The sequence below is a fragment of the Tenrec ecaudatus genome, chromosome 16 (assembly GCF_050624435.1).
Source record: "Tenrec ecaudatus isolate mTenEca1 chromosome 16, mTenEca1.hap1, whole genome shotgun sequence".
In the NCBI taxonomy this organism is placed as follows: domain Eukaryota; kingdom Metazoa; phylum Chordata; class Mammalia; order Afrosoricida; family Tenrecidae; genus Tenrec; species Tenrec ecaudatus.
Genome location: NC_134545.1, coordinates 28588634 through 28872491, shown reverse-complemented (window position 1 = coordinate 28872491; position 283858 = coordinate 28588634). Strand labels below are relative to the sequence as shown.

The following is a 283858-nucleotide window of genomic DNA, read 5'->3' as shown; positions in this document are numbered from 1 at the left end:
GACCAGAGGAGAACCATCCCAGGCCAGTCACACAGTTGCGACAGAGGCCAGGTTTGGTAAAAGCCCAACAAAGCAAAGCACGTAACGCCGTTGTTGAAGGGCCCCCTGTTTCCACGCCCGGTAGATCCGCACCCTAACCCCGGGTCCCCCAGAAAGAACATCGCCTCACTGCACTAGATTTCAGAACAGAGTCTGTTAGATGCAGACTAAACCAGGACAACATAGAAACGCTTTATTCTAACACTACTCCTGAGACCCGCGAGGCCGGGGCCCACGCATTCTTCTTAGAAAAATAGAAAAGGTGTTGATGTTCTTCATCCCCTCTGGAGTCCGCTGTTTTAGTTCTGTCGTTGTAGTGCAGCCCCTGTAACCATGGCAACGTCATCTCCGTTTCTTTTAGCCTAGAGATGGTTCACGTGGGGTCACCTATGTACAGTGTGATGGAACAGGCTGGTGGGTGGCTAGTTTTCTGTTGAAAATATCCGAGTGTGTATTTGTCATACCTAAAGGTGACAAAAAAAAAGTAATCCTCGTGCCAAAAAAACAATCACCGCAATGTACCAGGCATCTCACTTCCATTCCTCTGTCAGTTTTTATAAGATCAAGATGAAAAAAGAGAAAAAAAAAAAAACCATTGGGATGAAATATTTTTGAACAGACTGATCCTCTTAAGAAACTCGACAATGGACAGAAACTTCCTACAAGACACTCTTTGTGTTGTTTTTTTACAAAAAGAAGAAAAATTGTTGTGGGGGTGGGGAGCATTTACAGAGGCCATGAGCTGCGAAGAATGCATGTGATATCGCCTGAATTACATGCTGCTGTATCTAAGCTGGATCTGTCAGCTACTGCCCTGCCTTGAAAACATGCACACACTTGGCCCTCTTCAGCTTCGAGCTCACCCTTTTGCTTATATCCCCCCCACACCCCTTTCTGTTTAGTTTTCCTTTCAGTAAAATCATTTAGTCAAGACGAATATTCTGTTTGTTGTCTGATACCATCCATGTTTAGTTCCTGAGACATGCTCTCTGTATGACGTTTGACGGCAGCGCCTGGGAAAAGCTACAGGCTGAGAGCTGTGGAACTGGTCGGAAGACAACCCAGCAACTCCACCGCGGAGGGGCAGAGCTTCCGGGGAGGAAATGACGCAGCAAATTTAAGGCGCTGGGTTGTCTAAGGCAAGAGCCGGCGTCGTGGGCCAACATGCCCTTTCCTTGGGTGACTTCAAGGGCATGGCTGCCCTAGGCCCTTGGGTAGGCATGGTGGGGAAGGTTATTCGAGGTGTTTGGCATTCCCAAGGCTAAGCTTTCTCTCCCGGGAGATTTTCCTTTTCATTTTATCCCCCCACACCATGAAAAGCAAACCAAACTTTCTAAGCTAGAATAATGAACAAAGTCATTTTCCACTTTGTATATATTGATGCTAATAAAACAAGTGAGAAAAAAAATCCAGACTAGGGAGTTTTTGTTACCGGTCTTTCAGGAGGGCACCAACGGAGGTATTTCCAGGATTGGGGCTGACACTTTGAGATACATGAAGGGCTGAGACATCTACAATGGTTCCGGGAAGAGTTGGGAGTGTTGGGGAACAGGACAGATCTAAGACACGGAATCCATCAGACACACCATCATCTTCTCCATTGCCCTAGAAACGCAAGGGGTCCACCCCTTCAGAGCATATGCGCCACAATGGTTACCCAGAAGTCTTGCGATCGAAAATGGAAGGATATTTTCACTCCTCTTAGGTTCTAGCCCTGTTCACATTAGCCCGATGGTGGAGGAGCCCTGGTGAGTAGTGGCAGGGGGCTCAATGGCTAACCAGAAGAATACGGGTCGGAACCCACCGGCAGTTTTGTTTTGTTTTTTTAAACAAGAAGTTTATTTAAACAACTAGACACTTGACTTGAAGAAAACTATCCAGGCTTCATTTCTTTGAGAGTAATTTACCCCTACTTAAAGACAGATTGCCCTACATGTAACAACTACGTACAAAAACAGTTATAAAATTGTCCTTGGGGGGGGGAAAAGAAAAAATAATTGTCCTTGGTTTTACAATGATAAATGAAAAACATTAAAATTCTCCAATCCAATAAGGTATGCAAGGATTTTTTTATGTCGTTGTGCTTTTGTTTTTGTTAAACAGTGAGAGCAAAATAACTTACTGGAATATAGAGAGAGGAGCTGAGTGAGCATGCTGCTGATGGCGAGGGGGGGTTTCACAGAGCCAGTGTTTCCCATCCCATCTCCACTTGGTGTCGATCAAAACATACCACTGGCCATTTAGTAAAAAAATAAATAAACAAAGGGGAAAATGCAATATGCGTGTGCACACGCACCAGTTACTTTATGTATAATAAAGAAATGGGGAAGGAGAAATAAAAGAGAAAACGATACTGTAGCCGTCAGCAGGTGGTGGAACCAAATTGTGGTTTTCTAATAGAGAATGTTTCTTGGTCGGTAGGAAGAGAGTTCTGGAGGAAAGGAGCAGGCTCCCTTTTAGAAGACGCCTCCTGTCTGCTGCTGGAACACATCCATTGTATCTTCACCCTCCATTTCCAACTGTGCGGTGTGTCTGTTTCTTTGATTGGCTGTCCATCACATCGGAATCTGATCTGCCTCATTGACAAACCCTGTCGTTCACAAGAGGCTTTCCTTAGTTTGCTAAGTGGCGTGTGCCTCTTCAACTTAAACTGCACCACGGAACCATCCTGCCCGCCACCTTCAAATTCATGTGATCGTTGTGCTCAGTCTTGACTCCTTCCTTGGGTTTCTCGTTGGCCATGGCGAGTGCCGAAGTCTCCTCAGCTGCCGCTTCACCGTGCAGATAGGAGCTGGAGGCACAGGGAATCCAGGGTGGATGGTACCTTCAGGACCAGGGTGTGAGGGGCGATACTGAGAGAGCAGAGGGAGAGTGGTTTGGAAAGGGGGAACCAATTACAAGGATCTACATGTGACCTCCTCCCTGGGGGACGGACAACAGAAAAGGGGGTGAAGGGAGACGCCGGATAGGGCAAGATATGACAAAATGATCATCTATAAATTATCAAGGGCTCATGAGGGAGGGGGGAGCGGGGAGGGAGGGGGGAAATGCAAAGGGCTTAAGTGGAGAGCAAATGCTTTGAAAATGATTAGGGCAAAGAATGTACTGATGTGCTTTATACAATTGATGTATGTATATGTATGGATTGTGATAAGAGTTGTATGAGCCCCTAATAAAATGTAAATAAAAGAGGTACCAGGTTCACACCAAAGGAGCACACAGGCAGCTCCAGGAGCGGCAGAAGGAGGCGGCAGTCCCCACCGGCAGTTTTATGGGAGGAAAGGCCGGGTGGTCTTCTCACCTGAAGATTGTCCTTGTTACGAGGGGCCATCCAGGTGCCTCTGACTCGCGGTGAGCCCGTGGACAGAAGGAAACGCTGCTTGTTCCTGCAGCGGCCTCGCCATTGCTGTGCTTGAACCCATTGCTGCAGCCAGCTCAGTGACGTCTGCCTCCTTGTCGCTGACCTTCTTCTTTGCCAGACGTGGTGTCTTTTCTAGGGACTGGACTCTCCTTGTAACCTGTCCACAGTCTATGAGACCAAGTCTTGTCATCCCTGCCTCTCAGGTGCACTCTGACTCTACCCCCAACCCTGTTCTGTTGTCTTCTGCTGGCGGCTCATCCACACACACATTGATGCCTCTGTGGTCTTCCTTACTCATGGTGCAGCCTCTCATGCCTGACATGACTTGAGATCCTGGCTTGTGTGGGAGGCACCTTACTCCTCGAAGTGACTTCTCGGCTCTTCAGCGTGTGACAGAGATCTTGTCAGCAGATTTGCCCAGTGCAATGTGGCATTCGGTTGATTGCCTGCTGTTTCCATAAGACTTCCTGATGAATCCAAGTGAAAGGAAATCTTTGATGACGTCCATCTTTTTTCCACCTATCAGGATGTTGTCCGTGGCTCACGTATGAGGATTCTTGTTCTCTTGACACCGACGTGTGCTCCACACTGAAAGCTACTTCAAGTCCTCTTCACGTCCAGTAAACCAGGTCATACCGTATGCATGCCACAGGTGCTCAATGAGCCTTCCTCCAATCCTCATACCCCCTCTTCCTATACTCCAGGTTCCCAGATTATGTGTTCCGCACACACTGCATCAGTATGGACGACCCATCCCAACTTTGACCTACATATTTCATATTCTCTTCAAACAACTGCCTCTCAACCTGTGTACCGCTCCCACCTGAGCCCAATTCCGTGTTCTGGAATTCCCTCTGTGGCCCCTAGAAGATGACAGTCGAGGGAACCAGATGGGGTGGTTCAATACTGTCTGCTAAGGCCACTGTGAAGCAAACTTGACTCCGTGACATCACCACAGTCCCTGCAGTTGGCTTCCTCCACAGCAAGCGTTAAGACAGAGATTCAAGTGCAAATAAGCTTTTTCCAGGTGACCGTACAAAATATCAGGAGGGGGAGGAGATGCGATGGGTCACCAGAAAAGGAAGGAAGCCCGTCAAAGACCACTGACCAAGCACATTCCCAGAGAAGGTGTCTAGAGCGCCATCCTTCTGGGGAATTGGGGGAGATCTGGTACAACAAGCCTCAGCGTCACTCCGCATGAAGGAGAAGAAGTTGAGATAGTCACCCACCAATTCCCACCTGTCACTGAATGAGGACTGCTTCTGGAAGGCATTACATCCTAGAAACCACTGCTGCGTTCTGCTTCCACAGGAAGCCCCCAGAAGGGTGTATGTGTTTCTAAGTGGCAGTGGCTCGAGCAGAGTTAAGGAAGAGTGGGCACGGTGAAGCGCCAAGGGGATGTCGGCAAGACACCCAACAGTATCTCTTGTTCTTGTTGATGCTGTTAAGCTGCCAACTCGTGGCCACTGTGTGCACAATAGAGCCAAACACCACCAGGTCCTGCATCGGCCTCACAAACACGGCTGTGTTGAGAGGCATTGTGACAATCCCTGTGTCAGTCGGCTCCTTGAGAGGCGTCCTCTTTTGTCCGACTACTTTACCAAGCATGATGTGCTTCGTCAAGGCCCAGTCCCTCCTTATAACATGTCCAAAGTACGTATGATGAAATCTCACCATCTTCCCTTCCGAGGAGCATGTAGGCTGTACTTTGTCCAAGACAGATCTGTTCGTTCTTCTGGCAGCCCATGATACACTCAGTAGTCTCCTCCAACATCATGGCTCATCAGTTCATCCCCAGTCTTCCTTATTCGTTGTCCAGTTTTCACATGCATTCGAGGTAAGTGAAACTACCGTGGCAGCCTGTGTGATCCAAGGATGATAAATAATAAAATCCAAATGTGAAGGAGGGAGTGGTATCAGAACTTAACTTGTGAACACCCAATTTTCAGGAGGCTATGGATGGCAGTGGGAGCCCCAAATCCATTTGCAGGGTCCCCACATGGAGTAAGTCTCCAGTGAATTCCCCCTGACCATAGTCGGGGCGTGTGAATAACCTTGTCAGCAGACAGAGAGTATTGTAAGCTTGATTATGGCAGATGTAATTAGGTTAAAATAGAATACCTGGCCATTTGATCTCTGTTTGGACCCATTTTAAATATGTTCTAGTTTTTAATACTCCCTGCTTGTTTCATTTTTCCTCTGATTTAGTTTGTTTATTTTTTACTATTGTTGTGAGGCATATAGATAGATAGATAGATAGATAGATAGATAGATAGATAGATAGATAGAGAGAGAGAATATGAAGTCAAGGATAGGCAAACATAGAGAGACAGTAACTGTTGTAATGGCTTATTGGGGATATGAGGAAGAGGTCAGAGGTGGGAGGGAAATGGGGGGCAAATCATGAATACAAGAAGGGAGAAAATGTCCTAGAACTGACTGTAGTGATGTTTACACAACTCTTCTTAATACATCTACAGATGTGTAAGCTAGGTTAATTATATCTCAATAAGACTTCTTTTCTTTTTTAAAAATAAAATCCTTTTATTGGGGGCTCTTACAGCTCTCATAAAAATCCATACATCAATTGTATCAAACACATTTGTACACATGTTGTCATCATCATTTTCCAAACATTTTATTTCTGCTTGAGCCCTTGGTATCAACTCCTCTTTTTTTCTCTCCCTCCCCCCTCCCAACCTCATGACCTCTTGATAAATTACACATTATTATTATTTTCATATCTTACACCATCCATTGTTCCTGCTGTTCATACTCCTGGGGTGGGAGCAGTTATACATTGTGACGGGGTCCCCATTTCTCTCCCCTTCTCCCCCCATCTTCCCCCTACCCTCATGGTATCATTATTCCTATTATTGTTCCTGAGGGGTTCATCTATTCTGGATTCCATGTTTCGAGAGCTTTCATCTGTCCGGGTTTGTAAGGTTGACCTGGGGTCATGATAGTGGGGGGCAGAATTAAAGAACTAGAAGAATATAGTGTTTTGTTGGTCTATGCTGCACCCTGACGGACTCATTCCTCCCTTGTGAGCCTTTTGTGAGGGGATGTTCAATTGCCTATAGATGGGCTTTGGGTCTCCACTCCAATATCCATCATTTGCATCAATATAATTGATTGTTTTGGATCTTCTGATGCCTGATCCCGTCAATACCTCATGATCACAACAGTTGGTGTGCTTCTTCCATGTGGTGTGTTTCTTCCATGTGGGCTTTGGTGCTTCCATGCTAAATGGCCACTTGGTTAACTTCAAGCCTTTAAGACTCCAGATGTTGGGAACAACAAGTGATTCAAAACCAGGAGGCAAGGAGGGTGTGGGAGGCCTTGTAGGGATTGATCAAGGGCAATGTAACCAAGTGGAATTATTGAAACCCAAATGAAGTCTGAGCATGACAGTGGGACAAGAGGAAAGTAAAAGGAAATAGAGGAAAGACTTAGGAGGCATAGGGCATTTATAGAGGCCTAAATAAAAGCATGTACATATGTAAATATATTTATATGTGATGATGGGGAAATAGATCTATGTGCATATATTTATAGGTTTAGCATTAAGATAGGAGATGGACATTGAGCCTCCATTCAAGTACTCCGTCAATAGAACACTTTGTTCTATTAAACTGACATTTCATGATGCTCACCTTCCCGACACCATCACTGAAGACAAATGTGTACATAAGCAAATGTGGTGAAGAAAGTTGATGGTGCCGGGCTATCAAGAGATATAGTGTCTGAGGTCTTTTAAGACTTGAAGGTAAACAAGCAGCCATCTAACCCAGAAGCAACAAAGCCCTCATGGAAGAAGCACACCTGCCTGTGTGATCATGAGATGTCAAAGGGATCAGGTATCAAGCATCAAAGAACAAAAAATCAAATCATTGTGAATGAGGGGGCATGCATATTGGGGACACAATGCTCATCTGTAGGCAACTGAACATCACTTTGAAGAGGGGTCACGGGGAGGACACAAGCCACTCAAGGTGCAGTGTAGCATCGATGAAGCACACAACTTTCCTCTAGTTCTTAAATGCTTCCTCCCCCACCCCACCCCCACTCTCATGATCCCAAGTCTACCTTACAAATCTGGTCTGGCTAGCTCAGAGGATGTGCAACTGGTACAGACAGGAACTGGAAACCCAGGAAATCAAGGACATATGATCCCTTCAGGATCAGTGGTGAGAGTGGAGATACCGGGAGGGTGGAGGGAAAGTGGGGTGGAAAGGGTGAAATGATTACAAGGATCTACATATGACCTCCTCCCTGGGGGATGGACAACAGAAAAGTGGGTGATGTGAGATGTTGGACAGCGTAAGATATGATAAATTAATAATAATTCCTAAATTATCAAGTGTCCATGAGGGAAGGGGGAATGGGAAGGGAGGGGGGAAATGAGGAGCTGATACCAAGGGCTCAAGTAGAAAGCAAATGTTTTGAGAATGATGATGGCAATAAATGTACAAATGTGCTTGGCACAATGGATATATATATATATATATATATATATATATATATATATATATATATATATATATATATATATATATATATATATATATATATTGATAAGAGTTGTATAAGCCCCCAGTAAAATGATTTTTTTTAAAAACACCTCAGAAGCTATATCTTTTAATAGCCGAACACCATTAGCTTTCTTCACCACATTTGCTTATGCACCCATTTTTACTTCAGCGATCAAGTTGGGAAGGTGAGCATCACAGAATGCCAGGTTAGTAGAACAAAGTGTTCTTGCATTGAGGGAGTACTTGAGTAGAGACCCAATGTCTGCCTGCTACCTGAATACTTAACATTTAAATATATGTACATAGACCTATACCCCTATCTTATCATTATATATTAATATATTTACATATTACATGCCTATATTTATACCTCTGTAAATGTGTTCTGTCTCCTAGTTCTTTCCACTTTCCTCCCATACCACTATCATGGTTGACTTTCATTCGGCTCTCAGTACTTTCTCTTGGCTACATTGCACTTGATCAAACCCCACCAGGCAATCTATGCCTTCCTCCCATCAACTTCAGACCTCTTGTTGTTCCTTTGTCCCTGGGTTTTACTGTCTCCCCTCTCCCTTTGCCCCACCTCCAAAACTTTTTTTTTTAAGAAGAAACTACCATGGCTTTGGTCAGCATCCCCTACATGTATGTTACCAAAGTCTATCATCAATCAGTTCATCAGAGTATATTCTCATGGGTCCCCTAAGTGGTACAAATGGAACTACTAACTGAAAGGTCAGTGGTTCAAGCCCACCCATGTCATGTGGAATAAAAACCTAATGCTCTGATTCTGAAAAGGCTGCCGCCATTTAAAACCCCACGGAGCTCGCTTCCAGTCCATGACACGTAGGATCGGCATGAGTCGGGATCAACTCAACAGCAATGATTTTTGTTCTTTTGTTTTTTATGGGACCTCCATGGTAGTGTTGTGGTGTGCCATCAACTTGAGCCCAATGTAAAAGACTATGAGACAGTGCAGCTGACCCAAGCCCTCGTCTTTTCCATCACCTCCTAAGCTTGGGAACATTGGACTTTGAACAAGGAAGACTTGTTCAATGGAGAACCGGTGCCCTTGAATGATGGTGCTGGTGAAGAACATTGACAGTACCGTGGACTGCCCGAAGACCCAACAAGCTGGTCCTTGAAGAAGCACAGCCAGAAGGACTCCGTAGCCTCAAGGATGGGGAGACTTTGACCCAGGTACTTTGAACATGTTGGCGTGAGAAACCAGTCCCTGGAGAAGGACATCGTGCTTGATAAAGTAGAGGGGCAACGAAAAAGAGGAAGCCCTTCAGCAAGATGGGTGGACACAGTAGCTGCAACCATGGGCTCAAACATAGCCATGGTGGTAAGGATGGCATTGAACCTGGCGGTGTTTCCTTCTGTTGTACTGAGGGTCACAGCGAGTCAGAACTGCTTGAAGAGGACCTCACAACAGCAAGAATGGAAGAGGTTGGCCTTGTACTGGCCCCGGTGTTTTTAAAGGGCCTGTACTTGATACAACCATACTTGAATCCCTTGCCACGAGTCCCTCCCACTGCAAGGTGAACCCAGAATAGGTCTGCTCCAGAGGGTTTTCAATGTTCTTACTCTCCAGGTCTGTCCTTCCACAGCATCACGGGGTCGCTGACATCACCAATCTTTGGGCTAGTGGTCAAACCCAAGTCATGTGTGCCACCAGCAACCTGTGATAGACACAAAGCATGATAGTTCATTAGACCAACACCCATCATGGAGTAAAAGTTATGGCTCCGTTGCATCTGCTAGAGGAGACCTGGGAACCTAGTGGTCACCCAATTGGGCTGCGACCCACAAGGGCCGTCTGCAGATCAAAACCACCAGTGACTCTGAAGGAGAAAGACAGGGGCTTTCTACTTCTGTAAAGAGTTACAGTCTCAGAAACGCACAGGGGCAGTCCTGCTCTGGCCTGTAGGGTCTTTATGAGCTAGCATTAACTCAGTGGCAGGGGATTTAGTTTTGTTTCCAGATCTGCGAGTGTATGAGCGGAAGGAGAATTTCAAAGTAGGCCCTAACGACAAAGATCAGGTGTGAATGAGCAACATCACCTGCCAAGTGCTGCCAGCGTTCCAACCCGTAAGATTCCCATCAAATCCCAGTCCCGGTGCGCTCGCTCGCCCGCCATAATGTGACTTAATGAGACATTACTAACCCTGTGCACGAATGCAAGCCCTGGTGATGTGGTGGTTATGCGTTGGGCTGTGATCCACATGGTCAGCCGTTCAAACCCATCAGCAGCTCCACGGAAGAAAGACTGGGCTTTCTACTCCCATAAGCAGTTGCAGTCTCAGAAACCCACAGGGGTTGACTATGACTCAATACTGACTTAATGACAGTGAGTTTGCTTGTTTGTGTTATACAAAAAGTGACACGGGATAAAAAATCTTGTCTTAACATTAATTTCTTGGTTTCAAAGATTTTGTGTGTGTGTGTGTGTGTGTGTTTTAATTTACATGCATTTTGTTTCAGATCACCCATTTCAATCCCTTCGCTGTAGCATCACGTGATACGTTTTTTTGTGCCAACATGGCACCTGGAGGAATATATGGGTGGAGTTTAGCCTGTCAATCAGGTCACAGCTCGATGACCTTCTTTAGAGGTGCAACCCAGATTAATGGCTCTCTGGAGGCCGGCCCCCTCTCTCTCTGCCTTCCCCTTCCTGTCGAGGAGCCACGCTGAGCCCTGTGTGAGCCCTGTGATGTGGCCACCACCATTGGATCCACACAGCTCTGCACCCACCAGCCTGTGATCTTCCTGCATTCTGCATCATTGCATGAGGCTGTGTGACTAACATCGTACTTATGGACTTGATCTGGACTAGGTTGGGATGTTTAGTTGATATGTGATTACTTCTTGATATAAAGCTGTCTCTTACACATATATGTGTCACTGAATTAGTTTCTCTAGTCAACCCAGCATAACATACGTCACTTATCCTACTTCTTCCCTGTGTGTCCTGTTTCCCTTCCTACTTCTTTCATAACCCTTTTCCCTGGAAAAAGGGTACCTTTTGTCTTAACTGATTGTTCTAACATGGGGCTGAGTTAGTTAGTTAGTTAGTTAGTTAGTTAGTTAGTTAGTTAGTTAGTTAGTTAGTTAGGTAGGTAGGTAGGTAGGTAGGTAGGTAGATAGATAGATAGATAGATAGATAGATAGATAGATAGATAGATAGATAGATAGATAGATAGATAGATAGATAGTTCAGACTAACTAACTAGTTTGGGGCATTACTTCAGTCTCTATCTGACCAGTCAGCCTGGCCTCTTTTATGCTTTGGGGCTCTGTTCCACAATTCCCTCCCCGCCCACACACACACATACTCTGTTCAACATCTTCTAATGTGGTCCCTTTCAGAGCAGTTGCTAGGAGTGACTGGGCACCATCTAGTTCTTCGGGTCTCAGGGCTGTGGAGGCGGGCATTTGTGTGACTCATTAGTCTATTGGACTCATTGTCTCCATGTGTCTTCAATGTTCATCCTTCTTTCCTCCAGATGAGGAAAGCCCGCTTTTTGTACCTTGGAGGGATGGCTTAAACATTTTCAAAGATGTAGTTTTTATTCCCTTACACTTTCATATAGGTTTTTATTTCTGAAGCTAGGCTGCTTGTGAAATGCTGTCACAGTGCCTGGCACACCTTGTTGTTATTGTCAGTTGCTGAGAAAGTGCTCCATAGTGTGTTAGTATGGGTAGATTAGAGAAACAGATCCAGGGACATCGATGTGTGTATAAGAAAGAGCTCTGTATACAAGAGCAATTGAATATTGAGAAAACATCCTAGCCCGGTCCAGATCAAGTCCAGAAGTCTGAAATTAGTCCATATTTCCAATATCAGTCTGTAAATTCCTCTTCGGACTCACACAACATATGCAATGACACTGAGTGCAGAGAGATCACAGGCCAGTGAGTGGAAAGTCTTGTGGATCCAGTGGCTGTGGAAGCATCTTAGCGCTGGTGTGGGTCTCCACATGGCTCCTCCAGCGCCAAGGTTCTGGATCCATCAGTGTGTCTCCATGTGGCTCTTTGCCAGTAATGTCTCGCCTGGAGTGAGCGTGTGACCCACCTCCAGCTAGCTATTCATCTCCTTAGTGCCTCCAAATGAAGTCATCGAGCTGCGACCTGATTGACAGGCTAAACTCCACCCCTTCACTCCTAAGTCTCAAATTGACAACAGATTATGTAACAACACACACAGGATTTTCTAGGTTGTGGTCTTCAAGGGAGCAAATCATCTGTTCTTAATCTCATGGAGACACAGGGTAGATTTGAATCACCAACCTTTGGGGCACCACTAAGACTCCTTAGGTGGATGAACCCAGTGTTGGGTGAGTGCTGGCTCCTTCTGACCACCAGGGGGCAACCACAGCACAGTTTATCAGAATGCCTTTAGCATCTTAAACACAGCCACAGGCACGGCATGCACTCCCAACGTGTTCTCACTGAACAAGACAGCTGATGAAATATTGATGACTTCCAATAACAGGGTTCAGTTTGAACCCATGTGTCAGCATGGACCTCATCGACATGGGTTTAGTGTGCTTCTAATGTCTCCCTAAACTCCTGCAATCCCCCAGCTCAGGGCTTGCCCCTCTTCCATGTGACCCTCAAGCCTCTGCCCCAGCATGCTTCCTTCCACAGGAACTAAAGCCAAGTTCATTGCCACCAACTGGATTCCCCGTATGTTACAGTCTCGAACCGCCCCGCAGGGTGTATGGGAACAGATCACCAGGCCTTTCTTCTGAGGAGCCCCTAAGTGGGTTTAAACTGCCAACCTTTCCATGGAAGAAAGACCTGGCTGTGTACCCCTGTGGAGACCTAACACTCAAGGAAACCCTGTGGGGCAGCTCTGCTCTGCCATACGGGGTCATGATGAGTCTGACTGACCGGCAACCCAGAGCAACAAAACGGCAGGGCTCAGGCAAATAGAAAATACATTCTGTATGGAGGATACTAAATGAGCCTTCATGGTATAGTGGTTACAAATCGGGCTGCAATCTGCAAGGCCAGCAGTTCGAAACCAGCAGCTGCGCCTTGGGAGAAAAATGAGGTTTTTCTACTCCATAAAGAGTGACAGTCTCAGAAACTCTCGGGAGTAGTTCTACCCTGTCCTGCAGGGTCGGCGCGCACGATGAGTCTGCATTGACTGGATAGCGGTGAGTTTGGGGGGTTGTTAAGAATACTGAAACCCCTGTTAAAAATTCTCTCCTCCAGTTTTCTTTCTCCCCCTTTTCCCTTCTGCTTTCCAGAATCTATCTTTTCAGTCACTGTAAGTCCCTCTTTCCTCTGCCCCATCTATTCTTTCTGTGTGTTTGTCGCTGCTCTTCTCTGGTCCCCTCCCCTCGCCCTCCCTCCTTCCCTCTCTGCCTGTCTTCCTTCCTTACTCTGCTCTCTTCCTTCATCCTGCCTCTCCTCTGTCTCCTTGCCTCTCTTTCTCTGCTTCTCCTTATTTCTCTCTCTCTCCCCTTTTATCCCTCTCCTCTCTCCTTCCATCCCCTCTCCCCTCCCTTTCTCCCCGCTTTCTCTTTCTCTGTCTCCCTCTCTCCTCCCTCTCTTCCCACCTTCCTCCCCTCCTTCTCTGCCCCCTTTCCCTCTCTTCCTCTCCTCTTACTCTCTCACCCCTCCCATCTCTCTGCCCCTCTACCTTTTCTGTCTCCCTCCTCCCCTCTCCCCACTTCTCTCACCCCCTTCCTCTTTTCTCTTCCCCCTCTCTCCCCCCAATCTCTCTGCCCCTCTTTTTACCCCTTCTTTCTCTCCCTCTCCTCCTGTCCCTCCCCACCCCCATCTGCCTCTCCATCTGTCTTGTCATTGTGTTTTCGTCTCTCCCCTCTGTCTTTCTTCCTCAGTGTTTCCATGGGTCTCTTTCTCTTTCTGTCTCTCCCCAATGCTGTCAGCCACCCCTTCTGCCCATCACCCCCTCCTTCCTCAGCCACGTGCACACACCAGCCCCCACTCCGGAAAACACAGCTTCAGGCAGCTCACGTCCACATCCGGCTGGCTGCCCTGAAACCAGGGCACATTTTCATAGCTGGGGTTTCTCTTGCTTCCGTCTCTGTTAAAAAACAAACAAACCAAAAACCACCTCTATTGACCTGTGAGGTTCAAGTGGAAAGCGTGGGGCTCAAGCTCAGGAACACAAGGCTTCTCCGTAGGCTTTGTGTTTGTGAAAGGCCTGTGGAGGCTTTGTGTTTGTGAAAGGTCCATGGAGGCTCCGGGGAGCAGGACAGGCCTGGAAGTCTGGGTGGAAGGACTCCTTGCTGGGTCTGCTGCCTGCTCTGCGCTGCTCTGCCCAGGTGACACCACTCACTGGCACTGAGACTGCTCTGCTTTCTGGAGCCTTGTCAACATGTATACCAGCTGTGCCTCTTAATCCTGCTGAGCCACTCACCACAAATCCCTCTTGTGTCACAATTTGTCAGCTTTGTGTTCGAGCTTAAATGCTGAAGCGCTTGCTTGGCAGAAGGCTGCAGCGTACAGGGGGAACCCTAACTCCATTCTGACTTCAGTCTCCCTTTGGAACCCGCGTGGTGCTGTGCATGATGGACGAGGCTGCTAACCACACAGTCAGAAGTTCAAAACCAGCAGCTGCTCCAAGGGAGCAACATGAGACGGCTTCTGTAAAGAGTTAGTCTCGGCAACCCACAGGGGCAGTTCTGCCCTGTCCTCGAGGGCCCCTCTGGTTAGGCATGGACTCAATGGCAGTGAGTTTGGTTTGAGTTGACCAGCAGCCAGCAGTGTGACAGCTTTCCCCTCAGAAGTTCAGCCAGAATGCCCCTCAAAGTCAAGGACGGCGAGACTTGGTCTCACGTACTTTGTACATGTTGTCAGGAGAGACCAGTTGCTGGCGAAGGATATCCTGCTTGGTAAAGTAGAAGGTCAATGAAAAAGGGAAGGACTTTGACCAGATACACCGTGGCTGCCCCAATGGGCTCGGGCATAGGGACCATGGTGAGGGCGGCGCAGACCAGGCAGTGTTTTGTTCCTTTGTGCACGGGGTCACTAGGGGACAGAACCAACTGGATGGCACTTACAACAACACACACCTGGACCCAACCAGGAAGGTCTCCCAACATCCAAAGGCATCCCAGGAGTTGTAGGGAGCTGGGGAAATATCTCTCCTCTCTTCCTAGTGCATAGAGGTGAAAGCCGCCGGTTCTGAAAGCGCTAACCCCCCCTGAGATGTGTGCGCGAGAAAACCCAGGCTGCGCAGGATGACCCGGGGGCCAGTCATCACGTCTCGTCTGCCAGTGGCTTCACTGGGGAAAGCTGATGGCGAACTGAAGCAGCCACTCGGTGACACGGAGGGGAGCAACATATAGGCAACAACCTCCGCCTGGAGCAAGACTTCCCTTTCTGCATGCTGCTCCCCTTTGGTCCCAGAAGGAGGTGATTTTGCCATTGGCCTTCCCTGACAGACAGACGCACGCTCCCGGTGCTAGCCCATATGTGCTGAACCTGTCACCGCCTCTTCACAACATGGCCGGTTTCCATGGAAACATCGAAGCACTGGCTCTAAAGGCTGATGGAGATTCGAGTCAAGATGTCCAAAGCGCTCCCTCAAACGCATGTGCTAAGACCGGATTTGAAAGAGAAACAAGAGCACGGCCTTGCAAAGAGGACCAAAGGGGAAAGGGGCGAGCCTGGGGACAGTGTGGGCCCTTTTCATAGCGAGCATCTTCCTGAGGAGCAACCCAAAGGAGGCGCCTGACTCAGGCCTACTGGGATTCTCCATCCAACAGGCAGGTAGGTCTGTTTGCTGCTCACAGGCTTCAAATTCTGATGCTGCAGCCACTTGGCTCTTCATTCGCTTGCGAAATGAACCCCAAGTCTCCTGCATGCCAATCTACCTCCTACTCTCGGGGCTAAAAAAAGGGCTCTTGCACTGGCATGGTTACATGTCTGGTTTTCAAACGGGCTCAGGAAGGCAGCCATGGGAGATGGGAGATGACAGCTGCAACTTATCAGCTGTCGGGTGGCGACCCTGAGGACAGGGTTCCGGAAAGCACTCTCTGGCGGACGATACTCGGTGGAGATGCAGCAGAGGGATTTAGGAACTCACTAAAGGCCAGTTGTGATTTGTGACATTTCTCTGATTCCTACTGTCAATGGCACGGTCCTGTTCTGTCCTTTGTTATTGACGCTGGGGACATTGTGTTTGCAAAGTAACTTATCCTTGGAAAACAGTGGGGCTCGAATCCCTTCAGATGAGAGTCTTAGGGATGTGGCGGTGTCCCTGTCCCCTACAAGCCTAACCCTTGGACCAGCAAATATGACTCTGTGCGAAACCAGAGTTCTTGGTATGTTAGCAAGGTTAGGTCAGAGCAGGGTGCGTCCTCAACCTAACTGCTTCTAACCTCAAACTCACTGCCATTGAGTCACTTATGACTCATAGCAACCATACAGGACAGAGAAGAGTCCGTTGGGTTTCTGAGACGGTGACTTTTTATAGAGGTAGAAAGCCTTTTCTTTCTTTCATAGAGAGGTTGGTGGTTTAGAACTGCTGACCATGTGGTTAGCAGCCCAACACAGCACCATTAAGCCACAAGGGCTCCTCGAATCACTTCTATACATGCAAAAACACAGGCCCTCACGCACTGCCATTGAGTCGATGCTGACTCATAGTGACCCTCCAGGACAGCGTACAACTGGCCCTGTGACTTGCCACAACTGTCACTTTTTATGGGAGTAGAAAGCCCTGGCTTTCTCCCACTGATCACTTCTAAGGTATCTTATAAACATGCAAGGAGACATAGTCAGACATGCACAAGGGGAAGGCAGATGCCAAGAAACCCCAGGGGATGGCAAGGAGGGGCTCTAACCGGGAAGGAAAAATCTCCTAGACCCGATGCCTTCGCCTGGACTTCCAGCCTCCAAAGCCGTGTGACAACGGTGGGAGGGTCCTATGCTGTTAAGGCCACACTCACGAGGGAACCTCAAGACCAAGTGTGGCCTCCTCCACATCAACTCCTCTATCTCGGGGCATGGTGTCGAGAGAGAACAGTCCCTGGAGAAGGACATCATGCTTGGTAAAGTAGAGGGGCGGCAAACAGGAGGAAGGTCCTCAACCAGATGGACGGACACAGGGGATGCACAGTGGGCCCAGGCAGAGGAACAGTGGCAAGAATGGTGCCGGACCAGATCGTGTCTCCTTCTGTTGTGCATAGGGTCACTGTGGGTCTGAGCCGACTCAATGGCACCTCCCCGCGACGACACCACCCCACCACCCCCACCCTACAAAAGCAATCAGAAGCAGGCTCTCCTTTCAGACTACTTAGAGTTCAGAATCAGAATCTGAAACCAACAGCAATGAAGCTACCAGCTTTGCTTTCTGCTTCTCCACCCCATCCCCCACCCCCCCGTTGGACTATGAACACAACACACATGCCTGTCACCACCAGCAGCATCTGCTACCGTCAGCAGTCACGTGCGGTGCTTCCAGTTTTCATGCTTCCACCACAGGGATGCGCACAAGAGTGGAATAACATTGCCACCAGTGCAGAGGAAAATCTCGACCTGGCCCACCGACAACGGAGACTGCCTTAGCTCCTTTTCCTTCTCCCAAATCATCCCACCAGCATTAACATAGCTCAAAGTTCCCTGAACACACTTCCCCCTTCCCCCCCTCCCTCCTGGAATCCATTGCCCTGGACCCCAGAGAGTAGGGCTTTCTCGACGCTAGGCATCTTTATGGGAGCGGACTACCTCATCTCTGTCCTGCTGGGGCTGGTGGACTTGAAGCAGAGCTTCTAGACTAAGAAGAACTAGGAAGAAAAGCCCGGAGATCGGCTTCCAAGGATCAGCCAATGAAAACCCTAAGCATATAATAATTAGACCAGCAACTGATCAAGGGGACGGTGCAGGACTGGATAGTGTTCCCTTCCAGTGTGCGCACGGTTGCCAGGAATCTGGGGCTGACTCATTGGCAGCTCGCAATAACACTGGGTGCCAGCAAACCTCTCCAGCAACACCCCCACTCCCTGCCTGCCGCGGGGCTTGGTTATTGCTCCTTGAGCTCTGAGCATGCCCACAGCTTTTACTCTCTCACACCTCTGCTTCACACACACACACACACACACACACACACACACCAATAGCTTCCTTCCAGTTCACTGCTCTGGAGCGCCTACCCACCAAACCAACACAGCACTTGAAATGTTGACCTTTTCCGACGGCAAGGTGGGGAGTGGACAAGGGAGCTACAAAGAGCAGTGGGTGCTGGCAGTAACCAGACTTCTTCGTGCCCATGCAAGTCCTCCTGGAAGTCAGGAGGATTCGGCTGTCAGCAGCCTTGGCAATGGCTGGAGCCTGTGTGCTTTGAGCCGATGCATCCGATGGGGCGGGTGAAGACTATTAAAAGGACCATGGACTGTCGGAAGGACAAAAATCTGTCCTGGAAGAAGTTCAGCCATTGTGCTCCTTAGAAGCCAGGGTGGTGAGACGTTGTCTCCCATACTTTGGACACATTATTAGGAGAACCAGTCCCTGGAGGAAGGCATCATGTGTGGTAAAGAAGAGAGACTAAGAAACAGGAGAAAACAAATATTTGGACGATCTTGAAATCAATCCATGAAGGAACCTCGGTGACGTGGTGGGTTATGAATTGAGAGCTACAAACCACAAAGTCAGTGGGTCCAAACCCCCCCCCCCCCCCCAGAGCCCGGAGGGCAGAAGATGAGGCTCTCTGCTCGGGCGCTGTTCTACGAGAGGATCGCAGTGAGCGGGAACGGGCTCGGTGGCAATGGGTTGGGCTGGAAGCAAATCAACGCCCGTGGAGGCAGCAGGCAAGAGAGCCAGTGACCTAGTGCGTTGGGCAACCCTGATGCCAAAGACCTGGTAAGCATCTTAGAGAGCATGTGTGCCGCTGTGATGAGGAAGATGCCCCTGGGCTGCGCTGCGGTCTTTTACTTCGCCTCCTACACGTGTGGGCACAGAACAGTGAAAGAAGCCCGTAGATAAACTGGTGCCTTTTCATGATGGTGTTGGGGAGGGATACTGGAGGAGAGGTAGAGCCAAAATGTTGGTGAGAAGCCAGGGTGGCGAGACTTTGGGGGACGTACTTTGGCTACATCATCAAGGAAACACCAGGCTCTAGGGAAGGGCATCAGTTGGTCAGGACAAGCAGCAGAGCCCAGCACGAAGGAAGGAACTCTCCATGAGATGGATCGGGGCACAAATGCATCGAGGACCAGGAACCTGGCACAGAACCAGGCAATGTTCGTTCTTCCCCGTCCCTGTCCCCATCCATCTTTCTTGTCACCGTTACCATGCACCATGTAATCTGTGGTCCTCCTTCCTACATTTCCTTAAGATCTGGGTATATGGTGAAACAGCTGTAATATATTCTGTGCAGCCTTGGTGGGGCGCTATCATTCAGTAGTTACGTATGTCTGGCGTCCATGTGAACTTGACTGGCTCCAAGGATAGGGGCTCTCGTAAAGAAGTCTGCTGACGGAGCTCCAGGAGTACAGGAAGTTGCTGTTTCGTGTGTCAGAATGGCGTTCTTAGCACTGTTCATCTTTTGTACCCTCTCCTATAATATCCATGTGATTTGGAGCCAGCTGGCAGCAACAAAAGCCGGGCAGTATGTAAATTACCTGTCTATGTCATCCACTTAATCCTTGTAACAATACCGAGAGGTCAACATTGCGCCTGTGTTTGCAGATGGACAAGAACACTTAAATCAAGCAGAGCAATGAAGAAGGGAGCCCTGAGAAGCCCTGATGCACTCAGCGGTGCTGGAGAAGACTATTAAAAGGATCATGGACTGTCTGAAAAGCCAACAAATCTGTCCTGGAAGACGTACAGCCATTGTGCTCCTTAGAAGCAAGGGTGCGGACTCTGTCTCACATTCTTTGGACCTGTCATTAGGAGAGCCAGGCCCTGGAGGAGGGCATCATGGGCGGTAAAGCAGACAAACTCACTGCCACCGAGTCGACGCTGCCTCAGAGCGAGTATGACTCAGAGTGACCCAATAGGATGGGGTAGAACTGTCCCTGTGGGTTTCTGAGACCGTGACTCTTTACAGGAGTAAGAAAGCCTCATCTTTCTCTCTGGAGTGGCTGGTGGGTTCTGAACTCCTGACCTTGAAGATCATAGCCCCACAGAGAACAACTCTGCCACCCGTGCTCCTTGTAAAGGAGATGGTCAGCAAAAAGAGGATGGCACTGAGACCGGAAATGGATTGAGACAGGGACTGCAGCATCAAACATAAATGCTTCCCCCCAGCCCCCACTCGCATGATCCCAACTCTACCTTACAAGTCTGGCTAGTAAGGTACAGATAGGAACTGGAAACACAGGGAAACCAGGTGGATGATCCCTTCAGGACCAGTGGTGAGAGTGGTGATACCAGGAGGGTGGAGGGAGGGTGGGTTGGAAAGGGGGAACCGATTACAAGGATCTACCTGTGACCTCCTCCCTGGGGGGATGGACAACAGAAAAATGGGTGAAGGGAGACGTCGGACAGTGTAAGATATGACAAAATAATAATAATTTATAAATTATCAAGAGTTCATGAGGGAGGGGGAAAAATGAGGAGCTGATACCAAAGTTTCAAGCAGAAAGCAAATGTTTTGAGAATGATGATGGCAACAAATGTACAAATGTGCTTGACACAATGGATGGATTGTGATAAGAGATGTATGAGCCCCTAATAAAATTACTTTAAAAAAAAAAAAAAAGAGAATGACTGTTACGATGGCGAAGACCAGGCGGCATTTCGTTCTGTTGTACGCGGGTCCCCGTGAAGGGCCACCCATTCGGCAACACCTACAGCAGCGATGGCCACACAGCCAGTGGCTGGCTAAGCTGGGCTTCCCTCCCTACATCCAGTGACGCCTACAGCTTGCGGTTGATTGACCTCCAAGACTAGCGAGGACTCTGTCGAGAGAAAAGTGAACAGTGCACCTCAGGTGACCAGAAACCATGTCAGCTTTGCCAGCGAGAGACTCAGCCGAACTCTGAGCATGCAGCCTTTCCATTCTAGGTAGGTCACATGTGTCAACCAGCAGGCTGAGTTTATAACAATCTCATCATGACCCGACCGCCCTCCTACTCCACCAGAAGGGATCTGGCAGAGCTGGTAGATGACTAGGTAGACAGGTGTTAGCAAGGAGGGCGATGCGGGCAAAGGAAGAGCCTGGAAAACAATTTAAGCATTAAAAATTTTGTTTTTAGCTCAATCCTAATGCATGTGACTGAAGCTGCTGCAAACAGCCTGGTGCATGAGAAATAAGTTAATTAATAAGAAATACGTTAATTAATAAGCAGTGCAAGCGAGACTCACCTCCGTGGAGCTGTCCTGCGTTCAACTGTGGATGCTGCGTTTGCACCACAGCTTCCAGCTGTAGCCCAGTGCAGTGTGTCTGACCATACCAAGGAGCCCTGCTGGCCTAGTAGTTACAACCTAGGAAACTCGCAGGGCCGTTCTGCCCTATCCCCAGGGTTGTTGTGAATAGGCATCGGCTGGATGCCAGTGAGTTTGTTGGGGGCTTGTTTTCTGACCTTACTACCTCTAGGAATGTGACCGACTAGGGGAAGCTGGTGGCTCCTGATCAGATTCTCTTTTTGACCCCGGGAGCCAGCAGAGTCTTGCTCTCTGCAGTGTGTGCACCGGCAGCTGGGGGCCCCTCCCTGGAGCAAACCATTGCCTCTCCGGTTGCAGCTGCAGAAAGAAGAGGAGGTTGGGGGGCGGGGGGTGCTGCAGAAGCCCGTGGTTTGGACACCAACTGGGTGAGTCATGCCTCAGGCAGCTTTTTACAGGAATTGCAAATTAAAGTAAGAGCAGATCAGGAAGCTGGTCCCCAGGGATCTTGGCAGTTCCCATCGGAGTGGCTTTATCTTCCAAAACCCCATCCTTCGTCTAATTGTGATTGCTTTGGGTCTTCCGAAGTCAGAGGGTTATTCTGCTTCCAACCTGAAGGAGTTAGGTCATCCTCCTCATGGACAGTCTAGCCCACCTGAGGCTCACCTGTACCCCAAATAGTGATGTCATCTTGTTCCCCTAAGTGTAGGAAGAGAAGAAAGTGGAAGGGGTGGGGGCTGGGGGTGACCTTGAGCCCATCAGAGACTGCGGTTCTCCTTTATTTCGGGGCATGCAGTCACTTTCATGTTACATTGCCGTGTACTAAAAGCTGAACGAGCTTGCTGTCTTTCTTCTTCTTTTTTTTTTTTTTAAGCTGATGTAATGATAGAGCTTTCTAAAAGTTGTCAGATGTTTGGACAAGGTGTAATTTCAATGGTAGCCAGTGGTGCTGTGTTCGGTAGATGCATGACTGGGGTCTGTATCTCCTCTAGAGAACCTTAAGACAAGAGGTAACAGCTCCCCCTGTTCACAGCCTTGGGATGCTGCACCACCCTGATCAAACCTTCCTGTCATGACTCAGTGTGGGTGTGCCATCTCTGCCCTGCTGGGCACCAGGCTGAGAGTCACAGCTCCGGCAACACCAAGGTTTACTCTTTGTCTGCCCAAGCTGTGAGGATGATCACAAGCCAAGCCTTGTTCATTACCCTTTGGCAGCGTTGACTCAAATCCATACCACACCCTTAGACCAAAGCCCAAGTTCCTTCCTGAGACCAAAAGAACTAGATGGTGCCCGGCTGCCGCTGCTAACTCATCTGAAAGGATTCACCTTAGAAGGTCCTGGATAGAGTGGGAGAAAGATGTAGTACTGATCTCAAAATTTAAAAAGTAAAAGAGACCAGGCCTACTGGTAGGATAGAGATTTGGTGGGGTCCCCCAGAAGATTGACTATAATCTTCAGATCTGGAACCAAACTCATCCCATGGCTCAACCAAACAATAGACATATAAATGGGGGCATGCACACCAATCAACCACTGGACCAAGCTCAGAAGGAGGAAGACAGTGGGAGGCATGAACACAGGAATCAAAGGGAAGAAGTGGGTGACGTGATGGGGCTGCAGTATGGGAATGGCCATCACTGAGCTGCAACAGAACATGTCTGGATTATTGAATGGAAAGCTGATCTGCTCTGGGAACCTTCATCCACTTCACAATTAAGAGTGAAAAAAGAAAATCAACTTACCAAGGCTGAGAGGACCTAAACCTAACCACCAATCTCCTCTCCCTCCACATCCCTCCCTCCCACTCATCTGCCATTCTTGACACTCCCACCACGGGGCTGGTTCCCACTCCACACTCCCTGTTCCTTCCTCCTTGGTGCCTGCTACCAGATGCTCGGCGGTTGTGGCGTTCCATGCTCGCTCCTGCAGACTCCCTGAGACACGCATCCTCTGGGAACCGATCTGGGTTCCCGGAGCTGCAAACCCCAGAGTCTGTGGGTGGGACAAGGCAGGTAGCCTCAACAAGGGAAAGAACCAAGATGGGTAAAAAAAATTCACTCCACCCGGCTGGTCTCTGGTCTGGCTTGTGTGTTTCCACGTTGGACAAAGAGATGAGGGCTGAATATCCCCTGACTATCCCCGCGGTGTCCACACGCAGAGCAAAGGCAGACATGCGGTGGTTGGCCTGGCCTCCTTGCTGCTCAGAAGCAGTGAAAACCCCACGGGGCTGCTGCAAACCATGAGCCTGCCAGTCTGCTATGCTGCAACAGTATGGCCTCCTGGTGCTCAGTTCGGCCCATTGGTGGAGAGAGGCCAGAAGTCTGGACTTTTACGTGGCAACGCTGAATTCCTAAATCTGGACACTTAGGAAAAACTTAGGGGCACACCCCAAACCAAAAAAGATGCTTCCTCCATCACAGCAACACACAAGGGAGTCCGTCAGCTGGCACCACTTCCTGGTCAGAGAGTGTGTGCGGAATCGGTGAGTGAGTGAGTGAGTGAGTGAGTGAGTGAGTGAGTGAGTGAGTGAGTGAGTGAGTGAGTGAGTCAGTGAGTCAGTGAGTCAGTGAGTCAGTGAGTGAATAGCCTGCTGAATTGATTCTTCAGACGTAGCTGCCAAGCAGAGCAAGGCCCCGGGGGTGGGAATGTACCAAAAAGTAAGTTTGGAATGGTAGGCAGTTAGCCCTGCAAGCCGGAACTTCCCAGAGACATTTGCTCACAGGCTTAGCAGCAGTCTGAGTTTCCTGAGGATTCCATTTCTGTGCCCTTTGACCTAAGCAACCCTGGTGGCACCGTCATGTAAGCCTTGGATGGCTGAGCTCAAGGTCAATGGTTCAAATTCACCCGTTTCTCTGAGAAGGAAAGATGAGGCTGTCTGCTCCTGTGAAGAGTTACAAAGCTGGGGACACTCCATATGGGATCCGGATAAGCTGTGGCTTTGTGGGTCCTATGTGGTCATGCTCGCTCGTTCTGTTGCTCGATGGCATGGCACCAAACCCAAACCAAACTGACTGCCATTGAGTGGATGCCAGCTCATAGCAATGCTCTAGGACTGGGTAGAACCGCCCCTGTGCGTTTCCGACTCCTCTTTCTCCCACAGAACAGTTAGCAGCCCAAGGCACAAGCATACGCCACCAGGACTCCACAGGCCATAGGACGCAGCTTGCTAAATCAATTTAGACCCACCTCCAAACAAGCAAGTTTTTAAACACATCTACATCAGTCACCATGGAGCCAACTCCACGTGTGACAGAGGAGAACTGCTCCATAGGGTTCTCTGGACTGCCGTCTTTATGGAATCAAGTGGCCAGGCCTTTCTGCATCGACACATGCTAGGTTCAAACTGCCGACTTTTAAGCTAGTGGCCAATCACAAATGGCTCGTGTCCTTCAACATGCTCGGCTGAGTGCAAAAAGGAACACCTGGAATCGGCCATGGGCTGTCACCCCCAAACAAGGCCCAGGAGGGAGGAAAGACACATGTCCTCACACCAGATGGGGTGCAGACTGAGGATGGATTATTCCCCAGATTTTGCAGAGGGGTGAGCCTCTCGGATCGTATGGGAACCTGGCCACGACACTCATTTCAGGGTTTCTGTCACATCTTATCTTCAGTGTCCAGCCAAGGCCCCCAGGGGCAGGGGGAGAGGAGGGGGCGCATTGCTCCTGCTGACCACACTTGTGTCTGAGCAGAACCATGCTCCCGGGGGTTCCAGCACCTGGGGTCTTCCACAAACAGACATTCAGGTCTTTCTTCCAAGACACCTCTGGGCGGGATAGAATCTGCTGAACCACTGGAGGGGTCCCAGGAAAGATGACACATCAGTCTGAGCACAGGGCCACCCGAGGGATCACTGGCACAAAGAGGTGATGGCTTTGGGAAGCAGTTCTAAGTAGGTGACCCCTGCATATGAAAAGTCGCCCTGCGCAGGCTCCATCAGCAGCTGGCTCCTGCCTGGCTCTACCTATCTGCGCCGTAAGCAGGAAGCTCGCCTTCTGTCCCACCTTCCGTCCCCACTCTCACTAGATGCTAGCAGCCCTTTGCTGGATAAGCACAAGGTGATCCAGCTGGGTTCGTGAAGCCCATTCAGCATCTTCTCACCGGCCAGGGTGGCTCTGCCATCTGTCCAGGAAGACCCACTCTTCCATAAATGCTAACAAGCCTAATTATACTGTCCAATGAGGTATACTCATTTGGAGTGTGCACCAACTCTGCTGCAGGTTGAACCAGGTGTCTTCCCAAACCAGCTTCCCACTCTTGACTGGAGGCAGCCAGAAGAACACACTAGGAGTCCTCATGGCATAGTGGCAACCCATTGGGCTGCGGACTGCAAGGCAGCAGTTCGAAACCACCAGCCACTCTGCCAGAGAAAGACAGGACTTTCAACTCCCTTAGAGTGTTACAGGCCTGCGAACCCATGGGGGCAGTTCTGCCCTGTCCTCTAGGGCTGCTATGAGCCAGCATGGATTCGCTAGCAGGGAGAAGAACATATGCTTCAGTCTCCCAAGAATTCCGCCCAGGTTGTGTCTACGGAGCCAGACGCTGCCTTGCTCACTTGGGAAACATCCCTAGGAAAGTTGGGACGTACTGTTTGGGAAAGGTGAGGGAAGCCCTCAATGAGATGGACTGGCACCGTCACCATGACACGGATGCAGGCGAGCCAACAGCCAGGAAGAGGGTGCTGAAGATAGGCCCTGGCTGGGGGGTGGGGTGGGGCTGGTGGGTTCAAATCATCAACTTCTTAGTTAAGCAGCCTGATATACAGCCCACTGCACCAGCAAACCCCTTCCAAATAGTTCTATTGTTGTTAGGGGCCATCTCATAGCAACCTTCCAAACCAAACTCACAGCCATCCAGTCGATGCCGACTCATAGCAACCCTCCAGAACAGGGTAGCTCTGCCCCAAGACGCTAACTGTTTACAGGAGTGGAAAGCTGCATTTTTCTCCCACGGAGCGGCTGGTGGTTTCGAACAAGGGATCTTCTGATCCACAGGGCAACGCATAACCGCGACACCACCAGGGGCTCCTAACCCTACACCCAAATGGAAATTCAGTCCAAATTACCTTTTAGCACTTTCAATTGTGTGATATTTCCAGCATTCAAAGACAACGACTCACTGTCACTGAGCTCGTACTAATGTTACAGGACAAGCTGGAACTGTCCCTGTGGTTTTCCAAGACTGTAACTGGTCACGGGAGTAGAAAGTCAAGTCTTTCTCCCACAGAGCCGCTGATGGTTTGGAATGACTGACCTTGTAATGAGGGGCCCAATGTGTAAACCCTAAAAACAAAATCCACTGCCATCGAGTGGATGCCGGCTCACAGCAGCTCAGGATGTAAAACTCCCAAGGCTGTGAATCTTCACCGGACCAGGAGAGGACAGCTTTCCCCTGAGTAGGAGCCACTGGTGGGTTTGAACCACCGACCTTGTGGTTGTCAACCCAGTGCTTACCAGACAGTACCCACAGGGCTCCTGAATAAGCCTTCGTGGGCAGTGAGTTCATGTGACTCAGGAAGGAACAAGTCAGAAGTGGGGAGGATGGTCAGACAACTAACTCAGAGAATGTGCTCCTTGTCCCTCAGGGGGACCTGCAGAGCTGGGAAACCGATGGGCGTTTCGCGGCGTAGGTTCTCAAGCACGCCAACATGAGTTACAATAACGAGACAGTGATGGTGTTTACACAAATGGGGCACGCCGTCAGTGCGCCTCCTTGGTATATATTTTTTTAAAAATCAAGATGTCAAATTTGAGGTTTTATATTCTAGGCCAGCCCTTGAGCTGCTAATCACAAGGTCAGTGGTTTGAACTCAACAGCTGCTCCGAGAAAGAAAGACCAGTATGTGTACTTGTGAAGATCGACCATGTGGGAACCCACAGGGGCAGTTCTATGCAGTTCTATCAGGTCACACCGAGTCAGAACCCACTCACTGGCAGGAATGTTGAGTTTGGAGGGTTTTCTATATTTTACCACAGTGCAGTTTTTAGTGGTTATGCTTTGGGCTGCGGACTGCAAGGCAGCAGTTCGAAACCACCAGCCTCACCAAGGGAGAACACAGGACTTTCTATTCTTGTCAAGAGTTACATCTTTGGAAACCCACAGGGCTGCTATGAGTCAGCATCACGTGATGGTAGTAAATTTGGCTTTTTTTTATGTGTTCACTACTCTTTTAACATTTTAACATTTTTCTTTATTTGCTTCAACTTTTACTAAAGGTATAAAATACTAAAAGATTGTGACATTTCCCCCATATGACCTCTCCCAATGCCCCCCTTTCTTTGCTCTCCTTCCCCACCACCTTGATTTTGGTTAATATGGGGGAATGATGAGGCTTCCAATCCCATAAAGTTACCGTCTCAAAAACCCACAGGGCAGCTCCACCCTGTCTTATCAGGTCACTCTGAGTCTGAATGACTCGATGGCAGTGAGTTTTACTATTGACATATATTCCTATACATGTATTCTGCATGTTGTAGAGAAAAAATAATTAAAAATCAATGTGCAGGCAGATTTCAACTGGATGGCTCCAGAGCAAAATCAAAAATTCCATTTGAGTTACACGGGGAGTGTCATCTCTGCTTTTTCGAGAGAAAACTTTCTGTCTTTGGAACAGCAAACAAAAAGACAGGGTCAAGATTTCTAACCTGGATAGAGAGCTGCTTGGTGCCTGTTAGAGATGTTTCTATAACTGGCCTCCAAAAGAACACCTTGGTCAGCAGGAGGAGAAAAGGCAACCCTGACCACGCTAAATGAAGTTCCCCAAATCAATAAGCAAACGCATTGACATCGAGTCGATGCTGACTTGTAGGACAGGGTCGAACTGCCTCTGTGGGCTTCTGAGACAGTCACTCTTTACGGGAGTAGAAAGCCTCCAGTTTCTCCCTAGGAGGGCTTGGTGGTTTGCAATTTTGGACTGCCACTTGTAACCACTGCACCACCAGGGCTCCCGTATATGGATAGAGAGCGAGAAAGTCCCATCAAGAAAGTAGTTCGCACAGTCGTGTTTAGGTGCCTTTGAGTCGGTTCTGACTCATAGAGCCTGTATGGACAGCAGAAGGAAATGCCCTTGGCCCTGCACCCTCCTCACACTTGTCCCTAGACTTGAGCCCATTATTTCAGCCACCATGTCAGTCCATCTCCTGAACAACTTCCTTTTTTCACTGCCCCACTACTTTACCAAGCATCATGTCTCCAGGGACTGGTCTCTCCTGATAACACGTCAAAGTGTGTGAGATGAAGTTTCACCATCTTACCACTATGGAACATTCTGCTGTACTTCTTCCAAGACAGATCTGTTTGTTCTTTGGGTGTGTGTGTTAATGTGGGCAGACTAGAGAAACAAATTCATGGAGACACTCATTTGTGTATACAAAAGAGGTTTATATACAAGAGCAGTTGAATATTGAGAAAACATGCCTGTCTGTCCAGATCAAGTTCATAAGTCCAATGTTAGCCCATATGTCTGATACCAATCTATAAAGTCCTTTTCAGACTCACAAAACACATGCAATGACACTGAATGCAGAAAGATCACAAGCCAGTGGGTTGGAAGTCTTGGAGATCCAGTGGCATTGTAAGTATCTCAGTGCTGGCAGGGGTCTCCACGTGGTTTCTCCAGGTCCACGGTTCTGGCTGCATCAGGGAGGTCCATGTGTCTTCTCCTCAGGGATGGCTCGCAGGGAGTGAGTCTTGAGTCTTGTCAGTAGAGGGTCTCCAGGGAGTGAGTTGAGAGAGAGTGTGCCTTCTGCCTCCATGGAGGAAATTCCAGTGTTTTTCCCAGAATCTTCAGGGGAAGGCCATACCCACAAAGGCCTCATTGGTTATATCTTGATTGACAGGCCAGACTGCACCCTTCACTCGTAATCCCCTCGCATTGACACCAGAGTATGTAGCTACCACACTGTGGAATTTTCATTACTCTTTACCAGCGTTATAGCTCAAATGCATCTATTTTTCTCGGTCGTCCTCATTCAGTGTCCAACGTTCACGTGTATAGGAGATACCATGGCTGACGTCAGGTGCACCTTGACCCTCAAAGTGACACCCTTGGGGCTTAAGTGGAGAGCAAATGCCTTGAGAATGATTGGGGCAGGGAATGTATGGATGTGCTTTATACAATTGATGTATGTATATGTATGGATGGTGATAGGAGTTGTATGAGTCCCTAATAAATGTAAAAAAAGCAAAGAGGAGGAAAAAATGATTAGGGCAAAGACTGTACAGATGTGCTTTATACAATTGATGTATGTATATGTATGAACTGTGATAAGAATTGTATGAGCCCCTAATAAATTGTTAAAATAAAAAAAAAAAGTGACACCCTTGGTTTCAACACTTTAAAAAGATCTCATGCAGCAGACTTGCCCATGCAGTGCCTCCTTTGAGTGCCGAGCTGCTGCTTCCATGAGCGCTGATGGTGGAGCCAGGCAACACGAGACTCTTGACCACTTCAATATTGTCTCCACTTACCATGATGTTGCTATCGGTCCAGTTGTGCGGATTTGGGGTTCTTCACAGTGAGTTGCAATCCATTCTGAAGGCTGCAATCCTTGAACCGCACCAGAAAGTCCTCCTCGCTTTCAGCAAACAAGGTCACGTCATCTGCATGTCTCAGGTTGTCAAAAAGCCTTCCTCCCATCCTGACGCCACTCACTGTCTTCTTCATATCAGACAGCTTCTCTGCTTATTTGCTCAGCATACAGTTTTGAATACATGAGGGGATACAATCCTGACACACACCTTTCCTGACTTTAAACCAGGCAGTATTATTCCCTTGCTATGCTTACACAACTGCCTCATGATCCAGGTCCAAGTTCTACATGAGCCCAATGAAATGTTCTGGAATTCCCATTCTTCTCAAACCTGTCCAGCGTTTGTTGTGATCTGCGCAGTCTTTGCATAGTCAATGAAACACAAGTAAACATCTTCCTGGTACTCTCTGTTTCAGTCAAGATTCACCTGATATTAACAATGATATTCCTTGTTCCATGTCCTCTTCTGAATCTGATCTGAACCTCTGACAGCTCCCTGTCAATGCATTGCTACAACTGTTGCTGAATGACCTTCAGCAAAATTTTACTTGCGTGTGATATCAGTGGCATTGCATGTCGAAACATTTCAGTTGGTATCCCATCATTTCCTGAAACCTTGTTTTTGTCTTATGCTTTCAATGCAGCTTGGACGTTTCCCTTCAGTAATATTGGTTCTTGCTCATAAGCTACCTCTTGAAATGCTTGAATGTCGACTGGTTCTTTTTGGAACAGGGACTCTGTGCCTCTTTCCATCGCTTTTTGATGCTTCCCGCATCGTTCAGTAGTTTACCCATAGACTCTTTCAATATTGCTAGGAGCTTTCATCACGAATGAACGCTAGGTTCTTGCCCAGCGCTATTTCTGTATCTTTTGAAATTATTCTGCAGTCCTTTCCCTTTAGTTGGTTACTGTGATAAAACCTGTAAGACTATTTTCTGGTGATGAGCAAGTCTTCGTTTTTGGAAAGTAATTTTACAATGAAATTTAAAAGTTTCCTTTATTTATTAAAAAAACATACCACAAACAATAGTTTTTAGAAGTTAAAAAGCCTACATAAAGGAGGGTTAAAACATATTGTCACGAGGGCTCGGTAGCAATGGAACGGGATGCATGTGTTTCTTCCAAACAAAACGTGGCTGGGCCGTGTCTGCAGACAAACCTCTCAGTCGCACTTTAGTCTTGGTCTCATGAAAGGCCAAAGATAACCTCAGGCTGATCCATGAGGGGTAATGACCCAAGAAAGGAAACGCACGTGCCCAACGGCATCAAGCCTGTCTTTCTTTTTCCACCCCGCCCATGCGGTGCTGACTCAGAAGTGAGCCATGGAGGAAACGTCTCATGGTGTGGCAGACCCAATGCTGGTCCTGCCCGGTTCTCCTCTCCCCCTCGGGATGACCGTGAAAAGAGACCCTAGTTTACGTTTTCTAAGTCTGGTGTCTCTTCATTTTCCAAACTTGGTACAATTCTTCAATTCCTTTCAGGGGGGTCTCGGTGGCTTTTAATAAAGAGCAAAATGTCCTTCGTTCTATGGAATTGTAAAAGAAGAGGCAGGTGATAGGGTATGGAAGCGGTGGGTTCTGGATCGTGGTAGCGGGTTCTGGGGCAGAGACAAGTGGATTCTGGAGCAGGGCTGAGGTGGCTCAGGGCTGCAGGAGGGGTGGATTCCGGAGCAGGGCAGGTGAGTTCCGGGCAGACTGTCCCACTCCGTGTTGGCAGCACCCAGGCCTCCCTGCATATCTCCGTCGGGTAAGCCCACAGCCACCCTCAGAATGGGCTCTTATTATTCTCTTGGCAGCCCTCTGCGGGCACCTTCGAGGCGGTGGCTCCAGGAGGGCAGAGGGCAGGCCCGGGCGCCAAGACGCGTCCCAGGAACCATGGGCATGGCCTGCGTGTGTGTGTGCGCCCGCTGAGATTTCACTCCAGGTGCCAGGAGGGCCTTCAAATCTCTGGATTCAAAGACGGAAGGAGGAAGTGGAGGAGAAAAAAGGGGAGAAGGAAAGTGAAAGAAAGCAAGGGCGGAAATGCAGGAGGGAGGCGCCCAGCGAGGGACAGACAGACGGAGCGGGCCGGACCGAGAGACGAAGCGAGCCAGCCTCGACTGCGGGGAGGAGGGCGCGCCTGCGGGGCGGGCAGGCCGGCCGGGCGCGTAGGGCCGCCTCCCTCCCGGTCCGCCCCCCCCCCGCGCGGCCCCGCCGCCCCCTCGCACGCCAGGCGCAGGTGCGGGGGTCGCGGCCCCCGTCCCTCCCCCTCCCGCGGCGCGCGCGCGGCATTGTGGGACTTGTGGTCCCCGCGGAGCGCGGCGCGGCGTCGGCACCGGCGGGCGCACCGGCTCGGACTGAGCTCCGCGGCGCGGGCAGGGGGCGTCCGCGCGTCCGCGCCTCCCGCGCGCCCGAGCGCAGGTAAGCGGCGGCTCCGAGGGTGGCCGGGGCGGCCCGAGCGGCGGCTCCGGGGCCGGCGGGGCCGGGCGGCTGCAGGCCCGCGTCCTCCCCAGCCGGCGGCGCCGCGCCGAGGATGCTCCGGACGTCGGCGCCCTGCATCCCTGCATCCCGGCCGGCTACGTGCCCAGCGCCTGAGCCGGGCAGCTCCCTCCTCCCTTCGGCCCGGACCCACCTGGGGACGCCCCTGCACTCCGCCACCCTCGCGGGGCCCCTTCCTCGCCCCCTCCCCCAGCCCTTAGCATCGCCCACTCCCCGAATTTCCCCTGGTGACCCTGTCCGTCCTGCTGCCTGAGTTATCACGCACCACAACCTCTTCCCCCACTCGTCACCTGGTCGGCCACTTTCCCTGTGCAGACTCCCCTCCCCATCACCCCTAACCCCTGCTTCCCGTGACCTCCTGGTGGTCGCCTTCTGTGCTCGCCTGTCTTCTGCCCTCCCTCCCCTCCCCTCTCCAGGCTTGGTGAGTGGGTGCCGCTGGAGCTGGCACAGAGATTGGTAGAGGGTGCATCGCCAGATCCCCTCAGAGACCCCGGGCCGGTCACTGGCTTCTGGGGAAAGAGCAAGAGAGAGCAAGTGACAGCTTCTTCATGTCTGGGGGCCGCTCCTAGGGCAGCCTGGCAGAAGTTCTGTCTGATGGAGCTATGGATCTGGCCCTATTCCCTGGAGCAGGCAGGAATTTGAGACCTGGGATTGCATCTTGTGAACATGCCTGCCTACAGTGAACTGCCCCCACCTCCCCACCCCCAGCCTGGTACTGAGGACAGAAATGGGACATAACAGGAAGAGGCTGGAAGTGTCTACGGTCACTGACAAGGTGTCTATGGAAAGAGAATTACACATGCGCCTACACACACATGCACACACACGGAGGGCTTGTCACTGGGGGACCGGGAGGGTCAATGGCTAGTGCTTAAAACACTTCTGTGTCCCTGCAAATGCAAGGGCTTCCTCCTCTGCCCCAGTGGCAGATGCCCCACCCCCACCCGGCCCTGCCAACACCTTGTGGCTGAAAGTGAAGTGACAGGCATGCAGATCTGAGACCATCCACAGCAGTGCATGGTCTCGGGAGGCTCCTGGTTTATGGGGCAGCCTTCCAGAGGATTCCAGGCTTAGTGGACAGAACATGGCTGCCTTGAGGAGGGCTGTTCGGTGTCATCTGGCTAGCCTGGGCTCTTGGGGCCACTGTGTGTAGCAGGGCCCGTATCATCCTCGCGTTTATAGGTACAGAGAGGGCTAAATCCTGGGGCTGTCTGGTGGGGAGATTGTGTTTATGCTCAGGACCAGGGTGCCCAGTGATCTTGACAAGCACGGACCTACTTGGGTTCACATGCTCATCAGCAGTGAACAGTTCCCTGGTACTCGGGCCTTCCTTCCCTGTCGGAATGGGAGATTCGAAGAGAGACTTGGAGTCTGCAGGAAGGTCCTGTGGGCTTGGGAGAGAGACCCGTGCCAGCCAGACCAAGAAGCAGAATCTTGGCTGTGATGGGAAGATGGGAAGTTGTTCCACTACAGATTAGTAAGCAAGCAGGAGGAAGCCCGTGCTTACCCTTGCACAGTTGAGCAATCAGCCACTGCTTCTGCCCCCATTTTTAGCCTGCCTTTTGATTGACAGGTGTGATTATAGAGGAGCTGATGGGAATTAATACTGAGCGGGAGGGACTTTTCAGTTCTCTCTCCTTTCTCTCTCACTGGCGATGAAGAAAAAGCTCCCCTCCCGAGAGACTGGGTTTAAAAGTTCCAATTAGGGATTTAGCTCCGTGACAAGGGAACTCCTTTTAGGAAAACTGCTTGTGATCACACCGAAGAGGAGACAGCTTCACGCTGAATTTCAGGAATCCCAAGCCTGGCGAACAAAGCCGGCACCTCTCCTTCTCACTGGCCTTTTCCTCGACACCGCTGCTGCTTGTGGTGTGACCAGGATGGAACTGGGGCCCCGGGAGAGGCTCTGTTACCCACCAGGGGACCCACCTTTGCACCTTCCCTTGAAGCTGAGAAGAAAGGGAGAACTAGCTTCCTCTAAGCCCCTCCCTCTTGCAGCTTCCCTAGGAACAGGCCAGGAATATCCATCAGGAGCATCTTTGACTTGTTGCTAGGTGCCGTGGAGTTGATGTTTGACTCCATGGCCACTCTGTTTGCAGCACGGTGGAATGGTCCCTCTCTCTCTGAGCTGGTCACCTCTATGGGACGCTTCTCTCCTGCAGGGCCACTTGGTGGGTTCCAGCCACCAGCCTTTTGGTTAGCAGCCAACACTTGACCCTGGTGGCAGCAGGATGAACCATGGCAGTCCAGGGCTTGAAGGAAGGCAGTCGTTGTTGTGAGTGGGTTCTGATCCACAGCGACCCTGTGAAAGACACAGTGACACACAGCCCGGTCCCCACTGTTGTTCTTATGTTGCAGACACTGTGTCTCAGTCCATCTTGTTGAAAGGCCTCCTCGCCACTGACCCTCCCTCCGCTTTATTAAGCATGATGCCCTTCTCTGGGCACTGGTCTCTCCTGACAACGTGTCCCAAGTGCGTATGTGAGACGGAGTCTCCCCATCCTGCCCTCTAAGGAGCTTTCTGTGTGTACTTGTTCCAAGACATAGCTCTTTGTTCTTCTGGCCCTTTCAATAGCCTTGGCCAGCACTGTCATTCGATTGCATCGCAATCGGTTCCTCCGCCTTTCTTATTCATTAGCCAACGTTCAGAGGCCTGTGAGGCGATTGAAAATGCTGCAGCTTCCGTCAAGGACACTTGTGTCCTCAAAGTGGCGCCCCTGCTTTTCAGCACTTTAAGAGAGGACTCGTGCGGCCGATGGACCCAATGTAGGAAGTCACTTCACCCTGTGACCGCTGCTTCCGTGAGCATCCGTGGTGGATCCGAGCACTGGGAGGCTCCTTGTCGCTCAGCCTCCTTTGATCATGACAGGGCCTAGTATTAGGCGCTACCATAGGTTGTCCTTTCACTTTCTACTCAGCCAGTCTGGGGACCAAGGGTCCCTTGAGATAGGGGCCGACGGGTGAGGATTCACATGTGCTGTCGGAGGTGCTGTGGAGGGGATTCGTTCTATAGCGAGCTGGTCACAGCAGGACGAAGGAAGCCCCTCCTGGCCCTGCACTGTCCTCATGATGGTTCTGAGGTGTGCGCCCAAGGTTGCAGCCACTGGGTGTCAGTGTGTCCCCCGAGAACCCCCCTTTCTCCCCATTAATCGACCAAGCACCCTGTCCTCCAGGGATGGTCTCTCCTGAGAGCACTCTCACAGTGGTTTCTATGTCTGACCCATGTGTCAATCCACCTCCTTCAGCGTCTTCCTCTCTTCCACTGATCCTCTCCCAAGCAGGATGGCCTTTGCCAGGGACTGGTCTCTGCTGATCCCGTGTACAGGAGGCATTGACACCCCCCCCCCAGCCTCACTCTCAGCTGCCATGGAGTCAATGCTGACCCTATAGGGTCGCTATGGACCAGTTTTCCAGAGCGTCACTCTCCATGGGAATAGAAAGCCTCCTCTTTCTCCCAAGGAGCGGCTGGTGGGGGGCTCGAGTTGACCCTTAGCTGATGGAAGTCTTAGCCTTGAGACAGCCCTCCCTGTGCCTCACCTCTGCTCGGCGGTTCCATCAAGAGTTCCAGTTGTGTCTGTACTCTCCCACGATGACGAGAGCCTGCTGTCTCTTTGTGTTCCTCCTCCAGTAAGATCAGCTTGACCCATTTTACAGACGAGCAAACAGAGTGGTAGAGGAGAGGTGACTCACCCAGGGTTGGTCTGGGCACTCCTCGCTGCACACGAATTTTCGGGCCCCATTTAATGCCTAGAGGAGGCCATTCCTTCCCCACTCTCTTGTTTTACTTCTCCCACCTGCACCCCCAGCCAACATTCATGGGATTCAGAGAGGGGGGCGGATCCAAATCGGATTGTGTGAATTCATGGGCTCTCAAGATCAGGGACTGTACTATGCTTGAACTGGAACACAGACCTGGCAGTTCTCTGCAGAATGGATAGAAGGTCTCAGAGCGGGGCCAACAGAGGGGGGATGACTTTACAGACTGAGGCAGTGGGGCAGGAGGCCACACAGGAAAATCCAGATGCACTGACTGGCTCAACCACTGACGAGACACATGGAAAAACCTTCCCACCTGGCTGGGGGCTTCAGCTGGAAGGGACGTGTTCCTATTCCTGGTGTCACTGTCTCACTTTCAGAGACCCCCGGGGAGGCCAGTGAGCAGTGTCCCAGCCAGGACCCCGGAACCTCATGATCGTTCTGATGTTTGATCTCAGTGCCTGCCACTGAGGAGACCCCGGCGTCCACCTCCTCCTCCCGTGTGGCTTACACCTGGGCCTTGTCAGAGCACCGGGGAGATGGGGTTGAATGAGACCGTGCTGCGAAAGGAGAGAATCAAACGTAGAACCATGATGCAGTTGACCTTGTTCTGTTTTTGTTTGTTTTTTTAAGTCCCTTTGGTGTTTTGTTTCCATGCTTTGGATCTCGATTTCATTGTAATAGAAGCTACAGAGCTGAGGTGGTGTTATTAAAAACAACAACTCTGTTATTGAGTTGATCCTAACTCACCATAACCCTGCAGGACAGGGTAGAGCTGCCCCGGTGGGTTTCCAAGGCTGTAACTTTTTATGGAGTACAAAGCCTCATCTTTCTCCCACAAAGTGAGAGGTGGTTTTGAACTGCTGACCTTGCGGTTAGCGGCCCAATGTGTAATCATTCCCATGTACAACACAATGAAACACTGCCCGGCCCTGGGCCATCCTCACTGCGGTCATGGATGCGCCCATTGCTGCAGCCCGTGTCAGGCCATCTCACAGAGTCAAGCTCCTGTTTGAGCCCCTTGACCCGGCCGGCTGGGACGTTCCTTCTCCAGGGACTGGTCCCTCCTGATATCACACCCAGAGTACACGAGGGAAAGCCTCGCGTCCCTGCTGCCAATGAGGACTCCAGCTGCAAGTAGATTTGTTCCCTTCGGCGGTCCAGAGCCCAGTCAACATTCTTCTCCGACCCCATCACTCCCAGGCAAAAGTGCTCTTCCTCGTCCACCGCCAGCTTCCACGTGCATCGAGGCTGCCGGGAATTCCTCGGGGGCTCGGGTCAGAAGCGCCTTAGTTCTCCAGATGCTGTTGACCACTGGAAAGGGGTGTTCTGTGGCACATCGGTCCAACGGAGCAGGCGGTTGGAGTTAGAGCCGAGTAAAATAAAACCCTGGACAACTTACATTTTCTCTGCTGTTTATCACGATGCGGCATGTGTTGGCCCAGTTTGGAGGCTTTGTGTTTTCAGGGTGTCGAGTTGTAATCCCCCTGCAGGCTGTCCATTTGCTCTTCTGCAGTAAGCCTTCCTTGCCCCGAGTCTTTTGTGCTTTCTGCAAGCCCGGCTGTGCCATCTGTCCATCTGTCCGGGTTGTGAGTGAGTCTTCTCTCGGCCCGCGGCCGTATGCTTTCGAAGACGTCGGAGTTTTCCCCATGATTTGCTCAGCATCTGGGTTGCAATAAGTCCAGCGAAAGGATACAGCCCTGGCGCACACCTTTTGTGAGTCTGAGCCACGCAGTAGCCCCTTTCCGTCCTGGACTCTTGCCCGGTGCAGACGTTCCTCATGAACACGATGAACTGCCTTCTGGACTTCCCATCCTTGCAGAGCCAGTGAGAATTTGGATAGCCAGCCACACCGGGAACGGCCTGCCTGGTATGTCCCGCTTTCCTCCAAGATTCAGGGGGACAGCCAGGAGCCAAAGGCCCTCCCTCTTGTGCCGCTGTGCCTGCTCTTTGGTGACCAACCGCCAAAGGGTACATCTGTGTGACATGAGTGACAGGACTGGGTTGTTTCTCACACTCGACTACACTGCCTTTCTTTGCAGTGGGCACCAATAAGCCTCGCCCCCAGTGGGCTGGCCAACTAGCTGTCTCCCGACATTCTCGGTATTTGTGGGTGCGTGCTTCTGCTGTTTCACCATTGGTTGAAAGCTCCCCATCGACGGTCTTCAATCTGGGGAGCCTCCCATGCAGCTTGGGTTTCTTCCAGCAATGCCATCAGTTCTGGATCCCGCGCTGCCTCCTGGAGCGGCTGCACCTTGGCTGGTCCTTTTGGTACAGTGACTGTGTATTCCTTCCGCCGGCTTTGAACTCTGCTTGTGCCCTTCAGTGTTGTCCCCTTCACTCCCTGCCTCCTGATTCCGACTCTCAGGGACCCCCCAGGACGGGGTGGGGCTGTCTGCGGGTTTCCGAGGCTATAAATCATGATGAGAGTGGAAAGCTTCATCTTCCTGCCGTGGAGGAGCTGGGAGTTTCAAACTGCTGACCTTGTTAACCACCCAGTGCCCAGCCCACGCCGCCGTCTGGGCCCTTCATTTTGCCCGTCGACTCTCTCAGTATTGCACTGGCGACTTGATTTTTCTTTACTTCGTTTTCGTCTCTCGTTTCCTTCCCTTCGGTTCTTTCCATTTGAGACACGCTGAGCGTGTGCTTATCTTTTGGTTTTCAGACTCTGGTTCTTTGAACAGAGGCTAAGCCATGTGGGAGCCTCCCAGGAGACAGGGTCTCTCCACCCTGCCCCAAGCTGGAAGACTTACACCAAGCTAGGGGACTTGACCTTGGGATGGGGGGGGGGCTTTTTTTTTTTTACATAGGATACTTTATTTTTTAAGCCCTTCAGTAGAATTAGATATACGTGTCTGCCCAAGAATCTCTCAGATGGATTTATTTTTTAATCATTTTATTGGGGGCTCGTACAACTCTTATCACAATCCATGCATACATCCATTGTGTCAAGCACATTTGTGCATTTGTTGCCCTCATCATTCTCAAAGCATTTGCTTTCAACTTGAGCCCTTGATATCAGCTCCTTATTTTCCCCCTCCCTCCCTCCACGCTCCCCACTCCCTCATGAACCCTTGATAATGTGTACATTATTATTATTTTGTCATATCTTATACTGTCCGATGTCTCCCTTCACTCACTTTTCTGTTGTCTGTCCCCCAGGGAGGAGGTTATATGTAGATCCTTGTAATCGGTTCCCCCTTTCCACCCCACCCTCCCCCTACCCTCCTGGTATCACCACTCTGACCACTGGACCTGAAGAGGGGTCATCTGCCCTGGATTCCCTGTGTTTCCAGTTCCTATCTGTACCAGTGTACATCCTCTGGTCTAGCCAGATTTGTAAGGCAGAATTGGGATCATGATAGTGGCAGGGGGGCGGGGGAGAGGAAGCATTTAATAACTAGAAGAAAGTTGTATGTTTCATCCTTGCTACACTGCATCCTGACCGGCTCATCTCCTCCCCGCGACCCTTCTATAAGGGGATGCCCAGTTGCCGACAGATGGGTCTTGGATTTCTAACCTGCTCTTCCCCTCATTCACAGTGATTTGATTTTTTTTGTTCTTTGATGCCTGATACCTCATCCCTTCAACAGCTCATGATCACACAGGCTGGTGTTTTCCTTCCATGTGGGCTTTGTTGCTTCTCAGCTAGATGGCTGCTTGTTTAAGACCCCAGACGCTATATCTTTTGATAGCTGGGCTCCATCAGCTTTCTTCACCACATTTGCTTATGCTCCCGCTTTGTCTTCAGCGATCGTGTCAGGAAGGTGAGCATCATGGAATGCCAGTTGAATAGAACAAAGTATTTTTGCATTGAGGAAGTACTTGATGTCCATCTGCTACCTTAATACGAAACCTATAAATATATGCACATAGATCTATTTCCCTATTCTCATATATAAATATATTTATATATGCATATGCCTTTATTTAGACCTCTATAAATGCCCTTTGCCTCCCGCATCTTTCCTCTATTTCTTTTACTTTGCTCTTGTCCCACTATCATGCTCAGCTTTCATTTGGGTTTCAGTAATTCCTCTCGGTTACATTGCCCTTGATCATGCCCTCCCAGGCCTCCTACACCGTCCTCACCACCGATTTGGATCACTTGTTCCCTTGTCTCTGGGTTTGTTAACACCACTTCCTTTACCCCCACCTCCTCCTCTCCAATGTCTCCCCGGAACCATTGGTCCCTTTGTTTTCTCCTCCAGATTGTTCATCCAGACTGTTATTTAGACAGACCTGTGGAGATAATAACATGCAAAAAAGCAAGACAGAGCAAACAAAGCAACAAAAGAAATCAAAACAACAACAACAACATGACAAAACAACAACAACAAAGAAAAGCTTGTAGTTAGTTCAAGGACTGTTTGTTGGCCTGTAGGAATGTTTTTCTGGTTGAGTCTGATGGGGTGCCACCTACTGGGCCCAACGTCTAATTTTGGTATTCCTTGGGGACTTCGTTGCTCTGCTCCCCTTGCTGTTCTGTTGCATGCCCTTAGTGTTTTGCCTCGGTGTAGTGGGATCAGATCGGGCGCAATTCCCACACTGTGTCTCCAGTGTTGTCCCCTGTGCGGCTATGGGTCAGTGAGGGATGTCGTGTCTCACAGTGGGGCCGGTCATCTGGTCTCCTCTGTGGATTGAGTGCTCTGAGCTGGAATCTCATCCTCAAGGCTTGGTGGGCCAGGATGTGCTCCACTCTCTCTTCCTCCCCCTTCATTTGCTCCAGTGTGCTCTGATCAGACATGTCTCTCTCCCGGAGATGCAGATTCAGTGCCGTCCTTTGTAATAAATTCTTTTGGGGGACAGGTCAGGTGTCCGCTTCGTAGTTGGGATTGGGCCCGGCCCCTCAGACCTCTCCACTGGTTCCTACTCCATGCCAGTATGTTGCATTCACATCTTGGAGCACTGGGCTGAAGTCTGGTCTCTCCTTCCCTGTGAAGATATGAACAATACCCTCCCCTTGGGTGGGTTAGTGCCCTGTGCCCCTCTACCAGGTAGAACTCTTACGTGTTGGCTTTTTGTTTTTGTTTTTGTTTCCTTCCAGATTGGGACGTAAGAAAATCATTTGACAGTCCCCAGCCCCTCCCTGGCATTTCCAGCCTAGCTGCAGGGACTTTGTCCAGGAGGAAAAAGGGAGGACAGTGGTGGCCCCAGACACCCTCGTCACCTGTCAATGCCACCCCTGGCAAGGTCCGAGGGGCAGCAGCGGCCATGGCTCCCCCTGTCCCGGCCGCCCCTTCGCCGCGGTGCTAACCTGCATGGTGTGGGCACCCTCGAGGACTGACGGACCTTGCTTCACGTCCCTGAGAACGCCGCCCCCAAGATGTCGCTGGACTGGCTGGCGGCCTGGAGCTGGTCGCTGGACGGCCTGAGGGACTGCATTGCCACGGGCATCCAGTCTGTGCGGGACTGCGACGCCAGCGCCCTGGGCACCGTGGCGTGCCTGCTGGTCCTGTTTGTGTGGTACTGTTACCATGTGGGCCGCGAGCAGCCCCGGCCCTACATCTCCGTCAACGCCCTGATGCAAGGCGGCTCCGATGCGGGCGGGCTGCAGAACGGCTTCGTGTACTGCCAGTCGCCCGCGTGCGTGCGCTGCACCCACCACGAGGGCCTCAACCAGAAGCTCTACCACAACCTTCAGGAGTATGCCAAGCGCTACTCCTGGTCCGGCATGGGCCGCATCCACAAGGGCATCCGCGAGCAGGGGCGCTACCTCAACACCCGGCCGTCCATCCAGAAGCCCGAGGTCTTTTTCCTGCCCGACCTGCCCACCACGCCCTACTTCTCCCGGGACGCGCAGAGGCACGACGTGGAGCTGCTGGAGCGGAGCTTCCAGACCATCCTGTGCGAGTTCGAGCGCCTTTACAAGGCCTTCTCCAACTGCAGCCTGCCGCAGGGCTGGAAGGTCAACAGCAGCCCCAGCGGTGGCTGGTTCACCTTTTACCTGATCAACCAGGGGGTCTGTGTCCCCAGGAACTGCAGGAAGTGCCCACGGACGTACCGCTTGCTGGGGAGCCTCCGGACCTGTATCGGTAACAATGTGTTTGGGAACGCCTGCATCTCTGTGCTGAGCCCCGGGACTGTGATCACGGAGCACTACGGGCCCACCAACATCCGCATACGATGCCACCTAGGTAGGTCTTGCGGGTGGACGGGACTCCCGGGGGACGCTGTGGTAAGCACGGCCGCCCGCCCGGATGGATGAGGACCCCCCTGTCACAAGCAGAATTTCCCATGGTCCCACGCTCCACAGTTGTTTTTTACCCAAACTCACCGACTTGCGCGTACGTTATTTGGGGAAGCAGAGGTGGGGACGGGGTGTCACGCGGGAAGCAGGCGATCAGGAGTTCCCCGCAGTGAACACGCCTGGCTGCTCCTGAAATCACTGGGCGTTCAAGGCCCCTCTGAAGAAAGGCCTGGCCATCTACTACCCCTAACCCCACCCCCACCCCACCCCACCCCGAGAAGCCCTGATAGACTGGGAACTACCTGTGAGCTGTTGCTCAGTGGTGGCGCCTGGCGGAAGCGGCGTGGTGATGCAGGCGTCCTGCAGGGCCTTGGCATGCCCCCCAAGGCCCGGAGTCAGGAGCCCCCAGTGGGGGCCTGTCGTGCCCCCAGTGGGACCCAGGGGTAGGAGTTTTCGGTTTTGGTATTTGATTTCTGTTTGAGTCACTCCCCCGTTCCATGGTTCAGGACCTGGCGGAGGACGTCCGAGGTTCCTCACGACGTCCCGGGGGCTGGGAGAGGCTCCTCCGGGCTGGGTTGAAATGGTGCCGAGCCAGCGTGGTCGCATCCTAGAAGATCCAGCTCTGCGGGTGGCACACTGGGCGGGGTTTTCAGCCAAGGTCTAGGGCAGCAGGCTGCACCCGTTGGCGTCCCAGCACCCGGGCTCTCATTCCATATGTGGGAGCAGAGGCATGGGGGTGGCCCTCCCGTCGGAGAAGGTTGCTGCCGATGGGCACATGGCACCTGTGCTGGAGCTTGTCATTGGCATACGAGAAGCCAGCCCCCACCTCGTGGTGACCCCGTGTCTGGTGGAACACAATGCTGCCCAGCCCCATGCCAAGGGCACAACCCACTGTAGCCCTGACTGTTGTGATCCGTGAGGTTTTCATTGGCGGCTTTGCCAAAGCGACTGCCAGGCCTTTCTTCCTGCTCTGTCTTTATCCAGAAAACTGCTCAGCCTCACAGCAACCGTGCCCGCCTCTATGGAGAGGTGTCGGCCGTTGTACCTGAGCTGCTCTCACTGGGAATCGAGTCTAGGTGTCTCCCACATGGGAGCTGAGAAGCCAGAGTGGGTGCGCAGTAAAAACGGGTGTGAGAAGACTCAGGAAGTTGGGATCGCTGGCCAGTCCTGGTCAAGGATGCCTCGTGGGATGATGGCCTGGAGGGGCCAGTGTCTGGCTTCAGAAAGCTTGTGGCCTCAGCCTCAGACCGCAAATGGAAGCTTCCCATGAAGGGGTTGGAGCCCGGTTCGTGATGACAGTCCACAAAGGCTCCTGGGGGCAGCTGGGGGCTGAGCCTGAGGCAGGACCCCTGGGTCCGCCACGCACTGCCTCTCCCAGTTCCCCAGGGGGGACTCCAAGCAAATGTACATTGGACACAGGGCTCTACATGTTTTAAAAACACCCCAAGACCCAAGGAGTGGAGGGTCTCGGACCAATGGCTCTGAGGGCGGTGCCGGGTTCTTGGTCACCGCACCTTTGTGCCTCATTGTTCTCATCTGCAGAACGGGACCCCGCTCACTGCAAGGGCCAGTGTCCTCACAGCTGCTTGGCGCGGCACCGGCCACTCAGCAGACATTCGCTGAGTGTGATGGTGGCTTCTGCCCTGGTGGCAGAGTGGGGTACAAGGTGGGCTGTTAACCGCCAGGTCAGCGGTGTGAAACCACCACCCGCTCCTTTGCAGAGAGAGGAGGCTTTCAAGTCCTGTAAAGATCTACAGCCTCGGACACCTCCCGGGACAGGTCTGCCCTGTCCAAAAGGCTCACCAAGAGTCAGAACCGACTCAGCGGCAGTGAGTTTGGAGTTCCTTTGTTGTGGTTCATCCACACGGTGCCTAGGTGGCACAGTGGGTTAAGCGCTGGGTGGCTAGCCCCCCCTCCCACCGCCCGTGGGGAGAACGATGCAGCCATGAAGATGGGCGGCTTCAAGGACCCTGCAGGGCAGCCTCCCTCTGTCTGCTGGGTTGTTAAGAGCAGGGCCAGGTCTGGGCCAGGGATGTGCTGCCCTGGGCTTTGTCCGTTTCCATGGTGGGCGACTGAGAGCTGCCGGAGAGGTGGCCAGGTGGCCTGTGTGAGTTTGGAGTGGGGAGGGCGGACCGTGGGGAGGTGCTCTGGGCACCGTGGGTGTGCACTAGGATAGAGGGGAAGTGGCTCCCCTAGGGGACAGGGAGAGCCCCGCCCGCCTGCCACGGGCTCCAGAGGCAGGGTATATGCTCAGGTGGGGCGGGGGGCGCTGGAGCAGGCCCTGGAAGGCCCGGATCGGGGCTTAAGTAGTGGGTAGCACCTCCCATCCTCAGTGTCATGCCCCTGTGCTTTCTGAAAAGCCGCCCAGTGACCGCTCGGGAGAGGCCTTTGAGAATTTCAGGTGGGACGAGCAGGCAGCAAGGAGACTTGGCAGCTGCCCCCCATGCCGTGTCTACCGGGGGTCTGTACACACGTGTGCGCCTGTGTGCGTGTGTGCAAAACATGCCCACACACGCTTTTCCTCTTCTCTTGTCCATCAGTAAAACGGGTGTTGTTTCGGAACAGTTTTAGGTTTACAGGGAAATCTGACTGAGGGACCGAGTCCCCACATGTCCACCCACCTCACTCCACCCCCTCCTCCCTGCTGCTCACATCTGGCATTGGGTGTCCTGCCTGTTACGGGGTGAGTCAGTGTGGACGCATTGTTATTGACTCAAGCCCCCACCCCCATCCCACCAGGGGAGGAGGGAGCCTGCCATTCCCTCCAGGCCCAGCTGGTTACTGGAAAATGTGGGGCCACCCGTGCCCCTCAGCCAGCAGGAACGCTTCTTGGAAGATGCCCCCCTGGGCTGTGAGCAGCGCCCGGTGGCCGAGGGAAGCCCCAGCGTTGGGCAGCCTCAGTGACTGCAGGTGGAAGGCCTTTCCCCCACCGTCATGCCCACAGGAATCGCCACTGTTGAGGGGGCTGGCCGGGGGTAGACGGCGCCTCGTGCTTGGCTGACAGCCAGAAGCGTGGAGGTTGGAGTTGACCCAGGGGCTCCTCAGAAGGAAACCCTGCTGATCGTCAGAACCAGCCACCGAGTGCTACTGCATGGCACCTGGTGTCACCGCGAGTCCGAAGCAGCTCCGGGCAGCTGGCTAAGTGGGGTCCAAAAGGAAACCCAGATGGTATAGGCCTGTGACCTTGTGTGCACAGAAGATGAAGTCAAGCTGAGAGGAAGCCTGCCAGCCACCTGCCGCTCTGGAAACCCCCTCTACCGGTACCCTCCCTCTAAGGGATGGGTGTTGGAACTGTCCGCTGGGTGACGGAGACCCCAGGTCCACTGTCCACAGACTCAGCGTCTTATGTGGTACCGCCTGTCTCTATCCCACGCCAAGCCAACGCGGGGCCCACTCGTCACCCACACTGTCCTGGGCCAGCATGTGCCAACTGCACCGGGGGTGTGCCACCCCAGCCTGTGTGACAGCTGAGGAGGCATACGCTGCTGGGAGGCGGAGACCCAGCCAGGCAGCCCCCGGGCAAAAGCAGGTGAAGATGCACGCGCTCTCAGGAAGTTCCAGATAAGTACCGTGAGCATGTTTCCTCACCTGCTCACGGTGTTCAGGCTGCCCAGCTGGGTCCCTGGGCGCCAGCCTCGCAGCGAGCGTGGGATGAGTGACTGGGCCGAGACTGCTGCCGGGGCCCATCTCTGTCCCCAAGAGCCACCTGGAGAAGCACTCAGTGCCAGGGAAGCCAGTGTGGGGGCGGCCAGCAGAGCCCCGGGCCACTGAAGCTGGAATGGGGGCAGGGAGGCCATGGAGCGTGGCAGAGAAGCCTGGATGCTGGGTGGCTTCTCAGTGACACGTGGGCTGGGGTGCAACCTGCAGAAACATGTGCCCGTGGCCTCCCCTGCCAGGGCTGGGAGCACCACTCTACACGCCGGCCACCAACAGGAGCCAGGTGCTTTCAAAGTCATAGGGGACAAGTCCGGCTCTTTCACCGTGTTTCTGTGGATCATGAAAGATACCCAGGTGCCACAAAGCCAGCAGGCCCTTGCACATGCTGCGACCAACAGTGTGCAGGTCACTCGGAGTTGGAATGGACTTAATGTCCAGGGGGACCATTGGATTACGTGCTCGGCTGGCAGCCAACGAGGTCAGCGGTTCCATGCCACGAGCTGCTCGTCAGGAGAAAGATGAGGCCGTCTGCTGCAGTAAAGGTGGACAGTGGCTGGAAGCCCTGGAGCCAGTTCCACTCTGCCCCCAGGCTCGCTCTGCCTTGGAGTGGACGTGATGGCCATGAGTTGAACTGAGGGGGGTGCAAAGACTTCCGGTGGCACGGCGCTGGGACTGCTCACGTCAAGGTTGGCAGTTCAAAGCCACCAGCTGCTCCGGCAGAAAGAGGCCATATCCTCCCGTCTGATAGGCAGCCTCGGAGTCCCTAGCAGTTCTCCTCTTCTCCTGAGGGTATCTCTGAGTCTGAAGGAACTTGGTGCCTCGGGGCTTGGTTGGGAGTCTTTGGGTTGTTATCTTTTGAGGACAGGGGGCTGAGTGCTGACTTGCTCAGTCACTGTGGTCACCATGAGTCAGAGGAGACAGCCTGCTGAGAGCCTGCTGCCCCGCCTGGTGTCTTCCTGAGCTGTCGGTTGTGGCCGCCGAGGTGCGCCCTGGAAAACACCCTCAGATCTGCCACAAGGCAAGAGGGTGCCCATTTCCACAGGGCCCTCCTGCCCTGCTTGCTCTGTCCAGCGTGGGCGTGCCGCTGACTGCAGGAGCCTGGGGCTCAGCCAGGTGTCCTGAGACTGTTCTTGGGGTGCCCCACAGCTCTGGGGGCCCTGGTTTCCAGACAGGACCAGGCCCCCTCTGGCCTCTGCACGGATTGGGAGGCTGGCATGCAGAGAGAAGGAGCTGTGTGCCTTCGATGGCCCTGAGAACCCTAGTGGCACAGCAGGTCAGGTGTTGGCTGCTCACCTCAAGGTTGGCAGTTCAAACCCCTCTGAGGCAGAAAGAGGAAGAGCCATATAGGGTCACTGTGAGTTGGAATCAAATTCATGACATTGGAAGGATGATCCCTCAATAAAAACAACCCGCATAGTACCATCAAGTCCATTCTGGCTCACAGTGACCGGGTAGGATGGGGTGGGACTGCTCCTGTGAGTTTCTGAGACTGTCACTTTTTTTTTGAGACCGTAGCTCTTGATGGAAGCAGAAAGCCTCCTCTTCGTACTTCGAAGTGGCCAATGAGTTACCTACCTCACCCCGGGCCCCCTTAGCAGGTGATCAGGTACCTCATGGAGACAGCCGTGGGGGGCGCATCCTGCTCTGCACACGGCTGGGCTCAGTGGGCGCCTGCATGGGCAGACACTAGCAGCAACAGCAAGGGTGGCCCGACCTGAGTGAGGGCAGGAGCCCCTGGTGCTCATGGGAGTCCTGGTCAGTGCCTTTACCCCGATTCCCAACGAGCCCATGGCTCGATGCCAACGGAAGCAGCTTTGCCCAGGACCAGGGCAGGGAGCAGGCTGTGCCAGAGGGAAGGTGGGGAGTGTTGGAGCCAATGGCTCGCTCACAGCAGACCACCCCCCACTCCATGAGCCCCCCGTGGTCCTGGTCTTTCCTTCGCTCTGTGCACCTCTTGCTTTCCCCGGCCCCCACAGGTCTGAAAACGCCCAGCGGCTGTGAGCTGGTGGTGGGCGGGGAGCCCCAGTGCTGGGCGGAAGGCCGCTGCCTGCTCTTCGACGATTCTTTCCTGCACACGGCATTCCACGAAGGTGAGCGCCTGCTTCCCACCCCCCTGCGCCCCCCAGCTCAGGGCCTCACGAAGCCAGCCTTACAGAGAAGGTGTCCCTAACCGTGGGGGGGTGGGTGGACGCCGGGGGACTCTGGGGCAATTCACATCTCTTGTGTGCTGCCCCCTGCAGGCTCGGCGGAGGACGGCCCCCGGGTGGTCTTTATGGTGGATCTGTGGCACCCCAACGTGGCGGCGGCCGAGCGACAGGCCCTTGACTTCATCTTTGCCCCGGGACGATGAGGAGGCGTCCCACGCTGGTGTCGAAGAGGGGCCCAGGCCCAGCCCGGTGTCCCCAGGCTCCGAGGCAGGCCTCCGCAGCCAGCTGTCCCTGGGCCTCATGCACCATGTCGGGCCTCCCTGCTCCTTGGTTCCTGTAAATGGACGTGTGTCCGCTTGTATTTCCTTAGATTGTTTGTTTTCTTTCCTCCTCCCTTCCCCCTCACCATCGTTTGCTTCCGGGAGTCCTTCCTGGCTCCCTTGTGCCCCTCATGGCTTGTGACCCGTTGCTACCATGCTTGACCGGGGTCCCCAAGGAGAGTTGGCCAATGGGAACTGGTCCGAATGTAGCCATGTGGCCCCCCTGAACACACGGTCGGACACAAGCCGGAAACGACGGCAGACCAGCGGGCCGCAGTGGCCCTCAGGGACCCTCCGGCCGCCCAGGCAGGGCCAGGTCTGCAGTCAGAGGCACACACAACACACAGCTCCAGGGCATGGCAATGGACTCAGGGGTTCACGATGGCTAAGGACACCTTGGCTGGTGGACTTGGAAGCTTTTGGATTTGCTTGATTTTTGGTCAGCAATGCTTCCAACAAAGCCAGGGGGCGCCCATGGGTCAGCCACAGAATGGGTGATTCGCTTACCTCACTGCCTACACAAGCCCTACTGCCACTCTGGGCTCGGAGACATGCACGGGTCACTGTTCTGAGTCCGCGGTGAGGACCGTTCGAAGCCGCCAGCCTGGCTGACACTCCGTGGTGGGATACAGATTCCGTCTCTGGCCGATGGGAATCCTGAGCTCCGACCATAGAGTCTGTTTGGCGCTGGGGTTTTACTGCCTCTGATTTTTATCCCCCATTTATGTGTCCACAGACAGACATCTGTATGGGACCCAGGGGTGGGGACAGGATGACTTCAGTCCGCATGTGTGAGGGAAGAACCTCCAAGCCCAAAGGGCTGGGGCAAACCCAGGTTGCTCTGCTGGCTGTGTCTGCAATGGGGGACCCACAGCTCTTGCCCCGAAAGAAAAAGACGCAAAGATGTCACCTTGCCAGAATCCTGGCGGCCCTCTGGGCCAGTATGTACCGAAGGGGCCTTTTGTGGCTTATGTATTCCAGTCCATGTTGGACTCACAGAGCCCAGGGCCGAGTGTGACCTATGCCAGGCGGCTTCCGGAAGTCCATGGGAGAATTCAATGATCTTTACATTCCTTTTTCCCAAGAGTTTCTGGAAGCTCCCTGAAGGATCGGTCCAGTGGCGGTGTTCAACTAGAGGCCAGCGGCTTCTCTGAGGAGCAGTGGTGAGAGGTAGACCTGGCTGGAAATGGACCAGGTAGTTGCTAAGGAAGTATCCAAAGAGAGAGAAATGGAAAGAAAGAAACAGAAGAAAAGGTCTAAGTCTGAGTACAGTTATTTCCCAGGATGTGAACGCAGGGACAGACAGTATTGTCGGACCCCCTGCAGCCTCTACTCACTCACATCTCGTCGAAGAGCCACCGAGGTGCATGCTCTCATGCGTAGTGACTGTTGTGAGTTTGCAAGCCACGGACCTACCTGGCTAACTGCACTGGTGTGGCCTGGAAGGGGAACCGAATAAAAGACCTTGCTGAAACCCAGAGTCGAGTGAATGAACCCGCTGCTCTGTTGGGAGGGAAACCAGGACTTGGTTGGGAAGCCCCCGGGAGGGTCCTGCTGTGTTCGGTCCTTGCTTTTTCATTGTGTCACCAAGCCTCAAGGGACCGAGTAAGGCCCACGGTGCTATTGGCTACTGAGAAGAGGTGCGCCGGTTGGGAATAAGAGGAACTCCCTGGGAGATTCAGGAGCTGCTAGCAGCTGGGCGGGTATCATGGTTCCCTGCCATATGACCTTGGGCAAGGCGTTGGCCTCTTGCATGGTTCGCTCCTCTCTGATGCCTGTGAAAAATGCCTGGCAGAGTGGCTGGTGCATGTGGGTCACTCACTAGTGCGTCCCTCTCTGCCACAGCAGTGGTTCCTAGCAGCTCTGGAGGGAAGAGAAGATCAGGAAGGTAGAGCAGCAAGACAGATTGCCCGTGGATGGTGATGGGAGGCCCTGGTGCGAACATAGCTTAGGCTTGATTGCTAACCAGAAGCTTGGAGCTTGAAGCCCAGCTAGTGGTGATGCCGCAGAAGAAAGGCTCTGGCGATCTGCTGACACACAGCTGGCAAACTTGGGGAGCAGGTCTCTGCTCCTACACGCGGGTCACCCCGAGCTTCGGTTGTCTGGCATACAACAATGGTAGAGGGAGGTGTCCGGTGGCCAGGAGCCCAGAACAGCTGAGCTGCCGGGCATGTTTCATGCATGGTGGCTTGCAGGGGTCCTGACCACTTGCCTAGGGTCAGATGCTTCGCTACTTTCAAGATCCATTGCCAAGGAGACCACGGGTAAGCTCATTTACATGTGGTAGCAAAGGTGACGAGGGAGACAGAGGAGCCAGCTGGCCCTGCTTCGGGTGGCTACACGGGTGATGCCCTGCCTGGCCCGAGAGCAGGCCTCCCGTCCCCAGTGTGCACAACCCCGGCCAGTGGCTCACAGCACTTGAATCGGGTCCTGTTCCAGGTCCCAAGCCCCTTCCTCCAGGGGACTCCTCATTACTTGCAAGGGCACCTCCACTGGCTGGGATGTTCCAGCATTTCTTGGGTAATAACGGGAGGCCTTTGAACTGAACAGGGAGCACCGCGGGGGGTGGGTAGAGGTGCTTCTGAGATATTTTGACATCCATGGTCTGCCCTAGACCACAAGCCACTTATTCCTGGTCTAGTGGTGCGGTCGGGCACCAGTTTGGTTTGTTTTGTTTTAATCATCTTATTGGGGCTCATACAACTCTTATCACAATCCATACATACATCAATTGAGTAAAGCACCCTTATACATTCATTGCCCTCATCATTCTCAAAATTTGCCTTCCACTTGGGTTCCTGGAATCAGTTCATTTTCCTCTTTTCCCTCCCCATTCCGCCTCCTTCATGAACCCTTAATAATTTATAAATTATTATTTTATCTTATCTTACACTGCCTGGCATCTCCCTTCACCCACTTTCCTGTTGCCCATCCCTCAGAAAGGTTATATGTAGGTCCCCAAGATCGGTACCCCTTTTCTACCCCCCTTCCCTCCCGGTATCACCACTCTCACTATTGGTCCTGAGGGGTTCATCTGCTCTAGATTCCCTGTGTTTCCAGATCCCAACTGTACCGCTGTGCATCCTCTGGTCTAACCAGGTCTGCAAGGTGGAATTGGGATCATGATAGTTGGGGGGAGGAAGCGTTTAAGAACTAGAGGAAGGTTGTGAGTTTCATTATTGCTACACTGAACCCTGAGTGACTCATCTCCTCCCCACTACCTCTTTGCAAGGGATGGCCAGTTGTCTACAGATGGGCATTGGATCCCCATCATGCACTCCCCTCATTCACGATGATCTGATTTTTTTTACCCCGCCTTTGTTGCTTGACACCTGGTCCCCTCGGCCCTTCATGATCACACATGTTGGTGTGCTGCTTCCATGTGGGCTTCGTTGCTTCTGGGCTAGATGGCTGCATGTTTACTCCCAAGCCTTTAAGTCCCCAGATGCTATATCTCTCAATAGCCAGGCACCATCAGCCTTCTTCACCACACTTACTTATGTACACATTCGTCTTCAGCGTTTATGTGGGGAAGGTGATCACACAATGATGTTTTTTTCCTTTGGTGTCTGCTACCTGATCCCTTCAACACCTCGTGTTCACTTAGGCTTGTGTGCTTCTCTGTGGGCTTTGTTGCTTCCGAGCTAGATGGCCGCTTATTTACCTTCAAGCCTTTAAGACCCCGGGCGCTATATCTTTTGATAGCCAGACACCATCAGCTTTCTTCACCACATTTGCTTATGCACACGTCTGTCTTCAGCGATCATGTCGGGAAGGTGGGTATCATGGAATGACCGTTTAGCTGAGCAAGGTGCTATTGTATTGAGGAAGTGTGCGCGAGGAGGCCCACTGTCCATCTGCTACCCTACTACTGAACCTATAAATATATACACCTAGGTCTATTTCCCCCATAATCATAAATATATTTACATATGTACATGTCTGTATTTAGGCTTCTATGTGCCCTTTGCCTCCTACTCCTTTCCTCTATTTCCTTACGCTTTCCTCCCGTCCCACTACCATGTTCAGCCTTCATTCTGGTTTCAGTAATTCCTCTCAGTTACCTTGCCCTTGGCACTCCCTACCAGTCCTCCCCTCCCCTCCCTCCTCTGGTTTTGAACCACTCGCTGTTCCCTTGTCCCTGGGTTGGCCAACACCTCCTCCCTTCCTCTACCTCCCACACTCTCATGTCCCTCCAGGACTGTTGGTCCCATTAGGCCCTCGGTTTTTTTGTTTGTTTGTTTTTTAAAAGAACTGTAATAGGGGCTGCGAGGCTCTGCTCTGAGTCGATGGCTTTGGAGCCAGGCAGTTCTCCGTGTGATGATCAAGGTAGCAGACCACCCACCCTTGGCCTCCAGGACCTCGCTGATGCTTTTAAGGATCACAGGCCAACAGCACCCTAATTCGCCGCCAGCAACACCATTACACGCCTTGTGATTTGGGGGTCTGTCTGTGACCTAGTCTTAAGTTTAGGTTGGTTACCTGATCCAAATCTGGCGAGCCAGAGCCTCCCAAGCATGTACCCATTAGCAATGAGGTTGGAGATAAACATTCGGTCTAGATGTGGCCAATCTGCCTCAGCGATTGGATCAGAGATGGGCACCTACTTGGTCCAGACCTGGCCAATCAGTGCCTTTGAAGCATGAGCTCTCAGAGATCAGTAGAAGGTCTGAGTTGGTTTGCTGGATCTTTGAGGGGAAAGGGAATGTGGAGAGGTGTATCTAGTGGAAAGAAAAGCTTGGTGCAAAAGCGACGGGAAAACAGGTCGTACTCAGTGTCCCCATAGAGAGCTTCTGACGCCTGTGCCTGGTCGCTCTGGAATTTTCAGCTACAGGAGCCAATAAGCTATCTCATTCTGAAGCCAAATCTGAGTTGTGACTCCTGTTCCTTGCCAACACACACACACACACACACACACACACACACATACACACACTATTTCATATTGTGAACTTCATCTATAAAATAGGCCTACCATCTCCTTTCATGGACTTCAAATGAGGCATCGGGAAACCGACCTCAAGTTCAGCATGAACATGAGACTCTCCACATATCTTTAAATGTAAATACGTGTGTGTGTATGTGTGTGTGTGTGTGCGTTAGATGCCTTCAAGTCAGCTCTAACTCATAGCGACCCGATGTACAACAGGATGAAACACTTCTCGGTGCTGCGCTGGCCCCCACTGAGGACCCGTTGGAGCCCATGGTTGCAGCCACTGTGTCAGTCTATCTTGATGGTCTCATTCACGCTGACCCAGCATGACCAAAGTGCATGAGACTAAGGCTCACCACCCTTGCCTCTAAGGAGCATTCTGGCTGCGCTTCTTTTGGCTGCCCGTGGTACTTTCAAAGGCTTTCCCATTCAATGCACCCATTCTTCTTGGGTCTTCTTCTGTGTCCAACTTTAATGTGCACAGGAGTTGACTGAGAATACCATGGCTTATAGGACCCAGCAATCTTGCTATGCGGCAAATACCCTGCAGAAATAAAAGTACACAGCACAAAGAGAAACATGCGCACCGGTGTTTAGTGCAGCGCCATTCACAATGGCCAGATGACAGAACTAACTTAAATGCCCATTGATGGAGAAATAGATAAAGACATCCACAGAGCAGCATACTCTCCGTCGTTGACGAAACTGTGGGACACTATGATGTGGATGTATTTGGAAGACGTTATGCAGAATGGAGTTAGTCGATCATGAAAGGGCAAATTTTATCTGAGACCACTGATCGGAAAGGTTACCAAGGGTGTGGGACGGGGGGAGTGGGGAAAGAGGACGTAATGGGCTAGACAGCCCATAGGAGTTAGCTTGCAAGAAGGGGGAAGGCAACACCCTACAGGAGGGAGATGGGGACGGGGACATGGGGTGGGGAGGACAGGGCAAACCATGGGGATGGTGGATAAGTGGTTTCAGTTATTGAATGAAAACATGATGATCTTATATGGAAACCTCCACCTAATTCCCAATCAAGAGTGCGAAACAGAAGTCCCCGGGACTGGGGTCAGACGCCCTTCAGTCCTCCAGGTGGCGTCCTTGCTCATCGACACTTTGAAGTAGTCTCGGGCAACAGGTTTGTCACGTGCAATCCACGTGACCCGATGCTCCCGTGGTGAGGATTTGGCTTCTCTTTACATAGAGTTGCGATCCAGGAGTAGCCAGAGGTTAGATACGAAATGAGTTTTTAAAAGAACCATTGTGTCCCAGCATGCTCCTCCGCAGACAACTCTTGCTAACCAGGTGTAAGTGGGGCATAACCAGGCCATGGATTTGAATGTTGCCGACAGACGGCAGTGCGTGTGCACTTGGGCAGATTGCAGAACGAAGGGGCAAGACGCAGCACGCCCAGGAAAGCCCATCCATCCTTGCTTTCTGCCTCGTTTCTAGGCATACCCATTGGCCCTAGCTTCTGATTATCCCGAGGAGGCCTGGTGCCGTAGTGCTTACAAGTGTTGGGCAGCTAGCAGCAAGATCAGCGGTTCGAAACCACCAGCCACTCCACGGGAGAATGAGGCGGTTTTCTACTCCCATAAAAATAGTGACAGTCTCGGAAATCCACGGGAGCAGTTCTCCTCTCCCCTATAGGGCTGTTATGAGGCGGAATGGACTCAGTGGCCGTGAGTCTGGCTTGAGTTCTGGTTCCCTACCTGTGGTAGTGACATCATTTCATGTCAGCTTGTTAAATAATAGGTTACAGGGGTGGAGTCTAGCCTGTCAATCAGGTCACAGCTTGATGACCTCATTGGGAGGCCAGACCCACGCTCTCTACTTCATCTCCCTGCACGACATTCCTGTTGACCAACCAAATGGAGCTATGCTGATGGAGCCAGAGCCCTGGAGCTGGAGGAGCCACACGGAGACCAGTGCTGAGATGCTTCCACCGCCACTGGACCCACAAGATTCCCCTCCCCACTGGCCTGTGATCTTCCTGTATTCAGTGTTATTGCATGTGTTGCGTGAGTCTGAAGAGGGGTTTATAGACTGGTATTGGATATGGGCTAATCCCAGACTTATGGACTAGATCTAGACTGGGCTGGGATGTTTCCTCAATATTCAACTGCTCTTGTAGATAAATCTCTTTCTTATACACATGGGTGTCTATGAATTTGTTTCTCTAGTCTACCCAGACTAACACACTCCACTTCCCGAATGCCCTTGCTCTGATACTGTTGGGTGCCGAAGCACAGGGTCCCCATGGCAGAGAACTGCCCCAGAGCATTGCCTAGGCTCTAATCCACCCATCCTCCTCCTGTGGCTCCCCCGATGAGGTTGAACACCCAACCTCTGGGCTACCAGTCAAGCCCTTAACCATTGTGCCAAGAGGGCTCCTTCCTGACTCCATAGACGTTAGTGTGTCCAACCCTACGCACAAAGAACAGAACACTGCCTGGCCCTGTGCCATCCTTCTCACTGTTGCCGTGTTCGCGATGCCAAGTTCACGTCCACCGATGCTGCTGTCTTCCTCTCGGCTGCCGCTCTTCTACTTTGCCAAGCACGGTGTCCTTCTCCAGGGGCTGTCTAAAAGAGGCGCGATGAAGCGTCTCCATCCTCGCTTCGAAGAAGCGTTCTAATTGCCCTCCTTCCAGGACAGATTTTATCCTCAACACCACCCCCACCACCACCCCCACATACCGAGTATTTCATATTTGTCAACATCACCATTATTCCGAAGCATCAATTCTTCTGCAGTCTTCCTTTGTGTGTTGTTCAGGTTTCCCATGCTCGAGACCCCTGACAGTCCCCAGCTGGTCCTCACAGGGACCTCTCTGCTTTCTGACGTTTTCACGAGGTCTTGTGCAGCAGATCTGCCCGAGGCCATACGTGATTGAATTTCTTGACAGCTGTTCCCGTGGATGTTGGTTGTGAATGAAAGCGAAATGAAATCCTTGACAAATTTAATCTTTTCTCTATATGTAATCATTGCGTTGCTTATTGAGACTTTTTCTTTATGTTGAGGTGACATCTAGACTGATAATATTTAATTTTCGTTAGTAAATGCTTCAAATCTTCTTCACTTTTGGCAAGCCAGGTTGTGTCATCCACATGCCGTAGGTTGTTAAATGAGTCTTCCTCCAATCCTGATGCCAACTTGTTCATAGTGTTCAGATTGAGTAAGTACGGTAAGGAGATACAATCCTGATACACAGCTTTCCTGATTTTAAACCACGCAGTAGCCCCTTGTGCTGTTGGCACAGTTACATAAGCACCAGTAAGGGGTTTGGAATTCCCATTCTTTGTACAGTTGGCCATTGCGTGCTATCACAAGATAGGACACACTCAAGGCCATACTTGGGCTCTCGTGGATGCATTTTCACTGTCTTCAGTTGTCTTTAATCATATGAGCAATGAATGGTTTGTTCCACCGTCAGTCCTGACCCTGTTCTGATTGATGATACTGAGCTTCTCCATCGTCCCTATCATGGAAACCAAACCCACTGCCACCAAGTGGGTGCAGACTCATAGCAGCCCGAAAGGACAGAGTAGAGCTACTCCTGTGAGTTGCTGAGGCTGTAACTCTTTAGAGGAGTAGAAGGCCCCGTCTTTATCCACAGAAGTAATCAGTTTCCAACCTCTTCACTGGTCTTCCTTTGCTTTTTAAAAAAAATCATTTTATTAGCGGCTTGTACAACTCTTATCACAATCCATCCATCCATCCAATGTGTCAAGCACATTTGTACATGTGTTGCCATTATCATTCTCAAAACATTTGCTTTCTACTTGACATCAGCTCCTCATCCCCCCTCCCCCCTCCCTCCCTCATGAACCCTTGATAATTTATCATTATTTTTTCATGTCTTACACTGTTTGATGTCTCTGTTCACCCACTTTTCTCTTGTCTGTCCCTCAGGGAGGGAGTTATATGTATATCATTGTGATCAGTTCCCTCTTTCTCCCTTCCCCTCCCCTCACCCTCCTGCTCTCTCTACTCTGATTATTTTGTCCTGAGGGGTTTATCTGTCCTTGATTCCCTGTTTTCAACTCTTATCTGTACCTGTGTACATCCTCTGGTATAGTCGGATTTGTAGGGTATAATTGGGATCATGATAGTGAGGATTGGGAGGGGGGGGGTGTTTCATTGGTGCTATACTGTACCCTGACTGGCTGTCTCTTCCTTGTGACCCTTCTGTAAGGGGATCTCCAGTTGTCTACAGATGGGCTTTCAGTCTTCACTCCGCACTTCCCCTCATTCACACTGATGATATTTTGCTCTTGTGATGCCTGATACCTGATCCTATCGACACCTTGTAATCGCACAGGCTGGTGTGCTTCTTCCATGTGGACTTTGTTGCTTCTCAGCTAGATGGCCGCTTGTTTATCTTTAAGCCTTTAAGACCCCAGAGGCTATATCTTTTGATAGCTGGACACCATCAGCTTTCTTCACATTTGCTTATGCACCCACTTTGTCTTCAGCGATCATGTTGGGAAGGTGAGCATCATGGAAAACCAGTTGAATAGAACAAAGTGTTCTTGCACTGAGGTAGTACTTGAGTAGAGAGGCCCAATGTCCATGTGCTACATGGATACTATACCTATAAATATATGCACATAGATCTATTTCCCCATCGTCATAAATATATTTACATATGTACATGTCTTTATTTGGACCTTTATAAATGCCCTTTGCCGCCTAGTTCCTTCCTCTATTTCCCTTTACTTTCCTCTTGTCCCACTATCATGTTCAGCCTTCATTTGGGTTGCAGTAATTCCTCTCAATTAATTTGGATCAAACCCTACCAGGCCTCCTACACCCTCCTTGCCATTGATTTTGGATCACTTGTTGTTCCCTTGTCTCTGGGATTGTTAACACCCACTTCTTTCCCCCACCTCCTCCTCTCCCATGTCCCCCCGGAACCGTTGTTCCCATTATTTTCTCCTTCAGATTATTTATCCCACCTATCTTATCTAGATAGACCTGCAGAGATAATAATATGCACAAAAAACAAGACAGAGCAAAACAAAGCAACAACAAAGCACAAATGACAAAAAAAAAAACACCTATAAATATTTCAAGGTCTGTTTGTTGACCTTTAGGAGTGTTTTCCGGTTGAGTCTGATAAAGTGCCACGCCCTGACCCCAACGTCTATTTTTGGTATTCCCTGGGGACTTTCTTGCTCTGTTTCCCTTGCTGTTCTGTTGAACACCCTTACTGTTTTGCCTCAATGTGGTGGGGTCAGATGGGACACAATTCCCACACTGTGTCTCCAGGGTTGTCCCCATGAGGACTCTTCTTTAATAGCACAGAGGCAGACGTTCTTCACTAATCAAGTCAAGCTGTTGTTTGGATTTAGGAGCCCTGCTGGCAGAGTGGGTTACACTCAATGGGCTGCTAATTGCAAGGTGAGCAGTTTGAAGCCACTGGCCGCCCTGTAGGAGAAAGATGAGGCTTTCTGCTCCCCTAAAGATGTGTAGCCTTGGAACCTCAGAAGGCCAGTCTGCTCTGCCCTGTGGGGTCGCTATGAGTCAATTACTCGATGGCAGCTGTCTTTTTTTGTCACTGTTGGGTTGAAAGATGGCTTCAAGGTACATGTCTGGTTTAAAGTTTAGAAATGCTCAAGGCAATAGTTTCTGGGCTCTTCCAGGCTCAGGGGCTCCAGCAAGTCTGAATTCTGACCATGAATTTCTTGAACACAAAAATGCACACTGGAAAGGAAAAGACAAATTAATATTGAAAAATTAATTTAAGTACCGTCCTAAGAGTTAAAAATACAAACCAAAATTTTGGTAGAAAAATATATTTAAAAGAAATCATCAGAATTAACAAAGGATTGTTTTCTGGAATTTATAAAGACCTACCAAAAAAAAAAAAAAGATAACCAAGAAGCGAAATAGGAAAGGAAGTTAATAAAAGTAGAAATGGCGAATAAATATATGACAGAGTGTCCGCTCACCCTCTGTTACAATCAAGAGAATAAAAGCAAAACTAAAAAAAGATCCTCCTGCACCCCCTGTATCAGCAGCAAGCGTAGCTAACGTCTGCAATACTGAGGACAGGCAGGGCGGGGGTCAACGCTGCTGCTCTCTGTTGTTGGGTGCATTGGCTCTGGCCTGACCCGTAGTGGCCTCATTACAACAGAGTGGAACACCGCCCCATCCTGAGCCAGCTCCCCATCGTTAGGTTTGAGTCTATTGTTGCAGTCACCGCGGTCAGTTCATGTCATTGGAAAGCTCCCTCTTGACCTTCCACCTGGCCAAGCATGCTGTCTTCCTTCTCCAAGGACAGGTCCCTTCTGGTACTAATGTCTGAAGTATGTGAGAGGAAGTCTCAACATTCTCACTGCAAAGGAGAGTTCTGGCTCTGCTTCTCCCAGGGCGGTCATGCCGTCTTCAGTGTTCTTCACCGAACACCATACTTTAAATGCATGCCTTCTGTCTTCCTCAGTCATTGCATATCCATGGGTGCTCTTATTCACTGTTCGTGGGAGTATAACTTGGTATAACCATTCTGGAACATAGTTTGATCTTACGTGGTGAAGCTGAGTACATGCACAGCCTTCAGAGTTGGCGGTTTTACTCCTAGATGGATGTCCCCAAGACACAGGTAATAGTGTTCATCCTGTCGTTGTTCATGAAAACTGGAAGCAAAGCCAATGTTCAGCAGCAGTAGGACACTACGTTGTCCTATGTTGGAATCCATGGTGGAACGTCCTTGAGCAAGAATGAGTGAGCGCTAGACTCCACCTCGATGAGCTGCAGAGGCGGAGAAGGAAACATCCGTGCACTGCAAAGATGGGATGGGAGGCAGCGTTGCACAAATATTGCTTATAGACACACACATCCCCCATGATGCTGGGAACTAGAACCTTTTTTTCATTCTGAATTGGGTGAAGACTTGCAGGGCAGAGCAGTGAGTGTTCCGTTCAACGATTCAGACACGCTTTGTTTCGTGTAACTCATTAAAAGCTGTGCCCTCGGTGGACCATCGCTCACCCCACTTCCAGCTCCAGCTCTTTTAAAAAATCAATTTATTGGGGTGATATGACTCTTATCACCATCCATCCATTGTGTCAAGCACATTTGTACATTTGTTGCCATCATCATTCTCAAAACATTTGCTTTCTACTTGAGCCCTTGGTATCAGCTCACTTTCTCTCCCTCCCAAACCCTTGATAATTTATAAATTATTTTCTCATGTCTTATACTGTCCGCTGTCTCCCTTCAACCATTTTTCTGTTGACTGTCCCCCAGGGAGTGGGTTATATTAGATCGTTGTGATCGGTTCCCCCTTTCTACCCCCACCTTCCCCTTCCCCTCCTGGTATCACTACTCTCATTATTGGTCCTGAGGGGTTTAACTGTCCTGGATTCCCTGTTTCCAGTTCTGATCTGTAGCAGTGTACATGCTTTGGTCTAGCTGGACTTGTAAGGTAGAACTGGGATCATGGTAGTGGGGGGAGGAAGCATTAAACAACTAGAGGAAAGTTGTATGTTTCATTGGTGCTACCCTGCCCCCCAGCTCTCCTTCTTTCCTGACCCTTCTGAACTTTGTCCTGGGTGAGGTGCTGTCCCTTTGTTTTCACGTGGTTGGTTGCTTTAAGGAGGGCAGCCCTCCCTCATGTTTTTGTTCCTTTACAGATCTATTGTTTGGCTGAAAGTTGAGTCCCCGGTTTAGTTCCAGACCTGAAAGGTGACTAAGGACCATGGTTCCACCATGTCCACCAGTCTCTGTCTGACCCGTAAGCCTGGTCTGCTTTTTACCACTTGGACTTTTGTTCTACAATGTCCTCCTGTCCTGTCTAGGTTCTTCTCGTGTGATCTTTGGGCAGCTGGTAGTAATAGCTGGTCACTATATCGTTCTGCTGGCCCTCAGTCATGGCACTAGCCTTCTCTTTGGTCCATCTCTTCATCTGACCACCTCCCTCCTCCTCCTGCGGGCGTCATTTCCATTGACAACCAGATCCAGTGACCCCCTTGCTCTCACCCCGCCGTGTCCCAGGATGAACTTTCAGCCTCTAGCAATGACTCAAGACCCTCTGTGGTGTGGCCCCCATCTCTCCATGACCTTCAGTGCTCCGTGCCTCTGCCGGATTCAGAGAAGAGGAGCTTAGGGTTGCTGGGGGACATCACCACCACACGTGCTGCTGTAACAAATGATCCCAGAGCTGATGGCTTGAGGCAACAGATTCAGTCCCTGAGCATTCTGGAGGCCGAAATTCCAGTCTATTAGACTGGGCTGAGGTTGCCAGCTGGGTGCAAGTTTCTGGGGGTAAATGTTTCTTGCCCCCCCACCCCCAGCTTCTGGAGGCTGCCAGAGCACCTTGGCTTATGTCTGCATCGCTACGATCTGTCTGGATAAATCTCTCCCAGCCTCTCATTGCCAGGGCTCTTGTGATGGCCATCAGGGAAACCCAGGGTCCTCTCATCTCCAAGCCTGGAGCCACATCTGCAAACACATACTAGTTTCACATAAGATGCCATCTTTGGGGGAAAGTGGGCAGTACTCAGCCGAGCTGTGAGCCTGTTGTGAGGGTGCTGCCGCTCCTCACGGGGTGGGGGTAGGAAGGCAATGTGTGGACGGAGGTAAAGGCTTATCGAAGGGGACACTGAGGAAGCAGAATCTCGACTTGGTCTGGTTGAAAGCTGTTCATGCCTAGCTGCTTTTCCTGGGGTGAGGAGCAGTTTGATGAGGCTCGAGTGGCCATGAGGCACAGAAAGCCCCCAAGGGATCGTGTCACAGCCAATCATTCAATGGGAACATCGCCCTTACACTTCCCAGGAGACCCTGACGCTCCCCAGAGCCTCCGCTGTCTCTGGGTACAGTCGGTGGCATGCTGCCCGGGATGGACGGATAAGACAGCTACCAAAGCCAGTTGGAGGGCCCAGAACCTTTGGGTTGGTGGAGGAGGTATGGGCATGCCAGCACACTAGGAACCTGTGCTGCCTGGCACATGACCCCCAGACAGGGCTTTTAGAGCATCCATGTATTGTTACCGCACACGCTTTCTGAGGATGAGGAATTTCGGTGGCCCTGGCTCACGGTCTTTCACATGGCTCGGGGCTCCAGTCTGTATGAGGCACACCACAAAACCGGCTGCAAACCCATCAGTGGTTCAACTGGGGCCTCCTGGTTCTGGAGGACGGAGTAGAGCCAGGAGAATGCAGTGGATTGAAAATTCCTCAGCAGCCAGGCATGGCAGTTCCTCGACTGGCTGGCATGTCAACCAGTGATGTCCTGCTTGTTTGTTTGGAAGATTCTAGTAAAGTAGGATGAGGCAGGGCCAAGCCTGAGATAGGAACCTCCTCCACCTTGGAAGTCACCCTATTTGGCTGGCCAGAAGACGGAGGAGAGAGGTTAGGGTTGGCCGCAGCCCAGTCACCCTCACAGCCAGATCTGACACACGGTCTCTGGCCCCACTGGGTCCATGGAGGAAAAAGAGAACCCTATCCACACATAGGACATGCATACATGGATATGGTAATTAAAGGTGTGTCAACCTGATTGAGCCGGGAATTTCAGTGGTTTGGTAGTTAAGATCCAGTAATCCTCGATGATGAGATCTTCTCAGGGTGTGGCCTGCTTCCAATACAAGTGGACGCCCTGGAAAAGCTTGGCTGCTCTTTGCTTAGTTTGGATCCTGCATCTGCTTCCTTGATCTGGTTCTTTGAACTTGAGCCCACAACCTGCCATATTGGACTTGCTCACCTCTGCAGTCATAAGCCTGACATCTTCCTATCTTGGGTTCACAAGCCCTCCCAGGCCTTGGGTCCAGAGCAGCCTTCAGCCTGCCATCTGATCATGGGCCTGAAGTTTAATCACTTTCTACAAGTCTGAAAGTTATCTCCCTGATAGAAACCGTGTTCTGTACGTACATATGTAAGCCTCACTGTGTTTGCCTCTTTAGAGAACCCAGTCTAAGACAATAGGCATGGAGGATCTACATACCTCATCTCAGGACCCCTAAGGACAGGGGGCACTGCATGATTTGAGAACAGAAAAGGAGTGTCCCATGGTTGTATCCTTTCACCACACTTATTTAACCTGTAGGCTGAGCAAATGATCCAAGAAGCTAGATTAAACGGAGGCGGAGGGTGGGCGGAAGAATCACCAACCTGCCGTTTGTGGAAGGCACACCCTTGCTCACTGGAAGCAAAAAGACATGAAGCACTTGCTGCTGGAAATGAAAAGACTGCAGCCTTCGACATGGATTGCAATTCAATGTACAGAAGAGAGCAATCCTCACAACGGGGCCCGTGACATAGGAGAGAAGACAGGGATTTCACTTTGCTGGGATCCACATTCAAGGCTCAGCAGCAGTAGCAGTGGTCAAGAAACCAGCCAACACACTGAAATTGGGAATATCTGCTGCCCAAGACGTCTTGATAGCACTGAAGGACGGTGTTACTTGAGAACTAAGGTGCGTCTGGCCCAAGCCATGGTCTTTTCAATGACCTCATACGTATGTCAGAGATGAACCATGAACCCTGCAGAGAAAGGGTTGCCGCCGAATCGCGGTACTGGCGAACACTCCTGAAAGCACTAAATGGCCAGAACAGGCCGAGCGCCTCAGCCAGAATGCACCTTGGATGCAAAGACGGCGACACTCAGCCTCCGGTATTTCCGACAGGTCTTCGGAAGAGTCCAGCCCCCTGGAGGGCAGCACACTTGGGAGAGGGGTGGCAAAAAACAGGGAAGCCCGCGACAAGATGGCTTGGTGCAGTGGCTACTACAAAGGACTCACACGCCACATCGATTGTGACGGCGCAGGTGCGGGTGGTTCATCCCATTGCACACAGTGTCACACGAGTGGGAGCTGACTTCATGACACCAACCACAGTGGGGGGGGGGAGGCTGGTGGTGTAGCGGTTGGTTATCAACTGGGCTGCTACCGCAAGGTCAGAAGTTCAAAATTACCACACAGTTCTGTGGGAGAAAGATGGGGCTTTCTACTCCTGCAGAGTTACAGTCTTGGAGACCCACAGGGACAGCTCCACCTTGCCCTTTAGGGGCATTAGAGTCAGAATTGACCAGATGGCAGTGAGTCTGGGTTTTTGATTAATGACAGCAGTCTTGAGTGGTGCTTAGCTGTGAACTGGCAGGCTGACCTAAGCAGAGGGACACCGGGAAAAAGGCCTGCATGGCTCTACCCTAATCTACACAGGCCACCATGATTCATAGCAGCCCGGGGAAACTCAGGGTTGTGTTTTTGGTTGGTTGGTAACCCCACCTTGGTTGTTGGAAATGTGACTATTCAATTACTCACAACTCAGTCACGTCATTGGCGATTCACACAGCACCACAGAAAAGCCCCCGGCCTTCTGTCCAAACCCTGGGCACACACTTCCTGCCCCCTGCTGGGTGGCCCCCGAAGCAGTTTCCTGGCTGTGAACAAGGGAACCTAGCGGTGCAGTTAATTGTGCACTCAGCTGGTCACGCAGGAGCAGGCACTCAGCCTCCGTACACATGGACAGCCGCAGGACACCCAAGGAGTCCCACTGTCCTGCAGGGTCGCTATGGGCCAGCCCCTTGCAGAGTGAACTGGGGTTGAAGGGCCCAGGCTTTATTCACAGAGGGCCAAATGGCCTGCCCCTTTGGTATGGGGTCTAGTGCCCCGGCCCGAGGAGGCCCTGAGCTCCAAGTCTGCAGAATGACAGGCCCCAGACCTGCAGGGTAGTTACAAAACCTCACACGCAACACTACTCAAAAAAAGACACAAAGAAAAGTCCAATGGGGCCACCCTCCTGCGCCAGTACCCTGGCTCAGAGCAGGTTCACACCATGCTTGAGCAGCTTCTGGCGCGCCCGGCTGGGGAGGCTGCACACGCCGTCCTGGGGATTCGGGAAGCCGGAGCCCCGTGCTGGGCAGGCCAGGGGCTGGAAGAAGGTCTCCTGGGCAGGGGTGCGGCAGGCGAACACAGCCGTGGAGGCATTCCTGCGGAGGAAGAGACCACTGTGGGCACTGCCCTTGCGCCTCAGACCACACCCCAAAGGCCCCCGTGAGTTCTCACCCTGCTGGGAGCTGAGGTGCTGCATGTGTTGGGGTGCTTATTCTAGGACGTTTGGGGGCCTTGGCTTCAGTGTCCCAGATGCTGGGTGGCCAAGGCAGCCAGAGTCAGATCCAGAGCCTGTAGGCTGGTGTGAGGGCTGAGCCACGGGCCAGGCAAGGCCACGTGATGGTGGTGGAGGGGTGTGTGTGTCTCAGTCTGTCCACACAGGGGCGGTCAGACCAGGATGTAGGGGTATAAAGTTACTAAACAGAAACCCAGAGATACAACAGCCTCTGGGGCCCAGCGGCCACCTGACTCCCGCCCATTTCTAACTTCAGTGGGGCCTGGCAAGTCATCTCCTCCCTGGACCCTGTAAGTCTGGGGATGGAGGCCCCTCCCAGGACTCTCCTTCCATAGAAGTGGGGAGGGGGACCCCATTTCCTCCACTGGGCCTCAATGCGCTCAGGGGCCCACCTGGCTTATGTGACCGCTGCCACTCTGCGTGTCCTCGGAGAGGACAAAGGCAAGTGGGGCAGAGCCATGGGGAGTAGGGAGAGAGGGCCACTGCCGGGCTAGTCATCGTCACTGAACCTCAGCAAGGGCCCGAGTCCGGGTCCCCATCCTAAGGAATCTCACCACCATTAAAAAATCCTCTCAGCTTCAGGGGCGGAGGGTGGGGTGGCAGCGAACAGGGTCACAGGAGCTCAGGGAGCGAGGACAGGCACCCTACCCACTCCTTCACCCACAACCAGACACACACATACAGCTAGACAGACACACATCCACAGAGCTGCACATAAATACAGAGAGACACACAGAGACACCCCCAGATATGCAGACACGTGCCCACAGATAATACACAGACATACAGAGAGCCATACCCACAGACAGATATCCACAAATATAGACACACACAAACACACACACTCATACACACAGACACGCCCACAAACACAGAGAAACACAAGAGACCCCCCCACAGACATGCAAACACACAGACACACACCCAGATAATAGATACACACACACACACACAGACATACAGAGAGCCATACCCACAGACACATACCCATATATGCAGACACACACACAGGCATAGACAACACACACACAATCACAAACACATGCACGCACATACACCAACACAACCAGTTCTCAAACCAGGGACTGTGGGCACAAACCTGCCCTCAGACGGCAGCCCGGTGCCTGTGGGGAGGCTGATGGCAGTGGTGGACAGGCAGCGAGCCCTTCACTCACCCAGGGGGGCCCAGAGACCATGGAGGAGAGAGCCTTTGAGTGACAGCAGCGATGAGGGGCAGCAGGAGCAGAGAAAGGGGTCCTGCGTGGGGGGCTGGAATGTCCCCCTCACTGAGTAGCACTCTGACCAGAGGCAGCCAGCCATGCAAGGGGGGAGAGGGGAGGGGCTCACCTGACAGTAACCTCGTACAGTGCAGGCCGCCCTGCAAAGTCGGAATGAATCAGGCCCACGGCCTGGAGGAAGCTGCGGTCCTGGGCTGTGGCCACCGGAGGCAGGTTTGCTTTGGAAGGAAGATAGAAACAATGACGGCCAGTCCTCCTCTCCTTCTGTGCCTCAGGGGCTCCCACATGCCCACATGGCTCTGGGAGACAGACTGAGCCTGCTGGACAAAGTCCAGCTGCCCCTGTCACCAGAGAGCATCAGCCAGGTTGAGGCCAGTCCTCATCTGTGGCTTCAGCTGGGTTGGGGACTCCCACCCCTGCAGCGAGGCCGCCGCGCCCAGGCCTCACCTGTCAGCACCTTCTGCACGCTGTCGAAGTGCGTGAAGTTGTACGTGCCGCCCCCTGCAGCTGCGTCCTTGGGAAGCGTCTCGTGCAGGTGGACCTCCAGCCCATTTAGGGAAGCCAGGCTGCTGTGGTACTGGTGGGGGTGGGGTGGGCAGAGAGGGTCAGGCCTCCAAGATGACACCTCTGGGCCTTCCCTCCACTTTGTTTCCAGAGGTCCCTGCCTTAGGTATGTGACCTCTGACCCCTTATACCATTTTGGGCCAAGAACTAACTCCTCACTGCCCTTAAATTCAAGAATTGACTTGTTGGCAGTAGGTTTTATAGGAAACCAAAACAGATGAGCAGGGAGACAAAAGGCAGCAAAGAAAATGCCCTCCGCTGGTCCCATCCATGAGGAACCACAGTGATAATCTGCCCCGAGAGGGGACCGTGGGCCCAACCGCCCCCTCGCCCTTCCCCGTGCAGGAACCATGAGGCCCCAGGAGAGGACACCGGGGGGTCAGGCTGTGGAGGGGCTGAGAGGCTGGCTGTGGAACACCTTCTGGCAGGCAGCAGGGGGGCACCGGGTGGTACAGGTGAGAGGCGTGCCTCCGTGGGACGCTCTTTTACAGGAAGCATTGGACAAGCCATCCCTGAGGAGGGGTGGCTGGGGACTCCACCTCACAGGACAGCAAGAATGACGTTCTTCCCCCTCACAGACTCAGGCTGGGGCTCCGGTGGCTCCCCCAGCTCTGCTGAGGCCTGGCCCCAGCAATGTTCTCCCGCAGCCTCAGGAACCTACACGGCCAGTGACCCTCGGCGAAAAGGCAGCTGGCGGCCCTGCCTGTACCGGCTGCAGAGTGGAGGGCCTGACACAGTACTGCCGGCGAGGCCTCCCTGTGTGACGTGGCCAACGGCGATGAGATCGCTGGTCACCCAAAGGCGGGCAGGTGGGACCCACCAGCCGCTCCACAGACGCTGAGGCTGTGGACTCCTGTCAAGATCAGGTCTTGAAAGCTCTCTTAGGCAGTTCGGCTCCATCCTAGAGTGGCCATCCTAGAGGGTCACTGTGAGTCAGAATGAACTCCCTAACAAGGACTTTGGTTTTCGGGCCTCAGCACGAGAACAGGGGAGCCCCGGACACTGTACCGCTAACGTCAAGGTTGGTGGTTCAATCCCATCAGCTACTCCTCCGGACAACAATGAGGCTGTCCACTTGTGTAAAGATGGACAGCCTCAGATATGCTCAGTCAGCTGGAATCTGTCCTGCAGGGTCTCTGTGAATCATAACTGGGTGAGGTTGCGTTGCGTGGAGAGAGGCCCCACGACGTGTCTGGGGCCAGCCCCACAGGAAGCTGAACCACCTCGGGGCGGGTTCCCAGGCTACGCTGCAGTTGTCATTGCTGTGCACGGCGTCAACACTGGCTGTTCTGTCTGGACGTCTCCGAAGTGAACTCGCAAGCCGAGAGGCTTGACCCCAAGGCTTGGTTCTGGGCCTCTTTCTGTTGGAGGCCTGCTGGCACAGGCGGTTAGGCAGGGGGCTGCTAACGACAAGGCCAGCAGTTTAACCACCAGCCCCTGCCAGGGAGAAAGGCAACAGTGTCTGCTTCTTGTCAGGCAGAAGCAGGAGTGAGCAGGGCAGGCGGGCAAAGAGATGCCCGGAGCTGGTGGGAACACTGCACGGACGCTGCGAGAGGCCAGGCCTCCCCCACCCCTTCGGTGCAGAAGGCGACTGTTATACAGAACTTTGAACATTGTTGCTGAGCCCCGGATCCGCAGACATCAAAGTTCCAGTGGAAAATTTCCCCAGCTACTCCCTGGCCCCAGACCCAGGCTAAAAACTCTCCACCTCTCATCTGCAGTGACTTCTCGGCCCCCCAGGACGCTCCTGTCCCTTTCTCTGTACCCCTCCCTCCGTCCCTCCTGGGTGGAGCGACTTCTCTGGCCCCCATTAGGGACCCCTGAACCTGGCCCGGGAGTTCTGAGATAAACCCTTGAAACAGTTTTCTACCTTTGCCTTCTTTCTTTCTCCCCATCGCCGAATCTACCCCATGCTTCCACCAAGACTCAGACCTTCAGAAACCCAAGAGCGCGGCTCTCTTCTGTCCTACAGGCTCGCTGCAAGCTGGAATCGGTCGAGCTCCCTGACACAGATCTGTTGCGGGGTGCCTGGCTCCCAGGATGCGTTCCAGAAAGATCCATCAAGTGACCATGACAATGAACACGGCTGAGGTGCCACGTGCTTAATTACACTAGGAGCTGTCGTGAGCTGGGCCGTGGTTCTCAGTGGCTTGGCAGATGCCCTCTGACATGACAAGCCAATGAAAGGACAGGAGGGGCTAAGCAGGGCCCTTACTGCCATCACACCCTGGCACAGTGGGAACAGAGTGTCCCCAGGGTAAATTACACAAGAATAACACTAACCAAACCAACTCACTCGAGTTAACTCCATCGAGTCAATGCTGACTCACAGCGACCCTACAGGACAGAGCAGAACTGCCCCTGAGGGTTCCAGAGCTGTAACCTGTCATGGGAGTAGAAAGCCTCAAATTTCTCCCATGGAGTGGCTGGTGGTTTTGAACTGCTGACCCTGCGGTTAGCAGCCCAAGAGAACAAAGGATCTATGTATGGCGGCAAGGAAGAAACCTCCATCCTCCGAGAAAGAAGAGCCAGGAATGGAGGGCGTCACCTGGACCTGGACACAGGGGAGGAGAGCTGGAGGCCAAGACACATGGAGCTCTCCAAGGAGATGCTGACCAAGACCCTCCTCCAGGGCCAGCTCTGGGAAACCTGCGGCCTCCTGCAGGTGATTGCCAGAGAGGTTACTTCTGTTGGTCAGACAACCCCCCCTCTCCCCGGGGTGCTTCTGCTACAGCAGCAGGAGAGGAACAGGCAGGGGCGCTTGGGCTTAAAGGGGAGGTGCAGGCAGAAGGTTCAGTAAAAGGCTGTTGGTTCAGGAAAGACAAGCACCGCCACTGACACTGAGCCTCATTAACACCTAGTTTAACAGATGCTAATGAGCCTGTGTGGACAGGGCGTGTGTGTGTGTGTGTGCGCGCGCGCGCACAGTATCTGGACTGCAGGGACCTGGTACCAGTCATCAAGCTGGTGCCCAGGGGAAGGAACAATGAGGATCAGAGTCAGTCAATCACAGGAGCTGTTAGGTCAGGCCCCGTGGGGGCTTTTTAAAAAATTGCTAAGTGCTTTCATTTAGCAAGTCGCTTGCAGGTCAGTCTGACTCATTAGGGCCCTGGATGATGAAGCAGAGCTGCCAGCCCAGGGTTTCTGAAGCTGTAACTGCAGGAGTGGAAAACCTCAACTTCCTCCCTGGAGCAGCTGGTGTTTGCGAACTGCTGACTTTGTGACAAATAGCCCTGTGGGTAATCCACCACGCCATATGCCAGGGGGCTTTAAAAAGTTAGTGGGAAAATTTTCCACAAGCTTTTTGAAGCCCCCCAGGCCCCCAGGGTTCAGCAAACTCTGGCCTACAGGCCAGAGCCACCCTGTCACCTGCCTGTGGCCTAAGCATCGTTTTCATATTTTTAATGGTGAGGGAATAAAATCAAAACACTTTGTGACACATGAAGGTTATCTGAAAGTCCGACTTCCATGCCCATGCTTCCAGGGTGGGCGGAATGCAGGTGCCCACGGCTGTTGGCTACGGCCTCCCAGGGCTCCTTTACACCGCGTGACGGCAGAGCCTAGCAGTTGCATGAAGCTGAATGGTACAGGCAGTTTGCCAGCTTGTCGCTATTACACACACCAAAAATCCAGACCGGTGCCATTGAGCCGACTGCGACTCATAGCCACCCTAGAGGACAGAGCAGACCTGCCCCTGTGGGTTTCTGAGACTCTAAAATATTCTGGGAGTGGACCTTGCAATTAACAACCGAGCCTGTAACCCACCATGCCACCAGGGCCCTCTCTCATCCCCACTCCTCCAGAGTGCGAGCCCCTTCGGGGGTGTAGCAATTAAGGGCTTGGTGGCTAGCTAGAAGGCTGGGGGACGAGCTTGCTCTGTGGAAGACCTCAGCCCCGAAGAGCTTGCGGGCACGACCTTTCCCGTCCAGCTGCCCCAGTGTCCACTCCAAACCTGCGACTGCTGGCTTTTCTTCCAAATGAACCAATGAAACCAAACACATTGCCATCAAATCAATTCTGACGCATGAAGACCCTATGGGACCACGTAGGCCTGGCCCTGTGGGTTTCCCTGGAGGGGTGGCTGGGGGAGGGGGCCGGTGTCTGACCTGCGTAAGTGTAACCCACTCTGCCACCAGGGCGCCAATCAGCTGGGGCAGTTCACAGACTTCCTCAAACAAAGGGCCACGACATGCAGAGGAAGCATGCACATTCACTTAGAAGGACAAGTTTCCCAAGGGGGGGGGGGTGTTGGGGGGTGCTTGTAATTTAAGCGGGCGCGCACTCACACTGACATGGAGTGGTCTCCAGGCGGCTGCCAGCAGGCACCATTGGCGGCTCTCTGCTGCCCCCTGGTGGGAGCTGGGCTGCTGCTCCGGAGCAGTCCCAGCTGTTGCCCTGGCCCCAGACCAGGGGGGTGCCCCACTTAGATGCTGGCAGGTAGGAACCTCACGGCTCACCTGAACTGTAGGTCCCACTCTGTGAGCGCCGGGGAGCTTCTTGGGAAACCCGGTCAAGTATGTTACAGACAAGTTGGTGGCACCGGGCTATGAATGGCTTCTCTGGATTATGAAAGACGGCTGCTGCGTCTGATGAAAAAGTCAGTTGAAAAGAGGTAGCCGACCGGAGTTGGGGACCCCTCCTCTGGCTAGAAAAGACAATGGGTTCTTCTTCCCTAAAACTACGCTTTAACAACATGGTCAGCAGTTCAAACTGCCAGGCGCTCCGGCTCTCTACTCCTATAAAGAGGCACTCACAGTCACGGAACCCCACAGGGGCAGCTCTACCCTGTCCTACAGGGTCTCAGGAAGTCAGAATCGAATCTACCCAAGGTGGTCAGACTTAGGTTTGACTTAATGGCTACTCACCACCACCACCACCACCACCACCACCACCCCCGACTTCCCCCGCGGGAAACAAATGAAATGGTTGGAGATGCAGCAACGAGCCACAGAAGACAGGATTGAACCTCTGACTTCACCACTGCAAGGGAGACCATGTAAGGAAAAAACAAACACGAATTCGACCTACCACCTGCACGACCTTCCGTTTTTTTACCCCACTGAATTTCCTTCTGAGTCAAAGGGGGGGAGGGCTGCTCTAGGTCTTGCCTAAAGCAGCAGGAGCAAGGCATGCCATGCGGCACAGAGCTGAAGCAGAATGCTCGGCCCTTGCTTTCTCGTTACCGCTGAAGAAAGGTCGAGAGAGCAACTAGATCCCCGTTACTGCGCCCACACCCTGCACCTCCACGGTGTCAAGCCTGAGGCTTGGAGCTGTGAAGGACAGACCAAAAACCCACTGCCGCTAGGTCGATTCCTACCTGTCCCAGAGGCTGGTGGGTCTGAACTTCCAACCTCTAAGTAAACAGCCCACAGCTGAACCTTCTGCACTACCAGGGCCCCTTCCGTGCAGCCACCAGCAGGAGCCGCTGGAGCATCCTCACTCAGGATGTGGGGAGGAGGGTGAGGGGAAGGAGGAGCCATAGCAGATGCGCTGGGGTCTGTGGCTGGGATCACTGGGACAGGGGAGTTTTAGAACAGTGACTGCTAAGGAGGCTGCTGGGCGGCCTCCCCTTCTCAATGATGATTCAAGGTCAGGTGTTCAAGACAGGCATACTAATAAGACAGGTAAAGAACCTTCAGGATTTACAAGTGAGAACTCAGCAAACCCCAGGACACCCACGTGGTGCCCTACAGCAATCCTGACCTGCTCTGCTTCCTGCCAACGAGCATCAGGCTGTTGCTATAGCACCAGAGTGCTCTGAGTGGGGAAAGGGCAAGTGGTGATGCAGGCTGCTTCCAGGAAGGCATGAAGGCCTTCGGTGTCTCTGTGGGCTGTGAGGGGGACAGTCAGGGTGCTGCAGTGGTCTGCAGAGAGGAGGGTGACAATAGGTGTCGCTATGGGCTGTAGAGGAGGGTGATAGTCGGTGTCACAGTGACCGCCCCAGCACTCTCAGTGCAAGTGGTCAGAGGCCAGAGCTCCTGGCTGGTGCTGGTGACGAGCAGCAGCTGGAGCATGGAGACCATGGCCAGGCCTGTGTCCACGTGCCACTGGTGGGCTCACAGCCTCTGTAGGGCCCTGGGGCCCAGCTCGCCGTGCACACCTTTGCATCGGGGGCTGGATGACGCACTCTCCTCAGACACCCCAAGGAAGGCACTCGTGATCCCTGTGGACCCCAAGGGCCCAGCTAATGGCCAGGTCCTATCCAGCCAACTGCCCCCACCCCCATCCAGAGTGCTAGGAAGAGGAGGGCTGGGGTGTTGGGTCACTCACCACCTCCTCGATGGCTGGGCCGTCCCCTAGCAGTGGCTCTTCGGCCAGCAGGGCCAACACCAAGCCCTGCACACTGTGTGTGTACAGGTTCAGCCTCAGGAGTCCCTGGCTCGGCCCCGCCTCTAGCATGTCCGTTCTGCCCGCTGCGTGGACCTCATCTGCACACAGGCCCGAGCCTTGCAGCTGCCCGCAGGCCTCCATTCCTGTCTGCCCAGAGGCGGAGCTGAGTGGCGACTCTGGGCTACAGGTCCTTCCAGGGGACAGAGGGTCATTTCCAGGGGCGAGTGTGTGGCTGTCACCAAGATGGTCTTCCTGTTGCCCCAGGGCTCCATTCTGGGTGGGCACCAGGAGAGGAGGCAAGGTGGGGGCCTCTGGGGCTGGGTCAATGGGTAAGCTCCCAGGAGGCTCGGGGTCTCTGGGGTGGCCAATGGATTCCTGGTCCAGGGATGACAGGTGCGTGGGGGCAGGAGGACCTGAGGGTGTTTCTGGAATGTGGAGCACAGACATGTCGAGCTGCTCTCTGGAGAGGTCTGCATCCTTGGCTGGGGAGCAGCCGGGGCGCGGGGGACGGGCAGTGCTGTGCCGCCTTTCATGCTCCATGGCACCTGGCAGTCGCAAGGATCCCACATGCCCAGTGGTGACTTCATTCAGTGCCGACGTACTGCAGGCTCTCAGAAGATGTGGCGCCCGACTGCTCTGGGGTCCGGCTGGCAAGGTGGGAGAGCTGGAAGACAAGACAGGCATGAAGGGGCACTTGCCCTCAGAGTGCCAGGCAGTGCCAGGCAGGAGACCAGGCATCTGGGATACCAGCTGGGGTGAAGTAAGGCCACGCCTGGCTTCCCAGGGCTCCACGCAGGGATTCCAAGGTCACCGCCTGCACAGCTCCGCTCACTGGGTAGAGGCCACCGCCCTCTGGAGGGGCTGTGTGGAGCCGGGTCTGGTGCCCAGTGACCTAACACGCTCTTCCCAGTTTATACAATGAACACACCCAGGCTGGTCAGTCGGTCAGCTTCAACTTACTGGGTCCTACAGGACAGACAACTGCCCCCTGGAGTTTCAGAAACTGCCAATGTTTCCAGAAGCAGGCAGCCCCACCCTCTGCACCCGATCATTCATTAGCAGCCGAGCCTCTTAACTGATCACCAGTCCACCATGCCTCCTATAATTAACCCAGGAGGTTCACCCTACAGATGGCAGGAATCGTGGTAAGCCAGTGCTCTGCTAGCTGCAAGGTCAGCAGTTCAAAACCATCAGTCGCTCCTCAGGAGAAAGAGGAGGTTTTCTAGTCCCATGAACAGTTAGTTTCAGAAACCCACAGGGACAGTTCTACCCTGCCCTAAAGGGTTGCTATGAGTCAGCACTGACTGGATGGCAGGGAGTGGAGTTTTGTGCAAATAAGAGGACTGAAGCCGAGGCAGGCAAGTAGGAGTGCCCCAACACAGATCTGGGGCAAGGGCCCTCTCTCAGCTCATGTCACCAGGCTGGCTTCCCGGTGCTCTCTGCTCAGGCCAAGCACTAGGGCAGGTGGAGGAGAACAAGGGGGAGAAGGCAGGGGCCGGCTGGATGAACTCCAAGGGCACAGCCTAAACCAAAGCCATGGCCACAGAGCCAGTCCCGCACACGGCAGTCCTCCGGGACCGAGTAAATGGCTTTCTCCACCAGAGGTGGGTCTGAGTGGCCAACCCTGTGGCAACCCCTTTTCCTCCCGGGCCCCTGACTTGGTGAGGGGTGGGGATCCCTAAACCCGGCTGCAGATGGGGCACCTATGTATAGGCTTACCTGGTTGTCCGTGCCATGGGGAACTCACGGAGACGGCCAGCTTCCTCTGGAGTCACAAACACGGGCACCACCTGCACATTCGGTGGGAGTGCAGCCCCTGGAACGCAGAGCAAGAGGCAAGGGGGGGGGCTCACCTTGGGCAGAGAAGACCAAGGGTGATGAACCCTCCCATCCCCAACAGCCCAGAGCGGAGCCACAGCACTGACACCCTGAGAGACCACCTGGGCACTGCCCTCAGCTGCGGAGGAAGGCCGTGGCCCTGCATACCAGAAAGAGACAGGAACCGGGACACAGCAGTGTCAGCGGACAAAAGACATTTCCTCAACTTCTACTCCCAAACAAAACAGAGCTGTTCTCTCAGAGCCCTCTGCCCCGAGGGTCTCCCCAGCCCTCCCCAATCCACGACACCCTGGGACCAGTCCAGAGGTCCCTGACACCCAAGTGAAACACCCAAACTCCCACCAGCTGCCCTGCAGCTGGCTCTGCCCAACAGTGAGCCTGGAGGACTGAGAGCTGCCCAGGAAAGCTGCTAAATGGGCTGGGACCAGACGGCCACCTCTTTTCCCAGTGGCCCCCGTGCTCTCCGTTAGCAGCCCAATGCTTAGCTCACTCTGCCACCAAGGCTCTCTCTTACAGGCCTACCCAAGACCCAAACCCAAACGACCAAATAAAGCATGGCCTCCTGCTAAGGACTCCCTTCTGACTCAGTGACCACTTTGGACAGAACTGCCCCTAGGACTGACTTCCCCCGAGGCTGGATCTCGGAAAGAAGCAGGTCTTTCTCCAGGAGAACAGCTGGGGGGGGGGGCACAGCTGAGTGCGTCCAGTGCTATGCTGTGGTGCCAGGGCGCTCCTCTTCCCTGAGTCGCGGAGCAGCCACAAGCAGGGTCGGGGAAGGCTGCCTGCCTGACGGGAAGGGCCTACCACGTGGGGTTTGAAGGGGCTGCTGTGGTCCTGCAGCTTTGGGGACCTGAGAGCAGGGATCTGGGAAGGCTGGTCTGATGTCACGAGCCTTCTCAAGGGGAGTTGCCCTGCAGCTGTAAGACTCTGCATTTGCCTGCTCTGATGGGCACATGAGGGGCTCTGGGCTTCCGGGAGCTGTGCACAGAAAGGTCCCCTGCCAGACCGCAGTTCTTAGGTTGCCACAAAGTGCTACTTACCACTCCCCTGCAAGGCAGCCACAGCCGGAGGGGGTCCCTGCAGAACAAACACAGAAGCAGTCAGTTGGCACTGGGTACCATGTGCCCTCTTGACTCCACCCTCCAAGCTCCTGGGCCATCTGCTCAGCAAACAGAGCCAGATCCAGCAGATGTGACCCCAAGCCAGGCCAGGGGCAAAGCAGATGGAGCAGAAACCGCTGCAAGCTGCTTGCTCTGTGTCTGCCCCATAGGGTGCGGCATCTGCTGGGGCCCCCACAAGCTGCCCCCACCAGGGGCAGCTCCACCCGACATGCTGCCAGCCAGCTTGCGCACGAGACTCACTGTCTCTGCTCACGTTACCTGCCTCATCCTGCTTGCAGTGTCTCTGCATCTAGCCCTGCCCACCACGGCCCTGGCCCAGAGCTCTCTTCATCTCAGGCTGAAGGGCCTCCTGTCCCCGCCACCCCTCCTTCATCGGCCAACCCACAAGGGACCCACCACAGCTATGGCAGAAAAAGGCCTGGACGGGGACAGGCACATGTGCCCTGGTTCCTCTAATCCACATGACAATTAGGTGCAAGGTCAGCATCACGTTCTGGATCTGCGGGACCTCAGCTGACTCTGGGAAAGGACAACCAGCAGCAGCCAGGTCCCTATTTTCATAAAGCCACTGGGACACTCTCCCTCACTCACAGGAGGCAACACTGAGAGGGAGCTGCCGGTGACCCCACCGCTCATTACAAACTCCTCAGGAGCCTCGAACCAGCAGTGGATCTGCAGAGGAGAGACTTGGGAAGCCAGGCCGTGTATCATGAGGTACTCTGCAAGAGGCCCAGGGAGCATGGCTGTGCACTGCGGGAGAAAGGCCTGGTGACCTGCTCACTAAGGACGATGGCCAAGAACACCGTACAGGGCCTGCGGCCAGGCACGCCCTTGTGGAAGTAGTGCTGCCGGGAGCAGACAAGCTCATCTTTGTCCTGAGAAGCAGCTGGGAGTCAACAACCCAATACCCACCTCAAGGCGCCACCAAGGGTCAACAGAACTTGCCCCAGCCAAACAACAGGCAGACAAAACCAAAACGACCCAGCTTTCCTTTCTTGGACTTTTTATGTTTTAGGTCAATAAAGCCAAATCTAAAGTTTATTTGCTTATTCTGGGTCAATATTTACTTATTTACGGGTGTGTGTGTGTGTGTGTGTGTGTGTGTGTGTGTGTAATAAACATTGGCCTAAAGTCCATGTATCCAGGAGAGTGAGTACACAGCATGCCAGGATTCTCATTCTCTCTCTACCCACACATGTGCGCTTCTCCTTCCCGTACTTGCGGCTGTGAGGTGCCACCGAGTCAGCTGACTCACAGTGACCAGTGTACAGCACAGCAAAGTGCTGCCGGCCTGCGCCTTCCTCGCTGTTCCAGCATCTCATGGGTAGAGATCACACACACATGTATATCCAAAGCGCTTCCAAGAGCAGGTGGAAAATGGAACCAGAGGTGACCAGGATGTTCCCGCATGCTTTCTGGGGGCTCTTCCCCCCAGCAGACACTGGCCACGTCGGAAGCACCTTCTCCTTTAAATCTACCTCACGGACCCTTCTGAGACCACATGATGGATGATTTGGCTGGTCACGTGCACTCGTGGCTCAAGGAAAGCCTGTCAGTCGCTGCTGCACAGTCCTGCTGACAAGCCACATGGAGCCAGGCTGATGGCAGCCAGAGCCCTGGGGATGTGCCCACTGCCATTGGACCCACAAGACATTGCACAAGCCTGTGGTCTTCCTGCCTTCTGCATCACTGCATGCGGCAGTGTGAGTCTGAAGAGGGATTGATGGACTGGTATCAGATTTATGGGCTAATAGCGAACGTAAGGACTTACTCTGGACTGGACTGGGACGTCTTCTTAATAGACAATTACTCTTTGATATAAGGTTCTTGCTTGTACATATCTAAATGGCCGGGGTTTGTTTCTCTCGTCAACCTGGCCTACCACAGGGGAGGAGCGGCCATCTCCAGGGAGTGGCCAACACTGCGAGGAGCAGGAGGGAGAGCACACGCTGCAGGTGGGGCGGGCTCTGAAGCCTGTGCTGCCGGGGGCAGGAGGAGGGCAGGCGGGGGCAGCCCAGGCTGAGGGCCGAGCCCTGCCTCAGGTGAACCCTGGGGTGACAAAGCGCTGAGTGTGCGTGGCGAGGATTGCTCACCCAGAGAGCACGTCTTAGGACAGAGCCCTAGGAGCTGAGGCCTGAGGCAAAAAGGGCAGGACTTTCTTACTGTCCACATGTCTACCAGGAAGAAGGCTCTGCCTGCCACTGCCTCTCCATGTCTGCTAACACGCTGAGTGTGAAAGACAGCCTCGCCCACACATGGCTCACGGGAAGGCAGGCAGGGACAGGCCAGGTGCCAGACGGTCACACAAGCAGCCGCACTGTGGGCTGCCTCAGTCTCTCCTCCTGCTTGGCAGCAGTGAGATCAACTGCAGCTCCACCGGCCTCGGCTCCCCGAGGTGCTTCTGCGGGCCAGTCTTGTGCAGCCTGCTGCTCGGCCTGATGGGTGTGAGGGAGCACTACCATCGGGACCTGCCTGGGGGCTGAGGAAAAGAGGGCCACCCCCACGAGCACACACATGAATGACATGGGCACGCCCACTTGTCATTTGAGGCCGCCTGCTGGACCTCCCCGCAGCACTGAGCCCAGGGTGGACTCAACAACCGAGGGCTGCAGCTACACGGCTGGCTGCAGCAGGTCTGGTCCCCACGAGGAGACCCGGGAAGTGAAGCCCCTGAAGACGTCACCATTCGACGGAGCAGTGGCAGTCGGGTGGGTGCTACAAAGACACAGACACACTACGAGGGGGGAAGGGGGGAGATGCTGGCCACATGAGGACGCAGTGGCCAGCCTGGGCAGATGTGGCTGGGATCCAAGAGTGGGGTACAAGCCGGAAGGCCCTGCCTCCGAGCCCATGACACACAGGGCCTTCCTGTTACTGCCCCGACCCCTGCCCGGAGACGCCTGCTGGGGCGTCCCGTCAGGGCACCTCTGGAGGCCTGGTCTTCATAGTACCTGGTCTCGGGGCACTTCCGGCTGCATCAGGATCTTGGCTGTGAGGGACGGCGGGAGCTGGGTGCTCACAACCCTACAAGGGGAGACACAGAGACAATGACCACAGTGAGCAGAGATGCGCCAGCCACCCCGATCGCCCCATCGTGGGGGGGGGGGGCCTCAGTGGCTATAACCTGACCATAACACGACAGGCCTCCAGCCACCATGGTGAGACCCGTGACAGATCCTGGCATCCTCAGAAGCCGGCAGACAGCAGGCGTCTGCCACCAAGAAAGCCATACACGAATCAAATGAAACGATGAGGCCACTTCACAGTGAATGTGGTCGCTCTGGATGGCATGATGGGCTAAGTACTCGCTGGGAACACGAGGGAGGCCGAAGTTCCAATCCACCAGAAGGTACCCAGGGAGAAAGGCCTGGCGATACCCGCTGCTAAAGGCAGTGCTGCTGAAAACCTTCCGTGCGATCCTACTCAGACTGAGCCAGACCAACTCAACGGCAAATGGTTTTTGTATTGAAATACGGGCTCATGAGGACATCTCTGCCACCGCATCCCATGTCTGTGACCAGTGAATCAACAGACTTGTATGTGCCCAGGTGCGCTGAACACCAGGCCTCGAGACCACGTCTTGGCTCAGTCATGGAGCAGGAGGTGCAGCCCATCAAATGTGAGGGGACCAGAAGGGGAAAGAGCACAGAGGTCCAGCTAGAAACATCAACTTCTTCAGAAGCCAAGGGCAGCACGCACCGAAACAGCAAGCCACTCTCTTGACCAACAATGCCGGTTCAGAGATGGCGGCCAGACACGGCTGTGTGTGCGGCTACCCATGGTCCAGGCAGTGACCCCATCTCCCATGTCAGCCTCCTGCAGGGCCCATGGCGCCTCGCAGAGCCTCCCACTCAGTGGGATGTTCCCCATTCTGGCCTTTGGTTGACGTGACCCAGATGCTAATGATTTGGGGCTGTTCTGATTTCTCTGCACCGCCCCGACTGAAGAGGCAGGAAGCCCTGGTACAAACAGGGAGAGGGGAAGGTGCTCGCAAACTGCTTATAGTGGGTGGGGGTGGGAGGGAGATGGGCCAAGAGGGAGGGAGGGTGGGCCAGGGAAGCGCTGTGGGTGTGCTACTGGCGGCCTTTTTGCCCAAGCTGCAGGCTGGACAACCACATGGTCGGACACAGCTGCTGAGTAGTCAGTGCTCCCTCGCGGCACCCACTGGAGAACTGGCTCCATACTGCTGCTGGTGCCGTTGGCGGGTGCCGCCCCGTCGGGGCTGACCGCAGCGACCCTGTGCACTACAGGGAGAAATGCCGGCACGCCCCGAGGCTGGCGCAGGACCAGGCAGCGTCCTGGCTGCAACGGGCTTCTATGGACTGACTTTGGGGAGGAGATGGCCAGGCCTCTCTTCTGCGGTACCCCAGGGTAGAAATGAACGCCCAGCCTTTTGTGTCACCCAGGGAATTGTGTGACCTCTGAAGGCTGTGTCCCTAGTGAGGATGACGTGGAGCATTGGAATGAACCTGGGACACAGGATGAGGGGTGTCGGTACAGGAGGGCCACCCACAGCCATCGTACATGGAGGTTAAGCAACTTGCTCCAGGGCTCGCAGCTGGCAGGAGAGACCGAGTGCAATTTCCCCAGTGGGGAGACTCAGGTACACCTGTGCCTGGTCCCCAGGAAGCTTTGCCTGGGTGATGGAGGGGCCCTAAGTGCTCAGCCTCACAGGGCAGCCAGCCCAGCAGGCAGCGAAGGGGGACAGGAACTGCAAGAGGCTAGCCAGATAAGTCCTAGCTGAGAGGTGGCAATGAGGAGCCAGGGTGAAGGCCTGTACCATGCTCTGAGGGGCTGAGCCACAGCCAACGTGCCTGGATCACTGGGAAGCAGGAGGGGTCCCCTTTGCTTCATCTGCTAGCTGCAGACAACGCTGGGAGGGGTCATCCAAGCCTTGCTGACCGCTCAGGGGACATGGAGTGAGGACCTGCCTCTATCTTGAAAGCCACAGGGCACTCTTTAAGGCTGCCTCTGACATGCTCATCTGCTGAACACAAGCATCTTTCAGCCTGAAGTCCCAGAGACCTAAAGGCCAAGACACTGCCACCGAGTCGATAGCTCTCCAGGACCGACAGAGCAGCACACCTCCCTAGGCTTTCCCAGGCTGTCAATCGTTAGGGGAACCGACAGCCTCATCTTTCTCCTGAGGAAGAGCTGGTGGGTTTGAACCACTGGCCTCGAGGCTAGCGGCTCTACTCTTAATCCATGGCACACCAATGCTCCAGATTTTGGCAGCACTGACCTCTCAGAACTGTGAGAGGAGGGGCCCTGGCTTAGGATGTCGGGGGGTGGGCGGAGTTTGTTGAGCATGTGACAAGGGTGCAGGGTGGGGTGGGGGGTGCTACTCACAAGCCCTTGTAGAGGATGCAGCCTGCAAGGACATGTGGAGAGCGCTGGCAGGTCTGCAGGATGAGGGCGGCTTTCAGCAAAAGCAGGGGCTCCACCTGTGCAGGTGAGGAGGAGACGGGGGCTTGAATGCAGGCCGTAGCCAGGCTCTGGCTGGGAAATGGAACCTGCCATTCACTTCTCCAGAGAGAGGTCCTTGGAGGAGACAGGCAAGTGGTGGGGGAATCCTTGCTGAACATGCACTGAGCATGGGGCGGGGTGGGTGGGTGGTGGTGGTGGGGTGTTACCTTCGTCCTGTCCACGGTCCAGAGAGCGCTGACAAGCTTGTGAAGATCGCTGGTGTTTGCCAGGACTGTTGCGATGAAGGAGTCCCACTGCGCGCTCAGCTCTCCCTGGGGACAACTCTAGAAGAGACACGGGCTCTTTCTCCCATGGGCACTGGCCAGGGGCAGCTCTCTCTGCGCGCCCAGGAGGAGGAAGGCCTAGTCGTGCATTTCTGGGAAGTGACAGCTGTGTGCTTCTCAGCTCCTACCTGGTAAGCCAGAGGAACGGGGCCGCAGTAAAAGCTAAAGACGCCAATGAGCTGATCCAGAAGCTGTCGGCAGCTGACATCTGGGAGGTCCACTGCACAGCCCAGCACCTGCCAGGGGACACAGGCAGGCGCTCTAATACCCTCTCTGCCCCTGCCGGGGTCCCAGCAGCCAGGCTCTCTAGCACCAGCCATCAAAAAGTGCGGCACTGCCTCACCCCAGTCACACTGGCTTCCTGTCTGGGCAATTGCTGTTGTCCTCAGTGAGGGCAGCCCTCCGCCCTCTGGTCATTCAGGGTCCCCACACCCTCATGGCAGGGCAGCCTCCCCTCTGACGCCCTCTGCTGTCAGGGTCGTCACTGGGACACTGGATACTCAACGTGGTTCCCTGACAGATATGGGCCAAGTTCCCCACGGGCAGAGGCTGTGACGACCTGCCTCACAGAGCCCAGCTCCAAGGCCAGAGTGGGGTGGAGGGCTCCATGCTGGGCCGAGGGGCAGCTGCGGGGCTCGGAAGCCACTCGGCCATTTGTTGGAGGAGCTGAAATGACTTACACTCTGCCACACAGGACACATGCGGGGAACCATCAGAAATGTAAGCAAAGGAAGAAAAACTGGACCAAAAAAAGACACAAATCCCCGAGAACATGATGTAGGTGAGCTCACAGCTCGCACTCACAGGGTCACCTGTGAATGCAGAGGTGCCCATTGTAAGCCCAAGGCCTCTTGGATCCAGAATCCAGCCAAGGACACCGGTTTCTGAGACTAATGCAGCCACAGGTAGTCAACAGGCACCGACAGACAACCCCACAGCTTAGGGAAGCAAACCATCCTGAAGGGGAAGCTCCATCTCTTGCCATATCCTTCTCTAAGTCAGTTTCGGGGGCGGGGGCGGGGGCGGTGTGTGCGCGCTGGAACAAGCCAGAGCAGCTGCACAAGCAGATCCCTACACATTATCTTGGGCTATGGGCTAGACTACAGGGTTGTGTGTGTATGTGTGTTTCTATTATTTAATGTCTACATCTAATATTTAAATTCTACCAAAAGCAGCAACAAAAACTAAACCTTCACTTAAAAATATTTCTCTAACATGATTCAAAAACAAGGAATTTTTTTTCTTTTTAAAAAATCATTTGATTGGGGGCACGTACAGCTCGTATCACAGAATGCAGGTGTTTTTCGTTGCTAGGGCGACACTGACTCAAGCTAAATCAAGCCAAGATCCAGGTCATTAACCTTCTGCAGGTGGGATTGCCTTCTGTCTAATCTGCTCTTCCATGGAATGTTCTGGGGCTCCAAAACAAATCTGAAGGGGAGGCAGCGTGGGTGGACTCGGGTGTCCCACCAAGTTCTCCTGGCCCAGCCCTCGTTCTCACTGACAATGCAGTTCTCAATTCTCTTACAAGTCCCTCATCATGAGCCCCTGTGATCACCCTGTGACCTTGGAGAAAACGGCTCGAGACGACCCTCTGACACCCCCCCACCAGCCCACCCCTCACCCACAAGTCAGCACAACTGTCTGAGCTGGTCTCCGCCGTGAACTGAACAGGCGCACTGGAGTCTCAGTGGCATCATCGTCAGGGAAAAACCACGAGGAGATGGTGCCCCAGGCCAACGCAGGGGTGGAAACTCATTGGCAGCATGGTGACAGAGAGGGAGGGAACTTGATTCCCACACTTGGTGGAAGTCGGGAGGCAAAGAGCCTGGCAGTTCCTCACAGACCCAGCCTATCACCAGTCATCCCCAGTGATCCGATGTGTCCTTCATGGGAGCAGCCAGCCTCATCTTTCCTGGGAGAAGCTGGCTGTGGGTTTGAACCGCTGACCTTATGGTTAGCAGCCCAAGGCCTATCCCACAGAGCCATTTGGGTTCCTTCCAATTCACCACCATTAGTCAGTTCTGATGGGAAACTACCTCATAGGGCAGAGCAGAATTGTCCCTGTGGGTTGCTGAGATGGTAACTCTTTATAGAAGCAGAGAGCCTCATTTTCCTCCTGAGGAGCAATTGGGGTTGAACTGCTGACCTTGTGGTTAGCAGCTCATTGCCCCACACTGGCTGCCATCGGGAGGAGGAGAGGACACAGCAGCCCAGTGGCCCTCACACCACTGGGCAGAACACAACCTAGGTGCATCCCAAGCATGCTGAGCAGCAGGAACGAGAGAACAGGCACAACCCAAGCCCACTGCCATCTAGGGGACAGGGTAGAAGTCTCATCTTTCGCCCTAGCAACAGCTGGTGGTTTTGAACTGCTGGCCTTGAAGTTCGCAGCCCACAAAGTTGAGGGAAAAGCTCAATTTACAACAGAAGCAACCTCACAGCTCACAGCTTGGCGCGCGTACGTGTGTGTGCATGTGCGTGCGTGTACAAGGAGGCTTCAGCCAGAAGCAGAGCCACAGGATATGCGGAAGCATCCTGGAGCACTCTGTTTGCAGTGTTGAGGGGGCGCTGACACTGCACACCAGGGGATCATGGGTTGCGTCTGCTTGACTCCAGGGAGCAGCGCTGCGGAGGGCACTCCATCCTGGGGGTAGCTGGAGTGAGGACACCCGATACTGCCCACTGGGGCGCAGGATGCCGGCCCGACTCCAGGAGGCCACACTTCATAAGTGGGGCTGACCAATCCCTGGTAGAAGACGGCCCCGCAGCCACAGGGCCCGGAGAACTCACCCAAAGGTAATCGCCATCGACCCTCACAGCAAACTTCAGCTTCCTCAGCCGGATGACAGCGGGGGGCGAGCCGGCCAGGGCGGCGACGCAGTGCACGACTCCGGCGAGCTGGCCGCAGAGGAGCTCCTGCTGGTCATGCTGGGTCTGCAGGGGGAGCCGGCGCTGGGTGAGAGACCAAGGCTCATGACCCCTCCAGTACCACCCGGCGAAGGACAGCGATGGGCAGCCCTGACCACACCAAGGTTACGCACTGGGCTGCTAAGCGCCCAGCAGCAGCTCAAATCCGCCAGCCACTCTAAGGGACCAAGATGAGGCTGTCTTTTCCCAGAAAGACAGGCAGCCCCAGAAACCCTGTGGAGCAGTTGCAGTCTATCTGGGGGTCACACTATGGCAGTGGCTCTGGTTTGGGTATTTTTATGAGCTAAGGGTGGACTCGCACATTTTTAACAGGTTTAAAACAAAAAGCAAGAAAACCAAGAAGAGCATCTGCAAGAGACCCCAGGTGAGCATTCCCTGTGTGGTCCTCAGGGCCCTGCCCCAGGGCACAGCAGAGCCCTGCCGCAGTGGTGAGGCGTGGCACTGCAAGCTTCAAGGCCAGCAGTTGGGAAGCACCAACCGCTCCTCTGGAGAGGTGCAGTCCCAGAAACCCTAGGGGCAGCTCTCGCTTCCTGTAAGGTCGCTGTGAGTCAGAACTGACTCAACGGCACTGAGGATGGTGGTGTCTTGTTCTGAGGGGATGCCCACAGCAGCCACGTAAGATGACTGGAAACAGTGGGCCTGGTGCCTAAGGCGGCTCTCAGCCTGGAGGAGGGCCTGCGGGGCCACCTGGTCCAGTGCCAGCTTGACGTGGGCAGCTGAGCCTGTGATGCCTCAGGACCTGCCCTCACCATCTATGGAGGCCTTCTGCCTACACACCTGACCCAGGCACCAGGTCTTGCTCCTGAAGCCTCGTCAATAAAAGAAACCAAACACACAGCCATTGAGTCAATTCTGACTCACAGCCTCCCAGGAGAACAGAGAACTCTTTACTGGAGCAGCCAGCCTCGTCTTTCTTCCAAAGAGTGGCTGGTGGGCTTGAACCCCTAACCTTGTGTTAAGCAGCCCATCTAACTCACTGTACCCCAGTCAGCAGAACCATGGAAACACCACTGCCACCCCCATGACGGTGCAGGTGGCCAGAGCCAGAAGGTGGGCTGGGCAGTCCACTGCTCAGGGACCTGCTACTAAGAATTCAACAGCCCGTCAGGGGAAAGGGAGGCTCAGCGGGTAAGGACTGTTAAAAAAATAAGACTTCAGGCATCAAGCTTCCAGCTGGATCGTCAGGCCTTGTACAGTGAGAGGAAGTGGTGGTGGTAGATGGGGCCGGATGAGTGAGCACTGAGAACGAAAGGGGTGGGGGAGGGGGCAGTACTTATCAGAGAACACAGGAAGGGTCTCCCTGTCTCTGCACTCCCTCCCTCTGTTAGTCGGGGCTTCAAAATTGCTCTGAGAAAAATGTAACGAAGAGACAATAACATTTCCCAATGAACTCTTCCGAAGCCTCTGGTGTATGTCTGTGAGAAAAAGAGCGGTTTCTGTCCCTTTAAGATGGAAACACCCAGGGGCAGTTCTGCTCTGTCCCACGGGGTCCTGTGTATGTTTGCATCAATGTTTCCTTGAAAACCAAGCCAGTCCAAGAATCGGGGGAGGGGTGGGAGAGGGGGGGTGGAAAATGGAAACCAAAGAGAAAGCAAACCCCAAACTGGGAGGGCAGCAGAGAAAGCTGGTGAAGCTGGCAGCGTGCGCCCCGGGGCGGGGGGGGGGGGGGGGGAGCCGGTGAGCAAGGCAGGGAGGGGACGCCTGAAGGGACTGGGTTAGCCCAGGACAGCTGCTGTGAACTGCCCTCCCAGCTCCACAGCAGGGGGCCGCGCAGGGGCAGTAAGGGCCATGCGGCAGCGCACTGACCTGAGCAGGGTAGAAGTAGCAGATCCCCGCTCGCGTCGGGTCTCCTTCTTCCTTCACCTTTGAGCCATCGTAGAGGAAAAAATAATTCCACCTGGAGAGAGAGCAGCCAGGGGTCTGGGCTCCTGTCATCTGGGGACAGTGACATTTTACAACCCAGCTCCCTCCTTCCCAGCCCCAGGGGGCCTCATCGCTCTGGGCTTGAAGAGGAGCCTGGGGGGAGCGGGGACGCAGGAGCTGCAGGCGGATAAAATCCCTCCCCATGGGCCCAGGAGTCCATCTGAAAAGATGCTGCTGCTGCTGCTGCCACCACCTCCGCCGCCCCGCCATCGCGTCTGCCAGAAGGGGCGTGCGCAGTGACAAGGCGGCGCCTGCAGGGCCCACATGCGGACTGGGACGTGGTCTCTCCAGGCGCTGAGAACAAGGGAGGGATATCGCAGCTGTCCCCTCCTGACCGCTGAACAGGAACCCGTCTCCTGGGAGCTCGTGGGCACACAATTCCAGGCAGCGAGAAGGGGAGACAAGGGCAGGTCTGTGTGAGAGGCAGCAGAGAAGCCCTCTGGCAGAGAAGCCCTCTGGCCCTCTCTGCCCATAGAAACCAACCTCGGCTTCCCATTTACACAAACACAGCTCCCTTGGGAACCTTCCCCACATCCTCTGCTCCCACCCTCCGATCCTTAGGGTGTGTGGTTGTTAGCTGCTGCCTCCTGGGAGACCCCACTCAGGGACACCGCAAGGCTGCCCACCAACACGCTGCCCTGGCCAGACCACTGTGGCCCATAGGCATCTCATGGGTTAATTTGGGGAAGTTGGTCGCCAGGTCTTTCTACCTAGTCCACCTGACTCTGGCAATGCAATTGGAACCTGTCTGGTGTCATAGCCACGCACAGGCTTCCCCTGAAGGAGAAGGAACACCGTCCAGGAACTGAACTTGAGGCTCCCACCACTACCTCTCACAGCATCTGCTGTGCAGCATCATTCCAACGGCTTCATGTTCGCGTCCAGCGACCGCTGCAGGCGCCGGGCATGCTCGTCAAAGGCTGGACCAAGAGCAGCCATCAGGAAGCTGTGCAGTGTGATCGAGGTAAACCCTCACCCAACTCACCGCCAACTCACAGCGACCCCAGAGCATGGCCACCGTGAGCCTCCACGGAGGCTCCGAGACTGTCACTCCACCGGAGCAGACGGCCTTACCTTTGTCCCCGGGAATGGCTGGTGGTTCGGAAGTGCTGGCAGGGAGCAGCCCAACACTGAGCCACTATGCCATCAGGGCGCCTAATATCATACCAGGAACATGTTCACACACGTGCACACGCACGCCAGGGTGTCTTCTATCAAACACACACGCTCCCTCACTGCCTTCAAGTCGATGCTGACTCCTAGCCACCTTGGGGCTCCAAGGCTGTCACTCTTGGCGGGAGTAGAGAGCAGGTGGTTTCCAACTGCTGACCTTGTGGTTAGCAGCCCAACGTGTTACTACTATGTCATCAGGGCTTCCTCATATCTACTCCGCAGAATTATATACACACACACGTATGTTTTATGCCACATGTGCATACTGTATAGGGTAATACACACATCTATAACAGCACAGGAGGTTCCATGCTGGGCTGCTAAGTACAAGACTGGCGGAGCAATCCCATTTGAAGGAGAGAGGTGGCCAGCTGCCTCCGTAAGGGCTGGCAGCCGGAAGCCCTCAGCAGCAGTTCCCCTCTGGCCGGCTGGGCTGTTCTGAGGCGGAAGGGATGCGCGGGGAGTCAGGTGCAGTACGCATCAACAGAGCCCTGGAGGCACCATGGGTGACGGAGTGAGTGGTGCGGACTGCTAATTGCAAGGTGGGCGATTCACACCCACCAGCCACTCGGCAAGGTCAAGATGAGGTTGGCTGTGTCCGGAGCAATCCACAGCCTGGCAAACTCTAGCGGTTCATCTCTGCCTAGCAGGGTCACTGTGAAGTGGAGCTGGGCCAAGTGTCCAGGAAAGAGAGTGGCGACCACCCCTCTGCCCGATGACAAACACCAACTCTGCCTACGGGCTGCTCACTTTCTAAGTTCAAGGGCCAAAGGGGCAACTGCCTATAGGGAAAGTCCAGTGTTCCCACCACAGAGCCCCGCTCCCCGCCTCGCCCGGGCACATGGACGCATCCTGGACACCAACCCCGCTATGCACAGCCAGTCATGGAACTGAGCTTAGACCCCAGATCTCCTCCACAGCTCCCGAGTCCATTCGGACGCCAGGTGACCCGGGTTGGGGGCTCTGAAACTGTCCGTCTTTACAGCAGCAGGGAGCCTCATCTTTCTTCTGTAGAACAGCTAGTGAGGTTGGAGCTGCTGACCTTGCGATGATTGGCCCTATGCCTATCCCGCTGTACCACCAGGACTCCTGACCCTGGGACCTTAGTTATAGGAGAGATTACAGCCTGGAGGGTGACAGACGGATATGCAGTGGAGCCTCGCAGGCCAGGGGAGCAAACCCTCTTCTTGGGGTCTCCTTTGGAAGCATCACTGTCTCTCAAAAGTGAAGGCCATGCTCCCCACCTACATTGTTCCCAAAGCCAGTCACACATCTATTTGGCCAGGGCTTTCCTTCTGCCACCTCACAGCGCTGAGTCGGGGTGAGAAAGCAAGGGTGCTACTTGGAGGACTCAGGTGAGCCTGATCAAGCCACAATGTTACCAGTTGCCTCCTATATACGTGAAAATGGGTCAATGTACAAGGAAAACGGAAGAAGAATCGATGCTTTTGAACTACGGCACTGGCAAAGAACACCGAAAACACCATGGACAGGTGAAAGAACAGACAGTTACCTCTCAGAAGAAAGCTAGAGTGGTCCTTACAGTCAAGGATGGCCGGGCTTCATCTCAGGTACCTTGGACGACTGATCAGGAGAGACCAGTCCCTGGAGAAGGACCTCATGCTTGGTGAAGCCGAGGGAAGTGAAGAAGAGGAGGGCCCTGGACAAGATGGACTGACACAGTGGTTGCAACCATGGGCTCAAGTCTAGGAACAGCGCAGGATAAGGCGGCGTTCTGTTGTCCATCGGGCCACTATGAGTCAGAAACAACATCTCCTAACAGCAGAAAGAAGGCCCAGCAGAAAACGTGCCAGGTCAAAACCAGCTAGCTTTGGGAGAAATGGCTCCTGTGCTTGAACCGCCTTGCTCTAAAGAATGTAACATCCAGAGGAGAACACAACAGGACCGACGGCTCTGGGGGACACGGGAGAGGGGAAACAGGGGAAAGGAAGTGAGTCTCGACAAACCCAGGGACAAGGGAACAAGTGATCAAAAGTCGATGGCGAGGAGGATATAGGATGCCTGATGGGGCTTGATCAAGGGCAATGTAACTGAGAGGAATTACTGAAACCTGAATGAAGACTGAACATGATGGTGGGACAAGAGGAAAGTAAAAGGAAATAGAGGAAAGAACTAGGAGGTAAAGGACATTTATAGAGGTATAAATACAGGCATATACTTATAGATATAGATTTACAGATAATGACAGGGAAATAGATCTATGTACATAGATTTATATGTTAAATATTAAGGTAGCAGATGGACATTGGGTCTCTAGTCAAGTACTCCCCTCAACACAAGAACACTTTGTTCTAACAACCCAGCATTCTGTTATGCTCATTTTCCCTGACAGGATCGCTGAAGACAAAGCAGGTGCATAAGCAAATGTGGCGAAGAAAGGTGATGGTGCCCGGCTATCAAAAGAGATAGCATCTGGGATCTTCAATGCTTGAAGATAAACAAGCGACCATCTAGCTGAGAAGCAACAAAGTCTACATGGAAGAAGCACACCAGCCTGTGTGATCACGATGTGTCGATGGGATCAGGTATCAAAGACCCAGAACAAAAGATCATATTGATGTGAATGAGGGGGAGGGCAAAGTGGAAACCCAAAGCCCATCTGTAGTAGACAAATGGACATCCCCTCACAGAAGGGTCACAAGGAAGAGACGAGCCAGTCAGAGTGTAGTATAACACAGACAAAACATACAATTTTCCTCTAGTTCTTTAATGCTTCCTCTCCCCACTATCATGATCCCAATTCTACCTTACAAATCTGGCTAGACCAGAGCATGTACACTGGTACAGATCAGAGCTGGAAACACAAGGAATCCAGGTCAGAGAAACCCCTTAGGACCAACAATGTGAATAGAGATACCGGGAAGAGTAGGGGAAGGTAGGGGAAGAAAGGGGGAACCGATCACAATGATCTACACATAACTCCCTCCCAGGGGGATGGACAACAGAAACGTGGGTGAAGGGAGATAGCGGTCAGTGTAAGACATGAAAAATTATCAATTAACAAGAGTTCATGAGGGAGGGAAGGTGGAGGTGGCGGCAGAAATGAGCTGAAACCAAGGGCTCAAGTAGAAAGAAGGTGTATTGAAAATGATGATGGCAACATATGCACAAATGTGTTTGACACACTGGATGGATGGATTGTGATGAGAGCTGTAAGAGCCCCCAATGAAGTGATTTTCTATAAAGAATACAACATTGGAGTGGGGGAGAGTAAAATCAAGTCCACCAGGCTGGTCATTTCACTGGTGGCCAGGCGAGAGCATGGGTACTCACCAAGAAGCCGCCTTCGTATCTGCTGAGGGCGAGGCAGCCATTATTGCCTGGCTGCCCTCATCCTTGTCCTCCTGCCTTTCTTCTTCCGGTGTCACCTCTCTCTCTCCGTGAGTTCCTTCCCCTGGATGGGACGAGGCAAGTGCTTCCGGTCCCAGCCACCTCCCCTCAGTCTTCACTCAGCATGAAAGCGCCGCTTCCCTTCCCAGAAGACGTCTGAGCACCAGGCCTATGGCTCCTTCTACCTCTTCAAAGTGAGGGAGGGGACACAATCAGGCCAGGGCATTCCTCGGCAGAGCTGAAGCCCCTCGCCTGGCTCCAGCTCAGAGAAAGGGGCTGCTTAGAAGGGCTCTCTCATGTATCCTGTCCTGCGGAGTCTTCAGAAGCTTCTTGGACATGTCTCAGGCTGCCAGTTCAAACATCAGTGCCCTGACCCAAGGAAAACAAAACACAAGGAACCGATTATTTCACGAACCCATGCGAAAGCATGTGACCCAGCAGCAGGAAGCCCGTGGCAGGCTTCAAGGGGCTACAACATTGAGGGCTGCGGCTTCAAAATGGGGGGAAAAAAACACAAAAAAACCAAGACAGGGGAGCAGGGGACTTTGGTATTAAGTGTCTCCGTGTGGAGCATTACAGTGAGTTCACCATACTCCTGCCTCGTAGTTTGTACTAGATAGGGTTCTCTAGAGAGATAAAACCAGATTGCTGATAATTAGATAGATAGATAACACAAGAAATGAACAGTTAAGTTATAAGGCAGTACAAATGGCTCAGTGCGACTCACTCCTGAGAGAGTTGTGAGACACTGGCAGTCCTTCAAGTCTTGAGGGCCGCCAGCCAGGTAGTCTGTAGAGAGAGAGAGCTAGGCTATCCCAGCACAGGCAGCAAACAGCAAGGCAGGTCACCAACCGTCAGCCAAGTCACCAACTGTCAGTCCCCAGCTCCAGAGATGTAAATTCCAATAGTGTGGTCTTAAAGGAACCTCAGCTTACAGCGACAGTCCACAGGCTAGGTGTCCCACAGGGAGTGTAGCCTGTAAACTGAGGCACAGAACAAGCAAGGCAGCCACACACTGGTCCAATGATTAAAGAGCGAGAGGCAAGAAAGGCGAGGCTCACCAGGCCATTTATCTCTCTGCCCTTAGCAATTAATTCCACTAGTGCTTATTGGCCAGGCTGGCACAATAAACTACCTCATAGGTGGTACACTGAATCTTGCTGACAAGCTCAGGGTTGAAAGAGTGACAACTTGCATTCCACTAACAACCTAAAGGTGATGGTGGTAGCCTGCCTGCCAGAGCCCTTCAGAGGAAAAGACTGGATACTTGCTTCTGTTCAGATGACAGCTAAGCAAACCTACCAAGCAGTTCTACCTTGTCGTGTGCGGAGCTGCAGAGTCAGAATGAACAGGAACGGGTTGTTGATGTTTTTAATACAAATCACATGCATGCTAAAGCCCAACCCTCAAACCAACCCACTGCCCATGAGTCTCCTATCAATGCCAAAGGACAGAGCCCACCTGGGTTTCTGAGGTCGTCTGTCATTCTAGGGACAGGCCACCTCATCTTTCTCCTGAGGGGCGACCGGTGGGTTTGAACCACGGACTTGGAGGATGGCTTGTGATCACAGCATCAGTGGGTGCCTACTGCAGTAAACCCAATCCGAACTCAGTGCTATCGCATCACTCTGATGCCCAGCGAGCCTGCGGTCAGAGCAGAACCGCCCCTGGAGGTGTCTGAGGATTCGCTCTTCATGGGAGTAGGCAGCCTCACCTTCCTCCCTGGGGATGCCTGGCTGCTTGGAACGGCTGAGTTTACAGTTAGCAGCCCTGTCGGAATAGTGGGACCCAAATTAAAGAACTGCCAGGATTCCACTGCTGGGAGAACTTCCAAAGAGAAGGTGGTCACATCGCCTTCAAGCTCATGCCGAGCATCCTAGGGCGCTGAGTTGGAAGGGACCCTGGTGGCACTGCCTCCAACCCTCACCCTCTGAACTCGCCACCCAAACCCCACACACTGCCTCAGTCTTCCTGACATGACACAGATTTTCTTGCCCGAAGCCAAGCCAGAGGCAAACCAAAGACCAGCTGGGAAGCCCATGTGGCTACGACACCCGTATGGGGCAGGGAGACCTGTGCTCCGTGAAAGCTTACAAGCTTGTAATCTTTCTGGAAACAGGTGGCCAGGCCTTTCTTTTGAGGTACCCCACTGGTGCGGGGTTCAACTTGCTAACCCGTCACGGAGGTGCCCAGGGTTTACACCACCCGGGGAGCCCTCTTTTAGCCACGCCAAAATGGAAATGGCCTCCTAGGGACCTCCACTCTCTGGCCTGGAGCAACACCTCCCAGGAAAACACAAAAACTATGAGGAAGCCTTCCTCCGGACACCCCTGGGGCACTTCAGACTGCATGCCCCTTGCCCCTCTGCAAAGTGCACGTTCCCAGCAGCACGGTCTAGCTCCTCACCCCACTGCCCAGCCACCCACAGATGAACACAAGCCCCAGAACACAAGCTCATTTGTGGAGAGGGGACCGCAGAGGGGACCCTGCGCAGTCACTGACACTCGCCTGTCCAGACGCCTGTCTTTCCTCGGCTCTAAGCAAGTGGAGGAGCCCTGGTGGCGCAGAGGGTTAGGTGCTGACATGCTAATTGTAACCTGGTTGGTATGATGAGGCTGTCTGCTCCTGTAAAGACCCACAGGTTCAGAAACCCAAGAGTAGTTCTTGTCTGTTCTACAGGGTTGCCAGAAATGAGAATCTCCCCAATGGCAGTGGCCCACCTTGCTCGAGGTTGTCCATGGAACAAGTGGGTACAAATGCCGGGGCTCCTGGTGCCAACCGCAGCAGCCACCGCAGCCCTCATGTCCTTTGTTCTCGGATAGCTGGGTCCCCTGGAGCGCCAGAGATGGCCCTGGAGTAGGGGTGGGCGGTGGGATGTGCCCTACCTAATGTGCCTCTGGCAGCATGGGAAGTGACAGTAATGGCCCGAAAGAGTCCACAAGGGGCTTGCAAAGAAGTGCCGAAAGGCCGGTGTTGGGAGTGGCCCTGATAGGACAGGGGACGGGAGTCCACTGCCATCGAGTGGACTCCAACCCGTAGCAACCCATTGAGCAGAGGAGACTTGCCCCTGGAGGTTTCCAAGGCCGTCTCTCTCTACTGGACAAGCTGCCTCTTCTTTCTCCAGAGGAGAGGGTGGTGAGTTAGAATAGAACCACCCGTCTTCCCGTGGGCAGCCCAGCGAGGACCCTGCTGAGACCAGGGCATTTACTCTGGTTAAGCTCACTGCCCGCCAGTCCACGGTCACTCCTAGCCCCCTCGAAGGGGTGTCGGGGGCTCTACATCGTGCCGAGAGCAGATGCCTCATCTTCTGCTCGGGGAGCATCTGGTGGGTCCCAGCTGCCCACCGAGTGGGTGAGCAGAGCAACGCTCAAGACTCTGCGCCACTGGGTGGGCCCAGGAGCCGCCCGGGTCCCGCCCGCTGCCCCCAGTAAGGTCAGGAAGTCACCAGGAGCCGCCTAAGGAGACTGGACAGCGCGGAACCAAGTCGCAGGACCCTGCCTCCCCTCCGGGGCAGGAGGGCAGCCTGGGGCTGGGGGTCCGCCACCTCAGGAGCGGGCAAGGAGAGGGCCGACGCCCACTGCCCAGTACCTGCGGACGCGTCGGCGACGGCAGCGCGCGCGGAGGCGGGTCCCGGGCGCGCAGCGAGGACGCGCGGGCCGAGTGCGACGCGCACTGATGACGTCGTCGGCGACGGCAGCGCGCGCCGAGGCGGGCCTCGGAGCGCGCGGCGAGGACGCGCGGGCCGAGCGCGACGGACACTGGTGACGTCGGCGGCGACGGCAGCGCGCGCAGAGGCGGGCCCCGGGGCGCGCAGCGAGGACGCGCGGCCGAGCGCGACGCGCACTGATGACGTCGGCAGCGATGGCTGCGGCGGCCCTAGCGCCGGACGCCTGGCAGGCGGCTCTTCCGCGGAAAGGGCGCTCGGCTGCGCGGCGGAGGGGCCGGCGACAGGCGGCTGCCGGGCACCCGGAGGCCAAGGGGGAGCCCGACTTGACGAGCGTCCTTTGCCGCCTCCGAGAGGCCAGGTGAGTGCGACCCGTCCACCTTCCCATCCGGAGAGTGGGGAGAAGTTTGAGGGATTACTTAGCGGACGGTAACGAGCGCACCCCGGGCCCCCCAGAAATGGTATTCTTTCCATTCCGATTGCAGCAAGCGCACCATCTCCTTGTGCCCCCGTTTTCTTCTCACCTGGGACCACCGGGTGATTGTCGTGTTTGTTACAAACATCCGTTGATTGAGTGGCTGCGATGTGCTTGGCACGGGCCCAGACTTGTCACAAGCCTTGCCCGTTTTGCACATGGCAGCCACACTGGGAAGCAAGGAGCACGAGTGGCAAAGGGACCCGAACAAGATGTGGCCCCAGACTTCAACCCAGGGTCCTCGAGACTTCCAGACCTGAGCTTCAAGCTCTCTGTTATTCCGGACCCTCCTTCCCCACCCCATGGTGGGGGGAAAGGTGGACAGTATGACTTTCCCAGGGGCTCCTTGGAGGCCAGGCCGGGCCCTCTGCTTCTGGAAGCCCACAGTGTGCTGCTGTGCACACGTATTGCACACGCACCTCCATCTTTGCCAGCAACTAACAGCAGCCATCCTCCCTGTGCCCTTCTCATCGCTCTGTCTGTACTCCCTCACTCACCGACGCTGAGTCCATTCTGACTTTCAGTGATGCTCTAAGACAGTGGTTCTCAACCTTCCCAGTGCCGCGACCCTTTCATACAATTCCTCGTGTTGTGACCTGACCCCCCCAACCATACAATTATTTTCATTGCTACTTCATCGCTGTAATTTTGATACTGTTATGAAGCATGATATAAATATCTGATATGCAGGATGTATTTTCATTGTTACAAATCGAACACAATTAAAGCATAGTGATTAATCAAAAAACTTTGTGAATTGTGAAATATATTGTGACATACTCATTTCTAATTACAAGTAAATGAAATTTTGTCTTGAAGCACGGTGTACCATGGGTAACAGTGTTCACGCCTGGTACTCGTCTGTAGGCGTATCTGCATGTGGGCGGACCCACCTGGAGACGGATAGAGGAGGGGTGTCTTGGTTGAGAACCGCTGCTCTAGGACAATGTGAGGAGCCCTGGGGCGTAGTGCTTATGAGTCGTGCTAGCTGCAAGGTCAGCAGTTCAAAACCACCTGCTGCTCAGAGGAAAGAAGGACAGCTTTCTACTCCCATAAAGTTACAGTCTTGGTAACCCACAGGGGCAGTTCTACACCGTCAGCACGGACTCAATGGCAACTAGTTTTGGTTTTTGCGTGTGTGTTTGTTTGATCACACACCTGCCATGATAAGTCCAATTCTTATTCCTATTTTCTAGATGAGGCAAAAAGAAAAAACTTTTCTGAAAGGCTCGCTAAATCTACATATGTAATCTCTGGATTTGGAACTGTGCCTTTGGGCCAAGCTCTGTTGAGGACCAAGGATACAGCAGCCAACAGAGCAGCCTTGATCCCAGGCCCACGGAGGTCCCTGTCTTGAGGCGTCCCTAGGGATCTGCTGTGGCTCTGAGCTTCTCAGCCCAGTATCCACTTGCTCCCCTCAGGGCATCCCGTTCCAGGTGGGACAAGTTCTTGGAGGGTAGCTGCAGAAGGATGTGCATTACTCACACTGCCTCTTCTCCACAGGGAGGACCTACTTCTCTCTGATTTCTGGAGTTCAGCACGAGGTGGGTGCCAACAGGTGCCGAGGTGAGGAGATGGGCATTTGGGCGGGCCTGTGCAAAAAGAAGAGAGGCCAGCCCTCGCTTGGAGACAGCTGGCTTCACACAGCAGTGTGGACTCTGGCTTCTAATGCTGGTGCCCTCTTTATGGCTCTGTCTTGGCCTTTAACTTAGCTCTGACCCTCGGCTTATCTGGAATGCGAATCCTAGCAGGCAGATCCCCTTAGTCTGGTTTTGATAATTAATTGGGACACTTCAGTGCCTGGCACTGTTCTTAACTGTGGCAGGGGACCAAAAGATTGAAAGCTGTCGTTGCTGTGGTCACTTAGGATTACTCGGATCTTTGGCCTCCGCCTAGTGTCCGTGTCCTTTCCCAGCCACCCTCCCCCACCCCCACGCTGCCGTACACACAGTGGCTGGAATGAGCATTGCCGGAGTGACGCTTCCATCCAGGATGGTTTATGTTTCCTTGTTTGTTTCTTAGTTACAGTGATTCAGAACCCTGCGCCAGGTGTACTACCCCTAGAGATGACACTGTTACATGGTTTTTGGTTTGCTTGGTTGTTTGCCCCGGGGGGGAGGGGGGAGGAGAGGTGGTGCTTACAGATTTGTCCAACAGAATCTGGTTCTACTGGAACAAAAGGAGAATGAGAGAACTCTGCCATGTACGAGAACATTTCCACCGCCGAGTGTCTCCTGTTAGTCTTGGCACTCATTCATCATTGGTCGCACAGCAAAGCCTCCTCCTTCCAGCCCAGGGGTGCTCCACCTTCCTAGGGCCGTGACCCTTTCACACAGTTCCTCATGTTGTGGTGACTCTACTCTATATAACTGTAATTTTGCTACTGTTACGAATCGGGCGACCCCTGTGAAAGGGTCGTTCCACCCATCCCACCACCAAGGGGTTGCGACCCACAGGTTGAGAACCGCTGTTCCAGTCATTCCTAGTATGAGTTCAGGTGCCCAGGTGGCATAGTGGTTATGTGTTTGGCTGCGAATCACAAGGTCAGCAGTTCAAAGTTACCAGCCACTACTCAGGAGACAGATGAGGTTTTCTGCTCTGATAAAGTGTGACAGTCTCAGAAACCCCCAGGGGGAGTCCTACCTTGTCCTATAGCAGGGCTCCTCAAACTTTTTAAACGGGGCCAGTTCACTGTCCTTCAGACCCGTTGGAGGGCTGTACTATAGTTTAAAAAAAAACTATGACCAAATTCCTATGCACACTGGACATATCTTATTTTGAAGTAAAAAAGGGGGGTGGGGGGAAACACCTGGCAGTCCAGATCAATGTCCTCGGCGGGTCCCATGTGCCCCGCGGGCTGTAGTTTGAGGACGCCTGGCCTATAGGATCACCATGAGTCAGAATCCACTCCGCGGCAGTGATGTAGTATGATTCCAGATCTAGGTCTCATCCTTTCTTCGAGTAATTTTGCAAAAGGTCCCTCAGAACACAGCCTGCATCTCGGCGGAAATGGAAACTGAACTAAGCACACCTTTTGCCAACCAAATCCTCTTGGGCTAGGTTGTAGGGCGTGGGAGTCCAGAGGAGCCACTGGCCTCTCCCAGTTGAAAGGCGTGGCTGCGTGTGCCCGGCCTGCGCTCCACAGTAGCAGGTCGTTCCTCACTGAGCTGCCCAGCTCCTGGGCCGTCGGGCACGTCTTCCTGGGCTCTTTCGCACAGGATGACACGTGGGCCTGGCACTTTCAGAAACCGTCAACAGCTGCCTCTCAAGACTTCAGCAACAAGTGAAGGCCCCTGAGGGGCCTCTCTCAGAAGCCCTCGGACACCTGCATCTCCACTCCTCGGCGGACGAGGCGGACGTGGCCCAGCTCGGGAGCCCGGGGCAGAGCCTGCTCAGAAGAGCCCCCCCCTTGCAGTGTGTGTGTTACGGCCTGGGCAATTTTGCCACGTGCGCCATAGCCAGGAGCCAGCTAACATTTTTGCTGCTTTTCCTGGAGGAGTGCCAGGTAAGCGCGTAGCTTCCGCTTGGCCTTCTCTGTGCGGTGCCTGCACACCGTTGGGATTGAGTCCCCCTGCCGCCCTTCCTTCTGCAGATCCCCAGGAGCTGCTGCTGCGTGTATGACCCTCTGTTCAGCCAACTTGAAACTGCCGTTCTGGATGCCCTGGGTGTGACTGTGCTCCAGGAGAATGAGGCAAGTGGGCGAGGGCTGCTATGAGATGCTGACCAAAGCCATTGCCAGCCCGTGTGCAGGGAGCGGCCCGGCCCGCGCCACCCTCCCTCACAGTCGCTGTCGCGTTTGATTCCCATCGTCGCATGTCGCCGCGGGCCTTCCTCTCTTGCCACCGCTGCGCTTTACCAGGCGCGGTGTCTTGCTTCAAGGAGTGGTCGCTCCTGGCAACATACAGATTTGTTCTCTCGGCAGCCCAGGGTGCTCTCCACGTGCTCCACCAGCCCACAGTCCAAACGCATCCATTCTTTTCCGATCTTTACTCGGTGCCCGACTCTCACATACCAAAGAGGCCGCTGAAAGTGCCGTGGCGTGGGTCAGGCGCCTTACTCCTCAGAATGACTGCCTTGCTCTCCAGCACATTGAGGGTTGCTTGATGGGGAATCCACAGGGAAGCCCTTGACTAGTTCCATCTTGTCTGCATTAATTCTGATGATGCTCAGAGGCCCGGTTGTGAGGGTGTTTCTCTCCATGAGCTAGAACCCACATCTTCAGCCTGCACCTCTTGATCTTCGAGTCCTCAATTTCAGGAACAAGGTTGGGCCAGCTGCGTATCGCAGGTTGTTAATAAGCCTTCCTCCGATCCTGATGCCGAGTGCCTAGGACCCAGCGGTTCATGAGGATCGCCTCAGTGTGCAGAGTCAAAGAATAGGAGAAAGGATCTAGCCCTCTCACACATAGACCACGGTTCCCTTGTTCTGTGTGAACAAGTCCCTCTCGGTCTGTGTACAGCTGGCACATGGGCACAATCAAGTGTTCTCTGGAGCCCTGCTGGTGTCATGCTTATACATTGGGTTACGATCCACAAGGTCAACAGCTGGAAACCACCTGCTCAGGAGAAAGCCACCTCTACTCCCGTAAGGAGTGACTGTCTCGGACACCTAAAGGGGCACGTCTTCCTTGTGCTAGTGGATCATTCTGAGTCAGCATCGACTCAGGCAGTGAGGGAGCAAAGAGAAGCCCCAGGGCCGGCTGGCGACTCCCGGCCCAGCTCCCCAGACTGACTTGAGACACCAGTTTCCATTGGGTGGTCACTTCCTTCCAGCACTCTTGTTCTTTCTCAGCACCTGCGATAGGTCCTTGTCCTCGGGCCCACCCGAGGCTGGTGGTTCAGTGAAAGGGGTGGGACATAGAGGTTGAAGCTCTTCACAAAGCCATGGGAGAGGAGCGGACACAGTCCAGACTCACTGCTGTCACAAGGATTAATGCCCAGTGACCCTGTAGGACAGGGTAGAACTGCCCCTGTGGGTTTCCGAGATTGAAACTCATTATGGGAGCAGGTGGCCTCGTCTTTTTCCTCCGATACTTGAGAGGCAGGGGGTGGTGTTGCATTGCCAACTTCGTGGTTACCTACCCAGTGCTTAACCCATGTGCCACCAGGACTCCTGGGAGGGGCTGTGGGGAGGGGATGTATGGGATCTGCCCTGCTCAGGGACCAGAGGAGGGTTTCCTGGCAAGAGCTGGGTCTGGCAGGTCTGTCAGATGGACAGGACCAAGTTGCCGGCAGCTGTGGGGGGTCGAGACACAGAACGAGTGGAGCAGGAGTGGCCGCAGAGGCCTTTGTCCCTGCTGAGGCATGTGCGGCGTGAGGTTCTCACCCAGGTGGCCGAGCCCAGCACTGGGTTCTGGTGGGGGAGGGACATGAGAGCATGGAGGTTGCTGAGCATCGTCATGGGGCTGCCTGGGGCTCAGTAGCCCCGGCGTCTGGCCAGTGCTGTGTTGACAGCGGACACGCTGCCGTCAAACCCAGTTCATTTGGGACCTTGTGGTCTGTGTTCTGCCTCGTGGTGGGGTTGCCTGTTAGACAGCGGGGCCCGGTTGGCCTGTGCCCTGGCCTCTTGCACCCTCACTAGTGTGTCGCCCCATCTCTGTAGGAAGGGAAGCGGGCTGTGGGGACCGAGCCCACCGTCTTCTACATGCCCCACTGTGGGACAGCTTTGTATAACAACCTCCTGTGGCGGAACTGGTCTGTGGGCGCCCTGGCCAGGATGGTCATTGTCGGAAACAGCTTCCGGGGACTCCAGGAGAGGTAAGGCTGGAGCCCTGAGGGCACCCGTGGTGCTTCTGCCGGTGACCAAGCCAGAGGGTGGGGGCAGGAGCACTGGGGACCTTGCCTGATCCCAAGAGGAAGCCAGGAGTTTTTAATAAAAGTCTTTATTGTTAATCAGGTGAGGGTTTACAAATCAGACCCACCAGGTTCGCATCCAGTAACCACCACACTCCCAGTGGCGCGCATCATTGCTGCCGCCTCTTGTTGGAGCTTTCCCTCCCCCCAAGTTGACCATCTCCCTTTACCCGCCTGCACCCACCCCCACCCCCACCGTCCCCAGAGCCACCAGTGTTTGTCTTTCCTGGCATAAATCCTTTACTTATCTGATTTTTTAAACAATGGATTTAGGCAATATTTGGCATTTTGTGATTGACTCACCTGGGGGCTTCCCGGACAGCTACACATTCACCGCACCCCCATTCCCTCCCCCCTGGACGGGCACTGGGCACGGTCACTGGCACTCTTGTCCCATTGGCCGCAGAACATGCTCTACCCTTTGTCACCGTCCCGTCCCCCCGCCCCCAAGTTTCCTGACTGACTTGGTCAGGTCTCCTGCCTGCTGACCCTCGCTTCTTTCTCCTTTAACTTACTAGGTTGTTGACCAGGATCCTGCAGCGGAATTATCCCTACATTGCAAAGGTAGTGGTTTGGACAGAGGCGTTGGATGGGTGGGACCAAGGTGGGTGATAATGTGGAGGGCCGACGAAGCGAACTGGGCCCTGCCCTGTCCTGCACCCTGCTGCTCACCGGCACGGGTAAAGTCCTGTTGGGTCGAACTGGGAAGAATTAGGAGGATGGAACCAGGGCTACGCGGAGACAGGGTGACATCGCCTTCCTCCCCCTCCCACCACACTAAGCCTGCTCCCCATGGTGCACCCTTCACCCTTGGTGTCACAGCTGTGCGGGCCCTGCTGTGTCTTCTCAGGAGGAGAGCATGGGGTGGAGGGCAGGCTCCGGGCTCTCTCCCACCCCGTGCTTGTTCCCGCTCAGGTCATCAGCGGCCTGGAGGAGCTCGCACTGCCCGAGACGTCGCGGTACATGGACGTGTTCAACGACACCGCTATCCACTGGTTCCCAGCGCACAGACTCAGCCAGCTCTCGGCAGACACGTGGGCCTTCCGGGACGAGCCGGACTATGAGGACTGCGAGGGCCTGGAAATCATCAGGCACGAGGCCAAAGGCTCCTGTGGTGGCCAGTGTGACCAAGAAGACGGGCCAGTGGGGTGGACAGGGAGGTTGTGAACTCCGTCCAGAGGGCGGCACTGGGATGAGCCCCACTCAGCTGTCCTGCACGGTGGATGTTCAGCATAGAAATGGAAAACCTAGCCCGGCCCATCACTGCTGTCTTGTCCCTGCCGACTCCTCATGACCCTGTAGGACTGCTCGCGGGAGTGTCTTTACAGGAATCGAACCCCTCATCGCTCTCCTGCCGGGTGGCTGGGGGGTTCAAACTGCCCACCCTGTGGTTAGCAATCCAATGTGTAACCCATGCCGTCACCAGGGCTCCAACATGCACACCATGTCCAGGTATAAAGGGGCACCATCAGCTTGCTGACTCCAGATGGCCTGAACAGACCGACCTCAGCCCTGGGGTGCTCACGTGGCGCACATTTATTCCTGGGGGTGGGGCGGGGGGGTGGGTACCTGGCAGTCCTGGAAGCCCCGCCCTCACAATCTACTTGGCCATGTCGATGAGGCTCTGCAGGGAGGTGGGCACCCAGGTCTTCTCGCCCTGCACGAACACCACCCCGCGGTCAATGTAGATGACGATGCGGCCGAAGGTGTAGAGTTGTTTCCCCTCGTGCCGCTTGCCGATGACCGGCATGAAGACGATATTGTGCTCCTCGGCCTTGGTCTGGATGAGGTCCTTGAAGTTCATGGGCACCGAGCTGGCAGCCACGCCAATGCCGCGCTGGGCCATGTTCTCGGCCTCACGCCGCTCCTGCATGGCCTCGTACTGGAAGTCCTTCCTCCGCTCGGTGTGGGTGAGGTAGGCAATGTTCTCCCGGGCCCCGGGCTGCATGTAGGCGCCTGGGAGGGACACAGACGGCAGGCTTGAGTCGACTCTCCCTCGAACCCGAGGTGCAGGGCACCACAGCAGGCCACCTGGGCTGACGCCAGGACAGCCAGGCCTGAAGATACTTTATCCCTCTGTCACCAGGGGGTTGTTGAAAGGCCCCCATCTCAGACCGGGGTGGGAGCAGGGGGTGGGGTAGATGGGGCTAAGTACTGGGGCAGCCACCGTCCTGAACTTCGCTGTGCAAAGCACTCAGCAGGCCCTGGCCCACGGGCCGACCTGTGAGCTAGGACTGGGACTTGGTCTACAGGAAACGTGCTGTTGTGAGAGCCGTGGGGTCACTTCCAACTCCCCATGGCCCCACACCCATCACAGCACTGCCCAGTGCAGCAGGCTGCAAACGACCGTTCTGCTAGCGCCCGCTGCTGCGGTCGGTGTCAGCCGGCCTGGCTAAGGTCCTTCTCTGTCATGGACTAGAAATGCATCGCCTACAATTGTCTGTTGTTTTCCTTCAACAGGCTACTAAGTGCTAGACACATGGACCCAGATCCCACTGCCACCCTAGCTGGGCGACCCTGGGGGAGCGCTTGGTCGCTTATCTGTGACATCGAGGGGGACACTATGCTTCCGTGACAAATGCTGAGAATTACCTAGTGGTCAAGGCTGGCCTCAGATACAGGCACACAGGAGACGGCGTGGTGCTCCCCAACAGGAGAACTACCATATTGCCAGAACCAACCTAGCTGTCTTGGAAGAAGAACAGCCAGCGTGCTCCGTAGAGGCAAAGATGGTGGCTGACTCTCAGACTTTGGACATGTCGTCAGAAGGGAGGGGCAGCGAGAAAGAGGAAGGCCCTGTGGAGATGGACTGGTGCGGTTTCAACAATTTCCTCCGATCCAGCAACGACAAAGCGTGGCCCGGCCCAGGCCGCACTGTGTTCTGTTCTATGTCACATAGGGTTACTGAGTTGGAGCTGACTCAGTGGCACCTGAAACCACCGTGCTTTGCTCACGTAAGAGCCACACGGGCTGAGGGCCCAACTGGAACACAGCTGCTCTGGGTACAGAGCCACCACAGTCACGACTGCTAGAGACTCCAGCCCTAGCACATAGGACTCAAACACTCCCTCCCCGAGTGCCCTGCAGCCAACAAGCTGCTTCCTCCTGCTCAGGGGCCAGGCTGGAGACTGAAGCCACCCAGCCTCTGCCATCGGGAACGCAACCCTGCCAGTGGCAGCCAGGGGCTAAGACTTTGTCTCGAGCACTTGGCACGTTGTCCCTGGAGAAGACCTCTATGCAGAGGCACACTGGTTAGAGGGACCCTGATCCGCATCACAAGTGTCCTGCCGAACACGGACCATGCCAGAATGTGGCACTCACCGACATTGGAGGACACGGCCCTGTTCATGATGTCCAGCGCTTCGTTAAACTTGTCCTTGACAGACGGGTGGGCCAGCACTTGGTCCGAGAACATGGACTTCCAGCCCAGGTACCACTTGGTGATCTCCTCGTAATTCGGGCTGTTGCTCAGCCAGGAGCACAGGACCTGCCACCACCAGACACAGACCATGGCCACTTGCACTCAAGGGGCAGCAGGCGCCAGCCAAGTCCCCACCTGAAGCTGCTGGCATGCTTCCAGGGGCTCCCACCCTACCGCCATCGAGCCCCTCCCAGCTCAGTGGCTGGCGGACAGGACTTCCCAGACTCAGTCTGCATGGAGCAAGCCCTTTCTCCCGTGCCATGGCTGCTGGGCTTGAATCTGCAACCGTTTAATGCATGACGGAGCGCTTTAACCACCATGTCACCAGGACTCCTATCAGCCACCCAAACCCCATGTCACGGAGATCACTCTAACTCACAGTGGGGACAGAGCAGAACCAGCCGCTACCTAGGGTTTGAGGCTTACAGTCCTTCCGTCTGGCCCTGAAGGGCAGGTCGTGGGGTCAGTCTGGTAAATCTGTGACTGCGCCCAAACAGTCCCAGTGCGGCCGCTGTAGCCGCGGCACGAGGGGCGCCAGAGCACAGCACAGGGTGGGCAGCTACAGCCCCACGCACCTGCAGCCACTTGGGGAAGAAGTGCTTCTCAAGCAGGCCAACGAGGCTGGAGACGGAGAGCATGCCCTCCCAGTCCAGCACCCAGTAAAAGGCATCCATGTGCTGCTGGTGCGGGTTGATGACCAGCTCCCCGAGACACATCCCTGCAAGAGAAGCAGCCCAGGCTCAGTGCCCGGCACCACCCCCCACCCCACCCACACACCCAGGAGACCAGCACCCCTTCACCAGGGGGTGGCTTCCCACCTGCGCTCAGGGACCCTCTGAAGCCTCTGAGGCAGTCACTCTCACACATTGTTTCCAGCTCAAATGTTGAGACCAAAAGCAGGCCATGGCCGATGCCGACGGTGGAGCCTCCCAGGCGGGCTGTGAGTCAACGTGCTCGGCCTTGGAATGGCACCCTCCCCAGATGAGACACCCTGGGCACACGGCTTCTTCCCAGAGGTCAGTGGTCTGGCTGCCTGCCGCGCTTACCCAGCTTGGGCACGATGTTCTTGACCATGAAGGCCTCCCAGGAGCCAGGGGTGAAGACCTCCTTCCAGGGCTGCAGGATGAGCTTGGCCGAGCCATCGCTGGGGTGCCACTTCTGCAGGGCGCTGGCCAGCTTGCTGCGGATCGGCGAGTAGAGCGGCTCCAGCCGCGCCTGCATGAGCGGGAGCCAGGGGTGCACCCACGAGTGGATAGGCACCGTGTCCGTCAGCGGGTTCCAGTTCTCCACCTGGGGGCAGGGCAGGGGCAGCACGGCCCGGGAGGTCAGGCTGAGGGCCACACGGGAGGAGGCCTTGCTGGGCCCCGAGAGGGCCGCGGTCCCATGCTTCAGGGCCACTCATCCCGGAGGCCTAGTCCTATTTGTTACAGAGCTGTGTGGGCGTCACACCCCTCCTTCATCCATACGCTCTCAGGACTGCCCTCCCTCCCCTGCCATCTACCTAGCCTGGATTTCATACCCACCTGCCCCCAATGATAATTACAAAATCAAATCTCAACCAAAAGGAAGCAGGAAACATAACTAGAACACATTGAGGGAGAGTTAGTGAAGTAAGACTTCGATTTCCACCTCCATTCCCCTTTCCAGTGCTCGCCGTCTGTCAAGGCTCCTCGTGCCCCTGGAGGGGGTTCTCCAGAGGTTTAATCCAGGTGGGAACGCTGCCAGGGGGCTTGGGGGAAAAGGCTGCTTTACACATCTTTATGACCCCCCGCCACCAGCATGCACGCACACCATCCATCCCCCAGCAGCTGCTCTAATCCAGCAGGGGCCCCGCCCTGCCTCACCTCCTTCTGCAGCCTGGGGAAGATGAGCTGGTCCAGGATGTTGTCCAGGACCCACACGGGGATGATGTGCACCCAGCTGTCCAGGAAGTCCACCATCGGTTCACAGTTCCTTGGCTGCCACTGGCCAACGATGTTCCGAACCAACGGCATCCAGACTTCCCAGATGAGCCTGTGGGGAGAGGACGAGAAGGGGACTGGGGCCTTCTCTGCGGTGTTTCTGGGAACAGCCCTCGCCGCCCCGCAACCACCTCTGTTCAAGTGAGCAGCCGACTGTGGAGTCGGATCAACACGCTGGTCACAGGCCCCACCCCCGACTCGAGTCCCGGGCTCTTGCTGTGGCCCTCACGGGGTCTCCCCAGACCACAGGCCTGCTGGCCCTGTGGGGCCTGGCCTGAACTCCCACCATGCTTGGTGCTGAGTGCTCACTTGTGCCCACCCGAGGGCTGCTCTGGGTGGGGGCGCAGCTTGCAGCCACCTCCTCCGGCCTCCCAGCCACTGGCTGCCCTGCCCACCTGCCTGCCCGGCTACCTGTGGAAGGCATCCGCCGAGAGGTCCTGGCCGCCGTGGGACAGGATCTGGTCGTTCTCCAGGAGGCGTTTCCAGCGTGCAAGGATCTCGGTGCCAAACGTGCAGTCCTTGAGGGGGTCCCAGTCCTTGAAGTGCTCCCTCATGAGCGGGTAGACGATGGCCACGGCCAGGTCCACGCGGTCGGACATGCGGTACTCCTCATAGTACTTGTCCTGCAGGGTCTCGAAGACACGGGCACACTCGGCCAGCGTGAGCGGGTCTGTGCAGCCGGGCTGCAGGCGCCGCTCACACTCCTCCACCAGCTCCAGCACGCGGCCCAGGTTGGCCAGCACCCGCTCCTCGCGCCGCAGCGCCGCAGCCGTTTGTTCCAGCTCGTGGGACAGGGTGACCACCAGGTCGCGCTCGTACTGCAGCTGCCGGTCGCTCTGGATGATCTCCTGCTCTGTCAGCTCAATGAGCAGCTGCAGGTTGTGCTCCAGCTCCGGCAGGGAAAAGCCCGGGGCCTTGGCCTCCTTGCCAGGCGGTGGCGGCAGCTGGCTGGGCAGGGGTGGCCCATCGTCGGGGATGTTGTGCTTGTGGCTGATCTGGCTGTAGCTGTAGTAGACCTTCTGCTCCCGGCCGGTCATGTCTATGACCTGAGGAGAGGGAGGGGCATGGGGTCCTGCTCAGCACCCTTGAAAGAGAGGATGCCTGCGGGCTCCAGCTGAGAGCCGAGCGAAGCAGCACCCTCACTGCCCAGGCGACGGAGGACTTGGGGGACACACAGTGGGGCAGCAGCACCCTCAGTGCCGGGGGACATGGCCAGCACACACCGCAGGGTCAGACTGCCTTGGGAAAACTCAAGGGTATTTGCAGGCAGATTACACATCTAAAATGTGACTGTCACCCCTGATTTAAAAGTGTGACCCCGAGACAGCAGCATTAGAATGGCGGGAGGGACAATCAGGGAACTCAGATTCCTCGGTTCTCATTCAACTCTAAGAGCTTCCTGGGGCTTCCCTGCCACCTGTGAGGCTTTCTGGGAGCAGAGTCTCAGCTGGTGGGCTCAACAGCCCAACACTTGGCTCATTGTAGCCCCAGTTCCTGCACAGCATCTCCCAGTGGGGCCTGGGCCTCTGTGAAAACATTCTCTGCTTGTGGGGCCAAACTGTGGGATTCTTCACTACAGACACAGGGAGCTGCTGTGTCTCCACAGACCCTCCTGCTGGTCAGTCCACTTCTGAAGGCAGGGGCTGCCCATCTCAAGGTCAGTAGTTCAAGTCTACCAGCCGCTCCGCAGGAGAAAGGAGGCTTTTTACTTCCATGAAGAGCCCTGTAGGGTCGCTGTGAGTTGGCATTGACTTGATGACAGTTGAGTTTGGGTTTTTTAAACCCTTCCCTGTAGAACTCTGTGTTTTTTGATGGACAACCCTCGCCCCCCAAGGGACCCTCAAGGGTCACCCTCAAGGGACGCACACTGTGTTCCTTTTCATTGCCCTTCAGGTTTTAGCCAAAGACGTCCAAAGGGGCGATCAGGGCTGGGGCTTGGGTGGTGTCATGTTGTCCAGTGAAGTCCTAAGGCAGTCCTTGCCAACCTTCAAGAGGGGCAATGGGCACTGCTAGGACTGGCAGAGAGATTCCTCAACTCAACGTTCCTGGCCTGCTGGGTCCTCCATGCGGTTTCCTACCCTGACTGTCCTGGGTCCTTTGAGAAAATCTACCAGTGACCCCTTTGAACCAGAAGGTTGACAGATGTTGACTGTGGCTGAAAGGGTGAACGGGAGGGCCACAAGAGGGAGAAGAGAAATCGGGCGGGGGGTGGAGGAGTAGGGTTTGAACTATTGAATGCAGAGTTGATGGTCTGAAATGCAGCCCCCCCCCCCATACACACACACAAATGCATCAAAAATAGTAGTAATAAAAAAGTTGACCCCTTTGGGGTCACTATTCCCTTCTGAACCGGCTGCTCTGTCGAGTGGACTTGCAAGCCACTGTTTGACCTTTTTTGAAGCCCCGCTCAGGAGACTGGAAAATACCAAACTCCCTGCCATCCAGTGGATCCTGGCTCACATGGATCCTATAGGACACGGGAGAGCTGCCTCTGTGGGTTTCCGACAATATTTATAGGAGTAGACAGGCCCACCTTTCTCCCCAGGAACAGCTGGTGACTCAAATGGAGCCAAGCGTATTCCTGAGGAGGTGTGCAAGAGCACCGCCCACAGGTGGTAGGAGCTGCGCTTCCACAGGTGCTGCTCAGAGCTGGAACACTGCCCCACTGTTCTCTGGCTGCGGAGCCGGACCGTCCAGTCAGTCCAGGGACTGAATCGTAGCTCTGACAGAAAGAGCAGCGAGCGCCCGCATGGTTGGATGTGCATCAGTCTCGGGGGGGTGGTGTGGGTGTGTGTGTGTCAGTCTGGCTTCCCAGAAGGCAGTGTGGTAAGGACTTCAAATGAGACCCCTTCAGGCGCTGGAGCCCAAAGCATGAGCTCGAGGTAGGGGTTAGGTCACTACCTGGACAGCTGAGGCCTAGGCAGCCTGCCTGCTTAAGTACAGGGCTGTCAGGAGACCGCTGACTGGGCTCCCCACATGGCTGCCCTGCAGGGTGCGGGATGCAGTCAGACCAGCTCCCGATGGGGGTGAGTGAGTGCCATGAGGGGAACACACGGAGCCCTTCGAACGTGTCCAGGGACTGACTCTGGAGCACATGGTCACGTCCGTGTCTTCCTATCCATCCGCCCCCTCAGGGCGCCCCCATACCTTGACCTGAGACAGCTCCTTCTGCGGGGCTGTGAGCTTCTTGCTGACCCTGCCCTTGGCCTTCAACTCCTCCACGGTCTTGTAGGAGTACTTGGGCTTCTTCTTGCTGCCGCTGGGGTCTTTCCTCCACTGACTCAGCTCCTTCTGGAACTCCTGAATTGCAGGGGTGTTGTCAGTTGCAATCACGAGGTGACCACCCCCCAAAAAGAGGCCCTCTCCACGGCTGGTGGGCCGGGAGGCAATGAGCAGGACCCAGCAGCCGTTAGCATTCGCACCGGGCGCTAAGCAGTGTGCCCTGTTGTTGGCTGCAGGTAGATCCATTTTGGACGCCTAGCCAGCCCACGTGACTGAGCAAAACTGTCCCCTGGGGTTTGCGAGATTAGTCTTTGTGGGAAGAGACAGCCAGGCCTTTCTCCTGCAGAGCCACTCCACCAACATTCTGGTTAGCGGCCAATCGCTTCATAGACCCGAAAGCCACTGGGTGCCCTGCCCACCTTTCCAGACAAGGTGGCTGCGGCAGGCACACCGTGGCCCAGGGATGAGGTTGGGAGGGAGAAGCTAATGCAGGTGGAGTGTCCACCAGTGGGGAGCCAGAGCTAGCTTTAAGTGGGCCTCCCGGAAAACAAGGTCTACAAGATACAAGGTTTCTTAAGAAAAATAAACACGAAACCTAGGTTGTCATGACCCATAGAGGGAGGGGGCGGACCCCAGAACCACAAGGCCAAGACCTCGTGGACATTTGGGGCTTGCAAACCGACCGTTCTGTGGGAAGCTCAACAGCCAGGGAGGCGAGCGTGGGACGGAGGATGGGACAGAGCTGGGGCCAGGCGTGGACTGGGACAGTGGCTGTGTTCACCCAGCTCCAGAAAGCAGCTGTTTTTCTCAGGATAAATGAAAGATGCATCCTGGGTTTCCCAGTGGCGGAGGTGACATTGAGACCACATGCTTTCAGGGCAAGGCCCACTGGACGCTGGGTGGACACTTGTGGCCTCGTTGCCGTGGTCCCCACCACTCCGTTGCGTCAGCCTTGGCTCGCCAAGAACCCTGATGCCAAGAGCAGGCAGTGAGCCCGATCACCCAGGCCCAACAGCGCAGGAAGCGCCCGTGGCTGTCTCTGACGCGCCTCATCTCGGCCAGGAGAAGGAGACGGTGCCCTGTAGCACTTAGCATGAAGGCCTAGAACCAAAACATTGAGGCCCACCTCCTCTCGGGCCACTTCCATCCCCTTCGCAGGCTGAGCCGGCTTCTTGCCAGGGTAACCTCAGGCTGGGGGGTGGCTAGGTCCCAATGGAGCAAAGACATATTCTCTCATCACCCTGCTCAACTGCAACAGGGCGCACCGCTGCCTCCACCCACTCCCATTTCCCATCCACCTTCGCCCTCAGCCTTCTGTAACCTCTGCTCCAGGATTTGCCTGCTGGAGGATGTTGGTCGTAGCACACCCAGCCAAGCCCGACAGGCAGCAGTGGGGCAGAAAGCTCTCAGACAGCTGGGTGGGCGAACAAATGCATGAGTGACCAAATGGAGGAAGGAACAGCCCCTATGTGAAAAGGCAGCCTGCCCCGGCCGAGCAGGGCCTTACCTCCTCGGCTTCCTCGTCCGAGTCCACCACGGGGAAGTCCTGCAGCGACTGTGTGGTGCGCTCCGAGCCGTAGGCCCCTACAGCCCCCTTGCCCTTCCTCTGCTTGGCTTCAATCGGGTTGATGATACCTAGTCACAAGAGAGGGAGTCAGGTCCCATCAGAGCAGCAGGCAAAGTCTCTGGGGTGGCGGCGGCGGGGGGAGCCACACTCTTGAACGTGGTAACGCAGGGCTCAGGGCTGAATGAAACAGGACAGTTCTCTGCCATGTGACTTCGAACCGCTGAGCTCCTCCACATTCCCAGGACACAGCCCGCTGCACCGCCTTCCTTAATGGGTCACGCTCGCCGGAAAGCATGTCTAAGGAGCAGGAAGACACTCATTCCCAACTAGGAGCTGCATTCGCTGCAAGAAGAGCCTTGGGGTGTAGTGGCTATGGATTGAGCTGTTCACTGCCAAGTCAGCAGTTTGAAACCACCGGCCGCTTCAGGGGGGAAAGATGAGGCATGCTCCTCCCATCAGGAGTTCCGGTCTCGGAATCCGCAGATCTCTCCCGTCCTACAGGGTGGCTGTGAGGTGGGATGGAAGGTGGCAGTGCGCTTTTCCCAGTGGTCTGGAAGCCTCCAGCAGTCACACGGCGAGTGTGCTGATTCTAAGGTTCTCTTAATTTGCCCAGGCATCCAACAGCCCCTGGCAGATCCTGCAAGCAGGTGCCGCTGAGTGCCCGGCTGCACTCTGGGAAACATTCCAGGACTGGGATGTTGTGCAAGCAGTTATCCACGGGCAGGTCCTGGCTCACGGTGAGTGCTGCTCTCAGGTCTACCTGGACACTGACATTGTACATAACGCAGAGCAGTCGGGGACACTGGTGCCAACATCTGTCCAGCGACTGTCTGAGGACATAGCACATGAACCCAGATCCACTGCCATCGCGTTACTGCAGGACAGGGTAGAACGGCCCCTGTGGGTTTTCCCAGGCTGCAACTCTTTATGAGAGCAGAAAGCCTCCTCTTTCTCCCTGGGTTTGAGCCGCTGACCTTGCAGCTCAAGGTCTAGCCCACCGGCCACTAAGGCCCCTTGAGATAGTCTATACTGAACTCACTGCCATCCAGTCAATTCTGGGGAAAACTGTCCCTTTGGTCTCCCACACGGGAGCATGGTCTGGGAGTAGAATGCCTCTTCTTTCTCCTGATGGTTAGCTGATGGTTTTGAACTGCTGACCTAGTTAGCAGTCCAACATGTAACCCACCATGCCGGCAGACACCCCCCACCCCCACCACAACCCCCCCCCTCACCCAAGCCTCTGGGCAGGGGCAGGAAGGCAACAGATACCTTGTGCGTTCTTCCCGAGGCCCCTGCCAGGGACGTAGCCCATCTTCTGCAGCAGCTTCTGACCGATCCCCTTCGTGTGTCTTTCCCAGCTGCCAAAGTCCATGAACGATTTGGCTCCTCCCGCGAAGCCCTTCTGGCTGGGTTTAAAATTGCCGCCCTGGAGAGGAAGAGAAGCCTGGGCTGGATTGTTGGGAAAAATAAACAAGCGTGTAAGGAGGCGCCCTAGCAGGCCACAAGGGCAGCAGTTGGAAACCAGCCGCCCTCTTCAGGAGAAAGACAAGGCTTTCTACTCCTGGAGAGTCACCGTCTCGGAAACCCTACATCCTAAAGGGATCTGTGAGTAGGAATTGACTTGGTGGCAGGAAGAGAAGGAAGTGGACTGATAGGAGCTGGCCAGGCGGCCAGCCCCAGCCACTGGGGAAAGCAGCACAGGAGCCCAGCCTGTGAGGGGCGTCAGGTACGGACATAGACCACAGCACCACACACCTTGGGGGAACTGGCCAAGCGCCTTCTGCCGCCCCGGGCCTAAGATCCCCTTGTGGTCATAAGGACTACCGTTTTTAACTTCTTGGGCCCGAAGTCCTTGGGGAAGTCTTCCTGCTTAGCGGGCTTCTCCTCCTCATCAGAGTCTTCCAGCTCCACCTCCTCGGCCGCCCCTTTCTTGAGCCCCGCGCTTATGAAGCTGACAGGCGCTGAGTAGTCCCGGGCTCTGTAGCACAGACATAAAGCACCCCCGGACCCATGAAGTCCCAACCCTTCTAGAAGAAACCCTCACCACCACCGTTCTGAGATGGTGCCTCGTGGAACCCACTTGTAAAGGGGCAGACAGTCAGTTACACGGGCAGTCATGCACAGACCCACCTCTACAAGGATGGGTTTTCCTACTGGTACTGCCAAGAGCATTGGGAAGAGGACCCCTGGGATCACCCTGTGTCCTTAGAGGAACAGGGCCCCCTCATCCATGTTCTACTTGGCTCAGAGCTGGAGGCAGGGAAGGAAATTCTGGCACTCCCACAGCCTCTGTACACTGCTGACCTGGGCTCCTCCTGAAGGCCCCTCTCCCATGGGAGCCCCACGCTCAAGGCACACCAGCTAATGTACCTTCTCATCTCCGAACAGACTCCCTCTCCCCCACGCCCTTCAGGCCCCTACAGACCCCTCTCCTCCCCTCTCTCCACCTCACCCCACTGCCTCCCACCAAAGGCCTCCCATTTCTATAGACTGGCAGTCTCAGAAACTCACAAGGGGGTTATTATGAGTCAGAACGGACACAAGGGCAATACATTTTTTGGCTTCTCATTCCATCCCAGTTATAGTCTCTGTTCAGCTCCAGGGCCCCTCCTCTAGAGACCTGTCCTGACCACCCCACCCAGGCACACAGCCGATACTAGGCTCCCTGCAGGTCTGCGTGAGGTTTACCCACAAGTCAGGGAGCGGGAGGAGGCAAGGCCTAGCTCCCTACACAGCAGCTGGGTAGTAGGAACAGTAGAAGAGAAACATCCTGCTGGCAGAGGAACCCAGTCCTGCCTGGCTGATGCCGTCTGACCTGACCTGAGAAATAGGCTTTGTGGGTACCTTCTACGTGGTACCCTCCCGCAGTCCTATGCAGCCGGAGGGCCCCTCCCCATGCCGCCGGTACCGTTTGCCTCCAAAGCTGGGCCTCTCCTCATCTGAGTCTCGCTCGGCCCACACCCCGTAGGTGGCCTCCTCCTTAGTCTGCCAGCGGCGCTGCCGGTTGGGGTTGAACTCATTCTGCAGGTCCCAGTCGGTGACCTCGAAGTTCTCGTGTTCGTCCTCATCTTCCTCCATGTGGCCTTCCCCGTCCTGGTACAGGTGGGACAGTGACATGGCCAACCGCTGAAGGGAGGGGCAAAGACAGAGTCTGTGAGGGAGGGCCGGTGGGGGGCTTCCCGGGAGGCCGCTCCTTGCTGCTTTCAGAACCTCTGCAAGAGGCCAACGTCTGTGAAAGTCGTGGTTATTGTTCAAGAAAGCGGGCAGGCAACACACCCGAGGAGGCTTCAAAAAGACCCTGGAAAAAATGCCAGGATCTTTTAACTCCGTTTTTCCAGGGACTTTCTGAAGTTCCACCCACCACCCACCCGGATCTCAGAAAACCACCAGTTCTACCACAGGTCAAAGCAAAGGTTAAGTTCATTGAATCACCTATATGATTCTCACAAGAGCCTGCACTGCTCTGTCCTGGTCAACATCGAGGAACTCACCCTCATCTACATCAGAGCCACACAAAAACAGCAAGACACACCTGTGCTCTGTGGGGACCCCCAAAGTTAATGGAGAAATCCCCTTTGCTTGCAATTCCTTTATGTTTTTCTTCAGGAACACCAGGAAGCCCCTTCGTATAGTATTGCACCAGAAACTGGGTGGACAGACTCCACCTTCCTTCCTGCACCCCAGATTTCATAAGGATTTTTTTCATTTTCTGTTATTGTATTTGGTCTGTGCATGGGCTCGGGGGTGATTTTTTAAGGGGAAGAGGTGCTTTCTGAAATAAACTACTTGAAAATCAACATCAGAAAGAACATATATGAAGGAACAGAAAAGGGGGTAAAGGGAGACGCTGGATAGGGCAAGATATGACAAAATAATCTATAAATTATCAAGGGCTCATGAGGGAGGGGGGAACGGGGAGGAAGGGCGAAAAATAAAGACGACCTGATGCAAAGGGCTTAAGTGGAGAGCAAATGCTTTGAAAATGATTAAGGCAAAGAATGTACAGATGTGCTTTATACAGTTGATGTATGTATATGTATGGATTGTGATAAGAGTTGTATGAGCCCCTAATAAAATGTTTAAAAAATAAAAGAAAGAACAAAAATAAATAAATAAAATAAATAAAAAATAAAAGAAAGAACAAACTGAACAACATACTACTTTAAAAAGACTGGGTAATGAATGAAATGAGTCATGAAATTAAGAAATTCCTTAAGACAAATGAGAATGGTAATACAACATACCAAAACCTTTGGCACACAGCAAAAGCAGTTATGCGAGGGGAATTGACAGCAATCGAAGCACACAAGACAAAGAGAGAGAAAGCTTCTTCAAGAGCTAATGATTGGATGAGTTTATAAGCCAGCATTTTCTTCCCGATGAGGGGGAAGGCAGCAGCCCTGTTGGTTCAGGGGTATGTGGACAGGACCAGGCTCCCACCTTTCCCAGGGCTCTCTCTTTCTTAAATGGAGGTTAGCGACTATTCCAGTCTCAGAAATTAGAACTGAAGCAATAGCGAGCTTAAAAATCACTTAAAACTATAAACGAAAGAAGGGAAAATATAAAACCAACAAATAAAAAGTCAGGTTTAAATCTCCGCTCCAACAGGTACTCCGTGCCACATGTATGACATTGTCACTGGGTGCAGACGGGTTGGGTCCAACTTATGGAGGCCGTATGCACGACAGAACACCCCCTCCCCTCACCCACCCCGTCCTGTGCCTGCTTTGAAATAGCAGGGACAAAGCTTCTCGCGTCACAGCAATACAGCAACCACCGGTATGGCAACCTGCCAGGGGAGTGGTGGCAGCCGGTGGACCCCACGGTAATACATTCCACCAGTGACAAGGCCTGGGAAACCAGTCGCTGGCCGCGTCCACTAGCAGCCTGCTAAACTCGGCAGGGCTTCATCAGACGGCTCCTCCCTGCTAGGGTTTCTGCTCCTAGCTTCGGGTGCAAGCTCCCCGGGTGCCCGCAGGGGGCAAATGTTCGCGTTGGTGGTGTGTGGGGGCGGGTTGACACGTCCCGATTCCCGGGGGAAATGACACGGCTGGCTCCTGGGCAGAGCCACGGTGAGTCTCAGGGAAGTCACCAGGTGCAGCATGCTCGGGGTGAAGCTTTCGTTGGACACTTCGGGCCAGTTAGACCCTAAGCATCAGCGCAGCCGGACACTCGTTGGCAAGGCCAACGAACACCGTGACCCCGACTCCATCACCAACAGTGCAGGCTGTACGGAGGAGGCCCGCGTTCTCCACTTGGGCCCGGCAACGGTCCCCCTCCGAGCGGCCGGGCCACTCGGGCCTCAGCAGCGCCATCTACGAACCGGATCTGGGGCCGGGCGGGGCGTGGAGCGCAGGGCCGCCCTTCCCTCACCACCAGCCCGATCCCCACTCCCGGCCTCCACTCACCAAGGCAAAACCCCGCGGGCAGGAGAGTGCTGCCTTCGCTGCGCTGGCCAAGTGCCTCTCCGGGTGTCCGGAACCCGGAAGCGTAAAGTGAGCGGCGCGCCGGAAATGACGCATGCGGCCCGCGCGGGCGCTCTGCTGCCATGGCAACGACGTTAGAGCGTGTCGGGCTCTGACGTGGTGAAACGGAACTACCTGGGAGCCCTGGGAGCGGAGTGGTCAGGCTTTGGGTTGTGAGCCGCAAGGGCAGCTGTTTGAGACCACCGGACACTCCGAGGGCGGCAGTCCCGGGAGGAGTCCCAATCCTGGGACCTCGGAGGCAATTCTGCTCGCCCTACAGGGTCACTGATGGGAATTGACCTGGATGGCAGTGAGATATTTTGAGATAGTAGAAAGGCAACCGATACTTCCAAGAGGCCACGGAGTGCCTTTCCAGCTTGCTGGTGTCCCTGCCACCCTGCGCTTCCAGCCATGCGCCCATGGCGCTGACAGCAGGCTCCTTGGCCAGTCAGAGTCTAAATGTGTTTTGTGAGGATCTACGATTAGCTCATGGGATCCCCACTGCTATCTAGTCCATTCCAATTCCGATTCCTCCAGCCTCTCGAGACGTAGAACTGCTCTCCGGGGTTTTCCAGATGGTAAGTCTTTAGTGAACGGGCAGTCAGCCTCACCTTCTCCCCCAGAGCCATGTGTAGATTGGAACTGCTGGCCCTGCTGTGTGACAGTAAGGGGACCATTTGAGGGTACATGGACCTCAAATGGACAGAAGGAAGACCACAGCGGTGGCTCCCCTATCTTTGTTGTTACATGCCAACGAGATAGCTCGGACCCCTATCAACCTTATACACACACACGCACACAACCCCACTGCATGGTCCTGCACCATCCTCACAATTGCTCCTGAGTCCCTTGAAGCAGCCACTGTGTCAGTCCATCTTGTCAAGGGCCTCCCTCTTTCGCCACCCCCTCCACTTTACCAAACATGATGTCCTTCTCCAGGAACTGGTCTCTCCTGACAATATGTCCCAAGTATGTAAGAGGAAGTCTAACCATCCTTGCCTCCAAGGAGCACTCTGGCCTTCTTCCAATACGGATCACTTTGTCTTTTTGACAGTCTTTCAGTATTCAATAGTACTATCAATATTCGTCGCCAGCACCACAATTCAAATGTATCGATTCTTCTGTGGTCTTACTTATTCAACGTGCAAATTTCACAGGCATATGAGGCAATGAATACCCATTCCTGGGGTATTCAGTAGAAGTACCATCCTGGACACAGAAGGTTGCATTCCAAAGGCGTTTGAGGGTGTACACGAATAAATAGGCAAACTCTAGAGTTCTCAAGTCTTCTTTCCTGGAACTGCCGGTGGTTCAAACCCACCAGCTGAGAAAGATGATGGTGTTTGCTCCTGGACAGGCAGATAGCCTCAGAAATCCCGCAGGAGTAGAGCAGGGCCCCATTGGCTTGCGATGACTGATTTTGGGGAAGCAGATGGTCAATGTTGTCTTCAGAGGAGCCTCTGGGTGGACTTGACCCTCCAGCCTTTTGTTTTGCAGCTGAACTTTCAGGAGCATTTGCACCATTGCTCTAGGCGGAGCTTACTCCACCGCTGTGCCTGTTTTCATTTAAAAGACAAAAATCTTATACCTCTGCAAGGGAAGCATCTTTGTCTCAAAGATCAGTCGGGTTTCTGGGATAAAGGAACCAGCGTCTGGTAAATGAGGAAACCAAAAATCTCATTGCCATCGAATCAATTCTGGCCCCTAGTGACCCTATAGGACAGGGTAAAACTGCCACGTTAGTTTTCAAGACTGTTTATGGGAGTAGAGAACCCTGTCTTTAAGAAAAATATAAACATAACCAAACCAGAAATTTGGACTCGGTCCCTCGTGTGATCGATTGATGCCCATCCTGGTGTCCCATCACTATCTAAGAAAACCATTGCTTTGAAACTCAGTGATACCCAGGCCCGTACCTAGATTCCCAATGAGATGCTCAGACATGTGGCCTTCCCAGAGTGGGTTGCCAATGAACAAGACTCGTTGGCATCAGCTTGACTGGGTCCTCTGACACTCCTTGGTCCACCCCTCTTCATTCACAGATGAGGTCATGGAGGCTCTTTTGCAATGATGCCCAAGAGCTGCCTTTAACCCCGCTGCACCAGGGGTTAAGCTGCAGTGCCAGAGCAGATGCTTGAATAATGGGCCACCAAGCCTCTGCGGGAGGCCCTCTTAACTGTGATTGTGTGTGTGTGTGTGTGTGTGTTTGTGTGTGTGTGTCCCAGACCCCTAAAGATGTGTTGAGATCCTAACTCTGTGGAAAGAATCCTCTTTGGAAAACTGACTTTTGTTGTTATGTTAACTAGTCCTCGCTGGAGTAGGATGGGTTCTAAATCTAATTACTTCTGAGCTATTAAAAGAGCAAGTAAGATGCAGAGATACTCATGGGGACTAGGGGGCGCTCTTTTAGCTTCCTGAAGTACCACTGCGATTCTCTAAAGCTCCCCACTGTGGTCTTTGTGTTACAGTAACACTAGGGAATGTAGAGGTCTGGTCTGCAGGGACACATAGAGAGTGCAAGGTCAGCGCCAGGTGGGGATCCCGGAAGGTCAAGTTAGAGGACTAACATTCGCACTGGTATCAGGTCACAACACCATGCTGCTTGCTCAGCGAGGCGGGTATCTACAGAGCGTCTTGTGTGTTCGGAGTGAGACTGCAAGCCCACTGCACACACCATCCCTGCAGGTCCCCACCCTTCCCAGAGGCTTCCTGTGACCACTCCGGAGTGCACGCACCTTAAAGCGGCCTCCGCCATATGACACTGCTTCCAGAGCACTCCCAAAAGGACGATGGATTTAAAAAAAGATCTTGCTCAGCTCCAACTTTAAACGGGTTGGTACCATGGAAATGAACCATCAGTGGCATTTCCAAGCTGATGTATTTAAAGTCTAGCGCAAGAAACTTTCCCAAGACAAGTGATGTGCGTTGTACAGAGTGTATTCAGAATCCTTTTGAATGTTGGCTCAAAGGTCAATTTGGTCCCGAGTCTGGCAGAACTGAGAATCCAGATCCAGTGATATTAGTAAGGTTGATGACCCGTTGCGTGTTCTGGAGGCACCCTGGTGGTGTAGTGCTAGCCAAAAGGTCGGTGGTTCAAGCAAACCAGCGACTCTGTGGGGTTAGATGAGACTGTCTGCTCCTGCAAAGGTGCCAGCCTTGGAAACCCACTGGGGCAGTTCTGTGTCCTGTTGGCTTGTTATGAGTCAGAATCGACTGGAGGGCAGTGAGTTTGGATTTTGGTTGGATAACTTGTTTCTTACAGATGGTTTCTCTAAGGCCTTGGGAAACTCTGTCCTGCTATAGAAAACTGGGAAAGGAGAGGGTCACAGGCCTGAGGCCCCAACCCCCTCCAAACCCACTGCCCTCAAGTAGCTTCTCACTGTTTCCCTGTGTGCAGACAGAATAGAACGGCCCCTGTGGGCTTCTGAGCCTGACTCTTGAAGGGAGCAGAAAGCCTGAGTGGTCACATGATGAGCGGCTGGTTCCTAGCCCATAAAACCGCCAACTGTAAAACAATCAACCTTGCAGATCCATTGTCAAGGGAAGAGCCACGCCTTCCTCATTCATCCAGCCTGTCACTCATTAGCAAATGGCTACAGATGGGCTAGGTCTTTGTTAGGTCCCAACCCACAAGCATGGCAGAAGAAAGGCCTGGCATTCTACTCTCATAAGGATTCAACCCACTGCTGTGAATCCATGCCAACTCCTTGACCTGACTCATTCAGTTCCCAAGGCTGTCACTCTTTACGGAAGCCAACTGCCACAGCTTCCTCCCTCGGAGCAGCGGTGGGTTCCATCTCTCGACCTCTTGGTCTCACAGTACCACCAGGGATTCTTTCCTAGTTTGCAGCCCAAACGCTCTGTGGAGCAGTTCTGTTGTGACCTACAGGATCCCCAGGAGTGAGAATTGACCTGGTAGCAATGGAGTTGTTTTAAAAGCAAGAGTTAGAGGTGGGAACGGGGAGGGTGGGGAAATAAATGAGGAGTAGATGCCAGGGGCTTGGGTGGAGAGTGGATGTTTGGAGAATGATGAGGGCAATGAATGTACAAATGTGTTTTACACAATTGATGTATGTATGGATTGTGATAAGAGTTGTATGAGTCCCTAATAAAATGATTTTTTTTTTAAAGAGTGTAGGGATGGAGTCTAGGCTGTCAATCTGGAGATATCCAATGAGACTTCTGTGTGGGCATGGCCGCCTGAGAAGTCTGGGAAATCTGGTACTTCCTCCTTGGAGGCAGGAGACACTTCTCTCTCTGCCACTCCCTGGGAGACATAGCAGCTGACAAGACACATGGACCCACCCTGATGCAGCCCTGGGTGCTGGAGAAGCCATGCAGAGACCCCTGCCAGCGCTGAGATGTTTCCAATGCCACTGGATCCAGAGACTCTCTACCCACTGGCCTGTGATCTTCTACATTCAGTGTCATTGCATGTGTTTCGTGAGTCTGAAGAGGACTTTATAGACTGCTGTCTGACACATGGGCTAATATCAGACTTATGGACGTGATTTGGATTGGGCTGGGATTTTTTTTTTAAACATTTTATTTGGGGCTCATACAACTCTTATCACAATCCATACATATACATACATCAATTGTATAAAGCACATCCGCACATTCCCTGCCCCAATCATTCTCAAAGCATTTGCTCTCCATTTAAGCCCTTTGCATCAGGTCCTCTGGGATGTTTTCTTAATGTACAATTACCCTTTATATAAACCTCTCCTTATACACACAAATAAATAAATGAAAATAAAAAGCAAGAGTTAGGGATCGCAACTTAATCATGACCTCAAAGGTCAGCAGCATAAACTAGCAGTACACATGGTGTCTGATCAGTTACTTGCCCTGGGACTGCTCTGGGGTCCTTTGGGCATGGTGGCTGGCTCATCCAGCCTGGGAGCGTCAGTGAATCCAGGCAGGAGACACCAGCTGTCACATGCTGTCACTTGCACACTCTCCAACTGGTTTCCGTGCCGGTCCCCTTTAGGAGGGCCAGATTTGGCAAATAAAAAGGCCGACTGCCCACTTCAATTCGATATCCAATGAAATAGCCATTCAGATTGTACTGAGTATGTTCCATGCAAGATGGCAAAATCAGAAAACAGTAACAGAAGGTTCATCTTTAACTGAAATGAATCTGAAGTCAGACAGACAAAACCCCACCGCACGGCCATCAAGTCGACTCTGGCTCACAGTGCCCCGCTAATGCTCTAGGACCGAGTGGAACCACCCCCATGGGGTTCTCAGGCTATAAATCTTACAGGAGTGGCCAGCCTCATCTTTCTCCTCTGGAGCTGCTAATGGTTTTGAACACTCTCTATGCCACCAGGGCCCCTATTAAAGGATGCCCAAGTTCAGTTTAGCAGCACAGGTAGTGTAGAGGGAGACGAACAGAAAGGTTGGCAGTTTGAAACCACCATCCACTCCAAGGGAGGCAGATGAGGCTGTCTACTCCCATCCCGGTTTACAGCCTAGACACCCACGGAGGCAAGTCGTACTCTGCCCTGTAGGGTCTCTATGAGTCAGCATTGCCTCCATGACAGTGAGTTGGCTTTTGGTTTCTTTAATGTGGTGACATGAATCGTATTCCATCTGACAAGGGACTGCACACAAACGGGCAGGACATCAGGAGGTGGGAATCACCGGGCCATCTTGGAAGCTGGGGACCACAGCCTACTGCAGGCAGATGCTTGGCAGGGTGGACTCCGGAACTAAATGGCAAGATGGTAAAGAACGGCTCCTGCACTAGTGAGATCAAAGTGCATCCAGCCAGGACACACAGGAAGGGACATACCTTTGACTGGGATAGGGAGCTCTGAAGACCTGTCCCCAGAGCTGGGGGTGGGGCTGGGGCTGCACCTGAGTCGCCTCATCAGAACAGAGCTAGGCTTTCCCCTAGGGCAGTGGTTCTCAACTTGTAGGTTGCGACCCCTTTGGGAGTTGAACAACTTTTTCAAAGGGGTTGCCCGATTCATAACAGTAGAAAAATTAGTTAGGAAGCAGCAATGAAAAGAATTTTATGGTTGGGGGTTACTACCATGAGGCACTGTATTAAAGGGTCACGGCATTAGGAAGGTTGAGAACCACTGCCCTAGAGGAAGGGGGCTTCTCATTCACCACTCAGCTAATTGTTTGTTTGGAGGAGTGAATGGTGGGGCTGTGGAGGCCCCGTAAGGCAATCTCCTGACTCTGGATCTAGGTTTGGGGCCTGCGAAGGTGTGGAGCAGCTCCCTTGGAGGAGTCATGTGTGGTCTCGAGGAAGCTGAGAAAACTCAAAGAAGCCTGTTTTTCTTTGTTTGTTGGTAGTACAGACTACTAACTGCAAGGTCAGCAGTTTGAACCCACTAGCTGCTCCTTGGGATAAAGATGAGGCTTTCTACTCCTGAAGAGGTGGTCTCATATATCCACCCAGGAAACTCAACCCTGTCATATAAGGTCGCTCAAAACCAAACCCAAACTCACTGCTAGAGTCAATGCTGACTCATCGCCAATTCCAGTGCCGAGTGACACTACAGGCTGGACTAGAACTGCTCCTTAGGCTCATCTTTCTCCCGTAGAGTGGCTGGTGGGATCGAACAGCCAACCTTGTGTTTAGCAGCCAACACCTAAACCACAACATCACCAGGGTTCTGCAAGTGTAGTACGGAGTGTCCTCATCATGTATGACAGGGATCCTCACAAAGGAGACATTCCAGAAGAGGGCAGAAAAAGGGTACCATGTATGATAATTAGGTTTTGTGAAAACTTGGCTGCTGCAGGATTCTCAGTGATTTGGCAGTTAAGACCCAGTAAACCCATGTGTGATCTAACATCACTTCAATAATAGGAACTGCTAGGAGGAGCCAATCAGCTGTATGATTAGGGTGGGAAGCAACATGGTTATTGGGGTCACAGCACTGATGCAAACTGTTGGAAGTCAGTTTCATTGGGGGGCGGGGGGGAGGGTGGCCTGCTTCCAGTTTAAGTGGAAGCTACAGAAAAGCTTGCTTGTTTTCTGCTAGGTCTGGATCCTGCATCTGGCTTATTGACCTCCAGTTCTTTGGACTTGAGGCAATGGCCTGCCACATTGTCTACCGATCCTGGGAGTTGTCAGTGGTCTTCCATCTGACCTGCCAACCCTGAAGTCACCTGCCTGTGGTCATCGGCCCCTGCTTCTACTTATGGTAAGTCAGGAGATAGCTCCAGCCTGACAGCTGACCCATGGAGCCAGGAGATACCTCCAGCCCTACATCTGACACAAGTATAAGTTTCACGGGTTTTGCTTCTTAAGATAACTCCGTCTAAGACACCAGATGATTCTTACCTGGGATCCACAGAATAGTAGGAGCTATCAGAAGGTGGGAGAAAAGTGAGAGAGATTCTCTCAGTCCTCAGCCTGCATCCACATGGCCTCTGGAACTGTGAGACCAGACACCCTGCTATTTGAAGCCCACCAGCGTGTGGCCTCTTGTTACAGCAGCCCCAGGAGACAAAGACGCCATTCCACTGCAGCCTTAGGAAGCACTGTAGTGTCCCCTTGCCTCGCCCAACCACCCGAGGTGTTTTCTAAAGGAAAGAACCAAGGTTCAAGGCACACACTAGAAAGCAGACCTCATCCCCAAACCCAGCCCTCTCATGGCCTTTTAAAGCCTCACGAGCTGTCAGCCAAGGGGGTCCGCGGAAACACACCTTGTCCCTTGAAGAATTGAAATGGGTCTGGGACCGAGCCCTCTCTCGCATGTCTTGGCGGCTATACAATCAAAGGTGACCCTGGAAGGCTTGGGGGTTCAAATCCTGCTGATCCCAAAGGCAGGCTAGGCCCTTCACACCAAAGCCTATTAAGAGTCTTCAGATACACCGGGGCCTGGGCCAGGCCAGAGGGTGTATGCCAACCATTGGTTTCTGTTGTGGTTATCTGGGTGGAGGTTGGGACACACTGACTCCTGGCAAAAGAGACCGGTCGGCTGGAGATGGTGGAACTACGGCCGGTCACACAGGTGCACCAAGCCTGCATGACCAACCTCAGTGCAAACCCTGGCCACCAAGGTTCAGGGGAGCCCCACGGATGGCTGCGTGCTACAGGTGTGGGTCCCATAATGCAGCTGCAGGGAGAATCAAGCTGTGTAGACTGGCTGTCCCCAGGAGAGACATCTGCCCACCCCCACCCCCACCCCCGCCCCCAACTTCTCCTGGACTCAGTCCTCTGCTTTCCCCTTTGTTGATTTTAGTGTGGCTCCATTACTGTCAGAACCCCACACAATTCCCCACTTGGGGTGTGTGTGTGTGTGTGTGTGACAGAGAGAGAGCGAGAGATCTCAGCTGTGTCTTGCAGGGGCATGTTCTGCTCTGGCTTGATGACCAAGCCCCCCAACGAAATTCAATGTGGGGCTGGGGGATCTATGCACGCTGCAAAGTAGGCACAAACACATGACCCCCGTTCACTTTATTCCTTTTCTTGAACCACCTCCCCCCTCCTGTGGGGACACACGAAAGAGAACTGCAGAGGGAACCAGAGGAGCCGGATGTATTAAAATCTTAAATAGGTTCTTTAAATCCAAAGTGCGGGTGAACAGGAGAGGCACAGACAGGTGTGTGGGGCCTTGTCCCGGCCAAAGAGAGCCACCCAGGCTGTCCCTCTAATCAAAGAGGGTGGCAGATCCATTTAATTAAAAAAAAAAGTTCTGGAGAGAAAACATAGAAAATACCTAAGTTTCCAAAGCTGGATCCTCTCCCCAGACCTGTGTGTTTGGGGAGACTGAGAACTTTCAAGTGAGACTTCAACAATCCAGCTTTTTTTTTTTTTGCACACATATGCAAATACATTCCTCATTAGCAGTCCTGTTTTGGCGATTAATATAGCAAGCAATATGCTTGGATTAGAGGTCCGATTTCCACGTGAAGGTGAAGTTTCTTCTCTTCCTGGGGGAGCGGCACGCCAGGTGCCGAGACCTGGAAGAGAGTGGAGACTTGGTGAGCCTCGGAACCACCCTTGCGAAACAGGTCTTGTCTGGTTCCCTGTGGGACCCCCGCCCGCCCGTGGGGTCTTCTCATGCACTCGCTGTCAGCTCTGCACACACGTCCAGACGGCCAGGGAGCACTGGCGCAGGAGCCCGGTCCCTTCCTCTCCAAACACCTTGTGGGCACTTGTGCAGAGCACCCGGCAGGCAGGGACGATGGGACACATACCAATGGCTTTCTCGCTTGGGGGGCCAGGGAAGGAGCCCCGTTGGCTGCAGGCCCACCCCGGCTGGGGGATGGTCTGCCACGCTTCTACACAGTTGCCTCCTTTACACTGTTTCTGAACTGCCGACCTTGCGGCCCACCTCCTAACCCACAGCACCGCTAACCACGGCTTCCTGTCAGCAGTTAAAACCCACTGCTGTTGAGTAGATCCCGATTCTTATTGGATCGCCCAGGACAGAGAAGATCTGCTCCTTACAGCTTCTGAAACTGTGGATCTTTATAGGGGCACACTGCCTCAGCATTCTCCCATGGAGTGGCTAGTGGGTTTGAACTTGTGACCTTCCGGTTAGCAGCCCACTGCCCAACAGCAAAGATTCATGGTCAGAGAGTCATTTCTGACTCATCGACTGACCCTCAGAACTGCTCTGTAGGGTCTCCAAGGTGGTCAGTCTTTGCAGGGGTAGCCAGTCTCACCTTTCCCCCCAAGGAGTAGCTGGCGGGTTTGAACTGCTGACCTTGTGCTTAGTAGCCCAGTCTCAAATCTGGCTCTTGTCAATGAGATGGTTCTAGATTCTCGTAATGAAGCTTCAGAAAGAGGGAGAGAGGCCTGGGGAGACAGGCATGAAGCTGTTCTCCATGGGAGGAGGTGTCTCCTTTAGAACGACACAGAACTCAAGGACGTGGGGAACCTCAGGATGGGGACAGCTCAGCCTGGGAGCCCCGAGACGGGCAGAAACTTGCAGGCTGCAGCAAACTGCATTTAGAGAAAAACCAAAGAAAAACACAAAAGGACTGATTATTCAAACATGAGAGGCAAAGCCAAAATTAGAGTGCAGACTGGGAGTGCCAAGTTCCGGCCTTCGAAGGGCAGGAGACACACCCACACAGGCTGCTGCTGCCCTTACTGTCATGGGTCTCCTGATCAGAGGCCGGGCACCTGGGGAGCTGCTGGCCCGCAGAGATTGGAAAGTCAGTGCCCGTGTGGATGCCGAGGCCCAGCATTTTCCATTTCCCGAGCACACCCACATGGGCCCTGACCACTACCCTTGGAATGGGGTGGAGGGGTGTTTGCGTGCCCCCTTGCTATAAGTGGGGTCACTGTGAGGCTAAGAGAGGTTCTTACATCGTGGACCTCCCAAACTGAGAAGCCACCTCCCTGGGCGGCACACACACACCAGTGCCCTGCATGTAACAGCTTTCGCTGCGCGCCGGGTGGAGGGCTATGTGTCCGTGGACAAGTCAAGCTCCCTGCCCTGTGGAATGGGGGTGCTCACTCCCCGGCAGGTGCACTGGCCTCATGACTCAGGCTTGTTCTCAGGACAGGGCAGCACCGCTGGGCCAACAACTAACACAGTCACTGCTCTGGCCCCACCCAGCTCTGTTTATGGACACCAGGCTGGCAGGCAGGCGCTGGGGGCAAAAGTGGCCGTAGGTTCCTCCATCACAGGGACCTGCTGCTCCATACCCCATGCCAGGCAAACCCAGGGCCCCTTCCCAGTTGGTTTGCTCCTCATCCCCACCAGAGAGCCAGAGCCAAAAGACTGAGTCTCCATTCTATAAATAGATGCCCCAGCCCATCACCATGGAAACCTTTGATGGGACTGGGTCAGCCCACCTCTCGGGATACTTTCTCCTCCCCAGGGAAGTCCTGGAAGGACAAGTGATTCGGGCATAGAGGTTCCTGGGCTCGGTGATGGTGAGAGCCTCTCTCCCTGCCCCCTACGACGTCCGCAGACCTACCTGGAAATCATGAGCTTCCTAAGTGGGAGGAGGTACTGTTCTGGTTGACCTGAAGGAAGGGAACACACAGGAAACAGGATCACACTCCGGTGCACAGGGGGGACCCTGGCCAGCACCCACTCAGGCATCAGGCGCCCACTCACTGAGCATTTTCTGTGCACCTACCATGCACTGGGGATGACAAAGCACCAGGCTCATTCTCAGCGGAGGACCAAAACACCCCAAAAACCTACACCCACCTCACTACCTTAAGGTTGACTCTGGCTGTTAGTGACCCCCTAGGACTAAGTGGAACTGCTCCCCACACTGTCCGAGACTCAGTCTTTTCGGAAGCACGTGGTCTCACCGCTCTCCCGAGGAGTGGCTGGTATTGAACCACCTAATTTGCGACTAGCAGCTCAATGCTGAACCCATTACGCCAGAAGAGTGAGCCCTCTGACTACCCACTGGGGCTTCCTACCTGAAAATATCCTTTCAGATTCGCCGGTGTTTTGTAGTCCCCTTTCAAGACCTAGGACAGAGCAAAGAGGGAAGCAAATCATTCCTAGGGAAATGACCAAAAAAATAAACTTTCGCCATCACTCTGTCCATCCATCCTTCCCTCTGTCCCTCAAATATTTCTTGAGCGCATGCATTCCACCATGAATCCAGGCACTGGATTTGCAACTCGTGACGAGACGACACAGAAATGTCTGTGGCTGTGAGGTCGTGCCACCGAGTTGCATCTGCTCCATAGCAACCCTGTGCACACGCAACGAGCCCGGCCTGGCCCTGCGTCATCCCCACAATGCTTCTTACGGCTGAGCCCATGGCTGCAGCCACTGCGTCAGTCCATCTCCCGAAGGACCTTCTGTTTTGGCCTGCTCCTCCACTTTCCCAAGCGTGAGGTCCTTCTCCAGGGACTGGTCTCTCCTGACACCATGTCCCAAGTCCCTGGGACCAAGTCTCACCATGCATGCCTCTAAGGACGCTCGAACTTGCAATTCCCGAGGAGGAGTCAGACGCGGTGCGAGTCCAGGAAGCACAAACATACGGGAAGTTCTCTGACGCCAGCGAGGAAAAGGCAGAGGATGGGGAACAGCCAGCAAGGCCCTCTTGGAACAGGGCCCTTGGAGCTGAGCTATAAATGATGGGAAAAGCCAACCGGATGAAGCGCCGAAGAGGGTGCTCCAGGAAGCTCCGGGGTGGACACTTACAATTCTGGGCCTTCCCACTATCTCTTGGTATGGAAGGTACCACCTAGACCAGGCGTCCTCAAACTACGGCCTGCGGGCCACATGCAGCCCGCTGAGGACATTTACCTGGCCTGCCAGATGTTTTTGCCCCGTTATGTTTTTTAACTTCAAAATAAGATTATGTGCAGTGTGCATAGGAATTTGTTCATAGTTTTTTGTTTGTTTGTTTTTAACTATAGTCCGGCCCTCCAATGGGTCTGAGGGACAGTGAACTGGCCCCGTTTAAAAAGTTTGAGGACCCCTGCCTAGACCAACCAGAACTCTCCAACGGACTCTATATAACACGAACCAAAGATGCAATCCAAACATTTCTAGGAGCCACATTAAAATAAACAGGAGCAAGTGAAATGAGAATGGATTAATACGATGCTGCAAAGAAATGAAATGTGGGTTTGCTGCAAAATCACAGAAAACCTCCAATGGGGAAGGATTCTTGCCTGACAGGTCTCCGTCTCGGCCTGCCCACTTTGGAAGGCCATGTTTCCATCTCGCTAAGTGTTTCTATCTCTTTAAGTATTTCGATCGCTCTAAGGACAAACCGATCTATCTTGGAAGAAGTAAGGCCAGAGTCCTCCTTAGAGGCAAGGATGGCAAGTGTTCGTCTTCCGTACTGAGGGCATGTTGTCAGGAGAGACCGGTGCCTGGAGAAGGACATCGCGCTTGGTAAAGCAGAGGGGCAGCACGAAAGAGAAGGGCCTCCCGGAGATGGATGGGCCCGGGCTATAGCGAGGGGCTCAGGCGCAGGAAGAGCGTGAGGATGTGCAGAGGGTCGCTGTGGGTCCCCACCGACCCACGTCCCCGACCACAGCAGAAGTCCTTAAGGAGGTCATGCTTTTTCATTGACACCCCATCACAAGGACGGTGTTGCCATCTTCAAGCGCCTCAAAGCATGCTTCTTTTAGATGTTCTTGGAGTCCAGGGGACAGACAGACGTCTGACATGGGCAAGGCCAGGGCTGCATGGTGGACGGGGTCAGGTCCACCATGAGATTTCAGGACAGCGAGCATATCGAGTGTGGTGATTTCGTGACGGTGCCTGGTCTTTTTCTTCATAAGACTCTCCGTTTTTCTCAAAGGTCTTCCTGGAGAGCCCCTGTGTCCTTAGTGACAGCAAGCCTATGGCCCCTCGTAGAGCCCCCCGCCCCACTAAAACATGCACCATAACCTTCCGAGCTGACCCTCTGCCATGCATTGAAGGGGCCTAACGGATGCTCTTCGGAGCCAAGGTTTTGATTAGAGCTTTTATTTTTTTCTCTGATGGCACCTGGATGGGAAAAGACAAGACAGTTGTACTCCTGCGAGACCATGTCTACAGGCAGAGATGGGGTCAGATGGCAGGGCATGTTTGCACATGTTCTGTTTGGCTTACAGCCGTGCAGGGATGAGCAGGGACCAGGACAGCAGCACTTTGGAACTTACCCTTATATCTGAAATACGACTGCAAGACAAACCTTACTGAGATAACCACATGTACAAACAAGGGACGCTTCCAGATGTTGGTGCAACCGTGCCCTTATCTTCCAAATGCACTTCCTGAAGCCCCCTCATGTATATACCGCTAACATGGGTACAACCTTGGACCGACTCGTGCACCTGGAGATGTGACACTGACTCCAGTGTAAAGGAAGCCACCTGGCCTCTGCAGGGTCCTCATCCCTCCGGAACAACAGGAAAAGCTTAGCCAGCTCCCTGCCCTCTGCTCAGCCGCCGGTGGGGGCCTCAGCCCCTGTAGCTCTCTGAGTCAGCTCCCCGATGCCAGACTCATGGATTTAGGACCTGCCAGCCCCCTGACAATGGCAGGAGCCATTTCCTTGACTGAAATCATTCTCTATTCCATTATCTTTTAATTCAATCTTCCATATGCTCTTTGAAGCCCCCTGGTTTGCACTGTCTACATATTTTTAAAATCATTTTATTAGGGGCTCATACAACTCTTATCACAATTCATACATACATCAATTGTGTCAAGCACATTTGTACATTCATTGCCCTCATCATTCTCAAAACAGCTCCTCATTTCCCCCTCCCTCCCTACTCCCCCCTCCCCTCATGAACCCTTGATAATTTATAAATTATTGTCATATCTTGCCCTGTCCGACATTTCCCTTTACCCACTTGCCCGCTGTCCATCCCCCAGGGGGAGGCTATATGTAGATCCTTGTAATCTGTTTCCCCTTCCTACCCCACTTTCCCTCCACCCTCCCAGTATCACCACTCTCACCACTGGTCCTGAAGGGATCATCTGTCCTGGATTCCCTGTGTTTCTAGTTCCTTTCTATACCAGTGTCCATCCTCTGGTCTAGCCAGATTTTTAAGGTAGAATTGAGATCATGATAGTAGTGGGGGGCATTTAGGAACTAAGGAAAGTTGTATATTTCATTGTTGCTACATCGCACCTCGACTGGCTTGTCTCCTCCTGAGACCCTTCTGTAAGGGGATGTCCAGTGGCCTACAAATGAGCTTTGAGTCTCCACTCCGCACTCCCTGCCTCATTCACAATGATATGATTTTTTTTGTTCTGATTATGCCTGATACCTGGTCCCTTCGACACCTCGTGATCGCACAGGCTGGTGTGCTTCTTCCATGTGGGCTTTGTTGCTTCTGAGCTAGATGGCCGCTTGTTTACCTTCAAGCCTTTAAGACCCCAGATACTGTATCTTTTAATAGCTGGGAACCATCAGCTTTCGTCGCCACATTTGCTTATGTATCTGCTTTGTCTTCAGTGATTGTGTTGGGAAGGTGAGCATCATAGAATGCCAGTTTAATAGAAAAAAGTATTCTTGCATTGAGGGAGTGCTTGAGTGGAGGCCCAATGTCCATCTGCTACCTTAATACTAACCTTATAAATATAGGCACATAGATCTGTTTCCCCATCCTCATGTATAAATGTATTTGCTATGTACATGTCTTTATCTAGACCTCTATAAATGCCCTTTGCCTCCTAGCTCTTTCTTCAATTTCCTTTGACTTTCCTCTTGTCCCACTATCATGTTCAGCCTTCATTTGGGTTTCATGAATTCCTCTTGGTTACTTTAATCTTGATCACGCCATACCAGGCCTCCTATACCATCCTCACCACTGATTTGGATCACTTGTTGTGATTTGTTAATACCACTACCTTTCCCCCACCTCACCCTCTCCCATGTCCCCCAGAACTGTCAGTCCCATTGTTTTCTTCTCCAGATTGTTCATCCAGCCTGTCTTATTTAGACGCACTGTCCACATAATGAGGGCTATAAGACACAGCCTGAGCAAACACAGAAACACCATGCGCATCTGATAGAGGTCAGCCAGCTGCTCAACCACAGAGAATTCTTCCCTCTGGCAGCCCGCAAGCCACACCCTGTGCGTACATGCACTCACCCGATAGGTGTTGTTGACCACGATGGGGTCAGGGTTGCCGTAGTTGGGCGGGTTTGCATAGGGGTCATAGCCAAGGCGGGCCAGCATGGGGGCGATCTGGGCCATGTCTTTCACCACGTCCCCTGGGATGTGGCCAGTCCACTTGGAGAGGGCTTCCAGATTCACTGGCTTGATGACTTGGTCTGTGGACCGCTCAATCCTGGGGAGAGAGGACAGGCTGGATGGATGGGGAAGGGGCAGACCCAGCCTGGGAGGCCTGCCCTGCTCAGTTTGGGCCTGCCCTCCCTGGAGCCTCTGAGGTGGGGAGCCGAGATGCATCATCTACCTCCTCTGTACAAAGCAGGGAAGAGTGTGTGGTGGGGGAGGGAGGAGGGTCCAAGGCAGTGGCTTCCTGGCGGGGGATAAATTCTGCTTCCTCGATTAAAACAAATAGCTCTGTATCAATATAACGAACAGGAAGCTGGGATCTTGCAATGGAAAATGCTAGAGCATGGAAGAAAAAGCGAGACTTCACCATTGCTAGTGCTTTGTTCCTTGCGCCTTACTCTCGACCTTCTAGAAGTCTCTGGGTACATGAATGGCTGCGAGCCAAGAGGTTGGCAGTTCAAATCCAACCAGAGGCCCCTCAGAAGCAGGGCCTGGTTATCTATTGCTGAAGCCCACAGTCGGGCTCAGCTCATGGGGGACGTCTGACCCTTTCAATCCTGGGGTATTGGTTTTAAATAATAGAAGCATTAAGAAGAGCCCCAGGAGCCCACTGACACGGGTGACATGCCAGCTATACCACCACTTCCCTGCCTCTAAACCTCAGTTTCCTCATCTAGACAGCAGGAGCAGAGCATCTTCCGCCTGGAGATGTTCCAAAGATGAAATGTACTAAGACAAGGAAAGTACTGGGAAGAATACATGCTGCATGTTCAATAGCTGCAACGTGCACACACACATATGGGCAGAAACACCTATAGAGCTATCGTCTTTGCACCTGCGGATATAGAAAGCATATGGCAGATGGATTTTCTTAATTAAAAAAAAAAGGTAGGCGTGGCCTTGTAGGAAAGAGACCATCAAAGAGCGGATGCAACGTGGAGTCCACATGAGGAGCTCGACGACGCAGACGCTGCTGGAGGGTCACGATGCCAATCGTGCTAGAGGGAGCGGAGTCGAGTGAGATGCCGCTGGCATCACACAGTGGGTTACCCAGTGGGCTGCTAGCCTCAAGGGCAGCAGTTCAAAACCAGCAGTCGCCCCACCGAAGAAAGATGAGGCTTTCTATTCCCATAAACATCTACTGTCTCCGAAATCCAGAGGGCACTCTATCCTGTCCTATAGGGTCGCTATAAGTTGGAATCAACTGGAGGTACTGTTTTTTCCTGTAACTTCCACTACCACCCCCACCACCCCCACTCAGCAACATCTGATTCTTTATTTCCAGCTGGGTGGCATTCTACAGCAGGGATATACCAAAGCTGAACACCAAACCCACTGCTGTCAGATCAACTCAGACTCACAGCGACTCTACAGGATAAAGAAGTACTCCAGGGCTTCCAAGGCATCTGCTGGGTTTGGGCTGCCTAACTTATAGCACCACCAAACTCCAAGTGAACTCGGTGCCACCAAACTGATTTAGACTCACGGCAACCTATAGGACAGGGTAGAAGTGGCCCTGTGGGTTGCCAGGGCTGTCCACATCTTTCTGGGAATAGAAAGCTTCATCTTTTCCCCTTGGAGCAGCTGGTGGTTTCAAACGGCTGACCTTGTGGTTAGCAGCCCAATGCATATACCCACGATGCCACCAGGGCTCCTTGAAATCAAAACTCACCAATGAAGTGGATCTGACTCACAGCGCCCCTATAGGCTAGAGTAGAACTGGCCCTGTGGGTTTCTGATTGAGACACTTCATGGGAGTGGAAAGCCTCACCTTTTCCCTAGGAAAAAGTTGACCTTGCAGTCAGCAGTCTGATGCCTGCCCACCAGTGCCACCTGTCACTATTGTTGTTAGGTGCATGGAGTCGGTTCTGACCCGTACCGACCCTATGAACAGCAGAAGGAAACACTCCTTGGCCCTGCGCATCCTCACCATTGTAATTTTGGAGCCACCTCGAGCCCATGACATGAAACGTGGTAATCATGTACCAGATTCTATGTCGGATCATGAATACTCTAACCAAAACCAAATTCAGTGCCAGCATCGAGTCCATGCGGACTCATAGTGACCCTATAGGACAGGGTACAACTGCCCCTGTACATTTCTGAGACTGCCGCTCTTTAGCGGAGTAGAAAACCTCCTCTTTCTCTCCCAGAGTTTCAAACAGCTCACCTTGTGGATCGCAACCCAACGCATAACCACGACGCCAACAGGGCCCCTGGAATAGCACACAGTTACTCAAAACGATGTCCCAGCAGCATGCTGGATACCATGGGAGAGCGGGGTGAGAGGCAGGGCGGGCGGGCGGGCGGGCAGGGAATCAAGGTTACAAAGTGTTACAAGATTACAAAATGTTGCACCGGGCCTCTGTGAGCCAGATTCGGCTCCATGGCAGGGGTGAAGTGGGGATGCTCTGCTGGAGTCCTGTTGATCCGTTTACCCGAACAAAGCACCAGCAGGCTACCTACCAGAATGCCAACACAACAACTCACGGCCACGAGTCATTTCTGACGGGCAGCGACCCTATAGGACAGCATAGGGCTGCCCTTATGGGTTTCTGACACTGTTCCTCTACAGGAGTAGAAAGCCTCATTTTTCTCCCAAGGGGAGGATGGTGGTTTTGAACTGGTGACCTTGTGGTTAGCAGCGCAGCATGTAACTGCTATGCCTCTGGGGCTCTTATATCAAAATATGGATGGTGGATTATGGGCTATACTTTTCTTTTCAGTGTACCCTCCACTTTCCTAAGATAAAAACACGTGCCTTTGATAATCCAATGTTTGGGCCTTAATTTGTACAACCCACTTCCAGGACCAACCATCGCTCATTCCTTTCTCCGGCTGTGAAACCGAGGCTCAGAGAGGTAGAGGCACTGGCCCAACGCTGCCACACTAAAGGTGTGCAATCCTGATGGCAGCTTTGCTTGTAAGCTGGACGCATCAGCACAGCTGCTGAGGAGGCAGAGGCTCAGACACTGGCCCCAGGCCACATAGCCCGGGGAGACAGCCGAGCCAAGCTTCCTGCGGGGCCCCTGGGGCTGCAGGGCTGTGCAGAGGCACGGGGGCACCACTCACTTGGACAGGGAGATGCCGCCCGGCTTGCCAATGAGGTCCTCGTGGTGCAGGACCGTGTCGCTCCAGTCGATGCCCAGAAAGTTGAGGATGAGCTTGAGGGAGCGGCGGGGGTGCAGCACCAGCTGCTCGTAGTACACGGGCAAGCACTTGTCCCTGCCCACTTCCAGGCACTGGGCGTACATGATCTCGATGGCCTTGTTCCACTTGGTCAAGCAGTCACGGTAGCTGCTGAGGTCGAAGCCGGCGATGGTGACCTTGCGCGAGATCATGGAGTGCACGGAGGCCCGGCCGTCCCGCACCATCAGCAGGAACTTGGAGTTGGGGAAGAGGCGCGCCAGATAGACGGAGGACTTGAGCGTGAAGGGGTCTTTGTTGCACAGCACGCGGGCCGGCTCGCCGTGCTTGGCGATCACCTCCAGGATGAAGGCCTGCATGGCGGCGTCGAGCACCTCGTCCGTCACGCCCGCCTCATCCAGCCGCAGTTTCTCTCGGCCTGACTTGGACCAGGCTTGGCGCATGGCCAGCACGCGGGGGATGATGCGGGTCTCCTCGCCGCAGCGCACCTCAGGGTGGGCATCCAGCATGGCGCGCATCAGGGTGGTGCCACTGCGGGGCACGCCGCCCACAAAGATGAGCGGCGTGGCTTTGCTGTAGCGGTACTCCACGTGGTTGGTGCCCACCATCACCAGCTCCTCCTGCTCTGGCCTCATGGTCCGGCGGGGGCCCCTCGGGCCGGCCAGCACCTCCCGACACTCCAACACCTGTTGGCCCAGCTGCACCGCCAGCACCAGGGCCAGGGTGCAGCCGGCTGCCAGCAGCAGCCTCCGCACCGACAGGCGCATGCCGGGCTGGGGCTGGGGCTGAGGCAGGCCCAGCCGGGGGGCCCGTGACAACGATGGGTCAGCAGGCAGCCGGCCAGGCTCACATCTATGGAGACAGACACACAGACAGTGTCAGTGTAGAATGGTGGGGGTATCAGTGGCAGGGGCTGTGCTCTGGAAACTCAACCAGGAGAGAAGGCACACTGACCAGCCCAGAGGGGCCTGAGGCTCGTGGGCCATGAACCACGGACTCCACCCCTCTGCCTCATCTGATGAACAGACTGGGGGCATCTTGGGTGCCTTGAGGCCATGCTGACTCACAGTGACCTGGTGAGTTTCCCGGGTGCAATCTTAACTCTAGCAGACGGAGAGCCAGGACTTTCTCCCGTGGACCCAGTACGTTGTGTTTGGTTAGCATGCTAGCTTAGGCTAGACTTTCCCAAAGTGGGTGATGCCACCCACTAGGGGATGCTGGGATTACCCAGGGGCCTGCAAAAGCAGTTAAGTACCCCAAAACCAAACACACTGCCAAAGAGTTGATTCTGACTCCCAGCAACCCTGCAGAGCAGGGTAAAACTGTCACTCTTCATGGGAGTAGAAAGCCTCTTCTTTCTCCCAAGGAGCAGCTAATGGTTTTGAACTGCTGACCTAGGGGTGAGCAGCCCAATGAACGGGTAAGTGCTATGCCACCAGGACTCCTTTGCAAACGTACAGAGGCACCAGGGGCACTGCTTGGGCCTCAGCCGCACCAGCCCCCCAGGACTCTTATTCAGGGCCCCTTGTGGAAAAAGTGGAGGGGCCAGGCTGCCTCAGGCAGGGGCAGGGGGCTGGGGCGGAAACCAGGAGGCACTGGCACTTCCTGGCCTTGCAGAGGAACAGCAGCACTTCCTCCTCTGCACCGCAGTTTCCTGAGCAGAAAACTCGGGGTGGGGCCCTGACCTCAACAAGCTGCTGGGGCAATGAGCAAGGCCTGAGGAGCGTTCTCTCTTGAGGGGCCTGGCTTCCGGGAGCCCTGGGTCACGGAGGCGCGGCCTGGAGAAAGGAGCCATTAAAACGGGCCAACAACCAGAAAAGGAGCCACCACTCACGTTGACTCAGTCTAGGGACAACCGGTGCCGGTCAGAGCGGAACTGGGTTTTCTCTACAGGGTTCCAAGGCCGTGATCTGTCAGAAGCGCACAGCACTTCTTCTGGTAGAGGGGAGGGGGGGACTCTAACATGGCCCACGGAACCAAACTTCCTGTCATGGAGTCCACTCTGACTGGCCTTTGAGCTTCTGAGACGGTACCTCTTCGTCAGAGCAGGAAGCCCTATCTAGCTCCTGCAGAGCCGTGAGTGGTTTTGAACTGCTGACCTTTTGGATTGTAGTCCTATAGGCCTGGGATGAGGAAATCTCATCTGGGCTGATTTTGTGCGGGGCTACACAGGGCAAAAAAACACCCAGAAATGCCTCTGAGGTGTACCAGCTGCTTCCAGGGCTCACAGAGATGAGTCCCTGCACCCCAAACTCTCTCCCTGCCCTCGTGTCAATTCCCACTCACAGTGATCCTGCAGGACAGGGCCGAGCTGCCCCTGTGGGTGTCTGAGACTGCAGCTCTTTAGGGGAGTAGAAAGCCCCATCTTTCCCCATGGCAGCTGGTGATTTAGAAGGTGGGTCTTGTGGTCCACAGCCTGAGACATAAGCACTAAACCACCCCCAAATCAAACCCACAGCCTCAAGTCCGTTCTGACTCACAGCAGGCCGATAGAACAGGGTAGAGGGTTACCCCTAGGATTTCTGAGGCTGTCAGTCTCTAAGGAAGCAGGCTTCCTCCTCATTGCTCTTGTAGTGGCTCGTGGGCTTGAACCACTGAACTTGTAGTTAGCAGCCTGATGTTTAATCCGTGGCACCACCAGGGCCTCTCGAATTCTGCTGGTTATCATCTCACTGTCAGCATTCTATAGGATGGTCAGCCGCACGCTAGCTTGAGTTAGCATATTGGGTCTGTTTGTCTGACCTTCAGCAGTGAATGAGGAAGTGGAGTGAGGACATTTCCCAGCTGGGTTTTGAAGGCCGCTGGTGTGTGTGTGCAGGTGGGTGTCTGGGGCTTTCATGTGCGTTTATCTCTATGCGGCCGTGGTCTGTGCGTGTGTCTGCGTGGTGTGCGTGTGTGATATTTGCCTGCATGTCTATGCATGTGAGGTATGTAAGTGTGCTTAATATACGCTCGTGTGCCTGCACACCTGGGCAGGAGAAAGGCGGAGCGATCTATCCCCAGAAACAGACCCCATCGCAGAAGCTCCCTAGGGAAGTTCTGTCTTGCCCTCGAGGGCCTCTGTGGCATCAGTCCAATGGCAGGGAGTGAGTACACATGCATGTAACGTGCATGTCCATATGTGGGTGGGAGATGTATTTGAGTATGTATCTGCACGTGTGCACATGGGTGAGTTTCTGCAGCTGGAACCCTGGAAGGCAGCTGCTGCTTCCTGGCCAGCCAGAGCCTGACCTTCCTCCTGGAGGGACCCAGGGGCCTGGCCTGGGGTGTGGAGTGCTCACAGCCCCAGGTTCAAATCCTGCCTTGACCAGTTGGCAAGACCAAGCCCAGGGGCTGCCCCTCTCTGGGGTTCAGAACCTTTGCTCCGGGAGCAAGGGGGTCCCACGTGAAGCCCTTCGTGAGAACCCTGCAGGCACAACAGGGTGGGTGGTGAGAGGGTCTCTGCGCCCCAAGTGTGCTGTGGAATGGGTGTCCCTGCACTCTCGCTGGACCTCAGCTTTGCCTCCCTGACCAAAAGCAGAATCCAATTCCTAAGGAACTGCGCAGGGGAGGGTGTGATGGGTGTATGCGTGAGGGCAGGCCTCTCCGCATTGCCTGGCTCCCGGCCCTTCTGGTCCCCACTGCCGAGACCCCAGCAATGCCGGCCCCTAGTTTGGCAAAAGGAGGCACAGAGGGGGCCGAGTCCAGTGTTTCAGGAAAAATAGGGGTTCTCTCAGGCACTTACCTCCCCCCAACACGTTCAGTCCTGGGCGCCAGCCCTCCCTTGACCCTGCTCGCCAAGGCTGTCCACGGGCAGTCCCCTGCAGAGGTAAAAAAGACACTGCATCAGGGCCAGGCGCAAAGGGCCAAGATGGGAAGTTCTGAGTCCACCTGGAGATGCTGCGGAAGAGAGGCCTGGCGATCCAATGCTACAACCCAGCCGTTGAGACCCAACGGCACGTAGTTCTCCTCTGACCCACCCATAGGCAAAATCCAGGTTTCAGCAGAGCCTGCAAAGAAAGGCTTGGTGGTCTAGGCCAGTGAGAACCACACGGCGCCCAGGGTGGGGAGAGTGCAGTACCGGGTAGCAGTGCTTTCTGTGGTACACAGGGTCCCTGTGAGTGGGGTTCAAGTGGACAGCAGTGAACCACAAAGACACACCCCCAGGGGGTGGGGGAGTCTCCCAGGCGTGACCACAGAAACCAGACACACACACACCTGCGCCCCACCCCCAAGCTCCAGAATTCAAAGAGTTGGCATTCCTGGGCCTGGGCAGAGGTTGGCAGAGGGGCTTCGGGTCTGTCTGCTTTCAGAATGAAGCCAATTAGGAACAGGGCCCTTGAAGCTTTTGTAGAAGGGGGATGGCTGGAGCCCAGCTGTACCCAGGCGGCCCTTGAATGCCTGCCAGCAGGCTGCTCCCACCCCCACAGGCCTGGCCTCCCTTCCCCCAGAGAACACAGGCCCTTTCAGGGTGAAGACTGGCCGTCGGTGACTCAGAGGCAGCGGAGTGACACAGAGACACAAGCCTCAGTGCACAGCTTACATTTAAAGGTAAAAGGAAAACACCCCAACAAACCAAACTCTTCAAACTACAGAACGGAGCAGAACTGGTACTCGCTAGGGCTTCTAGGACTTGTCTTTCTCCAAAGCAGTGGCTGGTGAGTTTGAACCACTGACCTTAAGGTGACCAGCCCAACACTTAACCCATGTCACCACCAGGGAGCCTTAAAAACCAAACAGAAGGAAATCATATGCAAAAGCCACTTCCTCAATCTCAGTAACCATATGGCTTCTGTAAAGGACAAGTAGTTCTAGGAAAAGCAAAAACCAAACTCACAGCCATTGAGTTGATGCTGACGCACAGCGACCCCATAGGACGGGGTGGAAAGTGCCCTGTGCGTTTCCCAGACTGAAAAACCCTTTAAGAGCACAAAGCCTCATCTTTGGAGTGACCTGTGGCTTTGAACTGCTGATCTTGCGGATCTCAGCCCAACTCGTAACCACTACGCCACCAAGGCTCCCTGCAATTCTATAACAGACTGGAAATCTGTGCTCCTCCAGCCAAATCCCACCCACGGTCTGTGTGTACGGCCCGAAAGCAATGAACGGTGCGTGCGCTCGCACAGGTGTGTGTGTGTGTGTGTGTGTGTGTGTACATACACCAGATACATACTTCAGGGTTTCTTAAAAGAATATGCAACAAAGACCACATACTACATGACCCACCCACTGTCTCTGAGTCAACTCTGACTCTGCAATGTTCACTGGGGTTCGAAGGCTGTTAATAGTTCCGGGAGCAGACAGCCTCATCCTTCTCTTGAGGTGCAGCTGGTGAGTTGGAAGTGCCAATTTCGAGGTTAGAGGACCAACGCTTAACCCACGGCACCACCAGGACTCCTCTGAATGCTGGTCTCTGCTGGGGACCAGTCCCATCCCTGCAGAACGTTCTAGTGGACAGCACTAGCTGACAGGATACGCCGGGGGCCAGGGCAGACATATCAGGAATTGTTAGCTGCTGTCAAGTGAGACTGCAACGTCTAGGGACCGCAGGCACCAAGAACAAAATACTGCCCCACCCTGCACAGCCCCCAGGACTGGACATCAACAGGAATGTCGGGACCCATGGCATTTTCAGGAGATTGCCGGCACTTTCTTCCTGTTCTGGAAGCTTGTCCAGCATCACAAGCCTCCATGAGCATGAAGTGCACTGGCTGGGATTTGAACCCGGGTCTCTCCTGTGGAAAGCGCGAATTCTGCTACCAATCCACAACTGGCACGTAACATTAGTAAGAGTGAATAAAAGACCTCACTGCCACTGAGTCAACTCCGCCTCCCGGCGACTCTGTAGGTCAGGGTAGGACCGCCCCACGCGGCTGGTGGTTCTGACCTGCTGACTGCAGTTAGCAGCCAGCGTGTGCCCACTACGCCCCAGGGCTCCTCCAAGAGTGGGTCGCTCTCATGCCGCCCGGTTGTGTGGGCTCACAGCAACTCTCCAGGTAACGGTGGAGCGCACTGATGACGTGTCTACCATGCTGTGAGCAGAAGCCTAGGCTGCCTTGTGTCACCCGCCCAGCGCCCCAATGGGCGGCACCACCTTCTCTAGTTCACGGACCAGAAAGGTCCCTGTTGGAGGAGAGGTTGCAGGACTTTACCACAGGGCAGAACCGCCACGAGAACCTCACAGACCAGCAAACCAGAACACACACGTAAGGAAGACGAACATGGGAATCATGCAAAGTCACCGCCACCGAGTCAATGCTGACTCACAGGGCCCAACTGCTTCTGTGGGCTTCCAAGACTGACATGCTTCATGGGAAAAGAAAGTCTCAACTTTCCCCCGAGTGGCTGGCTTTGAACTCCTAATCTTTTGGTTCGCAGCCCAACGCATAACTACTGTACCACAAGGAAACCGGGGGGAAAATGCAAGTGGCTCCCAGGCATGCTATACCCTATTTTCTTTCTAAAGCCACACATTCTTCTTCTTTTTAAAAATTTGTTTTATTGGCATATGATGAACACATCCTACAATTAATAGCCCAATCACATTAACAGTTGTGCAATCATCACCACAATCAATTCCAGAATATTTTCTTCTTTCTTATGCTCATTGTTGTTAGTGCCCCATTTTCCTCTAACCTCCCCTGCCAGGCTGCTGGGTAATGATTAATCCGCTTCCTGTCTGTGTTACTCCAGGTAGACTAGAGAAACGAATGCACCGACACTCATCTATGTATAAGAAAGAGCTTTATACACAAGAGCAATTGAGTATTGAGAAAACATCCCAGCCCAGTCCAGATCAAGTCCACAAGTCTGATATGAGCCCATATGTCCAATACCAATCTATAAAGTCCTCTTCAGACTCATGAAACACATGCAATGGCACTGAATGCAGGAATATCACAAGCCAGCAGGTGGGAAATATTGTGGATCCAGTGGCATTGTAAGCATCCCAGTGCTGGCAGGGGTCTCCAGGTGGCTTCTCCAGCGACCAGGCTCTCGCTGCCATCAGCTTAGCTTCATGTGTCTTATGAGTAGAGAGTCTCCATGGAGTGAGCAGAGAGAGCGTCACCTGCCTCCAAGGAGGAAAAACAGAGGAATTGCCAGAATCCTCAGGAGAAGGTCATGCCCACACAGAGGCCTCATTGGCTATGACCCTACTGACAGGCTAGACTCCACCACCCCTTCACTCTGAATCCTCTCAAATCCCAAATTGACATCGGATGATGTAAACACCATACTGTCTTTATAGAAAATCCTATGCAGACTTTCCAATACAGAGAATCAGACAGAACAAAAGCAAGAAATAAACAACACCACGCGAAAGAAAAGCAGGAAAAACACCTCCAGAGAAAAGAAAGCAGAAACTATTAAAAAGCGAGACAACTTTAAAATCGGTCAAATGATAAGGCCCGTGGCATCTGACATAGTCGACATCACAAGCTGTCTGACAGCAAGGCTAAGCTGGGTCCTCTCTCGCTGAGAATTCAGCAACACGTTAGCAATTAAAGAAGCAAGAGAGGCAGAGAGACAGACTGATGCTGGAGACCCGTCAAGGGCAGCAAAAACACACCCTCCCAGAGCTGTCCTTCCAGTGGGAGGCAGAGAGCCAGTACTGGACATGGTCTCACCTTGGGACCAAGACGGTGGTGGCAGCGCGAGACGGGGCTTTCTACTGCTGTAACAGTGAATGTCACAGAAACTCCCAGGGGCAGGCCCACCTACAGGGTCGTTACGAGTCAGCGTGACTTGATGGCAGTGAGTTTGGGGTTTCTTTTTGGTTAGGTGTTGGTCTACTCGCTCCAAGGTCAGCAGTTCACACCCACCCGCTGCTCCAGGGAGAGCGATGCGGCTCCTGTGAAGACAGACAGTTTCGGAAACCCCACCTAGGGCAGTGAGGGTCAGCATCGACGAGACGGCCTATGACCTTCGGTTTGGAGAGAACTGCGTGGAAGGGAACCCTTCTGGGGGGAGACATTCAATACAGCAGCAAAGAAGGCGGTGGTGCATGCACACCTGTATTGAGTTTACATGAAAATGCACCTGAAGACAGCCCCCCCCCCACCTCTGCCCCCGGCCACTTCTCCAAGTTCAGTGGATCCTGAGGTTCCCAAGGAGAAGAAGAAGGCTGGGGGCAGCGGAGGGGGCCATGGCACACTTACAGCAAACTAAGGCCTCCAAGGGGGGCCCAGTGCCCAGCACATGTCTCAGCTCAGCCATCAGCCCAGCAAGCCCCTGTCATGGGAACCAGGTCCCAAACATTCCATCGCCATGGCTACTGCCCACCCCTGTGAGCCCCAACACTCCTGGAGTTGAGCAATCAGACAAGCTCCAGGAAGAGACTGCTGGGCGGGGGGCGGGGGGGCGGAATGGGGAGGTTGCGGCAGGGCCACGCTAGGCCCTGGACAGCAATTGGGCAGAAAGCAACCGGACCAAGGTCAGAAGGGCCTCAGATCCCAGGGAGCTTCCATGCTCTTTCGATTCCATCTTCCCACCCGCTTTGGGAAGCCCCCTCGGTGAGCACACCCTAACTGAGCCCTTGCTGTGTGTCCTGGGCTGAGGGAAGGTGCTCCATACCTTCAAGTGCTCGCCTCTGCTGCCACCGAGTCCCTTCTGGTTCACGGGGACCTCACAGGACCGAGCAGAGCTGCTCCCTCGGGTTCCTGGGACGGCTGGTGTTCCTAGAGGCTGCCAGTCATGAGCTTCTCCAGCCGAGGTGCTGGTGGGTTTGACCTTCACACCTGTGCTTCCTAACTCCACCCTTCCCCCTCTGCAAACCCCTCCCCCTTGGGGTCAGCGCTGCCCTTTCCTCCCTCGTGAGACTGCCCCCCTTATAGGTCTGCCAAGGGTTTGGCTGAAGAGAGCCACAGTGGAGGCTTCCATGTTTACACGAGCAGATTTCCCATGAACCGCTGGGAGGTGGGGGTGGGATGTGTGTGTGTGTGTGTGTGTGTGTGAGTGTGTGAACCTTAAGACTTTCGGTTAGCAGCCTAGTGCTGGACCATTGCACCACCTCAGGTCCTTCACCCTGTGGGGGTTGGCACTGCTATCAGCCCAGCTTATAGACGCAGAGACCAACGTTCGGGGAAGTGAAGGGTGGTCTGACCACTGTGATGGCTGCTGCAGACACGTCAGCTTGGCTAGGTGAGGGTTCTCAGTGGCTTGGCAGCCACTGCCATGTCACTCTTCCATTTTGGGACCTGAGGTTACTTGAAAGCCAATCCGTTTCCTGCATTCGATAGACATGGGTACTCTGACAAAGCTCCCGCCTCTCCACTTGGTATCTGACTCTCCATCCTCTGATCTCTGATGCTCAGCTGTGAGCCAGCAGCCTGCTGTCTGACTAACAGATTTTGAGTGTACCGGTCCCTGCAGCCACTTGAGCCAGAAGAAGCCTCCAGTCTGATATCTGACCCATGGACTTGGGTCTTGGGAGCCTTTTCTTAGAAATAAACCCAAATTATCTATACAGACGGCATATATGTCCATGGCTCCCTAGGGTTATAATGCAAAACAAACAATCCTCACTGCATCACGTTTATTCTGACTCATAGTGACGCTACAAGACAAGGCAAAACTACCCCCTTTGGGTTTCTGAGGCTGTAACTATGTAGGGAACTCGAAAGCCTCATCTTTCTCCCATAGGTTAAGAAATCTTGATTAAAAACAAAACAGCAGGAAGCAGAGAACACAAAGCTTCCCACCCGGAATGCGTGCATTCCTGTTTTGTGTACAAAGTGGCTGTGCTGCCAGGCGTGTGACGGCACCGTACATATAGAACCTACATTAAGTCTGATCGTCATCATCAATGCCCATTACTGGCTCATGCATGTGGTGTACTGTGCTTTCTCTTTAACTCGGGGCCATATCCTGGTACAAGCTTGCTTCCCACGCAGCACCCCCATCTCGGGTACCGGGTGTCTGTCTTGGGTGTTGTGGCTGTATCGCCCCACCTGAGGTCCTTTCCAGGATCCTCCTCCTCCTCGTGCATTGTGGCTCCAAGACACAGCACAGCGGTGCAGCTGCAGCAACAGCAGGAAGGGGCAGAGGAGGGGTATTGGACGTGAAATGAACACTCATTCAACCACAGGCAGGTGGAAAACCGGCAGATACTGATGATGGCCATTCAGACCTTCAGATATGTCGCACTGGACGGCCACGACGACTCTTGAAATCAAGGAAAAACTCTCCAGACAGGGCTGGCGCCACTGAGAGCTACACGGCTAAGGGGCATGTGAGGGCACCTAGGGAGACCATGGAGAAATGATAAATGGCATGGGGGTGGGGCAGGGGCGGTGTTAATGTGACTGAGGACCAAACACAAAGTGCATACCTCTCAGCACTGCTGCTAAGCCATGAAGCTTGTCCCAGATGCTAAAGGCAGAGCAAGACCAGGCCAGGATGTGAGATGTGCACAGTAGCCAGTCAGGTGAAGTCCTGTTTCACGGAACGTACTGTGGTTGCTGGACGAACGCCACAGATATATCATGTGTTGCTTAATTTATCGTCCAAATCAAATGGCATCTATTTCACGGAACATACCGTGGGCACAGGGACGCATGACACATCTAAGTCACCGGTTCTGCTCCCTGCTCACCCACTAGAGGCCTACAGGCCTGGAGGCAAGTCCTGGTTGTGCTGATCACTGAAAGGTGGTCCAGTGCTGATAAAGACCACGAAAAACGCCCTATGCGCCCTGAAGAACCAACAGACCTGTCTTGGCAGCACTGCAGTAGAATGTCCCCGAGACGCGAGACGCGAGGACGGTGAGACTTTATCTCCTGTAGTTGGGACACCCAGTCCTTGGACAAGGACCTCCTGCTTGGTAAAGCGGAAGGACATTGAGAAGAAGAATGGCCCTCAGGGAGGCGGACGGACACAGTGGCTGCAACCGTGGGCTCAAACAGAACAATGGTGAGGCTGGGGCAGGGCCAGGGGGTGGTGTGTCCTGTGGGGTCTCCATGAGCCGGAACCAACTCAATGACCCCTAACAAGAAGCTCGATATTAGGGGAAGGGATGACTAAACTCCTGTCTGCCTCAGTTTCCTCATCTGTCAAGGGGAGGTGACAACAACACTCAGCCCCAGGCTCATTCCAGGGGTTCGACGGAGGCTTGGGTGTAGCTGGGATGCCGAAAAGGCATCAGTGGGGTGCTTCCAAGGTTTGAGGGACCAGGAAGAAAGGCCTGGCCATCTCAATCTGAAAACCAGTCTTTAAAAGGCCTGCAGAACACCACAGCTTGATTCTGCTATGCGAGGGCTGTGTGAGACAGGGGCTGTATTAGGACGCCTCAGGACACGGCTCACATGGCTTTGGAATCAGGATGCACCACAAGCCCCCCAGGAGGGACAGGGCCTCAGTGGCACATACCACCCCCAACAGCATCAGTCCCAAACCAAGCTCGCTGCCATCGAGCTGATGCCGACTCATAATGACCCTACAGGACAGGATAGATCTGCTCCTGTGAGTTCCCCTACACTGCAATTCTTTCTGGAAGCACAAAGACCCACCTTTCTCCCAGACAGCACCTGCTGAGCTTGCGGTTGATAGCCCAATGTGTCACTTACTACAGTATCGGTAGGGACTGGTTATACCACAGAACTGGGCCCAGCTGTGGGAAGGAGGGACCGGTGACTCAGGGAGCTATCTGCAAGAAGATGAACAGTGATAAGAAGACCTCCCACTGCCACGTTGGTAAATATTTATGTTGGAAACATCACTGAGAAAATAAGTCTGAACGTGCTCAATGGGCCCCCTGCTTTAAAAAAAAAAACAACCAAAACTAAGTTCTAACAATACCACAGTAGCACGATATAAAAGTGCAGAACGATGAGACCTGGCTGATTTCTGGGCTACTGTTTAACTCCAAGACCTTAAGTGCCCAATAGAGAGTCAGCAGTGGCCTGGAGAAAACCCAGGAAAGACCCCAAGGTCAAGAGACAAGAGTCACATCCCTCGGGGAGGTGACAGCGTGGCCAGGCCTGCACCCAACATGCCGGGGCCACCTCCGCTGGCCTCACACAGAGAAGCCGGGCTCGTGGTGAAAAGCCAGGTTCTGGATTCAGATCCGGCATGGTCCCGAGCTGTGTGGCTCAGGGAAGAGCACTGGGTCCCCGTCTGTCACTCAAATGTGGCTCACACTGGCTAGGGTGTCACGGAGCCAAGAGTGAGGACTGACAGGGCGCCCGCTGACACTCACTCTCAGCCTCGTAGTGAAAGGAAGGCGATTCAGGCCACCCAGCAGTTCTGCGGAAGAAACGGCCTGGAAGTCTGCTTCCATCAGGATGAGGGAAGGCCTGTCAGGCGAGGCTGCTCCAGGAGGCTAGAGGGGTGGAGGCCAGCCAGCGTCAGCACCACCGTCTGCAGGCCCAGCGTTTCTCAAGCTGAGGCCCGGCGGACGGCCCCACGTGGCTTTCAGCACCCACCCAACGGAGGACACGCAGGCCATAAAGCACGAGTTCTTCTGCCAGGGTGTAGAAGCCCCTCAGGGGCCTAGGGCTTTGCTAATGTGCAGGGTCACCTGGGATTCTCAACCCCACTCAGCACTGAATCATCATCTGCATTTCAACCAGACTCATCCACAAACCCACAGTCCTCCAGCTGATTCGAACTCCCGGTGTACCTGCGCTGGGACAGAGCAGGACTCCTCTCAAGGGCTTCTGGGACTGTCACTCTCCACGGAAGCAGCCAGCCTCGTTTTTCTTCCTTGGAATGGCCGGTGAGTTCGAATTGCTGACCTTACAGTTAGTATCCCAATGCTTATCTCATTGTCAGCCCCCATGAGGGGGAAGCCCGAGAAGGTTGCTCCAGGGTATTTATCTGCAGGGCCTATTGGTCCCGGCACCAGGCCCAGCTATTATTCCAGCAGAACCAACCCAACCTGCCACTGAGTGGCTTCCAGCTCATAGCTCTGCTGGAGGCTAAGGCAGACTGCCTCTGTGGGTTTCTGAGAAGCAGACCGCCTCATCTTCAACCTAGGAGGGGCTGGTGGGTTTGAACCACCCACCTTGCAGTTAGCAGCCTAACTCATAACCTACCGTGCCGCCAAGCCTCCTGGGCGGTTGTTGTGGGGTGCCACTGGATTGGTTCCAACTCGGAGCGACTCTACACACAACAGAAGGAAATGCCGCCTGGCCCTGCCTCGTCCTCAGCATTGTTGTGATTTTTGAGCCTACTGTTGCAGTCCCTGTGTCGGTCCATCTCGTCCATCTGTTCCACTGCCCCCATATTAAGCCTCCTTACTGCAGTCCCTGCAAACGCCCTCCTCCAGCTCTCTATCCCCAACCTCCTTTCTCTCACCACCTCTGCCCGGGGGGTGGAGCTCACTCTCGGAATGGGGACGCAGACAGCTGAGACAATAAGACAATCCCACCAGCCCCTCCCAGTTCTGCCTTCCTGGACTTGGCCCTGGCCTGGCGGGGGCACCCATGAGCTTCCTGCCTAACCAGGAGGCGGCTGAAAGAGCACTGCTCACCTGGCCAGGGAAGGGAGGGAGCCCCAGGGAGGGGCAGGCTCTGGGGGGCACCCTGGTGCGGCTGGTCTGTGCCCACCATGTGCCGCTATGCCAGTGCCTGCTGCTGGCCTCCACCGTCTCGCCAGACCTCTGGGGGACAGTGAGGACGGGGGACATGCCCTGGAGGAAAACGCCTCGGGGGCCCAGGTGTAGGTAAGGACCCAACCAGACCTTAAGACAGCTAAATGTGCCTCTCCTTGCTTCCTCCATACCCAGGCTGCTCCATGCCGGGTAGGCAGTTCAAACTCACCCACCACACCTTGGGAGAAAGGCATGACCATCTAATCCCATATAGATTACAGCCCCAAAGCGCAACCCGATGTTTAACCCCTGCACCACCAGCGCTCCTACATCCCACCCAGCAGCAGAGACCCTGCTGTGCAAACAGGGACGAGCACCCCTCAACGGAATGCTACCTTGGAGGAGTGGGGTGACCCTGGTCTAGCTGCGTCGCCTCTCGGAGACCTCAGCTTCCTCATCAGGGGAGTGAGGACATCGCACAGGAATGAACAGCAAACTGGAGGCTCCGTCCTCCCAGGAGGCCACACTGCCACGGCCAAAGCTCCAGCCCATCTGGGGGTCCTTCTGAGGGGCATGGGCAAGGCCGGGCAAAGCTGGCAGGGCCCTGGGGAGAGAGGTCCTGGCTCATGCTCACCCAGCTGGGAAGGGTGGAGAGCCAGCAGGCAGCAGGAGACGGGGGTCTGACCTGTGTGTAGGACAGGTGGCCACCAGGACAGGAGCAGGGCCTGGATCCAGCCGAGTAGTCGGAACCAGCAGCTCAGTGATGACTGGCTCTCCCCTTGGCAGTGAGCTTGACGCTGCTGTGAAGTAGGGTCTGCCCTGGGACCTGCCTCTCCCCACTGACTCCGCCTTCCCTGGCCTGGCTTGGGCGCTTCCCATGACCAGGCAGTGGACAAGCCCTCTCTGGCAGCAGCCTATCGCTCCCTCTGAGCACCAGCCCTGCCCCGTCCTCTGCAAGGGACCCACCTGCCCCTCAGTCAGTGTCCAGAGACATGAAACCTGACCACACTGTCCTGACCCAGAACCTGCCAGGACCCCTGGCCCCAGCCAAGCCTCGCTGCCCCTCCCACAGGTGTCAGCAAGCTGACTCACGGGATCTATAGGACTCCAGTGTGCCAGTGACCCATGAAGAAAGTAGGGGTGAAATCCAACCCAACCAATGTTAAGATCAAACTCACAGCTGCCTAGCAGTGCCGACTCACGGTGCCCCAAATGACACGGCAGAACTGCCCCTGGGGGCTGCTGAGCCTGTGGATTTTTATGGGAGATGACAGTATCGTCGTGCCCCTGAGAAGCTCCAGGTGGGTTTGAACGTCTGGCCATTCTGAGAGCTTAATCTGCTGGCCTGCCAAGGCTCCTAGGTTCTCTGCTAAACCAAAACCCAGCCCACTGACATCGGATCAATTCCAACCCATGGGGACCCTATAGAACAGAGCCGAAGGCTGTGGGTCTTTAACGGGAGTCTGGTCTTTCTCCCTCGGAGCCTCTGGGGGGTGAATCACTGGCCTTGCAGTTAGCAGCCCAGCACTCACCCGACATTACCACAAAGCCTGAGAGTCTGGACTTGAGCAGAGCAACCCTGGTGAGGATGGCAGAGGCCCAAAGGACCGGGCACACCGCGTTCTGAGACACATTAGATGGCCCTGAGTTGGTGCCAACTCAAGGGCAAGTGAAAATAGGAAACACAGACGTCGGAGAAAGTGAAGTCTGGGGGAGGGAGCCTGTGGACGGTGGTGACCCGGGTGTGGATGTGAGACTGGAGGGGGCAGAGGGCGACTGCGGGAGACGGTACCAGGCACGTCCTCTTTGTGGGCCACTCAGGCACAGCGAGTTCCAGGGGCACATCTGATGCGCAGGCACTCCGTTCTGCTGTGTGAGACCCCCCCAAGAATAACTGTGCAAACTCAGTCCAGGCACCCCCATCCCCAGCACCTGTCCCCTCTGCCCCAGAACACCAGCCTCTCTCAGCTAAGCCACCAACGTCCATGGTGGGCGCCCTTCTGGCCAGGCGGTGCCGGAGGAGGACATGAGGAGGCGAAATCCCGGTCCTGCCACCACGCATGGTCCTGGCATGAACACCACAGATGCACACGTAATACACAGCTGCATCAGAGCCAACTCAGTGACGTGGGCTTCACCTCCTCTCTCGGCCACCCCACAGTGCAAGCCCTTTCCTTGATTTTCCCTGTGCGGTCCTAGCCCAGGGACCGCATCACCTCCGCGGCCATCTCACCTCCCTCCTAACCAGGGGCGCTGGTGTCTTCACCTGAGGGGGGTACTGGCCCTCTCCCCCCAGCTGACTCTCATATTCTCATCTCCACCTCAAGTATCTCTCAGGTGTCACCGTCTAGCAAAGATGTCCTTTTGATGACCACAGGGTACCTGACCCAAGCCATGGTCTTTGTAATAATGGCCTCGTCCATCCACTACCCACTGTTGTGAAGTCACCCCGGCCTCCTGGAGACCCCCGGGACAGAGCAGAACTGCTGCTCCGCAGGGTCTCCAACGCTGCCCACCCTCACGGAAGCAGATGGCCCGCTCTCTGTGCTCTGGAGAAAGTGGGTTCAAACCACGACCTTTCTGTTACCAGCACATTAACCTACTGCACCAACACCTCAGCTGCTGCCAGCGAGAGAGCTGAGGCTTTCTACTCCTGTACAGTTACAGTCTTGGAAACCCACGGGGGCAGTTCCACTCTGTCCTACAGGCTGACTGTGATTTGGAATCCTCTCCATGGCAGTGGGTGGGGGTTTTTTGTTGGTGTGTTTGTTGGGGGGGGGCGGGGGGATTAGTCCACCCACAGTCCCCAGCAGCTAACCCTTTTTATAATAAACCAAACCAAACTCACTGCCATCAAATCGATGCTGACTCAGAGTGACCCTGTAAGACAGGGCAGCACTGCCCCTGTGGGTTTCTGAGACTGTCACTCTTTGTGGGAGTAGAAAGCCTCATCTCTCGCCCTCGAAGAGACTGCAGTCTTAACCCCTTTTACACAGAGGCCCAAACCTCAAGGGCAGCCTCTGTGGCTCCTACCTCACTCTGGAAACAGCTAAGTGCAATTGTTACCTAACGGCGGGGTCATGTCCCGGGCGACACAAAGGCAAGGTGGCCACACCAGGTGAAGGGCCTAGCCACAAATTGCTTATCCAAGCATGCAGAAGCGAGAAACCCAGAGAGGCTCAGCTCTCCTTCACTGCCCACTGCCCACGTGGCAGGCTGGACACACACTTTACCCGCCTGCACTGGAACCATGAGCAGCCCAGCAATGGGGTGTTCTGATCCAGGGAAGAACCAAGAAACCCCCCTGAAGTTGCTGTACAGTCCTCAATTGTATCTTTGCAGTTCTTTGGGATGGACCTTGTTTGGCAGATTCTACATTCAAATCTACCCTTGTGGCTCCTGGGGATTTTATGGTCATCATTTTTGTACCCTGACCCACGCCCCACCTTGCAGCTCCTCTGCTCGCTCACAGTGCCCTGGCAAGTCCTCCATCCTGCACCAGTGCTATGCAGCCTTCCTCACAGATAGCCAAGCCCCGCCCCCTGCTGTGCCGGGCCTTCCAAGAGACCTCCAGGGGTCACCTAGTACGGGTTGCAACCGGCCTCCCCCAGCTCGGGACTCTAACTCCCCAGCCCTCACCATGTGACAGGCTGACTTATGATCAATGCATGGAACGCCCGGCAACTTTGACTGTCTTCTTCACTCAATTGTTGTGTGTTGTGAGTGTCCCCACGCACAATGAAACAAAACGCTGCTGGTCCTGCACCATTCCCGTGACGGGTGGCAGATCAGACCGCTGGGACACGGGGGGTTTTCACTGGCTGACTTTCAGCAAATGGCCAGGCCTCTCTTCCTCGTCTATCTTGCTTGGTCTGGCAGCGCCGCTAAAGCTTGCTCAGCATCCCGGCAACATGCATGTCTGCAGTGATGGATGGGAAAGAGTAGGCTTGGCCAGGAGCCAGACCTGGGTCTCCCAAGTCAAACACTCATGCCTTCGAGCCAATTTGACTCACAGCGACCATGCAGGACAGGCTAGAACTGCCCTTGTGGGTTTCCAACACTACTCTTTTTTAAAAAAATCATTTTATTGGGGGCTCTTACAGCTCTTATCACAATCCAGACATCCATCCATTGCAACACTAAGTCTTTACGGGAAAAGAAAACAGTGTCTTTCTTCCAGAGCAGCTGGTGACTTTGAACTTCCAGTTAGCAGCCTAAAGTGTAACTAATACATGACCCCATCATGGAAGGGGTAATTCCGCCACTGATCTCCCACTGCCTCCTGGCAGGCATGCCGCACAGGTGGTAGAAAAAGGGCAGTTTTGCAGGAAGACAGGTGGAACTGGAATGTCCACACTAGGTAGGCTCGCCCTGAGTCGCCATCGACTGGGTGGCAGTGAGTTTGAGAGGGGAACCCTCGCCCACATTCGATGGTGTAGTAAGCGCATGGGCTTGCATTTGAGCTTCTGCATGTCCCCAAAGAGCAGCCTGGCACCTCTGTGCCCATTTCCCTCACTTATAAGCTGAGGACACAGAAGTGCCTGGAGCGACATACTCACCCAGGAGCCTGTAGCGGGCTGCTCAGCGAGGCCAGGGCACCAGGAGAACCACCCATGGTTCCCTAGGAGCAGGGGTGAGGAGACTCCGCTTTGCTTCCTTGGACACATCATCAGACAAGACCCACTGCCAGCCAAGGACATCATTTCCAGCAGAGGCCGAGCGCAAACGAGGAGGACTCACGCCACCGTTACAATGGGCTCACTCCTAAGCAGCACCTGGGGAGGTCCCAGGCCCCCACGCCATCTCCTGCTCCGACACACAGGCTGCCCCCGGGACTGGCAGCGGCTCCACAACAGCAAGGGGGCTGCTCCCTGGGCGCCTCCCCAGGCGCCGGCCAAGTTCAACTCCGAAGAGCAAGGCCGTCACTGCGAGGACTAAGGTGCGCCTGGCTCAAGCCTCGGTCTTTTCCATCGCCTCCCATATGTACGAAAGCTGGCCAGCGAATAAGGAGGCCAGAGCAGAAAGGAGTCCTTTGAACGACGGTGCCGGCCAAGCACATGGAAGTACCATGGATTGCCGTGAGAACAGACCCATCTTTCTTAGAAGAATTACGGCCAGAGAGCTCCTGAGAGGCAAGGATAGCAAGTCTGGGACTCGCGTACTTCGGACTTGTCAGGAGAGACCAGTCCTTGGAGAAGGAAATCGTGGTACAAAGAGAGGAAGACTGGTACGGTGGCTACAAGGGGCTCGAACCTGAGAACTACTGTGAGGGAGGCGCAGGGCAGGGCAGTGTTATGTTCTGCTGTGCACCAGGTGGCTGGGACTCGGAACCAACTCAACGGCACGTACCACCACCAAGTGCATCCTTACTCCTGCTTCCCTTTTATAACCATGACGGAAGGAAAAAAACCCAACACAGAAAAAACCACCTCCCTGCCATCCAGTGGAGGCGGACTCAGTGACCCCATGGGGCAGGGTAGAACTGCCCGTGGGTTTCCGAGACTGCACCTGCTTAGGGGAATAGAAAACTCCTCTGTCTTCCTCCGGAGGAGCTGCTTGCTGGTGATTTCAAACTGAGGACCTTTGGGGTCACAGCCCAACTCGGAACCACTCCGCCACCAGGGCTCTGTTACAGTATAGCGAGTCTTAGTTGCAGGCAGGAGCAAGCTCCAGGGATCAATTCCTTCCCCAGCACACACTCCCAGGGAAGCAGCAACATCCTTATGGACTTTCCTTCTCGGCCCATCTTTCCACTGCAAACATCCGCTCCCTGGAAGCGGGGGTGGGGTCTGTCCAGGTCACTGCCCACCCCAGTGCCCAGCAGAGGCTGGTACACAGAAAAACCAAACTCCCTGCCATCAAATCAATTCTGATTTACAGTGACCCTATCTATAGAACTGGCTGAAACTGAGACTAACACTTTACGGGGAGTAAAAAGCCTCATCTTTCTCCAAGGGAGTGACTGGTGGATTTGAACCGCTGACCTTGTGGGTAGCAGCCTGACAAGCAACCCATTACCCTACCAGGGCTCATCGGTACTCTATCATTGTCAGCTTCCTTAAAGAGACCCAGCTGGATCCTCACAAGAGCCCAATGACACAAGCCATGGTGTGGTTGTGAGTCGCCGCTGAGTTGGTATGACTCACGGCGACCTCATGCACACACAACAGAAGGAAGAATTGCTCCGTCCTGTGCCACCTTCATGTTTGAGCCCATTCTGCCCACCCACTTCGGGAAGAGTCGCCATCCTTGCTGTGGACCTTCTACCATGCCACCAAATCCAAACCCACTGCCATCAAGTCAATTCCAACTCACAGCGACCCTACAGGTCAGGGTAGAAGTGGCCCTGTGGGTTTCCAAGACTGTCGCTCTTTGCAGGATTAGAAAGTCTTGTCTCTTTTCAATGGAGTGGTTAGAAGATTTGAACTGCTGACCTTGTGGTTAGTAGTCCAATGCTCAAACCACTGAGCCCCCACAGGAAAGGTACACAAATCGTGAATGGGCCACTCTCAAAGGGACTGTAAGGGAAGGTGCCAAATACATTGGGAGAGAAATGTAGAACAACACCTAAAATCATCCAAAGAGATGAGGCTTACTGGACAGACAGAGGCAGGTGGAACCCCCAAAAAAGTGGAGGGGCCAGGCTGCCTCGGGCAGGGGCAGGGGCAGGGGGCTGGGGCGGAAACCAGGAGGCACTGGCACTTCCTGGCCTTGCAGAGGAACAGCAGCACTTCCTCCTCTGCACCGCAGTTTCCTGAGCAGAAAACTCAGGGTGGGGCCCTGACCTGAACAAGCTGCTGGGGCAATGAGCAAGGCCTGAGGAGCGTTCTCTCTTGAGGGGCCTGGCTTCCGGGAGCCCTGGGTCACGGAGGCGCGGCCTGGAGAAAGGAGCCATTAAAACGGGCCAACAACCAGAAAAGGAGCCACCACTCACGTTGACTCAGTCTAGTGACAACCGGTGCCGGTCAGAGCGGAACTGGGTTTTCTCTACAGGGTTCCAAGGCCGTGATCTGTCAGAAGCGCACAGCACTTCTTCTGGTAGAGGGGAGGGGGGGACTCTAACATGGCCCACGGAACCAAACTTCCTGTCATGGAGTCCACTCTGACTGGCCTGTGAGCTTCTGAGACGGTACCTCTTCGTCAGAGCAGGAAGCCCTATCTAGCTCCTGCAGAGCCGTGAGTGGTTTTGAACTGCTGACCTTTTGGATTGTAGTCCTATAGGCCTGGGATGCGGAAATCTCATCTGGGCTGATTTTGTGCGGGGCTACACAGGGCAAAAAACCACCCAGAAATGCCTCTGAGGTGTACCAGCTGCTTCCAGGGCTCACAGAGATGAGTCCCTGCACCCCAAACTCTTTCCCTGCCCTCGTGTCAATTCCCACTCACAGTGATCCTGCAGGACAGGGCCGAGCTGCCCCTGTGGGTATCTGAGACTGCAGCTCTTTAGGGGAGTAGAAAGCCCCATCTTTCCCCATGGCAGCTGGTGATTTAGAAGGTGGGTCTTGTGGTCCACAGCCTGAGACATAAGCACTAAACCACCCCCAAATCAAACCCACAGCCTCAAGTCCGTTCTGACTCACAGCAGGCCGATAGAACAGGGTAGAGGGTTACCCCTAGGATTTCTGAGGCTGTCAGTCTCTAAGGAAGCAGGCTTCCTCCTCATTGCTCTTGTAGTGGCTCGTGGGCTTGAACCACTGAACTTGTAGTTAGCAGCCTGATGTTTAATCCGTGGCACCACCAGGGCCTCTCGAATTCTGCTGGTTATCATCTCACTGTCAGCATTCTATAGGATGGTCAGCCGCACGCTAGCTTGAGTTAGCATATTGGGTCTGTTTGTCTGACCTTCAGCAGTGAATGAGGAAGTGGAGTGAGGACATTTCCCAGCTGGGTTTTGAAGGCCGCTGGTGTGTGTGTGCAGGTGGGTGTCTGGGGCTTTCATGTGCGTTTATCTCTATGCGGCCGTGGTCTGTGCGTGTGTCTGCGTGGTGTGCGTGTGTGATGTTTGCCTGCATGTCTATGCATGTGAGGTATGTAAGTGTGCTTAATATACGCTCGTGTGCCTGCACACCTGGGCAGGAGAAAGGCGGAGCGATCTATCCCCAGAAACAGACCCCATCGCAGAAGCTCCCTAGGGAAGTTCTGTCTTGCCCTCGAGGGCCTCTGTGGCATCAGTCCAATGGCAGGGAGTGAGTACACATGCATGTAACGTGCATGTCCATATGTGGGTGGGAGATGTATTTGAGTATGTATCTGCACGTGTGCACATGGGTGAGTTTCTGCAGCTGGAACCCTGGAAGGCAGCTGCTGCTTCCTGGCCAGCCAGAGCCTGACCTTCCTCCTGGAGGGACCCAGGGGCCTGGCCTGGGGTGTGGAGTGCTCACAGCCCCAGGTTCAAATCCTGCCTTGACCAGTTGGCAAGACCAAGCCCAGGGGCTGCCCCTCTCTGGGGTTCAGAACCTTTGCTCCGGGAGCAAGGGGGTCCCACGTGAAGCCCTTCATGAGAACCCTGCAGGCACAACAGGGTGGGTGGTGAGAGGGTCTCTGCGCCCCAAGTGTGCTGTGGAATGGGTGTCCCTGCACTCTCGCTGGACCTCAGCTTTGCCTCCCTGACCAAAAGCAGAATCCAATTCCTAAGGAACTGCGCAGGGGAGGGTGTGATGGGTGTATGCGTGAGGGCAGGCCTCTCCGCATTGCCTGGCTCCCGGCCCTTCTGGTCCCCACTGCCGAGACCCCAGCAATGCCGGCCCCTAGTTTGGCAAAAGGAGGCACAGAGGGGGCCGAGTCCAGTGTTTCAGGAAAAATAGGGGTTCTCTCAGGCACTTACCTCCCCCCAACACGTTCAGTCCTGGGCGCCAGCCCTCCCTTGACCCTGCTCGCCAAGGCTGTCCACGGGCAGTCCCCTGCAGAGGTAAAAAAGACACTGCATCAGGGCAAGGCGCAAAGGGCCAAGATGGGAAGTTCTGAGTCCACCTGGAGATGCCGCAGAAGAGAGGCCTGGCGATCCAATGCTACAACCCAGCCGTTGAGACCCAACGGCACGCAGTTCTCCTCTGACCCACCCATAGGCAAAATCCAGGTTTCAGCAGAGCCTGCAAAGAAAGGCTTGGTGGTCTAGGCCAGTGAGAACCACACGGCGCCCAGGGTGGGGAGAGTGCAGGACCGGGTAGCAGTGCTTTCTGTGGTACACAGGGTCCCTGTGAGTGGGGTTCAAGTGGACAGCAGTGAACCACAAAGACACACCCCCCAGGGGGTGGGGGAGCCTCCCAGGCGTGACCACAGAAACCAGACACACACACACCTGCGCCCCACCCCCAAGCTCCAGAATTCAAAGAGTTGGCATTCCTGGGCCTGGGCAGAGGTTGGCAGAGGGGCTTCGGGTCTGTCTCTTTCAGAATGAAGCCAATTAGGAACAGGGCCCTTGAAGCTTTTGTAGAAGGGGGATGGCTGGAGCCCAGCTGTACCCAGGCGGCCCTTGAATGCCTGCCAGCAGGCTGCTCCCACCCCCACAGGCCTGGCCTCCCTTCCCCCAGAGAACACAGGCCCTTTCAGGGTGAAGACTGGCCGTCGGTGACTCAGAGGCAGCGGAGTGACACAGAGACACAAGCCTCAGTGCACAGCTTACATTTAAAGGTAAAAGGAAAACACCCCAACAAACCAAACTCTTCAAACTACAGAACGGAGCAGAACTGGTACTCGCTAGGGCTTCTAGGACTTGTCTTTCTCCAAAGCAGTGGCTGGTGAGTTTGAACCACTGACCTTAAGGTGACCAGACCAACACTTAACCCATGTCACCACCAGGGAGCCTTAAAAACCAAACAGAAGGAAATCATATGCAAAAGCCACTTCCTCAATCTCAGTAACCATATGGCTTCTGTAAAGGACAAGTAGTTCTAGGAAAAGCAAAAACCAAACTCACAGCCATTGAGTTGATGCTGACGCACAGCGACCCCATAGGACGGGGTGGAAAGTGCCCTGTGCGTTTCCCAGACTGAAAAACCCTTTAAGAGCACAAAGCCTCATCTTTGGAGTGACCTGTGGCTTTGAACTGCTGATCTTGCGGATCTCAGCCCAACTCGTAACCACTACGCCACCAAGGCTCCCTGCAATTCTATAACAGACTGGAAATCTGTGCTCCTCCAGCCAAATCCCACCCACGGTCTGTGTGTACGGCCCGAAAGCAATGAACGGTGCGTGCGCTCGCACAGGTGTGTGTGTGTGTGTGTGTGTGTGTGTACATACACCAGATACATACTTCAGGGTTTCTTAAAAGAATATGCAACAAAGACCACATACTACATGACCCACCCACTGTCTCTGAGTCAACTCTGACTCTGCAATGTTCACTGGGGTTCGAAGGCTGTTAATAGTTCCGGGAGCAGACAGCCTCATCCTTCTCTTGAGGTGCAGCTGGTGAGTTGGAAGTGCCAATTTCGAGGTTAGAGGACCAACGCTTAACCCACGGCACCACCAGGACTCCTCTGAATGCTGGTCTCTGCTGGGGACCAGTCCCATCCCTGCAGAACGTTCTAGTGGACAGCACTAGCTGACAGGATACGCCGGGGGCCAGGGCAGACATATCAGGAATTGTTAGCTGCTGTCAAGTGAGACTGCAACGTCTAGGGACCGCAGGCACCAAGAACAAAATACTGCCCCACCCTGCACAGCCCCCAGGACTGGACATCAACAGGAATGTCGGGACCCATGGCATTTTCAGGAGATTGCCGGCACTTTCTTCCTGTTCTGGAAGCTTGTCCAGCATCACAAGCCTCCATGAGCATGAAGTGCACTGGCTGGGATTTGAACCCGGGTCTCTCCTGTGGAAAGCGCGAATTCTGCTACCAATCCACAACTGGCACGTAACATTAGTAAGAGTGAATAAAAGACCTCACTGCCACTGAGTCAACTCCGCCTCCCGGCGACTCTGTAGGTCAGGGTAGGACCGCCCCACGCGGCTGGTGGTTCTGACCTGCTGACTGCAGTTAGCAGCCAGCGTGTGCCCACTACGCCCCAGGGCTCCTCCAAGAGTGGGTCGCTCTCATGCCGCCCGGTTGTGTGGGCTCACAGCAACTCTCCAGGTAACGGTGGAGCGCACTGATGACGTGTCTACCATGCTGTGAGCAGAAGCCTAGGCTGCCTTGTGTCACCCGCCCAGCGCCCCAATGGGCGGCACCACCTTCTCTAGTTCACGGACCAGAAAGGTCCCTGTTGGAGGAGAGGTTGCAGGACTTTACCACAGGGCAGAACCGCCACGAGAACCTCACAGACCAGCAAACCAGAACACACACGTAAGGAAGACGAACATGGGAATCATGCAAAGTCACCGCCACCGAGTCAATGCTGACTCACAGGGCCCAACTGCTTCTGTGGGCTTCCAAGACTGACATGCTTCATGGGAAAAGAAAGTCTCAACTTTCCCCCGAGTGGCTGGCTTTGAACTCCTAATCTTTTGGTTCGCAGCCCAACGCATAACTACTGTACCACAAGGAAACCGGGGGGAAAATGCAAGTGGCTCCCAGGCATGCTATACCCTATTTTCTTTCTAAAGCCACACATTCTTCTTCTTTTTAAAAATTTGTTTTATTGGCATATGATGAACACATCCTACAATTAATAGCCCAATCACATTAACAGTTGTGCAATCATCACCACAATCAATTCCAGAATATTTTCTTCTTTCTTATGCTCATTGTTGTTAGTGCCCCATTTTCCTCTAACCTCCCCTGCCAGGCTGCTGGGTAATGATTAATCCGCTTCCTGTCTGTGTTACTCCAGGTAGACTAGAGAAACGAATGCACCGACACTCATCTATGTATAAGAAAGAGCTTTATACACAAGAGCAATTGAGTATTGAGAAAACATCCCAGCCCAGTCCAGATCAAGTCCACAAGTCTGATATGAGCCCATATGTCCAATACCAATCTATAAAGTCCTCTTCAGACTCATGAAACACATGCAATGGCACTGAATGCAGGAATATCACAAGCCAGCAGGTGGGAAATATTGTGGATCCAGTGGCATTGTAAGCATCCCAGTGCTGGCAGGGGTCTCCAGGTGGCTTCTCCAGCGACCAGGCTCTCGCTGCCATCAGCTTAGCTTCATGTGTCTTATGAGTAGAGAGTCTCCATGGAGTGAGCAGAGAGAGCGTCACCTGCCTCCAAGGAGGAAAAACAGAGGAATTGCCAGAATCCTCAGGAGAAGGTCATGCCCACACAGAGGCCTCATTGGCTATGACCCTACTGACAGGCTAGACTCCACCACCCCTTCACTCTGAATCCTCTCAAATCCCAAATTGACATCGGATGATGTAAACACCATACTGTCTTTATAGAAAATCCTATGCAGACTTTCCAATACAGAGAATCAGACAGAACAAAAGCAAGAAATAAACAACACCACGCGAAAGAAAAGCAGGAAAAACACCTCCAGAGAAAAGAAAGCAGAAACTATTAAAAAGCGAGACAACTTTAAAATCGGTCAAATGATAAGGCCCGTGGCATCTGACATAGTCGACATCACAAGCTGTCTGACAGCAAGGCTAAGCTGGGTCCTCTCTCGCTGAGAATTCAGCAACACGTTAGCAATTAAAGAAGCAAGAGAGGCAGAGAGACAGACTGATGCTGGAGACCCGTCAAGGGCAGCAAAAACACACCCTCCCAGAGCTGTCCTTCCAGTGGGAGGCAGAGAGCCAGTACTGGACATGGTCTCACCTTGGGACCAAGACGGTGGTGGCAGCGCGAGACGGGGCTTTCTACTGCTGTAACAGTGAATGTCACAGAAACTCCCAGGGGCAGGCCCACCTACAGGGTCGTTACGAGTCAGCGTGACTTGATGGCAGTGAGTTTGGGGTTTCTTTTTGGTTAGGTGTTGGTCTACTCGCTCCAAGGTCAGCAGTTCACACCCACCCGCTGCTCCAGGGAGAGCGATGCGGCTCCTGTGAAGACAGACAGTTTCGGAAACCCCACCTAGGGCAGTGAGGGTCAGCATCGACGAGACGGCCTATGACCTTCGGTTTGGAGAGAACTGCGTGGAAGGGAACCCTTCTGGGGGGAGACATTCAATACAGCAGCAAAGAAGGCGGTGGTGCATGCACACCTGTATTGAGTTTACATGAAAATGCACCTGAAGACAGCCCCCCCCCCACCTCTGCCCCCGGCCACTTCTCCAAGTTCAGTGGATCCTGAGGTTCCCAAGGAGAAGAAGAAGGCTGGGGGCAGCGGAGGGGGCCATGGCACACTTACAGCAAACTAAGGCCTCCAAGGGGGGCCCAGTGCCCAGCACATGTCTCAGCTCAGCCATCAGCCCAGCAAGCCCCTGTCATGGGAACCAGGTCCCAAACATTCCATCGCCATGGCTACTGCCCACCCCTGTGAGCCCCAACACTCCTGGAGTTGAGCAATCAGACAAGCTCCAGGAAGAGACTGCTGGGCGGGGGGCGGGGGGGCGGAATGGGGAGGTTGCGGCAGGGCCACGCTAGGCCCTGGACAGCAATTGGGCAGAAAGCAACCGGACCAAGGTCAGAAGGGCCTCAGATCCCAGGGAGCTTCCATGCTCTTTCGATTCCATCTTCCCACCCGCTTTGGGAAGCCCCCTCGGTGAGCACACCCTAACTGAGCCCTTGCTGTGTGTCCTGGGCTGAGGGAAGGTGCTCCATACCTTCAAGTGCTCGCCTCTGCTGCCACCGAGTCCCTTCTGGTTCACGGGGACCTCACAGGACCGAGCAGAGCTGCTCCCTCGGGTTCCTGGGACGGCTGGTGTTCCTAGAGGCTGCCAGTCATGAGCTTCTCCAGCCGAGGTGCTGGTGGGTTTGACCTTCACACCTGTGCTTCCTAACTCCACCCTTCCCCCTCTGCAAACCCCTCCCCCTTGGGGTCAGCGCTGCCCTTTCCTCCCTCGTGAGACTGCCCCCCTTATAGGTCTGCCAAGGGTTTGGCTGAAGAGAGCCACAGTGGAGGCTTCCATGTTTACACGAGCAGATTTCCCATGAACCGCTGGGAGGTGGGGGTGGGATGTGTGTGTGTGTGTGTGTGTGTGTGAGTGTGTGAACCTTAAGACTTTCGGTTAGCAGCCTAGTGCTGGACCATTGCACCACCTCAGGTCCTTCACCCTGTGGGGGTTGGCACTGCTATCAGCCCAGCTTATAGACGCAGAGACCAACGTTCGGGGAAGTGAAGGGTGGTCTGACCACTGTGATGGCTGCTGCAGACACGTCAGCTTGGCTAGGTGAGGGTTCTCAGTGGCTTGGCAGCCACTGCCATGTCACTCTTCCATTTTGGGACCTGAGGTTACTTGAAAGCCAATCCGTTTCCTGCATTCGATAGACATGGGTACTCTGACAAAGCTCCCGCCTCTCCACTTGGTATCTGACTCTCCATCCTCTGATCTCTGATGCTCAGCTGTGAGCCAGCAGCCTGCTGTCTGACTAACAGATTTTGAGTGTACCGGTCCCTGCAGCCACTTGAGCCAGAAGAAGCCTCCAGTCTGATATCTGACCCATGGACTTGGGTCTTGGGAGCCTTTTCTTAGAAATAAACCCAAATTATCTATACAGACGGCATATATGTCCATGGCTCCCTAGGGTTATAATGCAAAACAAACAATCCTCACTGCATCACGTTTATTCTGACTCATAGTGACGCTACAAGACAAGGCAAAACTACCCCCTTTGGGTTTCTGAGGCTGTAACTATGTAGGGAACTCGAAAGCCTCATCTTTCTCCCATAGGTTAAGAAATCTTGATTAAAAACAAAACAGCAGGAAGCAGAGAACACAAAGCTTCCCACCCGGAATGCGTGCATTCCTGTTTTGTGTACAAAGTGGCTGTGCTGCCAGGCGTGTGACGGCACCGTACATATAGAACCTACATTAAGTCTGATCGTCATCATCAATGCCCATTACTGGCTCATGCATGTGGTGTACTGTGCTTTCTCTTTAACTCGGGGCCATATCCTGGTACAAGCTTGCTTCCCACGCAGCACCCCCATCTCGGGTACCGGGTGTCTGTCTTGGGTGTTGTGGCTGTATCGCCCCACCTGAGGTCCTTTCCAGGATCCTCCTCCTCCTCGTGCATTGTGGCTCCAAGACACAGCACAGCGGTGCAGCTGCAGCAACAGCAGGAAGGGGCAGAGGAGGGGTATTGGACGTGAAATGAACACTCATTCAACCACAGGCAGGTGGAAAACCGGCAGATACTGATGATGGCCATTCAGACCTTCAGATATGTCGCACTGGACGGCCACGACGACTCTTGAAATCAAGGAAAAACTCTCCAGACAGGGCTGGCGCCACTGAGAGCTACACGGCTAAGGGGCATGTGAGGGCACCTAGGGAGACCATGGAGAAATGATAAATGGCATGGGGGTGGGGCAGGGGCGGTGTTAATGTGACTGAGGACCAAACACAAAGTGCATACCTCTCAGCACTGCTGCTAAGCCATGAAGCTTGTCCCAGATGCTAAAGGCAGAGCAAGACCAGGCCAGGATGTGAGGTGTGCACAGTAGCCAGTCAGGTGAAGTCCTGTTTCACGGAACGTACTGTGGTTGCTGGACGAACGCCACAGATATATCATGTGTTGCTTAATTTATCGTCCAAATCAAATGGCATCTATTTCACGGAACATACCGTGGGCACAGGGACGCATGACACATCTAAGTCACCGGTTCTGCTCCCTGCTCACCCACTAGAGGCCTACAGGCCTGGAGGCAAGTCCTGGTTGTGCTGATCACTGAAAGGTGGTCCAGTGCTGATAAAGACCACGAAAAACACCCTATGCGCCCTGAAGAACCAACAGACCTGTCTTGGCAGCACTGCAGTAGAATGTCCCCGAGACGCGAGGACGGTGAGACTTTATCTCCTGTAGTTGGGACACCCAGTCCTTGGACAAGGACCTCCTGCTTGGTAAAGCGGAAGGACATTGAGAAGAAGAATGGCCCTCAGGGAGGCGGACGGACACAGTGGCTGCAACCGTGGGCTCAAACAGAACAATGGTGAGGCTGGGGCAGGGCCAGGGGGTGGTGTGTCCTGTGGGGTCTCCATGAGCCGGAACCAACTCAATGACCCCTAACAAGAAGCTCGATATTAGGGGAAGGGATGACTAAACTCCTGTCTGCCTCAGTTTCCTCATCTGTCAAGGGGAGGTGACAACAACACTCAGCCCCAGGCTCATTCCAGGGGTTCGACGGAGGCTTGGGTGTAGCTGGGATGCCGAAAAGGCATCAGTGGGGTGCTTCCAAGGTTTGAGGGACCAGGAAGAAAGGCCTGGCCATCTCAATCTGAAAACCAGTCTTTAAAAGGCCTGCAGAACACCACAGCTTGATTCTGCTATGCGAGGGCTGTGTGAGACAGGGGCTGTATTAGGACGCCTCAGGACACGGCTCACATGGCTTTGGAATCAGGATGCACCACAAGCCCCCCAGGAGGGACAGGGCCTCAGTGGCACATACCACCCCCAACAGCATCAGTCCCAAACCAAGCTCGCTGCCATCGAGCTGATGCCGACTCATAATGACCCTACAGGACAGGATAGATCTGCTCCTGTGAGTTCCCCTACACTGCAATTCTTTCTGGAAGCACAAAGACCCACCTTTCTCCCAGACAGCACCTGCTGAGCTTGCGGTTGATAGCCCAATGTGTCACTTACTACAGTATCGGTAGGGACTGGTTATACCACAGAACTGGGCCCAGCTGTGGGAAGGAGGGACCGGTGACTCAGGGAGCTATCTGCAAGAAGATGAACAGTGATAAGAAGACCTCCCACTGCCACGTTGGTAAATATTTATGTTGGAAACATCACTGAGAAAATAAGTCTGAACGTGCTCAATGGGCCCCCTGCTTTAAAAAAAAAAACAACCAAAACTAAGTTCTAACAATACCACAGTAGCACGATATAAAAGTGCAGAACGATGAGACCTGGCTGATTTCTGGGCTACTGTTTAACTCCAAGACCTTAAGTGCCCAATAGAGAGTCAGCAGTGGCCTGGAGAAAACCCAGGAAAGACCCCAAGGTCAAGAGACAAGAGTCACATCCCTCGGGGAGGTGACAGCGTGGCCAGGCCTGCACCCAACATGCCGGGGCCACCTCCGCTGGCCTCACACAGAGAAGCCGGGCTCGTGGTGAAAAGCCAGGTTCTGGATTCAGATCCGGCATGGTCCCGAGCTGTGTGGCTCAGGGAAGAGCACTGGGTCCCCGTCTGTCACTCAAATGTGGCTCACACTGGCTAGGGTGTCACGGAGCCAAGAGTGAGGACTGACAGGGCGCCCGCTGACACTCACTCTCAGCCTCGTAGTGAAAGGAAGGCGATTCAGGCCACCCAGCAGTTCTGCGGAAGAAACGGCCTGGAAGTCTGCTTCCATCAGGATGAGGGAAGGCCTGTCAGGCGAGGCTGCTCCAGGAGGCTAGAGGGGTGGAGGCCAGCCAGCGTCAGCACCACCGTCTGCAGGCCCAGCGTTTCTCAAGCTGAGGCCCGGCGGACGGCCCCACGTGGCTTTCAGCACCCACCCAACGGAGGACACGCAGGCCATAAAGCACGAGTTCTTCTGCCAGGGTGTAGAAGCCCCTCAGGGGCCTAGGGCTTTGCTAATGTGCAGGGTCACCTGGGATTCTCAACCCCACTCAGCACTGAATCATCATCTGCATTTCAACCAGACTCATCCACAAACCCACAGTCCTCCAGCTGATTCGAACTCCCGGTGTACCTGCGCTGGGACAGAGCAGGACTCCTCTCAAGGGCTTCTGGGACTGTCACTCTCCACGGAAGCAGCCAGCCTCGTTTTTCTTCCTTGGAATGGCCGGTGAGTTCGAATTGCTGACCTTACAGTTAGTATCCCAATGCTTATCTCATTGTCAGCCCCCATGAGGGGGAAGCCTGAGAAGGTTGCTCCAGGGTATTTATCTGCAGGGCCTATTGGTCCCGGCACCAGGCCCAGCTGTTATTCCAGCAGAACCAACCCAACCTGCCACTGAGTGGCTTCCAGCTCATAGCTCTGCTGGAGGCTAAGGCAGACTGCCTCTGTGGGTTTCTGAGAAGCAGACCGCCTCATCTTCAACCTAGGAGGGGCTGGTGGGTTTGAACCACCCACCTTGCAGTTAGCAGCCTAACTCATAACCTACCGTGCCGCCAAGCCTCCTGGGCGGTTGTTGTGGGGTGCCACTGGATTGGTTCCAACTCGGAGCGACTCTACACACAACAGAAGGAAATGCCGCCTGGCCCTGCCTCGTCCTCAGCATTGTTGTGATTTTTGAGCCTACTGTTGCAGTCCCTGTGTCGGTCCATCTCGTCCATCTGTTCCACTGCCCCCATATTAAGCCTCCTGCAAACGCCCTCCTCCAGCTCTCTACCCCCAACCTCCTTTCTCTCACCACCTCTGCCCGGGGGGTGGAGCTCACTCTCGGCATGGGGACGCAGACAGCTGAGACAATAAGACAATCCCACCAGCCCCTCCCAGTTCTGCCTTCCTGGACTTGGCCCTGGCCTGGCGGGGGCACCCATGAGCTTCCTGCCTAACCAGGAGGCGGCTGAAAGAGCACTGCTCACCTGGCCAGGGAAGGGAGGGAGCCCCAGGAAGGGGCAGGCTCTGGGGGGCACCCTGGTGCGGCTGGTCTGTGCCCACCATGTACCGCTATGCCAGTGCCTGCTGCTGGCCTCCACCGTCTAGCCAGACCTCTGGGGGACAGTGAGGACGGGGGACATGCCCTGGAGGAAAACGCCTCGGGGGCCCAGGTGTAGGTAAGGACCCAACCAGACCTTAAGACAGCTAAATGTGCCTCTCCTTGCTTCCTCCATACCCAGGCTGCTCCATGCCAGGTAGGCAGTTCAAACTCACCCACCACACCTTGGGAGAAAGGCATGACCATCTAATCCCATATAGATTACAGCCCCAAAGTGCAACCCGATGTTTAACCCCTGCACCACCAGCACTCCTACATCCCACCCAGCAGAGACCCCCGCTGTGCAAACAGGGATGAGCACCCCTCAACGGAATGCTACCTTGGAGGAGCGGGGTGACCCTGGTCTAGCTGTGTTGCCTCTCGGAGACCTCAGCTTCCTCATCAGGGGAGTGAGGACATCGCACAGGAATGAACAGCAAACTGGAGGCTCCGTCCTCCCAAAGCCACGGCCAAAGCTCCAGCCCATCTGGGGGTCCTTCTGAGGGGCATGGGCAAGGCCAGGCAAAGCTGGCAGGGCCCTGGGGAGAGAGGTCCTGGCTCATGCTCACCCAGCTGGGAAGGGTGGAGAGCCAGCAGGCAGCAAGAGACGGGGGTCTGACCTGCGTGTAGGACAGGTGGCCACCAGGACAGGAGCAGGGCCTGGATCCAGCCGAGTAGTCGGAACCAGCAGCTCAGTGATGACTGGCTCTCCCCTTGGCAGTGAGCTTGACGCTGCTGTGAAGTAGGGTCTGCCCTGGGACCTGCCTCTCCCCACTGACTCCGCCTTCCCTGGCCTGGCTTGGGCGCTTCCCATGACCAGGCAGTGGACAAGCCCTCTCTGGCAGCAGCCTATCGCTCCCTCTGAGCACCAGCCCTGCCCCGTCCTCTGCAAGGGACCCACCTGCCCCTCAGTCAGTGTCCAGAGACATGAAACCTGACCACACTGTCCTGACCCAGAACCTGCCAGGACCCCTGGCCCCAGCCAAGCCTCGCTGCCCCTCCCACAGGTGTCAGCAAGCTGACTCACGGGATCTACAGGACTCCAGTGTGCCAGTGACCCATGAAGAAAGTAGGGGTGAAATCCAACCCAACCAATGTTAAGATCAAACTCACAACTGCCTAGCAGTGCCGACTCACGGTGCCCCAAATGACACGGCAGAACTGCCCCTGGGGGCTGCTGAGCCTGTGGATTTTTATGGGAGATGACAGTCTCGTCGTGCCCCTGAGAAGCTCCAGGTGGGTTTGAACGTCTGGCCATTCTGAGAGCTTAATCTGCTGGCCTGCCAAGGCTCCTAGGTTCTCTGCTAAACCAAAACCCAGCCCACTGACATCGGATCAATTCCAACCCATGGGGACCCTATAGAACAGAGCCGAAGGCTGTGGATCTTTAACGGGAGTCTGGTCTTTCTCCCTCGGAGCCTCTGGGGGGTGAATCACTGGCCTTGCAGTTAGCAGCCCAGCACTCACCCGACATTACCCGACATTCTCAAGTCTGGACTTGAGAAGAGCAACCCTGGTGAGGATGGCAGAGGCCCAAAGGACCGGGCACACCACGTTCTGAGACACATTAGATGGCCCTGAGTTGGTGCCAACTCAAGGGCAAGTGAAAATAGGAAACACAGACGTCGGAGAAAGTGAAGTCTGGGGGAGGGAGCCTGTGGACGGTGGTGACCCGGGTGTGGATGTGAGACTGGAGGGGGCAGAGGGCGACTGCGGGAGACGGTACCAGGCACGTCCTCTTTGTGGGCCACTCAGGCACAGTGAGTTCCAGGGGCACATCTGATGCGCAGGCACTCCGTTCTGCTGTGAGACCCCCCCAAGAATAACTGTGCAAACTCAGTCCAGGCACCCCCGCCCCCAGCACCTGTCCCCTCTGCCCCAGAACACCAGCCTCTCTCAGCTAAGCCACCGACGTCCATGGTGGGCGCCCTTCCCGGCCAGGCCGGTGCCGGAGGAGGACATGAGGAGGCGAAATCCGGTCCTGCCACCACGCATGGTCCTGGCATGAACACCACAGATGCACACGTAATACACAGCTGCATCAGAGCCAACTCAGTGACGTGGGCTTCACCTCCTCTCTCGGCCACCCCACAGTGCAAGCCCTTTCCTTGATTTTCCCTGTGCGGTCCTAGCCCAGGGACCGCATCACCTCCGCGGCCATCTCACCTCCCTCCTAACCAGGGGCGCTGGTGTCTTCACCTGAGGGGGGTACTGGCCCTCTCCCCCCAGCTGACTCTCTCATATTCTCATCTCCACCTCAAGTATCTCTCAGGTGTCACCGTCTAGCAAAGATGTCCTTTTGATGACCACAGGGTACCTGACCCAAGCCATGGTCTTTGTAATAATGGCCTCGTCCATCCACTACCCACTGTTGTCAAGTCGCCCCGGCCTCCTGGAGACCCCCGGGACAGAGCAGAACTGCTGCTCCGCAGGGTCTCCAACGCTGCCCACCCTCACGGAAGCAGATGGCCCGCTCTCTGTGCTCTGGAGAAAGTGGGTTCAAACCACGACCTTTCTGTTACCAGCACATCATTAACCTACTGCACCAACACCTCAGCTGCTGCCAGCGAGAGAGCTGAGGCTTTCTACTCCTGTACAGTTAGTCTTGGAAACCCACGGGGGCAGTTCCACTCTGTCCTACAGGCTGACTGTGATTTGGAATCCTCTCCATGGCAGTGGGTGGGGGTTTTTTGTTGGTGTGTTTGTTGGGGGGGCGGGGGGATTAGTCCACCCACAGTCCCCGGCAGCTAACCCTTTTTATAATAAACCAAACCAAACTCACTGCCATCAAATCGATGCTGACTCAGAGTGACCCTGTAAGACAGGGCAGCACTGCCCCTGTGGGTTTCTGAGACTGTCACTCTTTGTGGGAGTAGAAAGCCTCATCTCTCGCCCTCGAAGAGACTGCAGTCTTAACCCCTTTTACACAGAGGCCCAAACCTCAAGGGCAGCCTCTGTGGCTCCTACCTCACTCTGGAAACAGCTGGGTGCAATTGTTACCTGACGGCGGGGTCATGTCCCGGGCGACACAAAGGCAAGGCGGCCACACCAGGTGAAGGGCCTAGCCACAAATTGCTTATCCAAGCATGCAGAAGCGAGAAACCCAGAGCAGCTCAGCTCGCCTTCACTGCCCACTGCCCACGTGGCAGGCTGGACACACACTTTACCCGCCTGCACTGGAACCGTGAGCAGCCCAGCAATGGAGTGTTCTGATCCAGGGAAGAACCAAGAAACCCCCCTGAAGTTGCTGTACAGTCCTCAATTGTATCTTTGCAGTTCTTTGGGATGGACCTTGTTTGGCAGATTCTACATTCAAATCTACCCTTGTGGCTCCTGGGGATTTTATGGTCATCATTTTTGTACCCTGACCCACGCCCCACCTTGCAGCTCCTCTGCTCGCTCACAGTGCCCTGGCAAGTCCTCCATCCTGCACCAGTGCTATGCAGCCTTCCTCACGGACAGCCAAGCCCCGCCCCCTGCTGTGCCGGGCCTTCCAAGAGACCTCCAGGGGTCACCTAATACGGGTTGCAACCGGCCTCCCCCAGCTCGGGTCTCTAACTCCCCAGCCCTCACCGTGTGACAGGCTGACTTATGATCTCTGCATTGAACGCCCGGCAACTTTGACTGTCTTTTTCACTCAATTGTTGTGTGTTGTGAGTGTCCCCACGCACAACGGAACAAAATGCTGCTGGTCCTGCACCATTCCCGTGACGGGTGGCAGATCAGACCGCTGGGACACGGGGGGTTTTCACTGGCTGACTTTCAGCAAATGGCCAGGCCTCTCTTCCTCGTCTATCTTGCTTGGTCTGGCAGCTCCGCTAAAGCTTGCTCAGCATCCTGGCAACATGCATGTCTGCAGTGATGGACGGGAAAGAGTAGGCTTGGCCAGGAGCCAGACCTGGGTCTCCCAAGTCAAACACTCATGCCTTCGAGCCAATTTGACTCACAGCGACCGTGCAGGACAAGAACTGCCCTTGTGGGTTTCCAACACTACTCTTTTTAAAAAAATGATTTTATTGGGGGCTCTTACAGCTCTTATCACAATCCAAACATCCATCCATTGCAACACTAAGTCTTTATGGGAAAAGAAAGCAGTGTCTTTCTTCCAGAGCAGCTGGTGACTTTGAACTTGCAGTTAGCAGCCTAAAGTGTAACTAATACATGACCCCATCGTGGAAGGGGTATTCCGCCACTGATCTCCCATTGCCTCCTGGCAGGCATGCCTCACAGGTGGTAGAAAAAGGAGGAGGGCAGTTTTGCAGGAAGACAGGTGGAACTGGAATGCCCACACTACGTAGACTCGCCCAGTCGCCATCGACTGGGTGGCAGTGAGTTTGAGAGGGGAACCCTCGCCCACATTCGACGGTGTAGTAAGCGCATGGGTTTGCATTTGAGCTTCTGCGTGTCCCCAAAGAGCAGCCTGGCACCTCTGTGCCCATTTCCCTCACTTATAAGCTGAGGACACAGAAGTGCCTGGAGCGACATACTCACCCAGGAGCCTGTAGCGGGCTGCTCAGCGAGGCCAGGGCACCAGGAGAACCACCCATGGTTCCCTAGGAGCAGGGGTGAGGAGACTCCGCTTTGCTTCCTTGGACACATCATCAGACAAGACCCACTGCCAGCCAAGGACATCATTTCCGGCAGAGGCCGAGTGCAAACGAGGAGGACTCACGCCACTGTTACAATGAGCTCACTCCTAAGCAGCACCTGGGGAGGTCCCAGGCCCCCACGCCATCTCCTGCTCTGACACACAGGCTGCCCCCGGGACTGGCAGCGGCTCCACAACAGCAAGGGGGCTGCTCCCTGGGCGCCTCCCCAGGCGCCGGCCAAGTTCAACTCCGAAGAGCAAGGCCATCACTGCGAGGACTAAGGTGCGCCTGGCTCAAGCCTCGGTCTTTTCCATCGCCTCCCATATGTACGAAAGCTGGCCAGCGAATAAGGAGGCCAGAGCAGAAAGGAGTCCTTTGAACGACGGTGCCGGCCAAGCACATGGAAGTACCATGGATTGCCGTGAGAACAGACCCACTTTCTTAGAAGAATTATGGCCAGAGAGCTCCTGAGAGGCAAGGATAGCAAGTCTGGGACTCGCGTACTTCAGACTTGTCAGGAGAGACCAGTCCTTGGAGAAGGAAATCGTGGTACAAAGAGAGGAAGACTGGTACGGTGGCTACAAGGGGCTCGAACCTGAGAACTACTGTGAGGGAGGCGCAGGGCAGGGCAGTGTTATGTTCTGCTGTGCACCAGGTGGCTGGGACTCGGAACCAACTCAACGGCACGTACCACCAAGTGCATCCTTACTCCTGCTTCCCTTTTATAACCATGACGGAAGGAAGAAAACCCAACACAGAAAAAACCACCTCCCTGCCATCCAGTGGAGGCGGACTCAGTGACCCCATGGGGCAGGGTAGAACTGCCCATGGGTTTCCGAGACTGCACCTGCTTAGGGGAATAGAAAATTCCTCTGTCTTCCTCCGGAGGAGCTGCTTGCTGGTGATTTCAAACTGAGGACCTTTGGGATCACAGCCCAACTTGGAACCACTCCGCCACCAGGGCTCTGTTACAGTATAGCGAGTCTCAGTTGCAGGCAGGAGCAAGCTCCAGGGATCAATTCCTTCCCCAGCACACACTCCCAGGGAAGCAGCAACATCCTTATGGACTTTCCTTCTCGGCCCATCTTTCCACTGCAAACATCCGCTCCCTGGAAGCGGGGGTGGGGTCTGTCCAGGTCACTGCCCACCCCAGTGCCCAGCAGAGGCTGGTACACAGAAAAACCAAACTCCCTGCCATCAAATCAATTCTGATTTACAGTGACCCTATCTATAGAACTGGCTGAAACTGAGACTAATACTTTACGGGGAGTAAAAAGCCTCATCTTTCTCCAAGGGAGTGACTGGTGGATTTGAACCGCTGACCTTGTGGGTAGCAGCCTGACAAGCAACCCATTACCCTACCAGGGCTCATCGGTACTCTATCATTGTCAGCTTCCTTAAAGAGACCCAGCTGGATCCTCACAAGAGCCCAATGACACAAGCCATGGTGTGGTTGTGAGTTGCCGCTGAGTTGGTATGACTCATGGCGACCTCATGCACACACAACGGAAGGAAGAATTGCTCCGTCCTGTGCCACCTTCATGTTTGAGCCCATTCTGCCCACCCACTTCGGGAAGAGTCGCCATCCTTGCTGTGGACCTTCTACCATGCCACCAAACCCAAACCCAAACCCACTGCCATCAAGTCAATTCCAACTCACAGCGACCCTACAGGTCAGGGTAGAAGTGGCCCTGTGGGTTTCCAAGACTGTCGCTCTTTGCAGGATTAGAAAGTCTTGTCTCTTTTCAATGGAGTGGTTAGAAGATTTGAACTGCTGACCTTGTGGTTAGTAGTCCAATGCTCAAACCACTGAGCCCCCACAGGAAAGGTACACAAATCGTGAATGGGCCACTCTCAAAGGGACTGTAAGGGAAGGTGCCAAATACATTGGGAGAGAAATGTAGAACAACACCTAAAATCATCCAAAGAGATGAGGCTTACTGGACAGACAGAGGCAGGTGGAACCCCCAAAGACATGGCCCTCAGTCACCCTTCAGGTCTGGAACTGAACATACCCTCGTGGCTCAAGTTTCACAGTCCATTGTTAGACAGGCCCATCTGACGCAAAACCAAACTCACTGCCATTGAGCCGATGTCCCCTCAGAGTGACCCTAGAGGACAGGGTTGAACTGCCCCTGTGGGTTTCAGAGGCTATAACTCTTTTTTATTTTTTCCCAAATAATATTTTTAGTGACATATCTTACTCATTCCAGTATATCCCTTCCCTTCCCAAACAGTTCTGTTGTTCAATCCGAACAATCCCATCAGGTGGGGCTGTACAACCATCAATGCGCTCAACTAACTTCCCCCCCCCCCACCCTCTCACTCACCCCACCCTCATGGAACCCTTACGCCTGTCGGCAGTGTCTCTGAAGAGTCCTCTCCCTTGACTACCATGTTCCAAGGAATATTGAGTGTGTACATGCACATATGCAGGTCTAACATGGCCAGTGAGGTATATCATGTTCGGAGCATGATAGTAAAGGGGGCAAATCTTAAGAACTAGAGGATGGTTATGTGGTTCATCAGTGCCACGAGGCACCCTGGATGCATCCTCTGTTCTGTGAGGTCCTGTCCAATTGTCTTGCTGGTGGACTCTGGGTCTCCACTACATCCACTCCCCTTCATATCAAATTGGATCCATGTTTGTTGAACTTCTGATAGCTCTTCCCGTCAACACCTCAGGATCACACAGCCTGGTGAGCTTCCTCCGTGTGGGCTTTGTTGCTTCTCTGCTAGGCAGCTACTTTTTAACTATAAGCCTTTAAGACCCCAGACGCTATAGCTTTTGATAGCCAGGCACCACCAGCTTTCCTCACCACATTTGCTTATGCACCCATTCTGTCTTCAGTGATCCTGTCAGGGAGGTGGATATCCCATACAGTACCACATTATTAGAACCATTATTATTCTTTAAAGTAATCATGTCATTGGGGGACTCTTACAAATCTTATGACAATCCATCATTCAATAGTATTAAGCACACTTGTACATATGTTGCCATCAACATTTCCAAAACACTTTCTTTCTATTTGAGCCCTTGGTATCAGCTCTACCCCCCTCCCACCCTTGTGACTCCTTAATCAATCAGATATCATTAGTGTTATTTCATGGCTTACACTGTCCATTGTATCCCTTCACCCACCTTTGTTATTCATCCCCCTGGGGGGTATATATGCGACCTTGTGATGGGTTCTCCCTTTCTTTCACCCCCCCTCACTGCATCTCCCTATCTTCAATGGCATCACTCCTCCCACTACTGTTCCTGAGGGTTTTCTATCTGTCCTGAATTCCATGTGTCCAGAGCTCTTATCTGTACCAATGTGTGTACTCCGCTCTAGGTAAGGTAGTGAGTCATGGTAAGGTAGTGAGTCATGGTAGTGGGGAGGGGGAAGCATTCAGGAACTAGAGGAATGATGTGTGAACAAACCATTCTTGTACAAAGGTAAGATTTAAATAGAAACCCAAATCCATCTGCTTTCTTGTCATATTTACATATATACATGCACATACATAAACAAATATACACACATTCGTATATATTTATATATATGTATATGGGTTTGTTATTTCCTCCTTCCCCACTATTATGCGTACCTGTCATTCACCTCTCAGTAATTACTCTCAGACAGAATTCGATTGATCAAACACGCCCAGGAAAGCTGCACCCTCCTCGCGGTCCATTTTAAATTCACTATCCCCTGCATCCGTCATTGTTGGCTCCCCGCTCACCACCCCCCAGTGGTGCCCCCAGGAACCTTCAGTCCAGCCGCTTTCTCCATAAGACTTTCCAGCCTACATTTCTCGTATAGATCAACACCAAAAACCAAAACAATAATAAAAAAAGGAAATAAATAAAAATCTAAAAAATTTTTAAGCCAAGACTATAAATCTTTACAGGAGTAGAAAGCCTCATCAGTCCCCAGAGAAGCAGCTGTTGATTTTGAAAGCCGGTGACCTTGCGGTTGGCTCCCCAACACAGAGCCTGTCACCAGGGCTCCCCACACGGGTCTACCAGGGGCACATTAACACGAGAACCACCTGCCACTGCAGCTCAGAAGGGCAGCACTGACCCATGGACCACGCTCAGCAGGGGGAGGACCGAAGGAGGGATGGGAACATGAAACACAGGGAGGAGGGGGGCGGGATGCCGGCAAAGAGAGGAAACAAGATGCCACTGAAGGTCGAAGGGAAAACAGACAACCTGCTCTGGCCACCATCACCCAATTCACATGAGCCACTTACTAAATCAGTAACGGTGATCACGACCCCCAGAACCCGATGGCAGAACCAGCCAAGACCCTCCCTCACCAGGAGAGCTCTCACGCACATGGGCCACACCACCTGCTGACCCGACTGGCCTTCCGGGGGCACCGCCAGACTGGCACCACCTCCAGGAGCCAGCTTTGTGCCAGCCAAGGCCCAAGTCTAGCTAGAAGCTGCCCCAGCAGGGAGCTCACCGGTGGCCTGTTATCCCAGTAACTGGTACAAGAGAGCTGGAGTGTCAGGGAGGTCGTGTGACCAAGAAGTGGGTGGGGCTCTCAGCCCACAGGGGTGCAGTGTGGGCCAGCACCCCAGGCCCAGGGAACAGCTGGAGCAAGTGCCAGAGCTGGAAGGGACTCATGGGGATCTTGTAAGACAGAGTGCTCTGGCTGTGAGTCTACAGAGACTACCTCACCTGCCCCACCCCCATCCCCAGGCTCCTGTGAGCACCTGGCAGCCGACAGCCAGTGATCAACCCATGGCAACACCAGGACGCCTCTGCAAAGGCCCCTCTCCCCAACAAAAAAACCAAGCTCACTGCCCCTGAGTTGATGCCCATTCATAGCAACCCTATAACACAGGGTCTAACCCTTCCCACCCCCTGCGGGTTTCTGGGACTGTAATTCTTTGCAGGAGTAGAAAGCCCCCTTCTTTCTCCCAGGGTGTGGCTGGTGGTTTTGAACTGCTGACTATGCAGTTAGCAGCCCAACATATAAGCACTATACCGCCAGGGCTTACTCTGACGTACTCAATCTCTTCTGTAAATGGATTCAAGAATTTAAAAATACAGTTCCAAAGGAAACTACAACCCACTGTGTAATTGGAAAAAATAAAATCAAAGGTGCCCTGATTAGAGAGAAATTGTAAAAGAAATGCAGAGGGAACCATGTGGTGTGGGAGGGCTGGAGGTGGGCTTAAGGCTGCCAGCATGGGGGGGGGGGCATTGGGGGGATTCCGGGGACCTGCTCTTCCTAGAACAACAAGGGGCTTGGAGGTAAGTACCAAGAGGAGACTTTCTCCCAGAAGCCAGAGGGTGGAGGGCACTTGAAACAGGAAGCCCGCTTCCACGCTTGTGATTTAATAGTCCAGGCTGGCCACACGGGGTCCCCTCCACCTGTGTCTGCCACCAAGTCTATTCAATTCCCAGTGACCCTACAGGACAGAGTAGAATGGCTCCCTAGGGTTTCTGAGGCTGTCGGTCTTTACAGCAGCAGACAGCCTCATCTTTCTCCTGAGAAGCAGCTGGTGGGTTGAACCTCCGACCTTGAGGTTATCAGCGCCATGTTCCACCTCCTGCACCACTAGGGGTCCTTCCACGATGGCTCACTCAGGGTCAAAGCTATGGTGTGGGGCCTGGCCCTCCATCATGTTGCGACTTCTTGACCCCTGCTGACCACTGGTCCAATTTTCTCTCTCCCTCTTTCTCTCCATCCCAGTATCTCATACCGCCAATCTCCTGTTAAACCTCCCCTACATTCTTACTGGTACAACTCATGATGTCTGTGTGTGTGTTTGGCAGGGAAGGGGTGGGTACAATGAACAGTGAGTTTGCCTGTTGATAATCAAGTACCGGAACTAGAACATCATTTGTGATTGTTTTTGTTTTTTTATCCACACTGTAACAGTCATCTAGCCCCACCCCATCCCCTCCAGTAAAAATTCCTCTCAATGCTGATCAATAGAGGTGTCCTAACTCCTGAAGAAGGCAAGCAAGCTTATGTAGCCGACTCAGAGTCTGATAGCACCTGGAGAAATGTAACCATCAGTGGTTCCGGGGATGCCTGCTGCTTCTGTCACACGGTTTGGGGTCCTACGGTCATCACAAAGCATGCTCACTTCCTGGATCATGGCAAAAACCCGTTTTTTTGGTGGGGTGCGGTGGGGGCTGGCACATACAACTCGCTTGATTTTTGCTGAACCTTTGAAGCCATTTGGAAGGAGCAAACCCCACTGTTTCCACTCGTTTCACACTTTCAGAAGTAAACGTAGAGTTTCTCAAATCAACCTCATTCCCGTCTTTGGCTAAAACTCTAAAGTAAAAACAAAAAACCCCCAAAACCTCACTGCTATCGATTCAATTCCAACTCAGAGTGACCCTGTACGACCGAGTAGAACTGCCCCAGTGGGTTTCTGAGACGAACTCTTGGTGGGAGTGGCCAGCTCTCTTTCTCCCGAGCAGCGGCTGGTGGTTTCCAGCCGTGGACCTCGAAGTTAGCAGGCCAGTGCATAACCACTCGGCCACCAGTGACAGGCAATCACAGACCCCTGTGTCTCACAACACAACCCCTAGAAGGTGCAGAGCTGGGACTTCATCCCAGTCCCCAAACCCTTCTCAGGAGTCAGCATGGCGGCCATCTCCCACCCACCCACGGTCAAGTTGGCTTCAATACATAGCAACCGTCCAGGGCAGGCAGAACTGCCCCTTGGGCTTCCCGTCCATCTTCACAGGAGCACACGGCCTCGTCTTTTGCCTTCAGAGAAGCTGGTGGGCTCGGCAGCAAGAGTGCATGATTTACTCCGGCTCTACTAACCCATCTCTAACCCCCACCAAGCCACCGTTCCCCACACGGGTTTGGTAAGGTCGGGGAACGTACGACTTCGCCTGTGAGTGACTGTGACCTTCTCCTGCTGAGAGTAAACTGAGCCCTCTGAGCGGCGGGAGGGATCTCATTACCAGCAAGAACCAGGAGTGAGGCTTGTCCTCTGGATCCCAGATGCCTGTGTCATGAATCTCCCGGATTCAGATGACAGCTATGGCATCAGAGGGGCCGCGGCAGCAGTGGCAGAACCAGGAGCCAGAGCACGGAACAGAGACAAAGCTGAGCGCGTTTGTTTCAGGGGCCTGGCATCCAGCGTGGGGCGTCTCTGGGCATAAGTCGGACCTGCTGACCCACAGAAGTGGAGCTGAGTGACTTCGGTTGACGCTTCCAGCAGAGTGGTGTACCTACCCCTTTGGTGATTTATTAGCAGGCCTGCAAGAACTCCTGAGCATTTCTCCCTTGCAATACTTGTTAACTGCCTTTAGAAGCCCTTAGAATCGTGAATTAGACCTGTGCGTTCTGTGTAGAGATTGCCACAAATATTAGATGCTAGAAAGGTAAAATACCAAAACCAAACAAAACAAACCTCGCTGCCATCAAGTGAACTCTGACTCACAGTCACTCTCTAGGACAGGGTACAATTGTCCCGGTGGGTTTCCCCGACGGTCCCTCTTTGCAGGAGTAGAAAGCCTCCTTTCTCTCCCTCAGAGCAGCTGGGGGTTTTGAACTGCTGATCTCGCAGCTAGCAGTGTGATGCAAAAACCGCTTTGCCACCAGGGTGCCAGGTTCGTGAGAAGCTCGGCAGTGGATTCCCGACTTCCGAGAGATGCTGAGGCTGCAGCACAATCAAGATCATCGCCCTGAGATCATCTTCAGAGCGCTTGCCAAAGACACTCCCTGAAGTCTGAAAACCAAACGAGGGGTTGGCGTAGCCAGTAATGAATACCTGCCTTGAAAAACACGGTACCTTTCAAGATCCATGTGTGGGCCAGCAGACCAACCGGTACAGTTAGAGAGGATGTTTAGAAGGCAGAGACTTTTGAGAGTAAGTCAAACAGAATGGCAGCGAAATCCTGGCAATCTTCATGGTTGCCGTCGAGTCAGTAACCTTTAGTAAACAAAAATACCCCAAATGCAAAGTGACTGCTTCTCGACGTAGCCTCCATCTGGCTCTCTACCCTTCTGAAGGCTGCGTCTCCGTCTTTCTAACCCATCTTGAAGGTGGCGCAGTGGGGTAGCAATGGGCTACCCACAAGGTCGGTGGTTCAAATCCAACTGCCCCTCGGAAGAAAGGCAAGGCTTTTGACTCCCATAAAGATTTGCAGTCTCAGAAAGCCACAGGGGCGGTTGTACCTGTCTTGTAGGGGCACTATGAGTGGGAATCAGCGCGACGGCAGGGGACAGACAGGCGGTTTCCTTCCTGAAAGAATGTCGCGCCCAATGGACAGGGCGTCAAAGCAGCCGTGTGGGCGTCCTCCAAGGGCCCTATTCGTGCTGAAGTGTGCTGTGGCAGGATCAGGGCTGGAGGGTGGAGGCGGGAGGTTTTCCGAGGACGTGCTTGTACGACAGGGCTTGCGGTCCTCAAGCACTGGTGTCATGATGGGAGGGGGAAGGGAGGGCGGGATTCCTTTGTACAACTTGCTCGGCCTTTCCCCCCCCCCCCCGCATAGTTTTCTTGAGATGCAATTCACATGTCATATACTTCCAGAGCTCAGTCATATTTGCAAGCGTTGCAGACAAACCACCACATCAGTTCCGGTGCATCCCCCCTCCCATATGCATGATTTGTTCCCCAGTTCCCTTCCACCTCCCGATAACCTATTTCATCAATTATTGTCTATATCCTGCTCTTTCTGTGCCTCATATACTTGGAAGCACACCAAAACATAAAACAAAACAAAAACAATAATAATAATAAGGAAAAACCACCAGCAACATTAGAATAAGCCAGAGAGAAAACCTCTAACGAAGAATATTTAAACCTAGAACAAATCCGGGATAGGTCAAGAGGGAGATCAGCTGACCAGGTACCTGATGATACCGTATAGCTCCATCCACCCATTATCAAGTCTACAACAATCTCTCTGATAGGAAGGCGATTCACTTCCCTCAAGTGTGGTCACAGGGGATCGGCCGGAGGTTTAATCCGGATACGTACTCTGCAGATGGACTTGGGGCTCCCAACGCCCTCCATAGCCTTCTACAAATTGGGTGTTCACAACTTGAGCTCTGCTACCTTTCCCTCCATCACATTTGGATTTTGTTCTTTCTCATCTTTGGATGGCACAGGGTGGTGTGCTTCTTGCATGAGGACTTAGTTGGCGTGTCGCTTACATGGCTGCTTCAGCCTTTAAGACCCCAGTCACTGTCGTGCCTACATCTTCAGTGATCTCTTCAGGAAGGCGAGGATTGAGCAGGCTTGCCTTTTCCTGACCAACCTGGTTTTCCATTTCATTAAACCTCTTCCTAGCAAGCCCCATGACCATCCTGTGTCCTTCTAAAAACCTGTCCCCTGGGGAGTCTCCCCAAGCAGGCACCAGAAGCTTCTGAGCAAGGCCCCCTTGGAAGGCATTGCTTTGGTCAACTTTGTGCCTTGAAGGTTCCCTCCTGAGACTCAGAGGAACAGTTGCCGAGAGAATTTGTCTGCAGCCCCTCCCCCACCAAGTGATGGCAGAGACATGTGTGTCGGACAGGTCTTGTTTGGCATATGCTGGTGGCATGGAGGAACGGGAACTCCAGCTGCAAGACTCAGTGACTTCCCCGTGGCACTGAACCCTACTGATAGGTCTTTCCGACGACCTCCCCTCGTGTGGTACGGCTGCCCAAGCTGAAGGACATCTGCAGCACTGGACTGTACACATGGACACTGGTGAGCTGGGGCACAAAGATCTCAACAAAGAAGCCCTGGTGGCGCGGTGGTTACGGGTTGGGCTGCTTACCGCAGGGTCAGCAGTTCAAGTCCACCAGCCACTGTGTGGGGGAAAGATGAGGCTGTCTGCCCCTGTAAAGAGTCAGTCTGGGAACCCAGAGGTGGTTCTACTTTGTCCGACAGGGTCTCTATGAATCGGAATCGGCTTGAGGGCAGTGAGGTGTTTTTGTTTTGTTTTCAAGTTTCCTTAATGCACAGGCAATTCAGGTTTTCAGAAGGAGCAGAGAGCCTCGTCCTTCTCGCTCGCAGAACCTGGTGGGTTTGAACTGCTGGCCTGTGGTTCGCAACCCAGCATGCAAGCCACTAGCCACCAGACCACTTCAACATGCTGACAGACTTGTAAATACCTGAGGATTAGAAAGGGCTGGGGCAGGAACAGGCAGGAGGGTTTTCTGAGGCAAGCAGTTTTCATTTAAAATATTCTGAGCCAAGCCCCCCAGTGGTCTCTGGCCTCCTTGGTCCAGTTGCCAGTGTCAGGTTACTGCCTGCTCCCAAGGCCGCCCTTTGAACTGGATGTGGGTCCAGCCACTCAGGCCTTGCCAACTCTCCGTGCATAGAAATTCAGGAAGAGCCTTCTAGTAGTGAAACTTATTTTCAGATCCTCTTGAGTAAGGTTTAGGGTGGAAAAATGCTTTTTATTTTCAGGTTTTGAAAACAGTGTTTCCTAACAGTGTCCTGCGGTCAACAGAGTACACGTGGAGATTACTCCGGCCCAAACTGAGTGCTGTCTGGGCGAGGCTGTCCAGGCCAGAGAACTGTCCTCACAAGGCTCCTGAGGGTACACATCTTTATGGAAGCAGCCTGCCTCTGCTTTCTCCCCCAGAGCAGCCTGGTGAGCTCGAACCCTCAACCTTTTGGTTAGAAGGTGGGTGCTTTAACCGCTATATGACCAGGCGGCCTGTATTTTGTACTAAGCCAGACCCGTGGCCAGTGAGTCAATTCTGACTCATAGCGACTGTCCAGGAGAGAGGAGACCTGCTCTCCAGGGGTTCTTTGACATCTTTACAGCAGGGAGGCTGCCTCATCTGTCTTCCGAGGACTGGTTAGTGGGTTCGAACCGTCGACCTTGAGGTTAACAGTCCAGGGCTTAACTGGGGCATCACCAAGGCATATTAAATTGTACAACAGCACTAACAAATTTCCTGGTGCCTGGACATGTGCTCGGGAGGAGCAGTCCCTGGAGAAGGACATCTTGCTTGGCAAAGACAAGGGACGGCAAAAAAAGAGAAAGCCCCCTGATGAGATGACCTGGCATGAACCTCTCTAATTGCTGGGCCACAGGAGGGATTCCGACTCATAGCAACCCTACTGCACGGTGTAGAGCTGCCCTGTGGGGTTTTGAGCACTAACTCTCCATGGGAGTAGAAAGGCCTCCTGCAGAGAGGCTGGTGGTTTCGAACACCTGACCTTGAGGTTAGCAGCCCAACATGGAACCACACCACCACCAGGACTCCGCGGATGAGCACAGTGGGGTCAAACAGAGCAGTGAGGGTGACAGTGGCAAAGGATGGGCGGTGTTTCCTTTTCGGTACTCAGGGTCGGCTTTACTACACCTCACGACAATCTTTACCGATGGCCCCTCAGTTACAGGGAATGAGCTGCTGCGTCTAGTTTCTTCTCGGTGGTATTTTCCCGGTGGAGTCAGCAGGAAGCCCTGGGTAAAAGAACACAGTCTCTGCGCCTGGCCTCGGAGGACCCTCACCCAAGCTTTGAAGCTAGAAACTGGGACCTAGTCACCACCAGTTGCCACCGATTCTATTTCGACCACAGCATCCCCGTAAGTCAGAGAACTGTGCCCCACAGGGGTAGCAAGGGCTGAATTTTGAGACTGCAAGGCCTTTCTGCCTCGTATTTCTGACATACTATTTAATTGAAGCTTTTTTGGTGGGCGCATTAAAGCTTATCCAGCCAAGCTGCTTCCCCTTGGACAATTTCCCCATGAACTGGTCATGACTTAGTGACCTTTATCACAGTGTCCACATTCTTTTTTTAATGTGTTTACTTTGTTTTTCAAGCCACAGAACATCCGGGCTGGCCCAGGGTGCCCTCCGAGGCCCGAGGACCTGTACACATCTGATAGCGGAGCAGGGGAGAGGCAGCAGCCAGGACCGCCCAGGCCATCCAAGCAAGACCCAGCACCAGGCCACTGCAGCTGCCCCATGGAGCGCCTGACTTCCAAGAAAAGCAACCATCCTGCTAAAAAGGTTTGCACATGGGTCACTTTTTAAAAATCCCACGGGATCAGAGCAAAACACCACATTGAGAGTCGAACACACCATTAAATGACAAGTCTCCAACCCACCCACTCATCTCACAGCGCCCGAGAGGACAGGGTAGGACTGGCCTGGTGGATTTCCGAGATTGCACTTCCTTATGGGGGTTGAAAGCCTCATCTTTCTCCCAAGGAGCAGCTGGTCATTCCTAACTGCTGACCTGTGGCTAGCAGCCCTGCTTGTAACTCACTCCACTAACAAGGCGCCTCGCTATGAGTCAGAATGGGCTGGACAGCAGTGAGCATGGTTCGGGCCCAGTCAACAGGTGGGAAAACAGAGGCCCAGAGAATGCCTGGCCCTGTGACACCGCAATACGGAATGGGAGCTGGGCCTTCGCTGTCTCTAAGCTGCTCATGAGGGTGGGAGGTGTGTGCGCGTGCGCGTGAGATGGGGAATTGAGGCCCCTGCTTGTTCTGTCTGAGCTAGAGTGGGTTTGACCACAGGGGCCAGGGGCACTTGTTTCTTCTTAATATTTATCATACCCCCCCACCCAGGCGGCCAGTGTGTGGAGCAGATACCGGAGCCCACACAGAGTGTGTTCGAATATCCCCAGGGTCCTCCGAGGAGGGCCAGCTCCATCAGACAGTTTAGGGTGATAAGAATTCAGAAAGTGAGGCATGAGAATGCCACAGATCAAAATAGAACCCTGCCTGAGGAGACGGCAGCAGGGCGCCCCCGAGCCTGGAAGGCACAGCAGCGCCCAACGCCCCCACGCAAGGCACTCACCCACAAGCACTAGAAAGAAGATACCGCAGGACTGCATAATTCCGACCAAGCGGCAACCAACAGCAACGTTTCTAATGACAGTTTGCCAGTGTGGAGGGTTTGCTATGTCTTGGGTATTAAGATGGGGCCAGGGTGGTTCAAAGGTACCATAGTGTCTCTGGTTGCTAACTGCAAGGTCAGTAGTTTAAGCCCACCAGTCACTCCTGCAGAGAAAGAGGAGGCTGTCTGCTCCTGACGATCCTGTCTCAGAAACCCACAGGGGCAGTCCAGCTCTGTCCCATAGGGTCACTGTGAGTTGCAATGGCCTTGATGGCAGGAGAAAGATGCCCTGGTGGTGTGGCTGGCTGCTGACCAAATGGCTGGTGGTACAGAGCTGCCCAGATGATCAGAGGAAGCAAGACCTGGTGATCTGCTTCTGTACCGTATACGGCACTGCATCTGCCCCACGTGGGGTTTGCTGGAGAGGGGACCAACTCGCCAGCACACAGCAACATCACCACCAACACGCCACTCACTCACTGCCATTCCGGCTCACCGTGAATCTATAGGACAGGGCAGAGGTGCCCCTGTGGGGTTCTCAGACTGTAACTTCATCTTTCTCCTGCCAATATACCAGAGGGATTTAAAATGTTCATGGAAAACATTCACGTATCTTTTCATCGCATGTTTCTATGTGCATTTTGACGCCACCCCCCTCTCATTTACGATGATTGTACAGTGATGAGGCAGGGGAGACTCACCCCTGGAAATGCCTTCAATTCCCAAGAACATTTGAACCCCAAAGCCTCCCCCCACAGCCCAGCCATGCTGGAAGGTAGGGCTAAGACTGCCCACTCATTGGCCACCACCTGTTTCTGGGCAAAAGCAGGTTGGAAGTCAGGTCAGACCGCAGAAGCTATCCCTATGCCCACACCAGGGGCCCGACACCCCCAGGGCGCATGGCACTGCCCTCTGCAATCCTCCCCTGAAATGTCTGGGGCTTGACCTGGCTCCCATAAAAACTGACAGTCTCGGAAAACGAGGAGCTAATAACACTGAGGATAGCATGAAGAAAATGTTCTAAAACTGGCTGTGGTGATGCCTCTAGGTCCACCACTTCTTGATGTGACTGTACTATTGCACTGTGTGCCAATAAAACTGTTGGGAAAAGACAGTGGTGGACACCTTACAGAAGGTCGCTATGAGTCAGAATCAACTCGGCGGAAGCAGGTTTGGGTTTAAAACTGTCAGATAAAATAGCATGTTTCCAAACAAGCAGCCATCTAGCGTGAGATGTCGACTAAGTCCACATGGAAGAAGCACAGCAAAGGGTTGGGAATCATATCCTCCGAAGTCGCAGACGGAATAGTATCAGAGGCTAAACGGTGAGAATCTGGTTTTCAGGAGGGTATGTTTGACAGCGGGAGTCCAACATGCATTTGTGGGATCTACATAGGAAATAAGCCTCTGGCGATGTCCCTTTATGCATAATGGAAGGATTGGAGAGATGATGATAGCTCAAAATGATAAACCTGACCTGAACAGTTAAAACCTTGGCAGTTGATTCCCCCCACCCCACCCCCGACACACACATTGGGCTTGATCTGGTTTTCAACATTTTCTGTTCATTTTTTTTGCTTTTGTTCTTTTTCATATTAGGGTTTAATTCTGAGGTATCTTGTCACTGGGGGACTCCCTCTTGAATTTTTGTTACGTGTTTTCTGTTTTTCGGTATATGAAGCCCAGGACTGATGAACTTATAGAGACAGCACAAAGAATAAGGGGTCCTGGGGGGATGGAGGCGAGGGGAGGGGAAGAGCAGCTGATATCAAGGAGTTCAGGAAGGAAGAGAATGCTTGGAAACGGACTGTGGTAGCAATCGAACAGTACTGCTTGATGTGACTGAACTATGGAATGGTTTATCTGTATTCGTTCCCAATAAAATGGTTTTGAGGGGAATAGAAAACAACATGTTAATCTAAAAGGTCCTCCCACCTCCAATGGCCACCCAGGGGAGGAGCTACGTGACAATCTGGGTCCAGTGGGCGGGTCGGGCAGGGTGCGATTAGATGAGAGTAGAACTGCCCCATGGAGTTTCCCCAGGAGTTTTAGTGGTGCAGTGGTGATGCATTGGGCTAACTACGAGGCCAGCAGTTCAAAACCACAAGCTTCTCTGTGGAAGAAAAAGGAAGCTTTCTCCTCCCATTAAAGAGTTACAGTAAAATAAAGAGTTCGACTCTGGGAAGCCCACAGGGGCAATCTTATCCTGTCCTATAGGGTTGCTCTGAGGCAGAATCGACTTTCAGGCACGGAGCTTTTGGGGATTTTTAATAGGGTTTCCGACATTGTCACTCTTTACTAGACAGCCTCGCCTTTCCCCCATGGAGCAGCTGGTGGATTTGAACCACTGACCACATGAATAGCAAGCCAACACTTAACCCATTATGCCACCAGGTCTCCTTTAAAGTTACCACAGGACTCAGCAACTGTACTCCTGGGTATACTCCCTAAGTCTGAGGACAGGGTAGAACGTACCTCTGTGGGTTTCTGAGACTTAAACTCTTTACAGGAGTAGAAAGCCTCGTCTTTCTCCCAGAGAGCTCCTAGTGGTTTCCAACTATTGACCCTATGGTTGGCAGCCCAATGCTAATCACCAATGCCAAAATATGCTATAGCCATACCCACTAAATCCACTGCCAGCTGTCTGGGAACTCTAAATCCTCATGGGAGCACACAGCCTCACCTTTCTCCGAAGAAGCAGCTGGTGGCTTCCAACTGCAGGCCTTTGTGGTTAGCAGCTGGACACCTAACCCACTGAGCCACCAAGGCTGTGAAGCCATACGCTAGAAGATGACTCCGTGACAAAGAAAAGAGAATGAGTACTGATCCGTGCAGCCAAGTCGTTTGGCTAGGTCTTGAAAGCACCATTGTAGATGACAGCCATCAGTCACCAAAGGCCAGTGTGGGAAACGCACACTTGAACATGATGAGTCCTGCATGGGCAAACCCACAGCGGCAGGGAGCAGCTCGGTAGCTGCCAGGATGGGGAGTGACTGCTAATTGGTCCCAGGTTTCCTTTAGGGGTGATGAAAATGTGTTAAATTAGGCAGTGGCGAGGATGGTGCAGTGCTGTGAATACAACAAATTGGATACTTTCAAAGGGCAGATTACAGGGTATGTGACTTATAGTTCCCTAAACCCATTATACAAAGTTATATAAGATTTTAAAAATAAGATGGCATAAGGACACATTAATAATAGCCCAACTGGAACCCAACATAGTGACATGATTCACGCACGGCACAGACACCCTTGGAGGGCAGTGCCACAAACCCAATCTTATAGTCATGGAAACTGAGGCCAGGAGAGAAGGGGGATGCCTAGGCCGGGCCACACTGCTAATAAACCAGTGGGTCACCTGCAATCCAGAGGCCTGCCCTCAGACTTTTGGCATGCTAGTCCATCAAAGGAGCCCTGGTGGCGTAGTGGTTACCAGTTGGACGGCTATCTATAAGGTTGGCAGTTCAAACACGCCAGCTGCTCCGAGGGAGAAAGAGGAGGCTTTCTACTCCCCTTATGAGTTACAGTCTTAGAAACTCAGAGGGGCAATTCCACCCTGTCCTATCGAAGCACCATTAGTCAATATTGATGTAATGGCCGTGAGGCCATCAAAGGCAGCGCTGCAGGGGCAATGGACAATTCAAGTGTTCAGCTGTCCTAACCATGTGGTTGGAAGTTCAAACCACCAACAGCTTGGAGGGAGAATGGGGATGGGCTCCCTTGAAGACTTTGGCCTAGGAACTCTGCAAGAGTTCTAGTCATCACGGGCCCTTTAGGGGTTGCGAACCTAGCTACCATCAATCCCGAACAAGAGTCAGTTGCCACAGGCTGACTTCAACTCACAGGGCAGAGGAGAGCTGTGGCCTAGGGTTTCCAAGCTTGTGAATCCACGAGGAATCAGATCGCCTAGAGGAATCAGATCGCCTATCTTTGTACCGGGGGTGCCGGGGCTGGGCTTGGGGCGCCACAGAGCCTCCACCTTGGCTACTTGCTCCCGGGCCCAGCAGAACTGCCAAGCTTTATGGTAACATACTGTGTCCCTGGGATTCTTCCGATCACAGGCCATGAAATGAATGTGTTGGGAGCTGGGATGAGATGGGGTGGGGAGGGGCGTTCACAGTCCCGTCCATGAATCAGACTCAAGGGTGGATAGTTCTGACAGGGAAAGGGTGCATTCCCCCTGTGGGGTTCAAAGCAGGAAGGACCCACCAGAAGGAAGCATTGTCCCACGAGGCTTCTGTAGGATGCCTAAGAGTTCTAACCCCACACACACCCCTACATGGCACAGGACATGAAGGCAGGAGGCCGGATGGCACATTTCAACTCTGCTACTCCTTCCCAGCGGTGGGGACCAAGACTGGCACATGATCTATCCCAGCCTCAGGTTGGTCAATGTAAAGAAGAAAGGAGCGTGGCGACACAAGGAAGTACCTTATAATTACTGGCCTGGAAATGGGTGATTCTCATGCCCCGCCCCTTCTCCCCCTCCTAAGGGCGCAGGCTTTGGGTGGGAAAGCCAGCCTGGAGTCTCTGCCCACTGGACAGGAATAATGACTTTGCCAGGTCGGGCGCCCACCTGGGCGACCCTGTCCCCCTCTGCCCTGCTGCCACTCCACCCCTGGTTCACAAGGCACCTCCCACCGCGGGTTCACACAGCAGGGAGGAAGCTGCGGGGGCAGGGAGGGACTGAGGGTACGGCCACAGTGATCAAATCCCCCCCTCTTCCTCGCGGTGACCCCCCCAGTTCACCTGGGGTGGCCCCCCACCGTGCGCTTGGCTCCGCCCCCTCTGCAGCCAGCAATTTCCGCCCCCCCAAGCCTCCACTTTCCGTGCCTCCAAACTCCACGGCGCCGGCAAAGTTAACTTCCACGCGGCCCCTCGCGTGTCTGGGCGCCCACCTGGGGGTCACAACGCGCCGGGGAGGGGTCGGGGGTCCGAGGGCAGGGACACCCGTCCCCGTGGTCCCCCACTCCCCCTGCACACACATGCCGGCGTGGGGCGCCTCCTCGGCTCAGGGTCCGAGCGGGCAGCGCGGTCGGACAGGCCCGGTTCTGGCCGCACCCCGCGGACAGCGCGCGGTCGGGGTGCCCGGGCGGGTGCGGGGTGCCGGTCCCCGAACCAACCGCCTGCCCGCCTGTCCGCCCGCGCTGGGCCCGGGAGCAAGTTGCCAAGGTGGAGGCTCTGTGGCGCCCCAGGCCCAGCCCCGGCACCCCCGGCTACAGCCCGAGTCCCCCGCGCCGCCCCAGGCCACCTACCGTGCCAGGCGCGGCGAGGCGGCCGCGCGCGCCAGCAGCGACTCCCGGCGCCCAAGCCGCCCCAACCGGGGAAGGGGGAGGAGCCCGCGCGGGGGTGGGGCCGCAGCGCCCTGACGTCATCTGGGGGCGTGCCCACAGCTAGGCTCCGCCCATGGCCCGGCTACGACCATTCAAAACGCTTCCAGCCGGTTTCCCCTGCCTGGGGTGGGCGGGTGGGGCGCTTTGGGAGGGGGGTGGGAGGCAGGGACAGCCCCTGAACTGTGGGACCCTCAAGGACTTGCTTTAGTTTCCCTGTGTGACCACAAGTCGTGAGGGGTCATGAAGGCCCAGAAGAAGGGTCGGGGAGCAGAGACGCCCCCCGAAAAGCCACAGTGACAGGTGTCAACTTAGAAATGCGGCGGGGACGCCTGTTTTTCTGTATCGGCGGCGGGGCTTCCTTCTCTTGCATGATCTGCCTAAAAATCAAACAAACAAAACTTTTCATTTAAAACTTTTTTTTAAATTGAAAAACAGTGTCAGAGCCTCAGGGTTGCATTCAACACCCCAGGGACGCTCTGTTTCATCTCTTTCGGTGATCCCTCCCCCCCCAAGTGGGTGTTATGGCCCCCTGGGGAGCGCTGCACAGGCTGAGGCCCACAGCCAGGCAGCTCATTGGGATGATGCTTTCCCTCCCCACTGCCCCAGGAGTTTCGCCGAGTCACCCTGCTGGGGTTAGGGCACGGGCACCGCCTTTTAAATTCAGCAGCTAGGAGGAAACTCCCGAAGTCAGAACAGGCAACGCCCAGAAGGTTTGAGGAGCCCTTCTGGCTGCGGAGAGCCCAGGTGCACCCCTCCCTCCAGCGCCTCTGTGAGTGGCCATGACTTTGATGGGCCCCTCAATGAAGTCCAAACTCAAAAGTTTAGATATCAAGGTCCAAACACAAAAAAACCTCTCATCTTAAACTGAACTGCTCCTTCTGGGTTGATGGTTCCAGAACCCGCAGAGGGAACAGCCGGGTTTGTAGCAACACAGGCACTTGTTTCTGGCCTTTTGCCATGTTGTTGAGAGTTGACCAACCCTGGCTCATGGGTGACCTTAGGCATAGCAGAAGTTAAAACATCTTTCCTGAGAAAGATGAGGCTGTCGGTTCCCACACACATTGACAGCCTCTGCCCATCCGTGTTCATCTTAGCACTGTTCACAATAACCGTTAGATGGAAGTACCCCAAATCCCTGGCGGTACAGGAATGAATCAATGAACCAACGTATAGTATTTGGGCAAGTGGTCAGGAGAGACCAGTCCCTAGAGAAGGAAATCATGTTTGGCAACATAGAGGGTCAGCGTGAAAGAGCAAGAGCCTTGACAAATGATGGACATGGTGGCTGCAACAGTGGGCTCACACATAACAACTGAGAGCAGCGTTCCATTCTGGAGTACATAAGGTTGCTATGAGCCAGAACCGATTCGAGGCACCTAACAACAAGACATGGTGGGACTCCCCGACGGGTCCCTGAGACTAAATCTTTATGAGAGCAGATACCCTCATCTTTCTTCTGCGGAACAGCTGGTGGGTTCAAACTGCTGAACTTGCGGTTAGCGACTCACTGTGTTGCCCACTACACCACCAGGGCTGTTTATGAACAAAATAGCAAATTAAATATAAATTAACCGCTTTGTTATTCTGTTGGTCTGTGTTTTGCCTTGTGTAACTATCTTATCTCATCAAGGCTAATATGTACTTTTTGGAATGAGTCAACAACTTGTGAGACAGAAGGACATCGATGACTTTGAGTGGAAAACATTCTAAGAATAAAATCCAAGAATGCCAATTGTAGTCAGTTACCGTTCTGGTCTGGAACTGAACTCACACCCATGGCTCCGTTTCCAGTCAAACATTGGGCAGGTCCTTAGGAGGAACTGCTGTTTGTTCTGCCTGGAAGCTTGCCATGCCTCCTCTGCCCCCCAGTTTCTACCAAGTCAGCTCCTGCTCCATCCACAAGGCCCCCTTCAAATGTCCCCTCTTGCAGGAAGAGTTCCACCCTCCCTCCCAGCAGGTTGCCCAAAGAGAGGAAAGGATAACCCCACTCAGTACTGACTGCTCTATGGGAGGGATGGTGCCTGATACAGATGGCTAATGGGCAGAATGAGTCCCCTTGTGAGCAGAGGAGGAGGGCAGGTGGAACACAGGACAGATACAGGGAAGAGTACATCCTCGTGCCACATCTTTGAAAGCATCAGGGAAAGCCATCTCCATGTGGTGCTCACCTACTTGCCACACTCCTTGCCAGCACTTGCCAGCACTCTGCCCATGAGCAAGCAGCAGACCCCAACAGGAGAGCCTTCCACATCTTTGTTGGTAGTGTCAGCCCCCGCCCACAACAACCCCAGGTACCACAAACGGAATCACCGCCTGGTCCTGCAGCATCCTCACCTAGTTGTTACGTTTGCACCCATCGCTGCAGTCACTGTGTCAATCCATCTCTGTCCAGGGCCTTCTTTTTCGCTACCCCTCTACTTTTGTGGCTCCTCTACCAGAGCCTTTGTGATGTGGAGGTTAGGAATTGGGCTGCTGTCTACAAGGTTGGCAGTTTGAGACCACCAGCCACTTCTCAGGAAATAGACGGGGCTTTTACTCCTATCAAGAATTACAGTCTCAGAAACCCACAGGGCGATTCTACTGCCATTTATGGTCACTGTGAGTTGAGATTAACTCCAGGGCATCACATTTGGATCTTTGACTTAACCAAACATGATGTTCCTTTCCAGGGACTGGTCCTTCCTGATATCCAAAATACATGACACACAGTCATGCCACCCTGTCTCTAAGGAGCCAGAGCTTTCTGCTGGAGATTAGATATCTTATTCATGACTGCATTCAATCTATGGGATATGATACTGATTGCCCACTTCCTGTAGAGTTATAGACTTGTATTTACAAACCTTGAATGAATGAAGCACAAACTAGTGAGCCCGGCTCAATGAAATGATTATGTCAATAACCAACCAGGTGGTGTGCAGATAGGCTGTAGCGTCGGCTCCCGCTCCTCGTGCCCAGGAGACACGGCCCGCTCCTGCGCCATGCTCACAGCGTCCCGGCCTGGGGCTCATTGTTGTCGCCACGGTGTCAGTCCATCTCCTCTTGCACTTTCTTCTCTCGCGTGTCCCTCTGCTTCACTATGCATGACATCCTTCTCCAAGGATCGGTCTCTCCGACAACAGGTCCAAAGTACGTGAGATGACGTCTCCCTGACCTTGCCTCTAAGGAGCATTCTGGCTGTACTTCTTCCAAGTCAGGTTTGTGCAGAGAGAGGCCTAAACCTCCAGGCTGGCCTCATGAAGGACTTCTCACTGCCATCGATCCAGTCATTTCTGACGCAGAGTGACAGCGTAGAATGGCCCCTTTAGGGGCCCAACTCTAGCCACTATGCCACTGCAGCTCCTCCTGAAGGACTTCGGCTCGGGAAGCACAGATCTGCTTAAGCGTGCAGCCTGTGAAGGCAGCCTCACCATTATCGAGTTGATTCCATTTTACAGCCACCCTGGAGCACAGAGTAGAACTGCTTCGTAGGGTTTCTGAGGCTGTAAGTCTTTACAGGAACAGACAGCCTCGCCTTTCTCCTGAGGGATGCCTGGGGGGCTTGAACTGCTGACCCTGTGGTTAGCAGTCCAGAGCTTAACTCACTGTGCCACCAGGAGTCCTTTCTAGAGGCAGAGTGGAGTCTGGTTGCCACGCCCCTGGCTGAGTCTCAACTTCACCCCCTTGTTAAAGGGAATTATTATAGCACCCAGGCCCTGGGAGGTAGGGGACGGGGGGCACAAACATCTGGCAGCTTGAAGCCAACTCAGTAGTACCATGGAAGAAAGGCCAGGCAACCTGCTTCTCTGTAAGATTAAATGCTCACTGCCATCAAGTAAGGAGCCCTGGTGGCCCAGTGGGTAATGTGGCCAATGTGTCTCAGAAACCCACAGGGGCAGCTTTCCCCTGACCTCTAGGGTCTCAGGGAGGGAGTGAGCTTGAGCAATAGAGTCAATTCCAAGGAACCCTGGGGAGCACACGTCTGCTTCGAAACAAGTGGGGTCTCTGTGAGCCAGAATTGATTCAGCAACTTTTTAATTCAATGCCAACCTCCTGTTACTGGTTGTTAAACCAAAACCAAATCCGCTGCCATTGAGTTGATGCTGACACATCGCGACCCTATAGGACAGGGGAGAGCTGCCCCAGTGGGTTTCTGAGGCTGTAACTTTTTAAAAATCACTTTATCAAAATCCATCCATCCATTGTCAAGCACATTTGTAAATATGTTGCCATCATCATTTTCAAAACATTTTCTTTCTACTTGAGCCCTTGGTATCAGCTCATCACCCCCCCCTTCCTTCATGAACTTTTGATAATTTATAAATTATTATTTTTGTCATGTCTTATATCAAACTGATGTCTCTCTTCACCCACTTTTCTGTTGTCTACTCCCTGGGAGGGGGTTATATATAGAATATTGGAATCAGTTCCACCTTTCTACCCCTGCCTCCCACCCCGCCTCCCCGCACCTGCCCCGCTACTCTCATTATTGTTCCTGAGGGGTCTGTTTGTCCTGAATTCCCTGTGTTGCAAACTCTTATCTGTAGCAGTGCACAGATAAGACCAGCTAGCTCTGGTCTAGCTGGATTTGTAAGGTAGAGAATTCGGTTCATGATGGGGAGGGTGGGGGCATTAAAGAACTAGAAGAAAGTTGTATGTTTCGTTCATGCTGTATTGCACTCTGCCTGGATTGCCTCTTCCTTGTGACTCTTCTGTGGGGGGGCTGTCCAATTGTCTACAGATGGGCTTTGGGTCTCCATTCTACCCGCCCCCCACATACACACACACATTCACATCAATATGATTTTTTGTTCTGGGTTTTGATGCTTGATACCTGATCCCGTTAACACCTCACGATCACACAGACTGGTGTGCTTCTTCCATGTGGGCTTTGTTGCTTCTCAGATAGATGGCTACTTGTTTATCTTCTAGCCTTTAAGATCCCAGACACTATATCTTTTGATAGCCAAGTACCATTAGCTTTCTTCACCACATTTGCTCATGCACCCATTTTGTCTTCAGTGAAGATGGGCATCACAGGATGCCAGGTTATTAGAAGAAAATGTTGTTGTGTTTAGGGAGAACTTGAGTGGAGGCTGAATGTCCATCTGCTACCTTACTTAACATATAAATCTATGTACATAGATCTATTTCCCTATCATTATATATAACTATATTTACCTATGTACGTGCCTGTATTTAGACCCCTATAAATGTCTTTTGCCTCCTAGTTCTTCCTCTATTTTTTTTTACTTTCCTCTTGTTCCACATTTCATATTAGCAGTGCTTACCTCAGCCCCACTTGGTGATCCACGTGGAGAGAGGGGAAGGGGAAGGAGGACAAGGGAACAGGGGAGAGGAGAGGGGAAGCTGAGGAGAGATCAAGGGAGGAACCAAGAGAGAGCTCTTTATTGCTAACCAAGGCTTATATATCTTTGGGGGGAGTGCAAGCCCAGTAATTACAGGTAAAGACATACGTCACAGGAAGGGCTTGCACTATAGGTTATACAGCATGAGAGGGGGACAATCTAGGGACATACATGCAACAGGAAAAGGAGGGATTGGGGGTATACATGGGACAAGAAGGGTGGATCCTAGATTCAGGATGGCAGCCTAACTTTGGATGTCACTGAGCCAGTTTGACCTTTCTCTGGATCTCCATAGAAACCATTATCAGTAGGGTGTAAACCCCACCTACAGGAAACAAGTTAATGGTCTCAAGCCTTTAGGGAAAAGTAGCCCATTGTCCTTAACAGCAGGGAGGGGGGCCTACCTGTCTGGCAACTGCCTTCAGGGAGGATGTCTCTAAGCATCTGACCTCCCCCCACATGCTAGCAAAAAGCCCCTAATGTTTGGTATGGTTTTTTGGGGGAGACAAAGCTGGGGAAAAGTCTCTTTATAATCCCACACAAACTCACTACCATCAAGCCAATGCCTACTCATAACAACCATATAGGACAGGGTAGAACTGGCCCTGTGGGTTTCTGAGACTGTCACTCTTGAAAGGAGTAGAAAGCTTCATCTTTCTTCAGTGGAGCAGCTGGTGGTTTTAAACTGCCTACCTTGTGGTTCACAATGCAATGCACCCAAGCCCACTTACTGTGGAGCTGATTCTCACAACAACTCTGTCTGCTCCCTGGGGTTTCTGAGGCTGTCAACCTTTAAGGGAACAGGTGGTCATCAGTCCCCCAGGGTTGAACTGCCAACCTTGTGGTTAACAGGTTATGTTAACCCAGCATCACCAGAGAAGTGTGGGAAAGGCCTGTCTTGGCAATCACAGGAGGCCCTCAAGACATGCATATGTTCTGAAGACCTAGGAGACAATGTCTTGGCCTTAGAAGCTTTATTTGCTGGGGTGGGGGTGGGGTGGGGAGATGATGTCTGAGGAAGGGGTGAGGCATAAGGGTAGAGTGACATGGGGACTCAGTTGGGCACCTTGGGCACCAGAGCAGGTCTGTTGCCCTTCTCCGAGCATCACTGTCTGTCTCGCAGGCCTGCATCTGTGACTGGAAGGCCCCCCCACTCATTCCAGCGCCGGAAGTCCCCACACTCCAGGAGGTACTGGTACCCGTGGTAGCCTGTATACTGATAGGCAACCCAGCTGGGGGAAGGGGCAAAGAACAGGAGCTGGAGACCCTGCCCAGTTAGTTTCTACCTCTCCTGTGGTCCTTGCTCCACCCTTCCCCAGTGAGGTGCAGGCTTGGGACCCCAGAACTCTCCCTGATGGCCTTTCTCACTGTGTGTCCAAGAAGGATGCTATGTGCACCATGGGTTCCCAGAATAAGCAGCGCATCTGTCTTTTGCAGAAACACTACCAGGCATTCCAGGATGCTCACCTTCCCGACACGATTGCTGAAAAAAAATGTGTGTATAAGCACATGTGGTGAAGAAAGCTGACGGTGCCCGGCTATCAAAAGATATAGCGCCTGGGGTATTAAAGGCTTGAAGATAAACAAGTAGCCATCTAGCAGAGAAGCATCAAAGCCCACATGAAAGAAGCACACCAGCCTGTGTGACCACGAGCTGTCGAAGGGATCAGGTATCAAGCATCAAGGAACAAAAATCATATCATTGTAAATGTGGGTGAGTGGAGAGTGGAGACTCAAAGCCCATTGGTAGTCAACCAGACACCCCCTAACTGAAGGGTTATGGGGAGGAGATAAGCCAGTCAGGGTGCAGGATAGCAATGATGAAACATATAACTTTCCTCTAGTTCTTAAATGCTTCCTTCCCCCCACTATCATGATCCCAATTCTACCTTACAAATCTGGCTAGACCAGAGGATGTACATAGGTACAGATAGCAACTGGAAACACAGGGAATCCAGGACAGATGACTCCTGCAGGACCAGTGGTGAGAGTGGTGATGCCTGGAGGGTGGAGGGAATGTGGGACAGAAAGGGGGAACTGATTACAAGAATCTACATATAGCCTCCTCCCTGGGGGATGGACTGCAGAGAAGAAGGCGGGGGGAGACATCAGACAGTGTAACATATGACAAAATAATAATAATTTATGAATGATAAAGGGCTCATGAGGTAGGGGGGAGTGGGGAGGGAGGGGGGAAATGAGCAGCAGATATGAAGGGCTCAAGTAGAAGGCAGATGTTTTGAGAATGATGATGGCAACAAATGTCCATATGTGCTTGACACGGTGGATGGACGGATGGATTGTGATATGAATTGTATGAGCCCCAATAAAATGATAAGAAAAGAAGGATACACCACCAGAATGTTCTTCGAAGTGAAGATGACAAGGCTTGGTCTTGCTTACTTAGTACATGCCATCAGCCTGATGCTGCTACGAAAGACATCCTCTCTGCTAAAGAACAAAATTGGGAGAATCCCCTCCCCCATCCCAAACAGACCACAAATGCTGGCTGAGCTGCCAACATCGTGTTCTACTGTATATTAAGGTGGCTATGAGCCGGAGCTAATCTGATGAACAGCAGACACCAGCGATCGATGGCAACCTGGACAATGGCTTAATGTCTCTGACAGACCTCAGTTTCCACTTTTGGAAAATGGGGGTGCTCAGAGTAACTGGTTTAGGAGGGTGCTGTGGGGGCCACATGGGAAAATAAATGGGGTTACTTTAAGGACTAGGGTGCACCTGACCCAAGCCATGGTACTTTCAATTGCCTCATCTGCATGTGACAGTTGGACATGGACCAATGAAGACCAAAGGAGAATCAATGCCTTTGAATGACGGTGTGGGCAAACAATATCTAAACTACCAAAGGACAAACAGATCTGCCTGGGAAGAAATACAGCCAGAAGACTCTTTCGAGGCCAGGGCGGTGAGACTTTGTCTCACATACTTTGGACATGTCAGGAGAGACCAGTTCCATCATGCTGCCTTAGTGAAGTGCTGCAGAGGAAGGTCTTCCACAGGCTGGACCGGCACCATGGCTGCATGGATGAGCTCAAATCTCAGAGCGGTTGCGAGGCTGCCTGCAGGACTGGGAGTCCCCTCCGTTGTCCATGGCACCGACCAGCAGCACCCATGCAAAGAGCTTGCTAGTGCGCAGAAAGTAAGAGGCTGGGAAGAACTGCAATGGACACGGAGCCAGGCTTGGCGCCAGAGGCAGGTAAGGGAGAGGAGCATCTTGAAGGACATCTGCATGTGGCGGTTGGGAGGGCATGCTAGGGTATCAGACACACCGGGGATTAAATCGCAACACGACCTTTGACCAGCTGGAGGCAGTGGGACTGTGGAGCTGCTTTATACGAGCTTCCGTTTTCTGACTGTGAAATGGGATGGGATGCTGCTGCTGATCGTTTGCTCACGCATCGGTGGCGAACAGTCAACAGTTCAAAGTGGTCCACGCGTGCTTGGTACAGAATGAGCACACGGAGCCATGGGTTCAAGTTGGTTCCGGTCCATTGTTACGCTGTGGGGAAGGTAGAACTGCCCCATCTGGTTTTGAAGGCAGTCATGCTCATGGGAGCAGGCTGCTATGTCGTGCCTCCTGGTGGCACGCCATCCCCGCACGTGTTCATGGCTGTTGCTGCTTTTCGCGGTCAGCAAGTCAGTCCCGACTCAGAGTGATCCTCTTTGTGGCCCGCAGAATGAAACCCTGGCCGGCTCTGTGCCCGCTGCCCAGCCCATTCTGCTTGAGCCAGGGTGTCCCTTCCTCCCCTGCCCTTCTGCTTCACCAAACAGGATTCCCTCCTTCAGGGACAGGGCCCTCCTGCTAACAGGGCCAGTGCGTGAGACCCAGTCCTGCCAGCCTCCTTCTGAAGGACTTCCCCTGACACAGACTCCTGTTCCTTCTTCGGTCAGGGATGGTGTTCTCAGCCAGCACCACCATAGCCAGGATATCAAGTCCTCTCTGGCTATTTGTTAGAACGATTGGCCTCTAACTGGTGTTATCACTGGGAGGGGTCTTCCCAGCCTTCTCCCAGGACCCACCCATCTTTCAGCATCTGTTCTCAAGCTCAGGCTTCTGGGACCAGCCCCCCTGCCACTGGCCCAGGACCCAGAAATCCTCCCTTCTGCTAGGTCCCACGAATGCCTGCTGGGACTCTCTCTTTCCATCTCACAGGTAAGCCCCTTGCAGGTAGGCAGTGCGCCTTCCTCATCTCTGCCTATCCGGCCCAGCACCACACTGACAGGCCCAATTGAGATGGGATGGCTGGGATGTCTTCGGAATCGATCTCGGGGAAGAAAGAGGGAAGAGAAGAAGTTCAGAGGATTTGAGGAGTTCAGAAAGAGACGGGCGGGGAGATGGTGGCTGTATCATTGGTGAGAGGTCAGAGCTAGCTGGGAGGCAGGGCGCTGGGTGAAATGACCTCCCCTGGGTAGGCAGCCCCTCTGCACTGTGATCTCTTGGAGGTGGGGTTCTGGGGCTTGGGGAGCTTCAAGTCCTGGGAATTGAGAGGGGAGAGCTCAGGGACTCTGGTTTACCCTTTGTACTGGTGCCAACACCGAGATGCAAAGAGGGGAGAGGGGTTCACCCAGGTACCACAGGGCCCTGACCCTTTCTGCTGATGGCCTTTGACCTGGACGCCCCTGAATATTCTCTGTCCCTGAACACATCTAGAAGCTTCCATTGCACCAACTCCAGCCTGGTGCCTGACTATGCTCCCAAGCCCTTCTGAGCTCTTCTTCCTCACCCTCCCCTCTCAGGATGTGGGCGCGTTCTAATGTATCACCAGCCTGACTCGGAGCCCCTCGATCTTGTTCCGTGGGAGTCCCTGGCCTCTGGGCCTGCCCTTTACCCACACCTCCGACCGGATACCCCATGATGCCACAGCCTCCAGACTGCTTGTGCTCGAAGGGTGGGGTGAGGGCAAGACCCCAGGGATGCTTACGTGCCCTGGAAACCTGCACACTGCCCACTCGGTCCTGGAAGTCATAGACCCAGAGACTGGCACCTCGTCCTCCTGGACCTCCATGGGGTTGCCCTTGAAATCGGCACCCTCAAACAGACAGATCTTGTGCTCCTGGTAGGGAGACGGAGGATCAGCCCTGCCTGCACCAACAGGGGGTGGAAGGAGACGTGCCTAGGTCTCCTCGTGGGTGCTGACCAGGCAGAGGTTGGAAGAGAGGCTGCTAGGTGTGGCCCAACCAACCGCGTACTGTCCTGGAATCTCCACTAGCTGTCTGGCAGGGTCCCCTCCTTTGGGGACGGAGGTACAGCAACCTCTACCTCAGGGAGCCCTGGTGGCTCAATAGTTAAGCGCTAGTTTCAAAGTGAAATGCCATTGGTTCAGATCCACCCACAGCTCCTGGAGGGGGGAGGGAAGGACATAGCACACTGTTCGGTTCGAGATTGCAGCCCAGACCACCCTTTGGAGCATGTCGACTCTGTCCTGTGGGGTCGTGAGGAGAACAGAAAGTCTCTCCTGGCGCAATGGTTAAGCACTTGGCTGCTCACCAGAAAGTTGGTGGTTCTAAGCCACCAAGCTCTTTGGCAGGGGGCAGCTCTACTCTGCCCTGCAGGGTCACTGTGAGTTGTACAGGACTCTGCAGCCATGGGCTATGCGTTAGGATGAACCTGGCCTTCCCTAATGCCACGGAGGACATGCTCCACTCCCTAAGGGGTGTCCAGACAAGGCATTCATGTGCTTTTGCTTATGGTCAAGGGCAGGACCAGAGGGGTCAAGGCTCTTGTCTCACATTGCACAGCATGTCTCTCATGACCTGGCTGACCGTGAGGGATTGAGCAAGCACAGCTCTTGATTCAAATCCTGCTTCTGACACTTCTGCGCTGGCGACCCTGGGCATTTCATCTCGCCCCTCTGAGCCCGAGTTTGCTCATCTGCAGGGAGGGGACGTGCTGGCCTCACAGGGCCCAGAACTTGCCACACTCCCTGGCTACCATTCCCTCCTTCGACCTCCAGCCCCTATCCTCACTCACTGAGGTCCGAGAACCTGGCGCTGCCCAGCCCCGCTGGTTCCCCCAGCCCTGGGCCAGTACCACGTTCACCATCCTGACTGGCCAGAAGGATGTCAGCCGGTTGCTGCGGTGGCTGCTTGACCACGCGTCCCAGTGCGGGTACACTCCCTTCTCCGGGACAAATGTCTCTCCACGGAAGCTGGACAATTCAAAGGCCACCCAACTGGACAGAAGAGGGACCATGGAGGTGGAGACAGAGAGGAGAAATGTCATCAGTGGAAGCCACTTCTTCCTGCCTTTCCACCTTCCTGTTGAAGGTGGCGCCCAGGCCAGTGGGGATGTCCAAAGGGGGTTTGCTCCCCCATGCGTGTGCCTCTTGGCCTTGCCACGTACTGGCCGTGTGATCATAGATCGTGCATTCACCTCTCTGAGCCTGTTCCTCACCTACACTGATCTGCCCACAGAAGCTGTGAAATCAGAGATGGCACCAATCAGAGGATCGCCCCCCACCCCCACCCCCAGGGGAGACGCACACTCACCGCTGGAGGTTCTGCAGAGGCCGGGGCGCTCATTGCTGAATGGGGAGGGGCTGCTTCCGTGCCCCTTGCAGACTACAACAGTCCAGCCGGAGAATGAGGGCGGGGCCAGGCTCCTTGGAGCATGATCTAGGGAAGACCCAACTGAAGGCAGAGACCCGAAAGATGGGGTGGGAAGCAAAGCACAGGGGCCCCTGGAGTTTAAGACGATGGTGGCAGCCTCATGTTGAAAAAGACCGTGAAGAGTTGCATGAGCCCCTAATAAAACGATTAAAAAAATTGTTAGAAGGTGGAATATTCCATTTTAAACAGATAATCGGATGTCAATTGTGGGTTTTTGTAATGTAATGGAAACTTCAACAGATAACTTGAGGTTGCAAAGAGAGACTGACTTCTAAATTAATGGAATGCACATATAAATGAGAGTCCAGCAAGTCCTGTGTGAGGATTTGCATTTCGTATTTGTGTTTACACGCAACACTTTTACTGCTTTGGTAGGTAGCAACAAGGGTCTTAATTAAAAGCCCATGATTGAACTATAGAGTGTTATGATATCTATAAGAGCTGCCAATAAAATGATAATGAAAGAAGAAAATGAGAAACCTGATCAGAGCCACTGAAGTCAACACGTGGGTGTCATTGGTGGACCCTTGGCTCTGAGTCTTCACAGAGAAAATGACGGGCAAGGTTAGCCCGAGAAGACACTCCGTAATGCGTGTGGAAGGGGAGGATGGTACCCCCTACCTGTCAGATACCTGTGAGAAATCCATGTGCCACCGCACAGAGAGGGTGCCATTCTATACAAGGACGAGTGAGAAGGCTGAACGGGAACTTCCTCTGGATTTCGCAGGGCCATCGGACTTGGGCTGGGCACTGAGCTGGTGCTACAAAGAGACCCGGGCAGCTGGGGGGAGGGGAGGAGGGGACTGATTCCATAGCTGAGAAGACTGCCGCTAAGGGACTCCTTGATCTTTCCTCACAGTGCATCCAAGGGCTCTCAAGGCACAGGAGCACCACCATCAACTCCCTGGGGGCTGCGGGCACCTTCTCCTACACAGAGTGAGTTGAATGCAGAGCAGAAGCTCAGAGTCTCATAGCATCCAGACTTTCTGGAGCCATTGAGGCTGGAGAAGCCCCCAGAGGACTAGGTCAAGATCATCTTTACATGTTAAGCCTTAAACCAGAACCATTCCTTGAAGCCTGCTCTGAAAAGACAAGAGCTTATCTGAGCCTGCTGCTTGGGAGGTTCAATGAGAAGCTTGGGGGTACTGAGTCAGTTGGGGGAAGTGGAGTCCTTCGGAAAAGGCTCCGTGGAAGGGTCTCACAGTTTGAAGCAGGAGAGCAGAATCACTGAGATGCTCAGGGAGAAGTTGCTAAATGGCGTTTCACCACCAATTTATTAATTGTGGGAAGGCAATGGTCCCTTCTTTACAGCACACTGTCTGTGGGATCATCCAGGAAGCCCTCAGCACCTAACAGATGCTTGTCACGCTCAGGTCTGTGTGACACCGGCCCCGAGGTGGGGACAGTTAGTGGACACTTGAGTCTTTGGCCTCCTCCTGGCCTCCATCAGGAGCCAGGGCTCCTTGGGTGGTAGAAACAGGTCTCTCCCCCAAACACACACACTGGAGCTCAGAACCCAGACTTTATACTGATCTCACCCTTCACCACGCTGCATCCTCATTCGAAGCCCGAGAAAGAGAATGGGGCTTCTCTGGGGCGGCGGGCATGTTGCCATTAGCCGGTACAGAGTAGAGCTGCCCCAGGATTTCAAGGCGGGCCTTTTGGAAGCAGACAGACAGGCCTGTCTTCCCGGGAGGCCCTGGGGGTGGGGCAGGGGCAGGGTTGAAGCACCAACCTTCCGGCTCCTAGTGGCATGCTGAGCCATCTGCACCACCACAGCCCCCCCCCCCGGAGGGGGGGATGGAATTCATTTACGTGCACGCGCAATAGCAGGCCCAAGAGGGGTCAGGCTGGGGATGCCTGCGGTCACTGTGTGGTCATTAGTATGTACAGCGACAGAGGACGGAGGGACACCAGCACACTCATGCACGCGCACACATTTACACTCATGCTTACACATCTCCATTCACACCGCCTCTCACATAATTTACACACATGCACTCTCACATTTACCATGCACACATACCACTCTCACCACACACACGTGCACACCCAAACTCACACACACCACAGACACGCACATGCTCTCACACACCTACACACTCGCTCATAGTCACAAACACACATTCAGGCACACCCTTTGTCACATGCACACTCTCACCCACTAACAGTATCTCACACACCCTCTCACACCCAATCTCTGGCATACACGCTCACATGCACATATACTTACATGCTCACAGACTCTCTCCAACACACACTCATTCTCTCGCACATACTCCATCACACACACACTCACACTCATTCTTTCACACTCTCTTTGATGTACACACATGCTATTTACCCTCTCTGATACACACTTACACCCATACATTCTCTAACACACACACACACACATACTCCTGGGCATGCATACTCATACCCTACACACTCTCTCTGACACACGCACACTCACTTTCCCACCCACACTTACTCACTCTTGCACACTCTTTTTTGTACTCTTTTGTACACTCTAACGCATGCATATTCAGCTCACACATTCTCTGACGCACACACTCTTGGGCACCCACTCATACTCACGCACTATATCTGACACACAATCTCTCTGACACACACACTCACACTCTCACTCAGGCACACACGGTTTACACACACACACACACACACACACACAGTCCTGAAGTGATGATCAGGCTGCTCACACGCTCAAAACTACACCTTCCCAGGTTCAAGCGCTCTCCTGAGAATTCCACTGGTCAGCCCTGGGAGTTCTCCTGGCCTATGACCACCAGCTGAGAGAGAGGCTACATGCATATGTGGTGGGTGTCAAACGCTGAATGAGTCACCACCAGACCCCCACCAGCCAGGCCTGGCCCACCAGAGGGCCTCAAATCAATACCAGCCTTCAGCCCGAGAACCCCACCCCCTTTTCCAGGCCATTCTCTGGGCTGCCCTGGCTTTCCCACCCCAGCACCTGCAAACCCAGACTCAAGCTCCAGTTCTCAGCTCAGATGCCTGCTGCCTCCAGGGAGCCTCCCTGCTGTTCTCCTCCACTGGTGCCCATCCCAATGTCATTGCGGGGGGCCATGGAGGCCTTGGAGCAGCTCGGGGGAGGGAGAGGACCTCCCTAGCTTCCTCCCCTCTGACCTTTAAGGAAGCAGACCCTCAGGGAGTCGGTTCGAACTGCCAACCTTTTGCCTCACCGCAGGGTTTAACCGAGGGTTTAAGTGCTGTTCTGCCAGGACTCCTGGTGCACTGCACTGGAAACCAGGCACAGCCCAAGAAGTCTTTGACAGTCCTGGCTGCTTCTCCCTCCCTCCCTGCGCTCCTCGGACCCACCCCTGCCCTATCACCCACCCTTCAAGTGGGAGGTCCAGGGGCTGCTCCAAGTCTCTGTCTCCAGCCCCAAGAGGACCCAGGAAACCCCACCCAGTCTTCACACCAGGACCCAGCGAGGCTGGGCTCATCTCCCTTGAGAAGCCTCGGCTCCCGGTGGCTTCCACCCTGGCCGGATGCTGGTGGTGTGGCCTGCCCTTACCGACTGTCCCTAGCAAAGCAGAGGGAGTCCTGGGCTTGATCCCTGGTCCCAGTCCCCCCGGAGGTGCCTTGGAAGAAAGGTCTGGCGATCTCTGCCCCCGCCACCCCAGCCATTGACAAGCTTACGGAGCACAGTACTACTCTGAAGCACTGGGGGCTGCCTGGAGCCAGCTGGCTTTCCCCACATACTGTGGGCCCAGCCACACCACGTCCTCACTGACCTGTTCTACAGAAACCCTTGTGGGGGTGACCCTGGAGACCCGGAGAAGCACACCCCAGCCTCGCCGCCCATGACAGCAAAGCCCAGTTATGACCCCCTAGTCCTGAGCAGGGGAGTGGCGGGTCTGCAGGGGGCAGGGAAGGGGCACTCTGTGACAGTGCCCAGTAGCTGCACCACGGGACCCACCACGGGAGCACGGCAGTGCGGGTATGTGTGGAGGGGCTGGGGAGTCTCCTGGTGAGTGCAAGGAGGAAGGAAAGGACAGAAAGAGTGCTGCTGCTGTCTGGACCCTGCGTGGCAGGCTGCCTCGTTCTTCCTCAGAGTCGCCGGGCGAGTTTAGAACCACCCACCTTCTGGTGAGCACGCCACTGTGGCAGCACCGGGGCTCCTTTCCCGAACAGTTACCCGCAGCACCGTCCAATGTGCTCACGACAAGCTGGGTGCCCCATTGTTTGAGTCAAACCCTGCTCCGTCGGCAGTGGTGCCGTGACGGCTGCTGCTTGAGAAGCAAATCTCCAGGGTCTTACTAGCGAGGCGCCTCCAGGCAGAACCGAACCTCTGGTCTTTGGGTCTGCAGCCGAGCATGGTGACAATTGGTCCCACTCAGGTGCCTCCATGAACACCAGTGGGCCCTGCATGGACCAAACGACCACTGACTTTGAAAGGATCTAGGTCTATGCAATGGAGGGTGACCCCAAGCCAATGCAACCCCCAAAGGATAGGGACCCTGGTTTTTTAGGAGCCCTGCCAGCCCCAACCTCAGAGAGGAGCTCTCAGGGGAGTCTGAGACCACCCCTCAGGCCTTATTGCCCCGTCTTCACTGGACCCATCTGCTCTGTCTACGACTTGGCCCAGGTCTGGCCCGAGCATCCCCTGAGGCGTGTGGAGTGATGTCTTGGTGGTGGTGTTTATTCAGTTGTCCCCCTGGGTCCCAGTGTGCTGGAGGTCCTGGCTGTGTCCTGTACCCCCTCAGATGCGGCCATGTGTCTGGTTGGGAAGGAGGATCAGGTGAGGGAACCAGGGAGGAGCCATAGGAGGAAAGAGAGAGGCCAGGAAGAGGGGGAGTGGTAGAGGAGAGGAATTGAAGGCTGGGGGTGGAAGTGAAAGGAGGAGGAGGAAGGAGAAAGAAGAACAGGGTGGGGAGGAAGGGAGGGGCTAGAGGAAGAACAAGAAGAGGAGGAGGGGGGAGAAGATGACAAGGAGGAGGAGGACCAGGAGGAAATGGAGAGGAGGGGAGAGGTAGAGAAGGAGGATGAGGAGATGGAGGGGGCAGGAAAGGTGAGGGGAAGGAGAAGGGAAGAGGAGGAAGAGAGACAAAGGAGGAAGAGGGGGATTAAGAGAAAGAGGGGGAGGGCAGGGGAGGAGGGAGAAAGGGAGCACGTAGCACCCAGCCACACCACCCCAGTCCTTACTCTGTAGTGCCCAGGAAGAAGGTCATCCCCTTTGGGCCTGGCCATGGACCCACATCCTGGGGCTGGGGTGGGCTCAGTGGGGGGGACTGGTCCAGCAGGTGGGGCCCCCTTCCCCTTCCTGTTGGGCTGTGGGCTCACTGCAGCTGTTGCTGAGGCCTTCATGGGCTGAGACGTGGTCCCCCTGTAGCCATCTGCAGAGAAACCACAGGGCAAAATGACGTCAGGGCAACCCCCAGCTGCCCCTTCCCGCCTTCGCAAACACAAGCATCAAATGTCATGGTCTCACACTCACCCCAGGTCTGGGGACCACTCAGTCCACACAGCCTTCCTCGGGGCCTTTGACCAAGCCCTCACTAAGCACGGGTCTACTACCCCCACAGAGATGCCACAGAAGATGGGCCTGGTGATCTAATTGCAGGTGGTAGCCACCCTGTTCTGCTCAGACCTAGGTGGGGTGGCTATGAATCAGCACCAACTCGAGGAGACCAGTCTGATTTGTTGTTGCTGCTCAGACTTGGTCGTGGGGTCTAGTCACCTCACTAGATGATTGTCACGAGTTCCGTTGTGCCCACCCCATCACCACCTCACTGCCAAATAGGTGACCGCTCGGCTGGGCCAAGGTTCTCAGTGGTTTGGCAGTATGGAATGATGCACTGTGGTGACAGTGATCCACCAGGACGTGCTCTGATGTGACAGCCAGAAGAGGATTGGGGAGGAGCAGGTGGTGATTTTCAACTGTAGACTTTAAGAGTAGCAGCCTGGTGAGGAAGCCACTCTACCACAAGGGCTAAAAGGAGAGAGGACTGAGCAGAGATCAGAACAATCTACTACTCCCCCTGCACCCCCCCCAAAAAAAAAGCCAGGAGTGAGTGTGTCCCTGGGATGCAGGGTCCCAGAGCTGAGAACCTCCTAGACTCAGGAGACTGATGCTAAGACACGTGGAGCTCTCCAGGATATGCTGGGTCCACAGATGTTGACAGATGGGGACCTTTCTTGTAAACTGTGAGCCAATAAGGAAGACAGCTTCCCCTCGAGTCAGCCCTGAACCTGGATGTGCAGCCTCCTGGAAGTCAAAGGGCACACTTCCGTTTGTTAAAGCCACCCTTGCGGTGTTTCTGTTAAAGCAGCAGTGGTTACACATTTGACTGCAAACCATGAGGTCATCAGTTCAAAGCCACCAGCTGCTCCTCGGGAGACAGATGGGGCTTTCTACTCCTGTAAAGAGTTGCAGTCTCAGAAACCCACAGGGACAGGCCTACCTTGTCCTGTAGACTCACCATGAGTCAGAAATGACTCGATGGCAGTGAGTCTTGAGATAAAGTGAGCTAATAGTTATTTCTGTTAACAGGCTCCACCGGTCCCCTTTTGTGGGGTACATACTAACAATTGTCACAGACATCACTGGACTCAGCTGACCCTCACCCTGAGCCTGTGTTGTTGGTCCAACACATGGAGACCATACGGCTGGTCAGACTGCCCCGTTGGGTTGGCTAGGGCCGTGTCTTTATAAGAACAGATTGCCAGCCCTTTCTTCTGAAGAGTGGGCTTGAACTGGGGCGGTTACACCACCAGGGTTCTGTTCCTTAGAATCCCACGGGGAAAATGCTGTCATTTTCTCACTGAGCAAACAGGCTCAGTAGCCCATGCTGTTAAAGAGCCCTGTGGCATAGAGGTTGTGCTGGTCTGCTCACCCCAAGGTGAGAAGTTCGAAACCACCACTTGCTCTCTGAGAGAAAAGTGAGGCTTTCTACTCCCATAGAGTGACAGTCTCAGTGTGGGGATTGTGCCTGATCTGACCTGACCACACCGAGGCAAAACACTAAGGGCGTGCAACAGAATAGCAAGGGGAGCAGAGCAATGAAGTCCCAAGGGAATACCAGAAATAGACTTTGGGGCCAGGATGTTGCCACCCCATCTGACTGGACCAGAAAGCACTCTTAAAGGTCAAAAAATAGACCTTGAACTATTTACGGGCTTTTCTTCTTTCTTTTTTTGGTCATTGGCTTTTTGCTGTTGTTTTGTCTTCTTTTGTTATTTGTTTTGCTCTGTTTTGTTTTTTGTGCATATTATTATTTCTGCATGTCTATCTAGATAGCATAGGCAGGATAAACAATCTGGAGGAGAAAACAATGGGACCAACAGTTCCTGGAGAGGGAGAGGCAGGGGAAAGGAAGTGGGTGTTCACATACCCAGGGACAAGGGAACAAGTGACCCAAAATCCATGGTAAGGAGGCCTGGTAGGGCTTGATCAAGGGCAATGTAACCGAGAGGAATTACTGAAACCCAAATGAAAGCTGAGAATAATAGTAGGACAAGAGGAAAGTAAATGGAAATAGAGGAAAGAACTAGGAGGTAAAAGGCATTTATAGAGGTCTAGAAAAAGGTACTTGCATATGTAAATATATTTATATATGTTGATGGAGAAATAGATCTATGTGCATATATTTACAGGTTTACTATTAAGATAGCAGATGGACATTGGTCTTCCACTCAAGTACTCCCTCACATGACACGATAGCTGAAGACAAAGTGGGTGCATAAACAAATGTAAAAAAAAGCTGATGGTGCCTGACTATCAAAAGATATAGCATCTGGGGTCTTAAAAGCTTGAAGATAAACAAGCAGCCAGCTAGCTGAGAAGCAACAAAGGCCACATGGAAGAAGTACATCAGCCTGTGTGATCATGAAGGGACCAGGTATCAGGCATCAAAGAACAAAAAATCCTATCATTGTGAATGAGGGGACATGTGGAGTGGAGACTCAAAGTCCATCTGTAGGCAACTGGACATCCCCTTACAGAAGGGCCACGAGGGAGAGATGAGCCAGTCAGGGTGCAGTATAACCCTGATGAAACATACAGCTTTCCTCCAGTTCTTTACGGCTTCCTCCCACCACCACTATCATGATCCCAGTTCTACCTTACAAATCCGGCTAGACCAGAGGATGTACACTGGTACAGATGGCAACTGGAAACACAGGGAATCCAGGACAGAGAAAGCCCTCAGGATGACCAATAATGAGAGTAGCGATACTAGGAGCGTAAGGGTAAGGTGGGGAGAAAGAGGGAACCGATCACAAAGATCTACATATAACCCCCCCTCCCAGGGAGTGGACAACAGAAAAGTGACTCAGGGGAGACATCAGACAGTGTAAGACATGACAAAAGAATAGCAATTTATAAATGATCAAGTGCTCATGAAGGAGGGTGGGGAAGGGAAGCGGGAAATGAGGAGCTGATCCCAAGGACTCAAGTAGAAAGAAAATATTTTGAGAACGAGGACGGCAACAAATGGACAAATGTGCTTGACACAATGGATGAATGTATGGATTGTGATAAGAGTTGTCTGAGCCCCCAATAAAAGGTTTAAAACAAAAAGAGTGGCAGTCTTGGAAACCTACATGAGCAGCTCTACCCTCTTCTTGAGGGTGGCTGTGGGTGGGCATCGACTCAATGGCAGCACCTCTGGTTTGGGGTTTTAGCCCATGCTGTTTGTAAGCAGCATGCTGAACCCCACTCTGGCTGACTGCTCCGTGCTTTGACAGGCTCCGTGTCAGTCACTCCTTCTCCTCCCCCTGCACTTGGACCTGCGCTTGGAGACTTTCAATCCGCAGGTGCTGTGAGCATGCGTGAATGCATTTCTTTCACCCATTTCTTTCTCAGCGCTGCTGCTGGGGCTCTCTGGGCTGGGGCGGAGGAGGGCCCAGAACCCACATCCACGTGATGACGGGTTTGCAAAGGAAGGTTGTGGCCGAGTGGGAGTTGGGTGGGGCTTCGGCTGTTCCGCTGTGGGGTCCTGGCTGCTTTTGGTGGATGAAAGCTTCACCACATGATTGTCATCATCGGGAAAAAAAGGCTCCCTTCCATTTTTGAGGACATTTTAAGGGATCCAAGAGAGCTGGCAGCTCTGGTGACGTCTGCTGGCCTCCTGGGCGCAGCCCAAATCCACCAGCCACTCCTCTCCCGAGAGACTGCGCTCTCTGCTCCCACCCAGGGTGAGGGGCCTCAAAATCCACGGGCGCAGTTTTACCCTGTCCTGCAGGGTCGCTGTGACTTGTCATCAACTTGACGGCAGCCAGTTTGGTTTGGGTTTGGTTGGCTGGGTAGACAGGTCCCTCCTCATCAGCCCCCAGCAGGGTGCTGGCTCCCACCACTGTGGCCACCAGACAGACGTCCGGGCCAGCCGTGGGCCTCCCTGGTCTGGACGTGTCGCAGCAGGGCTGTGTGACAGCTCTCCCTTGCTTGGGGATGCTCTGGCCTGGGCTCTTCTCATTGCTTGCTTCTCTGTCTGTGCTGCTCTGTGGCTGTCTTGCTCTCTGTGACTCACTCTTTCTCTTCCCTGTCCGCTCCCTCTCTCAGCTTTATCTCAGTATCTCTCCGACTCTAGCATTCCTGCCTGCCCTCCCTGCTCTCACTCGGATTCCATCTCACCTGAGGACCTGAGGCTCCAGCTCTGGGTCAGAAGGAGGGGCCTGTGGCGGAGTGGGGGGGAGGACTCCCTGTTGTATAGTCACTGACACTGAAGCAGGGAGCTAGTAGGGAGCAGGTGGGGCAGGGCCCCACTAACTGCTGGACCTACACTTCTCATTGTGCACAAACCCTGGACCCTGCCCTGATACCTCCCGCTTGTCCTCTGCTTGCCCCCTACTGCCCCTCCCTCCATGACTGGGGGAAAGGCCAAACTCAGGATCCCTGCTGCTGCCAGCCTGGGAGATGGGGAGCCCCAGGGAGCTGGGAGACCTGCGTTTGAACCCTGGCTTGGTTTGAACCCTGGGTGCTATGTGGCTGCAGACAAGTGTCTACCCTGGTGGCCCATTGGTTAAGCACTATGCCACCAACCCAAAGATTGGTGGCTGGAGCCCATCCTGTGGCCCTGTGTCAATCTGCCTCTGTGAAGATCTGCTCCCCGAGCAGAGTCCATCCAGACTCATAGCAACCCCGCAGGCCAGAGCAGAACTGCCCCGCCGTGGGCTTTCCCTTCTGGCCTTCAGACTTTGGCTGTGACGGGGCTCCATTCCCTCACAGAGCAGCTTCCCGCCCCACCTTCCCCTGCAAGGCCTTTTCCCACCCTCCTCCTCTGCACACCCTGCTGAGCGGGCTCCCAGTGGTTGATGATGCCAAGGCATTCAGAGCTCTCTCCCACCTGGTTTGCTTTCTGCCTCAACAACCCCCTCAAACTCACTGCCATCCCGGTGATGCCGACTCTGAGAGGCTCTCGGACAGGACCGAACTGTCCCTGTGGGTTTCCAAGATCATACGTTCTGAAGGGAGTGGAAAGCCTCATCCTTCTCCCACGTCTCTGCTTACAATCCCCTCATTATCTGACCCCAAGTCAGTGAGGGGCCCAGGCAGTGAGCACTAGGTGACTGGATAGCCATGCCTGCCAAGGGGTCATACAAGAAGGTGGGGGTAGGAGGGGAGTGGAGGAGAGATATGATGGAGTCAGAGATCAGAGTGCAGGGAGGGAGATGGGTGGCAAAGGAGAGACACAGAGACATGGCCAGTAGTCCATCGTAATAGCACACGCACACTGTGTCAGTCTGGGTACTTTAGAGAAACAAATCCACAGAAACACATGGATAACAGAGTTTTATATAAAGGTTAAGTGCGCATCAAGAAAACATCCCAACCCTGTGCTGCCCAAGTCCACAAGCCCAACATGAACCCATTAACCCATATGTCCAACACCAGTCCACAAAGTCCCCCTCCATCTCACAAAACACACACTATGATGCTGACTGCAGGAGGAAAGCTGAGTCAGTGAATGTGTAAGCATCTCAGCGCTGGCAGGGGTCTCCACACGGCTGCTACAGCACCCAGGGCTGCATTGGGGTAGGTTCACATGGCTTCTCTTCAGGGAAGTCTTGCAGGAAGTGAGCCTTGCCAGCTGAAGCAGGGAACTGCTAAGGCAGCTACACCCTGGTGCGACCATCAGAAAGCAAGAGATCCAAGAACTAGAAAGGCGAGGCTCACCGAACCATTTATCCCTCTGTCTTTCAATTAACCTCACGTGTTTATTGACCAGGTTGGCACAATAAACTAACTACCTCACACACACACACACACACACACACAGATGCACATGGTTAGATACACACAGACAGGGGCATAGGTAGTAGCATGTCCTGATACACACACACACACACAGACACAGATGCACATGGCGACATGACGGGATGCATGGTTAGACACACACATGCAGCCACAGAGACATGGACAGTAGCGCATCCTGATAAACACACGCACACACAGATGCACATGCAGACATAGACGCATGGTTAGATGCACACAGACACAGAGCGGTTGACAGGCAGACATACTTGCATAGAGACACACACATTGGCATGCATGGAGAGACACACAGACAAATGAAGGGAGGCACTGACAAAGAGGGACTCGTACACACCCACACACACACACTCACACACACACACACACATCGATGTAGTACCATGAAGATACTTAGAACAATGGAACCAACATAAAAAACCACACCCACAGCCCTCCCCCCCAGTCACAAACAAGGAAACTGAGGCCAGGTGGTGCATCCTCAGCCAGCAGAGGGACCCAGGGAAATGGCTCTCTTGCTCAAGGCAGGGTAGGGGGTGTCTGCACAGGTTCCTGTCTCTTCCTGGGGGGCAGGGAGAAGGGGTGTCTGGGAATCAGGTTCCCCACACAGCACAGATGTGTTGGGATCATAGTGGCCTGCCCACAACTCTACCCACACCCTGCCTCAGCACCCATCCCGCCTCAGCACCCCAACTCTCCAGTTTCACACCCAGCCTTTCATCTTGGGCCAAACCCACAGGATGCGGGCACTGGAGCCATGGCCAAGATTCCTGTGGAGGGGAGGGCCACCCACAGGTCTGGGCTGCTCGGCCAGGCCGCCTCATTTCTGGGCAGTTCCTGACCTATGGTGGCAATGAGCCAGCTGTCAGAGGGCCAGGTGGGGGTGGAGATGGGGTGCCCCCCGCCACCTTTAGGAGCTCCTCTCTGGGCTTTGTACAGTCTCAGCTCGGCAGTCTTCACCATGCCCGCAGATTTCCAAACTGATTTAAGCTACTATCCCTCTTGAGAAACAAACAAATGCACAGCGGCCCTGCAGTGAAAAGCTCACATGTCCAAGCGGGCAGCCATCAAGAGCTCAGGGCATGTCTGCTACACAGGACACCTTGGCACATGTGGGAAAGCAAGTTATCCCTCTGAGGACTAAGGCAGGCCTGACCCGAGCCATGGTATCTCCAATCACCTCCTTCCTGTGCATGTGAAAGTTGGACATTGAATAAGGAAGGCTGAAGAAGAATGGGCTCATGTGAATGAGGATGCTGGTGGGGAGGCTGACAGTACCATGTACCGTCACAAGCACAAATGCGTCTGTCTTGGAAGACGTACAGCCAGGATGGCCACAGATGTACACGGGTGCTTAATACAGCTGAGTTAGGGATGGTTATAAGATCTGTAAGAGGCCCCAATAACATGATTTTTAAAAATAAAAGAAATGAAGCCAAAAAGAAGAACAACAACAACAGCAACAGGAAGGAAGGCCCCCCAACAAGAGCGTTGACAGGGTGGCTGCAGCCGGGTGCAGCCGTGGGAACAACGGTGAGGATGGCGCAGCCATGACCAGTGTTTCCGTCTGTCGTGTCTAGGGGCCAGAGGATCGCTAACAACCACACATACAACGGCCCATGCCCCGGGGCTAAATGGCAGCACCTGCTTTCAAAGCCTCACTGGGTCATCGGAGCACCAGGAGCAGACACAGCCTCATCGTTCTCCCGAGGAGCAGATGGGCAGGGATTGTACCACTAACCCTTCGATTAGCAGCCTAATGCTCAACCTCGGTGCCACTAGCACTCCCTAATGACGATGCTGGATACTTTTTTAATGTAATGTTTTCCTAAGAACAGTCTAATGTTATATTCAGGTGTAACTCACATAGATGCTCCTAATCGCCCCCTCTCTTAGGTTAAGCCAATTCATCTTGTTACGCTCACTGACAATCCCAGTTTTCCTTCTTTCACCTGTTCTCATTCTGTTGAATGATGCTTGGGGGTGGGGGGGATCTTGAAAGAACCACAGGCTGTCACAAGAATAAACCGACCTATATTAGAAGTGCAGTGAATGCTCCTGAGAACAGAGCAGGGCGAGGCTAAATCTCGAGAAGTTTGCACATGGTGTCAGGAGAGAACAGTCCAGGTGTGTGAGTCTGGGTACTTTAGAGAAACCAACCCACAGAAACTCACATATAAGAGAGAGTTTTATATAAAGGTTAAGCACTCATCAAGAAAACATCCCAACCCAGTGCTGCCCAAGCCCACAAGTCCAACATTAACCCATATGTCCGACACCAATCCACAAAGTCCTCCTCCATCGATGATGCCGACTGCAGGTGGAAAGCTGAGTCAGTGAATGTGTAAGCATCTCAGGGCTGGCAGGGGTCTCCACACGGCTGCTCCAGCACCCAGGGCTGCATCGGGGTAGGTTCATGTAGCTTCTCTTCAGGGATGTCTTGCAGGAAGTGAGCCTTGCCAGCTGAAGCAGAGAACTGGCTAAGGCAGCTGCACCCTGGTCCGACCATCAGAAAGCAAGAGATCTGAGAACTAGAAAGGCGAGGCTCACCGGCCATGTATCCCTCCTCCCTTCAATTAACCCCACGTGTGTTTATCGGCCAGGTTGGCTCAATAAACTAACTACCTCACTCAGTGTTGTCAGGCTACAAGGGGCCCAGGAAGGCTGGCACTGTATCAGCCCACAAAGCACCAGAGCCCATTTTGATGAGAGAAATTCCAAGTTGATCCTGCCAGCGCTCAGAGAAGGAAAACAGCCAGGAGTCTCCTCCCATCTGTCTGAGTTCAGTCCTGACTATGCAAGTTAGTATCCCTTCAACTAAGTGATAATTAGCAGGGTTTGTTTGTTTGCATACAGGAAGAGATCAGCAGGCTTGCACAGTGATCAGAGGATACAGTTTATTCTCTAAGAAGGCAGAGTTTGCCCTGATCATTAGGAAATGATCGAGACCTACGTTTCTCCAAGAGCCACGGGGCACCACCCTGTGCAGCTGCACGGGCCCTCGTTTATCTAAATTGAGGAATGTTTCCGTGCCTGGCTGTATCCGACCACCACCCTGGAGGCCTCTGAATGGGGGGGTGCTTCATATCTGCTACTTACCTGAATGACCTTGCTAGTCTCCGCCCTAGTCAGGACAGCCCCACTGATTAAGCTTTAAAGGAATTTTACTGCAAGAGTGGGGGGGGGGGGGGGGGGAAGAGTGTGTGTGTGCACACTATATTTTAGATTTTTAACAAACTTAATCTTAAATGATATTTTGATTACCAGCAGGCTAGTTCGTTCACATCCTCAATCACCTGGATATCTTCCAGGCTGCCATCTCTAAGGGAAGAGATGGCCACGTCTTTTTCCTTTATAGCCGAAGGGTGGGCTTGAACCACCAACCTTTGAGTTAGCAGCAGAGCGTTTAGTGTTAACTGTTGACTGCAGGGTGCTTGGCGCTCCCCAGAGAGCACTGGTATTGCCCCCTTTGCAGGCTGGGAGCAGGGGCTGAGGCAGGTGCCAGGTGATCCAGGTGGAGAGAACACTATGGGTTTCACACCTTTGGCTCAACCACTCAGTCAATCCTATGGGTCGTGGGGAGCCACCATGCTCCGTCATTTGCAAAGCCTGTTTATGCCACCCACCACCAGCTCCTTCCTTCTGCCCTCAGAGCCAGCTGCCCCACCCCCTCCAGCCAACCTCTCCTCCCCTCTCTCCATCAGCTCCGCTTCCAGGTCCCAGAGCTTCTTGCCACATCAGGCCACACGCTTCTTGTTTATCCACCCTGTCCTTCCAAGTAAAGTTTAGATGCCACCTCCTACAAGAAGCCCACCTTGATTGCCCCTGCTGGAAGATTGCGCCGAGTATGTCAGAGAACCTCCCAGTGGCCCTTGTCTGTTCTTGGAGGAGACTTGTCTCAGGTCACAAGACCAGGCAGGATGAGAGGAGGTTCTTGTATGCTTCAGTCAACGCTCCCTGACAGACGTTCTCCAGCATCTTCCCTGGGCTGGCTGTCCTGCTCTCTCCCATTATGCCATAAGGGCCCTGTGGACTGCATGTAGATCCTTTGGGTTAAGGACTATCTCTGCCTAAGGCAGTTGTGACAAAAGAAGCTTCTCCCCCAAGGTGGGCGAGGCAGGAGCAGTCAGGACTGAGAGATGATCCCAGGAAGGTCCAGGGTGGCGGGGAGGGAGGGAGAGGGATACTGCTCTTCGTCCAATCACATCTGGACCCCATCTGGAGCTCACTGCAACCCACGTCAATCATGGGCATCACAGGAGTCATGGGCATCACAGGTACAGATAAATGCAGGATGATCGCAGGCCAGTGGGTGGAAAGTCTTGCAGATCCAGTGGCAGTGGAAGCATCTCAACGTTGGCAAGGGTCTCCACGTGACTTCTTCAGCTCTAGGGCTCTAGTGTAGCTCCATGTGTCTTCTGCACAGGAATGTCTCACAGGGAGTGAACATGTTTCCCGCCTCCTGTGAGCTATGCATCTCCTTAGCGCCTCCAAATGAGGTCATCAAGCTGCGACCTGATTGACAGGCTCGACTCCACCCCTTCATTCTCAAGTCTCAAATTGACAACAGCTGATGTATCTACTGCACTCTATTAGCACCTGGCCATTCTTATTCCGTCTGACTCTCACTGTTTATTCAGGGACTTCAGCATGGCACCAAGTGTCCAGGTTCTTTCTGTCTTTCTGCTCTTCCATCTTCAGTTTTGACTAGGCTCCTCACGGCTATTGAAGCTCCAGTAGTTCCAGACATTACTTCACACCAACAACTCCACAGTCATGACTTCATGACTAGCAGAGAGAGAGAGGGAGAGAGTACGAGACTGCAACTCTTGATGGGAGTAAAAAACCTCTTCTTGCTCTCTCAGAGTGGTTGGTGGTTTTGAACTGCTGACCTTGCTGATAGCAGCCCAGTGTGTTTCCCACTCTTCTACCCAGGCTCCTCTCTGTCTGACTTGGGCACTTGGGTTGGTAGCTGCCTTATCTTCCCAGGCTCTATTTTTTGTGCCTCCTAAACATGCAACGACTGAAAATGATTTAAAACCAAATGGGTCCTGAACCCCAGTGTTTCTGGCAGCACACTCCTGGGCTGTAAATTTCCCGGATGAGAAGGGCTCTCTGGTGGAAAATGCTTAAGAGTCCTGCATAGGGTTGCCTTGCGTCGGAGAGGACTCAGCGACAGGGGGCTTGATTTCTGATGCTCCTCCTAACTCTTCCTGACTGCTGTCCCTGGGCAGATGTTGCCCTTTTTGGTGGTCCAGTTGTGGTGCTGAAGCCCAGCCAGCATCTCAACTCCAGGGACACAAATCTCCACTGACAGGCAGCTGCTCTTAAGGTACTCTGGACAAGACTTGAACCACGTGGCTCCTGCATAAACCACACCAAACTACCCACCAGAGAGCCCACTCTGACTCGCCAAGATCCTCCAGGACAGGGTCAAATGGCCCCTGTGAGTTTCCCAGGCTGTAACTTCCAGGAGTACAAAGTCCCCCCTGTTCCCGAGGAACCGCTGGTGGCTTTGAGATTCTGGCCTTGCAGTGAGCCGTCCAATGTGTGTATAACCCACTGCGGCACATTCCAGCCAGGTTCCACAGAACTTTCTGCAGGGAAGGGAATGTTCTTTGTCTGCAAGGCCTCACTCCATGTGCAATCAGGGCTACAGAAGGCTCACTGTTTGACCATGTTTCTCACTTTTATTCCTCTTTCCAAGAACCAACTGTGAGCTTGGTGTCAGTGTTCTCATTTGTCCGTGTTCTATTTGTCTGATTTTTTAACTCTTTATTCTGATTTTTCCTTCCTCCTGCTTATATTTATTTTGCTGTTCCTTTTCAAATTTGTCAAGGCATAGTCTTGGCTCACTGATCCTGAAGGTTTCTTCTTTTGGAAGACAGGCGTTCAAGGCTACACATTTCCCTCCAAGTATCCCTTTCGCTGCATGTTGTCTCCAACTGTCCTTTGATGTGTTTTTAGTAACATTCAATCTGATTTTCCCTAGTTTCTCATTTGATTTCCCCTAGGGTTTATTTGAAAACATGTTCTCTAAATTTCAAATATCTGGGGATTTTCTAGATCTTTTAATGCCAATCGTTTGTCATTCAATTTCATTGATCCCGGAGAACAGGCTCTGTGAGGTTTCAGCCATCTGAAATGACCTGAGATTGATTTTATGGCCCGGCATATGGTCTATCTTTGGTACATTTGGCCAGGCACCTCAAACAAGTTATAATCTGCTGTTGTTGGGTATGGGGTTCGGCAAATGTCATCTCAAGCTGGTTTGCAGTCCTAGTTAGATAATTTTCTATATGGTCATTGATTTGTGAAAACATAACATTTTATCTGTTCCTGAGTGAGGACTGAGAATGTTGCCTACTATGATTGGGATTTATCAGTTTCTGTGCATTTTTGCTTTCAGATTTATTCTAGAGTTTCAAAGCTATATTATTATTAGGTGGACACATATTTACAACTGTTATTACTTCCTGGTAAGTTGCTCCTAACTTGTCCTTTTCCAAAAAATGCATGAAAGCCGGGGTTTTTCTTTACTTAGCAAAACTTCCCACAGCCCCTCTTTCCCTTTCCAACTTGCTCTTACACATACTGAACTGGAGTCTCTTTGAACTCCTTTGCAGGACTGCTAACCAAAATGTCAGGGGTTCAAACCCACCAGCTGCTCCCAGAACGAAGACGAGATTGCCTGCTCCTGTAAACACTTAAACCATCAGAAACGGTATACAGGGTTTCTCTGGGTCAGAATCATCTTGATGGCTGTGGAGTCTTTCCTTCACCCTCTCAAGAAAGCCTGTAACACAGAAGCGTTCACTCGCATTCCACTTCCGGCCTGAGAAGGGCTGGCCTAGCTCTCTGTGTAACACATTGTATTTGTAATTTAATACAATGTAACACAATATGTCTAGGCTGTATCATACAATGTCATGCAAGAACAATCTTGAGAGTGGGGCAGGCCCTGCCAGTGTTTCCCTCTGTTGAACATGGGAGCACTATGAGTTGACTCCCACCAGGCAGTGCAGTGCAGTGTGAATCGACCTGAGAGCAGGCTGCCTCATCTTTCTCCCTGGAGTGTCTGGTGGGATGGAACTGGCGATCTTTTAGCCAGCAGTTGAGCGCTTTAGCCCCTGTGCCACAGAGGTTTCATAATATCAATATACTATGATATGATGCAACATGATGTAACCTGATGTAGTATGATATATAGCATGATATAACAATATAAAATACAATATATAACACATGCTATGTAGAGTAATATACCATACCCTACTCACCATTCCATAATTAATATAATGAACACATCATAATATAATATTTAAAACTTGTATTTTATGCTAATTTTATTGTGCTGAGTATATGGGATGGTGTGGTATGGTTTATTATTTATATATTAAATAAAATGATATATTATGTAGTATGGTATGAAATATTAATAACAGTGGAATACAGTATGGTATATCTATACCATACAACACTATAATCATATTATACCATATCATATGTGATGACAACTAGATTTTAGGTCAACTGGGGATAGCTGGGTGAAGGTAGGGGTGGAGCCCAACCTATCAATCCTATCACAGCCTAATGGCACCTCTTTGGGGGGAGTGGCCTTCTTATAAGGGAGCCGCTGAGCCCAAAGGGCTGAGCTCTCTCTGGCCTGTTGTTGAGACTCTGTGTCTGCCTCTGGGGGTCCGTGTGGATCGCTGACTATGGGAGCCAATCTGGAGGCTGTGGGCACCTGGCCGGGTTCCCACTGACTTTGAATCTGGAGACTCTGCGCCCACCTGCAGCTACCTGCGTCTGCAGAGGGCTCCAGCAAGCCTCAGGCCCATGGACTCAATTGAGTTGGAATGGGCTGGGACACCTTCTTGCTGTAAAATTACTTCATGATCTAAAATTTTTCATGCCTGCATAGGTACGTTGTTGGCTTTGTTTCTCTAGACAAGCAGCCTAACACGCATGTGCACTCTCATCTGTCCCATATAAGCACGCTCCCTCTCCTACACACACACACACACACACACACACACATACACACACACACACACGCTACTTTCTTCTATAGATTGTCTCAAGCACTTGCCCTTGGCTTCATTTCCTGCCCACATTGGCTCCCACCCCTGTCCTCAATTAGTGTGACAGATACAGGAAGGGGGGTGGCTGAGCAGCCCATGGAAAACATAATGTAATCTGAATCAGGAAGTGGGGGCTGGGGAGACTTTGTACTTTAATCCCTTTTTAACCTTGAGTTGCATCAACCCATTTGCCTAGAAGGCATCGTCCCTGGGATATACTGGGTCACTAAGCCTGGCGCCCACCCAGAGTGACCGAGGGACCCTGACCCCTGTGGAAGCAGGGCTGTGGCTATGGCTGTTCTACCCTGTCCTGTAGGCTCATCATGAGTCAGAATCAGCTTAATGGTCGGGGGGGGGGGGGGTGTTTATCTGTTTGTTTTGAGCTCTTTACAGGAATGGAAGGCCACATAATTCTCCCCGGGGGGCCCAGAAAAGTTCTGTGGAAAACACACTGCAGAAATAGGGGCTTCTCTGCCTGGTTCTTCCTTTCCCACCCCCTCAGTCACCCCTGCCCCAGCTCCAGGGAGCAGAGGCTGTGACAAGGACATGGGTAGAAGCATCCAATAAAAAGGACAGAAGCCACCTGGAACGAAGAAATGGGCTGGGTTGTCCCAGGTATTCATGGAGCTCCCAGACAGACTAACTAGGAAGAAAGGGCTGCCTCAGGGTCTACTTGGAGAACCAGCCAATGAAAACGTTGTGGATCATAGCAGGGTGCTGTCAGACAGAGGTGCCGGAAGACCACCTCACTGCTACGGAGTCAATTTCCACGCACAGGGACCTGGTAGCACCTTGTGGGTGTCTGAGACTTTACATCTTTATAGGAGCCTCATCTTCCCCTGAGGAGCGACTGTTGGGTTTGAACCGCCAACCTTGTGGTTAGCACCTCAATGTGTAGCTCAGTATGCCACCAGGGCTCCTTCCCCAGGCTGGGAGGCACTTGAAACACACAGTGACCGCCACACTGGACTGAGGCAGGCCACTGATGTGGAAGCTGGTCAGTGTGTGGGCAGGCAGTGTGTTGACCTGCTCTGTGAGGGGCCTTCAAATTGGTCCAGAGAGAGAGAGAGAGAACTTTCCCACAAGGTTTTTGGAAGCTTCTCCGTTCATACACAGGCCACCTTGCTTCGGACCCGGTGGCAGCTCAGAGCAGAAAGAAGTCAAACCCAAACCAACCCCACTGCCCTTGGGTCCATTCTGACTCAGTGAACCTAGTTTTATGGGAGTAGACAGCCTTCCTCTCCAGGAGTGGCTGGTGGGTTTGAACCCCTGACTTTGTGGTGACCAGCCTGATGCTTACCAAGCGGTTTCATGAGGTCTCTCTAATAGAATGAAAGGGGATGAGAAGGTGAAAGCCTTACCCATCTTGTGTGTTTTTGAGAGCTGGGGAAAGAAGAGAAGGGGTGGGAGAGTGGGAGGGACAGGGGAGGGAGAGAAGAGAGGGAGGAGGATGGAGGGGGAGAGGAAACTCATTCCTTACACAGTCCCAGGAGAAGTGGCCTCTCAGGCCACCTGTGCGTCAGGGAGAATGACACAGCTCGCGCAGGCACTCGGTGGAGGGAGAAGGACACAGGATCCATTGGGGGGGGGGGGGAGGCACCCTCTTGCATCTGTTATTTCTAAATCCCCGACTAGGGTGGCCCTTTCCCTCTGCTTGGCCAGTGTGGGGAGTCCCTGGTCAGAGCCACTAGCCCCTGACCAGCTACGACTCAAACCCAGATTCCTGAGACCCGAGGCACCCCCGCTGTGTGAGAGTCTGTCTAGCCCTAGGCTGTGCTCACTGTGGGTGGTGAGTCCACCCACCCACTTCCTGGGAGCTCTGTTTACAGTTACTTTAATTACAAGATTAATGGAGAGGAAATATCAGTGGGTGGGCAGGGCCTCCTTCCCCAGCTCCCTGGGCTCTCTTGCTGCAGAGAGCTGGGGGGTTGGGGTTGGGGGTGGGGGGCGGGCAGGCAGGCCTGTGAGTGCTGGTGCTCTCCCCACACCCTACCTCCCAGAGCAGCCCTCTGCCATTTACTTTCCCAGGACCTGGGCTAGTTTCTGGTCGGTCTTAGTTCAGGGGCTCACCCTTCGCCCTCTCTTGTGCACTGGGTCTGCCCCGCCCTGATAGCAGCGGATGGTGTGGGCAACCCCAGTTCAATAATGACCACCTGCTGCCCCGTGGATTCTGACTCCAGTCAAAGTCCAGTGGGATTAAATTCTCATTCATTCATCCCATCAGGATGACCTATTTTGTCTCCCCAAGACCCATGGGGCTTTCTTATGGTAGATGGGCAATTCCCCAGTTGTTCACACTAAAGTGTGAAGGGCTGTTTTCTTAACCCTGCACAAGAGGGACAGAACTGTGCTCTGTAGGGGTTTCAGCCACTGGTCTTTTCAGGCCTTTCTTCTGAGGCACTTCTGGATGGACTTGAACTAGCAGCCTTTTAGTCAGCAGCCTAGTGAGTTTACCATTTGTAACACCCCCCCCCCCCAGGGAAGGGTCCATAAGAATCACCATGATCGGGCGAGTTTGTACCAGTCACAAGACCCAGTTTGACCCAGTGAGAGTCAAGGCTGGGATGTGGGTTAGACTTAGCTGGAAACAGGAGTTTTTTGCTGGAGTTGTGAAGTCCATAGAATGTTTCCTCTGTGCTTGCCACCCCCAAAGCAGGGGGAGGGGGAGCACTCCACCTGGTTGTTGAGATGATGGTGATTCCGATGAATTGTTCAATAGCTTTCTGTAGGTTGCCAGCGCTATGAAAGAAACCTGCTGGCACAGGAATTAAGCGATTGGCTGCTCACCGCAAGGTCCGGGTTCAAATCCATCAGGCTCTCCATGGGAGAACAATGAGGCAGTTTGCTTCTGTAAGGATGAGCAGCCCTGGAAATGTCAGGGGCATTCTATCTTATTCTGTAGGGTATTATGAGCTTCTTGTTTGTTTAATTTTTCCCCCTCCCCACCCCCAGTGCATATCAGAAATGCAGTTTTATTTTTATTTGAAAACAACGCAACGTCTTAGACAAATGATTTTGTTATATAAATTTGATTTTGACCTTTATACAGACTATCCCTCGGGAATCTTCTGCGTGGAGGGCTTTGCGAGCCTATGGGAAGATGTTGTTTGCACACAGTGTGTCTCTTCTGTGGGCAGTAGTGGGAACCAGCGATGTTGTGCTTCTACCCGGGAATCCAGACATGTGGCATCAAGGAATAAAATGAGGAGCAAGAGTCAGAGTCAAGAAGCAAACATGACACAAATCTGTGCCTCGAAGACGCAGGCAGTCACTACTGTGAGGATCCTGCAGATGACACCGGAATGACAGGCCACCAGGCAGTGCAAACCACAGAGAACAGTGAGGGAGAGCTATTGATGAGGGATATTCCCTAAAGCAAACTCACTTCTTGTCAACTCCCCAAACGAACACAGTCCAGCATGAGCCTGAGGGCTGGTCGGCACATGGCGGGCGTGTTACAGAACGGTTTCTGTGTAGCATGCTAAGAGCTAGCGAGAACTGCTTCACTGGCCGTACGAATCGTGAATAGTCCTGAGAAGCTGGCTTTGTTTCTGGCCTCCTCTTTTGCCAAATTTCAGGCATGTCTTATTTTGGATGGAGCATAGTTGTGATGTTGTGCTAGTTACATAAAGTGTTGTCAATTTCAGACTTAAGAGTGAAGGGGTGGAGTTGAGCCTGTCAGGTCGCAGCTTGATGACCTCATTTGGAGGCGCTAAGGAGATAAATAGCTTGCTGGAGGCAGGATGCAGGCTCACTCCCTAGGAGACATTCCTGTGGACAAGACACATGGAGCTACGCTAGAACCCTGGAGCTGGAGGAGCCACGTGGAGACCCCTGCCAGTGCTGAGATGCTTCCACCGCCACTGGATCCACAAGGCTTCCCACCCACTGGTCTGTGTTCATCCTGCATCCGGCTTCATTGCATGTGTTTCATGAATCTGGAGAGGACTTTATAGATTGGTATTGGACATATGGGCTAATATCGGACTTATGGACTTGATCTGGACTGGGATGGGACATTTTCTTGAGGTTCCATTGCTCTTGTGTATAAAGCTCTTTCTCATGCACATATGAGTGTCTCTGTGAATGTTTCTCTAGTCTACCCAGGTGAACACATCTATGATTTCCTGTAACAACATGTGAAGGCAGCGCCTGTTTTGTGCAAGAGGTTGCCCAGCAACCTTGGTTATAAACAACTGTAGCCCCAACTTCCTTTCCTCAGCAAAACTCACATCAAAGACCCCTTCTCTCCCTCGAGGGAAGCTGGGGTGAAAATGCTTTTCCAGGGAGTGGGGGAACTGCAACCTCACTTTCTCTTTCTGATTCACACGGCAGCCAATCAAAGTCACCGCGTCTTCTCCTAACAGTAGATCCCATCAGCTTGAGAATAAGACTTGTCTTGACCCCGATTCCATAGGTGTTGAAGTAGCCCCTGTGGGTGCTCATATCGATCTTCAGGACGTTGCTGGATGTCCCGTCCCACAGGCCTGGTGATCAGTGCAAAGTGTCCTCCCCCTCAATGCCAGGTTGCCGCAGCCACTGCCACTACTGTCGCCAGTGAGGGGACATTGGGGCTTGTGCTCAGCGGTGGTCAGTTTGTTTCATCTTTATGGCCATAGACCCCCAGCCCTTTCTTCTGCTGTGCTGATGAGTGGCTTCAAACTGCCAAACTTTGGCTGAGCACAAACTGTGTCACCCAGGGACCTACTTGCCTTGACTTAAAACAAAAAAAGTGCAAATCAAACTCACTGCCATCCCAGTAATGCTCACTGAGACCCTGTAGGACAAGGTAGAACTGTTTCTCCCTGAGAGTGACTGGTGGTTTTGAACTGCTGACCTTGCAGTTAGCAACCCAGCGTGGAACCATGACACCACCAGGGCTCTGTAGACTTGCCATGACAGGCTGCCTGAAAGCCAAGCTGAGGTGAGGAGGGAGCCGAGTCAGGGAGAGGTCTAACCTGCTCTGTGAACCTCTCTGTGGCAGTTACATAATCTCCTGTCAACTTGCGAAGGGGTGGAGTCCAGCCTGTCAATCAGGTCGCAGCTCGATGACCTCATTTGGAGGCATGAAGGAGATAAATAACTCAATGGAGGGCAGCCACCCTCTCTGCTACACAGTCCTGTTGACAAGCCAACGGAGGGAGCTCTGCTGATGAAGCCAGAGCCCCGGAGCTGGAGGAGCCACGTCAAGACCCCTTCTGGTGCTGAGATGCTTCCACTGCCACTGGACCTATGGGACTCTCCACCCTCTAGCCTGTGATCACCCTGCATTCGGCTTCGTTGCAAGTGTCGCGTGAGTCTGAGAGGAATTTATAGACTAGTATGGGATGTATGGGTTAATGTTGGACGTGTGGACTTAATCTGGGCTGGGATGTTTTCGCAATATTCAATTGCTCTTTTATATCGAGCTCTTTCTTGTACACCTGTGAATGTCACTGGATTTGTTTCTCTAGTCAACCCAGACTAACACACTTTGCATCCCGGGTGTCTTCTTGTGTTTGGTTAAATACATTTTAGGATGGGTTTCTATCACGCACACTTGAAATGGTCATGCGCCTTTTACGTCCCCAAAACTCTCTAGAGGAAATGAAGAAGAGCCCACCGCTGCCCCATCCAGCCCTTACACAAGGCTAGGAAGGGCCCCTGCCCTCTTGGTCTCCCCTATAACTCAGAATCTCATGGTCCTTTGCCTGTGACCTTGGCCATCCCCTGTCTCTGTCCAGCCCACTCCTCTGCCAGCAGACATGATCAGTCAGCCCTTGCTCAGATGAGAAGGCTGAGGCCGAGGCACTCAAGTTGACATTTTAGTATCTAGAAAGCCGGAAGCACAGCTGGGACTTGCCCTCGGGTTTTTTTTCTACTAGTGTACCCTTGAGGTGCAACCTGACCTTGGGGAGTGTGGGACGGATATCCCCTTTGAGGCTCCACTAATGGGGCAGGTGGGGGGTGGGAATGACTCAACAAGGGCGGCACCCTCCAGTCCAAGGGGCTCCAAACACCTACCCTACACTGACACCTGGTGGTCCAATGTGAGACCACATCTTCCAGAGCTGGATTAGAAAATTCTGTGAGCTGGAGGGCTTGGGAAAGGGGATGGCGATGGGGAAGTTGTTGGGATTTAGGGGATCCTGTGACCCTATTTTTTTGTTCTCAGTCCCAACAAGAGCTGTGTGTCTGTGAAAGTTTGAACGATGACCTGACCCTATATTGCAGTTGCTTTATTTAATTTTTGTTACCACCGCCAGCGAGCTCTTTCTACCTCATAATAACCCTACATGGTGTTCCCAAAGCCGTCACTCTTCATGAGAGCAGACAGCCGAAGCTTTCTCCCGCAGAGCGGCTGGTGGGTTTGAACTGCCAACCTTGTTACCAGTCTGATGCGTACCCAACAGCACCACCAGGGCCACTCCCACGGCAGGAGCATCTGGAATTGTTTACAGTCCAGAGGAACAATCAGGACCCCAATCCAGACTACATCAGACACATATCCACTCTCTGGCTCCTTTGGAACTCCTGACACCAGCCTTCCACCCATGATACTTTCTACTTCTCTTCTGGGAACAAGAATTTGTTGGATTGGCTACACAGGACTTAGGGAGTACACTCACAGTGAAGTGGTTTGTAGTAGGATGGGTTCTCTATAGAAGCAAAATCAGCGATACTTATATGTATACGTACATGAGGAACATCATGTACACTAGTGGAGGGAACTCTATACCAAGAAATGGCTCGCATGGTTGTAGAATTGGGTAAGTCCATTCCAGGTCCAGTCTCTGGGTCAGATGTTAAACCGGAGGCTTCTCCTGACTCGTAGCTGTGGGGGCCGATGAGCCAGGGTGACCATAGGCTGGTGGATGCAAAATTGAATAGATTCCAGCCTGACAGGCTGCTGCTGGCTCCTGGGATTGGAAGGCAAGATGGCAGGAGGTCGATGGACCAGCTGCAGGATCCACACACAGCTGAAGTGACCAGCCTCCCCACTGATTCGGGTTTAATAGGAGCATGCTACACCCTCCCAAGGAATCTTCCCTCCGATTACATCAATGCTGTGACCTGACCAAGGGGGCTGCACACTGCCCCAAACTGTTAGCTGCTCCCAGAGCTGAATGCGAGATGTCAGGTTCCATCATGGCAATTGATTGCATTATGCTACATCCCATGATGAAGGATTACTGCCGAGCTACTGAGAACCTTGGTGGAGCCAAGTTGACACAAAGCCTCACTGTCACAGGGTTTATTAAGAAGTAACACAATACAATTGGCGTCAGGATCAGGAAGTAAACAGGCAGAGCCTGGAATGTGAGCCCAGAGAGGGAGAATACATCTCTCCCTTCTTCAGGGCAGGACAGTTCTCCCCAGTGCTCTTGACCATGCAGGCAGGCAGGTCCTCCTCTTCCCTGAACCCTCCTGTCAGTGCTCCAGGCCTCCCTGCCAGCGCTCCTCTGCTGCCAACCGATCCAACTCACGGCCAGCCAGCAGCTTGCTCAGCTCTCCTAGCAGCTTTGCTAGTAGAAAGTTTCTGCTGCTCCCACCAACTCTGCCACAGGTCCTTCTGGGGCTGCTGCGCTACCAAAGGGCCCCTTTTGTCATTCCTGTGACAGTCCTTGGCTTGTGTCACTGATCTTTCAGGAGGCTTTTCAACCCCCTTTCCTGTTTCTTCTTCCTTGTCCGCTTGCTTTCTAAAACGTCGGCAGGGCCGCTGCTTATATAGCGAACTCCATGTGAATTCCGAGACCTGGCGCTCTCAGCAGGGAGCGGTGGGCCTTGCTTGGAGCCCTTGTTCCAAACACCTGGTTCCTGGGGAACCAGGACACTGGCCGATGCCGCTTGTCTCCTGCAGGCACCAAGCACTTGTGAAGCTCTTCGTACGCCCTCTTTGCACTGGCTGCCAGGATGTTGGAAACCAACGCACTGTGTACCAGCAGCCTTGGGGGCACGGCCTTGTGCCAGGCACCTGAAAGAGGAGTGTAGTACCTGGGTCCACCTCCCTTTGTCTGGGCCTCAGTTTTCTATCTCAGTCACATTTAGTTTCCTGGTTTTGCCGAGAGCACTTTATAAGCCATCTGAATGCCCTCGGGTGCGTGTGTGAAAAAGCAATGTTGTACCTTCAGAAAGAGCCTGCTGACTTCTGCTGGCCTCAGTTTCCTTTCCTGTAAAGTAGGCTTTGCCTAGCTTGGTGTGAGTTCTTTGATGAGACAAAAACCAACCAGACTCATTGCCATAAATGCTGACTCATAGTGGCCTCCTTGGGTTTCTGAGACTCTGTTTATGGGAGTAGAAAGTTCAGTCTTTCTCCACGAAGCCGCTGGGGGTTTCCAACTGCTGACCGTGGGGATCACAGTCCAACGTGTAACCTTTATACTAACAGGGCACCATCCCTATGCATGTCTGTCTAAGTCCCATCTGCAGGGCTCTCTGCTGCTGGGCAGGGCGGGGCGGGGTGGGGGTTGGGACACTATGCAAAAGGGGACCTGAACCATAGACTGCTCTGCCACCACTCCCACTCTGTGCTGTGCATACCCAAATGGGTGCCCTGGTGTCTCATAGCCTGTCCCCACCTGGTCCCTAGAGCCCTTCCAGCTGCCAGAGCCGTCCTGCAGGCTCCGTCTTGCAGGTGCTGAGGGCTGGCAGCAGTTCATGCCTGGTTTGCAAGAGCCCAGATGCAGCTCATAAAGAAAGACAGCACTGTTTTGCAGTTTGGCTGCAGCAGGCTGTGTGGGGTGTGGGCAGGCTCATTGGACCTGGGTGGGGGTGGGGTGAGGCACCAGGGAGCATCTGGCAAGCAGGGGAGGGGGGAGGGGTTTGGGATGATGAATGGGACCAGGGTGGGGAGGGGGCTCTTGAGTCCAGGCCCTGGATGCTGCCTGTGGGGCCATATCTGGGCGCAGTTACCTTGTAGCTACAGCCCACTGTATGAAGGAAATGTCGCAACACCAAGCCAATCCTGCCCCAGGCAGCCCAGGAGAGGAGTGTGCAATTCCCTCCGCATGGTCCAGAAAGCAGGCAGATGCCCAGTGCCCCTCCACAGCCCTCTCTCTATTGTCTTTATTGTCACAGCAGAAGCGGGGAGAGCATGTGCTTAAGAAGCCAACCGCCCACCCCAGATCTGAAAGGGGGGTGGGGTTGGGAGATGTTTCTTGCTCATCTTTTGTTTCCGAATTTCTTATTGTGAATAGGGCGAGGGTGGACAGAACAGAGCAGTGTCCCATTCAACCCTTCAGCCGCTCCTGGTTTCGTGTCATTGAGGGCCATCCCACCATTTGGCACCCCCTCCCCGCTCCTCCCTGTGCTTTCTGTCCCCTCCTGTCCTCTCTCCTAGCCCTGTTCACCTTGGACCTGGGGTCAACGCTGCCCTCTGGCTCTCCTGAGAGGAGTGGGGCCCTCTCTCCTGTTAAATTGAGCCACAGGGGTGAGTTAAGTTCCAGGCCTGAAGCGTGGCTTGTGGTAGTTTGATGATTTCATGTCAACTTGAAGATGTAGGAAAGTGGAGGCGTGGAACCCAACCTGTCAGTCAGGTCACAGCCTGAAGCGGCCTCCTTGCGGGGTGGCCTTCTCATAAAGCTGAGAAACTGGGAACCTCCTTCTCTCTCTCTGCCCCTCGCCTCCCTGCTGGCTGGGACTCTATTGCTGACCCCGAGAGCAGTCAGCAGAGACCTGGGACAAGTCACCTCCCTTCTCTGGGCCTCTGCCCATCTGTAGAAGGACCGCTGGACAGTTATTCCTTCTTCTGGACAGAGTCACATGGAGGGTCTCCTGGGTCCAAGCCCTGCTGAGGAGCATGATGGAACAGAAAGATGGATAGATAGATAGATAGATAGATAGATAGATAGATAGATAGATAAAGAAATAGACCAACCTCTTGTGAGGACACACAGGCCAGTGTGAGTGGGAATCACACACAAACATCAACAATGAGCAAATGGATGAATGACCTCAAAGTGCAATCAGTGCCCTGAGGAGTGGGCCTGGGACAAGCTAGTGAGCATATGAAAGGACGTGTTATACTTGGACCTGAGTGATGCTTTTTCAGGGACCATGAGGCAGGCCTGGGCAGGGCAGTGTGGGGCTGGGGTGGTGGACTCTGGGTGACAGATGGAGGTAGGGCAATCAGCAGACAGATGGAGGTGGCCAGTGAAGGCAGAGAGCTTGCCCCAGGCAGTCTCCACTGAGGGGCTTTGTGCACAGACTGGTGTGGTCAGCCTGTCCCTCTAGAACTCTGTGGGCGCAGAAGTGAGGGGCTAGATGAGAGGAAGCTAGCCTAGCAGCCAGTGGCCCGGGTTCTGTGGTGGAGGCAGTGGGATGGGTTTCTGAAATGTCCATTAGGGTCAGTGCAGCGGGAGGGGGGTCCTGAATCTGCAGGTGGGGGAGGGCGACTGGGCACAGGGGTGTCCAAGTGAAATCTTCTGCAGGGCTGGGTCTCCCTGCCCTCCCCCACCTTGGCCCCGCCCCTGCAGGAAGAGCTTTGAGCAGCCTCTGGGCCCCTTCTCTTGCTTGGTGGGCGGGGCTTGCTGCTGGAGAGGTGGGGTTGGGAAGGGCCAGGGAAGCAGAGACACCAGCTGTGGGGGTGGGGTGGGGAGGCCTGCACCCTCTCCCCTCTGTATGGGGAGGAGGTTCTGCACACACACCATGCACGCAGCACTTGCGAGGGGCGAGGCGGGCAGGAAGCAGGTGCAGATGGTCTGGAGGGTCTGTTTGCAGATGGATAAGGAGGGGGTGGGGGGCGTGAGACCAGCACATGCTCAGCCTTCTCTGCTATCTGCTCAAAAGCCAGACAGAGCTGCAGCTGGGAGGCTAGTCTGGGAGCGCCTGGCGCGCGCGAGCACACACACACACACACACACACACACACGCACACGCAAGCCAGGGAACAAAAGAGGGCAGGCAGAGGCCAAGGCACTTGCAGAGCAACAGAAAAAGGGTGAGGGGGGGTGGTAGGAAGAGGGGTGTGTGTGTGTGGCTGTTTCCCAGGGCCAGGCCTGCCTTGTCTCTGAGGCTGGTTTGGGGCAGTCACCTCACAACCAAGCGGCCCCTCACCACCACTGAGCCTGTCCACAGACACCAAGCAGGGCAAGGTACACTGCCAGTTCACACAAGAGCCATGAAAAGCCAGCAGCCACCATGAGGGGGCTGAGGGTCACCAGGGGCAGCTGCCCCCATGTCACCCCAGCAGCATCTGTTGGGACAGACCACTGGCCTCTTGCAGACAGGGCTGGGGGCAGCTTCATTCCAAGGGCCCCTTATAGCAACTTCCCAGTGATAAAAGCTTCAGGTCTTGGGGCAGGGCTTTCGGATCAAAATGAGATATATCAGAAGTCCGAAAGTATTGCTACAAGCGATAGACACCAAATTCACTGCCATTGAGTCGTTCTGACTCATAGCAACCCTATAGCACAGGGTAGAACTGCCCCTGTGAGTTTCTGAGACTGTCACTCTTTACGGGCATAGAAAGCCCCGTCTTTCTCCCAAGGACAGGCTGCTGGTTTCGAACTGCTGACCTTGTAGTTAGCAGCCCAAAGTGTGACCATTGTGTCACCAGGGCTTCTCACCACCAGGGCCACAAATATCAGAATGGGAAGCTCTTTCTCACCATAACCGCCATCTGGCTCCTGCAGACATGCCTGCAGATGGTGCGTCCACCTTGCTGACCCTTCCCCGGTGCGGGCTGCCCTCTTCCATTGACACCACATCGAACGGGCAGTTGGGCCGCCTCCAGGGGCTTAGTTCGTTCCCAAAGTGCTTTGAGTTTGGGGACCTAAAAGAAGCCCGAAGAGGCAAGATTGAGGCTACAGGGTGGAGTTTCCAATGAAATCCTCATAAGACAGCCCGGGCTACCCTTGAAGAAAAAGCAGCTCCATCGATGGAAGAATATTCCGTAGGGCCAAGTTTCCTGGCTATTCCCTCACCAACAGTTTTCCCTCTTAACAAAAAAAGTTTCCCTACAAAGTCTCCATGGTCATCCTGTGTCTGCTGAGAAAATCTATCAAGACTATTGTGTCAATCTGGGTTGACTAGAGAAACAAATCCAAGGATACTCATATATATATATTGTGTCAATCTGGGTTGACTAGAGAAACAAATCCAAGGATACTCATATATATATATATATATATATATATATATATATATATATATATGAAAGAGCTTTACATCAAAAAGTAACTGTGTGTTAAGAAAACCTCCCAGCCCAGTCCAGATCAAGTCCTTAAGTCCGATATTAGCCCACATGTCCGATTCCAGTTTATAAATTCCACTTTAGACTCACGCAGCACATACATGATACAAAATGTAGGAAGATCACAGGCGAGTGGGTGGAAAGTCTTGTGGATCCAGTGGCGGTGGAAGCATCTCAGAGCTGGCAGGGATCTCTACGTGGCTCCTCCAGCTCCAGGGCTCTGACTGCCATCAGTGTGTCTCCAGGTGGTTTGTCAACAGGAATGTGAAGCAGAGAGAGAATGTGTCCCGCCTCCAGAGAGGAAGGCAGGAAGAATTCCCAGAATCCTCAGGAGAAGGCCATGGCCACACAGCGGCATCATTGGCCATGACCTGATTGACAGGCTAGACTCCACCCCTTTGCTCAAGTTGACAGGAAAGTATGTAACTGCCATAACTACCCTTTGGAACTGCCCCCAGACAGCTGTCATAGCCTTCCGAGCTGACTGATCAGCCAGGACTGAGCTGGCCCAGCAGCTTCCTTGGGAAGCCACTGGGTGGAATGGACCTTGTTTTTTGAAGGCGCCTTCACAAGACTTAATCGCATAGAGAGCCAGTTGGCAGCCACTCACTGGTGACGGAGACCGGTTCCAACATGCTTCGTCTGGAAGGAATCCATACATGTGCGATAGGCACCCTAGCCATGAAACAGAGGAGCCCCGGTACTCGATGGCATCAGTACTGGACGTAATGGGATTTCGACGCGAAATGTCGAGAACATTTTGCATCAGAGCTCAAACAAGACATGGGAATCTGACCCGACGGATGTGACTTTTGTAAACAAAAGCAGTTTGTGTTTCGGTCACTTGGCGTTAGTTCGTGCTGTTAGTACACGCTGCTTCAATCTTTTGTGGCGGTGTCCCAAGTGTTGTGCTATAATTTTCGTAGTTCTTGTGTTTTTTTTTTGGTACTGTTTTTAGATAAACAACATGGGTTCTAATGAAGAGTCTTTTGAAAGAATCATCATGATAAGGAACTAGTTACTTACGTATTGATATTGTTGACATTTATTTAGTATGTAATCCCTTTTAGAAAACAGTTAAGGAAACACCGACAGCAGACCACATTAGACAGATTTTTTTTTAGAGAAAGCCAGCCAGCAGGTCCTAGAGAAAAAAGGCAAAAAAAGAGGGGGAAAAAACCTCCTGAAAAGCAGCTACCAGTTGATTTTATGGAAGGGGATTTTCCTTCCAAACAATGATTCTCTCTCCATCCCTTCTCCCCACATCCATGTCCACAGATCCAGATCCTCATCAATCTCAAGGTCTGGGCCATACTGTAGTTGTTAAAAAAACTTTTTAAATGTTGTATTTCTTATTTAAATTATATTATTTAACTCTGAACTTAATTACTTTGAAATTTCTGTATCATGTTTTGTATCAAAAGGCAAGGTTAGGGTGAAAGCTTGGTGGCCGAGAACGGACCACTTTCAGTTATTTCTTATGGGAAGAATTGATTCCGAACTTGACGGCATCGCATCTCTACGGTCCTTCTAGAATGGACTGGCATGGAGGCCCAGGGTTCTACTCTACTTTTTACTTCCCTGTAAGAGGAGCCCTGGTGTTATAGTGGGGTACCCGTTGGGATGCGAACTACAAGGTCAGCCGTGGGAAACCACCAGCTGATCCATGGGAGAAAGATTGGGCTTTCTACTCCCATAAAGAATTACAGGCACGGAAACCCAGTTCTACTCTGTCCTATAGGGTCGCTGTAAGTCAGCATAGACTCACTGGCAGTGAGGTGTTTGTTGTTGTTGTTGAGGGAGGGATACATGTTATATGTAGCTAGGCAGCGCTGTCGAGTCATAGCAAACCCATATGACAGAGTCATACTGCTTGGTTGGGTTTTCTCGGCTGCGAGCTTTTTTCATTCATTTTATTTTATTTATGTGTTTCTTTTTAAAAAAAAAACCATTTTATTAGGGGCTCATACAACTCTTATCACAATCCATACATATACATACATCAATTGTATAAGGCACATCTGTACATTCCCTGCCCTAATCATTTTCGAATAATTTTGCTTGGATCTATGACCATGGAGGCAGCAGTCAAGAAATCAAATGACATGTTGCATTGGAAAAATCTGCTTCTAAAGACCTTGTTCAGGGGAAGGGAGCAAAGATGTCCCATTGAGGACTAAGGTGTCCTTGATCTAAGCCGGGGTATTTTCAGTCTTCCGTATGCACCCGGGAGCGAGGCAATGTACAAGGAGGATAGAAGAACTGGGGCCTTTGAAATGTGATGTTGGCAAAGAATGTGCACTATCCCATGGCCTACCAGAAGAACAAACAACTTTGTCTGGGAGGAAGTACAGCCAGAATGCTCCTTAGGAGTGAGGATGGTGGGACTCACTCTCGCGTCCTTTGGCCATGTTCTCATGCGGGCCCTGGCGAAGGACTTCATGTTCGGTAAAGTAGAGGGTCAGGGAGAAAGAGGAAGACAAGAGAGCCTGACCCAGTGGCTGCAGCAACGGGCTCATTCACAACAATTGTGAGGATGGTGCTGAACTGGGTGATGATTCTGCTGCTGTGAGTGGGGACGCCACGAGTCAAACGGACATGGCAGTGACCAACAGCATACATCTCCAGAGAGAGAGAGCGAGAGACCAGCATGGAAGGAGGTAACTTGTAGGAGGCCAATGGCAGAGCAGAGATACCAGCAAGCATTCTGTAGTCACAAGCAGGGGTGGTCTACAGGGAGTAAGACAAAGGGTATTTCATACCAAGAACAGAGAGAGGAGGAAGAAAGAAGGAGGGAGGAGATGGAAGAAGCGGAAAAGAAATGGGGAGAGAGCTGGAAAGAATGGAGAGAGAGAGAGAAGTGGACAAAACAGCATAAAGAAAGGAGCCAGTGTTTTTTGAACGGTCACTGGAAAAATTACAGATGTAATTCTTCCAATTCCCCCCCCCCCTCTCAGGAGAGTATGCTCTCCCCATTTTTCAAACGAGGGACCTGAGGCCAGAGGGGTGAAGCTACTTCACCTGGAGGATAACTAGGGCAGAGGAGGGATTGGTACTTGGGTGATTCCAGAGTCTGTGTCTTGCCCTCCAGCCCTGCCTGTTTATTCTCAGCTATCACCCACAGCTACTGAGTGATTTCAGCTCAGAGCCACCCTCCCTATTGGACAGAGTCCAGCTGCCCCATAGGGTTTCTGAGACCGTAGCTCTTTAAGGGAGCAGACAGCCTCGTCTTTCTCATGAAGAGGGGCTGGCGGGTTTGAACTGCTGAATTTACAATCTGAAGTCCAACCCTTCATCCACTCTATCACCTGGGCTCCTCGGATCTTGAGACGGGCTATAATTTTTCAAGGGCAGAGGCCCTTGGGCCTCCTCTGGGACCTCCAGGGCTCCTGCCATGGCCTGTGTCTGTCACTCTGAAAATACACTGTGCTACTCACTGCCATTGAGTCAATGCCAACTCATAAGGAGCCTTTTGAAAAGAGTAGAATGGCCCCTATGGGTGTCCAAGACTGCCACTCTTTATGGGAGTAGAAAGTCCCATCGTTTTTCTTCTTCCCATCGTCCAACAGTTATTTATTGAGTATCTGCTATGTCCCTAGAATTAAAAAAAAACATTTTATTGGGGGCTCTTACTACTCTTATAATAATCCATACATCCATTGTATCAAGCACATTTGTACATACGTTGCCATCATCATTTCCAAAACATTTTCTTTCTATGTAAGTCCTTGGTATCAGCTCCTCATTTTCCCATCCTCATGAACCCATGATAAATTATTATTTCCATATCTCACACCATTGATGTCTCCATTCACACAGTTTCTGTTTTTCATCACCCTTGGTGGAGAAGGTTACAGTCAATCATTGTAATTGGCTCCCCCTCTCTCCCCTTACCTTCCCCCTATCCTCATGGTATCACTAGTCCCATTATTGTTCCTGAGGTGTATATCTGTCCTGAATTCCGTGTGTCAAGAGTTCTTATCTTTACCACTGTACAAGCTCTGGTCTAGCGGGATTTGTAAGGTACACATGGGGTCATGATAGTGGTGGGGGGAGGGGCAGAGTTTGGGAGGAAGCATTAAAGAACTAGAGGAAAGTTGTTTTGTCAGTGCTGCGCCCTGACTGGCTTGTCCCTTCCTTGTGACCCTACTGTGAGGGGCTGTCCAATTGTCTATGGGTCTCCACTCTGCCCCTTCCCCACTCATTCACATCAATATAATTGTTTGATTTGGGTCTTCTGATGCCTGACACCTGATCATGTCGCCACCTCATGATCGCACAGGCTGGTGTGCTTCTTCCATGTAGGCTTTGCTGCTTGCCAGCTAGGTGAGCACTTGTTTATCTTCAAGCCTTTAAGACCCCAGACACTATATCTTTTAATAGCTGGCACCATCAGGAAAACCCCATTTTTATCCTGAGGAGCAGCTGATGGTTTCAAACTGCTGACCTTGTGGTTGGGAGCCCAATGCATCACCAGTGCAGCACCTTGAAAATACACCCTAGGCTTGTAGAGTTGGGTTTAGAGTTTCTGGGGGGCTTAGCAAGGATTGTGTAGTAGAGAAAAGGTAGTAAAGGCAGGCCTTGTGAAGTTGGGTTCAAATCCCACCTGGGTCTCTTGGCAGCTCTCACTGTTTCTGTGAGCAAGCAATGGATCCCCAACATGCACCCGTGCACTGTGCATGAATCCACTCAGACTCCCAGCAGCTCTCTAGGGTGGGAGAATTACCTCGTGGGCTTTTCAAGGCTGCACATCTTAGAAGCAGACTCTTGATCTTTCCCCCTCAGAGAAGTTGGTTGGCTTGAACCACTGAGTTAGCAGTTGACAGCTGGATGCTTAGCCCACTCTACCACCAGTGTTCCTTACAACCAGCACCAACCCAACCCAATCTGACTCAAGACTACCAAGCCACCGATGACTTGTAGCGACCCATACGACAGGGTAGAATGGTTCTGTGGGGTTTCTGAGTCTGGACATTTTTATGGGGGCAGACAGCTTCAGCTTTCTCCCTTGAATGGCTGGTGGATTCGAACTGCTGACCTTTCAGATTCCAACTGCTGCTAGGACTCCTCGAACAATATACACAGAAGTATGAAACTTAGGGGAGAAATCATAGTGTAATCATTAGTATGCGCTTTGGGGCCCTCTTTGCAGACACAAGAGTGCACTGAGGACGCCCCCACCCTGTGCATTTTCTCATTCAGTGTACAAAAACCTATGACAAAGATGCCATCATCGCTCTAACCTCGTGGCCTGAGAAACCAAATATTGGGAGGGGTAATTAACTTGTCTCCATTCACAGCCAAGGAGTTCTGGTGGCATTGTGGGTAAGGAATTGTACTGCTCACCACTAGGTTGACAGTTCAAGCCCACTACCTTCTCTGATGGGGAAAGATGAGGCTGTCTGTCCCCTTAAAGGTTTACAGCTCCAGAAACCCAAAGGAGCTGTTCTGTGAGTTGGGATTGACTTAATGGACAGTGGCAACAGGTTTGTACAAACAGACGGGGTTGACCCTCAGGACACTCTGGTGTTCTCAGACAATGGTAGCAGGTCAGAATTCCCTAGACGGAAGAGGGCTCAGAGATTCTGATTCATGGCTCTGGGGCAAGGTCTGAAAATGTGCCTTTGTAGCCAGCTTCTGGGTGATGCAGACGCTGACTGGTGCCCCATGGCAGTTTGAGGACCACTTCTAGAAAATGTTCTGGGTCCTTGAGTGGAGTCTAATTACTAAGCACCCTGAATGGAACCGAGAAGAGAAAAAGCTGTTTATTTAGGCAGCCAGGCGCACGGACCTTCCTACTACAACAAAGACTGGCGGGTGCCCAGTTCATGGCAGTTTCCAAGCAACATTTCTACTAACTTTCCCAACAATGTTACTCAGGTAGTACAGGCCACAAAAAGTCATAAAAGTGCCTGAAAATAAATTAAAGCGTTCTAGAATCTATTTTCTTGACATTCACATTCCAGATGACTGCTCTGGTGGTGCAGAGGATTACACATGGGGCTGCTAACTGCACATTTAACAGTTCAAAACCACCAGCTGCTCTGAGGGAGAAAGACGAGGCTTTCTACTCCCATAAAAGCTCGCAGTCTCAGAAGTCCACAGGGGAAGTTCTACCCTGTCCTGTAGAGTCACCATGAGTCAGAATCCACTCTGATGGCAGTGAGTTAAGGGCTCTTTATGACTCTTAAATGCTGGCCAGAGGAACTGGGGTGGGGTGTCAAATTGACTCCAAGCAGGGGTCAAATAGTAATTAGCATTCTAAATTCAGGACTGAATCCTAATGATGAAATAATATGAAACACTAAGCAGGTGGATTACATTTAAACATGGCACCTAACCACCACCACCACCTTTACCACCGTTACTACCACCACCACATCCTCCTCCACATCCAGTTCCACCTCTACCACTACCACCTCCACTACCACCACCTTCACCTCCACCTCCACCTCCACCTCCACCTCCACCTCCACCTCCACCTCCACCATCATTATCACTTCCAATTCCACCACCATCACCACCTCCACCATGTTCACCTCCACCTCCTCCACCATCTCCACCACCACCTCCATCTCCACTTCCACCTCCACCTCCTCCTCCTCCACCACCACCACCACCACCACCATATCCACCTCCAACTCCACCTCCACCACCATCACCACCTCTACCTCCACCACCTCCACCTCCACCTCCACCTCTACCTCCACCACCACCACCATCTCCACCACCACTTCCACCATCACCATCTCCACCTCCACCTCCACCACCTCCACCTCCACCAACACCACCACCATCTCCACCTCCACCGCTACCACCACCACCATCACCATCTCCACCTCCACCTCTACCTTCACCACCATCTCCACCTCGACCTCCTCCTCCTCCTCCTCCTCTACCACCACCATCATCACTTCGAATTCCACCATCACCACCATGTCCACCTCCACCACCACCACTACCACCTCCACCACCACCACCTCCACCTCCACCTCCACCTCCACCTCCACCTCCACCACCTCCACCTCCACCTCCACCACCTCCTCCACCTCCACCACCTCCACCACCTCCACCACCTCCACCACCACCTCCACCACCACCTCCACCTCCACCTCCACCTCCACCTCCACCTCCACCTCCACCTCCACCTCCACCTCCACCACCATCAATCCACCACCTCCACCCTGACTCCAAATCAAAGTGGCTGCAGCCCTGTTCACAGTTGACAGCAGGGACCCTACGAAACAGAACTGTCCCCATCAGGCTGCGAGGAGTGCACTCTTCACAGGAGTGACTGCTGGCTCTTTCTCCTTCGCACCACTCACTGGGTTTGACCGGGCAAACTTCTGAAGACAGAGGGCAAGTCCCTGGGTGGAGCAAGGGTATCAGTGCTTGAACATTGGTTCCTGGAGCTCACTTCCGGTGCCTGGGAGGCAGACCTGGGCCTCTGTGTCTGGAAGGTCCCTGCCTAGAAAATTCTTTGAAGTGCAACTTTCATCCCCAACACACAAAGAACGCAAGGGGGTCTGAGAGGCTGCTGGTGCTCTGTGGGGGTTTGCGAGGGCTGGTTTTCACGAAGTCCACCACCAGGCCTTTCTTCCCAGGCACCTTTGGGTGCACTCAAACCTCCCACCTCGTGTGTTAAGCATGTGCTTTGCCCAGGAACCCAGTGGCCTTGCAGTCACTGGCCTGGATGCCAGTCCTGAAGAGCCACAGTGGTTCAGTGGTTGCGTGTTGGGTTGCAAGGTCAGCAGTTTAAATCCACCAGCCTCTCCCAGGGGGAAAGATGAGGCTTTCTCATCCTTTAAAGAATGACAGTCCCCAAAGCCCACAGGGGCAGTTCTACTCTGCCCTACAGGGTCCCTGAGTTATAATGGCCTCCATGGCTGTGTGTGTGTGTGTGTGTGTGTGTGTTTGTGTGTGTGTGTGTGTCTGTGTGTGACCAAACCTTGACTTCCTTGGATCCATCTCCCCACCTGGGGAATGGGGAGGACCCCTCTCACCGCCCTCTCCGCCCCAGGGCTGCATGGTAAATGGGAGGCAGATCCTCACAGCCCTGAACTACTCTATGAGATCAGCCTCCTTCCTGCGGAGTCCAGAATCCACTCCCTGGGTCCGGTTGACTCAGCCCTGCAGGCTTCGCCTCCAAGTCCAGCCGGGCAGAGCGTTGCCATGGCATCGCCATGGGCGAGGAAGCGGGAGGCACCGCCCAAGTCTCCCCTTTGTGCCGCGGGGGGGGGGCGGTGGATGCGCGACCCCCCCATCTTGGCCCGCGCCCCGCCTCCCAGGTCCAGGTCCCCGGGCGTGGGTGGGGGCCAGGGCATAGGGTTGCAGGGGTGCGGCGAGGCGGGGGAGGGCGAGGCCCAGGCTGGGGACGTGGCACTCCGCCCGCCCGCATTAAAATTTCATGGGCGCTGCAGCAGTTACAAAGCGGACGCGGTCTGCGCTGGGGGACCAGAGCGAGGGGGGCTGCGGAGAAGTGCAGAGAGGAGTTGGCGATGGGAGGCGCTTGCAGCACCCCCACAACCCCCCATTCTGCTCCCGGATCTCCGGCACAAAGAGCCCTTCGCACTCGCTGCAGGACCATGGACCCCACCAGGTAAGTAGCAGCCCCCTCCGAAAGCCCCCCACCCCTCCGCAGGCGTTCTGGTCTTGGAACGCTGAGGAACCACCCAGTCCCCAAGGTCGAGGTGAAGCTTGGTGGTGCATCCCAGGACAGACCTGAGGTGCCTAGCCTTGCTTGGGGTGAGGCTAGGGTGGCTTAGGGTCTTGCGGTCCCAACAAAGACACCGTCCCGCCCCCCGCCCCCCTTCATTGTCCCCTTCCTCCTCACGATCAGACCTGGGGGGGCTTCCTTTCTCCTTCATGGCCTTCTCTAGGCGCCAGGTCCCCAGCTATAGGCCAACCCTTGGGCAGAGTCTGGGGACTGGGGGGATGGGCTGGGGTGGGGTCCATGACCAACCCCTGTAGTCCCCCTACTCCCACCCCCATGCCCCAGGACCTGCTGTGCCCCTATTTCTGGGACCCAAATCCTAATGTGGGGCTAAAGGAATGGAGGTGAGCCGCAGAGCCTCCTTTGTTGAGAACAGCCATCCCGCTGAGACTGAGACGGTAAGGATAGTCCTTTTGATGGTGACTCCCCCAGGGCTCGGATAGCCCCAACCCGAGTTGGGAGATGCTCCTGTCAGAGATGAAGACCCAGACCCGAGAGGGGTAGCCACATGTCCAAGGTCACACAGCCGTGGCTTTCGATCCCACCTGGTCCAGAGTCTAAAGTCCATGTTGTTCCTCTAAAGCCCCACCTGCCCTGGGCCCCAGCGCTTCCCAGGCTGGCTAGCGATTTGGAAAGGGACTGGCCACCAGCAGTCCCTGACTGAGCGCTTGGACAGGGAGGGGGAAATTGCTGGGGAAGGATTAGGAGGGGAAGGTGGGGGGGGTGGCTGAATTCTGCCCCCTCATCCCAGACTAGTGCCCCCCATGCCACCATGGGCCCAGTTGGCTGGTGATGACATCTCACTGCAGTGTGTGTGTGTGTGAGGGGGGACACCCCCACTACTGCAGGGGAGGGGCATGATGGGGAGGTGGCTGGCTTTGTTGTTCACAGGACCAGCTTCCAGTCAAAGGTAGCTTGGTGCTGAGCCCTTGCCTCTGGCCAACCAGGCTTCTGTTTTCCCCATGCTCCCTCCTACCCCTCCCCATTGCCCCCGCAGGGTAGACACACAGGATGAGTCATTCCACTTGACAGACTGGAAAACCCGAGGGCCTCCGATTGTAGGGATATCGCTAAAATTGGAATGGAGTGGAGTGGAGCAGACTGTGGGGCCAGGGAATGAGTCAGCAGGTCTGGAGTGGGGCTGAATAATCTGAGCCCCATCCTTACTGGGCAGGTGGCCCTACAGATGCTCTGGATGGAAGGATGCCCTCCCACCCCACCCCAACCCCCAAGAAGTTGGCCAATCCCTAGCTTTGTAAGGCCTTGAGCTGTCTGAACACCCAGTGTCACTTTCATCCCAAAAGATTTCTCTCAGGATGAGGTCTTGCCCTCCATGGGAGCCTATTTTGTTAAAGACCTTGACACTGACATCTGCCATGAACCTAAAGGTGGACAGTTGGAACCCACCGAGCAGTGGGCAGAAGAGCCTGGTGACCAGCTTCTATAAAGATTACAGTCAAGAACATCCCATGGCGGGGGTAGGGGGTGGGGGTGGGAGGGGCATTCTCCTGGCTAACACATGATGGTCTCTGTGGGATTGACTGGGTGGCAATGGGTTTGGGTTTTAGCAGTCTGACTAGAGAGAATGCATATGAAATTTGCCTTAGCCCCAGCTGATGTGGTGGGGGTGGGGTTCCTAGACCATCTGCTTCAGGGAAACCATGCTCTCTCTCCACTTGCGTTCAAAATCAGACTTTATAGCAGTGATTGTTCCAGTGATTTCCTTTTTTCAAATTGGAAATATTGGATGAAAGGCATGATCGTGGTAGGAGATTTGGAAACAAGCAGAAAAGCCGAGATGGGAAGAAGTGAACACTCCCAGGTTTCATCACCATGGTAGCATTTTAAAATCATTTTCTTCTGGTGCATTTCCTCATAGCCATGTCCCCGGATGACTTTGTGGTTACTTGTTGGGCTGCTAACCTCAGGATCAATACTTGGAAATGACCGGCCACTCCTCTGGAGAAAGACAGGGTTGCAGTTCTCTTAAAGGCTCCCCGTCTTGGACACCCACAGAGGGGGTTCTGCTCTGTCACATAGGGTCGCTGTGAGTCGGAGCCCTCTCACTCTGTGGCGGCCAGTGTGGCTTCGTTTGGTTTACTGCTTCTGCACGGTCTCTGTCCGGGGCTTGTGCTGACACATACCACTGTCAGCAGAGCTGGTGTGCGGGAGTGGATGAGGCTGCTCTTCCATCCATTCCCTGTGATTGACTCTGTCTCAGACGCTCACGGGGCAGTTCTACCCTGTTCTGTACAGTTGCTGCGAGTCTGCATGCACTGGATGAATGGTCCTGAGTTTTTTAAAAGCTGCTTCCCAGCTGCCCCATGCCTTCATTTTTAAGGACCTTCCCCGTCCATTCTTGAATCCATCATTCATCATGTGTAGTAGAGAGAGGTGTTGGAAGTCACACAGAATCTTCTTCAGCCATTGGTTCTCTGAGCTCACTTCCACCAGGAAGTACCGCCCTCAGTTTTGTTCTCTCTCACATGGGGACCACTCAAACTCTGCTTGGAACACGCTGTGAGGCTGGGGGCCAGTGCGTGCTGTGTTTTTGTTAGTTGTCCATCAGTAGGTGTCCACTGATGCATACCACCAAACACCACGTAGGGTAGGGTTGTCTCAGCTGTCTGTCCTCTTAATGGAAGCAGATGCTCAGGCCTTTTCTTCAGCCACACTCATGGGTGGGTTTGAACTGCCCATCCTGCAGGGAGCAAGGAGCGAACACCATTGGTACCACAACTACTGGGTCCTTAGCAGAGACGGTTGGTGCATCCATGGGGTGCCAGTTGAGCTCACTGGCTGAAGGACCGGCCTTGCATTGGTGCATCAACATTGGGTGTCATTCTCGTGGGAGCTGTCTGTTGGGGTTAGTCAGCCTTTGCTCTCCTGGGCTGGTGGGTTGAGCAGGGCTCTTTCTGGGGTATTGAGTGCATTGTGCGTGCTCAGCGAGCTGGTGAATAATTTATGGCCTCATCTTTTGTTCTCTCCCTGGTCCCCCGCAGGCCCTTGCTAATCTGCTCTCACTCCAGATCCCTGGAACAATAGGCAGGGGGGCAGAGATGCTGCCTGGCTCCCAGCACTGTGACATCTGTCTCCCTCTCTCTTGGGAAAGGCTGAGAGGAGGCAGGTGTCCCTGTCCTCCTCCTCCTCCTGCCAGGTGGGCCCTTGGGAAGCCACCAGCTGTGAGATGGCAGGACGGTGGGGGTGGCTGGGTGGGGGTGCTGAAGTGTTGTGAGTAGGGAGTGGTGGGGGAGGGGAGAGCAGGTGACTCACTGCAGCCTTCTTTCCCAACTCCTGCTTTGTAACCATTCTCTCTTGGTTCCTGTCAACTGGGTGTCAGGTATGGCGGAGGCGTGAACTTCATCAGGGGACATGATGGGTGCAGCTGGAATAAAGGGACCCAGAATGGCATTAGCAATCTCAGACCGGTTTTCCAGGGTGCCTGCCTTCCCTGGAGCTTTTCTCCTAGAGTCCCCATCACCCTACTTGACTAAAGAGCTCGGGTGTCAAGGCTAAGTGTTCAAACCCACCCAGAGATGCCATAGAAGAAATGCCTATGCTGTTTCATAGACATCCCCAAGCCTAACCCACGGCCATCAAGTCGATGCCAACTCAGAGTCACCATACAGGACAAGGTAGAACTGGCCCTGAGGGTTCCGGGGACTGTCACTCTAGGGGAGTAGAAAGGCCCGTCTTAGCAGTAACCGATACACCACCATTACTCTCTTCTAGTGAACAGAGCAGCCAAGGACACCCTAGGAGGCAGGTCTTTCCTTTCACGTGGGTTCACGGCCAGTTTAAATGGCCTCAACAGCACCTCACAGCAACAAGGAGCCTTGGCTGCTCACCAGGCTACTCACCACAAGGACAGCCGTCGGAATCCACCGATTGCTCCTTAGGCAAAAGAGGAGACATTCTGCTCCCGTTTAAAGTTGTAGTCGCCGGCACCCACCGGGGCAGCCCGACCCTGTCCTATAGAGTGGCTGTGAGTAGACTTGACAGTAGGTTAGATTTTTTTTTTTTTAAGATTAGAATTTTTTAACAAGAACATCCTATTGGAATGTTGTTGGTCTCTGGCCCCTTTCCAGGTCCAGTGGGGCCATTTAGAAAATCCCAGAGCCACCACTTCTTAGCCAGCGACCTTGGAATTAGGCACCTTGCTCTTAACCTCCGGCTCTTCACCTGCAGAATGGGAAATGGAACTCAGCGTGCTGTGCCATCCTTGGCAGAGGGGCGCCCAGTGAGAGTGGGACCAAGGCTACTTTCATTCCTCTTTCTCCTGGCCCGCCTTCCTGCCCATGCCAGGTGAAGCCCAGCAGGGCCGGGAGGGAGATGTGAATTCGCAAGCTCCTTTTCCTGGAAATGGAAATGCTTTGTTGTCCTGGTGCATGCTTCTGGTTTCGCTCTGCCCCCGTGCCCACCCCTCTCCCTAGGAGCTTGTCTCTGGCACTCACTCCTGCAGAGCGTGCGCCCCCCGCTTCAGATCTCGGGCAGCTCTTTGACTCCAGAGCCAGGGCAGGCAGGAGCCAGAAACCCAGAGGAGCCCTGTAATACCTACAAAAGAACTCACACAGCTGAGCATCCACTGCCATTAACTCCTGCCTACTCCACAGTGCGGGCTTTAGTTTTTATCGTGAAGTCACACACGCCTGGAAAAGCAAGTGGAACACGGTTGTCTCCCTCAGTTCCATTTGAGAGTAAACACCCTGGCCAGAAAGCACCCCCTGTATACGGCCCTGTCTTTTTTGGGAAGAAGAATCAGAATCGAGTTTTTTTTAAGAAAACAGCCAAAAGGTTTACAGCTGCCGAAGATGCAGTTGCACGACCTTTTGCAGCATAACTGTTCACATTGATCAAACGTTCGCCCACCAAAATGAATTCTGCACTTCTGGGAAGTGTAGTGACCACCCATGTGCCTCTGGGGAAATGTTGACCAGCTGTACTCAGTTGTCTAAGGAAGCGCCTCGCTCAATGGAGTCCTTGCTTCTTTTAGAAGTCCATCGATTATTTGGCTGAAAGGCGTCCTGTGGAAATAGCATCAAATCCAAGCTCAAAGGTGATCTTAGGGCTTCTCTGTTGGTTCTCTTGGCCCAATAAGTCTGACCTTTTTTGGGCAGGGAGTGGAGATTGAGGTTTTTTTCCTCTAGATTTCTCTCCCATTCCATCCGGGCCCTTTAATTGTGCCCTTGGTCAGAAGGGTTGGTGTTGGTAGCCGGGCACCATCTAGTTCTTCTAGTGTTTGGTTCCATCAAGTTTTCTTCTTCAGGTTTATTAATTTCTGAGTTTTCTTGGCTCTGATTTTATGGAAGCAGATTGTCAGGTCTTTCTTCCCCAACACTTACCCTTTCAGTTGTTGTAGTCTTTCTTGTTTTCTTTCTCCTTTTTGAAAACCCACACTCACCACCTTGGCATTGGTGCTGACTGTGAGTGAGCCTCCAGGACAGGGTTGAATGGGTGCCGAGCCAGCTTCCCAGACGGCCATGCTTGATGAGGGCAGGAAGTCCCATCCCTTTCTCATGCTCCGGAGCAGCTGGTGGTTTGGAACTGGGGACCTTGAGGATTGCAGCCCAATTTGTAACCACTACACCATTGCTCCATAGAGGAGCTTTTTGTTCCTTATGTTAAAAACAAAAACAACTTTTTACTGTGGACTGGCTGACATTATACAGCACAAATCAGTTTTCCATTCCACAATCCACACACAATTTGTTTCATGGATTTTGCCATCCCTGTGATCTCACTTTTTCCTGTTTCCATTTCTCCTTCTTTTCCGCCCCTTCCTGCCTTGGGGACTTCGCCCTTGGGCAAATGTTGCCCTTTTGATCTCTAGTGGTTGATGCTTCCCAGGTGTGATACCTTCCCGGTGGTGGTGTGTTGACCTTACAGACCTGCCTAATGTTTGCCTGAAAATGGAGCCACAAGAATGAGTCCAATTCCAGGGGTGGAATTGGATGACTAAGGGTCATAGTCTTGGGAATTCTACCACCCTCTATTTGACCAGCCAGTAAACCTGGTCTTTAAAAATTTTTTTTAATAGTTTTGAGTTCTGTTCTACATTTTTCTCCAATTTTATCGAAGATCTTCTAATGTAATCTCTTTCAGAGCCATCATCTGTGATAGCTGGGCACCACCTAGTTCTTCTTGCCCCAGGGTCTTGCGGGCTGAAGGTCAAATAGTCCATTAATCCATTAGACTAACTGTTTGTGTATCTTGTTGGGTTTGTCTTCACCCTTCTTTGCTCCTGGTGGGGAGAGGCCCTTCGTTGCTCATCCGATGGTGGCTCCCAGCTCAGTGTAAACCAGTTACCCTCCCTATACCCCGAACTTGTTCCATGGTGCTAACGAGTTGTGGGCAATGGTATTGACAGTCAGACCCAGTGGTTAAGGATGTGGCTGCTAGCCAAAAGGTTGCCGGTTGGAACCGCGCCCCGCCCCACCTCCATCGACTCAAAGGGGGAAAGGCCTGGTGATCAGTTCCCATAAAAATGACAGTGAAGCACAGCTCACTGGGTCTCACAGGGTCACTGTGAGTGAGACTGGATGGCACAGCACCTAACACCATTGAAATGGCAGATGGGAGCTCCTGTGGAACATCTGTCATTTCCATGAATCCTCACACCAGCCCTTTGATGTGCGGTGGCCACTGCTCTGAGACCCATGTCCTGGCACAGAGGCCTGGGTGAACCGATCCTGGCACAGGGTGGAACCCATGACGTTGGGAGTTTTTGTGGACATTGGCCTGAAGGGGCCGTGTCCTCAGATGTGCCCGGGATGAGACTGCTGGCTGCAAGTCCATCATGTGACTTGAGCATAAGGTGACCACAGCTCTTGCCTTCTCTCTCCAACAGCTGGAGGCATCTCCCCGCCCACCCACGTTGTTCCTGATACATCCTCCCAGCCACAGCGCACCCACAGCATCAAAGGAGTAGCCCAGCTGATGTTTCCTCCCAGTTCTGGGCACTTCCGAGGGGTGGTACAGACCAGCTTCCAGTTCTACCGTCGAAAGAAGAAGAAGAAGAACACCATCAACCCAGCTGTCATGACGTCAATTCCAAGGCATGGCGGCGCTGGGGCTGCAAAGTAGATGCTGCTCCGTGGGGTTCTCATGGCGGTGACCATTCGGATGTTGACAGCCAGGCTTGTCTGCTGAGGCATTTCTGGTTGAATTTGAACCCTCAACTTTGTTGTCAGCAACTGAGTGCTTCCCCACCCACATCATCCCTGTTCTTTGCTATGTGGTCAGAATTCTCCAGAATCTCAGAAGGGGGAACCTCTCAGGGTCCATCCAGGGTATTGTCCCTCAATCAGGGAAACCCATGGGGGGTGAGCTTGTGGGAGCTGACAAGTTAACTAAAAACAAAAGTAACTTGAAGGGGATCTGATTAAGATATCATAAAATATTCCCGGGTCCATTTGCAGCTATTGCTGCCATCCACCAGTACTAACTCCTAGTGACCCTATGAGTTCTAATCTACAGGGGAGAACTGTCCCATAGGTTTCTGAACCTGTACCTGTTTACGGGAGTAGAAAGCCCTGTCTTTGTCCTGAGCAGCCGCTGGTGGTTTCAAACTGCCGACCTTGCAGAGTGCAGCCCCTTGTGTAACTACTGCACCACCAGGGCTCCTCACATTTGTAGTTTTCACTGCTATCGAGTAGATGCTGACGCATAGCTACCTCCCTGTGAGTTCCCAAGACTATAACTGTGTATAAGGAGTAGAAAGCCCGGTCTTTCTCCTGTGGAGTTGCTGGTGGCTTTGAACTGCTGACCATTAGGACCACAGCCCAATGCATTACAACTATACCACCAGGCAGAGGTTGTTTATTGAACTTTATCAAAACATATTTGAAGGTATCACACAATGTATCCCTTTCGAGTATACACCTCAGTGGCTTTTATTAAGTTGGCCAAGCTATGCAACCTGACAAAATCTATTGAGAACTTTCTCATCACCCAGTAAGGTCTTCATACTGATAAACTGCTAGTCCTTGTCCCAGCCTCAGCCCTCAGCAATGGAGACTACTTCCTGTCTACAGACTTGCCTTTCAGGACATTTTATGTAAATGGAACTGGGTAGATGACTAACCACAAGGTTGGCGGTTCAAACCCACCAGCTGTTCCTGGGGAGAAGGATGAGGCTGTCTGCTCCTGTCAGGATGAAACCCACAGGAGGCAGTTGTACCCTGTCGTGTAGGGCTGATGAGTCAACTCGATGGCAGGGCGTGACAGACTTTAGGCAGCCCTGGTGCTTGTCATCTCCCAGTCAGCATGATGTTGTGTCTTTGTCAGAGCACATATGGATAGTTTGCTTTTATGGCTGAACACAGCCCGTGAGAGAGCCCTGGGTGCGCTATGGTTCAGTGCTCGACTGCTAACTGAGAGGGTGGCAGTTGGATCGAGGCAATGCATCGTCTCCGGTAACAGTTTAAAGCCCTGAAAGTCCAAGGAGGGAATTCCCTTCTTTCGTACAGTGTTGCTATCAGTCAGAGCCCACTTGACCCAAAGAAGTTGTTTTTGGGTTTCTGGTTGGGTTTCTTTGAAGACCCTGTGTTGTTGTTTGGTGCCATCCAGTCAACTCCTGCCCATGGCGACCCTGTGGCACAGTAGATGGAAACTGCCGGTCCTGCACCAGGCTTATGGTTGTTCCTAGGCTTGAGCCCATTGCTGCAGCCATGGGGTCAATCTGTTTCCTCACGGGCCTTCCTCTCCTCTACTTTATCTAATATGCTGTCCTTGTCCAGGGACTGGGCTCTCGTCTCCTGCAAAGAGTCTGCACTGGACTGCGAGGGAAAGCTGAGCGCTACGAACCCACCTGGCGGAAGGGCAGAAGCAAGCCCTGACAACCTGACTGACGCCAGCCTAGCAACTGCTTGTCACACATGGTTGCCCTGGGTTGGAATCAACTCGAAGGCAACCAGTTTGGTTGAGCTTTTCTTGGGTGAGGGGTGAGCATAGGGCAGGATACATTTGGCCCAGAGTTCTAGAAAAAAAAAATCATTAAGCTGTGTTTCAAGTTCAGTCATCAGCCACTGAGATTCATCTGGGGAGGGCACCGGCGAAGTGTGGAAGGCCTTCGGCTCCGAGACATCAGCTGAACTCATGGGGTTTCAGCACTCTAGTTGCACCCAGGTGTGCGTGACCCCTATTGCCTGCTGCTGTCCTGTCCTGGAAGACAGCTGGCGTGTCCTTCGAAAGCCCCACTCCCTTGTTAATACCTGCTCTACTGGGCCCACAGGGCGAAAGGGTGAGTGGAGGTCACACAGAGCGGCTCACGGTCCCTTTCCAGAGCACAGCCAGTGCTGGGATGGAGGCGAGAGGAGGAAGCAGCCTTGCAGATAAGTATTCACACTGACCTGTGCAGGAGCCTCAAATCTCGTCATGCGAGGAGGCCTGGGGGGAGGGTACCCCTGAAAGGGTGACACCCCCCTTGGCTTTTGGCCTTGCAGCTCCTATTTTATAAACCATGGGGTCTGGACCTTCTTTGATTACTTACTTGAAGACCCTGTACATCTTGAGTGACAGGGGGCTGGGGACCCTGCTGCCTTAGTCTGGCCCTCCATCCTGCTCACCACACTGGGCCAGCCTTCTCCTGGCTGGGGGCGCTTTGCCTGGCCTTCAGGTGTTTGGAGGACACTTTCCCAGCTCAGGGCTCTGCAGGCACCCGGGGCCCCAGGCTGGTCAGTGCCATGCGTTGCCCTCTCTGGACATATGGTGGCTCCTGTAAGGGGAATGAGTTGTCGCCCAAAGTCAAACTTGACAGATGGTTGCTTGGCGATGGTAGGAGTTCCTGGCTATTCTTTGGGGCTCGCGAGAAGGAGGCATGGGGCGGTCTTAAAAGAGCCCTGTTCCACCTTCTGGTCTTATTTCTTGGGGCCCTCAAATGTGTGGGGCTGGAGGAGATGGTCGGGGTGGAGGGGGCAGGGCAGACAGCTATAGGTGTCCAGGCAGGAGGGCCCATCCTGTTTCTGTCCACTGCCTCAGACCGTGGGGGCAGGTTAACCCTGAATCCAGCCGTCCTGTCTTGCGGACACCCAGCTGTAGCTTTCTCCTGGGTCACATTTCCCCTGGTTGGGTGGCAGGAGGGTATGTGCTGGGAATGTAGGGAACTCACCCCGGGTGGGGGAAGGGAGGAGGAGGGGGCTTCCCCCAGGCCCCACCTCCCCGGCCCCCAGGCCTCCTCCTTGTGAAGAGAGGACTGTAGCCAGACCTGGGCCTGGGGAGGGGGCCTGGGGGAGTCTTGTCCCGCGGTTGGCTGGCTTTGTTTTCTTCCAGGGCCTGTCCTGGGGTCTCCATGGGCCAGGAGCTGAGAGCTACCTGAGCTGCCTACTTGTAGGTCGGATGCTACTGCCAGGTGAGTTCTTGGAATGGGTGAGGGCGGATATGGCCCTGGGTAAGAGTGTGCTTTCCCAGCCAGCCCTTCCACAGGCCCGGGTGTAGTCGAACTCCATACTTGTGGAAGAAGCCAGCTAGGGAGCTGGGGGCTGGACAGTGTTCTGTGTGTTGGGGGGTGGGGAGGGCTTAGGTGGGACCACCGTGGGCAGGTGGGGTCCTGGCATAGGTTCCCACACATTCCTCTGTTCAGCAGACACTGGAAGGCTTCTTCTGGAGCAGAGGTGAACAGGACAGATGTGGCCCACCCTTAGGGATCTTGACAAGACACGCTTCCTCACGGTCCCTTCGAGGGGACACCAGGGGCTAGACCCCTCATCGTGGAAGGTGTGTGTCTCTGAGCGTGAGTGTGAGTGTGTGACATAAAGAGGATTCTTCACAGGCTGGGCCCTCTCTCCCACCCTCTCCCACCCCTCCTCCTGCCCTGATGCTTGGGCAACTCCAGGCTCCCATGGGCCTGTCTGTCATCACTTGTGTGCTCTGAAAGTTCTGCGTTCAAAGCCGTCCCTCCCACCCTGGCTGGGGGCTGGGGGTGCTGAATGAGAGGGCTCTCTGAATGGGCCCAACCTCAGCTGGGGTGTGTGTGTGCTGAGAAGGGGCTGGAGCCTGGTCCTCATTGGCTCTATTCTCCCCCGTCCCCAGGTGGCTCTGCTCCCACTGGGCCCCAGGATCATGGCCCCACCCTCTCTTTGGAGCCTGAGTAGGCGACTCTGGCCTGTGGTTTTCTGGATCTCTGGGTCATCTCTGGTTGTGGACAAGGCCCCTCTTTGGACTCTGGAAGACAGCTGCTGGGGGTGAGAGGGCCGCCGCCCCAGCTCATCCTCTCTATCACCTAGGGGGATTCTGCCTGCTGGCGCTGGAGGCCCTGTCCTGACTCACAGCTTCCCCAGACCAGGCCTCAAAGGGCTGTGCCGGCGGGGACCAAAACACAGACCTGGGCATTGGGGTTGGGTGAGGGCTGGCAGGGCCTCAGTTGGGGGTCTCTGTTAGTTGCCCTCATTTATTTTTGGCTTTTCCCCTGCTTCTCTGCCCCGTGATGGTCAGAGGGAGGAGGCAGTCAGCTCTTGGATGGGTGCTGGAGGGGCAGAGGGGGCGCCATTTTGAAATCATAGGGACTCCTTTTGAGAGAGGAGAGGCCTCAGGCCAGGGGGACTCACTGGAAAGAGCCAGCCTGCTCAGGTCCTGAGTCTCAGGTCATTTGCCCAGAGCAGCGGTTCTCAACCTGTGGGTCACAACCCCTTTGGGGGTCGAATGACCCTTTCGCAGCGGTCAACGATTCATAACAGAGGCAAAATTGCAGTTATGAAGTAGCAATGAAAATAATTTTATAGTTGGGGGGGTCACCACAACATGAGGAACTGTATTAAAGGTTTACGGAATTAGGAAGGTTGAGAACCACTGGTCCAGAGGGAGCTGAGTCCTCAGGGTCTTAGAGCCCCAGTGTTGCTCTTGCTGTCCCACCTAGACCCAGGTCCAAGGGACAGGCCCTGCACACCCGAGGCCTCTCCCAGTCACAGGCATGTAGACTCACTCCCACCCTGAGTACAGCCTTTCCAGAGTAGGTGGCGCCCCATACTGGTACCAGGCTAACCTTCCTCACTACCCCCTAAGCCAACCCATGGTTGGCGAGGCAATGCCTTCCCCAGAGAGGTCTTGAGGTTGGTACTTTGGATGTAGGTTGATCATGAACCACCAACCTTGCCATAGCCAAGCTGAGTGAAGCTGAAAGCCCCCCACTTCTTCAGGGTGGGTTACTGCAACCAGCGAAGCTGCAGCCATTGCCTACGGTGGGGCAGAACAGGGCAGGACCAAAAGATATGTCAGGAAAGGAAAGAGGGGCCAGTACTGTGATGAGGCGGGGCGGGGGGAGGGGGGAAGAGACACTGGAAGTCCTTAGGGATACAGAGCTGGCTGGATCTAGTGGGGGGTCCTCTCTGTCCAGCCTGTCCTTGCCTGTTTCCTGTCAGTCCTCTCTGACTCGCAGGCACCCCCTTTTGTGTGTCAGAGTAGAACTGGGCTCCATCAGGTTTTCAGGGCTGATTTTTAGAAGCAGATTGCTGGACCTTTGTCCTGAAAGCCTCCAGCTTGGACTTGAACCTCTAAACACTTGGTTAGCAGCTGGGCATATTAGCCACTCGCACTCTTCAGAGTCTTCCTCTTCCTAGTAACCCACATCCCACGGCCTCCATGTTAGCTCGAAATGCATCCTGGGCCAGTGAGAGGCCATCTGAGTCAGAGGGTGCACTGGCTGTGTGCTCTTTGCTGGCCTAACCGTGCAGGGGGATGCAGGTGAGGGGCACACCTTCAGATCTCACCCCCAGGCCAGGGGGAGGAGATGAGCTGTGGGGAGGTGTGGCCCAGGGCAGTGCCATAGGGCAAGCTCCTGAGTGCTGTGTGGGTGCAGCAGTCTGGGGAGGCTTCAGACGAAGGCTTTGGAGGATGAGAAAGCTGGGACTTAGCTGAAGGCTTTCAGGGAGAAAGGTGAGCTAAGGGCCACCAAACTCAATCCCCGTGAGAGCCGCTGGTGTGGTCCAGGACAACAGGGGCCTGGGAGCTGCCAATGACAATGAAGAAAACAGGCCGGGACAGAGCATGAAATGTCCCCCATTTTCCGGGAGCATTGATGACGGTGTAGGAGATGTGAGCTTCCCATGGGGGAACAAGCCGTCCTATGAGATGGTGGCCTAACTGGGCCTTTGGTGGGAAGATGCTGGTGTGTGTGTGTGCACACAGGTGACAGGAATAGGCTCACTGGGAAGGGGCTGACCAGAACCAGGCAGTGGGGGTTTACGCTCCATCGGCAGGGGCACAGAAGATAAGCAACAGAGCCAATGTACCCCGCACAGGATCCATGGTGGCTTGGCCCGATTTTGGGGGTGCAGACGGGCTTTGGGGGTCCTGCTCTGTAGCTGGTGGCCTCAGGCATAGTTGCATGGTGTGGTTAAGCTACTAACCCAGGGCTCGGCCGGGACTGTTGTGGCGTGTGACAAGGTGCCTGGCCTTCTGCCAACAGACTAACCCACTAACCAGGCCCGAGCATGCCCTACTAACCCCTCCCCGCAGGCAGACCCTACTAACGCAGCCGTCCACTGGCCTTTCAAGGGGCTGGGACATATGGGCAGCTGAGGCTCCCGAAGGCCTGGCCTGGGGGCTGGGATCTTTGTGCAGACCCGTGTTTGAGGACAGGGCATAGCAATCAGACAGACCATGCTGTCCTTTTGGTTGGGTGGCTCTGAGAAAATCCCCTCACTGCTGGGCACTGGCTTGGGGGGTGGGGGGCAAAGTATTTGGCTCAGACGCTGCAGGGAGACTTCCCAAGACTAGACAGGCCTTGGCTCGTGACAGATACTTACAAAGAAAATGAGGGTGGGGGCGGGAGGCTGGAATACCTGGCTGATCTAATCATGGACCCCTGCCTACGCCCTGGTCTCTCTGGGTACTCTGCACACAGACCCTTTGGCCCCGGGAGGCAAAACCTCGCTTTGAACGCTAATATCTCTTCCTTCTCCCCATTCTCCCCGCTCCTTAGCTCTCGTCACCATAGGCAGCTCTCTTGTTGGGTTACTAACCCGGTGGGCGGCAGGGAGGAGGGGGGCTCAACAGCGCCCACCACCCCTAACACACTAACGAACCTGCGTGTTCTTCCTTTTCTCTAGTGGCCCCCCTGTGCGTCTGCTGAGGGGTCCCTGTCCGCTGGTGACTGCTCTGACTTACTAACCCAGCCTCTACTAACCCTGGTTTTTCTTACTAACCCCGGCCCTGCCGAGCTCTGGGTCCCTGGGGGCTGACCCCTCTCCTCTTGGCAAGCAGACGCCCACGTTCAGAGGCCACTGGGACAGGTCTGGCGTAGGGGACAGCCCTATGAGCAATGCCCGTGGCCCAGAGGAGGTGGCAGTCATGGGCCATGGAGGCCATAGAGGCTGGACCGGACCACCAGAGTCTCCTCTGTGGGGGAGTCTGGTTGCCACTGGGAGCAGGTTGGGCGTCCCTGGGTGTGTGTGTGGAGGCCCGGTGGTCCCACAGAGGGTCCCGCAGAGGGAGCAGAGACAAGGCTCCCCGGAAGGGAGCCCGGCAGGGGTTCCCCGTGGAGCGTGGTAGTGCGCAGAAGGTGCCTGCATAGGAAGTCAATGGGGTGGGCGAGCCCCCGTACTGGAAGTCCTGCAAAAGGTACGCCACACCTGAAGTCCGGCAAAGGGGCGTGCCCCGCAGCACGTAGAAAGCCACGGGCGTTTCCTTCACGGAAAGTGTCCGAAAGGGCTCCCACCCACACAGAGGGAAACCGGAGTGGAGCACTCGCTACCCGGGTGTCCACCAGAGTGGCACGCCCGTGTTAGGAGCTTGGGAAGCAAGACGCACATGACCCCAGAAGCCCGCCCGGCTGCCCCTCGGCCTAAGGCCATGAGAAGGGCCGGTTTGGAAGCCTGTGGGAGGGGCCCTGCCCACACCGGAAGTCCTTCCATCAGCCGCTGGAGGTACCGGAAGTAGACCCAGGCGCCATGTTCATACCGGAAGTCACTGAGATGGGGCCTCTTCCGTTTCCTTGGTTGCCACACTGAGAAGGCAAGGAGGGAAGCAGAGCTCCTCGGTGCCAGCTGGGAGTGGACATGAACCTTGTGGGCCCCCCAGGAATTCATCTCTTACTCCCTGTGTCTGCCCACCCACACCCCTGCCCCAGCCCAGCTCCCCAGAGCCCGCCAGCCACTAAAGCCAGGGCCACACCTGGGGGTGACTATCTCACCTCCAGTAGGCACCTTGGTCTCTTTGGGCTAATCTTTTGGCTCTCTCGCACTAACTCTTGCTCTCCCCCAGCTAATCCCTGGCTGCCCCTGGGGCTGCCCACTAACAGCCAGCCCGCTCACACGGGCTACAGGCTCTTGGCCTGGCTCCGATGGCTCCTACTAACGGCTGCCTTCCTGGTCTGTTCCTTTCAGCAGAAACTAACGGCTTGTCTCTTTCTTTCTGACTAACAACAGGTCTAACACTTCCTCATTAACGATTCCTATTAACAGCTTGATTTCTGCATGGCTGGGAGGGGCCTAACACAAGTTGGGAAGTTGACTGCTCTAGGTGGGGCAGTGGTTGACTTTCTGTAAAGGAAGGGTTGGCCAGGCGAGATAGGGCAGTAGGTGATTGTGGCTGGAGTGATTTCAGAACATCACTGGTAATGGAGGAGTCCTTAGCCTGGAGGAGCCAAGCCAATACACTCCCTCTAAATCAGAGGAAGGAAGAAGTTTGTTAGAAGGGGACCCCAGTGAACTGGCCGGCAGCAGACAGATTGTCTTGGTGGGCAACTTTTAGAAACTAGCATACAGGGCAAGTCAATGCATTTTACTTTGGGACATCCACTTTGGGGAGTCACAAATCGTTGTCTTGGTCAGGCTTCAGGAGAATCACAGGAAATAGCGTGGACACCCACAGCGCCCTCCAAATCCGGCAAGCGACAGAACAATAATCATGTCAGGATGTCTTGGTTGGTTGGAGTCGAGGAATTTGCTCTTGTTTTGGGCCCTCACAGTCAAACAAATAAGAGGAGATACTCAGAGTTAGCTGCCCCTTTCAGGAAACATGCACACCCAGCCTTTTTGCCTCTGAGCAAGGAAACAAATGGTTAAAAAAAATCACAAAAGCTGGGAGTCAAAGCAGAGATGGTATAAACGAGACTCATTGCGTATAGTATGGCGGACTTTCTAACTCATTCCATTTCAGTGAAATGACGTGGGTTATAAGTAGCATGGGCCACTCTCAAGGTTTTGGCCACTGGACAGGCCCCTGTAACTTCTCATAATCACTTCCTGAGTTCCCAGGCCGCAACAATAGCATCAGGTTCAGTAGTCCACAGGCATGAACCTGGCTCCCCACCCCAGGTGGCACATAGAGAGGTCATGTCATTATGTATGCAGTGAAAAAGCACATGGAGCCAGGGCCCAGAGGCCTTGACTTTGGAGACGTTAGCACTTCAAAAACCCTGTGGCTGAGGGCATTAGGTGGGACTAAATCCACTACTTGCGTATACCATTATGTGAATCAGCTCAGCTTTCGCGTAACATCTATGCAGTTGAGCTGCCCTGGGGAGACTGGGGTTTAGTTGGAAAGAGGGCAGGTCATTTTGGGATTGACTCAGTGCAGGATGAGGGAGGGTCCTTGGGAAGCAGAAAGGGAACTTGCAGACTGGAGTCAACTGGTGAGAGGTGTCACCAAGTTGAGTTGTGGAATGGGAAGAGTTTAGCTGGCTCAAAAGTCAAGGTCTGGGAGAACACAGCTCAGGGCAAGGCTTGAAGGACTGGGTCAGCTCAGGGACAGCACTAGAGGGTGACAAGATGATTTGCAGATAGGTAGCCTGGACTACCAGCCACCAATCTTGGGTTGAGAGCTTGCTCACTGCAGCCAAGAGCTTGGCGCTGACTGAATGAAGCTGACGTGAGGCTCAGTGAAGGTGATGCAGAGGCTTGAGCTTCTAAGGGTACAGGAGAGGAGAGATGTCACCAGAAGAATTCTGAGAAAGTTTTAACCGCTGCCCTGGACTTGGGATGGGTAGAGCAGCCCTGGGAAAGTGCCTGCTGCTGCCCTCTAGTGGCAGCCCATCTCTGTTTCACTCAAATCCACAAGTGTAGAAACATCCCTGGGACTGTAATTACAAAGATTTTTTGTTGCCAAGGACCTACTGGGTGCCTAGAACTATTGTGGGTGCTGGCACGGAATTACAGATGGGGAAGACAGTGGGAGCAGTGTTGTGATGGGATAGAGCGCCCAGGAGAGATGAGAATGATGTACTGGGTGTATAATGAGTGTCAGGGATATAATGCTGATTAGATATCAGTGGGTGGTCAGGAGATTTAAAATCTAGGAGACGGGTGTTGAAGGTGGACACTCAATCTAGCTTTCCTGATGAGGGTGACAGGTAAGCGGAGATCTGGGTGATGTGGGAGTGGGTTGAGTTTCAGATGGTAAGGAATGGTGGGCACAGAGTCCTGAGGAGAAGCGAGAGGAGTTCTGGGAGGTTGGGGGAGGGTGTATTGGGAGAGGAAGCCCAGAAAATGGGACAAGATCCAGACTTTTTTTTGTCCAGAAGTTCAGACTCAGGGCGGTGGTGAACCCAGGCAAGGCTGAGAAGTGGAGAGGAGTGGAGGATGGTAATTTGACCCCAGGTAGAGCTTTGGCTAAATTTTAGACAATTGCCCAGATGTCTCAATGCTATGAGGACTCATCCTCCTCCGGGGATGAATGACTCCTCCATGCTTTTCCCACTGGGAAAGCAAAGGGCCACATGCATGCCAGGGGGAGGCCGGGGAGAGGTGGCAACAAGGATCTTGGAAGGGAGCAGCCTCAAGTTCATGTCCCTCCAGGATCTGGATGAGCAGCACCCAGGACAAGTCTAAGGAGACCTAGTCACAGTGTGAGTCAGCAAAAAGGGGAGCTCATGTGTTCCACAGGGGTGTCTTCTGGGTCTCCAGGGGACAGGGATGCAAGGCCGGGGTAAACTTTTGAGAAACTGGTCTTAGCTCCAGAGAAGATAAAAGCACGTGTTGGTCGTTCATGCATGTTCTGTCCCTGGAAGCCAAGGGATTGGGAATCAACCAACTTTGAGACTGGTGAAGGCTGTGGGATCCTAGGGGAGTGTGTGTGTGTGTGTGTGTGTGTGTGTGTGTGTGCGTGCGTGAGAGAGAGAGAGAGAGAGAGAGAGAGAGAACACGAGTGAGAGAGCAAGCTGAGCCGAGCTCCAGGTGCCACATTCCCACTATCCCTCTCTGATTCAGATCTGCTGATAGTTGCTCACTCTGTCTTGGAGTCCACAGCATAGCAAGGACATGGTTAGCTAAGGGATCTGACCTCCCAGGCCAGAGAGATGTCTTAATCCCTTCTCGGCAGGGCATGTAGGTGGGGGTGGTCTCTGCGGACCCTGCCTGAAGGGTATACGGGCCTCATTGGGGACACCATGTCTAGGCTGGGGGATTGGTTCCCTCCCGACAGAGTATCCCACAGCCCCTGTGTAAGGACCCATATTGAACATTGCCTGTCTGGAGAAGACATGTTCTTAGTTATTGCTTGCTGGGGACACTGAGGTGGGAACAAAAACATTCTGCTGTGGATTAAAAAAAACCCAACACTTTTTACCTGGATCTCAGTGTAGAGTGTAAATGTTACTTTGTTTTCATCCATGAATGTGGCTTCCTCTGTAAAATAAAATGTTGATATTAAAAAACAATTCATATCCAAAAAATTGACCATGATTGATGAGTCAGAAAGGATGTGTGGTTTGAGGGAGATGTATGTGTGTGTGGGGTGTGTGTGTGTGGGGGTGTGTGTGTGTGTAGCTAGCGTGGGTGGGCTGTATGGTGGATTGGCCTTTTCTCAGGACAGTGACTTAGAAGTCAATACAACAGGTATTTATAATTTTTTCATAAGAGTTTTTATGGTACCTTCTCCATGCCTGGGAACTCCAGGTTCTTATTGTCAGTGAACTTCTATTTCATCGGAGATTCCAAGACTTTCTTGGTGATGGAGAATGGTTGCAGAGTTTACTGTATTGTCATGATGGGCTGGGAGCTATATCACGAGCACACAGCTTCTCTCCCCTCCAGTAGTCATGACAGACATTGCTAGTTGATCACCTAACTCCAAGGGAACCTGGAAGCATCTTGAGCATCTTCCCACCAGCAGCCATGACAGACATTGCTAGGCAATTACATAACTCTCTGTAGGAAGATGGATGCATCTTCAGGAACTTTCACATGGTAGTTTTTGAAGATTTGAACAGAAAGAGTAAGTTTATTGAGGGGAATATTTCGGACAAGAAGTCCAAAGGGCCCTTAGCTAGTCTGAAAGTTTTCTAGGGATCCAGGGCTGGCCTGTGGGGGTGCGTTCAAGAACTTGGGAATCAATTCTGACAGATCGTAGTTTGGGTCCCAACATTGCCACTTCCCCACTGTGAGACATTGGGGGCGATGTCTCACCTTCTCTGAGCAGTCATCTCCATTTCTACCTGATGGGGTGGTTGTGAGACTTCCCCAAGGCAAGGCTTGCCCAGAGCTGGGGCTGAGCCTGGGGCCTTGCAACTCTCCCACCGAAGTCGTGCTCTAAGTGGGTACAACATGGAGGAGGGAGGCTGGAGGGGCTGCTAGAGAGGGCTCAGGTGGGCACAGTGGAGTCCCTTCCCATGGGCATCATGCAAGGGAGGATTCTTGAGAGGAGGGGAAAACCCAATTAACTGACCGTGGGCAGACAGGGCAGGGCAGTTCAGCGGCTCCTTCAAGGACCATCAGGGTCGTTCTGTAGACAGTGGAGGTGCCCAGGTGGTTTTGCGCACAGCGGGCATACAGAGGAGGCCAAATCCTGCGATACAGGTGGAGGCTGCCCCGAGCGGCAGTGCTCACGATGCTCATGCCCTGGAAGGTATCTCTGGGCTGGGTGAATTGAGGGCCAGCAGAGTCTAGCCCCTAGTGCTCGATGGGAGAGGGAGGAGGGCAGAGGTGGGTGGTCAAGGAGCAGCTCTGAACTCTGGCCTGAGGAAAAGGGAGCCTAAAGTGGGGGAATGGAACTAGCGCCAACAGCAGCCAGAACAGCACCTGGGGGGTCAATGAGATGCACACACACACACACACACACACACACACACACACGAGTTCCTGACACCTGGACCTTGCAGTCAAAGGACTAGTCTCTGACCCTGCAGTCCCGGTACCTACTGGACAGTGATGAGTGGCTCACTTCCCCCTCTGGCCTTGAGTCTCCTGTGGAGAAGAAGCAAGCCCATTTCCATTGAAGGAGACTTGGGGGTTCTGTCCTGCAAGGACTAGAAGACATCTCCAGAGAAGATGGCCTCCCCTTGTCATGCACAGTATGATAGAGGGTCAGGGACAGAGGGCGACCCCAGTGAGATAGGCTGACACTGTGCCCGCTGCCTTCGACCTTTTCCGGGTTCCCTCCTGTGTATCAGGCACTGCACCAGACTCCAGCTGACAGGCTGCGGGCCTCTCTGCTACCCTAACATGCCCACTCTGTTGGCATATGAGGAGCCTGGCATGAACTGCTCCCTCTGCCGGCCACCCACATCCCTTTGTTCTTCGGGGGCTGGATTTCCTCCTGGATCCCAGGTCTCAGCCAACGTCATCTCTTCAGAACACTCTCCCCTCACTGTGACATGAGGGAGGGAGGGGGCAGGTCTTGGAACAGCCCAGGGGTAGGGTTGACCTGAGGACAAAGCTCATAAGGGTCAGGCGAGAAGGGGGACTGGATGCACAGGGCGGGAGGAAGCTGGAGGGATGAGAGGTGGCCCACGGAGGGGACCGTCATGAAGGAGAGGAGCGAGAGAAGTCTGAGATGTTGAATGCAAAATGGATCTAGTCTGTAAACCTTCACACAAATCATCCTGAAGAGAATGGGTGGGAGGAAGGAAGGAAGGAAGGAAGGAAGGAAGGAAATAAGGGAGTTCTCCCCTGTTTTCCCTTTCAACAAAGCCAAACACAAACAAACGCACAGCCATCCAGTGGATTCCGACTCACAGCAGTGAGCGCTATAGGACAGGGCAAAACTGCCCCTATGGGTGTCGGAGACTGTACCTCTCCTAAAAAACAAACAAACAAAACCCAGTTTTATTGGCATATAATTCACAAACCGTGCAATTCAGTGGTTAAATACGAAGAGTCATGCTTTGTAACCCTTTATAGGAGTAGATAACATCTTTCTCCCACGGAGAGGCTGGGGGTTTAAAGTACTGACCTTGCGGTTAGCAGCCCAAACCCTCTTTGTCACCAGGGCTTCTGGCTTCTCTGTCCCTGAGGGCCTTTGCTGTAGGACCCCTCTGTTTTCACCAGATGATTGAGGGCAACTCTGGGGTGTGCGAGAGGGCTTCCCTGGCTCCTGCCTCCTTCATCCACCAGACTTAGCAATCCCCAGCCCTGTGGACACTGGGGTGCCCTGGGGGCCCTGGGCCCAGCCATGAAGCAGGCAGCCGGGTCCCCATGGAGCTCACAGTCCAGGGAAGGAAGCACATGAGCAGGTGTCGCTATTTGTCATAGGATTGCTTTCCACGTGCCACCGAACGGAGCCCTGCCCAGCCCTGAAGTGTCCTTACACTTGTCATGGTTGAGCTCATCATTGCAGCCGCTGTGCCCATCCCTCTTGTCCCGGGTCTTCCTCCTCCTCCCTGACCCTCTACTTTACCAAGCATGATGTGCTTCTCCAGGGCCTGGAGCCTGCTGAGAACACGTCCAAAGTGTGGGAGATCAAGTGTCAGCAGCCTCGCGTCTGAGGCGCATTCTGGCTGCACTTCTCAGGATAGCTCCCGCGAGATTATCACCCCTGGTCCACTACAGAGGACTGCACAGGGCTCACAGGCAGGAGGCAGGAGGGAGAAATGGACATGGACAGAGTGTGGGTATTGACAGCAAGTGGAGAGCCAGCCCCCAAAGCATGGGGACTCCAGGCCAAACCGTCTCCATGATCGGTCGTGGATTTGATTGCAGACCACTGGTCCTTTCATCCTCGACTGTCCGAGTCTGGAAGCTCCGTTGAAACTTGTTCAGCATCCTAGAAACACAGCCCTGTCCTGCCAGAAGGGGGCGGGGTCTTCTGAAGCGCAGTGGCTGGCAATTGCACCCACGCCTCTTGCATGGGCGATGAGCTTATTGTTGGACCATCAGGACCTCTCAGAGAGTCAGTCATAGTAGACATGAACACTGGGGTGTTTTCAAGAGACTTGTTTATTGATTAACGACAGTAAAAAGAATCCCTCTATGAGCCCATTATAGATATCCCCCCTACAATTAAATACCTCCAAAACCAAGCTTACTGACACCACACTGACTCATCACAACCCTATAGGACAGGGTAGAATGGCCCCTGTGGGTTTCTGAGACTAACTGTTTACGGGAGTAGAAAGCCCTGTCTTTCTCCCTCAGAGAGGCTGGTGGTTTCGAACTGCTGCCGTTGTAGTTAGCAGTCCAAGGCAGAACCACTATCCCACCAGAGCTCCTACAACTCTGTAGCTCCACGACACTAAGGATGCTTGTGCAATCTCACCACAATACATTTTAGCACATTTTCTTTCTGGAACTCACAGTTGGCTTCCTCCCCACCTCCCCGGCCATGCTCACAGGACATTACTCACCCAGGTACTCTCGCTGTAGGGGAACCTAGCCTGGATTTCCTAGGCAGAACATAAAAAACAAGACCCGACCAACAAGGACTAAATAAAACAGAGAAATGTCCATTGAGAAGAAAGCAGAAAATATTAAAAACTGGAACACTGTTCACACCAGCACAGGTGCTTTATGAAAGAGAACCAGATTTTCCAAACCCAAACCTTTTGGGGAGAACCAGCGTTGCTTGTACCTTTCCGGTAAATAGGTTACATCTCCACCCGAGCAGAGGGCACGGTCTTGTTGGGCTTGGAGCCCCACCTCTGCAGTGACTGTTAGTCATGTTGGGTTTGTTCTTTCCTTTGGAGAAACCCTTTATTTATCTATGTGCCTCCAGTTAATTAAAAACATCATCGTGGATACATAACGGGCAGCCCTTCCACCTTGCCCTCCCAAGGCTGTCGTTCTCCACCATTTCTGTCCAGCTCCTTCTGACTCACTGCGCCCCACCTGACGGCAGAGTAGAACTGCAGGCTGTGACCTCTGGGAAGCAGCTCACCAGGGCCTCCTTTCAAGGCACCTCTGGTGGGTCTGACCTTGACCGACCACCTCTTGGTGTGAAGTCGAGTGCCTACCCTCTGCTTCACTGGGGGTGCGATAGTTGAGGTTTATTGTGCCAACCTGGCCGATAAACAGGGGTTAATTGAAGGGTGGATGAATAAATGGCTCCGTAAGCCTTGCTTTTGTAGTTCTGGGGTCTCTTGCTTTCTGATGGTCGGACCAGGGTGCACCTGACTTAGCCAGTTCCCTGCTTCAGCTGACAAGGCTCACTTCCTGCAAGACATCCCTGAGGAGAAGCCGCATGGACCAATGCAGCCCTGGGTGTTGGAGCAGCCATGAGGAGATCCCTGCCAGTGCTGAGATGCTTACACACTCACTGACTCAGCTTTCCTCCTGCAGTCGACTTCATTGCGTGTGCTTTGTGAGATGGAGGAGGACTTTGTGGATTGGTGTTGGACATATGGGTTAATGTTGGACTTGTGGGCTTGGACAGTAGTGGGTTGGGATGCTTTCTTAATGATACTTACCCTTTATACAAAACTCTCTCTTATACATATATGAGTTTCTGTGGATTTGTTTCCCTAATTTACCCAGACTAACATGGGGGGAATGACCCCATGGGATAGGGCTGACCATAACAGCTCCTCAGGGCAGTAGCGGAGTGCAAGGCCCCTGCCCAGGGGAGGGGACCTGTGGTGTATTGGGGGAGGGGGGAGAAGGAGTTAATGAGGCTCTCGAACCTGTTAGACATTTTTTTTATAGCTTGTAGAACGGAGACCTGGTGACCTAGTCTTGTGGGCTGTTTTGGGCTGCTAACTGCAAGTCTGGTTTGAACCCACAAGCTGGGAACCCACCCGGGAGAGAGGTGAAGCAGTCAGCTCCCATCAAGCTGGACAGCCAAGTTAGTCCAAAGGGGGTGGTTCTCTTCTGGCCTGGAGAAGTCTCTGAATCTCAGCATGCTTGGCGGCAGTGTGGTGGAATCTTCCAGAAAACTCCACCTGGGAGAACATGGGTGTGAATGAGGCCCAGGACCATCCCCCTGGGTCTTCAGGTTCTTGGGCCACGCTTTGAAAACCACTTTTTCATCGAAATCGACTTCGTTCCTGCTCAGTATTCAACCCTCTGTGAAAGAAGGCAAGGACGGTGAGAGTGTGTCTCACACACTTGGGACATGCTGTCAGGAGAGACCCATGCCCAGAGAAGGACATCTCAGGGGCGAGTCTCTCTGGGCCATCGTGTTTGCTAAAGTGGAGGGGCAGCAAAAAAGAGGAAGACCCTTGATGACCTGCACCGACACAGTGGCTGCTACACTGGGCCCTGGCAGAGGAGCATCTATGTGGCCGGCGCAGGACCGGGCAGCGTTGTATTCTGTTGTGCGAGTTGACAGGATGATACCTCACAAGAACAAGAACATGTGAAGTCATGCGAACGCTTTGTCACTTGTTTGTTGATTGTCTCTGCCCAGGTGGACTGCAAACTCATGGAGTCCATCTGTTGCCATGGTTAAGTGTTGCTGAGTTGATTCTAACTCATCTCAACCTCATATGACAGGGGAGAGCTGTCCCAGAGGGGTTCCTAGGCCGCCATCTTTATGTTGCCATGGTTACGAGATTTGGCTGCTAGCCCAAAGTTCAGCAGTTGGAAACCACTAGCTGCTCCAAGGGAGCGAGATGGGGCAGCGTGCTCCTGTAAGGATCCACCACGGCCGTTCTCCTCTGCCGCAGAAGGCAGGCTTTGAGCTAGAGCCCAGTGGATGACTCTGGGTTTTGTTTTTTCAGTTTAATCTTCTAAAACTTGTTTTAATCTTTGATTTTTACGGCCGCATCTTTTCTCCTGTGGAGCCCTGGTTTGGGTGGGTTGAAACCGATGACCTTTCGTTAGCATCTGAGTGCTTAACTGCAGTGCCACCGAGCCTATTAAAACCAGCCAAGCAACTGTCCAGAGAGCATTCTGATGCATAGCAAGTCGATGGAGAGCATGCAGCCTTGGAAACCCTATGGGACCATTTTCCTCTGCACGATGGGGCCGCTAGGACCCCTGGAGGCATAGTGGGTTTATGTACTGGGATGTTTGAAGCCAGCGGCTACTTCTGGGAAGAAAGATGGGAATTTTTCACTCCCATAAAGAGTTAGTCTCGGAAACCCACAGCGGCAGTTCTAGCCTGCCCTATAGTGTCACTGTGAGTCAGCATTGGCTTGATGGCAGGGAGTTTTGTTTTGGTTTAACAAACAGACAAGAAGTTGGCATCAAAAAAAAAAAAAGCTACTCAATCGATTCTGGCTCATGGAGACCCTGTGTGGAGACAGCTTGGCAAGGTGATGGGGTCGCTATGAGTCAGAATCAACTTGGTGACATCAGGATTGTGGGTTCAGATGGATGGCCTCTTGCTAGCAGCTGCATGCTTAGCCTCTGTGCTAATAGACACCACGCCAACCAGCCAACCAACCAACCAACCAACCGACTGCCATCAAGTTGATTCTGACTCAAAGCGACCCTACAGGACAGAATAGGATTGCTTCCTAGAGTTTCCAAGACCGTCCATCTTTATGGAGAAGCCTCATCTTTCTCCCGAGGATCAGCTGATGGATTACAGTTGCTGACCTTTCAAGTTATCAGGCCCCAAAGTAACTCCCTAGCATGCTCCATGCAGAGCACATTATAGGCACTTGGCCTTAGGCTGCTGAATGCAAGTTCAGCAGTTCAAAACCACTTGCAGCTTTGAGGGAGAAGATGTGACTTTCTACTCCCAGAAAGCGTCACAGTCTTGGAAGCCCACAGGGGCAGTTCTCCTCTGCCCTTTAGGGGTCCTATAAGTCGGAATGGACTCTGGCAATGAGTGGGGTTTGTTTCTGAAAGTGATGAACGCAGAGCTGAAGTTCTCCATTCTGGCCAGCAGATGGTGATGTTGCACCAAGACTGCTGCTGCTGCCTCTGTTCTTGGAAATCTTGTTCCTAAGGTGTTCAGAGTCACTGTGAGTCTGAATTGGCAGGATGGCAGTGAGCTTGGGTTTTGAGCTTACCCATGGTTTCACGGAAAAGGCAAGTCTCGCTTGGGCCAGGGGAGGGAAGAGCCGACTGGACAACAAGTTTGGAAGAATAAGCCCAACTTTTGACCTTATAGAAGAAGGTGTGCCCTCGGGTCATGGCCCTGAAAAAATGGGCCATCCCACCCTGCTCCTCTTGGAACGACAGTTCCCACGGAGCCTAACGCACCCGCACTCTTTTTGTTTTTTAAAGTAGATAACCAGGCCTTTCTTTCAAGGCACCACTGAGAGACAGGAACTAGTGAGCCCAGGGAGAGAGAGAGAGGACAGGAACCCACAGGAAGCAGGGGGGCCGTCAGGAAGTCTGGAGGGGTGATTTCCACTGCCCAGGATATTTTTACAACTCCAGTCAGCAGTCACCAGCCCCCTAGGCTGATTTTAAACTCCCCCGTTTTTGTGCTGACCTCTGCTTACTGACAACTTTGTCCATGCCCATGCCAGCCCTGGCCCAGACAGAAGCCAGCCAGGCTCATGATTGGACCTGAAGAATATGACCAGACCAGTATTGATCCTTCATAACTTGGAGACACAGCTCAAGTACAACCCCACCCACCCACCTCCCGCCATCCCAATCACATAAAACTCCCTAGACAGCGGTTCCACAGGCAACTCATTCGAGACCCAACCTCCAGCGTCCGGTTTGTCTTTGCTTTCAAAGGAAGCCTTGCTTACCACTGGCTGTGTGTGGTCTATGGGCACAGTCTTCGGATTGTGAGACCCAAGACCCCAGGACCCATCAAAATAGGTGCAGCACCTCTGGGCGGATTTGAATCTCCAGCCTCTGTGTGAGCAGCTGAGTGGGCTTGCTTGCCACCGATTGCATCATATTGACAAGGCTCACTTTGCTGTGATTGCCCTGGAGTTGCCAGCCATGGAGGTCCCCACAGGACTTGGGCACCCCCCGCCCCCACCCCCCTTTCCCCCTTCCCCTTGCCACCTGGAATCTTTCCTGAAAGAGTTCCTGCTGCTTTTCTCATTTCAGCTGGAGATGACAGACAACAGCCAGGAATTAAAAAAAAAAAAAAAAAGAATTACAGTCTTGGAAACTCACAGGGCCAGTTCTGCCCTGTCCTACAGGGTTGTCATGTCTTGGCACCAACTCGATGGCAGGGAGTTTGGTTTTGGCCTTTCCCTGTCTGGAGGAGGGAAGAGTGGCAAGAATCTAAGTTGCATGGACAAAATTACTCCAATTGACCAGAAGAACTAGATGGTGCCCAACTACTGCTCTGAAAGGAAGTGCACTAGAAGATCCTGGAGAGAGGAAGAAAGATGTGGAGCAGAACTCCAGACCCTATAAAAGAGGCCAGGCTCGCTGGTCAGCTAGAGACTGGTGGAACCCTTTAGACGATGGCCTCCGTCACCCTTCAGGTCAATTTTCAGTCACACAATACTGTTGTTGAGTCGATTCAGACTCACAGCCACCTTAGAGGACGGGGCAGAAGCCTCTTCTTTCTGATGAGCCAACAGACAGGTCCACAGGGGAGCAGTGACACTAGGGACACACACACACACACACACACACACACACACACACAACCCCCCAAAACCCGTAAAACACTGCCATCCAATCAATTCCAACTCACAGAGACCTCTTAGGGTAGGGTAGAACTGCTCCTGTGGGTATCCTGAGACTGGAACGTTTTATGGGAGTAGAACGCCGATCTTTCTCCCTCAGACCAGCTGGCGGTTTCAAACTGCTGACCCTGCAATTAGCAGCCCCAAGTCATCAACCATTTGCGATCCGAAGGGCAGCCTCTGTCCAAGCACAGATTTCAGAAGGGTTAGGGAAGGAGGCGAGGGGACCCACAGGGTAAGCATTGTCACCTTGCAGGCCCAGGCCCTGTGTCATGTCCCTGGGAGCTCACTGGGCCCTGGATCATGGCTGGCAACAGCAGACCAGGAAGAAGGCAGCAGGCCGCTGGGTCATGCGGACTCTGTTCTCTGCGCGCACTATATAGCAGGGGGATAAGGGCCTTAGGAGGAGTTGATGATGGTTAGCTTGAGAGGCAAGAGGCTTCCCAAATCCCCTGCTCCTACTCCCCCTCCCCTTCCCAGCAGACCTGCTCTGCCCTGTGGGAAGGAGGCTCTCTCCCAGACAAGCCAGGCATGTGAGGAATGTGTGCTAGCCTCCAGGGGGGCCTAGGGTGGATTCCTGGGAAGCCCAGGGCCTCTGGGGCATTTTCCCAGGGAGCTCAGGGTGATGGGATGGGGGTGGGGTGGGAAGCTCAGAGCAGACGTCACCTCCTGGTGTGGTGTGGTGGCTGGCTCTCATGACCTTGATCTCAGCTTTCCCAGCCCCAGCACCCAGGCCAGGTCTTGGGCTGGGCATTGAGTCTTGTCCTTGTGAACAAGTGCCACCTCCCATACCAGGAGAGTCACTGGTACTGAGGAGCATTGGGTGGCATTGGGTCACCTCTTCTAATGGGGCCCACTCTGTGCCTGCCCTTTAATTGCTCACTGCCATTGAGTTGATTCTGAATCATGATTACCTGTTAGGACAGGGTAGAACTGGCCGTGTGGGTTTTGGAGACTTAACTCTTTCCAGAAGTAGAAAGCCTCCTCTTTCTTCCCCAGAGTGGCTGGTGGGTGGGCACTGCTGACCTGTGGTTCGCAGTCCAATACACATAACCCACTGCACACAGAAATTTGTGGGCATGTCCAAGATGCACAGTTGAACGGTGGAACTCAGACTTGTTCTTTCTTGGCCCTAAGGTTCAACTTCCAGGAGCCTGGTGGTGCAGTGGTTACAAACCGGGCTGCTGTCCACATGGTTGTCAGTTCAAAACCACTGGCATCTTTGTGGGAGAAAGACTGGGCTTTTCCCGTCCATAAACAGTTATAGTCTCAGACACCCACACGGGGTCCATATGAGTCCATATTGACTCAATGGCAGAGAGTTTGGGCTTTTAAGGATCAATGGACTTGGTTGTTTTTCCACCTTGCTGAATGCAGGATGGGAGTCTAGCCCCCTGTCTGCTGTTTGCTTCCTGCGATTCCCCCTCCTCCAGCAGGCCGCTGTGACTCAAACAAATGGAGGGGTTAGATGCCATCAGAGAAGATCCCTGTTACTGGTGCAGCTGCTCCCGAGGGAGCTTAGGAAGTGCCTTCATCATAAGTCTCCTGCAGGGTGATTCTTATGCTTGAAGGCATTTCAGAACCCCTTGGGTTGCTTACTGTAAGGTAAGCAGTTCGAACCCACAGGCCACTCTGTGGGAGAAAGATGAGGCTGTCTGCTTCTGCGAAGATTGACATCCTCAGAAAGCAAGGAGAAAGGTCTATTCTGTCCTGCGGGGTTCCCGGGTGTCAGAACCCACTTTGGCTGCAGTGGGTGTGGGTCTGGGGTCTGAGGAGCACTGATGGCACATTGGGTTATGTGTTAGGTGGGTAATGCTTAGAATCTACCCTCTGCTCTTCAGGAGACAGAGCCCCGGGGAGGCCCCTTTACTTCGTTCCCTGCTCAAAACCCACTCATTGCCGTCAGGTGAATGCTGACTCCTAGGGGCCCTGGAGGACAGGATAGAATTAACCCCTCACCGGCACCCCCACCGGGTTTCCATGGCTGTAACTCTTTATGGGAGAAGAAAGCCTCCTCTTTCTCCTGTGGAGTGGCTGGTGGTTTCGAAGCGCTGACCTTGCATTTGGCAGCCCAACGCATAACCATGCCTCCACCAGCCAGTGACTGAGACTTTAGCCAGAGATGTGGGGATTGTAGCCTTGTGTCTCACGCAGGACGCTCCCTGCCCTCCATGGGCTGTCCCCCACGAGGACCTGCAGCCTCACCACATTTCCTGGCCCTGGGCAGCATCTCTGATCCGAATACCCCCCTGCCCTGCCCACTCCCCACCCCCACCACTGTATTAATGCACTCATTAATACACAGTATTGTAAAAGTGAACTATAATGAGATGCTAACTGAGTTTGCCGTAAACTTGGGTGGGCAAGGTCAGCAAGGTGAGCGGGGAGCCAGCTGATTGTTATGATCAATCAATAACCTATTTATTTCCCAACATTTCTATTAACCTCTGCCAGCCAATCACAGTTTCCATTTGAAAGGCTGGGCTCCGCTTTGCTGACTGGACAAGTCTGATTGAAAGCAGGCCCCTGACATGACCCCAAGGGTGAAATCCAATTAAAATCATTTTCACTTGTAGATTAATATTTTTAGCATGTTCTACATTCCAGGATTCATCATTCCTGGTGATAACTAATATCTTGTGACAGGAGCAGGTGGCTTGGCACTGCCATAAATAATCATTGTGATTTATTAGCTCGTCAGGGTCTAGGGTGGGCTTGGGGTGCTTGGTGGACTGGCTTTGGGGACCTTCTCCCACCCAGCGCTGGTTGTAGGGCTGACTGCAATTCTTGCCTCTTAAATAGCCTGTTCTAGGTGGGAATGGAGTTTCTCTCCTGGATCTGTCTCCCTCTTGAGACTATAAATCCCTTGAGGGCAGGGGCTAGGCCTTAATCTTCTCCCCCAGGCAAACTCAGCCCTCCATTCTCTGGAATTTCCCCATTTGCTCCCTCCCTCCACCCCTGACAGCAGGAGCCACCATGCTGGTCTGATATGGCCCTGCCCCTTGGCTGCTGTTGATTGGATAAAGAGGCAGGGCCCAAGCCAAACTAGACCAATGGAAACCTGCCCTGGGAGCTTGAATTCGACTTAAGAAGCATCACCTGGCTCAGGTTGCCTAGTTAGGGGAATGGCTGCTATGATTGGCCCTGCGGACTGAGAGGTCCTTACAAATCAACCCAGGGAGGAGAGAAAAGACGAGAGACAGAAAGACAGCTCCAGTCTTCTGGCACATCTCCGTTCCATGCCCAGCCCCTTGCTGAGACCCAGCCCTCCTCCAGCTTCCTGCGCTCTTTGAACCCCACCTCCCTCCATGCCACCCCGCTCCAAAGAATTGAAGTGAGTCTGCTACCTTGAACCAAAAATGTCCCAAGAGATTCAGAACCCCAAAGATGTCCGGCGTCACTACCCTGCAGGCTTGTGGCAGAACCGCCCATCTTTCTCCTGCTGCACGGTGTCCATGGCAACAACACTCTGGTCGCCGGTAAGCCAGTTCCAAGTCATGACGACCCCAAGTGCACGATGGCACGTGGCGTGTGTACGAAGGAGTGTGTCTGTCTGGGGTGTGCCAATGGTGGAGGCACTCTGCAAACCACTGAAGCCGCACATCTGCCTGAGAGAGTCTTCCGACAGCCCTGCGGCTCGCATGGCTCTGGTGCCCAGGGCGTTACCATGGATGAGAATCAACGATGGGCTAGTGATGTGGGCACTCCCGTCATTGCCTTCAGATTATCGTTGAGTGGGGCACAGGAACCCTTGCCCACCAATGGCAACACTGGCACGAGTGTGGTGTGTTAAAGTTCACAGCGTTGCCCCCATGACATCCCCGGCTTTGACTCTTCACGTTGCTATTCCCCAGTGTGTTGCGGTTTGAAACCTCCTAGGACCTCCCTCGTTCTCCCGGCCTCCCATATCACCCACCTCTACAGAGCTGGGCTTTGTCTCCTAGCAGGCTTGGATCCTAGAGAAGAAGCCTTCTGAGAGAATTGGGTAAGATTAGGCGCTCTCGCATTCCCTGTCTCTCCCGCCTCCCCTCTACTCAGCCACCTGGGGATGGACGAGAATCTGTCAAGGATGCCCTCTTAGGGGGAATCCGCTACAGATCGGTTAAAGTTGGCCTGCACGAGCCCTTCCCAGTGACGCCACTGCAGCCGGGGTCTCCAGGCAGGAGAAGTAGCCCTGGGCTGGGCGGTACAGTTGTCCCAAAGCACAACAGCTTCTGGAAGGTGAGTCATGCACTGTGCAGAGTTTTGACTTTGCAGTGGGCTGAGGGCATGCTGGGTAATGTGGAGGGGCAGGGAAAGTGAGGAAGGCCCTCCACCAGTTGGATGGACGCGGTGGCTGCAACCATGGCCTCAAGCCCAGGACCCCTGGTGCGGCTGGTGCAGCCCCGAGCGGAGTTTCCTTCTGTTGTGCACGGGGGTCGCTACGATGGATGGATCGGAACCGACTTGATGGCACCTAACAACAACAGCAACAAGGACAGGGGAGTGGGTGGGACAGGCTTCTGCGGGCTCTTGTGGGAAAGAGGTCAGCCCAGCCATCCATCCCTGCATGTCTGAGTACATAGCAGGTGCCTAGTGCAGCCCGTTGCTCCCATCTCCTTCTACAGCTGAGCAAGGGGAGACGCGGAGCTCTGAGCACTGTGACATTCGGGAACAGCACAGGACCAGTGGCACCTTCAGGTTAAACAAACAAACTCACTGCCCTCAGCGACTCCGGAAGACAGAGCAGGACGGCTCTGGTGCGTTTCTGAGACCGTGGCTCTTACAAGACTCGAACCTTCATCTGTCTTCCGTGAAGTGGATGGTGGTTTCGACCTGCTCACTTGGTTATCGGCCCCATTGCAGCCCATTATGCCACCAGGACGCCATATTCCAATTTGTCTGCTTTAAAAGAGTTCAGGAAAGGTAGCATTGGGTGCCAGGGCGGTGCACAAAGTCACGCTAGGCTTGCGGTTGTTGTGGCGGGTAGGTACCACTGGGTCGGTTCTGAACCATAGCGACCGTATGCACACCAGAAGGAAAGCCCTGTGGTAGCCCTGTGTCCATCCATCTCCCAAGGACCTTCCTCTTCTTGCCGTCCCTCCCCTTTGCCAAGCATGATGTCCTTCTCCAGGGACTGGTCTCTCCTGACGACATGGCCAACGTCCAGGAGACAAAGCCTCGTGACCCTGGCTCCAAGGGGACACTCTGGCTGACCTTGCTCCAAGAGAGATTTGCTCCTCCTCTTCTGGCAGTCCACGGTAATAGGCTACTAACTGAAGGGTGGATGGTTCAAATGCCCCCAGGAAGAAAGGCCCGGCTCTCTGCTTCCATAAAGAGGATAGAGAGATTGCCGTCAGTAGGGATCGATTGGGAGGCAGGATTTTTTTCTTCCCACAGGGAAGGGCAGTGTGTGCAATGCAGTTGCTGCACCGCACACCAGTGGCAGCCCGGGCACTTAGTTAGTGGTCAGGCCTGCGGGCAGGAGCCCTGCAGGGGTGCAGCTGCAGCCCTGGGCCCTGCTCAGGCTGTGTGTGCTCTGCTGTGGAGTCAGGGCTGCCGTTGACGGCTCGGCTGCAGTGCAGGGGCCTCTTCTCAAGCTCCCTCCAGCCGGCAGAAGCTGAAGCCCTGTCTTCGTGCTGGCTGGTGGCCAGGAGCGCGTCTCAGCTCCTTGGCTCTCCATGGGACTGCTTGCTGCTTCAAGACTCGCCCACTACCTCCGGGTCCATCCTGACTCAGCACCCCTACAGGACAGGCAGAGCTGCCCCTGTGGGTTCTGGAGGAGGTAACTCGTTACAGGGACAGCAAGCCTCAGCTATTTTCCGCAGAGCCGCAGAGGGATGTGGGCCACTGACTTTTGCATTAGCAGCCCCAAATGCTTAACCCTCTGTGCTACTAGGGCTCCGTTCCCTCCAGGGAGTAGGGCTAATAACCTCTTCTCCCAGAGACCTTTGGTGTCCGCCTGCCTTGAAAGGACTCTGGCGGCTCCCTGGGGCCTTGTGACCTCCGCCCCTCCATGTGGTCATTTGAGGTTGGTGGGAGGGCTTTGCTGGCTGGCAGAAGGCGGTTCTCAGTCTAGGAGGAGAAATACCAGCTCCCCACCGTTGGGGGCACGAAGCCCGGCCTTCTTCCTGCACCGGATTTCTCTGCTCTCAGGTGTCTTGGCCAAGGCTGGGGACATGGTAGGCAGTGAAGGCAGCCTCGGGGATCTCTGAGCACTGGGTGAGGAGCCAGAAGGGCCCCTCCTCTGGCGTCGGTCCCCAGCTTGCTGCCACTACCAGGCTCTGTGACTTTCATTTAGCCCCTGGGGCGCCATTTTGAGAGGGACTCGCATCCCCTTTGGGAGGGCCCAGCGTGAGTGTTTCAGTGGCAGGTTTATACAGGCTCTCTGTGGGTCCCCCTCCTCCAGGCAGGCCTGTGACCCCTCCCATGGCCTGGGTGATTCTCCAGTAGCTCACGGTTATGCTGTCCTGACGGGTTCCTTGGTGTTGGGGCTACCCGATGAAGGGTTTCTAATGGCATCATCAATCAGCACGTTGAGACAGGACGGACATGGGTTTAGGAGTTTCTGCTCAGGACCCTTGGAGAGCTTCTAGCCTTTGAGGGTGACCCCGGCTCAGGCCTCAGCGCCAGGGCTGGTCCGACTGGCTCTGGCCTTCACTCCAGCATCACCTTGCATGGTCCTCCCCTTCGCAGCCTCTGTTCCAGCCACCAGGATGGCCCGTGTGTCCGTTACTACTGCTCTTCCCACTGCTGGGAAGCCCTTTGCTCCTTTTGTCACCTTCTTGACTGCCACTCATCTTCCAGATGCCAGCACAAGCACCTGGTCCCCAGGGAAGCCTTCGAAGAGTCCCTGAGATGCGGCTAAAGCCCTCTGCCAGCTCCACAGCACCCCTCTTGGCTGCATGGGCCACGCTGCTGCCTTCATTGTGGGTGCCTGGACGCTCACCGCATGCCCTGCTTTGCTGGTGGTCGAGTTCAGTAATCCGTGGCAGTGGCCACGCAGAGTCACACACCAGAGTCGTGAGGAGAGGGCTCATCGGAATACTAGCAGACCGAGATGCAAGTGAGAGGTGCTCGGCCTACAGCTGTTCTTCAGGACGCCTCCCCAAGTCCTCTCAGGGCTGTCATACATGCTTAAGGGCGTGCCACTGCACTGTGCGCCTCAACCTGACGGCCTTCAGCTCGAACGCTGTGGGGGAGCAGTTCCCAGCTCCTTACTCTAGGTCCCCAGAGGACCTCTCCTCCAGTAAGCCCAGCTCCCTGAATTCAGTGCCCAGAGGCACCTACTCCACAAGCCGGCCTCCTGCCCGCAAGTGTTACTTGCTCCGTGGGCTGTGACGTCCACCACTCTGTTCCAGGCTCTGGCTCCTGGCTCTGCCAATGCTCCTCTGATGTCACAGTTGTCTGCTGGATGCAGGAGGTTCCCTGGGTAGGGATCTCAGGGTCCAGAGGACCGCTCCACACCTGGGTCTTTCTGGCAGTGAGATCCCATCTCCTGCTTCTCAGAGGGCTCATTTTACACCTAGGGGTTGGCAATCCCAGGTGAATCCTATCTGTGTCTTACCCCACCCTCTTACCCAGACCCAGGCGGGGAAAGTTCATTTGGAAAAAGTGACAGAGAAATGGGTTAGAAGAGCTACATTACGTAATTCATTGCCCCTGCAGTTGGGTGAGTACATGGGCATCCTTATACCATGCTGAGAGCAGGGGTGACCCATGCCTGTTTGTTCTCCACAGGAGCCACTGTGGATAGCCCACCATGGATGCATGGTGACCTCATTAAAATATACAGGCCACCTCTTCTAGGCAGCCCAGTGACCCTTTCTTTTTTTAAAAAAACATTTTATTAGGGGCTCATACAACTCTTATCACAATCCATACATATACATACATCAATTGTATAAAGCACATCCGTACATTCTTTGCCCTAATCATTTTCAAAGCATTTGCTCTCCACTTAAGCCCTTTGCATCAGGTCCTCTTTTTTTCCCCTCCCTCCCCGCTCCCCCCTCCCTCATGAGCCCTTGATAATTTATAGATTGTTATTTTGTCCTATCTTGCCCTATCCAGAGTCTTCCTTCCCCCCCTTCTCTGCCGTCTGTCTCCCAGGGAGGAGGTCACATGTGGATCCCTGTAATCAGTTCCCCCTTTCCAACCCACTCACCCTCCACTCTCCCAGCATCACCCCTCACACCCCTGGTCCTGAAGGTATCATCCACCCTGGATTCCCTGTGCCTCCAGCTCCCATATGCACCAGTGTACAACCTCTGCCCTATCCAGTCCTGCAAGGTAGAATTCGGATCATGGTACTTGGGGGGAGGAAGCATCCAGGATCTGGGGGAAAGCTGTGTTCTTCATCGGTACTACATAGCACCCTGACTGACCCATCTCCTCTCCTAAACCCCTCTATGAGGGGATCTCCAGTGGCTGACAAATGGGCCTTGGGTCTCCACTCTGCATTTCCCCCTTCATTCACTATGGTATATATATTCTTTTTTTTTCTTTTGCATGATGCCTTATACCTGGTCCCTTTGGCACCTCGTGATCGCACAGGCTGGTGTGCTTCTTCCATGTGGGCTTATTGCTTCTGAGCTAGATGGCCGCTTGTTCATACCAGTGACCCTTTTATTGTGTCTTGTGACTCTCCACTGAGTTGGGCTTAGGCTATTAGGGCTGGTTCCATTGAGTTGGGCTGCTCTGACTCTGGGTCAGACCATCAGCTGCAACCATCTGATAAGGAGTCCAAAGCTAGCATAGAACCATGCTCCATGGGGGTTCCACCAGCTTCTGAGGCACCCTTGGGTGGCCTTGAATCTCCAGCTTTTCTGTTAGCAGCTGGGTGTGTTCACTCTTTGCAGTGCTGGGTGAGTAGGTGTCAAATCCATGGTGAATGGATCCTGCCATCTCAAGGTCTGGGGGCCAGGGTTGGTATATGGGCCAACACCCCTCATCCTATTTCTGCTGAGTGACCGACTGTTCCCCACAACTTTCGGGGAGCCCATGTCTGCTCTGTGTGGTGCTGATAGCACGTGCTTTGGGGCAAGCAGACCCGTGCGCGCAGCCCTGCCGAGTTACCTTGGGCAAGTTCTTTCCTCTGGAGACTCCTTTCTGGGTCTGCCCACTGGGCGTCTCCCCCTGGGGTAACTGAGAGGATGTCACAGGAGACACTTCCACACCTTATCTTCATGGAACCCACTGCTAGGGAGCCGAGTCCACTTGGAGTGGCCCCACAGGACCAAGGAGAGCTGCCCCTGCAGATATCTAACACTGTTGCTCTTTAAACAAAACACTAAATTTAACATAGTTTTATTGACACATGGTTCACATAGCATACACTTCCATAGTTCAGCCGCATTAAAAAGAATTATCCAATCATTTCTAGAACCACTTTCAGAACATTTTCTTTCTTCTTGTATTTGTTATTAGCCCCGAGTTTTCTCCAACCTTCCCTCCACCTCTGTGCACCCTGTAATCTTGTTGTTAGTGTCTCTGTAGCTTCCCCACTGCCAGACATCATTTACTGGAAAACATACACACATGAGAGAGAGAGAGAGAGAGAGAGAGAGAGAGAGAGAGAGAGAGAGAGAGAGAGAGAGAGAATAGCAAATTAGACCAGAGGGAAAACTCCAAATCGAGAAAAAAAGCAGGATGTATTAAAAACTAGGAAAAACATAAACTAGGTCCAGAGGAAGATCAAATGGTCAGGTATCACATTTTCCCTGATTACATAGCTGAGATTGAGTTCACAACGTCCTGTAATAGCTAGGCTCTTCATGTCCCTCAACTATGGCCGGAGGGACTCACCAGAGGCTTAATCCATGCAGGGACTCGCCAAATGAATTTTGGGTTCCCACTGTCATCCATTGTCTTCTGAAAACCAGCTGTTCACCATTTAAGTTTTGATACCAGTCCCTCATTCAGATTCGGATTTTACTCTTTATCCTCTTGGACCCCAAGACTGTAACTCTTTGCAAGAGTAAACGCCTCATCTTTCTCCTGCAGAGTGGCTGGTGGTTTTGAACTGCCGACTTTGTGGTTAGCTGCCTAGTGCCTAACCACTAGGCAACCAAGGATCCCTCTCTTCACAGAAGGCCTCTGCACATGCTCTCTTCCACATCTGCCCAGCAAGACAAAGTGGTTCAGACCCTGATGGGTGAACCCATGGTCACATCTGCCCTGGAGCTGGGGGCTGCTGCCTGGTGTCCCCACCGTCCTGTCCCTTCCCATCCCCGCTGCAGAACTTAATCAACAGTGGTCCTGGCTGAACTCTCCAGCGCTCTGAGGGACTGCAGAGTAGGGCCACAAATTTGAACAGCTCAGGCGTAATTTCCGACTCTACACAGGCAGGTGTCTGAGAGGCAGGAGCAGTAGGACAGATTTAACTGCAAGGATGTGCAGGCTCCTGCTTCAGTGTTGTCTCCCTGCTTTATGGACCGTGGGGGGAAGTCTGAGTGAGACTGCTGCTGGCTGCATCCTCTCTCTCCCAAGGTGGCTTGCCTGGAGCTAATTCTCACCACCTTCTCTCCGTTAGTCTTGCTGGGATGTTGGCAGCGATGCCACTGTGGTCCAGAGAGAAGCAGCATCACTCAGGGAGACAGGCTTCAGCAGAGCTTCCAGACTTAAGAAAGACTAGGAGGAAGGACCTGGTGATCTACTCCCCCCCACCCCATCCCCACAAACATGCACCATCCTAGCCAGCGACCACCAGCAGAATCCGGAAAGCACTCAATGTGGAACCAAAACACGGTCTTCCAGCTTGGGGGCTGTGGGTTGGGGCTGTGTGAGACCTTCCCCTCATGCTGCCCCCATGACTGGCCCCCAGTGGTGGTTTCTCTGGAAGTTCTTTCCTCCCCACCCCCACTGCGAGTTTACTTATGTTAAACCAGGACCCTATAGGCATTGTATTGAGTCAATGCCAACTCATAGCGACCCTAGAGGACAGGGTAGAACTCCTGAGGTTGTAAATCTTTATGGGAACATACAGCCTCACCTTTTCCTCTGGAAGCTGCTGATGGTTTTGAACTGCAGTGGGAAGCCCAACAGGTAACCCAGGGTTTATCCCTTATCTGTACCCATGTACAGTTTCATACTCACTCACTCACTCACTCACTCACTCACTCACTCACTCACTCACTGTCATTGAGTTGATTCCGACTGATAGAGACTCTACAGGGCAGGGTAGAATTGCTCCAGTGAGTTTCCAAGACTACAACGCTTTACTCTGGATTAGAAAGCCTCGTCTTTCTTGCTTGGAGCTGTGGGTGGTTTTGAACTGATGACCTTGAGGTTTGCAGCCCAATTCTTTTTTTTTATATAAATCATTTTACTGGGGGCTCATACAGCTCTTATCACAATCCATCCATCCATCCATCCATTGTGTCAAGCACATTTGTACATTTGTTGTCATCATCATTCTCAAAGCATTTGTGTTCTACTTGAGCCCTTGGTATCAGCTCCTCATTTCCCCCTCCCTTCCTCACACTTCCTCCCTCCCTTACCAACCCTTGATAATGTATAGATTATTATTTTTTCATATCTTACACTGTTTGATGTCTCCCTTCATCCACCTTTCTGTTGTCCATCCCCCCTGGAGGGGGTTATATGTAGATCATTGTGATCAGTTCCCCCTTTCTCCCCCCACCTTTCCTTTACCCACTTGGTATCACTACTCTTATAGTTGGTCCTGAGGGTTTTATCTGTCCTGGATTCCCTGTGTTTCCAGCTCTTATCTGTGCCCATGTACATGCTCTGGTCTAGCCAGATTTGTAAGGTAGAATTGGGATCATGGGATCAGTGGTGGGGGGAGGAAGCATTTAGGAACTAGAGGAAAGTTGTATATTTCATTGTTACTACTTCACCCTGGCCAGCTCATCTCCTCCCCGCTCATATCCTCCCCGCGACCCTTCTGTAGGGGGATGTCCAGTTGTCTACAGATGGGTCCTGGGTCCCCAATTGGCACTCCCCCTCATTCACAAATTTGATTTTTTGTTCTTTGATGCCTGATACCTGATCCCTTTGACACCTCATGATCACACAGGCTGATGTGCTTCTTTGATGTGGGTTTTGTTGCTTCTCAGCTAGATGGCCACTTGTTTACCTTTTAGCCATTAAGACCCCAGACACTATATCTTTTGATAGCCGTGCACCATCAACTTTCTTCACCACATTTGCTTATGCACATATTTGTCTTCAGCAATTGTGTTGGGAAGGTGAGCATCATGGAATGCCAGTTTAATAGAACAAAGTATTCTTGCATTGAGGGAGTACTTGAGCGGAGGCCCAATGTCCATCTGCTACCTTAATACTAAGCCTATAAATATATGCCCATAAATCTATTTTCCCATTCTCATATATAAATATATTTACATATGTACATGCCTTTATTTAGACCTCTATGAATGCCTTTTGCCTCCCAGTTCTTTCCTCTATTTCCTTTTACTTTGCTCTTGTCCCACTATCATGCTCAGCCTTCATTAGGGTTTCAGTAATTCCTCTCAGTTACATTGCCCTTGATCATGCCCTACCAGGCCTCCTACATCCTCCTCACCACTGATTTGGATCACTTGTTTTTCCTTTGCCCGTGAGTTTGTTAACACCACTTCCTTTTCTCCCACCTGCCCTTCTCTCATGTCCCCCTGGTCCTGTTGTTTTCTCTTCCAGATAGTTCATCCAGTCTATCTTATTCAGACAGACCTGTGGAGATAATAACATGCACAAAAGCAAAACACAGCAAAACAAAGCAACAAAAGGAAACAAAGCATCAACAACAACAAAAAGCCAATGCCAAACGAAAAAAAACAAAACACCAGCAAAAAAGAAAAGCCTGTAGTTAGTTCACGGACTGTTTATTGGCCTTTAGGAGTGTTTTCCAGTTGAGTCTGTTGGGGCGCTAAGGACTGGTCCTAAAGTCTATTTTTGGTATTTCCTGGGGACTTCATTGCTCTGCTCCCTTTGCTGTTCTGTTGCACGCCATTAGTGTTTTGCCTTGGTGTGGTGGGATTAGATTGGGCGCGATTCCCACACTATGTCTCCAGTGTTGTCCCCTGTAGGGCTGTGGGTCAGTGAGGGATGTTGTTTCTCCTAGTGGGTCCGGACATATGGTCTTCTCTGTGGATTGACTGCTCTGAGTGGGAACATCATCCTCAAGGATTGGTGGGCCAGGATGTGCTCCACTCTCTCTTCCTCCCTCTTTATTTGCTCCCATGTGCTCTGATCAGACATGTTTC

The 283858-nt window shown here is 53.5% G+C and overlaps 6 protein-coding genes and 1 pseudogene across 7 annotated transcripts; 3 read left to right on the top strand and 4 right to left on the bottom strand.

Annotated features, from left to right (window-relative positions):
• The first annotated feature begins 31781 nt into the window (after window positions 1-31781).
• ASPHD2 (aspartate beta-hydroxylase domain containing 2) lies at window positions 31782-49796 on the top strand. Its single transcript, XM_075534275.1, has 4 exons — window positions 31782-32177; window positions 41059-42148; window positions 47835-47948; window positions 48099-49796. Exons 2-4 carry the CDS (start codon window positions 41338-41340, stop codon window positions 48206-48208), a joined length of 1035 nt encoding a protein of 344 aa, XP_075390390.1. The 5' UTR covers window positions 31782-32177; window positions 41059-41337; the 3' UTR covers window positions 48209-49796.
• Window positions 49797-64788: 14992 nt separating this feature from the next.
• HPS4 (HPS4 biogenesis of lysosomal organelles complex 3 subunit 2) lies at window positions 64789-95227 on the bottom strand. Of its 2 annotated transcripts, none has more exons than XM_075535129.1 (14): window positions 95139-95227; window positions 91494-91919; window positions 86910-87000; window positions 84966-85127; window positions 82301-82408; window positions 82056-82172; window positions 81772-81866; window positions 79374-79446; window positions 76342-76378; window positions 75182-75278; window positions 73403-74126; window positions 67016-67145; window positions 66678-66786; window positions 64789-65193 (listed from the first exon to the last, which is right to left on the bottom strand). In XM_075535129.1, exons 2-14 carry the CDS (start codon window positions 91532-91534, stop codon window positions 65022-65024), a joined length of 1956 nt encoding a protein of 651 aa, XP_075391244.1. In that variant the 5' UTR covers window positions 91535-91919; window positions 95139-95227; the 3' UTR covers window positions 64789-65021. The 2 variants fall into 2 exon arrangements, with proteins under 2 accessions (XP_075391244.1, XP_075391245.1); XM_075535130.1 differs by having other exon boundaries at window positions 84966-85109.
• Window positions 95228-95404: 177 nt separating this feature from the next.
• SRRD (SRR1 domain containing) lies at window positions 95405-103097 on the top strand. The gene is made up of 7 exons (XM_075535008.1): window positions 95405-95575; window positions 97193-97233; window positions 98935-99194; window positions 99282-99380; window positions 101291-101445; window positions 102060-102105; window positions 102457-103097. The coding sequence occupies exons 1-7, from the start codon at window positions 95412-95414 to the stop codon at window positions 102706-102708; spliced, it is 1017 nt and encodes a 338-aa protein (XP_075391123.1). The 5' UTR covers window positions 95405-95411; the 3' UTR covers window positions 102709-103097.
• On the bottom strand, window positions 103063-117208 carry TFIP11 (tuftelin interacting protein 11). Its single transcript, XM_075535007.1, has 12 exons — window positions 117121-117208; window positions 114621-114838; window positions 113537-113690; window positions 112982-113138; window positions 111653-111780; window positions 110071-110223; window positions 107335-107969; window positions 106807-106975; window positions 106009-106252; window positions 105538-105680; window positions 104863-105028; window positions 103063-103497 (listed from the first exon to the last, which is right to left on the bottom strand). The coding sequence occupies exons 2-12, from the start codon at window positions 114827-114829 to the stop codon at window positions 103142-103144; spliced, it is 2514 nt and encodes an 837-aa protein (XP_075391122.1). The 5' UTR covers window positions 114830-114838; window positions 117121-117208; the 3' UTR covers window positions 103063-103141.
• Window positions 117209-119255: 2047 nt separating this feature from the next.
• On the top strand, window positions 119256-119364 carry LOC142430132 (small nucleolar RNA SNORA76; annotated as a pseudogene).
• A 6226-nt stretch (window positions 119365-125590) lies between these two features.
• Window positions 125591-190793, bottom strand: TPST2 (tyrosylprotein sulfotransferase 2). Its single transcript, XM_075534314.1, has 7 exons — window positions 190744-190793; window positions 139701-139776; window positions 135902-136828; window positions 132683-132881; window positions 128546-128596; window positions 128086-128134; window positions 125591-126111 (listed from the first exon to the last, which is right to left on the bottom strand). Exons 3-6 carry the CDS (start codon window positions 136741-136743, stop codon window positions 128093-128095), a joined length of 1134 nt encoding a protein of 377 aa, XP_075390429.1. The 5' UTR covers window positions 136744-136828; window positions 139701-139776; window positions 190744-190793; the 3' UTR covers window positions 125591-126111; window positions 128086-128092.
• A 6481-nt stretch (window positions 190794-197274) lies between these two features.
• CRYBB1 (crystallin beta B1) lies at window positions 197275-215001 on the bottom strand. Its single transcript, XM_075533414.1, is given in 8 exon segments — window positions 197275-197401; window positions 200594-200598; window positions 201120-201172; window positions 201175-201247; window positions 202225-202366; window positions 205476-205594; window positions 207972-208162; window positions 214881-215001. Coding segments are annotated over 8 exon segments (831 nt in total).
• Window positions 215002-283858: the final 68857 nt, after the last annotated feature.

Excerpts from the sequence above, each read along its gene's own strand:
- ASPHD2 (XM_075534275.1), top strand. The coding sequence starts at position 41,338 with ATGTCGCTGGACTGGCTGGCGGCCTGGAGCTGGTCGCTGGACGGCCTG. Across the intron at positions 42,149-47,834 it reads CCGCATACGATGCCACCTAG|GTCTGAAAACGCCCAGCGGC; the intron begins GTAGGTCTTGCG and ends CGGCCCCCACAG. Across the intron at positions 47,949-48,098 it reads GCACACGGCATTCCACGAAG|GCTCGGCGGAGGACGGCCCC; the intron begins GTGAGCGCCTGC and ends TGCCCCCTGCAG.
- HPS4 (XM_075535129.1), bottom strand. The coding sequence starts at position 91,534 with ATGGCTGCCTCGCCCTCAGCAGATACGAAGGCGGCTTCTTG. Across the intron at positions 87,001-91,493 it reads GATACGAAGGCGGCTTCTTG|GTGGAATTATTTTTTCCTCT; the intron begins GTGAGTACCCAT and ends CTCTCTCTCCAG. Across the intron at positions 66,787-67,015 it reads CGTGCAGAAGGTGCTGACAG|CAAACCTGCCTCCGGTGGCC; the intron begins GTGAGGCCTGGG and ends TTCCTTCCAAAG.
- SRRD (XM_075535008.1), top strand. The coding sequence starts at position 95,412 with ATGGCTGCGGCGGCCCTAGCGCCGGACGCCTGGCAGGCGGCTCTTCCG. Across the intron at positions 95,576-97,192 it reads TGCCGCCTCCGAGAGGCCAG|GGAGGACCTACTTCTCTCTG; the intron begins GTGAGTGCGACC and ends TCTTCTCCACAG. Across the intron at positions 101,446-102,059 it reads TTCCGGGGACTCCAGGAGAG|GTTGTTGACCAGGATCCTGC; the intron begins GTAAGGCTGGAG and ends TTAACTTACTAG.
- TFIP11 (XM_075535007.1), bottom strand. The coding sequence starts at position 114,829 with ATGTCACTGTCCCACCTGTACCAGGACGGGGAAGGCCACATGGAGGAA. Across the intron at positions 113,691-114,620 it reads CCCAGCTTTGGAGGCAAACG|AGCCCGGGACTACTCAGCGC; the intron begins GTACCGGCGGCA and ends TCTGTGCTACAG. Across the intron at positions 110,224-111,652 it reads CGGACGAGGAAGCCGAGGAG|GAGTTCCAGAAGGAGCTGAG; the intron begins GTAAGGCCCTGC and ends CCTGCAATTCAG.
- TPST2 (XM_075534314.1), bottom strand. The coding sequence starts at position 136,743 with ATGCGCCTGTCGGTGCGGAGGCTGCTGCTGGCAGCCGGCTGCACCCTG. Across the intron at positions 132,882-135,901 it reads GGCGGCATCTCCCTGTCCAA|GATTGAGCGGTCCACAGACC; the intron begins GTGAGTGGTGCC and ends CTCTCTCCCCAG. Across the intron at positions 128,135-128,545 it reads ATCTGAAAGGATATTTTCAG|GTCAACCAGAACAGTACCTC; the intron begins GTAGGAAGCCCC and ends CCCTTCCTTCAG.